The sequence below is a fragment of the Drosophila subobscura genome, chromosome E (genome assembly GCF_008121235.1).
Source record: "Drosophila subobscura isolate 14011-0131.10 chromosome E, UCBerk_Dsub_1.0, whole genome shotgun sequence".
In the NCBI taxonomy this organism is placed as follows: Eukaryota; Metazoa; Arthropoda; class Insecta; order Diptera; family Drosophilidae; genus Drosophila; species Drosophila subobscura.
The window spans coordinates 12,084,088-12,356,444 of NC_048531.1; the positions used below are offsets into that span (position 1 = coordinate 12,084,088).

Consider the following 272,357-nt stretch of genomic DNA (forward strand, 5'->3'; position numbering starts at 1 on the left):
GGCTTTTCCACACAAAAACTGTGTGGAAAATGGGTAGAAAAAACAGAGCCCTGGCCCCTGGAGTGCAATCACCCCAAAAAAAGGCAGAGATCGTTTGTCGATCGTTCGATTAGGCAGCATCGCCTGTCTGTCTATCCTCCCTCCCCTGTCCCTTGTGGTTCGGTTTTCTGTTTATGGGACACACCCTCCCCGAGCAAGAAAAAAAGACGGAAAATATAAAGAAACGAAACGTGCATTTACACACTTTATAACAAATTTGAGAATTCTGGTGGCGTTCGGTTGCAGTCATGCCTGCAACATAAACAACTCCCGAGCCGCTGAAAAGAGGGAAAGAGTTCGTGATCCCTTTAAGTAATTTCCTCCTCGAGTGGACGAAATATCTACAGGATATCCTGGCAACAAACACTTTTTATATGGGTTGTGTAAACACACGCGGAAAAAAGGCGTAGAAAAGAGGTGGAAAAATACTTCATTGCCATAAAGCCGACGTGGGGTGGGGAGTCAAACCCATTATAAGGGCAGATCTTAAAGGATTGCTTAAATAAGGAACGTGCGGGCACTAGATACAAGGTATTCCAACGATTAGACAATTTAATGCTGGTAGAGGATCAAACCTCCTAACACGTCTCTAGTATCCATGGAACAAACTTTCAGAGTCTCTGAACTGATAGGACCTTGGACAAACATCATCAGACAATTTCCAGTCGAAGGTCGCGGTCTGTAAAACATTATCTCGTCTCGGGTCTATAAAAACCTCAACGCAGCTCAGTCCTGCATAAAATATACGTTACACTCATTTCAAATGCAACGCTTCTTATCGCCTCAACGCATAGCCATACAATCAGCACTCCAGCCGAGCCCTGAGACAACCCCCGAACTAGAAGGTGGCCCAAGATAGTCGCACTAAAAACCTCCTCGGCCCTGCGCTAAACCAAGCACTCGGTGCCACGTGTTCTTCAGCGCTCAGTTCATTCAGCGGGGGTTCAAATGCCCATCGAGCATGACCAGGAGGCGAAGTAACGTACCAAATTGCCGTAAGATACATTTCATATAGAGATACATGTGTATGTCGTATATTGTAGTCCCGGTTCCGTAAGGAAATTACCATAAAAACTGTTTAGCTCACAGAACTGTGACCGCAACTCCAAGCATTTTGCTAGGCAGGTGCGCTATGGTTAAGGATACTTTCTGCAGGGGTCCGAGTATATTTTGTGGGTGTGTTTGCCCGAAAATATTAACCGATAATGAGAAAAGAAAGCAATTTGAGTACATACCAAGGAAACCACCGAAACAAAAAGACAGAAATTAGATAAAATATTTCAGAATTAATAAATGATCTCCTGAGAGAAAATCCAGACTATTCATCATATTTAGATCTATCTGACCAAGACCAAACCCAAACCCTTTTTGCTGTCCAGAAACCCATCGCCCATGAAGGAATAACATTTTTGCATATTTCTCAAACGAAGAGCGATCTCTATCAAAACACAAACAGTGTTACAAAGCATCCCTCAGCTATGTAGATCCTTGGCAAATGACCAATCATTAATATTAGGAAATCTCAGTGCTGGACATTTACAAATGACTCTGACTTATCTGCGATCTTTGGATGGGACAAATTGCTGCGGTCAGATCGAAAAGTAATTGATGAATTCCTTTGGAGTGCAATGCAAATAGTTGGGCAAGTATGCAAATGTTTGGAATGGCTACTGGGGACTGGCTAATCCTTTGGTGATCCTGCGGCTACTGTGCTACTTCCCATCCAATCATTCCATCAATCAACCAGCCAGACAGACACTTGTGCTCACCGCAACCACAGAGAGCGAGAGATACTGGCATGACGACTCAGTTTATTGGAACAGTCACTGGATAAACACACACACAGAAACAGAGCTCTCAATGCCCTGGAGATTGTGTGAAAAGGTTCCTCTTCCTGGTAAACGCGTGGAAAACGTGTTTTAGAAGTTCTTTGGGCGCAGCACGATGCCAGGAGAACTCGTTTTATCAGCCAAGAAATTATAAATATTTATGGAAAACCATTTGAAGAGCAAACCCAAGAAGAAATGCAGACGAAAGAAAAACAAACAAACGAATAAAGTCAAGAAGTTGTCAAATCTTATGGGATACGAGTGCCGTAGGTCAGGGCTAAAGCAGATCACTTTCTCTGTGTGTGTGTCGTCTATGGCGAGGCTGCGAATGAATCTTTGTATCTGTTTTGGTTTCTGTATCTGTATCTTTGCCTAGTGCTGTTTGCCTTGGCTATCTCTAGCTCAACTACCCCCAAAATGTGGATGCGCACTTTTGGATCCATTGCCTAGCCCAAGGAACTCAAAGGTAACTCAAAGGTAACGCTCCCCGCCCAACAACGAATACAAATAATAATAAAACGCATTTATGACTAGTGATTGGTGAGAAAAGCCATAAAGCAGCGATACAATCAGCAATCGCTTGGCTTGGCTTGGGTATCTCCGCGGAATAAAAGTAACAGAAATAACAGAAATCCTTTTGAAAACTATCCACAAAACAGGTTGCGAGCGCGGCGGCGGCAATCCGAGGGAGGGCAGAGCGACAATCAAGTGATTTTTGGTCCCATAGTTAGCTGGCAGGTAGATGAGGATTTTGTTTGTTTGCTTGGGGTTGGAGTTGCAGTTGAAGTTGGGGTTTTCAATCACAGCGTCGCTACGAATTTATTAAAGAAAAGACCAACCACAGCATGTACACTGATGATTGAGTACAGAATAACATTAAACAAAAATAAAACCAAAAACGAAGGAACAGAACGAACAGAACGAACAGTCTGTAAGTGCGAGTATTGTGGTACAGTTGTGCAGAGTCTTGAACTAAGGATCGTAATCTTCATCATTACTGTCAGAACTTATATAAGTTACGGAATCCTCGGAATAATGCTCGTTCTCGGCTGTCTGCGGCCAAAATGTAATCAGGCCATCGGTCGAGCAGCTGGCATACATCTCGCCATCGGGACTGTACTTGACATTGGTGACATTGTCCCCCGCTTGAATGTGGCTCTTAAATTTATATTGTAGGTGTCCAGTATCATAATCGAACTTGTAAATGAATCCCTTGTTGTCGGCACTCACAAAGCTCCTTTTCTGTGGATGAAGCGAGGCGCCCATCACCTTGAACAGCATCCTGTGATGTCCGAGTATGTCGAAGGTTTCCGCGTTGAAGAAGACAATGCTTTCGCCATAGCCGATGGTCACCGTCTTACCATCGGCACACAACTCCAGGCTCTTGGCGTGATGGGGCAAACTGATCTGGTGGCTCACCTTCCCACTCGAAATGTCCCACAGCTCGACGGTCCGATCGTAGGACGAGGCGATAAACGAGCGATCCTCGCGACAGAATATGACGTTGCGCACGCCCCGCCGATTTTTCCGGTAAACACTCAGGCATTCCTGGCTTTGATTCACGTCGTACAAACGGATCTTGGCATCGTGTTGCCGGCTGCTCGTAAGCAGGCGCTTCGACTCTGTGTCCAAGGCCACACTTGCCACCATATTTTTATGGCGGAACTGCTCCAGCTCGTGTCCACTGGTGGCACTCCAAATGCGGGCGGTGCGATCCTCGCTGCCCGTCGCCACAATCGGTGCATTCGCACCAAAGGACACTCCGCTCACGGGGCCCTGGTGACCCTTCAGGGAACTAACAATTTGTCCGGTTCCACAGCAGCGCACAATCCCGAGGCCATCCCGTCCGACAGATGCCAAGTAGTGGCCGCTCTCCCCATTCGGGCTGAAGCTCAACTCCGCCACAGAGTCTGAGTGGCCCACGAAACGCGTTCGAAAGGGAATATTTGAAGCCATTTTGAATTTCGTTTCGTTAAGATTTCGAGACTAAAATTACTACGAATTATTCGCGTTCTTCTCGTGCTACTAACAAAGGGTTCTGGCAATACGAGAGTTTGATTGAAATAATTTGAACATCTGACAAACTCCCATGTTGCTATGTTTTTCCACACCGAAACCTCACAGCATCACTTGGAATGATGCCTCCAAGGTGATACTCGACTCACTAAGAGCGACGTATCTACAAGGCAGAAGAGTGGCCTGCCTTCCATTTGCCTTTGCCACTTTTAATTTAATAGAAAGCACACAAGCCCGGGGATAAGGCAGAGGAGCAGCCCTCAATATATCCGTGTGCAGGAGCCGGTATCAGTCATCACTTGTTAATCTCTCTTAAACGTTTCAGCGGATATTATATGGCTCACGCGCTCACAGACACAATTTTCTTTTTTGGCAAACAGCGGAAGTGGAAGTGGAAGCGGAAGGTGGAGCAGGATGGCGGAATGAAGGCAAACTACTGGCAACTTTGGCGGCTGGCAGCGTCAGGATATTGGCAGGGTAGCGGTAGGGAGTGGGATGCCTCGACACAAAGGCCTCGACAGCGGCTGTGAGGGAGGAGAGAGCGTAATGTATATTAAATGCACTCGAGAAGATTCAATTCATATTTCAGAACGTTTTGCTTTCATTAGGCGCCGAACAAAGGAGATTTCCAGTGCTGACTTGCCCTCCGGTGGCTTTGGTGGCTGTGACGGCTCTGGTGGCATGCGCGTGCTCTGCTCTCGAGTGCCACAGCTCTGGTGAGGTTCGGGGTAAATTTATACTCTCAGTGTGGGTTCCTCGCTGCGAGCGTGTGTGCTGCGAAGGATGACACCTGTGCATACAAAAACAGGCACAAGGACAGGCAGAAGGCACACAATGCTCCGCCCCTGCCACGGCTCAGCTCTCAACACCTTTTGGCAATCTTTGACTTTGTACCTGAACCAATTGTGATGCAGGCGGCGCGGCACAGGACAAGCAGCTACAGCAGTGGCAATGACGGTGGCAGGGGTAACCGCAAGACTAACAAAAACACGCCCGCAATTGACTCGATTTCACTTTCACGCACACACAACGTCCTCGGAGTCCTTCCGTGTCATCTCAAGGAGCTGCTGGATGAAACTGCCACTGGAGTTAGGGAAATTAAACGGATTTCCTCGAGAACTTGACTTGACAATGTCACCATATACATGCGAGTACCCTGATGTAGTTGGCTCAAGGCAGTGTCGGAGCAAGAGCTAATTAGATTACTTTGCCAGAGGATCCACAAAAGGAGTTACAGAAAACGCTAATGAATTATGAACATAAAAAGTGTGGAAGGAAGGGAAAATATAACTTCAAAGTTAGAAGGGAATGCAACATTGTATTCCACATATTAAACCGTTTCAAACGATCGATTCTAGGTTTGATTTCAGTCTCAATACTTTGACTGTTTGTTCCCATAACCCACTGTTCAACTGTCCCGCATTGGAGGCCGGCCCACAAACAGACAATTCATTGAGCGTTTTCCCTTTTGCCCTTTTCTGATTTCAATTTTCATTCTCGTTTTGGTTTTGAAAATACATTAATAATAATTAGTACAAACATGGGAGAGAGACGAGCTTCAAGCGCGGAAGTGCAACTCATCTCAGTAATGATGATTTTGAAATGGAAAGCGACAGCGTTTGGGCGTGGTCAACGCGGAGGCTGTTGGACCAGCAGAAAGTCTCGATTCATTTGTCAGCAGAAGCAGCAGCGGAAGCAGAAGGCGTCATGTCATCAAAAATGTCTCCAGTGTCAGCGAAAATTTGGAAATGAATTTCTTTTTAGCGATTCTTGGCCATCAAAATATTTACTGGGCTCATAAAGTAGTAGACTTTATGGGCAAGTCGACGGGAATTCTTTGTATGTAATTGCATATAATTTTTATAGAACATCGGTAGGAGCAGCGTGAGGAGCAGCAATGGCAGGGGGAACAGCAAGGGGTAAAGATATGGGATATAAAAAGGAGCAGCCACGGCCACTCCCATTGATAATGCGAAAGCATCCAGACATCAATCTGTCCCAGAGTGTCCCAGTCCACCCAGAGTTTCGTGAATCGTCGCTTTTCATTTTCTCATTTTCGTATTTCGTTTCCGTTCCTCTGCCAAAGTGTCAAGACAAATCAATAAACTTCTAATTTTATTACGGTGCCGTCTTTAGGAGAGCATCAACCTAAGGAAACAGAAACAGAACGTTACAGATACAACTGCAGATACCGATCTGTCAATTTCCATTGTCGATTTGACAATTGATATCTCACACATCATTTGGTTCGAGTGCGTACAATGAGATTGTTTATGCCATTTTCGGGTAAGCGACTGGCGAAATTTCTTCCCTCGTGGGTACGAGCAGTCCTACGAGTCCTCTCAGGGGCTTGGGTTCCGGGCCAGGAGGCATCGGCTTTCTTTCTTTCATACCTTTCGCTGCTGCCAGGCCTGCCTTTCCCCGGATCTCTAGGGGTTGTCTACGCTTGCGGTTTTCCTTGAGAAATTGCCATGATTTTTCCGCATTTTCTGCTGGCTTTTTGTCCACTTAACGCTGCTGCTGCTCTCTCCTTAGTTCTGTTTCTGGTCAGAGTTCAAATATGGGTCCATTGACTAATGACATTTGTCCGCAAATGCTTGCATAATCCTCTCAGATCTGATCTGTTGTTGTGGGTCAATGTGCTGGTCAATTGTGTGGTTGAGCCTGGAGAAAGCAGGCTGCAGGAGAAGGTGAAAAGGTCTTTCATTAATTATGAGGCTTATTTGCCTATTTGGCAATGCATCTTACGGGTCTAAACACAATGGATTTAATAGATTTCTAGGCAAGCTTTACTATTAACTATTATTATTACAACTAAGTTGAACTCTCTACATATTTTTTGTACCTCAACCTTAAACTCTTTTGAAACGCTAAGCGAGTGCAATTTTCCCATAACTCTGCCACTTTCCCATAAATCCCCTTGTAAGACTCTCTTGTAAACCCAAACGGAATTATGCAAAAAGCAACGCTCTACATCATGTTAAGGACTCGAGTGATCAATCCCAAATAGTTCTGACACTTCTGCAGGGCTCGCACAAAGGAGAAAGCGAGAGTTTGTACCAGTTTTGGCATTCGCCATGCCTGTCGCATTTCATGTTACTTTCGCCGATCTCCGGGAGAGCAGAGGAGAGTCGCAGATCAATCAAAGTTGGTCACGCTGTCGGGAATTATGTCACTCGGCTACTCAAATTGCCAAAAAAAGGCTGAGCCTCAGAATGATGATGAACTGGCTCTAGCAGCTTGACGGTTAAACTCATTTGCATATGAGGAGCAGAGCAGCAGCAAAGAGTTTTCCCCGGCAGCTGCGCCCGAGTTTTCCCATTAACCCAAGGTGCTTGCCTCGCAAGACAAAACTTTCATTGACAAAGGTCCAAAGTTTTTCTGGGTATTTTTTCTAGATTTTTTGTACAATTTGTTCCCTCTGTGCTGTCAGCGCATCAATCATGAGTTTTATGTTTGTGTCTTTTAGGCAGGCGATTTCCTAAAATATCTTTTGTAATTCTTTTTGCAATTAGGTAAAGCGCTTTAATTGGAAACTGTGTAATATGATACTTTTCATTTGGTGGAGGGACTAATCCTTTCCATACATATGGTAATCTGGAAAAGAGCAGCAGACCTCCGTCCCTCCGTGGAGAGTTTCCATGTTGCGCCTGCGCAGATGCAAGCCCCGCTCCTGCCCCATAAATTGAGACATAGTACATACTCGTATATGAGGGGAAATCTTTGCCAAAATTGTAGCAGCAACCCCTCCCTCCTCTATATATCAATCAATTGTCAGGGTCCATAAACGATTTTATAATGGGATTCCGCTGGGCAGCTGCTCAAAGTGATATAAAATCATCGGATACTCTCACGATGGGCATACCGAAATCGCACTTTATGGCCATATAAAATTACTTCATTTGAGTCGCCGCCACAAGTCAATGTCGAATTAAATCCAAGACTCATGTAAGTCCAAGAATTATGGGAGATGTCTGCTGTCTACCCCTGGCAGGGCTCTCGCTTCCACTTCCTGTTTGTGTGTGCCTATCTTTGCTCCACTAATTGCTGGAAGGATATGACAGTGCTAAAACAGGAAGCGGAAGCTAAAGTAAAGTGGGAGAGGGAACAGGGAACAGGGAACATCTTCTAACTAAGCGACTAGCCGGGGGCACTACGAGTATACCAAAACCAAACAAGAAACACCGAACACCGAGAACAAAACACACGCAATCTCACTAAGCAAATTTAAATGACGCTTCGCCTTCGCTCCGGGTGCATTCATTAAGGGTCTGCTCTGCTCGATAATTAACGCCCTTATGTCCAGGGAATAACGTCAGAGCAGGAGCATGGAATGCGAGAAGAGAATGTAAGAGAAACGAGCCAAGCAATTCCCCAGTCAGCAATGAGAAAAGTCGCGACTCTGTCCGGTATTCGTTGTCCTCTGTCCCCTGTCCCCTGTCCACTGTCCTCTGGCCATTGTCCATTATTGTCCTGTGTCCGTGGGCCATTGTGACTAATTGATTTGCTCAACTGAATGTCTCCCGCTGCTACCCTCAGCTTGTCTGCTTAATTTGCAGTTTCAATAGCTGGCCGAAAGTATCTGAATTTGCGGCGTCTAGTTAATGGGATTTGAATGCCATTCTGAGGAGATTTTCGGCAATGACAAAAGTCAATTTGTTATGGGAAGCGCTGCTTGTAAGCAGATTCATTAGAGTGAACAATGTGAGCACATAAAATATTGAAAGTAAATTCCAAAGGCTCGGACAACAAGCCCTTTTAATTTATTTAAAGTTGTCTCTAGAATTGCTGGGAATTTCACTAAAAATGTTGCTAAAGCAACTTTCACATTGATTCAGCATTTAAGTGAAGAACATCTCCGAATTTATATTTTTATTCAGGTTTCATTTCATTTACATTTAAAATTCATTTCAAATTGGATCAAGAAACTCACAAGAAAACCTCAAAAATGCATTTAATTTTGGGTAAGGAATATTTGAATGTTTCCTACTCGAGAAACCTGAACGGCCAAGAGATCAGATTTTTAATAAAGTTTTGCCTGGTCAAAGCAACGACAGACAAGTTCCACGCTGATGCTGTGCAGATTTCTCACTCTTTGAGGAACAACCCCTTCGGGATGACCATCGAAGGTGGAGTTTTCCCACTGGTTTCCCATAAATGTCCACGTTGAAAGTTATGACAACAAAAGGGCCTGTAATCGGGGAAAGTGCTCAAAGGGAAACTGATTCGCTGAGGTGCTCGATGAAACCCTTTTGTTTTTCCCACATGACACATAAATACTCGTAACTGCCACTGGTCAGCAGGCAGCTTCTGCTGCAGCCACCTCTGAGCTTCAACTTCAGCTTCAGCTTCAGCTGTTCTGTTAATTGAATCATTAGGGATGAGGATAGGGAACGTGGACTGAAGGTTGAGACAATGCCACCATAATCATTATGAGTGATTGCAGAGGCAGACAAAAATAAAAAACAAAAGGGGCCAAGGAAGCCTTTGAAATCAATTTGAAAAAGTCACAGAGCACAGCTGGCCAGCAGGGACAGAGACAGACGCAACTCATGTAACTCCACAGTTGATAGACTTTCTCCGACAAGACTCATCCTCATCCCTTTGTAATCCCCGACAGTTGGATGTGCAGCCGTGGCAAGGGTTTGTCTAAAACGGGAACCACTTGAGAGGCGAGTGCAGAGTGGCGGGGAGGATGTGACTTGAGGATTTTCCAAACTGGTACACACTCGAGGGCCCCTAGCCCCCTTCGCACGGGTCAATAACTTTCCTTATCCGAGTGTCACTTCCTTGATATTATTTCTGCGAGTGCACAAGGTCGTGGGCTGAAAACAGAATGGAAATGGAATATGCTTAAGCTCGAAAAAGAAACGAACTGTAAGCGAATGGAAGATCTATTCGATTTCCATTCACAGCTTTCCTCACCTTCAGAATGATGAGCCTCAACAGAAACTTGCTTTATTTTATACAGTGTCTCAAGGAAGCAGCTGCTGCTCGACTTAGTTTCAGTTACAGTTTCAGTTTTAGAGTCTCACAGTTGCTGGTACGGCTCCCAGGTTGCAGTCGTGTCGGCTTACTTGGCTGCGGCTGCGGATATCATGTCAACGCTTTGACTGGCAGTTAACTTGCCCTTGTCGCCTTGTTTTATCCCGTCTGCAACGTTTAAAAGGCTTAAAACTTTAATTAAAAGGAGTGAACCCCGAGACTTGGCACAGCTGTGCCTGCTCTCCTGTTCCTGCTGTTATGCATTTGATCTATGCGCTGACAGGACACAGGACACAGGACGAAGGTTCCCACTGCGGAGTGCATTCCGTAATCGGATACTTTTATTGCTGAAAGGATAAACCACAAAATGCTTTGTATGGCCATCACATAATACATTTTATAAAGACTTTTTTCTGCTTTCCCCCTCTCTTTCCCCTCTCTCCGTAAGCAGCTTAAAGTCGCCGTTGCCAGCAGCAGCAGCAGCAGCAAAAACTTTACGACAGTTGTAACGATTCCTTCTTGGTTTTCCTTTTGCTTTCGGTTTTGTTTTTTTTCGAGGCATTTCCTTTGTTTCAGGAAGTGCCATCAATGCCTGGCACTGATCTGAAATAAAAATATTCTGCGTTGGCAATAAAATTGATGGATTCGTTGCGCGCGGCGCTCAATAAAAATGTTGCCAAAAAGAAGCAACCAAAATCAAAGAGATTCCCAAACTGCAACTGAGAATGAGGCACAAAGTGAGCATCGGAATCCGAGTCAGAGTCACAGACAGAGTCAGAGGTCCGTCCGTCCCAGACAGGAAGTGTTTAACACACGTTTAGTTGCTCCTTTTGGGACGGGCACCTCTGCGCCTAAGCACATTAAAGCGTTAACTGAGCATTATTCAAATCCCGGCCACTGAAAGCCCATTAGCCGGGATTAGGTATGGGCAATAACACGAACCGAACAGAGCTCCAGAGACAGCGACAGAGACAGAGCCATGTCCATGGCCATTACATATGCAGAGCACGCAGCCAGGGATCGCCACCGATCCTTGTCGGGGTTGCTGATGCCACAGAAGGGTTGTCTTTTGGTTCCTGTATTTTGCAAATTCCCTTTGTCTTTTGGCTGCTGCAGTTCGATGCATCTTAAGTAGGGTTCGATGCGGATGCTGAAGGGTGGCTAGGCCTGGGCCTAGGCGTTGTAATAAAATGTTTACAAATTTCTGCAAAATCATTTTGCATGTGCCAAAAGCAGTGGTGAAAAGTTCTCAGTTGATTTATCGTTCAATGAGTCATTCCCAAAGTGGGAAATGCGAAAATTCGACTATTACTTGATGGCTTGATCAAATGATCGAAGATCTCTCAGGGCAGCTGTGGAGGGAGTGAGAAATTTAAAGATTATTTAAATTTTGTGTTTCAAAAAGTGACTAAAGATTTAACTAAACGTAAAATTACTTATTTAATATTTGTATTCATATATTTTTTTTGTAATTTTCGTTTTTATTAAAACAATTCCTATTGCTTTCCCAGTAATAAATTATTAAATTATGTTTCTGTCTCTTCTATTTTTTGCTATTGTAAATTATCAACATTTTCCCAAACAAAATTGTTGAACTCATTAATCTTTGTTGAATGAAATTTGAATATCAAACCAAGGCCCCTTTTTCGGGGCATAATGAAAAATGAATCCCGATTGAAAAATGACTCCTCTTCCTGTTCGGGCGATCGCCGACGGAATCATATGCAAATTTTCACCAAAGCCCAAGGACAGCAGGGGAATTCGAGGAGTGGAATGGAATGGAATATCTTCTCTCGATATTCGCGCATTAATTACAAACGCAATATTTACAAAACAAATGTGTCGCTTTGTGCGGAGTGCACGGGGAGCAGGACCTAGACATGAGATATGAGGCAGATTGGGATGGCCCTGGGGAGTGAGCAGCTGTCCCCTGTCAACCCCTTCTGCAGGGCACTGCTCGAAGTGAGTGACAAAATTACAAAGATTACAACTTAATTTCGACTTTCAGCCCTCCTCTGAGTGGTTGGACTCGCATTTACATACATAAATCCTTAGATCTTGGCTGCCCTGCCCTGCCCTGTGCCTGTGTCTGTGCCTGCGCCTGTTCCTGTGCCTGGGTACTGGAAAAGACACTCGAGATTGTTGAAAATATTTTGTCGTGCCCTGCATTGTCTTGGCCCCGCAGTGTCAACCCTTTCTCAGCATTTGCATTTCCCTGACAACTCTCCAGGAGCGTCGCATTGTCCTTTCACACCTCGAGAGGTACGAATGCGATGCTTTCCATGTGGAAATGGCAGTTGCAATGCCTCTCCTCTGTCCATCGCTCACACTCGAGTGCATTCGTAAATATTTTGATTACATTCGGTGGGACTTTTGTCTCACTCTGTCTTAGTTTTCCCTTTTGAAACTTTATGCAAAACTCTAGACTTCCTTTCTCATGGAAAGTCGTCTCGAAATTCCTTTTGAATGCAAAGGAAAAGGCAAAGGCAAAGGCAAACTTCCTTCCAAAACTACGCTCCCCCATTGGACTCTGCTGCCACCAATTAGCAGTTGCCTATCCCTCATCCAGGCATCAGAACGCACTCACCTGTGGCCGGCTGTCTCCCGCCCTCGTAACAATGGCAACGCTGCGGGGCCAAATCAAAATTGCACCCAGGCCGGAGACACTTCCTCTCGCATCTGAAGGTGTGCTCGCTCTGTCCCCTCCTTGATTCACACGTTACTCAGTGAGCATAAAGCGGCGGCTCGCATTTAGGCCAGCAAGCAACAGGGGAAAGACGCTAGCAACAACGACTAAAACACTTGACCAGCAAGTCCAGGTCGTCCAAGCGTTGGATTTGTAACGTATTTTCCGTTTAGTGAGAGTTGAGGGTTGAGGGTTGAGGGGAACCACCGCCAGCAGCAACAGAAACAGTCCCCGAGATAGATATAAAGCTGGAGTCGGGGGAGACACTTCGGTAATTGTTTCGACTGTTAAAATGTACGCAGTGTCTTCTCCTTTGTTGGCTTATAGATTGTTGGGTGACGATAAAATGCATTTTCCCAGACAATTAAAGGAAAAAGATGAAATAAGAAAAGGAACAGCGCTGCTGCCAAAGTCATTTGAGAGGCAATCCAATGGATGTCGTTGATCGCATCTAGCGATACTCGTACGAGTTTGTGTCTTTTCTCCCAGATAAACGCAACACGAGACGGTGCTAACCCACTGCACTTTGTGGCTATTATGGGTGGACGGACAGGCAGCAGTAAATGCATTTACTTTGGGTTGGTTTTCAGGAATTGGAAGTAGCAGGAAAGTTCATTCATTTGATTAAAGTATTTCGAGGTTATTTGGAGATAAAATGCAACAAGAAAAGGCGGGAGGATGGTCACAAAATGCAAGTATATCTGAAGTAACTGGAACTGAAAGGCACAGATCAAAGCATCTTTATTGGAAATTATATTTTAAATGCAATTTAGAAACTGGCACACCCTCGAGCCTCTCCGTATATACATATGTAAACGTCTAAGTTTGAACACGAATATTTGTACAATATTTCTATCCTTAACGGACATCTCCTTTGGTCTTTGTCTGCTTCTTGGCGCTGTTCCTCTTTTAATCATAATTCTCGTTTTCCACGTATCATTTGCCTCTACTCTTAATTGTGTTTAATTGAATTTGAATCGTTGAAACTGCAAATATTTTCCCATTTCTAGAGTCTAGATGTAGATGTAGATGTAGTTGCTATGGTCGGGCGCTGACAGCCATTTTACCCTGCCAGACATCCAGAAATATTTAAATTACATTCCAGAATTGATGAATGCTTAATAATTTGCATAGGGATGCGCTAGACGGGGTGTGATGGCCATATGTGATGTGAGGCTTAATTAAGCCAGAGCACGGGGATGGGGATGGGCATGGGTTGGTATGCGCTGCGAAGCGCTGGGCACGCGAGGCAGGACATCTGGTCGAAGGACACCCCACCCCCGCTTCTGGTAGCACCCGCAACCAGGATCAGTATGCTAATTTGTTGTGTGTCCACGCGACACAAGGACACACCGCACACGCGATAAAGTTCGCGGCGAGATCCTATCGCAGATCCCATTTGCCCGCGACTTTCCATTGATTAAAATTAGAACAGAGTTTCGGTTTTCGGTGCAGAGGGGCACACGGGGATGGGAGGGGTGGTTGCTGTGTTTCGCGCAGCTGTAGCTGTAAATTTCAAATGCATTTTACGCAACTGTTCCGTGGATTGGGAATGGCTCGATCCTCGGATCCTGCAGCTGTTGCCCCCGTCTAATGGCACGCACTCAACACTTGGGAAGGACACCCCCACACAAGCATCGAAAAGTGTCTCTGTGTGTGTGTTTTATGAGGAAATTTACGCATTTTCATGCTCGACTACCGTTGAACAGAGAGAGCCCGAGCCGAAAATAGATTAGCCTCACTCAAAGGATATTGAACTCTGGGCCCAGGCAACCCGCACCGAAAATAGGGACACAACAGGACCTCGCTGTGGGTCACTTAGTGGAGGACTCTCCCGGCGACTGGCCAGTGCTGAAAGGCGCGTGCCACGGTCTACAGCAGGCACAGGATAATTGCCCAATGTGCCAAACAGATTGATGAAAGGACATTTTCCATCATTTACAAAATTAATTAGAAATATGGAAGCAATTAACAGTTGATAAGTGAAGCGGAAGTCGAACTTTTCTTTTATTTATTGCATTTAAAATACTCAAATAAACATAGAAACTTTATTAGTCACTAAATTCTTTTTAGTTTTTATTTTTGCACTCAACAACAACTAAAAAAAAGTACATCGAAAGAAGACTTTACGATCAATTCATACTCCATATACATACAAGAATAGGTCCCCCTCAGAAAGGTGCAGGATGTGTCATTCAAATAAGTGGCGATTCATGTAAAACTTCGCGCCTTCAGTTTAACAGTTCACAATAGAACTTTTGGGAGTTTTCCAACACCGTTTAACGATAGTTGCATTCGTATATCGATAGCTGCAGAGTGACCATGCGGAATCAAGTTGAAAATACCAGGAAAATCAACAAAATACCTACAGTTGTATACAAATTATTTTTGTTAACTTGCCTTTTTAGTTTGAACTGTAAACAATCCAATAAGAGGAAGTCACGAAATCCATCCAATCATGTGTATAATTGATTAATACACAGACTAAAATCATAGTTTTAATGCTGATGGTCCTTACTATCTGGTAATAATAAACAGAATATCAAAATCGAGGAAAGTATTTTAGGTGTACGGTCTATTTTGAAAATGATAAGTATATTTCGATATACCTGTGAGAGTCGTGCGGTATATTTGATCGATAAATCTGCAGCCACACTGTGCACCTCGGAATTGCGAATTTTTGGCCATTAAAACGGACGTAAAAGTTAATTAGAATATCCATTAAGAGTGCGTGCCATTGAAGGAGTAGCAAATACTTAGGAATTGCTAAAACAGACGTCTCGATTCTCGTACTTCTTGTGCCCGTGTGTCCCTGGGCCTGTTCTGTGCTGCGAGCTGAGCTGCGTGTGTGTTTGTGCGAGCGTGCGAGTAGTGCGGAAGATACAAAACCGCATCAGACGGGACTGTTTTTGCCGGAACAACGAGGTTTTGGCATTGGGCAAACATTTTGGACGTAAAGATAAACACGGCCAGGAGACATGTCATCGATTGGTAACCAATTGGTGGCCGATTCGGCATCCAGCAGTAGCTCGGATGCCCCATTGTGCAAAAAGCGAAGAGTTGAGGGAAAGGCTTCGGCCGATGATGCCGGCCCCGGCCGAGCATCGAGCAGCGGCAACAACAACTACGAAAATCACGACAAAGCAGCAGGCGCCGTTGACATTTCAAACAAGAGCGAGACAACAACAGAGCAGCAGATGGAATTGTGTGTATCGTCGTCTACCTCTGACACATGTGCTGTGAATACGATGGCAAAGTGTGGAAACGAAACCGGCAGAGCCGACGACGTCAGTACATCGTCAGCAGTTCAGAAAGAAAGTAGTGGCAGCCCGAAGAAGGAGAGTAAGAATTGTGTGGAAAACAACGACATCGTAGCCTCCTCAGCAGCAGCAGCAGCAGTAGCCGCCGTCCGCACAGTCAGCTCCACCAACAACTCCAACGTCAGTTCCAGCAACAACACCACCCCCAGCAACAGTAACAGCAATCGGCCTACATCAGGAGGTAGTATGGCTGCCAGCAACTCCAACGCCGTCGCCGGTGGAGACATCGATGAGTCTCTGTACTCGCGCCAGCTCTATGTGCTTGGACACGATGCAATGCGTCGCATGGCCAACTCCGACATACTCCTCTCCGGGCTTGGCGGCCTCGGTCTGGAGACGGCCAAGAATGTGATCTTGGGCGGTGTGAAATCGATCACCCTCCATGACACAGCAACTTGTGGGGTAAGTCTCAATGGAAAATAATGAGCGGGGGGCAGCGAGAGCGTAAAATAAAATCGATATTTGGCCTTTAGAGTGCGCGGGAAAAGCCTTGGCCACCCCTCCACTGCAACCGCTAGGCGAAAAACGCAGCATGATTCATAATTAATTCGCAGAATGTTTTCTTTGTGCAGTTTTCATTGAAAATCGCTGCTCCAGCGGCAGCCAGCGGCCCCAGAACTAGGAATTAGGTTAGGTTATAGTGATCTTCCGTTTCTTTTCACTTACATTAGTAAGCGAAAAATATATTTGTGTAATTTTTTTTTCTTTTTCTTTTTTTTTTTTGTCTATTTGCGTCAAAATGTCTGCGCCATGCGAAAAGTGTGCGAGCGGGACAACTCTATGGTGTCGTACACGACTGGCTGCAAATGTTTTTGCATTCCGTTTTGTGCCGCACATTCGCTTTTGTTTTACTTGAGAACTGGACTGAATTTTTGCTTTTGTTTGCAGTTGATTGAAGGCTTAGTCACTTTCCGTGTCCACCACCTCCTCCGCCGCATGCTCCTCCGACTTTTCTTCTTTCCCAATTTCACCATAAAATGCTTCAACTAATGCGACTTTTTCCTTTATCCAGCCGAATGACTTGTCCTCCCAGTTCTACCTCACAGAGGCAGACATTGGCAAGAACCGTGCCGAGGCATCGTGCGCACAGCTGGCGGAGCTGAATAGCTATGTGCGTACCCTGTCCCACACTGGACCTCTCACCGAGGAGTTTCTGCGTCAGTTCCGCGTCGTGGTGCTCACCAATTCGGACGCCGCCGAGCAGGAGAGGATTGGCAAGTTTGCCCACGAGAATGGCATTGCCCTGATCATAGCCGACACTCGCGGCCTGTTCGCCAAGGTGTTCTGTGACTTTGGCGACTCGTTCACCATATACGACCAGGATGGCGTCCAGCCCGTGTCGACAATGATCGCCAGCATCACACATGATGCCCAGGGAGTGGTGACCTGCCTGGATGAGACCCGTCACGGCTTCAACGACGGCGACTATGTGACTTTCTCTGAGGTCCAGGGCATGCAGCAACTGAACGGCTGCCAGCCTATCAAGATCACTGTCCTGGGACCGTACACCTTCAGCATCGGCGACACCAGCAGCTATGGAGAATACAAGAGCGGTGGCGTGGCCACCCAGGTGAAGATGTCCAAGTCGATTAGCTTCAAGTCTCTGGAGGAGGCCAGCAAGGAACCAGAGTTTCTGATCTCGGACTTTGCCAAACTGGACGCACCAGCCACCCTGCACGTGGCCTTTAGTGCCCTCTCCAGCTACCAGAAGGCCAACGAAGGCGCTCTGCCCCGTCCCTGGAACGAGGCGGATGCCAACTGCTTCCTGCAGCTCTGCAAGGAAATCAAGAGCGATGTAGACGAGAAGCTGGTGCTGCAGTTCGCCAAGATATGCGCGGGCAACACGTGCCCCATGGATGCTGCCATTGGCGGCATTGTGGCTCAGGAGGTGCTCAAGGCCTGCAGCGGCAAGTTCACTCCCATATATCAATGGCTCTACTATGACGCATTGGAGTGCCTGCCAGTTGCGGGTGTCACCGAGGAAGATGCCCAGCCCATAGGCTCCCGATATGATGCACAGATTGCCATCTTTGGGCGCAAATTCCAGGAGAAGCTGGCCGACGCCAAGTGGTTCATTGTGGGTGCCGGCGCCATTGGCTGTGAGCTGCTGAAGAACTTTGGCATGCTCGGTCTGGGCGTGGGCAAGGGACAGATATTCGTCACCGACATGGATCTCATAGAAAAATCGAATCTGAACCGCCAGTTCCTGTTCCGCCCGCATGACGTGCAGAAGCCCAAAGCGGTCACAGCCGCCGCTGCCATTAAGCGCATGAATCCCGATGTGAAGGTCACCGCATATGAGCTGCGCGTGGGCGCTGAGACTGAGAAGGTGTTCTCCGAGAGCTTCTTTGGCAAGCTGCACGGCGTGGCCAATGCTCTGGACAATGTGGATGCCCGAATTTACATGGACCGCAAGTGCATCTTTAATCGCATACCGCTGGTCGAGACTGGAACCCTCGGCACCTTGGGCAATGTCCAAGTGATTGTGCCATTTGCCACAGAGTCGTACAGCTCCTCGCAGGATCCCCCCGAGAAGAGCATACCCATCTGCACGCTGAAGAACTTCCCGAATGCCATCGAGCATACTCTACAGTGGGCACGCGACGCCTTCGAGGGCGTCTTCAAGCAGTCGGCCGAGAATGCGGCCCAGTACCTTGCCGATCCGCAATTCACCGAGCGCATCCTGAAGCTGCCCGGCATTCAGCCCCTGGAGATCCTAGACTCCATCAAGGTGAGTACGAAATGGTCACGTAATTACTTTTTAGCTAGATTCGCATCCTAATCCTTATCTATTTGCACTTGCAGAAAGCCCTAATCGATGATAAGCCGAATAGCTTTGCCGATTGTGTGGAGTGGGCCCGTCTCTACTGGGAGGACCAGTACGCGAATCAGATCAAACAGTTGCTCTTCAACTTCCCACCCGATCAGGTCACCTCCAGTGGCCAGCCCTTCTGGTCCGGTCCCAAGCGCTGTCCCGATCCCCTCGTCTTTGACATAAACGATCCCATGCACTTGGATTTCATCTGTGCGGCAGCCAACCTGCGTGCCGAGGTCTATGGCTTGACTCAGTTGCGCGATCGCCAGGCCATTGCTGAGCTGGTGAAGAAGGTTAAGGTGAGTCACGCATTGAAGCAGGATCCACTCCCCAATACATATGTGTCTAATGCTGATTATTTTCACTTTAGGTGCCAGAGTTTGTGCCACGATCTGGTGTCAAGATTGAGACCAATGAGGCAGCCGCTGCCGCTTCGGCCAATCACTATGACGACAATGAGGTGGATCAGGATCGTGTGGACAAGATCATAACGGAGCTGCTGAAGAAGGCCGAGAAGCAATCGAAGATCACACCGCTGGAGTTTGAGAAGGACGACGACAACAACTTGCACATGGACTTTATTGTGGCCTGCTCGAATCTGCGTGCCACAAACTACAAAATCCCACCGGCCGATCGTCATAAGTCGAAGTTGATTGCCGGCAAAATAATACCGGCCATTGCCACCACAACATCAGTGCTGTCCGGCCTGGCTGTGCTCGAGGTGATCAAGCTGATTGGCGGACACTCGGAGTTGACAAGCTTCAAGAATGCCTTCGTTAATTTGGCTCTGCCCTTCATGGCCTTCTCGGAGCCCCTGCCCGCCGCCAAGCTATCATATTACGGCAAGGAATGGACGCTGTGGGATCGCTTCGAGGTCACCGGCGAGCTGACGCTGTTGGAGTTCCTCACCTACTTCGAGGAAAAGGAGAAACTGAAGATCACCATGTTGTCGCAGGGCGTCTCCATGCTGTATTCCTTCTTCATGCCCAAGGCCAAGTGCTCGGAGCGCCTGCCGCTGCCCATGTCCGAGGTGGTGCGCCGTGTCTCCAAGCGCCGCATTGAGTCCCACGAACGTTCGCTGGTCTTTGAGATCTGCTGCAACGATGTCGATGGCGAGGATGTGGAAGTGCCCTACGTCCGCTACACCCTGCCCTAAGATGTGTCGGCGGTCCTCAAACCCAACATACATATATCTTTAATTTATAACGTAAACTATTTAGAATATATCCCGTTATCGAGGCCTGGCGTCCCCAACACACACACAGACCCACAAACACAAACAATATCAAGCAATTCGTGCAGCCTATGTGCATTTTATATTGAGTTCCATCACAGATACATAAGCACATCCATCAAACGAATCGAGGGAAAGGAGAAAAGGGAGAAGAATTACAAGAGCAAACAAGAGAAGATCTATAGAGAGAGATATATATATATATAAATAAATATTAAATGCGCGTGTATCCTCTAAGGAAACGGCAAAAGAATTCGCAAAACATACGATACATACAAAGACTCGACTTAAAGCAAAACACTTACTGGGAAAAACTGATGGAAACTCTCTGCTCAGCATAGTTATATACTTACATACATAAATGGAAAAACCGAAACTGAAACGAAAGAATTGAGTTATTTTGCAAGATTTGGCAACTGTACGAAATGTAGATGGGGGGGAGAGAAATTTAGCAAAAAGTAAATTTCACCATTTTCTCACTCATATGAATATATATTTTTTTTTGTATATGAACGTAACAACTAATTACATCATTGTATTAAAAAGAGAAGACAAGTAAAATGAATAAAACTGTATATTTCGTTTGGTAAATGGAGCCGAAGCGATGCGGATTCGATGGGGAATAGACTTTGTGCAACATTTGACATTTGTAATCTCATTCCCCATGCCACCCACAACTTTGGAATTGTAATGCATACTATATATCCCCCACCCTTGCCATCACTTTTGCAGAAAGTTACGTGACACAATTAAATATTTTATGCCCTCTTTCTCTCTCTCTCCCTCAGAAGACGTTTATGGAGGAGGCTGCCACTAAAGTGCAATTGGCAAGTGCCGTAAAGTTGCGCTGCAACTTGCAGGACAGGACGACTGTTCCTGGATGCTGCTGCTGCTGCTGCTTGGATGGATGCCACTGGGTGGCTTCTTATAATTAAATATTACACGCAATGCAGCTGAAGTATAGCCAAAGTTATGCCTCCATCCCCACGCCCTGCGCCTTCTCCTCACTCTTCTGTTGCTGCTGCTGTGGCTTTTGGGGCGAAAGTTGCTCAAATTATGCACTTAATGAAACAAACAGGCAAAATGCGTGCGCAGGAACATGGGACGTGGCCGAACTGCCAAGGCGTTCCAGGATCTCCCTGTTGGCTGTTGGATATGTGTATGCATGAGTCTGTTCAGGACAGCATAATCAAAGTTTTGGGCTCAACCTTTGGCTGGCAACCAAATTTGATAATGAAAATAATTGTGATCTTGAGTGAAATTAAGTTACATTAAACCATAACAGGCGTAAGCTTATGCTTCAGACTCGCAAACTGTAAGTTTATTAGTGGTTATACTTTTAAAGAGAAAAGTGCTGGTGTTACCCCTATCGAATACCCGACTTCGAGAGAGTAGTCAGCCTTTATCTTATCAGCCTTATCTATGAGCTCTATATGTATTGCTGCGAAAAGAACGATAGGTAGAGCTGCTACAGCTTTCATGAGACACACTCATGAGACACTTCCAAAGAAACCTCTGACTCCTTTGCTTCTTTGGAAATTTCTCTTTAACTTAAATCGGATTTTTTTCATGTGGAAATTTCATAAACGTAATACCAACTTTGCTTTACATATTTCTTACGAGTAGTGCACCAGGGAGATAAGTATTTACATGATCCACATGTATAAATGCAGAATATGTTTCTTTGTTGCATTCTGCGTATTGTGACAAAACCACTACCACCAGCTGATACTTGGGTAAAAATTCTCTGATTTTTGTATGTGCGTCAGCGTTTTGGATGATGAGCAGGCAGACCAGCCACTAACCCAAAGGCTGTTGACTCATGGGGAATGGGGAGCCGCCGCGGGAAAGCACCCAGCCATAGAGCCGCTTTGCTCTCCGCCTCTCAGGTGTCTCAGAATGATCGCGAAATGTGTGCGTTTGGTTTGAGCGCAGCTATAAATTTCCAAAGCGAATTTCGAAAGTGTCGAAGCGGAAGTTTATCTTTAGTGCTCATCGAAGGAAGGGTCTGATGTGTGATTTCCAGTCAAATCTGTTGTATCCAATAGAAGAAGAGCATTGAAAATTCGACCAAGCATCGGTGGGGGGTATTTGCAGTCTTTTGTTTGTGGGCAACCTGTTTGGCTAATATCCAAAATATGCTTCCATACAGACATTTTTCTGGCAATTTCTCATGCAAATCGGATGTGGAATTTCAATTTCAATATTAATGTTAATATTAATTTGCTTTAAATTAATGATGTGCCTTCCTCTTGCCTTTACGCTGAACGGATTACATTCAATAAATTGTCACTCGGCCGTGAGACACTTTCCGTGCGATAACGAGCCAAATTTGATTAATTAACATGTTGAATGGAAATCAGAATCAGCCAAGGAAAGCCTCTCTCTCTCTCTCTCTCTGACATGGACATGGACATGGACACACGGGTAAGGCAAGGCAAGGCAAGGCGAGAGCAATGCACGATGCATCTGAGATGCAACTGCAATTGTTGTGACAGAGTGCATTAAATGCATATTTTAATTAATTACTCGGATACTCGAGTACTCGGAATGGCGCCTCATCGGGCACAGTGGGACGAGTCTCAAGTCCGTAAATGAAACTTTCAGTCTTTGCTGCCTCTCCCACTGTGTTTTAGGGATCACCCTGAATGGTTAGGGAAGGTCAATTAGTTTGGCATTTCCTGTCCAAAGCCCTCTCTGCCCTGTATGCATAAGACAACATTGTAAATATTGTTGGCATGATGAATTTTTGGCCATAAAGTGGGGGAACGGAACGTGTGCGTCATGCGAGAAAGTCTCTGCGTTTTGTACAACAGAATTAGTAATTGCTTTGATTTCCTGCTGCCTGTTGTCTCTGTACCCGGTGTGTCCGGAACGTGTCCGATTTTGCGCACTTTGGAAAATGGTAGTATGTTAATCGCCGTGTACAACCCCATTCGGCTGGAGTTTTTACATGTGCCACTTCCATATTGGATCGGCTGAGCATACGTTTCAATTGAGTCATAAACACAATTTGCTATCCACAGGAACTACTTGCACACACAACGTTTCGCCATATCGGTCAGACGTCCGTGCCCACCACCCACGCAGGCAGGCAGGCAGGCAGACAGAAGATGCATGTGCTACGGGGGCACTACCATACGACACTTTCCCATAATTGATATATGTCACGAACTGAAGAATCGAGGCCTGTTCGGGATTGGCGAGGCCTGTTCTTACATGTGTAAATCCATATAAATATTGCAACTGAAAGATAGGGGTGTACATTTATGTACATATATATTTATCTGTTTTTGTGCGCACTTGCGGAGAAATGCAATAAACAAGATACTGCCCCAGTGAGTCATTGACTCCAAAAGTCAACCTTCCACTTATTATGCTGCGGCGCCTATCCCATATCCCATATCTCCATTCCATTTCCAAGGCAGGAAATGGTACGATAGCCAGTTCGATCCTGACCCTGGCAACCAAAGAACAACAGTTCTGAGACTGCTGATGCATCGGTGTATTGATTTCCGTAGAAAATTGCGTAACCACCCACCGTCCATTGAGTAACATTTTTGGAGGTGACTGATCTGATAAGATATTGATGGCATAGCATGGCGTTGAGCATGTTTACGTAGGTATACATACATACTTATACGAGTATTTCCCAGGGCTCGACCATGTGTCATTTATATATTTTGGTTCTCATTTTTGTGGGTCAACTGCAGATGGAGCTTATATGTATGTATGTACATATGTACATCCGTCTGTAAAATCCGTTTTGCATTCAATTTTTTGTTCAATTAGCGCGTGAACCCAAGACCTCCAGATCAACAGAAGTACAGCAAATGCCGGCAAACAGTTTCGGATACTTATGTCTAGAGACAGTGCGTTTCAGAGTCATAAATCAGCTGAACTGATCGTATGATGCTGATAATAGTAGCTAAGTACAGCAGTGATTCAAAGAAATTTCTTGTACAAATGGCTATTATGATTTATTATTTTAGATATCGGATCAACAAATCTTGTTAAGGCTTTATAGAACTGTGTTCAGATATACTTCGTTATGAATATTTGAATTTATGACACGAACTGTACACAAATGGGGGTACACATACATTTATGATCGAGTCATCAATACATTGACGCACTCGTAGATCAACGTGTATCTCTTGTAGATTGGCTATGATGAAGTGACAATAAATTGAATTTAAATGGACATTGAACATGATCATCAAATTTAAAATATTTAGAAAAATATACATACATATCCAAATATGCAGACATTTGCGGAGGTTATATTGATCGATTATTTATGAATGATTTATTGGGTTTACCCCAAAACGATTGTGATATTTTCTTAGCATTTTAAAAACAAATGAGTGAGTAGTACGAACTACGCATGCGACGATGAGTCGGCAATTAGCAAACTTGTCTGTTCATTCATAAAACCCAATGGCTGACAGAGGAGGAGAGTTATTTTCAGTGTATACGATTTTGGCAAAGCAAAGTAATATAACGGTTACCTTGTGGTGCGAGAGAGACATCGAAGAATCGCCTTTCCAGCCAACTGGAATCCCCTTTTGGATTTCGCTTCCACACTTCTTTTTGGGCATTAACTCATTCGGGCATTCAAAGAACTGTCAAATCAATCATTATTATTATTATTAACCCGCAGCAGCAGACAGGGTGATCAAAATTGGCCATCATCTGCTTCGTGCTCCGAACTCAGAGCTCCGTTCATTGTGCAAGCCACAAGTGGCGCCAGGTCTTAGCATAAACGTGTTAAGACTCGCACCACCACGGACTTCCAAGTAGGTTTCCAATGCACAAACAACGACACACGGTATCACCCAAGGCGAATCAAGTTAAGGTGTGGAGCTCCTCGAGATAGTCTCTAATTTGATTTCAGTGCAGGCAGAGACACAGATGACACACAGAGCGAGAGCGGGAAATACACACCTGGTATAAATACAACTTTGTGTCACCCACATCGATCTCTTCTCTCTCCAAACTGCTGCCTCTTAATCACTTTGACTGCAAAGAGAGAGAGAGAGAGAGAGAGGTAGAGAGTTACAACAATGGCACTAAAAGATCCGTCTTATCCTTAGTTAATCAGCGCATTACAACATGCTCTCTGTGTTTGGTCTCTGATCTCCGACGCGCTCTCTCTCTCTTTCCGTTTTTGTCTCTCCGCTCAATTAATTGTGAAAGAGTGTGGGGCAGTCAGGCAGGCAAGCCAGCGGAGTCGTTTCCAGTCAAGTCACACTCTTTCCCGACGGTTCGCGCGGAGCGGTGTACCCGCCGCACTGTAACGCGAAATAAAACATAAATAATATAAACGCGATTTTGATATACACATAGGAATTACATATATGCAGGAATAATAAAGCCATACCGCCGTGATACGAATAAAGACGCATCGGAAGAGAGGCGTATGTTGTTTTCGTTGTTCTTGCTGCAGGCAGTGAGTGTTTCGCCGCCTACTTCTCTTCTTTTGTGAGGCAAACAAAAGCCATCCGTCAACGTGTGCGTGTGCGTGTCGTGTGCGTGTGTGAGAGCGAGTGGGTTTCGGATCGGCACTGGAATCCGCATCCATCGGGATCGTAAAGGTGCTCCAAGCAACAAAGGCTCCCTCCTCCTTTGTAAATGCGTCGCGTGCCAATTTAATTGTGTTATTGTTGTTGCAACAGAAAGCAGGAATGGAATAACATAAGCTAATGTGTATTTAATAGTGCGTCGTCTCGTGTGTCTTTCAAAGTTTAAATTCAATCCATTATACCAGCACACACAAGGCTCCCCCACCACGCCACACCAGGAACACTCCCAATAGTGCGACCACCAGCCCTGGTTCTCCTTCCTCTTTTGCCCCTTCCAAAGAAACACATTGTGTGCGTCATATGTAAAACAGGAGCGGGAGTTAAGGAAAGAGCAGAAGTAAGAGACAGAGAGAGAGCTGAAGGAATAACGGGAAGACGAGCTGGACAAAGGGACGAGCTCCAGGAACAAAAGGAAAGAACAGCTGGAAAGCAGACGAAGAAGTTGGCCACAACAAACCCGAAAGAAGAAGAAACACGAAACAAAACAAAGCATTTCCCCGACCCCCACTGCTACCGCGCTTAGTTTCTGCTTCCGTTGCTGTTCTGCAGCTGGCTGTGACACTGGCGCTGGTGCCACTGCGCGTGTGTCAACCCTCGCCACCGCGTCCAAACGAGAATTAACAAACAAAAAAGTGAAAGAAGTTCATTTACAATTACGAATCGCTAGTCCAACACCGAATTTAATTCCAGTCCGAAAAAGAGCTCTGAAAAAGAGAGTAAATCTTAGTGAAGTAAAGTGAAAAGTTTTTTTTGTCCCAATTAATAAAAGAGCGAAAAGAACAAAACGGAAAAGAAATGTGGTACACATGTGTCGGCGGCCGGCTGCTGCTGGCTGTTCTGGTTGCACATACATGCAACGCCATCCAGGATCTGCTCCCCGACCACCATAAGCATGTAAGAGAGGAGCGTCAGAAGCAGCAGCCGCCCACGGCAGAGCAGAACGACTTGCAGAGCAGGCGAGCCGGCAAGGCAAAGAGCGTCATCTCTGAGGATCTTATGGTGAGTGTGGGCTGTGGATTGTATTTAATGTATGCAAAAAAGCCAAAGCCAAAACAAAAATAATTCCTGCCACCATCCATAGTGTGCTCATGTGGGGATGAATATCTTTGAAAAATACCATTTTGAATAAAGCTTAAATGAAAGCAATCAGTTGGTGATTGAATTGCTGAAGCAACATTTGACACAATTCGCAATCAGTGCAAAAACATTCAATATTTATTCAGAATATGGAAAAGTTAAGAAAAATCAACTGCTGCAATCGCCGCAGTGCAGTGACATAAATAATTAACCATTATGGATCTGCATGGAAAAGAAACCAAAATTATACTTCCAACACAAGAGAGAGAGAGAGAGAGTAATATATATTGTAAATAGAGAAAGAGAGGCAGAGAAAATGCGTGCAGCCGGAGGTCAGTCCACACAACAGCTGAAAATATAATCAACATGCAGCAAGCAGGAGAATGCTCGTTGCTGCTGCAGTTTCAGTTGCAGTTGCAGTGGCACATCCAGTGGCAGTTGCTGTGGCAGACATTCATTCATTCCGCTCTCTCCCTCATGTCCGTGTACGGAATATATGCATATTCCAGGCAGAGCGTCGGGGCGGGGTGCAGGGGCACACCATCAAGATAAAGCGAATGCAAAGGCAGCGGACGCCGTGCCCCCACCGAGACTGCTTCTGCTGCAGCGGCCTCTCATAGGCCTGACCCCAAAATCCCAAAATGGTCTATACATGCCACGTACAGTGCGTGTCAGAATTGTAAGACGACACATAATGTTGTAACGTCACCAATTTCCGTTTGTTCGTGTCAATTCCGTTAACTTATGGAAAATTATAGTACGTACAGCGAATCCAAATCATTTGCAGTGGAATAACAGCGGGGTTATACCACTGTAACGCACTGTTCGCTGTGTGTGCATTCAGTTGGTACAAGAAATGAGGGCCAGACCCCCTAGCCCATCCCCCTTCGGTCCGTTCTTCAGTCTGGGTGGCGAGTGTGTGGAGCCCCCATGCACAATGCACGCTTATTGTTTCGGCGGGGCCTGCATCCTCAGTGGCACTCGATGCAGTTGTGTGCGCGAGTATGTGGCTCCACGATAGGACATTTGCTTGTGGTCGGGTCTTGTGTGTGGATAGAGTTAATGAGCGCGGGCGCCTTTTTAATCAAAATAACAAAATATGAGCAATTTATTCTTGGATTTTCGTTCCTTTCTTTTGCCCTTGTGTGTGTGTGTGCCAAGGAGTCGGCGTGGCATGTTCTTAAAGGCGCGCCAGGACGTTGAACCCCTCGCCGATGAGTCAGCTGGGGCACCAGACAGCGGCCTGGGCGGACAGGATGGCACTACTGTTTACGTATTCGAGGCAGTCGGCTCGAAAGTTGGCATTTATTAAAGTGCGAAAATGGTAATTGGAAGGAAGCGAAGAAGGGCGGAAGGAAGGGTCTCTTCCTCAACAAAATATGAAAGAATAAAATGAAGGAGAAGAGCAGAGAAAGCGGGAGAAATGGTACAGGGAGAGTGCGAACTGAAGACGGCGGTCGGTCGACCTCCGTCTGGTGCCCGCATATTGTTTATTTAGTAAGGATATCGAAGGCAATGGGTGGATGTCCCATCCGCCGCTTGATTGGTGGGTGTGCAAACATATGTGCCATATAAAGTGGGGTACACATACATATGTACATACATGTGCAGCATATAATATACATACATGCATACAGCTACATACATATGTACATATGGAGCATTGTAGGGAGTAGCAGTAAGTAGAGAGAGCGAAAACAGAGAGTGAAACGTCGGAACTAAGAAAGAACTGAGAACAGAGCTAAAGCCGCTGCCACGACGATGCTGCTGTCGTCGTCTGGCGGCGGCTATGTGTCGCCAGCTAGGCGCTGTCGTATGCGCCATAGCCTCCCGCCCGGTTCAATAAACGCACTCATACACACAAACACACACTGTGAACGAATTGTTCGCGTACACTCACGCACTGGCAGTCGCAGTCGCTGTCGCGCTTATGAGTGGCGTGTAATCAAATGAAATGATGAAAACGGGAGGCAAAACGACGAGAGGATGAGGGGGAGTAAGACGTTGCGGAGTGCAGCAGGGTCACGGCATTCACTGCATGCCCCAGCGGAAGTTGTCCGGAAAATACTGTACTAGAAAGTGAAGTTAACTTTATCTCTCTCTCTCTCTCTGCCCACACGAGCAGACCACAAATTACACATTTGCATATCCACACGCACTTCAGTATGTATGTATGTATGTATGTACATATATACATACATACATAAATACATATGTACAACATATTCTTGCTCCCACTGACACTGAGACACTGCGACTCTGGAGGCACAGAGTGGTGCATCAGAGAGTGGAAAGGGGCAGAGGGACAGAGGAGAGCCCTAACAAACTGTTGCCAATTTACTTTTAAGTTTTCGCAAAATTCTAATTGGCGAAACTCATGGAAATGGAGCAGGAATTCCAGAAGGAAGTCGTCTTGTCATCAACAGACTTTTGTGGACAGTCCAACTTTTTGTGTACTCAAATAATTGGTGATTGCTGTATGCCGGGAGAGGATACACACACATACATATATTGTACTTCCTATATATAGAAGAGGGGATTGATCATACAAAGAGAGCTAGAATGAATATTGAATCGTGGGAACAGGTGGATTCTATTCTTCTGCTAGAGAATTTTTAATGATTCCATATGGAATTTGTTTGTCTTTTCATTGGAAAAGAAAGTATTTATTTTTAAATACTTCTTTCTGTTGGTTTTAATCTTTAAATGTTGGATTTCAGCTTATATTTTTTCCTCAGTATATTTCCATCCTTATCAATGCTTGGTGAAAGTGTGAAACATATTTTTATCCATTCCATTCCCATTTCCCCAAAAAGGAAACCCATAAACAGTATTAAAATTATTCATAAACATTCTTCGCATTACTCATATATAATGGATCCATTGTCGGATGCCTACAAAACTGTCAGAATGGAAGGCAGTTCCTCAATAACCTCCCTCGTCCTCCTCCTCTTTGGGAATGCAATTAATGCAGTTGATGCCGCTGATGGAGTGGGGGCATTCGAGAGAATTTTCGTTGATTGTTTTATGGCTTCCTGGTAGGAGGAGAGGCCCGGACGGGCAGCGCCCGACCGTCCACCAGAACTTCCAATTCGATCGGTTTTATGGGTAGCACTCAAAAACACAATGCAGTGAGTCGGAGAACCAATAAAAGTATGCCTCTTAAATAGGGCTTATATGACAGTTCTTGGTGCGCCAGAGAGATAAAACGAGAGTGAGGGAGAGATACGGAGATCTGATCGTATAAATGTCAACTTCATATGCCATAATCAGAGACAGGAAAAGAGGGGCAGATCCGAGACTTGAAACAGATTAAATGTGCTGTTATTAATTAACACAAAATGCTGCTGATTCACTGTTGCAACAGCGACAGGGGAAAGCTTAAATTGAGTAGCACATTAACGTGATTATCAATTACAATAAAAGATATTTCCGTTGACAATGCTGACTGTTGTTTGTGGCTGGAATAAATTACCATTATTTTAAGACACAAGTAATTTGTCAGTCAGTCAGAGCAGAGGTGTACAAATAACGAATATCTGTTTATCCCAGTGACAAATGCCGCTTGACACTAGCACTTGTGTGCGCAAAAGCGTTAATGAGCCGCAGAATCTGCTAACTGAAACGATTCGATACGATTCGAGAGCAGGAAATTCCGCTAACCAGCTACCGATCTGTGACTAATAATTCAATAGGATTTAGCTTTTGTTGCTTAATATTATTAAATGAACTTGCATAATTATTATTAAAATATACAAAGTATCTTTGACTCATATCAGGGGATCTTTTGTGATTTTAATTAACAGTTTTCGATTTTTAATATTTACTTATTTGTTTATGCTACTCTGATCTATAATATAATATTAGTACAACTCTTTTCCTAATTAGAGCAGTTTTCGAAAGGGGGTAAACCACTTTTTTGCAACCAACAACAACTTTAATCAAAGGATTTTTCTGGTCAGTCATGCAACCTGTCGTCATAAGAGCTTTTATTTTCTTCTGTTTTTTTTTTATTAAATTTCGCTTTCCATATAAAACAAGAGAGATTTCTGTCAAAAGCTGTAGCTGAAACATTAGATACCCTTGCAGATCCATTCGCTTATGCAAAGATTATGACAGATTTTGAAAGCTTTTATATCTACTACATGTACAAACATATGATCCAGCATGTACTTGGTAGAATTCTCACCTTATGAGTGCTGCCAAAATCAAGTCCGATTTTATCATAGTTGCATCTATCCTTCCAGCAAAGAGTATGGACAAAGTGGAGTTTTATTTTATATTTATTTTTTTAATTGTGTCACGTAGGTAACTGCATTGGGCCATAGAAAAATCCTGCATCCTTTTTAGCAGCAGCAGCAGGAGCAGGGAAACAACAAAACCAAAATGGAAAAAACAGCGAGTAGTGTACGTACACACCTACCTGTTTGTGTGGAATTGTGTGTGTGCGGCTGTGTGGCTGTTGTTGCACGCATTGAAATTCAAAGAGCGGAAATATTTTCGAGCCGAGCACAAGAACAAATAATTCCCAATTTGCATTGGCCAAAAGGGTATGCGGAATGCACAAAAACCCCGACGCGAATGCCAATGAATAGTGCTGCAGGAAAAATAAGCATAAAATGAGTCTATGGAAGATGGAAGCGAGATGGGGATTATCCTGTAAATGCGAATTAGTTTTTAAGCTGAAAAATGTCCACAGAGATCTTTCTATAGATGCACCGTGGAGGCACGTGCTCCTTCTGTAGCGTGTATACCCCTTTGTACGTGGTATCTCCATAGAAACGTGATTTTTTCAGCTAAAACAGAAATCAAAGTAAATAGGAAGTATTGTCAGTTGTTTATATACGCGATTAATATTCTTAATTAAAAGCTGATAACAGACACAGTTCCAGAATCCCAGAGGAAACACTCAGCGCACAGATAAGCCACTAGAATACTTTCCCAACAAAAGCACATAGTCTCGGCTCTCCGTTCTCATTATCATTGATGCTGTATTTATAGTATAATTCATAAATTTTTATGTGCCATTGATTGATTTTTAATGTCATTGTGGAAAAAGAAGGAAGGGGAATCGAGGGAAAAGCAGAGAGTGAGTGAGTGGAATCGTGGAGTTGGCATCGTCTGGCCAGCCCACGCGACGCATGATTGATGCATTTATGCTGATTTCCCTCCTCTGTCTTTCTCTCTCTTTACTCTGTTTTATCCCCATCATTATGGTATGAGCCATTTGTTGTGCATACAAAATTTTGACAGTCTGCGCAAGGGAACTGGAGACAACAGACTGAGACACAATCTGCATGCACATTAGCCCTCTCTTCCCAAATCCCTGCACGCCAACGCGGATATGCGGACACCAATCTCAGTCATCGCTGTCACACAAGAATACGAATGCACTCGTGGTATGTCCGTTGTGCGGTTTTACAATTTTTGGGTTAGAAATGACAATGATTCATGCCACACCAAGGGCCAAGAGAGGTGGCAGAGGTGCTGGCGGCGCCTGATGATGATAACTATGTACCTTGGTGAAATCCTTGGCAAATTTGTTGGGAACAAAAGCAAGCCACAAGAAATTGAACAGGATAACTCATGGCAAAGTAAGGAAAGGAGAGTGTGAATATGTTCAAAAAGGCAGGAATCCTAAAACCAACAAAAGAATAACCTCTCTGTGCACCTGTGAACCTTCAGCATTATAGTCCGCGAAAACTAAATTCATTCATCGATTGGATTTGATAGCTACAATTCTTCATAAAATGCAGACTTCTTTATGTACATATGTACATATGTACATGCGTACATATTTATGTACACACTTAAATATGTATACAACATATCAATCAAGAAGTGAATGCTGACAAAAAAAAAAAAATGGAAGACGAATGCATTATCGGAATTGCACAATCGGTTACAGTTATTGTGTGTGTGTGTGTGTGTGTGTGTGTGCAAGTGTATGTGTGGAAAGTTTCTCGCTTTATCTGCGGCGAACGGCACTTCCACTGGGGAAGTGCAACCAAGAAAAGGATGGATATAATACGAACAGGCAAATGTAGATAGATGGCGGCGACGGGGCAGAGAGTATGGGACAGCCGGACGTCCAGCCATTAGCCGAAATAGGGGAAATTCACACTCCTCACACACCCACACACATACACACACAAGCTCTCACTGAGTCGCTGACACTCTAGTATGCAGATTTTTTCGCCTTGTCTTTCGCCTAACGGTTTTTAATGGTTCCTCGCGAGCAGGGAGGCGGGTGGGGGGCGGTAGAATGAATAAAAGTGCAATAAATCCACGAGAATTTCGAACAAAACAAATAAGAAGGAGCGAGTCGAGTAGTACCGACTATCAGATACCCAGTACTCCCGCAGAAGTGCATAATGATGGAGTTACAAGTGTACTTTTTCTTTGCTGTTTGTATAAATAAAACTTCCTTTATCGCTCGTTAATGGGTGCAACCATTTTATGTTTCATTACTTAATTTAAATAATATGAAATATCTTTCCATATCGATTTCTAGTCAAACATTTATCCGGGTAATCTGAGTACATAAATTTATTTATATAGACACTTTTGCATCTCTTATGGTCTTTGATTTCCATACGCCATGGATATTTTTTGTTACATGCAGCTTCACTCGTAGATCATACTTTCCGTACATGAAACTGTCTAGGGTGGAAAAACGTCCGGTGGAAGTGCATAAATAAATGTATAGCATCTAGAGAAAAATTGTTGGGATAAATTCTAAGGTCTCGTAATGTGAAAAAGGGCGACTGCTGCTGTTGCTGCTGCTGCTGCTGCCGCTGCCGCTGCACAAAAGAATTATAAACAACACACAAAAAAAAAAGAATATAAAAAGCAATTGGATTTGACCCAGATTCATTGCCTTCCCTTCGTGTTGTTTCGTTCCCATTTTTGCCTCTGTTTTCGGGTTGTGTTGCTGTTCTTTCTTCTGTGTTCTGTGTTTTGTATTAATTATCACATTTTCGTGCTTCGACGCGCGCTTTTGATTGCAGCAGCAAATACAACAAAATACATACAAAAGCAACACAAAAGCAGCAGCAACAACCGAAAACAACAGAAAACAAAAATCAAGAGCATATTGTACATATATAAAAACAATTCCGCTTCGATTTATTTATTTTCGGTGAGTATGTGGCAGCTAACGGCAGTTTGTTGAGCCCCCCAGCAGCAGCAGCAGCAACAGCAGCAGCAGGGGGCCCGTCAGAAAGAGACATAGGGCGAGTGAGGGAGAAAGCCAGAGGAAATGAAAAATATTTGACATTTTGGCAAGAATCGGAGTTGATTTTAATGATGCCACATGATGCAGCATTGAAGCAGCAGCAGGAGACAGACCTTTTCCAGCGAAATGCTGTGGATTCTTGCAATATGTTGCAACAGCCACAAACAATGACAACAGCAGCAGTAGCTACAACAGCAACAACAACGATGACAACGCCTTTTTTGGGCTACATTTGTGCAGCGTGCAGCAAGTTTCCTTTTAAGCGTGTGCTGCCTGTGCCATCAATTATGCTATGCGGCAGCATGTTGCACCAAACGAGAGCCGGTGAAGTCAGCCTCAAAGTCAGATTCAGGCTTCAGCCACAGCTTCAGCGTCAGCATCAGCTGCAGGCCCAAAGATGGTATGTAGGTGTATCCATGTATCTGTGCATCTGTGTGCTGCGTGTTGCCGTCACTCAAAAGATCCAACAACGCCTTTTGGCTTTTTGGTACCTGTTTCTGCCACACCATTACAGTCCTGACTCACACCAACATTCCTTTCCCCCCTCTCTCCCTCTCTGTCTCTCTCGGAAGCTGCGGTTCAAAGTGCACAAATATTGACAAACTCATTTAGCCATTTAGCGGAGCTTCTCTTTGCTCGCTACTTGGACACACTCATCCCATGATTGTGGTTAATTTCATCCAGAGACAAGCCACTGAAACGACTATGAAACCAAAACGAGTTTCAGCCAGAGGAAAAAAAACATTCAATAGCTGAAGTTGAAACGTAATTGGAGTCCATAATCGTAGCAGGAGAGTGGAGTCGATAGATCGGCTAACTATAACCAGAACCATTGCAGTGGCAGCACAAGCAGAGCAGAGCAGGTTTTTCCTTTTTGATAGAAAAAAGCGAGCGATATATTAAGCAAATCATTTGTCTAGCCAGAAAAACGAATCTAAGGGGGGGATCTGAAGTGAAAAATGTCAATGGACAGCAAATCATATGAAACCACAAAGCCCAACTGCTCAATCGAAAATCCTAATGAGAGTCTCTTAAAAGAGCAACAGCTTTTTGTCGACGGGACAGCTACACCCATCAACCCACCCAGTCGAGCCACAAGAGCATAAAATGGATGAAAGTATGGCTTTATCAATTGAATTATTAAGCGAATTTATGCCTTAAGTAGAAACTGGGGACTTGGACTGCAAAGAACCAGGGGCAGCAGGAGCAATACTCGTATATCATTGACCATATCGGGTTGCTGCCTCTGCAAATGGTCTTAATGTCAAAAGTTAAACTCAAGGGAAACCTTTTTAGCGACGATTTCCTACTTGTATCAAGAGGGGCGATCTACATACATAAATATACATATACATACGTATATGTATAGAGAGACACAGAGTGCTAGGGGGTTTCGTTAGAGCCATATGGCTTTTGGCCACACGGACACAATCATTCACGTCGCCGTAAGACTTTCGTGTGTCCGCACTTGTGATTTCTGTTTATTTAACTGTCACGTGAAGTCATTGAACGCAGAACTTTGAGAACAAGAACGCCTCGATCGAGATCGTATGCAGATCGCAATTATTTATTGAAAGTAATGATTTATTTGTTTATTGCAAAATGTGGAATGCCCCGCGCGAGTTAATCAACGTCTGCGCCTGGCAGGGGGTTGGCTGGGGGAGACCTTGGACCGACGTCTCATCAGTTGGATTACAATGCACCTCCCAAGTCTTCGTGCACTACACATATGGGCCTACACTCTTCCTCTTGGCTGCTATACCCTGCAATAATTGAAAAGAGTATTCCTGGCCGAGCCCCATCCACAGATTCTGTTTTTACAGTTTGTGGCGTTGAAGCCTTGTCCACACATACATAATCTCGGCGTTCCATTTTCTCATTTTTCCATTTACCCCGTTTTCACATTTTATACATTTTTTCCATCTCTGCCATTGACGCAAGTGGCTCGGAGGAAACCCATTGATTGGCTGTGGGGGCGGCATGTGGGAGAATGACTTGTTGCTTTCAGTTTGCGACAAGGTAAATGCGTCAACCTGGCACACAGGCTCACAGGCACACAGGCGTGTCCCGGACTCCCCGAGTCCCGAGCATCTCATCACTTTCCCATAAAAACGTTCGAGCCACCATCCCTCCTGGGAGCGAGAAGACTAGTAGTGGGGCATGGGGGCTGCGATACTGCAATTTACGTTTGTTGCTGCGGTCTAATTAAAGTGTAAGCAAAGACTGAACTTGTGGCAGAGTGTCAGCGTCAGTGCCACGGACCGAACGTTGCGTGTTGCACCAGCACTGCGGTCCGTAGACCCATTCATTGGAGGCGCCTCTCCTCAACCCTTCTTCGCCTTTCTTTGGCTTCGTTGATGCGCTGTTCTTATCCCACATTAATCAATGTTGATTTCAATTAATTTAACCATCTCTTCACTCTGCTCTGTCCGCCACTCCCCCCCGTCCGTTCGTCCGTGTGTCTGGCCTTTTATTAAATGTTTCCCGATTGAGGGCGTGGACCTGTGGCCCTCGGAAAACATTTAGTTTGTTGTCTAACGCGAGTCCTTTAATTGAAAATTTCCAGTCTATAAATTTGTGTTGCTCCCAGATGTGGGAGCAGTGGCAGATGACGCACGGCGCACATTTTTCTTCAAGCAAGAACTTTATGAGACAGCTCCAGGAAATGCATGGAAATGGAAATGGAAATAGGCAATGATATGTTCTGGGCCCTATGATAATTTTAAAGACTTGCGACTTGGCATGGGGCAATTGAAATGGATAATCCTGCACTGGAAAATGTGGATCAAGCAGATGTGCGGATACCTGGAAAGCTTTTTCTTACCTTTGAAGAGCTACTCATAACGCATAACCAGAAGAAAGGAAGCCATTTCCTGTGGCTGCTGAAAACTGCAATCTGTTATGTTCTACGCATTTATCAGATTTGTTAACCTTTTGATAACTTCAGTCTTCTAATCAACGCCTCAAAGCCATTTCCAATTACTTTTCAATTTGAATGTTGTCAATTTTCTGTGTATTTCGAAATCCAATATGTTGCTCTTCGTGGTATCTGCAGGTCTCCTGAGGTGGACCTCTGATGTGTTACTGTTTTCCTGCATTTCCTGATTATTCTGTGACCATTAAGAGCATTTTGTGGCTGCTGTTTCCTTTTCTGCCCGGAAGACCTTCCACTTGCCATGGCAGATTGGCAGAGACACAACTTCTCTGGGAAGTTTTCTAATTACTGACCTTGAGTTAGTGGTTTTCGTTTTGCTTTCCACTTAGAAATCCATTTGAAAATTAATGTCATGGAAATGTTCTCCTTATTTTCCACTTGTGCAGTTGTTGACATGTTTGTGCCATCAATTTGTCCTTAGGAGAGTGGGCCCTAAGAGGTGAGTCTCATACGAGGACTACCTGTTGTTGCGGCAGCCAGGGAGGAGAACCCATCAAGGACCCATATCCTGTCAACTTGGCCCCAATTTGATGCTTTTTGTGGTTTGCTTTACATCTCTCCTTGTAGCTCCTGCTGCCTTCCAGCTGCCTGCCTGCCTGCTGCTGCATTTTCCTGCACCGAGTATTTTCCATTCCTTTTTGCGCATTTGCCCAGAATTTGTTGCCCCTGTGTGTGTGTGTGTGTGTGTGTGTGTGTGTGTGTGGTTGTGTGTGTGTCTGCGGCTTAGATGGATGCCCTCGTTTGTTGCAGTTGCTTGTCATTTTTATAGGTTTGTTTGCCGAACCACAGGAGGACATTGTGTCCGGTGGCCGCTCTATTCGTCGCTCGGTGTCGGTCGCCTTCATTTTTATTAGCCCTCTGCCGCATGTGGAACCAAGAATTATGGCAGAGAGATAAACCAATTTGATTTGTTTGTGCGGGTCCTAAACTCTTGATTAACTGAGAATTTTCCACTCACTCGTTTGCCTTTTTAGTAATTGAGTAAATATTGAAAACGAAGTGGAGGACGGGGAAGAAGGGAAAGAGACTACAAAACAATTTGATAGGTTATATATAAGCGTACAAATGATGGTTTCGGAACAAATTCTTACAGTTTCCAATTAGATAAAGGATATATCAGTTTCGTTTCGTCTCTGCTCTAATGGAATCTTCAGTTCTTAACGCTTCTTGTCTTTGTTATACCCGCTACTCGAAGAGTAAATTGTATTTGCGCGTTTCCGTGTCCCTACTAATTGTAATTATAATTCCATAAAATAATAAACATATCGCCCTCGTTCATCGTTTATTGGTCTATTTACTTTCACACTTTCACTGAAGGCCAAGAACTTTTTCCTTAACGAAATTAAACCCCCAAAAAACAATTATGGATAGAGTTGTGTGCGGGGTTAAGTGGGAAAGTGGGAAAGCAATATACAACATTCTCGTTTACTTTCTTTCACACTTTCCCCGTAAGCCTGCCCCTCAGCCCGGCGGCCCTCGTGGCACTCGCACTTTTCTCAATTGTTTTTCCTGTTATTGGTTTCTGTTATTATATTTTGATAAGATGATTTTGTTTACACGACAAATACTCACGTAGCCATGTTTTACTGTTATTGTTTTTGATACTCACCTCGTCCAACCATCTCCCCATCCCCATCCCCACCCCCGCCCCCAAAGGAGCTGCACTCTCCGCTCTGTTTTTCCAACCCATTTTTCCATTTTTCTATTAGTTGGAATCATGGCTTGGCCACGTACTGTCGTACGACTGGGGGCTATACTCCCCGCACTTCTTTTTGATTTTCAAACACGTAGTAGCTTGGCCAACACAGCATTTCCCATTAAAAACGCAAAGGCCAATGCATAAATGATTGCCACTGGAAGCTCCACCTTGCTCGGGTACGGGCGGGGACTTGTGCAATTCATTCACTCATTCGAAGCACTCGACGCACTCATCCATCCAAGCAGCCAACCATCCAACCATCCAGCCATCCATTCATTCATAACTATGAATTGTAGTTTATTCGTGGTCGTAAAATGTTTGGGCCATGATGATGGCGATCAGCAGGCAGCTGGCTTGGGGCACACCTTGCTTAAGAGATATTTATGGACAGAAGAAGTCTTCGATTAGCCAAATTGACAATACACTGAGCGAAAAATAGATTCCGGGGCTGCAGGAACTGCAATGTGTGAATATAAATTATCAATCACTTTTCTTTCAGTGTAGAAGTGGAGTGGCTCGTTGGATTTGTCTTCCATTCATTAAGAAACTTTATGCGTCGCTCTCTGCGACAGACATTCGGCATCCGCTATATGCCACAATATTCCTCGTGCCTCCTGCCCCTGTCCCTGTCCCTGTCTATGCCCCTCCGCAGCAACATATCGTCATTTGTTTTTGCATTTCAACATACACCGACTTTTTGTTGTTTTTAATTGATATTGTTTTCGTGTAGCAAAACGAGAAGCAGAAAGAGAGAGAGAGAGAGAGAAGCGGTGGAAGCCATGGGGCATAGGATGGAGGCACGTTATATGAATTTCAATTGTGTGTGTGTGTGTGTGTGTGTGTGTGTGGGCTTTCTTACGTTACTTTTGCGAAGCGTATCCGACTCTTCTACCGCTGCTGCTGTTGCTGCTGCTGCTGACGCACTCCCAGCAACGTGACAGCCCATAAGAGAGGGGGATCTAACTTTTTTTTGTGTGACGCACACATTTGCCTGTGCAATCTGTGCCACATACAGCTGTCGGGGAGCCCCTTCCCTGATCCTGTACCTGTAGCTGTACCTGATGCTGATGCCATGCTGGGAGAGTTACATCGTCAAAGCTAGAAATGGTTTAGTGAAATAACAAAAAAACGGAACGCGAATCGCAAGGAGCACTGCAAAGGTTGCCTCTGACCCAAGGACCAACAACGGAAGCGGCAATGGTAACAACAATAGCCATAACACAAACAAAATAAATTAAAAAAACTATGTGTACATCTGAAAGGTGAAAGAAAGTCACTTGATAAGCTTCATTTACGGCTCAGAAAGAGTCTGTGTCTGTGAGTCTGGGTGTTGAGCGTTACGTTTAAGCGTTAAGCAACAGTCGCACCACCCCCTCATCCACACAAAAGGAATAGGGATTCCAATTGCATTGTGTTCTGCGAACAAAGCTACAGCTGAGCAGCTCTCACCGTTAACCGTTTCTTTCAGTTATCACAACGGTACAAGTTGCAGCACAGCGGAGACTAAAGCTCAGACTCTCTTTAGACTGTGCTGAACTCTCTCTCTCTCTCTCTCTCTCTTTATCATTGGGTTTCTCATCAGTAGAGAAATATAAATAGAAATTCATAAATAATAGAATAGAAATGAAATATAAATTTGATTGAAACATATATTTATTAATATAAATAATAAATATAAAAGAGTTAAATATACAAAATTCAATCGAAATATACAATTTTTTTCACCGTTTTTTTCGCTAAAATAATTTTAATTTTTGCGTTGACCAAAACTGTTAACTTTTCAATGCTTTTGAACGCCACACACGAGCATGAAAGTTTTCAGCAGAAGTCAAACGTAAAATGAAACGCAAACTGGATAAGCCATTCATCGGATCGATAAATCTCAACTACATAATCGTCCCGCACACACACACACACACACCCACACCCACACACATATCGCGTTCTCTTGTATGTAGGAATGGCAATGGCACCCACTACCATATTGGGTCTCTTCCTCTCTCTCTCCTCGTCTCTCCACTGCCCGAATATTGGCTAACGATTCTTTTCATGAAATTTGCAAATCGTTGGTCGATTCAAAAGTTTGCTTTCTTTGGGAATCGACTGTCAATAACAAGTAAAGCAAAAATCGAATATTTGTCCATCATGGTGCAGTCAGGACGGAGTGGGGTGTGTGTGTATGTGGGAAAAACAAGCGAGTGTGATAATTTTCTCATCTGTGGGGGAAAAGTGGGTAAAATTTAATTTGCAGGTCACGTAATTTGCTGGTGTATGTGTCAAGTTGTATCCCCCCGCCTCACCAGCTCATGGTTTTCGTGGGGGGAGCGGTGTTCTGTTTGGGAAGAAATACTCGTGTATGCCCGCACGCAATGTACAGAAAAATATGCAAATCGAGAGGCGGAGCACACATATGGCTAGGGAATCGAGTCGAATCGAATCGAATCGTGTTGAGTTCTTTTTGAGTTTTGTATTTCCTACTGTCACACTTTACCGTTATGCGTTAAACCATATGCAAAAGTAACTCTGCTTCAAAATAACAACCCACACGCGAAGATACTTAAATGAAAGTCAGAGAGTCGAAGTTTTAAGTTGAATTTATTGATTCGATAATGGCATAATTTTCAAAAATGTAAATGAAAGATCTAAGAAGAAACCTTCTCCTGCCGTATACCGTCCATCCACGTGATTAAAAATCCACCAGATAAGAAAATGCGCCAGAAGGATATTCCCCTGCCGTCTGCCAAGCTACCGCCATCTCATTCCATCGACATTTTCTTGCACTTTTTTCCGGTGGCATACTTTTTGGCTTATTAATGTTAAAGTTTTTGTTGTTGCTGCTGTATTTGGCGTTGCTTTTATCATTAACTTTATGCAAAAAAGTTGTGCTTCTCTTTTTTCTGAGGGTTTTTCCTATCCGGGGTTGGGGGTTTGTTTGTTTTTTGTGTACCATTTGCAAACGACAAACAGTTTGGCTCACAAAACCAGCAGCCAGGCCATATGGCAGACATCTGCATTGTTGTTGCCATTGAGATACTCGTCTACCGTTGGCACACTTCCCTAATGTATCTATCCATCTCTCCATTTCCATTCCATCCGCCTTGCAGTACAATTACCTCATGCAGTTTGATTATCTGCCCAAGTCGGACCTGGAAACGGGAGCTCTGCGCACCGAGAAGCAGCTGATAGATGCAATACAGAGTCTCCAGGTATGTACACACTGCCCCACCACCACCCCCATGTCTATTATGCCCGATTTCACAAGCAACATTACTGTTCTACTTGCCACTGCTGCTGCCTACCTTCCATCCACAATGCCACATCTTGTGCCTCTACTCTGGTGGCGGCAGTCTTTTGGCAACATTCCAGTTACGGGCGAAATCGACGCGGCTACAGCCAGGCTAATACAGCAACCCCGCTGCGGTGTGGGCGACAAGAGGTACGCGTATAATTTCTCCCCCGACAATCTGGATCATGACAATGGCAATGGTGTACGTGTGCGGCGTTATGTCCTGCAGGGACCCAAATGGAGCAAAACGGATCTAACATGGAGGTAAGTCGTCTCTTTCCTTATCAATTCTACAATTACAGCTTACAATTACTTCTAATTTGAAACATTTTAGAAGCAAATATTTCAGAATGGTAGATTTACTTCCATTTTATGTTTAAAATTTTTACAAAATTCATGCCAGATTCTGAATATAGAAATAGGTTTTACAATAAATTCGGATTAAATTTTAAGTAAATATAAAAGACCTGCACTAATTTTAACGCAAAAGGGAAAATAATGTATGATTGTTCCCCTGATTAAATCGCGGCATTCATTATGAAAACTCTCGTTGCTTTTGAGGGTTCCTTGCACTCCACTGCCACGGGGTGTCCCCCTTTATTTTTTCTTGCTTTCTTCCCCCCCATGAATGTTCATTTCAATTAAACTGCATGCAGTTCATTAATTTTTCAGCATTCATTTAGATGCGAATTTATAATTTTACAGGACTGCTCACTCGGTGGGGGGCTGAGGAGAGGGAGCAGAGCGTAGGGCCCTGGAGGTTGCGCTCTTTCTGTTGTCATGTCCCCGTGCATACGCGCTTTCAATTAATTCAAAACTCAAACGTTGCGTAGCTTGTTAATTTTTATCACTACCCATTGCACTATCCCCCTCCATTCCTGCTTCCCCGTGAACCCCTTGATGATGGCCTTCTTGTATTGCATAATTTGCTGTGCTAAAGCGTGTTTTTATGTAAAACAATTCAGTGCTTTTCCCCCGAAAACCCATTCTACATAAAGTGGGTGGTGTTTTTTTGACCGGTTTTTTCATCCCTATGAATTGTTAATGGTCCCGAGATGACCTGCTGTGCAGCGAAAAAGTTGGCTCCTTCGCTGGAATCTGGGACTGAGCTCGAGTCCGGTTGCGGGGTGTGGAACCAAGCTGACGCTTTCATTAAACACTTTGCGCCAAATTGAATTTTATGATGAGCCAAAAACGAACTCGGGAAAAACAGCATAGTAGCATCTTCAGCATCTTCAGTTCAGCTCTGATTGCAGCTGTCACTTTTTGGTGTTGTATTTGATTTTTGATGCGCAGCTTCATAATTGCGCTTGAAATATTAAACCGGTGACCTTTCACTTTGCACTTTGATAATGAGCAGAAGTAGCTGTAAGAAGACAAAAAGATTTAAGTTGTTGTGTACTCCAAAATACCCTGTAAATGGTTGTATTCCCATTTCCATTTTGATTAAACTCAATTTTGTACAATTTTTTCAGTGTTGCTGTAAGGCTCGCTCTGTCTCTCTGACTTTCCTAAATCTTTACTCTTCGATGCAGTATTAAGCTCATGATAAATCCGTCTGTTTAGTTTCCAAGCTCAGAAGTGTGTCCATTTTCCACTGAAAAATATGAGATACTTTTCAAATTTCACGCAGATACTCATGCATCTGTGTATACACTGATACTCCTCGATTACTGGGCATCAGACAACCAGTTTCTGGAGGAAACGGAGCTGAGCATCTATCTGCAACAGGGAAATATCCTTTTCATTTAGATACAGTCCTGTCCGTGCATACATATACATAAATACATACATACTTACTTATGTACATAGCTGCAGCTCATTATGAAATTTCCAATTAAATTTGCATAGCTCAAGGGGCAGAAACAGCTGGATTGTATTGCATACTTTTGGGCAGCAACGTATAGCGCGCGTTCTCCCAGAGACTACACATACGCCATGGTGGCACTTTAAGAGCAAAGTTCCATGCAGCGCCTGGCTATTTAATTATTTCTTGTATCGTCGTCTACCCTTAATTGGCTATTAAGTGGATGGCGACCGACGACGAGGGCGTGGCATGTTTGGTGGCATATCCCGGGGGGGTTGGGGGCTGTGGAAGGACAATGTTGTGACTAAATTAAAGCATTACGCATCGGGGTCTCAGACCCCGAAGGATCACAGCGGTGGGTGCTGCTGTTGCTGGCATCAAATTGAGTTAACATCAAATATACATAGTGTATCGATGAGGGTCGTGTCGTGAACGTTATTGACCTGCTTTTGGCCTCCTAGCTGCATGGGTTCCCGTTAATTGCAGCCCAACCAACGTACGGTGGAGGGGCGAATAAGAACAAAATGGGGGATTGTGTTTGCAAGTGTTTTTCCATTTCCGCTCAGCATGGAAATTCTCGTGGCGGAAGTCACTCTATAACAGTTTTTTTTGCTTTCCTCTTCCACACACACAAACCTAGAGAGGGTGACAACATCCTGGCAACATAGTTTGCCACATTCCTTGAGACATTAACTGTGGAAATTGCCCCACGAGAACTCGGGGACACAAATCAACAGACAGCATCCAGCAGTGGCCATCGCAGAGCTCCAGCAACGGAGCGAAACGCAACGGAAGTGACCAAAAACTTGCACTTGACGCAAATATTTAAACCAAATTGGCAATTGTTGTGCAGTGTCCGGGAAGCGGATGCCGTTGCCCCGTAATGTGGCATTTACTTGGCTGCAAAATGAAGTTGCCACAGTCGCCCACTGCCACTGTAACTGTTGCTTTCAATGAGGTAAAACCCAATTTCTCCTCTCTACTTTCTGTTTTAATTAAGTTCTTCTAGCCAGATGCAAATCCCAAAAGGCTATTGGCTTGCAAGCAGAAGAGAGAAAATCAACATTTGCGAAGGAGAATAGCTTTCTGGCTCTTTTTCTGCCACATTTTTGACTTCCTTTCTGTCAGAAATTTTCCATTTCCTCGCCTAATGCATGGGCAAACAATTGGGGAAAACTGGAAAATGGTGTCAATAAACCGAGAATAAGACGCAAGCAAAACCTGTTGCAATTCGTCTCTGACCAAACTTCAAGTTGATTTTCCTTTTAGTTTTCTACTTCTCCCTTTTTTAGTGTGGAAAAATTCAACAAATTCTCCAATAGGGAACAATTTTCTTGGGATTGAATTTGGATCTATCTGGGGAGAGTTTATTTGGCAAATGAAATTTTCTGGAGTTGGCTTTAACCATTTTATAGAGTCTTGGCAACATTGTAGCCCCACCATTAATTGCCTCTTTTTGTGGCATTAATAAACGTTCAGCGCAATGCATTGGTCCGGTGCTGGTGCTCTGGGGGCATTTGTTAGAATTTTTAATAACATTAATAAAGTGCACAATGAAGTCAAAGGCGACACGCACATGCTTCGATGGAAGGACAACCAGGAAGCCAGTAGCCGGCGACTCCTTGAGGAGGTTGGCGTTTATGCTTATTAGCGTGCAGGCGAGCCATTAATACAATGCACCAAAGAGACAGATACGGAGAGTCAAGAGTGCTGAGGTGGAGGTGGTAACAGCAGCAGCATCCTTTTAGTCGCATGCCACATAAAGAAGCAACGTGCGCCCCGCCTCGCCTTGTAGCGAATGTCATAAAAACAACTCATACTCATACTCATACTCGCTTGTGTCTGTGTTTGTGTATGTGCCACATCAGCAGGCAGAATGCTAGCTGTCCGTGTTACAATGATAAAAAGTAATTTTATGACTCGCACAAAAGAAATGTTCCGCCCCGGAATGCACTTATTTGTCCGTCAGCCATGGCATTGCATCCATCCATCCCTCCCCCTCCCGCCATTGCAAGGCTCGGACACACATCAGATGAAGCTTTTAACAAGCGCCAAGCGGCAGCAGTAACCCGAAACTTTACCCCGAACATGGACTGAGGGGGGACTTTCGTTGTGAACCGTCTTTAAGTTCCGAATTCGCTTGCTTTTCAATAAAAAATTTAAGGAACTTTTCATGGAATTTCATGGAGCTTTGGTGGCAAAAACCAAACCAAGATTTGAATGCCATTTGTTGCAGCTGTTGCAAACAGAATGACCAGTGCGGGGGGAAGCGATGGTATGCCGAATGCGGAGTGTAGCTGTGGCTGTGGGACTGTGGAAGGGTCACCCAATGCTAAATCAATTGCTGGTTAGACGGCTGAATGCCTGACTGGAGGGCAGCTAAACCAACATGTGGTCAGGATAATGGCTGACGACCCTCCAGCACCCAAAAGAGTATGGTAGATATGCTTCCATCTCTTTCTGTTTATTTATCCTTAAAATCCGCTTATTCCGTTTATATTTTTTGCATATTTTTTAATTTGCATAAAATAATTTGCTGATCAACGCGTGCGAGACAGTTTTTCTCATCATAATTTATGCAGCAAGCGGACTAAATCACACGAGAGCTTGCACAACAGAGAATGACAGAGAGGAGTATATCTAAAGAGAGAGAGATAGAGAGAGAGAGAGGGAGTGTGGGAGTGAGAGAAGCATTTAATGCCGTAAACAGAACATGGCAATAGTTTAATGCTTCGCACAGCTTCTGTTGCTGTTGCAGTTGCAGTTGCAGTTGCTGTTTATTTTCCGGCAGTCATTTGCAGAGTTGCCCCTACCCCTTCGTCCTTCGCTGCTTCCCTTCGTTGTCGGTGGGGCAGGGTGGCTAATGGCCGTCCATTGGCCATAGTTTTCTGACTTTTCGTATGCTGTCAAGTGCTCGGCACTCGAAATTATTATCTGCCATTAATCATGGCCATAATGTTTGCCAGCCATAAAATGGAGCAAGTGCAACCAGAAACAGAGAGCGGAGCACAGGGCTGCTGCACAGGGAACGTACTCCCCAGACAAGTACGAGTACGAGGGGGAGCGAGGGCCGCTCCATGCGATGGAAGGATGTCAATAAAGATCTTAAGGCGCTGATGAAGATGCAAGAATAAAAAACAAAGAAAAAGTTAGCCGAAGGATGTATAGAAATGGATAACTTGAAATAGGATCTAGCTAAAACTCGATACCTTACCCTGCAGAGCTACAGGTCGAAGATGGCTTTGGCATGACGCGTGAGCTCTTTGTCGTTATGGCTAATGTTATTTCAAAGTAGTTCTATCCCATCTATGGCTGATCATATTCCCATCAACTGACCGAATCTTCGCTCCATTTATTTGTGGTTCTCCAAAGACTTTTGGAACAACCCTCTCGTGCGGGTCAGATATAATTTTGTGCAATGCAATCGCTTTATTACTGTGACAATTATTTTAACTGCTGGAGATTTTTATTATGATATTTTTTGTAGTTGAAATTTTCGTATCTGTTTTACTTTCTGGTTGCGTTTTGAGTCATTTGGCCATTGTCTGTGCATTTTTTATGCCTCAGACCACACGACCACACCAAACAGAGAGCCGCACACATACAAACGGTGGTACAGTAGGGCACAAAAGGCGGTGTTGGTGCTTCTGCTGGTGGTGGTGGTGCCACAAGAGGTACGAACTGTATTGTAAACTAAACTCGTGCATAAATAAAAACCCCAATTTGGGTTCATATTAAAATAGACAGACATTTTTGTGCTGAGCTCAAGGAAAACTGTGTCAACATCTGTCTGTGTGGGTGTGTTCTCGTGAAAGGATTGCCACAGGATACATAAATGTGCACAGAATTTATGATGTGGCATATTTTCTTATGCTGGCTCTTGGGCCTTTGAATTTTGCATGAATTTCGAAAGCATACTCGTACAGCAGCAGGGCGAGTGCGAGTAACCCTTTGTCTTAGCGCGCTCTCTCTCGTTCCTTGAGTGGGCAATCCGATACCGCACGAGGTGTAGCATTTCAAAATTTAATAACCAGCCAAGGAGAAGGAGGGAAAGAAAGCGCAGGCATAAGCAGGAGCACGAGCAGAACCCAACACACAAAATTCCTGTAAGCCTCTCTTATAAGCTGTTTCCTGTTCGGTTTCGACAGAACTGCGGGTGAACTGCGAACTCGAGCCGAAAGATTTCATGGAAAAAGCTACGCTACTGTGTGGCGGGGGATCCATTGAAAACCCATTTGGTATCCGGTCCCCGATGACGACGCTGACATAGCCGCAATATCAGAAGGCGAGGGGCAGGGCCGGGAGTAGGACCAGGGCCAGTCAGTGTTTCATTGTACGTGTCGCCGTGCAAAATGGGGAGAGTTTTCTGTAGAGCCTTTGGTTATCATGCCACATCAGTCACAACACCACAGAAACATCAGGAGCAGCAGCAGTTGCAGAACGGCTGTTTTTGAGGCAACTTAACACTCACCGAACCCCATCCCGTCCAGCCAACGTTTTTCCACTCATATGCTCTTGGGGGCACGTCAGTGCGCCAGTGCATCAGTTTTGTGTGCTAATTTGCCGTCTAATTTGCGATGGACAGCAAATGTGCAGCCTCATACGACGCACAGGCCTGTTCCTGCTCTGGTTGCTACTCTTTGTCCTGCCTCTTGGCTATGGACGTGTCAAAAGCTTCAAAAATGTGATGATGTTGCAACTGGAGATGCATCAGCATTCAACGCCAGCCAGGAACAACCACAATTGCATTTCGTCAGCTTTTGTGATTTAGCCGAGGAAATTGCCTTACGACAAAAAAGTTCATTAAAACTCCAACGAATTTTGAGGGCGACTTTGAAAGCTTTCTCTTTCCCTCTCCTACGAATGGAGTTTAGTTTCCCCGCAATTACGTATCGATTTTATATGGAACTTCGTTCAACGAATTAACATATAGCAGAGTGGCGCAGTGGAAGCGTGCTGGGCCCATAACCCAGAGGTCCGAGGATCGAAACCTTGCTCTGCTATGGCTTGTCGCCGAAAACATCTTTTTATTTTCTTTTTTATTGTTTTTTATTTATTTGTTTTATATAATATTAGGCAACTAAATTTGCTTTCACACTTTTAGTCATCTCTGTTGCTCTTCAAGCAGTTCACTTGTTTCAGTGTCTTACTGAGCTCTAGAATCTACTCTATAAATTAACATTTCCGAAGAAAAAACTCAATAAATTCAAAGTGTACGCCACATAAAATCTTCCATTAATTTTGTCCTGCAAGCAAATGACGCAAATGACGCTGCTTCCCCTTAAAACACACATATATTGTCGTATACATAGTACATACATATGTATGTGATGCGCTGGCATTGGCGTAATTATGTTTGCTTACGTGGCCACAGACGCCAGAGGCACCAACAGCAATGGCAGCAGGAGCAGCAGCAGGAGAAGTACGAAGGACGGACACAGAACGAGGCAGCAACAATGTGTGGCTTGAAATTTGACACTTTCACAGTTGGTCAGCGTTTGCCGAGGGGGCTGTCTGCATTTCGTTAGATTAATGTCCTGCTCAATCATCAATAGGTTCCAGCGTACAGTGCTGCCATTTTTGTTTGTGTGGCACTTGTTTATCGCTGTGGCCCCTGTGGTCCCTGGACCCCGGGATCATGAGTAAACGGCGGGAGAAACAGAAAGTACGAGAGAGCTGAAGAAACGATAAATACACTGAGAAAAAAACCACATTTTGTTCAATTCCATGTTGTTAAAGGAAATCAAAGAAAGGAGACATTATTTTCTGTATTTTTACATCTATTTAATCGAGATTATTTGATTTTGGTTACAGCTTTACATCCTTTTTTTACTGAAGAAAACAGCGCTATGAATTTCGCTTTTATTTGCCGTTGGCACGAGTAGTCCCCCAGTGCATTCGGTTTGGTTTCTGCCTGTTTGTTCTGGTGCTTTTTTGGTTTCCTTTTCTTTGCCTTTCCTTTTTTTCCACCAGTTTTTCCGTTCATTTGCTGCGCTTCAGTTTTCTTTCTCATTCGTTTCTGTTTATTGTGTGTTTGTGGCGACTCCCATTCCGGTTCGTCCTGTGCATTCATCCTTTGCTTTGTTCCTTCGTTTGCTTTTAATTCATTTAGGTTTTCTGCCTGTTCATTTTGATTGATTACCACTTTAATTGCGGATATTAAATGACAAGCGCCCAGAACCGAATGGCTTCCACAATGAGGATATTCCTGCGTATCCCACACATCATTCCCATTCCCACAATTGATTGCTGCATGATTTGTAGTTATTCAATGAGATAGAGCGACTTGGATTTGCACAGCGACTTAATGAAAGACCAGTCGTCGCCTCAAATTACGAGTAAATATAGTTTTTGGGGTGCATACAATTCTGTACGCAGACGGGGTACGAATGGGAGGAGCAAAAATAAATCTAAAATAAAAATAAAGTAAGCATCTTCATGCTTTTTCCGGGGTTTCTAGAGTTTTTCATACATTTTCCCATTTTATCATGATATTTCTGTCTGTTTACATTGTTAAAAACCCCACGGCATGTTGCAGTTCGCACTTGTAAAATAAATGCTGAAAATTCATAAAGCATATAAGTACATATGTATGTATGTGTACAAGGACAAGACTGCACTTACTTTGTATGTGAAAGTGTAAATAACAAACAGGTCAACAATTAAATTAGCATATAACGCACCAGGCGCTCTTTTGGCCGGTTTTTAAATCACGCGAGTCTTCAAATTGAAAAGAAAGTTCGTATTTAATTTTGTCATTGCGAAAATTAGTCATTGGCTCACCATCTATTGGCTTTGCATCTCCTTTGCTGGCGTCTACTGTATCAACACATTCTGCTGCAAACTCTGCAGAAGCATCAGTATAAGAGCCCGAAGTGGAAGATTCATCATCTTCCGTTTGGGCAAATCCCTCGGCCAGGACATAGTCAGATTCGTCTCCTGAACTAAGGGAGGAATTATCCTCATTGATAATATTCTGGGCATCTGCCATCACTCGGTACTGAATAGTAGCTGGATAGGTGTTTAGATTTTCAAAAATAGAAGCAAACGTTTGGGGATTATTGTTCATTTGATAAATGTATCAGAAAATGCCACTTGATTTGTAATTTTTTCAATGATGTTCACATTTCGGTAGATTTGTCTCAGATTTCTTCTTATGCTTCTTGTGCTCTTATGGGCATCTCCGTGAGGAGGGGCATCGCCATCGACAACTACATCTCCTCCTCTGCTACGACAGAGAAGAGTTTCTTGATTAAAGGTCTCTTGTCCACTCAATTTTACGCCTTTGATGTGGGCGCTATATAATGTTCTGTGGGCGCAGTGCGTGGGAGTTGGATCTGGGGGTGCTGCTGCTGCTGCTGCCGCTGCAGTCAGAACTGTAAATATATAATATTTCTAATGAAAAATGTCGAGCAGCAAATTTGATTACTTGCTTTGATTGTCAATTAAAGGCACAACAACAATTTTCCAAGCGGTGAAATATCGTGAGACGACGACAACGACTACGTCACCATATACATACAGACGAACTCGTATACATTCATTTATATGTACATCTACTTTACGAGTATGCTATGTGTCAGAGTTTGTAGATGAGCGAATCCTAATTAATTTTGCCCAGGAAGGGTCCTGCATTTAGTGACACTGTGATCCAGCAGTCCGCCTGCTCATTAGGCGTATTAATTGATAAATTGATAGCGTGTTCTTGGGTGCTCTGGGGGTGGAACATGAATATGAACTTATGCTATGGTTTATGCTGCATTGGACAGGCCAAAAGTTTCCACTTCTCAGGGCGGAAAGTTTGGCTAAAAGAAAAACATCATCCTGGCGAAGAGAACAGGAGCGGAGAGCACCCCTTCTGTCTGTCTGGCTGTCAAATCAAACTTTGATTTGATTCGATATTCAGTCTATATTGAATCTATATCTATGTATGTACATATATGTATTGTATGCTCTGTCTGTGTGTGTGTGTGTGTGTGTGTGTCTTTGAACCAAACTTTTATTCAAACTGACAAGTTTTAGCTGGCTTTTCGCAGTCTTTCTGCCTTCCTGCTGACCAACAACACAACAATCAGTTAATGCAGAAGGCAACTTCTGTTTTGGGTTCGTTCTGTTGATTAATTGCTGGTGGAGTTTTAGTGTCACAACTGTCTTGATTAATGCCTTGTCCAGAAAATTGTGTATGCATCACACCTACCAGAAACCATCCATGTAGCCTACCTACTAGTGCCCCTTGTGGCAGCTCTCTTTTTCCGCCTACCGCCTAACGCCTAGCCAATTGTTAATTGTTGTTAAGCGCTTTTAATTTTCATATGTGGGCAAAAACCTACAGAACAAACAGAAACAGCAGCAGGGGGGAACAGTGTAGCAAACGCACGACATCTACAGCAGGTTAAATGCCAGAGCCGAAGCAGGGCACAGACCGAAAGCCGAAGCGAAAGCCGAACGAATTCCAAAGCATACCCGAAACCCATTAAGGATGCGCCTGCGCACAAGTTGAACGCCCTCTCTTATACGCCATACGACACCACGTAAAGCTGTCGCCAAAAGCTTTGGATCGGGCCAAAGCTTAGGCAAAAGCCAGCGGCGTTTCGTTGAAATACGGACGCACATCAGGCGCAGAGCTCAGTCGCTGGCCAGTGTGGGTCGGCGCTAGTGGTGCCTTCGAGCTACAAGCTAAAAGCAGGAAAAAGCTGAGACATAAAGATAATGGTGAAAGGTTAAATATTCAGCCAGCAGCAGCAACTGTGAACCTGTGATCGCTTCCTTCTGCCACTCACTACTCTCACTCAACTGTCTGTCTGCCTGTCTGCCTGTCAGAATGTGCATACGAAGGAAGGAAGGAAACCAGCGGCAGAAGGGCAGAAGCCCACTCGAATCCTCCGAATCAGAATCAGTGGCGCATTCAACGTCAGCACATAATCCCAGGCACTTGAGCAACAGCAGCAGCATCAGCGGCAGTGGCAGCAGCAGCAGAAGGAAGAATGAAAGACGAAGAGGCATCGTAATAATGCCCCCGATTAAAGAACAAAAAGCCAGGCTGAAGTGCTCCAAGTCATTTGTGTGCTCATTGTGCGGCGACCCAGGGCAAACAGCCAGACTAGGCGAGGAATGGAGCCAGCCACAGCGTCAGCTCCAGCTCCTAGCGGACTGGATGGATGGATGGATGGATGGATGGATGGCTGGCTGACGGAAGTGCTCTAAGAGGGAGCCCTAGGGCTCAGGGCGCTCAGTACTCAGTGCTCAGTGCAGTCGAGCCAGCGCATATAATGTCTGCTAATATTTGAAGAGTGCGTCGCATTAATTGACATGAAAGAGTCACGAAAAAATGGAAGAAGCAGGCAGCAGCCGTAGCAGCAGCAGTGGCAGTGGCAGTGGCAGAACAGCAGCAGCGGAACAAATGCAGCGAACATAAAGGATGGGCCCTAATGAGTGGGACAGACAGAGACACTCGAGTAGAGGCGACATCTAGACGATGGGGTAAGTGCCTTTGGCTTTGGCTTCCCTCTAAGCCTTCTTCAAGATTGTTTCCCCCTCCCCTGCCCATCCATCTCCCACATCTCCTGCATCTGCTCCTCCTCTGTATCCCAGTGTGTGTGTGTGTGTGTGTGTGTGTGTGTGTTGTGTGTATCTGTGATTTGGTGGCCAGGGCAAGTGATTTATATGCCAATAAATGCAGGCGGCTTGGGCATTAATATTAGATTGCATTATCCCCTCCTTTTCCCTCCCTCCCTCTGTGGCTGTACCATGAACACCATCTGTCCGGATGGTCGGGAGTAAGGCTATATATTTGATGCCAAATTAGCCCCAGTCCTGGGTCGTCCTGCCACTGGACTATTGTGTTAATTTACTGCGGTTTGGCTAGTTATCAGTTTCTCTTCATAAATTACACATTTCTCACCCGAACCCCCCACACCACCCGTTTACAGCCATTAGCCTCATTGGCATATGCCAGCAATCAATTTGAAATTAAATATATTCCACAATTTGTTGTTTGTCTGTACTGCCAATTAGGGGCATGCAACACACACAATCGATATGCAAATATTTGAATAGAACAATTTTTTCGAAACGCCCTGCAATCAGATTTCAATTGTCAAGCATCTTTTTTTTTTTAGAGTGATTGGGACTCTTTTTTTCTAAAATGATTTTCCTTTGTCTCTTCTATGATTATTTGTTTTGGTTGAGGTTTTTTAATTGCTGAATAATTAATTTCACTATGATAGCGGAGAGCATTAATTAAAATTCCTGCGAGTGATTGGAATTCATACAAAACATTTTGATGAATCTATTTGAAGTGATGTTCAATACTCATTAAAAATATTGAAAAAACCATTTAAATATGAAAGGAACAATTTGATTTATTTTCCGCATATACAACTGATTTTAGAGCTTCAAAAGCAAATGATAAACTGAAAATTGTAAAATGCATTCCACCAAATACTTATAAAAATAATGATATGGGTATATTGGGACAAATAAAAAAATTATATCGCCTGTTCTTGCCTCAGCATGTTTAAGCATTGAGTATAAAGACAAAGGTAAGATCCCATGTCAAAAAGAGTGTGACATATCTTGGTTGGCTGGTAAGTTCTTAGAGTCGTAATCCCCCATAATTACTACCTTTAAACCCTAACGCCCACAACGCCCGCCAGTAAAAACTTGTATCCCAAAAGTCGCTCTCTCCCACTCTCACTCTCTCTGTCCCTTAATTCCCTGTTAATTTGTGACTTGGGCTTTGTTTACGGCGGCTACACACAAACAAAGCCCACAAAGTTCTACAAAGATATTAAGCAAAAAAAATATAAAAAGATGCTCCTACGACTGGGAGCATCTTTTCGCAGATTTTTGCCACAAAGACACAGACTTGCTCCAAAAATTCAATTAAACAAAAAGGAAGTGAAAATCGTTTGACGCTGCCACAAAATGTTCCATATAATATTTAAATGGAATTAGTTTTAATTAAGTCCCCGGCTAGGTTATGAGGCAGCCACAAAAGGAAATTTCCTTTTCCCCTTTACCCTTAAAAACCAAAAAACCAGTCAAAAAAGCAACGTTAACAGACTCAAATTACCAACTGCTGCTCTCCTGCCCGAAAGCCCAAAAAAAAGAAGCAACAACAAAATGAGACCAAAAATGTTGCTGCTGAAGGAAGTGATTAAAATTTTACCTAACCCCCAAAGAACCAGGACCAGGGCCCTGACCGAAGGCCTTTTTTCCAGCAAGTTTTGCTGCTTTTTCTTTCCTCTGTTGCCCTGCTGTACCTTTCTTTATTTTTTTTTTTTTTTTTTTTTTTGTAAATTTCTTTCATTTTTGTAATAAGTATTAATTAATGCAAAAATGAAGACAAGCGAGCGCTGAGAAGTCGTAAGTAGGGCTTCCTGCTGCTCCTTCGCCTTTTGCTTCTTGTTTTACAAATGAGCAGACGCCGCCGCCACTGCGCTGGAGTTTCAACTCAGTTTTTACCCGCTGAAATTTGAGTCTGTTGGTCAAGCAAAGTGACGCAAATTAAGAGAACCCTGGCCCCAGGCCCCAGGCCCCAGGCAGGACCTAGTCAAGCAGAAGCAACTTAATGAAAATGAAATTGACACCTCGAATACCTGGGGTTCGCGCGCAGGTACCTGTACTTGTACCTGCCCTTTAACGGGAAGCCTCGTCATATGCTCCCACCTCTCTGTGTCTGCTGTTGAGTGACCGCACGGTAAAATTATACGCACGTCTGAAGTTACCACGATGTGTGTATGTGTCTGTCTGTGGTAGATGATGCTGGCAATTGAGGGGAAGGGGTGCGGAGTTCTGTGAGCATGTCCTGTTGTGTGAAAGGAGGACATGTCGTGTCAATAGTCGCCTGGCTGGCACTTCCGTTGACATTCTGTTGCCCATCAGAAAACGACACACACAATCCTGTCGTGTCCTGTGCTCGGCTGTGCCCCATAAATCTTCCCATAGTTGTGCAACATCCCCATTTCATACATATGTATGTATGTATCTACATATGTTTCGTATGTGTCGTATGTTTTATCTTTACGCTTCCGAGCCCAAATCCGAAGCTCTGGAATAACCGAAAAACCAAACACTGTCTCCAGTTATTCGAGTTTCGTTGTTTAGCTCATAAATCTGCTTATCTGCAGAAGCGATGGAAAGGGAAGGAAAGGGACATCAAACCCCCCAACTTCGAGGGTCCTCCCTTTGCTGCAAAAGGGCTGAAAGTTCTTTTGGTTTTCTTTCTTGGTTGTTGTTGTTGCTGTTGTTTTTCCAACTTTTCTCCATGGGATGGAAAAGCAGCTGCGTGGCATTAAAGGCTAAAGGCTTTTGCAACCAAAAACTTGACCCTGTTGCAGTCATGCATAAATTTCTTAGATTTCTGGCCCATTGACAAGCCGCACACAGCACACGCACCAGGAAAATATATAAATGAAAATGTGTACTATAGGGAACAACAATATTTGGGCCCGAAAAGTTATAAATATTTTTGTGGAATTAATTAAGGCCTCGGGTTTGGAGCCGGTTTGGTCCGGCCTCCATGCCTTGAAATATGCACAAAATGAAATTAGTAGTCGAAAAAAGATAAAAACGTAATGAAATGAAATGCGGCCTAAATGTCGCACAGACCCGTGAGTGGGTGGAGGCGGGAGCTGCGGAAAAACAATGAAGAGGCAATAAAACGTCCTACCAAAAGGGAAGTGGTGGGTAGCTAAAGGGAATTGAAATATGTTTTACAGTGTAAATGGGTTACAAGGATGCTGGAAGCGGCGCCCATCCTCTAAATGAAAAGTTGGGTCGGGGCGGGGGCAACATTAAAAGGATTATAACAACCGTCGGAGCTAAAGATAATCCATTGTCATCGACACAAATTGCTGGAATTAAAAAGGGATGGGAGATGAGAGGCAAGGCTGTAAGTCAAACAGGGAATGTATTTCCAAAAAATGATTGACAGATACGAAAAGATCCTGCCAACAGATTTTAAAAGACCAACGGATATCCCAGAGTGTATTTCATCAGCTTGAAGTGCATTGTGGCATAGAAACCTTCTCAAACTTTCTATAACTTCTCCGCAAAGCTCTTTTTGCTCTGGCCTTACTCCTTCTTTGGCAGTTTTACAACCGCAAATATCCTTGATGTTGTCATCCGTTAGACCATCTCGACTCTGCCATAAAATGGCAAAAGCAAAAATATTCTACCAACGAGTACCGACACCTAACCAAGAAAATGCTTGAGCATTTAATTTGAATTCTGATGTGCACTCAAAATTCTTTCATGCTTTCATTGTTATCTTATGCATATCTCTGTGCATTTTGTGTGCATTTATTTCTAATTTTAATATTTCTGTGGCACTGCTGCTGCTGCTGGCAGGATGTGGCTGCTATTTTTATTTTCATTTTTGGACACTGCAGGACACTTTCGTAGTCTGCATACGTCATCGAACTGTTGACCGAGTTGGCGTTGGGCCAGCATGTTGCCTGTTGCCTGTCAGCAGAATCTGCAGAGATATCACTGGGGCCGGCAGCACCAGAAGCAGCAGGACACGCAGCCAGGACACGCTGTTTTATGCATTGCATGCATAAAGGACGCAACGTGTTGATAGGATAGGGCTTTGTGCCCTGCAGTTTTCTGCTGAGGCAGCAAAGGGGTGGCGCAGAATGGTGGCAGCAGCCTCCACGCTCGACAAAAACTCTATATGCATTGCAGGACTACACTTGGCCAGGATTTGACCACAGACGACTTTTCGAGCTCCTCGCTGCTACGTGAGGATAAGAGCTGTGCAGCTCTTGTTCCTGATCCTGTTCCTTTCACTGCTCGCTCACCTCTTGGCCACCTCGTTGGCCTATTACCTGTTGTGGTCGCTGATTTTTACTCTCCTCTTGGCTCTGGGCATCCATCAAACGACGCCATATTGAATCAACGCAAAATAATTGCTTTTTAAATGGGTTTTTATACGAGAACCAGCCGCGTTGCCCATTCCCAACTGGAAGCTCTCTGCCGCAGTAGCAACTATATGAGGATGTGGAAGCAACACTCATAAATTCAAGGCATTTCCAACCAGTCAGCCACCCACCATCGCCCCACAGGCCGTGGGCAAAGTTTAAACCGTGTTTCGGGGTCTCTTGGCTTGGCTCTTGGTGCTTTGAGTATCTTTCTGGATTCTTTCCGATTTGTGAGCTTTAATTCTCAGATTTATGCTCCAGCCGCAAGGACATTTTTAATGAGATTTCGCCTGGCCAGCACGTAGCCATAGGATGAGGAATGGAAATGGAGGGGAAGGGGCAGGGACAGAGAGGGGTTGGGCAGTTTGAGGCGTTGACAGACAAAGATTATGAGAGAGATGCCAAAAAGTCAGTGCGGTTAAGCAGCAGCCGCTCGGATGGAAAAGAATGGAGGGGGGAAGTGGCAACGGCTGATGAGGGGAGGAAGCTGCTATGAAAGCAGACTTAAGTTTCCCATCGGGATGCTGATGTTGATGATAGTATACATATTTTCGCACCCATAAAAGTTTCTGGTGTTTTCAGTAAATTTGCGTTTAGAGTAGGGCTTCCTGGCGGCTTGGGGAATGCTCCAAAATAATTAACTCATTTATCAAGTGGAATTCGTTCCACTGGAAGAGGTTCTACAAACCCACAGAGCTCTGAATAATTTTTCAATTAGTTTGAAAAGAGAAAACGTGATTAAGTATAATTTTAGCTTAAGAAAACCTATGGGTGAAACGCATTTAGAGGGGACAAAAAGATGTGATTTTAATGGTAGAGAAAGAGTCAAATATTGTTATTATATATTAACAAGTATTGACACATCCAACTGCATCTTCAACTTTTTTTTCAGATATATCAATCATCGTTTTACTATTGAAATTAAATAGATTTTTATGCAGAGAGAAACAAGTTATTTATAAGCTAACAGAGTGATAAACAGAGAGAGAGAGAGAGACACAGAGAATCAGGGGCATAGTAGCTTCTGCCTCTGGCCTTTCCCCGGCCACAAATGAAGCCTCATTTCATGGGGCATTCCAGCACAACTTTCATGCAAAGACCAAATATAGCGATTGATGAAAAAGAGATGAATAGAGAGAGAGACTGCGATGAATATAGAGCAATCGGTCGTCATCGGTATTGCTTATGCCCTTACTTAATTGAGTTCAACTGAAAGTGTGAACTCACATGACAAGAGCCTCAAGGCGAGGTACATCTGTACGCCAATGCAAAACGGCCATAAATCGTATAAATTAGTAAAATCACGAATATCGCATACCCCTCTTAAAATCTCTTAAAAACGAGTTGTAATAACTATTTGCTGTCTATAGTTTTGTTCTCATACGCAAATCCCATGGAAAGTTGGCCATTCAGCCATTTACAATTATCGTCAGGTGGCAGATGCTTTTGATTGGCAATTTGTAGGTATTTGTGTACAAGTTGTATCACTGCCAGAAAATTGCTGTCATCAGGAGACCCACGTGATCCCAGGGGGAGGATAAGCACTGAGGAGGCGGTACCACAAAAACGCAGCGCTTTAGCATTTCCGTTAGCTGGCACAGCGACAACCGATGACGTTGGCAACGGAAACGGAAGTGTAACTGCCGCAGCAACGGCACATGCACATATGTATGTACATGTGTGCATATATGTATGTGCCTGCATATGCAGAGAGGAGCAGAGAAAGGCAAGAGTTCTGCTGTCTGTCTTTGAGTCAAGGCGTAGCCGGGTCGCATTTATAATTAACATAATGATGGCATTTTGCTAAACACCGTTTTCCGCATGTAACACACACACACACACTCACACAAAGAGTGGAAAGGGAGAGGGGCTGGGTGTGTGTGTGTGTGTAAGAGAGGGAGAGACACAGAGGACACTTAACAACGGCTGCATAGTTGACATGAAATGCCAACTTAATGTCAGAAAGTTAACATGCCACTTGAAATTAACAAGCCGCGCGCACACGGTACAGTCCTCCACCTCACATGTTACGCTGCTTCAACCGGTGTTGGCCAGGATCTCCATTACCTCTCCCACCCACTTTGGGAGGCCCTCTTCCACCTGTTTTGACCCTTTTCCCATCTGATTCTGAATCCTTTCTGCATTGTTACGTGTACGATGTGTCCTGCTAAAGTGCCCCAACTCAACCGACCCCGTGCGACCGTCGTGTCAGGTGGGCGGCATTAAAAATGTAGAATTTCATCTTTTAGTCAGCAATTGTTACGTTTTTTAGCCACCCACCGAAACCCACTTTTGTTGGTTGAGTGTTTTGGGCCTGCTGTCTAAGTTTCAGGCTTTCGAGTGTGGCCAGGCTTTGTTTTTCAACTGTCGCGCTATTTAAAACCACACACGGATAGAGAGACAGAGAAGCAGAGAGAGAAAGACTGAGGTTGGAGCTCTTCCTTCACTTATTTGGCTCCATTATTAATGCACAACCACACACACACATACACAGAGAGATAGATACACATACATAAGTCACATTTTACATAACTAATGAAAGCGAATGGTATGGCTAAGCCATTGTTATGCAACGGCCTCAAAGGATATTCGCCGGAAAATGATTTGGCCTGCTGCCCACGCCCCAGAGTCTCGCTTTCGGTCCATTTCCCATTGATTGGCTGAAATATTTATTTTCCGGGCATTGTTTAAACATTTGGCTCTGTATAAATTACCCAGGGAATGTCAAATTCCAACCAACATATTTGAATATTTAACAAGACGAATAAGCTAGAGACTGCTGTGAGTAGTTCCCTCAATAATAATGAAAAATAGTTAGTTGCAACCTCTTAACTCTTAGACATCTCCCATAAATTGGTTAAATAATGTCATTTAATAATCAAAACATAATTTTTCAGCTCAGAAAAAGCTTGCATATAATTTTAAAGTATTTCGATTCAAATTTAGCGCATTTTAAAGGTGGAAACGGGAGGCTGCTTTATATTTTTTAAATACATTTAATTTAATATTTTAAAAGAATACACAAAAAGCCACAAACAAGCTAGAGGCGAGGGGGACAAATGAGTTTTTTTTAGGCCCGTTTCGTTTGGGGGCTGCCCCCAAATTGGTCGTTAGCACATTTGACGACAGCCAGAGGGGAAGATGGTACGAAAAGGTCCCTGCAAATTACACGTGACAGGCTAAATGCGGGAATAAGGAATGGAGGGTGGAGGGTGAGGAAGGAAGATGTTTTCTGGCTTGACAGAGGCACACACGTCTACAAATATATCTCACCCCGCCTCAGTCGTGTGCTGTGGGGCCAAAACGATCATAAAATTAGCGCACAAAAGTAAAACATATGAGACGCGATTTGAATTTGACGCCATTACCTTCATTTCGGGCACAGCCTCCCCAAAATATGGAAAAGAGAGAAGGGAGAGAGAGTGGGATACGCATAATGACACGCCAGGCGCCAAAGTCATTTGCATATGCCAACCTAACGGTAAAGAACAGAAGCAAGAAGACGGCAAAGACAAACTCCATAAAACTCAGTAGGGGGAGGAGAAAGGGAAGCAGGAGTGTGACTATCTGCACATGCATACTTATACATATGTACATAAAGTATATGTACATATGTATGTGTATATATTTTTTTATTGGCAGCTGTCTGGCATACTAAGTGAGCTTTTATGCCTTTCCCTCTCTCCCTCTACCGCTCTCTCTCTCCCCGCTAATAATCATACATAATAATGTGCTTGCTCACTGATACCGTTAATTATGCAGTATCGGGCGGTGGGGGCGGGCGGTGTGTGGCAATGTAAGCGCCCGCCTCTAATTATGATTTGTGCTGCCCACTTGCTGTCGCTGGCGTACTTTTAATGAACACGTACTCGCTGTTCTTGAGGGAGGTGTGTGGTGGGGCCCAATCAATGGGGGCCATTGTGTTGCTTCTCAAATCACTCGAAACTTTTGCTCGCTAAAATGTGCGCAATCTACAATCGTTTGATGGAAGGTGTAGGTGGCAGTGGAGGCACTGGTTAAAACGCCACTTGAGGGCAAACAAAAGATGCAGGCGGCAAACAGAATGTATCTGCCGGATGCGGCAGTACCACAATTATGCTACAAAACGTTGCAATTAAGCGAACTGTAACAAAGGCATGACCGCCGCAGTAGCCCCCCTCCGCCCAACACTCCTCGACTACAAACTGTAACTGAATATGTCTGACAAAAAAAGAAGAATACCAAAAGGAAGAGCGAAGAGCGAGGGAGAAGAAGCAAAAAAACTTCCGTCGTGTCCCGATGTCAACGTTGTCTCCGTCTGTCGCTTTATCTTGCTCAGGTCACACTCGCACTCCAATCTGCCCTTACCCGCTCTCTCTCTCCTCGCTCATCTGTCGCTGCTTTCAACTCTCTCAAGTGCACTCTTCATATTTTTTGCCTTGTAAGATTGAGAGCTTGTGTGTGTATGTGTGTGTGTGGAAACGTGTTCAATTGATATTTCTGAGCGCGCTAAGAAAAAGTTATAAATACCAAGAAGATGCCGGGGAAGGGAAGCAGGCCCCGGCAACTTGAGCCAAAACTGCAATATTGCTGGTATGTACTCTTCCACCGCTCCCTCTCCTAACTGCGATGCCATTACGAAAGCCAGGCCGAGGCTTTAGATACTCTTCCACAAATGTACATACATACATACAACATACATGCATAGATGTACATACATATGTATACATATATATGGTGTATGGCTTTAGAAATAATTTCTTCTTTGCACTGCAAACTGTAAAGCCTTCAGCAAGTGTATAAGGGTATAGACTACTTTTTAGGAACACACGACAAGCCCGAAAGTGTCAAAGGGGCCACTTGAGGCGGCAGAAACTCCTTACGCAGAGTGAAGAGGCAGCAGCAGCAGCAGCTACTTTGCCACAAGTCTTGTCCCGGGGCCAAGAAAGCCAAACAAGTGACTTGCTCGCATATTGATTGCTTAGCCAATGCCGCTCCAGGGCGCAGTCTAGTCACTTTGCCCCCCACCTTCAACATCAAACTTTCATTTAGGTGTCACACCACCCTAACAGTGTAGAGTTCACAAAAAAAGCAAAATTGGTGTAGCTCAAAGGCTGTGATTCACCTGGCGACAACCCCATGCCCGGACATGACTTTGCCAAGTTGCATATTGAAATTTTATTGCATTGCAGTTAGAATAGTGAATGTGCAGGAGCTGCGAAACGAGAGACGGAGTGGGTGGTGTGAGGCAAACGATGCAGTGTGTGTGTGTGTGTGGCATCCAGACGGAGAGAGGCTCAGAGTTAGTCAAGCGGCACAAATTCAAACATTTGTATTGCTGAAATTGAAAAAGGTGTCGGGATGAAAATGAAAAATTATATCCGGATTGCAGGATTGTCCCATGGCGACCTGCGTGTTGGGGGCGCCACACGGAGCGCAACTGATAGAATGGGCGTCCGAGTGGTCAGCCTCGATAGCGGCCATATTTTTGTCTCCATTTTTTGTTGGTCCTGGCTGTGCAACGGTGATGGAATGCTCCTGATGTTTGATGATGTCTGGCAGGGTCCATTATATCTAGCTCTCACTGCCGTTTCGGCAGCACAATGCAGCTGGACGACAACGGCAGACTAGGGCGGGATGGTATGCTCCACCGTGGCAGAAAAAACCGATGGCCCGCCAATTATTGCAAAAAATATTAGAGGAAAAAACTTTAAACGTTGATTGGTGGCTGGTTTAATTGGAATGTATGCATACGCCAAACATTGCCAGCAAGGATTATTAATGTTTCAAACGGAAATACTATCGATAATTGATCGATTACACGCGCTTATGTCAGTTTATTATGCATACTTTTGCCTCTGGCCATCATAAATCATTGCTTCATTTTGGGAAAACAAACAAAAAAATAAAGATAAACTCGCATTACCAATTTATGAGCTTAAAAAAAAAACTATTAAAAATTGATATTTTATTCATGATTTATCGATGTATGGCTGAAACCAATTAATTTGCCATGTTCACTCTTTTTTTATGATCGATCATAAAGGAATCCAGAAAAAACCAACTTAAAAACACTCGAGAAATACAGATGTATGTACATCTGCCATTGCATCCCTTCCGGATGGTCTAACTGCCCATCTGATGTGTGTTTTTCTCGGTTTTTGCGAAATGTATTCTTCATTCCCCTTGGTGCTGATGGTGTGACATGCATTTATGCAAACATATGCTGCGCGAATATCAAAAGACGTGCCACGAAAATTGGTGGTAAAAGCGTAGAAACATGCCAAAAAGTGTTTCGCCAGCCGCAGCTTTTCCTCTCTCTAGTTCTGCTGCTCAGTGCCTCAGACAGCTGTCAACAGTCAAATATGCAGGCAGCAAACAATGCGAGACAGGCCCGAAACCCAGAAAAATCCTGGATGAGGATGACATGTGCATGACTCTGGCGGATAAGCGGGGGTTAACCAATCGCCATATCTCCAGCTTAGAGCCATGGATACATTCCATTGGCGGGGACTGCTGTTGTGGAGAATTCGGGGCCAGCAGCTGTCTGGCAATGCTTTTTCACACCTTTTGTGGCGCCTGGCAACAAGGCACAAAAGCCAACGATGGCGTTGGCGATGCCAAAGCACTTAATCATTCGCTGGATTTATTGCTCAAGCAGAATAAACCAATAAAAACAGCTGACTCTAATGTCAGTCTCTCCAAGTAAATTTCAATAATTCTAATTTAACAACAACAACAACAACAACAGCAACAAAAACTCCAAATGATGATGGGGCAGGGCTAAAATGTTTATCAAACGTAAACAAAGCTCGTAGACTCAAGCAATAAGAAGGTGCGGGAGAAGGGACAGCACCCTCACCGTAAGAACGTGCCACATCACTTGGTCCTTTTTGTTATTTTGGCTTTTTCATGCACCATTTATATAACCAGCGTCTGGTCCTGCTGCTGCTTGTGCTCCTGCTCCTGCCCAGGCAGCTGTTCTCCCTGCTCGCACTGGCCAAAGAATTTGACGTGTGCTCGTTTATCATTCATTTTGCGCTCGCTTACATTACGAGTATTTGAACCCACGCCAACCTGAAGCTGAAGCTAAGGTTGAACCTCAACCTTAACCTAAAGCTGTCGCTTTTGCTGAAGCTGGAGCATTAAATTTTAGCACGTTCTGCTCTAACATGGAGCTCATTTCAACTCTGGCATTACGCACGCCATAAAGCTTAGCCTTTTCTCCTCCTTTCTATACTTTCCCTGTGGCCCTCAGCCATCAGACATAATGAAGTTAAGTGAAGGCAGCAGGCGGCTTAACAGTTTGCCTGTCAACTCAAAATTTTTAACAACAATAGCCTCAATAAACAATAATGTCAGGTTCGACCTCTTGGATGGAGAAGAAATGGAAACGGATGGATACCAATGAAAATGGCAGCTTCTGAGTACAGTTGTGTCCATTCAACAAGAAAGGGCCAGTCGTAGTCCGGAGCTTTCGCAGATCACCTGCATAAAGCGGGAAACTGCATGCCGTTGGCTGTTGTTCGGTTTTAAATTGAATTTAATTGTTTCCGAAGGTCCCATTTCAATTTTCCCAAAGTATATTTCAATCAATGCACTTGAATGTCCCACATTGTAAATGTAAATTTATTGTTATTGTAAACATTAACATACTGGCCACACCAGCGGTCTTTTTGAAAGTTTGAAAAGTTGTGATAACACAGATAATATAAATATGTATTTAATCACAAATGGTCGCGTTTTTCCTTGTACTCTATTAATTTCTTTACCCTGTCAAGTGTCATTAATTAATTGGCTTTTCTGCTGGGTTGGTGCGTCACACTTAGCTTTGATAATTCCCACACAATTTAAACCATAAATTCATTTGGGTTTTATTAGAATGCCATGCACTTTGCGAATAACGAGTATTTATTGATTTACTTTCGGTATTGGTATCCACACTTATTTCGTTTTTATGCTGTTAGCACTTCCATTAGCAGCCAAAAGCAGCTGCAATTAAATTAGGATATAGCGAAAATACATAGCTATGTGTACGTAAATACATACATACCTATGTACATATGTATATACGAGTATTTTATATATTATTCATTTGGACATCCTGTTCCAGGTCTGTTCCCCATTCTACTGCAAAATAGTAGGTAGGAAGTAGCAGCGCAAAGCTTTTAAGTAATTAAGGGAACAGGTGAAATATGCTGACCATTTCCGTTCCATTTCCCCCTCACACTCGCCTTCCCTTTTCTGTAAAATTCCCCGCTCTGCGCGAACAAATCCGCTCTCGATTTTGTGACTTTTTAAATTCAATAATCATAATTAAATAGCCAAAGCCAAAAGCAGTGAAATCCCCAGTACAGATTCCGAGAAAGGGAGCGCACGAACCCGACTGCGAAAAATCAAAAATATGAGTCCAACAGCAGAAGAATAACTTTTAATGTTTCTAACTACTCGCCAAAAGGAAAGTTGTCCGCCGATGCCCGATGCTCCCGATGCTCTCTGCGTGTGGCCGTATAATGGAAAACTTGTTTAAAACTTTTAAATTAATTTTATTTTCGTCCAACTGAGAGAGCGATTCGCAGGAGCCAAAGGCATGGTTGCTCATGGTTGGAGAAGGGGCTGCTTCATCTTCAGTTTTTAGTAGCAGCTTTAGTTGTAGTTCCAAAATGCCAGCTCCGCATATATTTGTTGTTTCATTCGTTTGGCTTTCTCCAATCCGTCGGAGTCCGTGTCCTTGTCCATGTCCCAGGCAGCAATTAAAACAAAACAATTGCATACAAGTTTTGGGGCGCACATCTCTATCTGCATCTCCTACGACTTCTCGTACACTTGGTGTATCTCTCTGGCTGCATCTTCTCCATCTCCGTCTCAATCTTCGTTGAGCTTTCGAGTGTCTGCCCCCCCGTTTCCCCCTTAGTTATTGCAATTGCAGTTGACTCTCGACTTGACTTGAGTTTTGGAGTTTGCCATTCCCCGGCTCTAAGCCAATTTCCTGGGGCGGTGCAGCCTGGAAGACGTCGTTGGCCAACTGGGAATTAGTTTTGTTCCTAAACTAATGGCTTACTCGTACAGTTGCCAACTGATTTCGTTTGTTCTTGATCTTGGTAGGGATTTATGTGCATTTTGATTTCGATTATTCACTATTTAATAAACAATTATTTGGCAGCTCTGAAAACGTAATTTAACTTTTGTTTAAGGATCAACAAAGCCAAGCTTTCTGTCCTCTCTCTGTCTTTTCTTTAGTGCACTGAAAAACCTTTTTAAGTGAAGTCCTTATGCTCTTTACAGCTGCAAGTAATACAGGGTGAAGCTGGCTCCATTTTGCTGACGGGAATGTCACTGAATATTTTTCAAATTTGTTGTCCAATTTGTTGTTCATAATTTATGCTATTGCCATGAATTTAAGCGCCATTTCTGCGTCGGAAAACCCCAATTGGGACGCCATCCAACACTCGAATGATTGACGCTGATTGGAGCCTGTCTGGATCAATATTGTCGGAGGTTCGCTTTCAAAGTGTTAGACACGCAAACAGCCAGGACACAACAGCAGTTAACCGTATCCGGCCACCCGCAGGGGCGTGGCTGTCTGACCAGAGCTGCCCCAAGCCATAGTGGTGTCGAGCACTTTTAATGTTTCCTTTGTTTGCAGTCGCTGTCTGTGTGTGTGTGTGTGTCGGTTCTAACCCACCGATTGACACCACAGCACACACCACACGATACAGGGATACAGCCCGGGGGCAGGCAATGAGTGCTGACGGATAAAACACGCCAAACTTTGATCGATGCGTGGGAGCTGACCAAGCTACAGCAATGTTTGAACACAAAAACTTTTGAAATTTAATGTATTTTATTTTTAAATGGATTCCTGCAGATTCGCTCTGTGCAATGGATCTTTAGAACTCGGTTACTTTTATGGTTTTATGAATTAATAATAATATTATAAAATTAGGTAACTTTTTAATTATCTCTTTCCACGAATCCAAACCAATCGAAACCATTATTAATGCAACCATTTCTCCTTCTTTCTCATTGCAGGTATGTACCTATATATCTATTCATCTATTGAAAGGCAAAAGCGAGTAATCGAAGAGTGGCGGACGGACGATGGGTGACATTTCCGTTGCCGCAGCAGGCTTTAACTTGTCGTTTCCTACGTTGCTATCGGAGACAGATATAGGAGTCGAGAGCGAGAAGGAACTTTGCAACACGCTGTCATTATGGGGGGGAGGGGCCAGGCGACAGTCTGCCTTCGCTGCATCAGACGTTGCCACGCTGACGCAAACGTTGCCGTTTCCTTCTGCCACAGCCGCAGGAGCAGCCACTGCCACTCGTAACTGTAATTTCTTTGGCGTTTATTTTTGTGCTTTTTGTGGTAAGTTTTTCGCCTGCCAGTTGACAAAGTTTTCAAGTGTTTGCTTTCTAATGTAATTAAAATGCTAACAAATGTTTGCCAACAGCGATAAAATAATCATTTCCAGTAAAGAGAGAGGCAGCAAGAGTAGGGGCGGCAGAAAGAAATGAAATATGCTGGCGGGGGAGTGCCAAAAAAGAAACTGACATAGAATTAAAGTTGAAGTTGTTTCGGGAGGAAAGGAGTGGGGAAAGGAAAAGGCATAACGTTATCAACATCTAATTTGTAGCATCAAATAAAAATCAAATAAAATTATCAGTGCAACGTGTGAATGCTTAACAAATTGATGTAACCCCCCACACACACATACCCATGAGAGAAAAAGGACACGGGTGCTGCTTCGACTGAAGCTCACTTGAACTTACAACTCACGTAGGCGATAATGTTTGCCTGCCAAGTGAGACCGACGCCCGCCATGGAGTCCTCCCCGGTTCCTTTTGCCCTTCGGCCTGACATGTTCTGTTAAAAAAGTGCAAAATAGTGCGACGTGTCTTGTCGTGTCTGCATCAGGCCTAAACCGTATGTGCCAAGTTTCCTCCATGCTCCCTGGTTCGTACTCCTCTCCTTGGAGTGTTTTCATAGTATTTGTTCTCGCATAAATTTTCCTGTTAAACATATGCCAGGAACATGATTTAAATATGAAAAAAATGCTAACATTTCCCTGTCTGTACATTACTTTTTCATGATGTTTGGAGCTCTTTGCATATGCCCATGTGAATGTTGGTACATTTGTGTGTTTATTTTTTACTGTTGGTTCTGTGGCATGTATACAAATAGCTGCAATGAAATTTAACCAATTTGTAATTGACCTTTATTTATAAATGGCTCAACGTTTCAATTAATTATTGACTTTATTACGTGACCCTGCGGGTCTGCATACACAAATAATGGGAAAAAGAGCTTAATTTAATCGGCAAACAGTTGTAATCCGATAGAGAATATCAGTAGAAAATCAAAATTTTTTGGTTGTTCAGGAATCAAACTTTAGATTGCAAAAAAGCAGCAGATAGAGTGAGGACTGCGAATGTTCTATTGGATGCCGTGTCATATAGCGACATCTCACTGTGTTGCCGTGTGGTGTCAGCCTGTTCCACATCTCTGTCTCTCCGCCCCACTGGCCACTGTCACGCAACCACAAAACAAAAGGCAGAGGGGAAAATCGAATAACGGTGGGGTAAAAAGTCCATAAAGCCGCTACAATGCCAGATATTTATCTGGCTTTATTGACAAAAGCGTTTTGTCGATTGTTCAAATAAATTATTCCTTTATCAATAAAGTCTAGTTGCTATCCCACTCGCTCCACTCTCTCGTACCCCGCCCGCAGACCAACAGAGATGTGGGGCTACGTGACGTTGGCTTTAGCCGTGACAAAGATTTGTTATGACCATAATTCAGACCAGAGCAAAAACCAAAAGCGGAAAATCAAAATCAGATCGGATTTATGCGTATTTATGAACTGTTCTATGGTGGAGGTAGAGTGGGGACGGTGGCTGGGAAGTGCTGATAAAAACTCTATAAATCTTTAAGGAAGAAACCGTCGGTTGGGGCGGCGGGTCCTTCTGCCAGGGACAGGCAAATCAAATATCAAATTGTTTAAGTGATTTTTCATCTTTCGCTTTCACCTTGTTAACGGTAACATCATTTCAGTGGCGGGCACCCACTTCAAACAAAACGCAGGGCAAACGAATAGCAACAACAACTTCATCATAAGTGATTTCTCCTCCTCCTTCTCATTCTCATTCTCCTTCTACTTATTATTATACTTCTTCCCGCTGATGTATTTTTCCTTCAATACCCAATACCCTACCGCAAAGCCACGCATAGAGAGACGTGAAGAAAGGGGAAGAATCTAAACATTAATACTTATAGTCTCAGCAGAAGGGGGATATACATATGCAGCCTATTAAGTGTTTAACTGTTGACTTATTTTAAAGGCATCCAAATATACATACATATATCATCATATATAAAAAAGCTCCTAGGGTATCATAAGCTTCGGTCACGCTCTTGTACTTTTTTCCTGCGCTCACTCTCCCTCTCTCGCTGCCTCGTGCTACTCTCCACCTTGATATAGATTGTTCTGGATGGAGAAGTGAAGTGAAGAGAGCAGGCAGAGAAGCCGTCATTTAATTTTATCGTGCGGAAGTTCTAAGTGCAGTGCTGTTATTGCTGTTGTTGTTGTTGTTGGAGAGGTGTGTGTGTGTTGGTGCGGTGATTGTGGGCTGAGCAGGGTGGAAAGGAAGCACCGCTAACATTGTGTGTGTTGCAAAAAAAAAACATTGCTTAAAAGCGCGCTAAAATATTCAATTTACGTTTACTTTTCACCTTTTTCTCCCACCCCCGTCTGCTCTTTTTATTGTGAAACATTGGAAATAAATTGAAACTGTTGGCTGCCATGTTTTTCCGATGCGTCTCCCCTCCACACTGTCACTGCCACTGCCCCTCATGCCTTCATCGACAACCGTTCGTGTGTGTTGCCACACCATACAATGTAAATTTGTATTTATTTATTATGAATTCCATTCGGTTCAAAATAAAAAATAGGAATGCCAAAAATCTTTGCCACTAAAAATTGGTACCAAATGTTGCCTCTGGCAATTTTTTCCATTTACTTTACTCCCAACGCCTAAACATACCGTTTCCCCATTGGCGAACGCCCTATAAAAACAATTTGTGTATTTCCATTAAAAAATGCAAACAGAAGCGAAAAAACAACAACAACAAATAAGGAGGTTTGCCGCCAGTTAATATATACGCATTAAAAATAAATAATACAAAAATAAAGTATAGAAAAGCTGAAATCGAAAAAAGCATACAAGAAAATATGTACTGTCCTTGGGTCAGGAACTGTCAGCAAATAAATACAAAGAACTGTGTAAATAATGGTTAAAATAGAGGCACCCGACCATGGTACACGGTAATGTTAATGATGAATGATGATGATGAGAATGCGGGTGAGTCACTTAAATGACGATGGATGCACAGCAGTTGAGTAGACAAGGGAAAGGCAGACGTTTAAAAGGGAAAATCATATTCAAAAACCCATAGTTATGATCGACATTTTCAAAAGAAAAAACAAGTCCTATCAGAGCTAACTGCAGAGCTGCCTAATTTCAATTCCTGGATGAAAAATTCTACAATATTTTGCCTCTCGCTCTGGCTACCCTTCAAAGAAACTGCACGCTCGTCGGCTGCTTGTAAAATGTAAATTTGTGTACAGCTTACGTAAAATCCTCCGTTAAAAAATCTGCTCAGGACTTTCCCTCCACTCGCAGGCCATATATCAAGTAATTTTTCAGGCACTTGTTCAAGTATAAAGTCAGTTCAGCTGCAGCAACGGCAGCAGCAAGGGGAGTGCCGCCCCTAGCCCCGCCCCACTACATTTATGGACGTGTCCTCAGCAGCAGCGGCAACTCAATAAGCCATGCCACAAGTTTCGCAACAACAGAAAAAAGCGTATATAAATATAGCCAAGCAAACAAGAACAACTTTAAGCACATTTTTCTTGCATGGAGCGGAACAGAGGAACATTTTGAACGCATATTTTAACTACAGCGCATTATGTTTTGAGTGATTTACGGGGCAAAAGGAGAGCGAGGAGAGCGGGCGCGAGAGGCAGGGAAAGCAAAAACAAACGACTGCAAAGTGGAAGATGAAGAAGGAGAGAAGGCAGAAACAATAGGTAGCGAAAATACAGCGATATAAAAAAAGTATGCCATCACTTAAGTGTTGTCATGATGCATACCCTCTGGTGGGCAGAAGCAAAAGAGAAGGCGTGTTCGAGTATGTAAATAGTTGACGCGTAGTCATACGTTACCAGAAAGTTCACAGGGTATCTGCAGTTTCGGTCTTGGAACATTATTATCCGACTTTCTTGTTTTTGATGTTGCTTGAACAAATGATTTGTGCTAGTGCCCGTGCCCAGACCCAGACTCAGACTCAGGGTGAGGCTCAGACCCAGGGGTAAGTGGAAACAAGGCAAAAAGTCAGAGGCAGCGACCCAATGCTAATGCAGGAAAGCATGCTACACAAGTTTCGTGGCAACATTGCCCAGTGTTTGTTTCGCTGCTGCGCTTCCACTGCCATTAGTGTCGCCAACTAACTTTTAGATAACTAATTAGAGACGGTGTCCTGGTCCTCCGTAGAGTGGAAGTTCTGCGCTAACCTTACGCGCAGCTAATTACATTTAATGTGTCGGGTAAGCAACTCGGAAAAAGGAGTCGTGTTTGCAGCTATGTACATACATAACCAACATATGCATGTACATAATCATGTGATGCTGTGTAACCGTATTGCCAGCTTAAGTGTTAAACTACAGGAGCTATGTGCAGCATGTGCCTCAACTTAATTATAACTAATTTGCAGCATATGTATGAGCTAAGCAGAAAGAGAGAGAAGGAGAGCGAGAGAAAGATTCCGAAACAAACCTCAACTTTTGCTACTCAAGTGGCCATTAAAGTATTAAAGCTCTCTCCCTCGCACATATATGATAAAGCAATTAGCCGCTTGCATGTGTGTTTGTGGGTGTGTAGCATGCACGCGTGCCTGCTCATTTGTGTGTGCATGTGTGATGTTATTAGGGGGCGACATATGGACCAAGAGAACTCGACCAGCGAGAGAGAGCGACCAGCGAAGCTATGCAACGGCCGGAAATCGTATTTGTGCGAGCTTCGCAATCGCATTTGCATATTTATTAACGTTGATTTTCGAGCCTGCACCATTTCCAGCACCATTCTCCCCTGTACACTCCCACTTTAACCGCTTCAACCATAACAGGCCAAAACCAACCAATTAACCAACCAACGAAGCGAGCAACCAGCGAAATGATTGAAATTAAAACCACAGGCGTACATAAAAAATCGCTTACGTTGAAAGCTACCACTGCCATCCACCAACTACCACCGCACTGCTGGCACCGGCCAGCAGAAGAGAGATACGGCACGAGAGTGGTTGGTGCGGAAATGCGAGAGGGCAAATGAGGCGAGGACTGCGCAGGGGTTGTCCGGCAGCAGCAAAAGCAACAGCAAAAGCAGCACTCGAATGAATTCACGTAACCGCATAAAATCAAACGAAATAAGCCAAATGGCAGGAAAAAAATAGCAACAAAATGCACTTAAAGCCCCAACTACAAGTGGAACCCGAGGCCAGCACTCTTTCCCGCCACCCAACAAACACCCACCACCCCACACCCGCTTCCGATCAAGAGAGCGAGGTGTAAAAATGGCCAGCGGCACGCACGTGGACCAAAGGGAACCTTTCGTGTTTCACTGGCCAACGTGCCCGTGCAGCAGCGTGGCAGAGTGGGACTGGGCAGGGAGCCAAACTTGCAACGACCCATAAATGTGGTACGCAGCAGCAGCAACAGAAGCAGCATCACACCCACAGAAAAGGAGAATTTGCTTTGCGAAAATCAAGTTAAAATTTGTTGAGGTCGAGTGCCAGCAGCGAAAAGAGCCACAGATAGCAAAAATCAAGTGGCAGCAGCAGGTACCAGGTAGCAACGTTGCACAGCCAGAAAATATTTAATTGTCGATCGGAGGAGTAGGTGAACCGAGATTTCATTAAAGTTCCCATCTACATCTACTCCCACTTAATGGATGAATGAGTGCGTCCCTGCAGTGCACTGATGCTCCGAAGAGCAGCGACTTGTTCGTCCAATTTCGTACATGGAACTCATTAAGGGAACGGAGGCGGACACGGAGGCGGAGATGGCGGCAACTTCTGCCACAAATTGGTGGCAATATGAAAGCTCTCGAACCGAACACCAATTAAATATTTAATGAGTTCAAAGAAGGCGACGGAGCAGTGCGGTGGCATTGGTAACAGGTGCAACGGCATTTGAGTATCGATAACGCTGTCAAGCATCGACTTGCGGTTGGATGGATATCTCTAGGAGTTTTACCTGCAAGACGTGCCTCGTCTGTTGCCAGATGGGAAGAAGTGGAATTAAGTACTCGATAGTCAAGTGTAAAATTCGGCAGAGTCTGGCTGAAACTAGCATATCCCTGACATGATTGTATTTCATGAAATTAAACAAGGATTTTCTCTGACAGAGCAACTCAATCTTCGTTCGAGCAAACATCTCCGGTGCTGAAATATCTCGGTCGAAGGCATACAATCATAATCATATTATCTTCAATTGTGATTGCCAACTGGCCGCCAGCAACTGTCAAAATATATCAATGAATGCCACACAGAACCGTAATGCAATCAAAACTCTGGACTAATCGCATACTGCCAGTCGTGTATGCAAATGCCAGCAAAGACATTTGTCAGCTGCACCTTAGACCCTAGCTGCATCATCCGACTCGTGTGTGTGCCGCAAACGCCTACTTATGTACATATGTATGTATGTGCCCCCGCATGCAAATTCTGGGTAATGGAGAGATTTGCGGGCATGCAACATTCATTGTGCCCCTGTGGCAGGAGTTGCTTGCTGTGTGCCTTGAAAATACATGAATCCAAATGCAACATCAAATATTACAATAGTTACGCTTGGCAACAGCTTGCCTCGGCCTGAATACAAAATCGAAAATGTTCAATGCGTTTGCAGCACGAGGCAGCAATGCACTGAGAGAAAAAGAACTGCACTTACAATTCGGTAATTGAAGCACCGAAAAATAGGTTGCTAGAAGGCGTTGTTTCTTCTCAGTGTATCACTGTAGAGGGGAGCTAACGACCTAAACGACAGATACGTGCTCCAATCGGAGCACAAAAGGCGCACAAAACTTTGCACCCTTATCCGAGAGCTTACCCCGGAATGGTTGGGGAGGTGTTTGGGCAGACAACAAACCGTCAAAAAGTAAATATGCACCAAACAATGGCATTATGTAAGTTAAAGTGCACAACAGCAGCAGCAGCAGCAGCAACAATGGTCCCGGAATCGGATTAATGCAGCTCCTCCGTTAGCTACGTTTTCTCTTTTCAACTCTTCAGCATTATCCACATTGTGGATCTTTTCATGGTGGGGCATCCGCATGCTCTATAGACAGAGAAAAATACAGAGAGGGAGATTGCGTTTACTCATCCATATGGCCAATAAACAAAAGGACAAATGCGACGAGTCGCACCGCCCCAGAGCCAATCAATCGCTATGGCACTCCTGGGGCCCTGCAACCGAAACCGAAACCAAACTATACAGCACGGAGGAGCAGCTCCGTCGAAAAGAGAGACGGGCAGAGACAGAAAGATAGAGAGAGAGAGAGAGAGAGAGAGTGAAAGCTTTTCACAAAAGGAGTAGGGACTCGGGGCGATTGAACGCAACCTGACACGCGACCAGTTCATTGCACGCTGCTCCCTCGCATTGCTCGAATCCCCAAAGCAAACTAATAGATTTTTGTGTTATACAAGAGGAGGGAATCGGAAAGTAGAGCTAGAGCCAGAGACGCACACGAAGACTGAAATACCCTTTTTGTGATGAGAAAACCGCTGGAAAAAGATCCCTTGCAGCTCTGGAATCCTCCGATTGATGATTCATGGTTTGCCGCACACCAGTTTGAGCATTCCCCATGCAGGCTCCCGTTACCCTACACATCAGTCCAGGCTGTTGTCTCTCCCTCGCGTCGTCTAATTCAATTACATGGAACCGGCACCCCCCATAGAAGGAGCAGCCGGAGCAGCCACAGTGAGGATTGGGAAACTTTAATTTGTATGCAAAGTCAATGCGGTGGGTGGGAGTGGTGCTGTGGGGGCGGCAGATCGGGTATGAATATATCCATATGTAGATGCAGTGCAATGCTGTCATGTCCTTGCGCACTCAAGCGCTTAATCCTTTGAAATGCAGCACCACCAGCAGCCGCAGGCAGAGCTGTAGCCACTGGGAATGACTGCGACCGAAGGGGAAAATGAATATTACGCATACGCCGCATGTGGCTGCCACTCATAAATAAACTAGACAGCAAAACAACATTCAATTTTATGCAAAAATGTTGCATAATAAGATTACCAAACGCTAACTGGGGGAGAAGAAATCAGTTGACAGCCAAAAAAAAAACAACTCCAACACAAGCTCTCGTGGTGCATTCCCGGTCCCGGACTCCCTGAATAATGCTCGGGGCCATTCACCGCTGCGCTGCGTTTCCCTTTTGCTTTCTGTGCAATTCATTTACAAATAATATTCGCCATTAAAATTGCATGGCATAAGCGGCAGGGCCGGGCAGGGAAGGGCAGAACTGGACAGGACAGGACTCTACCCAGTGCTCTGGTCCCTGCCTCTGAGTACATACATATGTCGGAGCTGGGGACGTAAAATATTTTTCTCATTTCCGTGGCGAGTACGAAATATTTTGCGATTTCCGCAGGACCCCAGAGCGGACATCCAAGGGGCGCGCCTGCCTCACAGCATGAAATATAAATACAATACAAATAAACGCGTGTCGTGTTGTGTCGTATCGTGCATATTGTACGATCCAGATCCACAACGTTGTATTTATTTACGCGGCAACAGTGGCAGTGGCAAACAGCCGCCCATTCGAAAATGGCAACAAATGTTATGGCTCTCTCTCTCTCTCTCTCTCTCTCCCTGGACATGCCGACAATTTGTCAGGCAACCATTTAGCCAAGTTAGCGGCCATAAGCGTAGCGTGTTTGCAAATGTGCTGTGAAAATGTATGTATGTGTGTCATGTGGCATTAAATTCAGAGGCAGACACCGAAACTGCTGCGCGAAGCAGACCCCCCTGGAACAGTGGCAAACAATACTAAAATAGAACACTACACAATGCAGCTGCAAACATGACAAAATACGGGCTAACGGACAGAATGTGGCCATAATCCGCTGCCATCCGTTCGATATCTACTCGTTGGTCCAAAGGATACAACGTTGAAACTTTGGAGAAGCTACAAAGAATAGTTTTATTCCGCATTGATATTTTCAGTTGCAGGAAATTTCTTTAATTTCTTAAAAGGAAAGTTTCTTTTCCACATCAAGTACTTGCACTCAATAATTTTATCTAAATTGTGGAATAGTCATTGATACATTCAATTCGATGAAAAACTCTAACGAATGAAATTGTATTCCTTTATTCAATTTGCATTCTAATGGATGGACTGGTATCCCGACTGCTGTCCAACAAATTAAATGCATATGTATGTCCATATGAGTAGCGAAAAACAAATTCGCATAACCCCTTCATCATGAAAACTCCCACTCCCATTTCTCATCCTCCATCTGGCAAACAGGGTAAAAGGCAAAATGCAAAAGCGTTGAAGCAATGAAACGAATTTGCACGCGCTCATAAATATTTTACATATGCATATTGGCCAAAAGCCCGGGCCTTGGGCCTTGGGATTGATGTAGAGGTTGTTGGGGGCGCTGCTACGGCACGTGGAATGAATGCATATACACATATGTACATACAAATGTACATACATATATTCGTGCAACATCTTTTTACCCTAGGCAGCCGCGACGACGCTGCAAATTATTGTGACATAAAGTGCTTTGACAGCGACACCATCCAAAGCTGCCAGAGATCCCTGACTCCTTATGCAGCTATCTGTAAGAGGCTCTGATATTTAAGCTGAATGTCGCTCCCTGGCTCTGACATTCATGCGCTACATATTTCATTGCGTACTTGGAGGCGCCACTCCATGCCACCGCCATCCTGCGCCTGACATTGGAAATGCAAATGCCGCGCGTCATATGATTAGTAGGTGGCAGGGGAAAAGGAGTTCGCTTCGGCTCGGTTCGTATGCATATGACATATCTAAGTGGGTTATGTTGAAAGCCAGAGACAGGCCCAGAGACAGAGACGGAGCTGCCTTCAACAGTGTGAAGATTGTTGCTCATTAAAACCGTATGCGGGGGATAGGTTTAAAAAAGGGCCTGGCAAAGAAGGAGAAAGCTCGTAAGTCTTCGGAAAGTGCAGCACATACGCGCAAGCAATTACTGTCTGGCAAAGCGCCTTAACTTGAGACGCCATCATATTGGAGCCGGCTTGGCTCAATGGCAAATGGCAAGAAAGCAATACGAGTATGCAAATTTATCTGCCAACTGCTACATCGACTTCTTCTTCTTAATTTGCGATGACATTTAAGTACGGTTGTGCACAGTGTCAGTGTCTGTGTCTGTTTTATCCTCTCAGCTTGAGCTCACATTTAAGTACAGCTACGAGCGGCGTGGGAGCCTCAATTTATGTATTCTGTTCGTGGCCGATGCGTTTGTCCTTTCAAAGTGTAAAACTAATTACAATTTGGGCAAAATTATTGAATTAGCCACAAAACGGTGGATGGAGGAGGAGGCGGAGAGCACGGCAGGATGTAAAAGGATTCAATTAAAATTGACATGTCAATTTAATTAGCAAAATGTAAGGTTTCCAGGCTTAAGCGAACGTGCGATTGCCAATCAAAGAGCAGGCCTGGCTGCTTCATTGCATTCATCCGGAAAACCACCTCAATTAGGCATTTCATTGTATGTACACATGTAATGCATTCAACCGGTTAAGACAAATATGTGCACGACTGAAGGAACCGAATAACCAAGAAAAGCCATTAAAATTCTTGCTCTTCATTTATTCCTCCGAATGCACCGCTCAATTGGAAATTAGCTCACCAAATTGGCTCTCACTTTTGATACGCAGCAAAAGCAGCAAATAATTTTGCTCATCTCATTTGATATTCAAAATCCCGTTACCATCCACTTAAGCTAATCAGATCAACAGTCCATCTCTCTTTCACGCTGTCTGTTGCTCCTGCACAAATCACTTAAAGCCTTAACGGGAGCAGGAGAGGGAGAGGGAGAGGGACAACAACTGTCAAACACTTTCCTACTGTCTGCCTCTCTCTCTCGCGATTTCGCTTTGTATCTGCCTCCTGGCCGGAGGCGCTTACAAGACACTTCTCGCCTCGTGCGGGCTTAATTTTTTTGTTATTTCTTTCACTTTGCCTTATCCAAAAGTAATTATTTTCCATTAAACGTAATAATGATGCCGCCAGCGTGATAGCATGCCGGGCAGAACCCCGTTCCCGTTCACCGTTCCACGGCTTCGCTTCCTTCGCCGACTGTGGCAAATTAAATTATGCGCCGTTTTTGTTTCTGCCGCTCGTTTGCCAGCCGCCGGCATGTGCAGCAACAGCAACAGTGACAACTGTCGGTGGCCCGACCACCAGGCAGGAAGCCACGCGTAGAGCGGTGGTGAAAATTGACAGCAGCCAGTGCCGCAGGATATACCAGGACAGGACATGGCCGTGCAGAGCGGGTTTGTTAAACGCCGATGCCATGAAACGGCTCAATACAGTTAGTTGATCGACGCGTCGCATCAAATGACTTTGGCCAACTCTACGGCTCGCTGACTCTTTATGCGTTTAATCAAAATCCTGCCTAATATGTGCGATATTTTGTGCCGCCATCCTCCACATCTTCCATGGAATGGCATGGACCCCCTGCATATTATGGCAAAATTTCCCGCTTGCACAAGCATCGTTTCATATCCGTGTGCGATGGGGAGAGGTGGGTGGGATTTTGGCAGAAGCGTTAGTGCTGAGTGCCCATTTTCAATAGAGATGAGCGCGTGAGCTCTTCTACAAAATATGTGGAATATATTTATGAAAACGTTTCCACTCTACTTAGGAGTTTTAGTTTTATTTTCATTGAATGTGATATGCATATTTGCTGGCAATCTGTCATCCCGCGTATGGCATATCACGCACCCATCCCTAATGGGATTGTTATGTAAATCATAAAGAAAGCTACAGAGCTGAGCTCGAGGACTAGCTGACGCTATATCACTGAATAACAAATGGCCGAAGCACACACACAACGACAGGCAGGCAGGCAGGCACATGGGGAGACGGGATGGAGGCCATGAATGGCGACAGTCCATAAAAATGGAACGGAACTGCAAGTAAATTAACAGGCAGGACGGGGCGGTCACAAGAAGCTGAAGTCGGCCACACCATCCAAGCGAAAAAGGGACACTCGATGTGGGACCAGAGGATGTCCCATGTAAAGACAACACATAGACAGAGAGCACACACATCCATACATGTATGTAGGCACATGGATAAATGTACATATGAGTGGAGGCCCTCTGCTTTACATAAGGAATACCAACACCCCCATGAGGACACACAGTCGCACAGTCTCCAGCTCCATTTTGTATGGCTCTGGATACTTAAGTTACACAATGACATTTTTCAATGTGTCAGAATTTTATTGTTGCAACTTGGGGCATTGTTGCTGACAACTGACATCTTTCTCTCTGCAGCTGTCAGTTCGCCATGAAGCTGCCGCCAACGCAGTTGTTGCTGTTGCTGTTGATGTAGCGGCTGCTGCTGCTGCTCCTGCTGCTGCTGTTTTTGCTGTTTTGTCTTGAAATGTTGACAACTGTTTTGCCACTTTTGCCGTAATTGAAAAAATCTATTCAAATATTCTACGCTCTGCAACAAAAGAAGCCAAAAAGCATTGAAAACATGGCAACATGAACCTAGAAACAACGAGAAAACCTGAATTTAAAGATAGCATCGAGCGGTGAAGGTGTACCTAAGATGTAATTAAGAGAAAGTTGCTCCGAATATCGATTAGTACTACGAAAATACTTCTAAGAGTAGCTGCAACAATGTTGGAGCTCTGGTTACTGGACTCGAATGAAAGTTGCATTTATTTTCTCGTATTTCTTCGTGAAATTTTCCTTGCCCTGCAATCATTTTAAAGGCAACACACAGCCTTCTCGCATTTCATCTGCCCTTTAGAATTCCATTCGAAGATGACATGCCGTGTGCCTTGTAATTTACCAGAAAATGTCCATCAACTGTGGGGTTTCGTTAATGGATTAAGTCCATGGATGAGGGGCCGCACCAATGAATAAATTGTCAGATGGCATGGCACACAGAAAAGCCCCAAACAGTGGCTCCATGGGTTAACCGCTCCGAGGAAGACCTCGTCCTCCACCGCACACAGACTGTGGGCTTCAAATGGAACATTTCAATATGTTGGCTGGTGGCACTCTTGAAATTTTGCTTAACTCTTAAACTGTGTGGCAAATGCCAACAGTCAACTTTTTGTGTGCGGTTTTTGGTGTTTCGCAACTTTATTTTCCATACCAAAACAGCAGCAAAAGGACTGGACTGGACTGGACTGAACCAAAAGTATTCCACAGTTCGGTCATGGTCTGGTGTGTGAGGGCTTTAAGGCCCGCATTCAGGCTAATAACCAATTTTGCAAATCAGCGTGCAAATTACCCGAAATGGTGCTGGAAATCAGCAACAGCATCCAAATTATCCACTCTCATGGATGGGGCAACCCACCCGCCCCGCCATTATGCTCCGTGTAGTCTGCAGCCGTATTAAGTTCATTTTTCATCTGCCTCATGCATTAAGCAGGCAAAAGTAAGTTGTTGCTTGCCCCCAAAAGCACACACACAGTAGCGTAAAGTCATCCATATCCTTGTACTTGTACATATGTAGAGTTACTTTTTCACTTAGGGTCTTTTGTGTGTTGCCTTTTGGCATGCAAATAAAACGGAACAAGGCAGCAGGCAGCAACAGCAGCAGCAGCAGCAGCAGCCCAAGGGTTGTGGCAAGATACAGAAAGACAGAAAGACAGAGGGAGAGGGGAAGTAAGGCCAGAAAAACCGAGACCAAAAACCATGCCAACTTGAGTCCAACACGTTAGAGGGAACACAGAGCGAGCGCACAATTTGCTTTGGACCTCCGTTTCACTTCCCCCCTTGGCAGCCAAGTTCCAGTAATTCTCCACCACATACCACCGCCTCATGAAGCGCCCCTCTGCCCGTGAAGCATTCCCCTTGAAGCACACAATAAGAAAAATGTTCAAGTGCCAGAATGTGTGCAAAGAACTCAAGTTTTTCCCCAAGAAGGCCCCCACAGAACAGCTCCAGCTTGAGCATCAGCTCCGACTCCGACTCCCATTGTGGATCGCAGTCCTTTTCCATCTTCTTGCTTCTTGCAGATAATTTAAATTGTTTCCATTTGTTTGGTTTGGCTGCCGCTCCGCTCGGGTAGCAGGTCAGTTTTGTTTCAGTTGCATGCTGCTCTCCGCTTTAGCTTTGCTAAGAACTGTAAATTGCTTTAGTTGGCGCACATTTTCATCGCGCTTTTCCAGCGAAACAGCCAAAGGAGCTGAGAGTGGGAACAAACTGCGGGAAAGTGCCGTATTTATGGAAGCAAGTGTGTTCCTGCCTATTGTTCGTTCCAGCTCAACTTATACACAAAACTTATAGAAGGGCATGATGTGCTTATCTATAAAATGGAGTGGCACTGCACTCGCCATTTCCCTTGTGTTCCTTTTTTTGAGTTCAGTTGTTCTTGGGAGCGAGAGCGTTGCATTCCTCTACTTTGGCATTTTTGTCTGGCACTTCAAGAATGTTTTTTTTTTGCAAGAAAATTCTTCTTACTAGCTAAGCTGGAAAATTATTTTTCACTCGATAAATACTTAATTTATTTCCAAGTAAACGGCAGCAATATTTTTATTCTTTAAAGGCAAGAAAAGCTCATGAAATTGAAGCTGCAGCAAAAAATAGATATGTATAGAAAATGCAAAAGTTTAATCTCTGATTTAATCACAAAATCTGTGGAAAGCGTAAAACTTGAATACATATAAGTTCCGCTTGCTGCTCCACAGCATTGTCTTGCATACTTTTGGGGCAAGGACACACACATTATCGCCATGAAACGCTGCTGTTTAGCTTGGAACAAACCGAACAGCCGTCTCTGCCTGACAGCTAATGCACTTAAAACTTCACAAATGTCTTGTCAATGTTTGAATATGGCACCAAACGCCATTAGCAGCAGTTGCACCAACGGCAGCAACAGCCCCAGCTGAAGCTGTAGTTGCAACGCCGGCGACAACGTCAGCGTCAGCGTCAACGATGACTTGAGTGCAAAATTCAATTAACTTGCTTAAGCACGGGGATACCATGGAGCGCACCCAACATTTGCATGTGAGTGTGTGGTGGTGGGTGCTGGTGGGTGGTGCAGCTATCAATTTCATGTCCAATCAAGCCAGCCAGACAGCCAAGAGGTGGAGCAGGTGCTGGGACAACAGCTGGTAAAAGCCATGTGCATTGCCCAAAACCCCGAGCCACTTAAGCAGATGTCAACTTCATTTCGCATATGTGACAGGCAGGCAACTGCACCTGCAGCGGTGATAAGGGGAGCGGAAAGGGAAGGAAAGCCAAGGAAAGCTGTGCGTGATTTTTATCCTTTTAACTATCGCGTCAGCTTGACCCAAAGTTGAAGCAGCTGCGGCCTGGCACCCTCATGCCTTCCTGGCTTGTACTGTCAGCTAATTGCTTTGCGGTTCTCTGTTTATCTTATGCATATCTTGTGGGTATGGGGTGTGGCACACACTTACACACACACAGTGGACATCTACCCTTGACCAAACTCTAATTAAAGCGCTTTGCATAATAAATTAAACACGGAATGCGACTAACTCTGTGACCGCCGCTGCTGTGTGTGGTCGCAGCTGTTTCGCTGTGGCTTCCATGTCACTGCCAAATCGCCTGTCAAATAAGAAAGCATTTTGTCCAAATGTTGCCGCTGTTGGCAACGCGGCAACAAACAACTTTGACATTTTATGATATAACCACACCGCCCCATCAACCCACTGTCACTCAATGATTCTCTCCTACCCGCGAACCCTCCTTCCTCCTCGCTGTCAATTACATCAAAATTGTGAATTTCTCTCTCGTTATGCATTTGACATTTTCGACTCAATATACAACAAATAACTCACATATACGCACACGCAGCTCCCCCCAGATGTAGATATGTACATATATATGTATGTAGTACATATGTACATACATATATACATACATATATGTATGTATACAATTGTAGCTGTATCTGTATATACAATTGAATCTGTCAAACAATGCTGTATACACCTTTTGCATGCCATAAATATATAATCAATGGAGCTTATACAACACGGCCACCGATGGCTGACTGGCTGGCTGGCTGCCTGACTGCCTGACTGTCTAGTGGGCTGGGGAGGCTCGGCCCGGCTCGGGCAATTTGTATGTCTCTTGAAAGGATAATTCCACTTTGTTCTGATTTATTCTGTATGCGAGTTGGAGAGCGGATTCGAATGGGTAAAAGCAATTGGCATTCTTAGAATTAAATTTGATTGTAGTGAATGGGGATCGCAATTGAATGGAATGGAACGGACTGAAGTGGAATGGAAATTTCCTGATAAGCCGCAAAGCTCTGAGGAGAGATGCCAAACGAGTGAATATTAATGAAACCCTTAGTTTCAGAGCTAACATCCGATTGAATAAAGTCACTGGCGGTAGTTCAGGATCTGATTGAGTGTGTGTGTGTGACACGTGGGTGCGTCAGAGTTGCCTGCTCTGCTTTGACATTCAAGCGGATGGCTGGCGTTCCAGCAGCGTATTTACTTACTCATTTCTCTTGCCCAGTTGCATGCCGTTTAAGTTTGGGACACAAACTTTTGCCTCAAACTTCAAAAAGTGTATCCACAAGAAATATTAAGTAAATATGCAATGCAAGAAAATCCAGAGTCCCTCGGTGCATAAATTGAGCAAAAAAGAAAAACAGATGGAAAAAATAGAGCAAAATAAATATATGTATATAAATGTGGAATTGTCATTCTGGCTTTCCCTTTATCGTTTTTCTAGGGTTATCCTTTGCAGCAGTTGCTCCTCTTTTCCACTCTCCGTGTTTTCCTTGTATTTTTTTTTAAGCAATCATTTCCAATACCCTTTCTATTTCCTTTATTTGCTCAATTTCAAATATTTCTTTCATCCATTTAAGTTACCAAGAACTGCCGCCATTCAGTTCCATTTTGAGTTCTCCTGCAAGTTCGCTTGAGTATATTTTTATTGACGATTTGAGTTCACTTTCTACAACCCCAACGATACCCCAAACAGTGGCCAAGTTCCACTCAGGCTTCCCTCTCTCCTCCACCTACACCTACACCCACAACTGCAAATGCAAACAAAACGAAAAGAGGAAAGAGGACAGAAGAACAGACAAACAAAGGCAACAAACATTCGTGTTAACTACACATTTGGGTATTTGTGTATTAACACTTTGGCAGGGAACTGGACCCCAACAACAGTAGCAGCAGCAGCAGCAGCAGGAACAGGAACGGGAGCAGCAGCAGACCTGTGGCCAGTAACAGAACAGGGCTAAGACCGGGCCAAAGGGGGCTAAAGTTTAATTGGCTAGTTTAATTGTCAGTGGGAAAGCACTAGGACCGCCACCGCCACTGCCACTGGCACTGGCATTGGCACAGACATAAAAAACAACAAAGAAATTTAATCAAGCGTCGAACAATTGCAGTCGAGCTTAAATAAAAAGTGCAAACGTTTATTGAGTTTAACGAGCTCTGTCTGCACTCTCTCTCTCCCTCTCTCTCTCTCTCTCTCTCAATGGGCATATGTATTGGTGATTGTATGTGTGTGTGTGTGAGTGGGGAACATGAAAGCACTTTTAGCAAAAGCGATAGCCAAGCGCATGGGGGAGTAGCACGGGAACACAGCTTAATTTAAATGTCACCTGCACTAAACAAACACGCAAGGCGGACAGACGAGAGGGCGTGGACTCATGGCGGAGGAGGGGCGGGTCGGGGCGTGGACGAACAGAGTATGATATTGTTAGTGACACTCTTTCAGCATTAAGTGTGTACATGACACACACAGGCACGCACAGTTACAAATACAGATACAAAAGGGATTGCATATGGCCCGAAGAGAACGACAACACGGTCCAACCCAGGGCTTGCACTTCACAAGCCACTCAAAACATGAATGAACGAACCAAAAGGAATGGGTGAACGCTGATTGGGAAAACATTTAAATACGTAGCTCTGAAATTGAATAATCAAACTCATTTTATAAGTCGGAGAACGTACAGTAAAGCCTCAATATAGTTATCACACAAAGTCGGTCTTGGCAAGAGCAAAAGCGCATCATTTTTCGCAACTTCCATCTCAAACAGCTGCTAAAATATTTTGATTGAATGAAATTATAATAAACACAATTTTCTGTGGAGAATTCTGCCCCTTCCTCCTCCCGCTTACAGCTTCGGCTGCCATCATCGTTAGCGCAGCCAGAAATCATAATGAGGCCAATAAAAATAAATAATTGACAAGTCGGCAAACTGTGAGCCTGTGATGACACTGGCCATTTGGCTAAGCAGAAACTTTTGGCAAGAGGGATGATGATGTCCTGTCCTGTCCCGTCCTGTCCTGTCCTGCGTGTGGGTAATGGGCCGCAGCACATCGCGAGCGTCCCATATCATTATGCATCATTAAGTTGATGGTGTTCCCAGCATCAAGACACTTCGATTTTATGGATGTAGCATATGGATGGCATGCCCCAACACTTCTCCTCCTTCTCCTCCTCAGACGACGGCAACTGCTTATCCCCAGTACAGTCTCCGCCATAGCCATTAACCGCATATTACTCATCGAACAGTATTTTGTGTGGCCTCTTTTCGATTGCCCATAGTTTTATGAGCAAAACTACATTAAGGCTAATATTTGGGACCCAATGGATTTTATGGCAATAGGATGGGCCTTTTACAGTTTCAAATAAATTGAGGGATGAATGGGGGTGACGGGGGATTCTTATTTAAAAATTGTTAATGGCACGATAATGCATTACCGAAGAATAATGAACGAGGGGACCTCTTTAAGTCCGTTCCCCTCTCATACATATATTTGTATATACGAGTTTGTCACCATTAACAAGCACCACACCGCAAGCTGTTGTTGGCTCTTATCCTTTGCTACAACTGTACGTACCTTCCTTGTGGGTGTCCTAACGAGCAACTGAGATAATGAGCGAAATGCACAGGCGACACGGTAGCTAAAAGAATCGCAACCTTATCCGAGTTACATCTAACTTAAGGACAGCACAGGACAGTAGAGGGCAGGACGAACAAGTTGACTCTCGTGTTCCAACTGGCGCTTACGTCAGCTGCAGCAGGCGAGCGAGCACAACTGTACCTCATGGCGTAGTGTTTTCTTTTGCTTCCCGCTGGCTTGTTTGTTGGTTTTGGTTGGCTCTGTTTATTCGTGGGTTTGTTTGCTATAAGTTACCCATTCGCTGGCATCAACTTTTTGGCACATTTGTTTGACAAATTGTTTTGTTTTGGTGGGGCAAGTCGTGCGGAGGGACGTCAGTAATCGATATATGAACGAAGGGATCCCTGAAAGACTGACGCCACCGCCCCCCTTGAATAGTTGTCACAGCAACCGCTTTTTGGGTGCTTACGCTGTCAGCAAAATAAACATAAATCAGTTTATATACATACATATGTACATAAAGTAGCATATGTCTGAATCCCTTATGTACAAGTGACTAAAATTTCAATTCCTTTTTCTTGTTTCTTTGCAGGTGAGTTGTGACTTGTTTCGACACTTTGTTCGCCCTTTGGTGTGTTGTAAAAATCAAAGTACATACTTGGTCCGACACCTCTCATACACTTGCAACACAATGGGGCAGGCAGCCATAGCACTGTCGAAAGGAAAGGCAAAGCCAGAAGAGACAGAGATACATAGAGAGAGAGAGAGAGAGAGAGAGAGAGAGAGAGAGAGAGCGGCAGCGAGAGGTAGCTGAAATCAATAAAGTCGAATGTATCCGTCTGATAGCTGTTTAATGCTCTTACAATATGTCTTTATCTGCCATACAGTCACACACACACACGACCGTCCTTCCGTCCCTTAGCTTCCCATTTCTTCATATAGATTTGCCTTTGACTTTACCTTGAGGCTCCAGTGGAGTGAATGAGGTTGCCCCAAACAATTGACTCTGCACCATGTCCTCATGCTGCCACTGCTCACTGCTCCTGTTTGTGTTTCTTTTGCTGGTTTTAGCTATGCAAAACGATTCGATTCGATAGTAGGAAGCGTTATGGCCTGCAGCTGCAGTTGTTATGATAGCCAAGGGAGCAGGACCCTCTTCTAATGCCAAACAATTTAGTGCAGTGTCAGGGAAAAGGAAAAGGTGCTCTTCTCACCCATTATCCGATTTGCATTTGGGTGAATGCGCTTAAATGTGCAATTCAATTTAAGCAAACTTCTCCACCAACATCCACTCTCCACCATCCAAATGGGGGGCAAGCAGGCAGCAGTTAACCAGAAAAGCAGTGCAAAAAGCAGCTTAGAACCATGGACAGTACCAGTACCAGTAGCAGAACCAGAACCCTCAGCCCGAACTGGCGGTCGACTTAGTGGATGAAAAAAATTCAAAGTCAGTGGAACACAGCTTAAGCGGTTTTTTACACACAGCAGCCAGGACAAGGGGCGCACAAAGTCGGGATAAACACACATGTACAACACACAGTCGTCGTTGTGTCGTTCGGAGGGGGGCTGTGTGGCAGGATGTGGCGCACGGCGAATGGCAAACGGAAACGGTAAAAGGGAAACGAGGGAAAACGGAAAGCAGAGGCATAAGCAAAGTAGATTAAACACCGCAAAGCAGCCGGTGTCCAATGAGTCGCTGTGGCGGTATAGCCGCTGCATGAGGGCTCTGCCTGGTCCCTGGCCAAAAGCTAAAGCAAAAGCCAACAAAGCGCGCTTTAAAATGTCCAGCAAACGAGGTCGCCAGCAGTAGTCTCTCCATACTGCAGTCTCTGCGGTTGCCTGCAACTAACTCCAATATTTAGTAGTTACAGTTACAGTTACAGTTACAGCTGCCACACACAACTTTTGGGCATCAACAAAGTTGATCATCTCTGTGCAGATATGATAACCACTTTTTTGACAAGCGTAATTAAATTACGCACTCGTTGAAAGTTGCCATAATGTTTGGAACAACAAGTTAGTTGAATCAACTATTTATTTAGTTGCAGTATATAATACCATAAAGCTTAAAATCAAAATGAAAATCACAGAAGTTTCAAATTAGTTTTTGGCAATTAACTTACATGAAAAGTAACAAGCTACAAATTATTAGAGCTTTGCAGTTGGTAATCTAAATTGTTTGTTACAACTTTTTGGTGTACAGTTGCGCACTTTGATCCAGCATTACACTGAAATACCATAAATATTTGCTTGCTTTTAATTTGATATTTTGATACACATAAGCCCCCAATTAATTGTTTCATAATTAATACTCGTAAGCACATTAAAAATGTATAATTTTGTATCTGAAGCTGCTGACATTTTAATTGCAAGTATTGATTGCCCATGGCTGATGCAAATATATTCATGGGCCAACATTTTGTGGCAATGTGATATTCGTGTGGCATATTAAATATGCATTAACCGGCAGGTTCACTTCCTCGGGCTGCTTCCTGGTGGCAGTTACGACTCGACTATGCCCCCAATTTGCTTGCTTCAATTTCTTCACCTGTCTCTTGGTCTGCCTTCCCTCTCGCTTGCTCCTTCTGGTAATGTGTTAAATTTTCACACTTGAATTTGCGGTGCGTGTCTGTGTGTGTGTGTGTTTGTGATAGCTGAGTAAATTTGAATTTGATTGAAAAGCATGTGACAGGCGCGCTCCGTTTCATTCCAACTTACAGCAGGTGACGCTCCATTCCCCACCCAGCTCTTTTATCAGGCATCCCGCTCTCGTAACTCCATCTATTTTGTGGTCCTTCTGCCTCACCCTCTCCTGACTCCCCGCGTTGAGATTTAGATAACGTTGCGCATCATTTGGCGCCCGGGCTTGACTGCTTACTTTGCCCCGAGAATGCGGTACGGTACGCCTTTGCTTGTCAAATGGTCTTGTATAGATTTTTCCCACTTTCCCACCATCCATCTATTTGTGTATAGATTTTACCGCTTTCCCCACCGCCCCATTTCTGTGCCAGTGTGTATAGATTTCGCCGCTTTCAGCGCCTTTGTGTGGATCGTTTGCAATGGGTTTTTTTTGTGACAGCTTGTTAGACGTATCCTGCCAAAAGGAAGGGCAACGGCAGCAGGAACAGCCACAGCGACTGCGACGAGAGCTGTGCTGTGTGCATTGAGTGCGGGGAGGCATTGTGCCCTGACAACGATGAATGTAAGCGATTTATTTTATGATTTATTGCGTATACTTATTGTACGTGCGGGGTCCATTTACTATTGCACACACACACACATAGAGAGGGCATTGTTAGCGCTTGCAAATTGTGCAAACGGTTGCGCTGGCACTATGGATTTCCCGTTTTCTTTTCCGCCCCCCAACCGAGAGAAGCATTTAAAAATTGCAATTCACTCAAGTGTCAAATTAGTGCAGGACTCTTTAATCCAGGCTTCCAGTTGATTTCTTATTTTTCGCAATGTTTTATTCTGCATGCAGTGGCTCATAAATAAAACATGAGGCTGCCACTCAATTAGGGACGGGACCGGAGCAGCCACGACAGACCGGGCAGTCCAAGTGCCAAGTGACTTACGATTCAAAATGTATAAAACATGCAATTTGTTTGCCAAAAGTCATGCGTAAAGTGGTCCGGTCCCTTTTCGGGTCCTTTTCTTTCGAAGGACTTCGCACCCCTTCCACGGCACGCCACAGCGATTCCAAATCCAAGCTTTGGCAAAAGTTCTGCAAATGAAGTGCTAAAAGTTGACTGTCTAGACTCTAGGCAAAAAAGAGCCAAACAACAAAGTGAAAACCGGTCGCATTTTGTCTTGCTTTGACTCACTCAACCTGGGTGTGATGTTATTTCGATATGGTATCCATCACAACCTCCTTGAGTGAGCGATAGCAGGATAGAATATCCACAAAGTCGGACAAAAGTGAATGTGAAACAGTTCATGTAATGTTTACATTTTTAACTAAAACAAATTATTTGCAGTGAATATAAGAAAAGTGTTATTTTTTTATCAAGATTCAAATTTGTGTAAAATAAATATAAATTGTTATTTAAAGTAAAGTGAAACACAACAAAATAAATGTGTTACAATTTTGACTGATTCAAATAATGTTGTTGTGGGTTCAAATAGCGTTTTATAAAAGTAAAAAAGGCAAAAAGAAATATATGAATGTGTTTCATTAAGAGCCACAAAAATAAATGAAAATTGAGTGGATCCGCCGGCGGGGCTAATATAATTCCGGAGAAGGCCAATTTAATAATGTCTAATGGCAAGAATCATTTTGGATAATAAATATGTAAACGCATATGGCAGTCGGGCGGAGAGGAATCCTCCAGTAACCCCGGGGGGGCTCAAATGTGGCATGCTCATGTGGCAACTTCTTGTGGCAAATATTTACCTTTTGTGGCATCCATTCCACATGTGCCTCTGCCTCTGTCTCTCTTTATCTCTCTATCTGTGTGTGCGACACTCTATGAGCAAAATAACATTTGCAATTTTAAGCACTTGAGACTGGCAGTCTTCTAAGGAAGTGTGTGTGTTTGTGATGTCCCTGTCAATGTCCCAAATTTCAGGCTAATGACAAATTTCCATTTATTACTCTCGTACTTTTTCGTTATTTCTCTTGTGGTTACATTCTGATTATTTATTAATTAAATTTGTTATGACACGACAAGATGCCAAGTCATTTGTTGCCATGTTTCACTTGTCTTCTGTGTTTGTGTATTGCCTTGCGGCTTACGCCTCTGAGCCACAGGAAAATGCCCTGCACACTGGTGCCCATGTCTGTGGGGCTTTTATTCCAGGGCATAGCCCAGGGCTATTTTTGAGCTATTTTATTGAGATTCATTCCCATGTCAAACCCTTTTTGCACACACTCACCCAGAAGCATCGCATCGGAAGGGCTTACATTTTTAATGCTGAGCAGACTGGTTAAGCTTAATTATGTTTGCAGAAGTTTGGGGACTTACGAGTGTGGGAATGCCAGCTGGGAGACACTTGAGATTCGGGCAGGTGAAATGTGTGAGCTGTGTGAGCGTTGAGGCGCAACATGTGTAGTACCCTTCGTATTTCGAGTTTCTCTTTTAAATTAGCATCGACACAATGGTATGGATGGCATCCTTCTTACCAAACAAACTTTTGGCTGTAATATCCAGAGCAAACAGGCTTGGGATCCACTTTTGTGTCTCGCAAAGAATGGATGTCCTGCGCTCTTGTCACTTCAGAATGTCTCGAGTGTCGAAGGAGCTCTGTATGTGTGTACTTCACTCGATACTCAATATCTTTTCTGTGCTGTACAGATATCTCATGGAATGGCGATGGAGTGTGCTGCTGCTGCTGTAAGAAATATTACTATTGGAAAGTTTTGTGCCACGACAACGAAAAATTACGAAAAATACAATTTTTTATTTTCACGTTCCGCCCCACACTCCACTCTCTCCCTTTCTCCCCTCTCCGCTCCCCGCTCGCATCGTTTTAATTTGTGCGAAATTAAGCAAAAAATAAACTCATTTTGTTGGCATCTGCGATGGCGAAACTTTTTCGATAGCTGTCTGACAAGAAAACCAACAAAAAAAGGACAAAAAGTAAAGCTAGTTTTCGGACACCGAAGATGGAGATACCCTGGGAGATGCATATGGACATACATTTGTTGTTTGCAAGACAGCTACCAAGGCTTCATTCTCCATATATGTACATGTACATGGCAAACATTTATTCCAAATCAAAATACCCTCGAAATGAGTTTGTAGAGAATGCCCCCGAATGCCATCGAGCGCTGGCTGCTGGAAAAACTTTTGGCGGAAGTTGATGGCAGGAAAAGTCGAGTAAAATGTGCATGAAATTGTGTCTGCGAGAAGAGAAATCTATGCGATTGAGGAAAAATTGGAAAATGACGCCCGCCGCTGACTTCCTAGCCACCTTGTCTGAGCCTCTGGGCTTTTCTATTACGCCATCGTACTACCTCATCTATTTTCCCTTTCCCCCTGCTTCTTGGGCGGCTGCAACGACTTGGAGCTGTCTTGACGGGGAGCAAGCAGGGGAGTGCTGTGGAAAGGGGCATGCAAAGCGCTGCCATCGGTGATTTAGTTGTTAGCCTGCGGACAAACATTTCATGGGTCGATGTGTGCCCAATTCAATCAACCGGCAGTGACAGACGGCAGACAGTGGCATTAGGCAGGAGGCAGGAAGCAGGGAGCATGGAGTGTAAGGTTGCCCAGATACCTGTGCTGTGTTCCCCTTGTGCACCTGTCCTTACCTGTCTGTGTGCAATTTTAATCAAAAATCGCATGTGTGCAGCGCTCTGAAATATTGCGACTCGACTGCGTTGGCATAATGGTGACAGCTCTGCAAATGAGCATTGAACATGTCCAATGTGTGCTCGATTGGAAACGGAAAGTACTCATGGATGTAACAAATTTGGGGAAGCGCTTGCCGGCAAGCAGGTTTCGTGGCTACCTTTGGCGATGCTTACGGACAGAGCTTAGCGCTAAAAAGCCTTCGACCAGGATAGCAGTGGAATCGCTGGCTGGCTGGCTGGCTGGTCTAAAGTGAGAGCCATGGCAACCCACTGATTCGATTGCGCAATCCCCCATGTCATGCAGGGGATGCATGCCCTCATCACTGTGTCCGTGCCTCCCGTTTTCCATCCATTTGCCTAATTGTTCAGTTTGTTTTACGTGTAAGGCTACAAATTGGCCGAGACACACGTTTCCCCCAGACACGCCAGACACGTCGAACGGACAAGAGTCGGAGTCGGAGTCCGAGTCCGTTGCTGGCCCTCAGCTCAGCCAGGAATCCATCCCGTTTACAAATTCACGTTCCTGCAGCTTCTGTCGTGCCGTTTGCAGGCCCTGCCTCTCTAGTTCTCTCTGTGGCTCTCTTTGCATTGAGGGTTCATAATAATTTAAATGCTCGGCACACAGGATGACATGGCAAAGACAAACAGAGGTCAAGCCGAAGCGCTACGCTCTGTCAGTGTTGCGGCTGCTGCTGTTTCTGTTGCAACTGGAAATGGCTACGTGACCGGATGCAATGCAATGGCTTGCATTTAAATCCAAACGCAGTGGCAACAAAATTAGCACGACAAAGGGACTCGTACTCGGACTCGTACTGGGGGGCCTCTGCAACAGAGGATTAGACTGGCTGGGTGCTGCGGATGGCTTGAGTTAATTTACCTTCCCCCTGCAACGACAACCTTTTGGACGACAACAAGCGCTGTGCAAATAGGAGAGTGGGGCCACAGTCTGACGAACCGAAAGGCTTGAGCCGGTCCTGCCGCCCGACCAGACGGACGGATCAACAAGCAGAGGCAAACAAATGGCGTTGCAATTGAGCACGTTTTTGTCGAGTCCAGGACGAGGACGAGAACGAGAACGAGGACATGGAAATGAACTGCGACACTGTTTGGGACGACAGTTTTGGAGTCAGAGTCAGAGTCAGAGTTCGAGTGTGAGTCCAGGTCAAGTGGCATGCAGTAGTTGCCAGTACGTGCGCCTAATGATGTTGCAGAGTCGTCTGAAAACAAGAAGGATGATCTATGTATATGTATGTGGATTCCAGCTATATTCAATTATCACCTCTATAACTCGATAGTAAGTCGTACAATCAATCGCTATCGGTGTCATTCAATCGTCAAAGAGCGCCCCCTCGAAAACACTCAATTAGCTGAGCGCGGCAATTTGCATGGAAATTCCCGAATATCCCCACTCGAAGGACAGAAACGTGCCCCTGGCTCAATGGCTTGACAAAATTTGATTGGAAACAAAGCAGTTAGTGGAAGCCTGGCCAAAGGAAATGGCCAAAAGAGAAGCTGGCCAATTTACGTGGAAGCGATCACGGTTACGGCACCAAATGGCAATGGCAATGGCTATGGAACGCCCCGCCCCAATGCATATTGAAGGAGAACGGACACGCACGTAAAAGCCTGTATTCGGGCAAACAGGAGAAGAACAAAACAAGAGCAAAAGGAAAGCCAAACTAGAAAAAATAGAATGGAAATTAAGGAACAGGAGGCCACACGCAGCATAAGCCCGGGCAGGGTAGGACAGGAGAAAGGGCAGCAGCTGGGCCTTGCGTCTGGTCCAGGTCCTGGTCCAGGGGCTTTAGGTAAACCACAAGAAAGATCAACTTTTCTGGCCCTCTGTTCCACTTCCTGCCTTCGTCTACGTCTCCGTTTTTCCATTTTTTTCCTGTTGCGTTAGTTAACAAAAGCAACAGCAGAAACAACAGCGGCAGCAGACGCACTCCGGCATAAAAGAAACATAACTAATTTGCATAAAATGTGGAAACAGTGCCGAAAACACACACAGATAGAAAAGGGCTCCATGTCAGAGATGGAGCTGGTGCTGCTGCTGTGGACTGGGGACGGTGGACTACGGGACAAACTTTGCTGACTGAAATCGAGTAAAACCGTAAGTGGAGAGTTGCCCTCGCCTTGGAGCGCTGTTGCCCAGTACAGACCGGGTCCAGTCCTAGATCCAGCTTCAGGTACGGTTACACATTTTGTGTGTTTGCCAAAAACTTTGACACAAAATTTACAAAACTCTAAACTAAGTGAAAACCACCAAAAGTCCGACCCGCCTTCGTCTTTGGCCATTATGGGGGTGATGGGAGGCTGAAATAAAAGAAACTTTTACCATGACAAAGTGAAAGTGCCCGCACAGGGGCACAGGGAGGGCTGTGTGAGTTCTGGCCACCATATTAGCGGTTTCTTCTCCTGTCTTGCAAGTCACGGCGACAGATAAGCGACAAAGTTGAGGTCCAACTAGGAGAAACATACTCGCATATCGTAAAGTTTTGCCTCAAAAGGGGAACATATTATGCATGTGTTATCCATACTGGGGGAATCCTTTTCAGGCCTAATATATCCTGTAAAGGGAGAGTATTTGAAACTGTCACTGATGTCATATCTTTTTGTCTTCTTTCTCGTTTTAGCCTGGTCAACCAAACGATGCCGGATGCGGGCAAGATTCGAATGATGGTGGCCCGCGCACTGAGCGTGTGGGAGAATAACTCCAAGCTGACGTTCCGCGAGGTGTACAGCGATCAGGCGGACATCCAAGTGCTCTTTGCACGGTACGTATTGTGGGGATGGGTATTCGGGATGGGCTGCGATGGGTGCCATAAAAAAACGCGTGTCTTTAGTGCCATAAACATGGGCCACCAGCCAAAAAACCCATAAAAAGTGCACTTAAAACCAGGCAAACGATAAATAAGCCACGTATTAAACCATGGAGCTGGAACAGGAGCTATAGCCGATGACGATACCGATGATGAAATGCCAGCAATGACAATGTCAATGAACATGCCCATGCACCCAGCTGCATGACTGTGGCAGGGCGAATCAAAGAGTTTATGTGGCAGCTGCTTGTTCTTAGATAAGCTGTGAATATGAGCTTGCCTTTAGCTTTGGTCGTAATTTTTATGAAATCCCGAGACACATGGACTAATCCTGGAACAATCCCACCCCAAACCCCCTGTTTCTCTTTGATTTTTGCAGTCTCCAGCACGGCGATGGCTATAAATTCGATGGTCCCGGCCAGGTGCTGGCCCATGCCTTTTATCCCGGCGAAGGACGTGGCGGCGATGCCCATTTCGATGCGGACGAGACATGGAACTTTGACGGCAACGCGGACGACAGTCGAGGTGCGTGTTGTACAGCTTACACTATGTAAATATGTACAAGTAAATGCAGTTTACATCATAATTGCATTCACTTTTTGACGTAAATTAATTAAATTAGTTAATGATCATGTTACGTGGTCATGCGGAGTATGTTGTGGCAGCCACACTTCGGGCAAAATCAATAAAAATTGCATACGCGGCGGCGACCACTGCAACCATGACTGGCGACGCGTCGCCTGCTGCCTGCTGCATGCCGCATGGCTCATGTCCCATGCCGCATGCCGCTGGCGTTTTGTAATTTAGCACAATAAATCTCCTGCTCCTCGCACCACACCGCACCACGCCCTCGTGCCCTGTGCTTCGGCATTTTTAATGGCTTTTAATGCCAATAAAAAATTGTCAGCATGACGCGTGACGTTGGCAGCCATTATAAAATGTTGCAAGCGTCGCCATTTTTATGCCACTTACAAAGTCGTCAAGGCGACGTCGACGCCTTTGGCCCTGCCTTGGCCAGGACTCCCTGTCACTCCCTGCCATTAACCAGTCAGCCGTATTTATGTTGCATTTCATTTCATTTGTTGGCATTCCATGTCGTTGCAGGAACCAACTTTCTGAATGTGGCGCTGCACGAACTGGGTCACTCCCTGGGACTGGGCCACTCCTCGGACTCGGATGCGGTCATGTTCCCATGGTACCAGAACAACGAGGTGGATGGCAAGCTGCCGGACGACGACCGCACTGGCATTCAGGAGCTGTACGGCTCCAAGGAGAAGACCTGGGGACCTTACCGCCCGCGCACCACACCGAGCACCACGACCACCAGCACCACGATGCGAACGCTCAGCTACTATCCCCAGAGGCCCAACAATCGGCCGCGGTATCCCTCGAACTATGATCCCAACAGGGATCGCGAGCGAGAACAGGAGCGGGAGCGGCAGAGGCAGCAACGGGAGCGGGAGGAGGAACGGGCACGTGAAAGGGAGCGAGAACAGGAGCGAGCACGGGAGCGCGAGGAGAGGGAGAGGCAGAGGGACAGAGAGCGTGAGCGTGAGCGGGAAAGGGAAAGGGAGCGCATGACAACCACCACAAGGACGCCAACGACGCCTACCCAGCAGCCAAGGCCGCGACCGTATCCAACCACAGGACAGCGGCAGCACCAGCATCACAACCACCACAGGCCGCACAAGCCGCGCAAGCCGAAGCCCGACAGCTGCATGACCAGCTACGATGCCATTTCCATGATACGCGGCGAACTGTTCATCTTCAGGGGACAGGTAGGCTGCCACCGGAGCCATGGTGTCGCAATCAGTGGCTCAACTCTTCTTCCTTTGCAGTTCCTTTGGCGCATCGGGGCACGCGGCATGTATCCTGGCTACCCAACGGAAACGCGCCGCCACTGGGCAGCTCTGCCCGAGAACTTCACCAGAGTCGATGCGGTGTACGAGAACAAGCAGCGCCAGATCGTCTTCTTTATTGGTGAGGAAGGAAAACCTTGGTCCTTTTCTGCGGAATTTACATTGGTTTCCTCTTTCGCCCCGCAGGTCGCCAGTACTATGTGTTCAATTCGGTTACCTTGGCCAACGGCTATCCCAAGCCACTGGCCAGCCTGGGGCTGCCTCCGACATTGTCGCACATTGATGCCTCGTTCGTGTGGGGCCACAACAACCGCACGTATTTGACCAGTGGCACCCTCTACTGGCGCATCGATGACTACACGGGGCAGGTGGAGCTGGATTATCCGCGGGACATGAGCATTTGGTCGGGCGTGGGCTACAACATCGATGCCGCCTTCCAGTACATCGATGGCAAGACGTACTTCTTCAAGAACCTCGGCTACTGGGAGTTCAACGACGATCGCATGAAGGTGGCCCACGCCAAGGCGAAGCTGTCGTCGCGCAAATGGATGCAGTGCGCTCGTAGCGTCAACGAAGTGGACGACGAGCAGCGCTATACGGCGCCCCTGGTCTCCGGCGAGGAAGAGACAACGGAGGCGAGCGGCGCAAGGGAACGTCGGATCAGTCTCTATCTGCTTCTGTCCCTGCTGCTCGCCACAGCTTGGAGCAGTTAAGACTCAACGGAGGGCCTAGGTTTAGCCACACTTAGCAGTAAGCGCCTCGATTCGCCTCATTTGGATGCGGATCCCTCATTTCCCCCACAACCAGCACTTACACACATACATATATAAATACATACATACGAATACGAGTATAAATAGATGTTACTTTGAGCAGAGCGCAACTGTGTGACAGTCTGGCGCTTGATTGCCCCCAAAGACGACACCCGAGCGGCCTTTTATAGAATTAAGGGCACAAAAATTAGCAGTCAAGTGGCAATCATCCATAGGCGCAGGAGTCTAGAACTCGCCACTTGCTGACTCATCCTTGGACACTTGCCAATCGTGGACACTGGAGCACCAATAGCAGGGCTGTTTCACCAGATCTATATACGATGAATAAGAGATACATATATATAGATAACAAGATAAAACATACATATACCTTAGCAATACGAGTACGTAGGTGTAGAGCATATGCATGCATACCGGAAAAGTCGACCATTTAGGATTACCCATGATGGAAATTTCGGAACCACAACTGCCTTATAATTAAGTACAGTATTGCTTCTGAGTGACGGAACAGGCACGGATCCATCCAGCTGAGAGCTGTGAGCTGTCCACCTGCCCTGTCTCTATCTATTTTTCATTTGACCGAACCTTTCTAACTTTTTATATATAAATGTGATATTATCATAAATTCGCGATGGGAAACGCGCGATTGTAAACGAAAGAAAATCTCAAGCAAACACACAAACCCAAGTTAAACTATTGCATTTTTGGTAAGAATTTAGTTTATTGTACCTACGCATAAGAGATACTTACTTAAAGAAAGAGAAATTAAATAAAATCAATTCAGTAAATGCGTTGTTCCTTTTTTATGTGTGGTGAACAAGTGGAAACAACTAGCCAGGCTGTCGATTAATGTATCTTGAGTACAAAAATGAGTTGTTGAACATTTATGATATTTGAGAAAATGGTGAACTGATTGGTAGGATTGGTAGGATACACAGGGATAAACCCAAACCAAGTGGCAAAAATAATCAGCCTCCAAAATGACAAACAACGAACAATTTCAGACCCACAGTACCAGGAGAACAGAAATCAGCAAGAAGCAACTTTGCGTTCCTTCATCCCCAAAAGTATGCTATGCTTTAAAATTAAAGTGTAGCAACATAAATTGTGCAAAATCTTTCGTTGTTTTCTACTTTCTGTTCGCCTGGTATCAGCTGATCTTAGAAACACGAAATCTCGGTTTCAGCGCCACCAAAATCAGGGTGATTTTTTAAGACAACAACAAATTTAGTTCGAACCCTTTTAAAAATGCATAAAACCATTCAACCATGTACAAAAACCGGTGAACCATTGCAGGATTGAGAATAATTTAGTTTAGTGGACTTAGTTTTATTTGTGAAGAGCTAATGGTTTCCGTTTATGAATCGTGATGAAATCAAACGTCAGAGAATACGAAACAGCCATATCTTTCTCAGTCTCAATTATGGCCTGCTATAAAGTGGATGTATTCACAATGAGTTGGATATTTTGATTTGGTAGTTTGGCTCTCTGTGACAAGGACAAAAGATACCCCAGAAACAAGTCCAGGCTGATAACAAAATTATCGTGTTTGGAGCTATACAACGAAGCAACAAATAAAGGGAATAACAGCTAGAACAGATGTATCATGTTCAGCGATAATATCGTTATCTCTATACAGACAGGGTTCTACATAGACTTCCATTTAGTGGTAGTAATAGTGTAGGTGGACTTATTGATATCAGCGAAGGTGCAGGTGTACGTATTGATATTCGTATCTTTCCAGTATGTACATACATATATATGTACATACATATATGGAAACTTATTCACGGGAATTGTACATAAATGGAAAACCTTAGTAATGATTTCCTGTCGGGTCATTGATTGGTAACCATTCTGATGAACAGGAGATTCCCCATAAGTATAAATGCAGGGAATGGACTCCGATCAACTTGTTTTATATCTTATCTCCAGGTGTTAGCTGCCGGTTGACACAAGGCGTTAATTTTGTGTAACAGTTACCAGTCGCTACCCTCGGCGATCTCTCACTCTCCCTATGTTGATTCGTTTAACTGTCATTAGGCTATGCGTCATTGGCCGTGACGTCCGCAAGGTTCTCCAAACATAGAGAACCAAAATCGGCTATGCCATGCCGAGGCGGTGGCAGTCGCGCGCCCACAGTCAAAGTCAGCGGTTCGCCATTCTAATTTTGCGACGAGGTGCTCAAACATACGTACTATAAACGAGCCGACCAATTTATATATATATGTATATATAACTGCTAATATTAAATTAAAGACAATTGTGAGTAGAGGTCGGACAATGTGGAATTTATACAAAGCCAGTCACAGTCTGTATGCTAAGTGCCACGGCAAGACCAACCGATATCAAGGGTATTGTGCGAGCAGTCTCCAAAAAGATTGGAGATCCATGCTGATAAGCGATACTCGTATCTTGACTTATCGCTGGACGATTGTCTGATTGTGCCGGTGCACCCACGATGTAAACTAAACCAAATTGATGGCCATAACTAATCGGGTCCACAGCGACTATCTCTTAATCGCTGTTTAAGCACAAGCGACTAATCTAATCGAATACTTTGTCATACTCAATGACGAATTATTGAGACTAGCCAGCTACAGCCATATGGCTACCACTTATTATCTAATCAACCAGAAGAGACACCACTTACCAGTCAACAACTTGGCGGAAAGGGGGCCGTAGTGGGGCAAGCTGACTAATAAGGCCTCGACAAAATTTCAATAAATCAAACTCTATGCCTTTGCATTGGACAGGTAGGTGGTGATAAGGAGCGCGTTGCCATGCCCGACCCGAAGTCCATACGCAGACTGAGCCCTGAGCTCGCCACCAAGGCCCAGAAGGAGCTGGGAGAGGTGCCCGACCGGATCGAGGAGGATATTGAAACGCTGCGCACTTGGATCTCAAAGCAGCCGCATCTGACGGCCCGCCAGGACTCCCAGTTCCTGGTCGCCTTCCTGCGCGGCTGTAAGTACAGCCTCGAGAAGACCAAGCTGAAGCTGGACAACTTCTACGCCATGCGCGGCGCCGTTCCTGAGCTCTACAAGAACCGCTTTGTGGGAGAGAAGCAGCTGGGCATACTCGAAACAGGGTAAGCTCGACCTGGCATCAGATGGCATACCAGAATATTCTCAATATCGTGTACTATATTTTAGCTGCCTTCTCCGCTTGCCCCAGCCACTGCAACCGGATGGACCACGCATTCACATCTCCCGTTACGGCCTGTACGACTCCAAGAAGTACTCCATCGCAGAGGTTGTGCAGGTTAGCACCATGATGGGCGAGATTCAGATACGAGAGGATGACAACGCCATGATTTCCGGCTTTGTTGAGATCATCGACATGAAGGGCGTTGGGGCAGGTCATATATTCCAGTTCGATGCTGTCCTGGTCAAGAAGCTCGCCGTTCTCGGTGACAAGGCACTGCCCTACAGGCCCAAGGGCTTCCACTTTGTTAATGCCCCAGCCAGTGCCGAGACTATGATGTCCATTGCCAAGAGTCTGATGAGTGAGAAGATTCGAAAACGAGTAAGTTATAGGCCACCCTCCTCAAGTTGATTGACAGCTAAGCTAATCGTTCGATTCTTCTCATAGTTTCACATACACTCCAAGCTGGAGAGCCTCTACAAATACGTGCCCAAGGAATGCCTGCCCGCCGAATACGGTGGCAGCAATGGAACCATACAAGACGTGGTCACCACATGGAGGGAAAAACTATTTTCCTACCAGAAGTTCTTCGAGGAGGAGGTGTCGTACGGCACAAATGAGAAGCTGAGGCGGGGTGAGGCAATCAACGCCGAATCGCTCTTTGGCATTGATGGATCTTTTAGGAAACTTGACATCGACTAGCCTAAGCACTTAGTAAATAGTTATTTAATAATGAGTTCTAATGAATACAAAACAAAAAAAAAACACTCTAAAAAGGCACGTGGCAGTGACTGAACAATATACAGATACAGATATCGGAAAATATTAACAAATGCAAATGCGACTGGTACGATTCCCAGAATTTTAAACCTTGGCACTGACTGCCTGCTTGCTCTTCTCGTACACAAAATTGTGGGCCTCGTCAAAGTAGGGATTGGAAGATTCGCGCACTCGTGCCAGCCACTTGGCTACCTTGGGAAACTGCTTCTCGCTCACATTGTACTGACAGAGCTCTGTAAATAATTTGCTATATCAGTTAAGTGCACTCTTTGAACAAATTCGGTTCGACTTACTCATTTGATTTATTTCGGAAGCACCAAAAATATCGGCCACAGTCAGCTGGTCCCCAATTAGAAAGTCCTTTTCCAGCCAGAGGCGCTCCACGAGTCCCAAGTTGGTCTCCACATCCTTAACCAACTTTTGAATCTGGTCGGTCTTTGGCATTGGGGCAATGCCGTTGACGGGATACAACCAGACACTCCGAAAGAAGAGTCCGCATGGCACTCGAATGCCCAAATGCTGCCACTCCAGAAACTCGTCCACGCGGGCACGTGCCTCCAATGACTTGGGATAGAGCTTCTCGCTGAACTGACCTTTGTCTGAAAGATAACTGCAAGAGGCAAAGGAAATATATATGAAAAATGTACATATAATATATGTTGCAGGCATGGACCTACCGCACAATAGCCACACTTTCGGACAACTGAAAGTTGCCATCCACTATAGCTGGAACCTTCTGAAAGCGATTGATCTTCTTGTACTCGTCCGTCAATTGCTCACCTGCAAGAAGTCAGAAAACATGAATTTAATCGGCCGGCTAGATCGAGGTTACGAGGTTCTCACGTTTTCGAAGTGCCACGGGGCAGTCATCAAATGGGGTCTTGCCCAATTTCATTCCAATCCATAGCGCACGGGATGGCTGCGACAAGAAATCATAATAGTACTTAATTGCCTTGGACATTTTAATTCTCTGCTGCAAATTTCAAGGTACGGCACGAAATTCGGGCAAAACTTTTTATGGAAACGAACAGCTGACAGAAAAAGCTCAGGTCAGTACAAAGTTCAAAGTAGGCGCTATGCAACACTAGACATAGTTTATATTTGAAAAATGTTTCCCACGAACTACTTTTAATGTATAAATAAACAAATTAGCTTATAGCTTGGAGGAAGCCGCCTGTTTGGACTTCTGGTACACAAAAGTAAGTGCTTCGTCGTGGTAAGGATTGGATGCCTCACGTACACGCTCCAGCCACTTGGCTACCTTGGGAAATTGTTTCGCATTCACATTGTATTGGCAAAGCTCTGAAAATTATGCGTATTCAATTATGCGTATTCAAAAACTCCGTTTGACTTACTAATTTGATTGATTTCGGTAGCACCAAAGAGGTCGGCCACAGTCAGATGGTCTCCAATGAGAAAGTCCTTCTCCAACCATAGAACCTCCAAGAGTCCCAAATTGGTTTCCACGTCTTTTATGAACTTTTGAATCCGCTCTGGTTTTGGCATTGGGGCAAGGCCGTTTATGGGAAAAAGCCAAGCTTCACGGAAGAAAACTGAGCAGGCCACTCGAATGTTCAAATGCTGCCACTCCAGGTACTCATCAACTCGGGCGCGTTCCTGCACAGTTCTGGGATATAGCTGTTCGCTGAATTGACCTTTGTCTGAAAGATAACTGATGGTGTGTCGGTAAGGTGCATTTCTAATTATAACATTTTCACGGCATACCGGACAATTGCCACAGTTTCGGCCATATGAAAGTTTCCGTCCACTATGGCGGGAACCTTCTGAAAACGATTTATCTTCTTGTATTCATCCGTCAACTGCTCGACTGCCACACAAGGGTTGAAGAAGTAGATACACAAATGAACAACTTTAAAAATAATTGGATTATTGTTTACTCACATTTGCGCAGGGCAATGGGGCAATCTTCGAACGGGGTCTTGCCCCACTTGAGTGCAATCCACAAAGCACGGGAAGGTGGCGACATAAAATCGTAATATAACTGGATTGGCTTGGGCATATTGAGTATTGACCGAATTCCTTTAATCCGCGCAACAAGTTGATTCGCTGGAGAGCGCCCAGCTGATGAGATATTAGAAAGCTCAGACAAATGTCGCTTCACAACACTCGTTGAAGCATATATAGTTGTCCCGCTCAAGCAGATTGGGCGCCAATAAATTTGGATTTGAATTTGAATAAAGAGATACTGATGGCGAAGGCCTTTCGTTTCATTGTACTGTCCAAAGTTCAATACGTCATTGGAGTCAATCAGAAGTATTGGCTTTATCTCTGCACACAAGTTAATTACCACATAAATCAAAAAAGGGTCTTCACAAGTAATACATTACTTTGAAAGTGACTTTTGCGCTTGTGTGTTTGTTCGACATTTAAACAAATTATTTGTAATTTATTAACGCACTCAACAGGGGACACTACAATACGCTGTCATTTATAAACTGTATGTTTGTATTTCGACTTTATATTATAGATATAATATGTATGTATCTCGATACATACGAATATAGGTGTGCACATGTACATGGTGTAAACTAGTATCAAAAATTAGTAGAAACGACACTTAACTAACGCAAAAATTATCGAAAAAATATGTATGTGTGCTCGCATGAATGTTTGTATGGATGTATGTATGTATATAAATGTGTATGCGTATGCGTTTAAAATAAAAGCCAACAAAGAACTTAGCACATAGTAAGTAGAAGACGCGGAAACGACGTTCATCATCGTGAGGTGAGCGAAATTCGATAATGGAGGCGGATAAAATGTCGAGGCAAAGCCGTGTGCGGGCCGCCGCACCCGGCCGTATGTTAGAATGTATTTGTTTAAGTATGGGTGTGCGTTGATAAGGACAACAATAAATTATAATCGACATTCAAGTGAGGTTTTCTCTACCATTTGATGGCGCTTCATATTCATATTCATACTCATATTCTCTTTTCTTTCTTTTTTTTGTTCTGTGTGGATTTGTTTATAATATTATTGAATTGTAGGCCTTTAGGTTCCATGCTGCAGCTGCTCTACTAGGACTTTCTTTTATAAAATATCAGGTTTTGCATTGGCCAAGGATCGCTATAGCTATAGCGCTGTGGTATTTTTACATTTGTGTGTACATATCGGGACGTATGTATGTCTGTATATATAGAGAGGGGTGTAAATAGTAGTATGTGCATCTGAATATACAACTAACTGCCACACGACACTTTTATGGGCCGCCACCACGCCGCCTCAATCGAAGTTTAGCTTGCGAAAGGAGCCCTCGTTGGCGACGCCAGCCCCCAGGGGCGGGGTCTTCTCCTGCTCCTTCTCGCTGGCCTCACGCAGCTTCTCATCCACGCCATGGCGCTCCTCCTCCTTGAAGTACGTTGCAAAGCCGGTCAGCTGGGTCTCATAGCGGGTCATTGCGTCGCCCAGGGTGCCGTTGTCCCCGCCCAATTCCGCGGGCAGATACTCCTTGCCGATGACGCGCTGCAGCGACTCGATGTTGGAGTGGATGTGCAGCTGCAATTGAAAGGTCAGATACACAGATACGCACATCACGCTGGTAAGGATGGACTCACCAGCTCCTTCTGCTTCATCGCATTGCGCACCAGGCCGAGCACGAACTGCGTCTCGCGCGACGCGTTCACGATGTGGGTGGCAACTAAATTCGTGGGTATGCCGTGCTCGAGGAAGGAGTTCATGCGCCGGAACATGCCCGGGTCGAACTGGAGGAGCAAGGAGTAGGGGATCTTGGTGAAATCAATTATCTCCACCACACCGGCAATGTTCCAGTTATCGTCCGTGTTGATCTCGATTTCGGCGCGGAAAGCATGGAAGCGGAAAATATCGCTCACACTGTGCTTCGACGGCTCTATGTGGCCCATGCGTGTGTAGTGGATGCGGGGGCCGCCGGGTCCGATCGGATTGGGCAACGTGGCGAAAATGCTGCAACAGAAATCATCCGAATTGGGGAAGATGTGGAATATGTGGAATATGTATCGGGGATTTCCCCCTACTTACCCAGAGCGAGCCATCTCCAGGAGCTTATCGTCCACAAGGCGACTCTTGAAGAGATCGAGCTCTTTGGACTTGTATGTGTAGTAGAACAATACCCGCTTCTTGGCATCGTCCACGTTCCAGTGGCAGTGGCGCAGGAAGGCGACCAGAAACTGATCGTCGGTGCGCGCCTGCAGGTAACTCAGCTCAGTGATCCAGAGGCGCAGCGCCTCGATGCACTCCGCCCTGGTCGTCTCATCCTCCTTGAGCTTCATGCGAGCCTGCTCCGCCAGCTCCGGCACCAGCGTTCGGATATTGGTCATGGTCTTTGGGCTGCTGTAATATTTGAATGGACAAATGCCAAAACTATTGTAAAATTTGGAAATATGGTGCCAGAAGGGGTTGTGTGTGTTTGGTGCGAGTGTGTTTGTGTGTGTGCTCTGTCCAGGTGTGTACACGACTAGTTGGACTCTCGATGCCTGCTTCGATTGAACACCCGAACCAAACTGAAGCGACTCGCGGCTCCCCCAGCCAACAAGCGCACCTCACAGTGGTGCGAAAGTGCTGGAACCACACGCGAAATTATCGGTCGGTCCGCCACTCACTGTGAACCAACAGATTCCCAAGCAAGATTAGCAGATAACAATGATCGATAGTGTTGCGCATAGTTGCAGTTTCAGTTGTAACTTTAAAAAAGAAATTCAGAGAGTTCATTCGTTGTACTTTAAAGCACCCCAACTGTTGATTGGGCTTATGTTAATCCCTTTTAGGGCTACACTTGAGAATAACAATTAAAAAAGGTAGTCCCATAAACGACTATTTCCAGCCAACTGTGCCGCAGCGATACGGCGATAAGATATGGCTGCAAACAATGAACTGTGTTGCCTAGTTCGATCCAGTGACATTATCTAAATGTGGGCAATTATTGCTCCCTCCCCTCCCCAACCTTTTGCAGCTGCATAGAGTCCGATCCGATGCAGGAAATTCCCCCTTTTATCTGGCTGCGAGAGAGCGAGTCCAGAAATGAGAAAGAGCCGGCCAAGAGCACGCCTGTATCGCTATCAGTTCAACGATTGGCCATAATGGCACTAGATGTAGATTAGCATTTGGTGGATTCGGCTACGGTTTCGGCTTTTCGCTTGACTGGAGACACGTTTCAGTAGCCGCACAGCTGCCAGGGCGCACAGCAACGACTCCTCCCCACATCCATCATGGCCGAGCTACGTCCATTGACCGCCGAGCTGCGCAACATTGCCGAGACGGAGCTGAACGAAGTGACGGAGCGGTTGCCAGCCGACTTGGATGCTCTGCGGGAGTGGCTCGGCAAGCAGCCGCACCTGAGGGCTCGCCAGGATGCCCAGTTCCTGGTGGGATTCCTGCGGGGCTGCAAGTTTAGCCTGGAGAAGACCAAGTCCAAGCTCGAGCACTTCTACACGATCAAGACCCTGATGCCGGAGCTCTTTGCCAATCGAGTCGTGGACGCCAAGACACTGGCACTGTGTCGAACGGGGTGAGGGACGGTTGGTTGGTTGGATAGATCGATCATTTATTGTGGAGTTCATCCTATTTTCAGTACCTATGTGCGGCTACCCAATGCCTGGGGACCCGCGGGACCACGCATTGTGATCACCAACTATGAGAAGTTTGATCCGAAAGTCTTTAAGCTGTTGGACCTGTTTCGATACCAGACGATGCTCTCGGAGCAGTCCATATGGGAGGACGACCATGCCAATGTCAGCGGCTACATTGAGATTATCGACATGGGCAAGCTGAGTCTGAGTTTCGTGGCCCAACTGGACTTTAACCTCATCAAGCGAATGGGCGTCTTCGCTGAGAAGGCACAGCCGACCCGCATCAAGGGCATTCACTTCATCAACTGCCCCAAGGAGGCGGTGGCGCTTCTCAATCTGGCCAAGGGTCTCATGCCCAGCAAGCTGCAGCAACGAGTGAGTGTATTTTTGGCCGAAACAGTGGCCGAATGACTAGCTTAAGTATTGAATAATTCCACCCGCCACCAACTATTAATTTATTTTCGTCGCTTATCCGACCCTTATCACTGATTATCAGCCAAGTGGCTGACAGTTGATAAACGTTGAAGCGCCCTCCCTGTATACTATTATGCAGTCTACAGATTTCCACTATTCAGAATGATTCAGACGCGGGTTTCAGTGCCAAAGCTTGGCTAGGTCAGTGGCCAATACAGGAAGTGATACATTAATCGCCGCGCTATCCCTCGGCTCTGATTGGGCTTATAATCTGTTGAGGTTATCTCTGGCTAACTTGTATCTTTTCTCTTCTCTTCTTTTTCCAAGTTTTTTGTGTACAAGAATCTGGAGCAATTAAGCAAAGTCATACCACTGGAATACCTGCCCGAGGAGTACGGTGGCAGCAATGGGCGCATATCCGACATTCAGGCGGAGGCAGAGCGGCAGCTGCTGGACTACAGCGACTATTTCAAGGAGGATTCTCAGTATGGGGTGAATGAGCAGCTGAGACCAGGAAAACAAGTCAATGTGGAGTCTATCTTTGGCGCGGAGGGCTCTTTCCGCAAGCTGGACATCGACTAGAGATTCTATCAAATTAGTTGTACAACGATAATAGTACTAGTAAAAATGCTTTCAATTAACGTTTGTTGATTCAATGCACAGCAGATGGCCTCCCACTCGAGGGGTGTCTATGTGGTTCATTAGCTTTTAGTGTATTATCAGTGACAACTGTTAATGGCTTTGTCAGTCAGCCAAGTCGGAATTATGTAGGCTCAAAGGTGGCTCCTGTTAATTTGGCTGCAAGTAGCAGTAGCAGCAGCAGTCGCCCCACGGATGCCAGCGAAATGAGTGCCACAAACACAACCAGTTCTGATGTAAGTGAGTAAGCCCGAAGTGCAAGGCAAACCTTTAACCCATCTGCAAACGTAGTTCGACTTCAGCAAGTGGGATTTTCCCGCTGAGCGAATTTGGCTGCACAAGTCGAACGAGGAAATAGCCTGGAAGATCTGCATCTTCATTCCGCTCATTGCATTTGGGATGTATGGGAACTGCATTATGATCTACCTGATAGCCATGAACCGGTCGCTGCGATCGCCCACCAACCTCATCATAGCCAACATGGCCACGGCCGACCTGCTGACCCTCGCCATCTGCCCCGCCATGTTCATGGTTAACGATTTTTACCAGAACTATCAGCTGGGATGTGTGGGCTGCAAAATGGAAGGCTTCCTGGTGGTGGTGTTCCTGATCACGGCCGTGCTCAACCTTTCGGTGGTTAGCTACGATCGTCTCACGGCCATTGTCCTGCCCAGGGAGACGCGACTGACCGTGCGGGGAGCCCAAATTGTGATTGTCTGCACCTGGATTGGGGGTGTCCTCTTGGCCTCGCCCTTGGCTCTCTATCGTTCGTATCGCGTTCGAGTCTGGAAGAACTTTACAGAGCGCTATTGCAAGGAGAACACTGCCATTCTGCCCAAGTACTGGTACGTCCTCATAACCATACTGGTCTGGCTGCCATTGGGCATCATGCTGATCTGCTACATTGCCATTTTCTACAAGGTAAGATAACACTCGTCTCCCCAGACCTTACCAACCACCTTTCACAGAAATGATCGATCGCTTTCCAGCTCGATCGGTATGAGAAGCGGGTTCAGAACCGTGAAAATCCGCTCACCGTTAGCTACAAGCGCAGCGTGGCCAAGACTCTCTTCATCGTGGTGGTGGTCTTTGCGGTGCTCCGGCTGCCCTTCACCATTCTGGTGGTGCTGCGGGAGAAGTACTACTCCGACGACAGCACTGTCAACAGCGGAATGCAGCTCTTCTGGTACCTATCGCAGTATCTAATGTTCCTCAATGCCGCCGTCAATCCGCTCATCTATGGCTTCAATAATGAGAACTTCAGGCGCGCCTATTCCCAAATCTCGTGCGTTCGACGATGGAGAGAAGCAGCAAAGCTCAAAGAAAGTTCGAGTCGTTCGCATCACTGCTGCTACTGCGCATTTATGAAGAAGCATAGGCAGGAGGCGCAGCAACAGCCGGAGAACGTGGAGGTGGACTTGAGCAAAGAGATAACCACATCGGAGCCGATGGCCAGCACAGTCGAAGGTTTGCAGGTGGCCGAAATCGAAGCAGATGGATTTATATAAAACCAAATAAACAACTAATGGCGCAAAGGGCAAACTCAAAATTCAAATTTAACATACAATAAATAAATCAAAGATACCCTGCTCCAGTGCTGATATGCCCCTTCGACTTACAGGGTCACCACAAATCTGACAGTGCAAATGCATCTCTGTGTCCCACGCAGCACGCACTGAGAAGCTTTCGAAACAGTTAGAAAAGCTCAGCTTGGATTACAGCACAGTCAAAAGCTGCATTTGTAGATTAAACGTGCACGTGTTGCATTTTGCATGTGTGTTTGTGTTTCGTTTTTGCATTATATTCAAGAATATATTAGCTTCAAATGTGTCATCGTCTGATATTTCTTTTGATTTTCCTGAGTGTCTGGCCCTCTGGCAATGCCTTCGAGGTGCACTTCCAGGAGAGCTATCCCAGCGAACGGCTGGCCACGGACCAGGAATCGGATCTGCACAAGCGAGCGGCCGATGTGCCACAGTTCTTCGACAAAGGTTTTATCCAAATCAAATAACAAATTTTATTAACAATGTAGAATTATTTAGGCTAAACCAAACAATTCAGACTTCATATAGCCAACGCCGTGAGCCTCCAGGAACTTTATGAACTGTCCCATGTTCATGATTCCCTCGTCCTCCTCGTTGAACAGCTGCTCGCTGAAGGTTTCGAAGACGCGCCTGCGCTGCCTCGGCTCTGTCCGTACCACACTGATCTTCTGCCAGCGCAGCGACTTGATGGTTCGCCAGAATTCCTGCACCTGTTCCGTCTGTCCCTCCACGCAAATGATGCCAGGTTTGCCGGGCCTACTGAACCCGGTCAATTCCAGCTGGCGGGCCTGGCGTATCAGCTCCTGCCGCTTGGCACTCGACTTGATGTGGTGCGAGTAGATCCACAGTCGCTCCAGATGCGCTGCTGGCTGTGGCTGCTCTGGGGGTTCAATTGCGGCAGCTCAAACTCGCTGGCGAGTCTTTGGATCAGTGCCTCAATCTGTTCCTGCAACCAACTGAGTAGCTGAAATATGTACGGCTCTGGGTCCTCCTCCCGCCTCTCGCTCAGATATTGCTCCAACTCATTCTTGAGATGCTGCTCCTTGGCCTTGCCCAGCAAGGGGCTGTGCACACTGACGCGTGCCTGCTCCAACAGAGGGTATAGGTGGGGCAGCTCGACGCGCACATCCAGGCGCTGATTGGCGGGAATGCTCAGCTTCACCATGTACTCCAGGTGCGAGCGCAAGCTGCTTGGAGGTGTATCTGTCTCCAGGAACTCGTTGAAATCGGCCACGACGCCTGCATCGAGCATCTGCAGCTCTCCGGTTCCGCAATATATCGAGCTAAGCATCTCCAGCTCCTCCAGCTGCTGTCCAATGCAGCGTCGATAGGTTTGCAGCTCTTCATCGGCCATGGCTGACGAAGAATTAGAGGAAATCGTTTGGTTTAGTCGTCGCAACCTATCGAAACAAACTCTTAAGATGTACGAGTGGGATTGCTTTTTATTGTTTTGTATTTTATTTCCTATTTCCAGCCAGCTTCAGCTTCGATGGCCTGACCCGTGTGGCATCCGTGCCAGTTCTTTTTCCCCTCGACATTTGCATTCTACAGTTGCCGGCGGTTAAATACGCGACGGCTTTGCACAAGGATGCGGCTGGAGTGCGACACTTTGCCGTGTTTGCCTGGCGGCCGGCGGAGCAGAGTTACGAGCTGCAGCTGGAGCTGCCAACACCCAAAGCTGTGGCCTTGGACTGCCTGGCCTATGCAGGACGCGGCTATGTGGCACTCAGCTATAATCTTACAGAGCCAGTGCAGCTGGCTCGCGAGGGTTCTCCCATCTATGAGCTGTCCCCCGAGACGGGTGTACGGACCGTTCAGTACTTTGGCGGACTGCGACTGCGGGGCATGTACTTGCGGATCAGTAGCCAAGAACTGACCCTTCTGCAGGCCTTCGACTCGGAGGTGGGCCCAGCGGCGGTGCAGCAGCAATGTCCCTACTTCAAGTGGACGGGCGGTACGTTCCAGCGCCTGGGAGCGATCCCCTGCAGCAATGCCCGCCGAATGGAGGCCTTCGGCATAGACTATGCCGACTATGTGGCCGTGGCCAACTACGCAAATGCCCAGGGCCGAACTGCCACCCGTTCGGACATCTACAAGTACAATCCAAAGAATCGACGCTTCCAACTCTTTCAGCGGCTGCGCAGCAACGGGGCCGTGGACGTCAAGTACTTTAGTCTCCCCGTGAACGAGGTGAGTCGCAGGCACTTCCTCATTCTGGGGAACACGATCGGAGGTTCCAGTGCCGCAACAGGCGAGGCCGATACCGTCATCTATGTATACGAGAAGGGTCAGTTTGTGCCCTACCAGCGCCTGAGTTTCTATGCCCTGGAGCGCTTCCTTCCAGTTCAGGTATCGAATGTCTTTTTAAAATAGTTCTCGGCAGGTTCACATGGGGAATTATATACTCGACAGCACTCTATATCGGAGAAGTTTCTGCTGCTGGTGGCCTGCAACAAGCAGGATGTGAAAATCTACAATCTAAATGACTGGAAATTCGAGGAGTCCAAGGTGCAGTTCACCGAAGGTGCCCTGAGTCGGGGAGTGGCCCGCATGCGCAGCTACGAGGAGCAGCAACAGAGCTACCTAGGCAAGCCATGACCCGTGCTAATTATCTCCCATATTCACCCACGATTTGTGTTCCTTTAGTTATTGCCAACGAGAATATGGCCGCCAATGAGACGAACATTTTTCAACCGCTCTACAAGCAGGACGAGCATGCCAACGTACTCCGCCAGCAGATCATCGACTGGGCCCGGGAGCAGCAAAAGCGATTAGAGCAGATCAATGTGGATCAGCTATTGAAGGGCTTGCAGCAGAGAGCCAAGCAGCGAGAGCAGATAATGATGCGGTCCCGCATTAAGCGGGTCAAATCCAAATCGGTGAGTGAAGCATACCCATGGGATTACCCAAAGGATCTCTAATGCATGCAGCGCTAATCCAGCTTGTAGATGAACACATGAAGTTGAGCGCCAACTACTGGGATGCATTGCAGTATGCCAAGCAGGCCTTGGATGTGATCGAGGAAGATGCCAAGGCAGCTCGCACCCGACATCCCATGAAGCGAGCTGCTGCAGAACAGCACGAATTCGAGGAGATTACAGTGGATACCCTGGTGGTCTCTGACAGCATGCGAGCCAGCAATATCAATGGGTTGGATGCCAAGGAGCCTGTTTACGAGTCGGTGACTGCCAGCAAGGTGTATGTCAGCGAGGAGTACAAAGAGCCAGCAAGGGAGCAGCAGAAACCCTTCCTGCAGGAGCTCTCAGTGCAACAACTCCAGCTGGAAGGCAATCTTAACGACCTCAACTGGACACAGCTGCTGGAGCAAACACTCAAACGGAGCAGCGTGGACGTGCAGTTCATCAAGTCCGCCGCAGACATCACGCACCTCAGTGCTGAGGCTGTGGTGGTAAACGGCAACGAGATCAACGACCGCTCCCTGGGCCACCTCATACCGGTGGATGGCGGCGAGTTTGTTGTCCAGCAGGAGGTTCAGTTCTCCCAGCCCATACAAGTGAATCGTTTGCTCATCAATCAGCGACTCAATCACATCCACGTGGACCGCCAGCGCTTCGACCTGCTGCTCCGCGAAGCCAATCACACCCAGGTGATTGAGGGATCCAAGCGGCTAGAGAATCTGCGCGTCATGGAACCCATTACCATTGCGGTAGGTGCTCGAACATTAGGCTGCTGTAAAATGAAATCATTTCGCTTTCAGGGCCAACTGCTGGGAGCAGAACTACGCGCCATGTCGCCTGTAAAGATAACCCATCAATCGCTTCAACTACAAGGAGACTTTGTAATTGATGGCGATGTGACGATTGATAGGCTGCTGCAGGTGGGGGATTTGCTTGATGCATCAACAGGGAGATCGGCTTCAGAAGCACTTACGCAAGGTCTGCGGCTGGATGAGACTATCCAGGATGTGAATGTGAAGTTTGAACAACCGCTCGTGGCCAACAACACGGAACTGAGCTTCGTAAATGCTGAAGATCTGCAGAAGCTTGTCAAGTTAAATGTGGAAGAAGTGCAGGTGGTGGAGGGCAGTAAGACATTGCCGCAGGGCCTGGAGATAAGCGAGGGATTCGGTGAAGTCAAATGGCTGAACGGCATTGATGTGGAGAAGCTGCCGGAGGTGCTGCTCACCAAAAGTGGCAACCAGAGCATTGCGATCGCGGTTCAGTTACAGGGTTTGGAGTTGGGAGAAGTGAAGGCTCAGCCGCTGGTAATGAATGGCTTGGAATTGGACGACTATTTGCAGGTAAGCAAGGAGCAGAACTCAAATGGCACGCTGTATGTGGACCAGCTGGATGGCGAGGAGGTGCACCTCGAAGAAATGCATATGAATGGCATGCTCTTTGGCCAGCCTCTGGCCTCCATCTACTCACATGGCAGTCAATCGTTGGACGGCTGGAAACTGCCAGCCAATTTCAATGGCAGCATTCGCGCCCGAAACATGTGGCTAAAGGGCAGCATTAACCTAGTCAACGTGGCACAGTTGGAGCAGCAGCTACAGCAGCTGGCGGGCAACATCAAGTATGTGGGGGACTTCAGCTTCAGGCATTCAGTAAACATAAGCAGCCTGAGCTTTGGGCACTCCCTGAATGGCATCCAAGCCGCTCAATTCGGTGGAAGCTGGCTGGAGGCCAGCGGAGACCAGAATTTCACGGCTCCGCAGGTGCTGGCCGCGCTGGAGAGCAGCAAGGGTGTTCAACTCCAGGGAAAGCTGAACAACTACACTCTGGACGAATTGGTGAGCCGCAGCTACAGGCTGAATGCGTCGGAGCATCTGCAATCAGTGCGATTTGGTAAGAAAATTCAATGGCAAATCCAATTTTGTAATTGCAATGAAGTGCATGGCAAACATTACCTGACAGAGAATCCCATTGTACTGCAATCGGAGCTGCTGGTTGGTCGCGTAAACGGCTTGCGGGTGCCCGAGGACATGCTGTACACAGACGCCGGAGGCTACTTATCGGCACCTGTTACCATCAACGGCAGCCTCGAGGTGGCAGAGCTGTGCAATCTGACCAGTTTGAATGGCTACCATTTGGCGACGCTGGACAAGTACCTGAACGGGGAGCAACACGACACCTTCCATGCGGAGAATGTGAAGTTCGAGGGGCCTCCCACTTACAAATATCTAAACGGTCACCAAGCGGAGCAGCTGTTGGATCAAGTCTGGCTGGACAGTGAGCGAATTGAGCTGGGCGGAACGGAGCAGAGACTGGAGTTTGCCTCAACCGCTTTCGAGGGTCTTCTGGACTTCCATGTGAGTGCCAGCAGCCGAAATGGGTTGACTACCCGAGCCCTAACGAACCATATGACCATCTTGCAGGGCCCCATTAATGGTTTCCAGGTGGAGCACATCAAGCGGAACTACTTCAGCCGGACGCGCGGCCAACAAGTCAGCGCTCCGTTGGGCTTCAGGCATGACGTCACTTTCGCACAGCCTCTGACGGCACGCGTGGTAACGCTACGTGGCAGCGTCAGCAATGGAAACGACGCACTTGTTGAGGGCATGGGGTACGTACGTGTTACCATTGTGTTTAGTTCGCTTTTGGGTATTAAGTTTCACTTTGCAATTGTTTACGCGCTCTAAAACCCACAGTTTTACTAGCATCAGCTGTGTGCTGTACTGTGCATGGCAGGCAGGTGAAATTTCTGTACACGTTTGCAAATGGCGCAGATGGGGTATACAAAGATGAGTGGAGTGCATTTAATTACCTCGTGTTTGGCCGATTTGGTTGGGTTTAAATGCACTTTTAATAGTCCGGCAGTCAGGCAGTTTTCAAGAATGATTCATTAACTTCGCGACTAGCAAACAAATGGGCTGAAAGGCATTTTATTGGAACGAAGACACTCGACAGCGGTTCTTCACGATCGCTGGATGGTTTTTTTTATTCAATTTGTTTATTATTACTTTTTTATTTAGAGTGAGCGTACGTTTTTTGTTGTTGGCGAACGAGCAGTGTGACCGCGGAATTATCGATCAAATATACCATCAGACCCTCAAAAATATACCGTAATATACCGTAGTCTTAAATCACATTTCTCGATTTTGATGTTCTATTTGATATTACTAGCTAGCAAAGACTTTTAACACTGAAGCAATAATTTATTCCGATTGAAAAACCAATTTGGCTTATTATAAATACTTCTTTTTATTGGATTGTACACCTTGTTACCTTATATATTACAAATTCGTATTTGACGCTCTCGCGATCTAAGAAATATATCGATTTTTAACGCATCGATGTAGCCGATATGCTTAAAACTATCAACAATACAGATAGTACTGTCTGAATACAGACGAGTACATTTATCGGCGCCAATTGTTTATTTTTAAAATGTACTCCTTCTTTTAGCAACTTCTCGCTGGATTTTGATGATTTTGTGGCAAACACTTTAAAGACAGCCGGAGTTCACAAGATCACTGGCCACTGGAACCTACCAGAATCGCATGTGGAAGGTAATCTAAATAATGTGCTAATAAATCAGCTAAATTTAGTTGACGACGTCCTACGTCTGAGCGAAAATAATGTCAGCACCCAGAGCACGACCATAGATGCCCTGAAAACCATTGACATGGCCACCATCAGTCGGTTGTATGCTAGTTCCCCCAGCCTGGTGGCCAATACTTCCATAGCAACTTGGATAAATGAGGCTGTTTACATTTACGGGAATCACAGCATTGCGGGTACAACTCGCCTGCAGAATGTCAACTTATACAACGACCTTGCCGTTGAGGGACCTGTGAACGGCATCCACTGGCAACCAGATAAATTGTTATTGCGGAACAGCGATCAGTACGTGGCAGGATCACTGCTGGTGGACAACAGTCTGCCCGAACAGCAGCGGATCCTCAGCAATAATATTGATAGTCTCTGGGTAGACTCTGTTAATGGTCTGTCCGTGAACGAGCTGCTGGAAAACAAAGCACGTAACCTGCCCAATCTGCATGTGGAGAGCCCGTTGATCTTCACCCAGCCTCTGACTGTGGAAAACTACGAGCAGGTCACTGGCAATGGCAATTTGGAGTCTAGCTATAAGTCAAAGCGGGGAGTGGATATGAATGCGCTGGCGGATTGGCAGCAGCTGCAACAAAATGTAGCTGCAGTGCAGCATCGACTGGAGGGTGAGCGCAGTAATCTCCCGCATAAGATTGTTATATAATTTCTTGCGACTTCTTTTCAGAGCCTCCGAAGGTGTTGGAGAACTTCATCGTACTGCAGCAGCTGCCCCATAAAGATGTTTCCCGCATGGAAACACTTACGATGGGAGATGATGATGTTCTGGCCATAAGGCAGCGTCCGGACAAGGTGGACTACTACACGTGGCAGCCAGAAGCGCACATTTTCAGTCACAGGCACAGGGACAGCAATGCAAGTGAGTCACATATTTATTTTTATTGAAGTAAAAACTTATTTGGAAATTAAGTGGAACATGGGGGGAAGGGGCCCATCAAATCGGGCTGCTGTGAACAAATTAAATGTAATATTACTGTCAAAATATCCGATTGAAGCGACGTTGAAGGATGAACCAACTCAATATCGCGAGGGCAAATGATTGGAATTATATAAATTATATAGGAATTGAGGAGAGGGTGGTCCGTTCTACATAAATACCTTCTAGTACTTCTAATAAGTAAGTTGAGTAATTAGAATTCACTTAATTAGGTAATTTATATACTTGTATTGACCTACTGGTCCAGCTCGTCACTTTGCACATCGAGAATGGTGCGCAAGATGCCCAACTCGAGTTTGGCGGCGGCACGCAATGAGATTCGGTTCATCACATTTGCAACGTATAGTCCAAGGGCCTCGTGGCGTGAAGAGTTGCACAAATTCTTGAAAAATGTCGGCGGCAGCGACTGGTCAAAGTTGCCCAAGTTGATAATCTCTGGGGCGTTGGAGGAGTTTGTGTTTAGCTTTGAGTCAAAGATAATGTCGTTCTTGAAATCCAGTTCTTCGATGTGTGGCGAGTAGCCGTTGGTGGAAGCCACTGAAGTGGAGGCAACGGTGGCAGCTGTCGAGGATGTTGGGCCACCGCCGTTGATCTGTTGTGCCGCCGGTACGGTGATGATATTGATGCCGGGCGGTGGCGAGTGGCTGCCGTCACGTTCTTTCTTTACCTGCATCAGCTGAGCCGTGGTTGTGTGGACGACATTGGAAGTTACTGTGGGATCGGGGACGCTTGCAGCGGCCAAAGCAGCAGCAACTGTGTTGGCCGTCTGTTTTGGGCTGTGTGTCTTTGCCGCCTTCTTCTGCGATGATGGTCCCGAGTACTCCTCAGACAGTTTGCGCTTCAAAGACTCTGGCAACTGAATGGTGGTGCGCGACGAGGACGTTGCCCTGCTGCTGTTGCTTTGCGACTGAGTCGGCGTCATTTTATGTGCAGCTCCAGCCGAGACGGGAGTCTTCTTCACGGTAATTCCTTTTTCTGCAAGACTGCGGCGGCCATGGACACTGGATTGTTTGTCGTGGCCCTCGGAGTATTATTGGCCATGGTGTTGAGCAGCTTCTTCTCTTCGAACGCTGGACGCGGTGTGTCAATGTTGGCCTTGGAGTACACCTTTTCCTCCTTCTCCGGCGAGCCGGTGCTGTGCGATTTGCTTGGGCTCTCCCCATCCGAAGAAGCAGAGCCAGTGGAGTTGGTGGGCTGGCCAAACTGATGAGCATCGTCATCATCCTCTGGCTCCTGCACCTCCAGCATTTCAAACTCCTCCACATCGTCGATGGGAACTTGGTCGCTAAATGAAAAACAATATATTACCTAACCCGCCATTTTCAGCATTTCTCTAACTCACTCTTCTTCTTTCACGGCCGCCTTGGGCTCCTGGTGTATTTGGTTCATCACATTGAACAGCTTCCACGTCGAATTGCCCTTGAGCTTCTCCTGATGGTACTTCTTTTGCAGCACAATGAAAATGGAGCGCGACTCGTGCACGGAGAGCTTGTTCAGACGCCCAATCCTGCCCCAAGCGTCCTCTTGCTCCTGTTTGGTCGCTCCGCCATTGTTTGGATGCACCGCTTTCTCCTTGGCAATATCTGCCAGAATTTTATCTAGTTGTATAGCCATTTTAGTCAGCGACTTGCGGCCACTTGTCTGCGCGTTTTTATTAATTTTGAAGGCTTTTATATATTTCGATTTTAGAAGTAAATTGTATCTTCTGCCGCCGCTTTTCCGCTTTTTTTGCAATTTTTTTTTTCTTCTTCTGTATGCCGACGCCGATTTGGCGGAAAATGTGACCCTCAGAAATATACCGAAATTTACCTTCTCATTTTTAAATATACCGTAAAGGTACCCAATTAACCCAAATGGTCCCCGATTCGTTTAAATCGCTCAACACCGTTAATACACCGCGGAAAGTAAGAATTTTTAGTAAGTTTATCTTTTCACTCCTTTCCTGCAAACCAAAGGAGACAACGGTATCTATTCCCTTCTTTTTGGAATTTTTTTTCCTTTTCTGTAAGTCGACGCTGAATTGCCGGCAAATGTGACCCTTTCAAAAAAAAAAAAAGTATTTTTTAGATAAAACCATATATATATACCAGATTAATAAATCATATTGATTAAGCTGCTTCAAAACATTCTGCATACCCTCGAGAAATAACTTTATATGGAACGCATAAAGGTTTGTCGTCTCAATGAATTATGTTTTATGTCCATTACGAAATATTGCGAAAAGAGGTTTTTGGATGAAGATACATTTTCAAAGAATTGGTCAAGATAACGTTAGTCTGAAATAAGCCCTTATTAATAAGGCTTCAAAGCCGCATTATAACACCAATGAAAGGAAATAGGGTATACAAATGGCCATACTCCAGCCGAGCGCAGTTACTGTTCATTCCATGCGGTGTTCATTTACATACATCGGTAGTTGATATGTAAAATATGTGCAGTTACCATGTAAAAACATGGACATTTTCTTGGCCTTTTGGTTTAAAGCTTATTTTATAAACAATCAAACAAAGGAACAGTGGGACTGACCGACCCAATACGTTGAAAATTCCAAATCGGCTTACAATAAAACTATGTTTACGATCTCCTTGTCCGTTATGCACTTGACCGTCTCCTGGCGCGTCGTGATATCTGTCTTGGATGGGTTGCTGACCACAAATGGAAACTCTTTCATGCCATAGCAGGCTGCCCCATACTGGCCCAGGCGATCGACAGCAATAACGGCACCCGAGAAGTCCTTGTAATGCTTAGCGATTCGACGAATGCCCACCTCCGCTGCTTCCGTCGGCTTCTTGCCCGCCCGCATGGCTTCCACAGCCAGCAGAGTGGGCAAGAAACGCATCATAATATCGCCATCTCCGGTAGCCACGGCAGCGCCCACCTCATTGTCCGCATACGCGCCAGCCCCGGGTATTGGTGAATCTCCGACCCGTCCTGGGATCTTATGGCTCGCTCCATTACTTGAGGTTCCTGCATGGATGTTATTTTCGACATCAATGGCTATCATGCCAATGGTGTCATGATTATTGTGACCAATAGCGTACTCGGTACGCGCACGATCCTCCTTCCAGCGCGTTAGGGGCGTCGGCTTAGGTTTGTAGGGTCCACAGCTGACGGATGGATCTGGATAAACATTTCTCCAGAAATTTGGCTGACAGTTTTCCGCTGTCCATTCCTGCCACATAGCCTTTGACTCGGGCGTAACCAGGGACTCGGAGCGATATCCCATTGCTTGAGCAAATTGAGAGGCTGCATCGCCCACCAGCATGGTGTGCTTTGTGTGCTCCAGAACGTGACGAGCCACTCGAATAGCATCCTTAATACCTCTGAGGCCTGCCACAGCACCCACATCCATGCTGCTGCCATCCATGATCATTGCGTCCAACGTTGTCTCGCCTAACTCATCGGGAGAGCCGCCAAAGCCAACAGTTCTATCGCACTGCTGCTTTTCGCACTTGGTGCAGCCCTCCACTACGGCATTGCGCGTCTGGCGGAGACCACCCTGAGTCACATTTAGAATCCGCCAGGCCAGTAAATTGGCATCTACAAAGTTCCAGGTATTGATAACCATGGGCAGGGAGCCACCGGAACTAGTCTTGCTCGTCGTAACCAGGCGCGTCGCAGGAGTGGTCTTTAAACTGTGAGTGGATAGTGAAAGTTGAGTAATTTATGGGCCATCGGCATGCGCCATGCTCACCTAACCAACGCTGTGAAGCTTATCTTGGGCGTGCTTCGTTCAGTGGCCGATCCTAATATTAGGACAAAGCCAACCAGCCAAAGGTATTGCGCCTTGTACATTTTCGCCAAGCAATTTGGCTTTTTCTCCTAACAAGTGGCGTCGCTCAGAGCTTCTATCTTTGTCTATCAGCTGTCGATGTGCAACTGCAGTTGCCGTTTGGGCTGCCTCTATTTAAGTGCTCGTCGGCCCAAACCTCACTCTGCGGTGCCGTTATCAATTTTGTTTTGAAATACCCTATAACTGTAAAGGTTCTGTGACTTTTCTGTACCGATTGTCGTGAAGGGCTTTGATTATGAGCAACCATCCAGCATTCTAATAAATATAACTAGAAAAATAAGTTGTATCTTGATACTTTTAGTATAGAATCTAGATATACAGATATCAGTATAGAAAAAATTGTATGTACCAACACAAAACGCTACCATGGAAAGAGTGTGCAACATTCGACACAGTTAAAACCAAATTTTTTCTTTCAGACTTATCAACACTGTTACATCCCAACAACAATACAAATTCTGTTATATTTAGAGAAGACTCATGGGTGACCAACAAAAAACTGGAGTTTGGTATGGGAACGAGTCAGTGCCAGGCAGTGCAAGAAGTCAACGAACTAATTGTCAAATGCCTCGATAAAAATGGCACCAGCAGGCAGGCCGCTGTGGACAGGTGGGATGCAAAACAGCTGCTGGTCGTGGCAGCCACCGATTCGCCGATTCTGCTGCTAACTTCAAAAGCCGTGGAGCTTTGGAAAATAAGTGAAAGACAAGTTTACACTTTAGTTCGCCGGCTTCTGGATGTAAAGGCAGAGCAAATGGCGCTGATCCAGCGTGGCTTGGGCATGCAGAGCAGCTATATGGCTCTTATCACGTCGTCGCCGGCAGCGGACATTCGGATTTACAGGCAGGTCTTCTAGGTCCATTGTGCATGCAAAACTTGACTAAAATATTTTAAAACATTTCACAGCTTTAGCAGCGAAGAGATGAGCAATTTTCAGCTGGAACAAGTTCTGGAGCTGCGAGATTCCCACCAGGCGCGTGAAGTGCGCTTTATGCATCTGCCTGAATCAGAGGACCTGCTGCTGTGTGTGTCAAACGCCCTGCCCGAGCAGCCTCTTACAATCTACAAGCATCAAGGCGCAGCGGGATTCCAGAAAATTCTTGGTGACAGCGCGTTGCCAGAAGTGCAGTCGTTAGAGGTGCTGCAGCTTTCCAGCAAACAACTTCACTTCTTAGCAGTGGCCACCAGCAATGCAGTATACGTGGTGGTACCGCAGATTACTCCACTTTGAAATCACATTTTCGTCACATTTTGTTAACACTTGTTTTTGTTTTTTTTTTTTCTAAATAAAAATTTACTTTTTATTAACCGTATTTTGGGCTCTCAATTACTTTGCTTAGTCGTCGCTGGACTCAACGTTCTCCGTTTGCAAGTTCTTGAATGTGGACACCGGCACATAGGTCACGTAGGTGTACAGTTTGTTGGGAGAATCCTCATCATCGTTGCGGCGACGCGCCAGACGCACACGCACGCGGAATGGAGTGGATCTGAAAATGAACAGGGGCTTAAGAATGCGTTCTCTCATTAGGAATTGAGGCACCACATACCTGATACCCTTGGACCAGATGTGCTTGTTGAGACGGGTGTCGATCCTGACGTCAGTGGTGCCCATCTCCTTCTCGGCAAACTTGCGGATCTCCTTGATGGCGCGCGGTGCACGCTTCTTGAAGCCAATGTTGTGGACACGCTTCGCCAAGTGAATGGTGCACTCGCGGGTCACAACTTCGTTGATCGCCGATTTGTTGATTTTCTCGCCCTTGGTCTTAGTCATTGTTCCTGATTAGGCCGCAGCACTGCTATTCAATATCCTAAAATGTCAGAGAAGGCGGTTTAATATAATTGAAGAATATTTATTCATAAACAATCTAGACAAACAAGACCAATATTCAGATACCAAATTTAAACACAAGACATCTCGCTTTTGGCAACATTTTAACATCCGCAGATAGCATTTTATGTTCATTATTGAATATCGGTCATTTCGCGGCATTTGTCTGGTCGTATATTGGGATGTTTTTTGATTAAATTTGCAGAAAATTGCCTAAAACCCACCTATCCGGAAATGAAAGCTGACGTAAAAGAATTGTCAAAATGCCAGGGAGGCGCAAATGTCAAAGTCTCATCCAGGGCTGCATAAATACGCAGGGTTGCTCAGAGAAAGATGCAACTGGCGCACAACAGCTGTTGCACGTAAACAATACAAAAATGCCAGAAATTGCTGGTAAATTGCTAAAATATTAAAATGATAAGATTATAATCCTTGTTTGTTTTGTTTAGTGCAATTGCTTGCAGTCGGACTTCTTTGGGGTGTGACTAACCCATTCATCCGCCTTGGCAGCCGGGGAATCGAATCTGTCAAAGATACGGGCTCCAAGTGGAGAAACATTTTACTGGAAGTACGAATGATCGGCTCCCGTTGGCGGTACTGGGTTCCATTTGGACTGAATCAATGCGGTAGTGCTTTGTATGTGTGGACATTGCAGAGTGCCAGCATCACGGTTGCTGTTCCAGTCGCCAACTCTCTGAGTTTTGCCTTCACCGCGATAACTGGTTATGCACTCGGCGAAAAGTTGCCTGGCAAAAGTAAGTAAATATGTTCAACAGTTTGGCCGTTCAGTGTACTAAAAGATGTCTTTAATGCAGAAGTTATCCTGGGAACGCTCCTAATCTGCTGCGGCAGCACGCTCATGATATACGAGAAAGTTGTACAGGAGCAGCAGCAGGAAAACCAAAATATACCATTCCAATGATCTAACCCTAAACCAAATTGCATTCGATAAAAAAAAGGCACAGTTGTTAACGATGAGTCGGCTACAATGCCTTGTGAACTGCCTCCACCAGTACCTCCATGCTGGTTATTGGAGTTTGGGGCGTTATGCCGTGACCCAGATTGGCAATGTAACGCGATTTGCCAAATTTGTGAACCATTTCAGTGGTCAAGGTCCGCAGCTCATCGGCCTCACGATACATGTCCTGTGGATCCAAATTTCCCATCAGCGTTATGTTCGGACCCACCGTGGCACGCGCCTCAATGGGATCTACAGTCCAGTCCAGTGCAATTACATCGTAGCCCAGCTCGCTTTGTTCTTTCAGCGAGTGCCCAGCGCCCTTAGCAAACAGCGTCTGAGGAGAAGAGAGACTCAGATGAATCGTACGAGAAGTTGTGTTGACATCACTCACCATCGGAACTAATGGAAGAGCTTTCTTGGTCAGGCGGTCCACAAGCTCATCGCGTATCCTGCGCAAATAGGGCACAGCCCATAGCAGGAACTGCTCCTTGGTCAAATGCTCGGCGGATGACTCGAAGACCTGCAGCATTTGGGCTCCAGCCTTCACTTGCATCTCCAAGTAGTCCACGATTGCGTCCGTCAGAAGGTTAAGGAACAGCCTAGTGTCCTCGGGGTGATCCGTGAGCCAAGCCTTGGACTTGGACATGGTCTTGCTGCCGCCACCTTCTATCATGTAGCCCATAAGGGTCCAGGGTGCCCCAGTAAATCCAATGAGGGGGACTTTGCCTTCCAACTTGTGTCGCATCATGGTGATGGCATCGCCCACGTAGGTCAGACGGGACACAGCGCCATCTGGAGTCAACCGCTTTAGGTCCTCTGGTGTGTTTATTGGCTGCGGCAGTACTGGACCCACGCCAGCGTGCATTTCCACGGTCAATCCAAGGGCTTGTGGTATGACCAATATGTCCGAGAATATAATGGAGGCATCCAGATCGAACCGCCGCAACGGCTGCATGGTCACTTCGCAGGCCAGCTCTGGGGTGCGGCAAACAGTGAAGAAGTCGTGCTGCTTGCGCAGCTCCTGGAACTCGGGAAGATAGCGACCGGCCTGGCGCATTACCCAGACGGGAACCCGGTCGACGACTTCGCCGCGAGCGGCTCGCAGGAGATTGTCATTCTTGAGAACCGGGAATGGCTGTAACGAGTCGATGATGTCCGTTTTAAGTAGAGGCAGCTGCAGCAGCAGCAAAAACAACAACCACATCAGTCAAAGTTCACTTGCAGCCGGGGACATGATGTAACTGTGAAATGCCGCATGCATTGAATGAAAAAACTCACCTTTGTGTCTTTCATCTTGACTGTTAAATGCCTTTACTGTACCTGATATTATTTTAAGTGTTTCAATTTTAACTTGATGATTTTGATTTACTTTTCTATGAAACCTGCAGTGTGTGCATGAGTATATGATTTCCAAAAATTTGTGTGCCTGCAGCCCTGCGTCTTTGTTTACGTTTTAACTGCTTAGAAAACTTATCCGGATACAAATATTTACACAATAATTTAATTATAATGAGAATAGGTCATCATTAGTTAACAATTGATAACATGATCAGGTCTCAAAGCAGCCAGGAAAACAGATATTAACATTAATTTAAATTCCTATACATTTGTTTCTGGTATGTATCAAAGGTGTAGATACCGTGTAGTCATGATGTATTGTTTCTGTGGTATTTTACGGTATATTTTGAAAATGAGAATGTATTATACGGTATATTTCTGAGCTCACACCGACACAAAACTTTAGAACGCAAAAGCTGAACGCGACCGCGCATTTATAAAAAAATACGAAAGAGGTAGGTCGGAAATTGTGTTTGTATGAATAATAGTAGTCATTTACTGACACATTCGCTCATTGCAGCTTATAACCTACTAGAAAATGGCTGATGAACAACCCAATCTCGTGGCTGGACACCCACCTGCTTGTAAGTGCAATTGCATAGGTATTTTCCAGGCGCATGCATGTGAGCTGTGTGCGTGTGTGTAACTGTGTTGGAGGTAAAATCTATTAAAGCATCTTGGAAGTGCTTCGCTGGCAATTAATTGTGCGCCCAATCACAACAATATACAGCAATATCTGTTGTCTTATCAGTTCTTAGCCTGTTTCGGCCAATGCCGATAAGCAAACGAAACAACAAGCTCCCACACATGCACTGAGCTAGCGGCGGCGCGCACGCACACTCTTGCAGGCCGTTAGTTATTGCGACGGTGCTGTCCAAAAATACATATTTTACACATTCTGCTGACGTCATGTGCATTTGGATACTTCTATTAATGTTCTTTTTGACTTCCAGTGAAGGCTGGTGGCATGCGCATTGTCCAGCACAAGCCCACTGCATCGGAGCGTGCCCCCAAGGATGCTGAGGATTGCACTGGTCTGACAGTAAGCTTAAATATGGAATATATGAGAAAAAGTAAATACTTAAATGTACATTGTACTTACAGCAACCTGTTAGCGTGAATTCGGCTGTGGTGAGCGGTGCTCCCGTGAAGGGACACACCGATTTTACGCCCGCTTCTGCCCAGGTGGCACACTTGCCAAAGCCCCCGATGTCTGTGCAGCAGAAGACACAGAATCACATTCAACAGCCCCGCAAGTGAGGCGCATCTCCTAACCTACTACCTACTACTTTGATCTTTTGTTGAAAATCCTCAAATACAAATGGTATTGAAATCGTCTTTGAAAGCGATGTTAGTTAACACAATCATATTTTTGCTACTGCATTCCAACTGAATTTAAATTTTTTGCCAATTTTATACATACTTAAAAATAAAGTTGTTTCCTTTTTGTAGATATGCAGCAGTGCACAATACATGGGAGTAACTCTCGAGTTTTTTTTATCACTGATTTGGATTTGTGATTGCTAAATCCTTCTCTTCTGATCATAACGGATCTCGTTTGGTAGTTATCTATATTTGTTAACGGCCCAAATCTGGGTAGTTACAAATCTGTAGAAAAAGTGGCAACTGCTCTTGTAATTCCCAAGTGTTTTTTCTCAAGAATTTACATTTAAAAGCGGCAGCTTTGGTTTGCACTGTGCCTCTCTGAACCTCGGTGGTCCGGGGTGCGGACTTCAAATCCGTAGTCGATTAGCGTCGAAGTGGTTCGATTCCACCTGAGGGGCGACTTGCAGAACTTGAAAACTGATATTATTTATTTTGCCAAAACTATTTAAATTGCATTTGCAGCCTTAACTATCCAAGATCTTAGTACGGCCACATCTGCATAGACACCCGGGTAGTTGTCGACCGCACACTGGTATCCCCAGGAGACGATGCCCACCAGCAAATGGTTCGCCACCAGTGGACCACCAGAGTCTCCCGTGCAGGCATCCCGCTCATTGTAGGCGGCGCAGATCGTTTCCTCCCCAACATAGTCCCAGCCGTATCCGTAGCTGCTGGAGGCGCACTGTTCGCGCTCAATGATCTGCAGCTGGACCGTCTGGAGGCTGCCGGCATAGCTATCCCCATGCGCTGTGTAGCCCCAACCGCTGACGGTGGCATTCGTTCCGCCCGCGGGACTCACTCTGGCCAAATTGATAGCTTTTATGGAGAGGCCGAAGCTAAGAGGTTTGGACAGACGCAGCACGGCAATATCGTAGTGGAGATACTTTGAGTCAAACTGCTCGTGGACCTTGTATGCCGACACAGGGACCAAAGTTCCGCCGTAGTTGTGGTGGTCGGCACCCACACGCACCTTCATCAGAGTAACAGACTTTCCGTGCACGCAGTGACCCGCCGTGATGATGATCTCCTGGCCATAGATGACGCCACCGCATTCGTGCCGCGCACTTATCTGTATGGACACCTGCCAGGGCGCATTGCGGATGGCCTGCTCAGTTCCGCCCACAATGCGTTCCTTGGTATTATCGCTGGCTGTGGTTACTCCCAGAAGGAGGAGCAGCAGGAAAACTAGCCCAGTGGCGGTCATGTCAGCGTACACTTCGAAAGCCAAGTACAAACTGCTCGAGTAGTGCACGGATCACGATCATATCGGGTTGTAAAATTAATCGCAGTCTAATAGGAGCTTATCGCCGACCGCAATAGAGAGAGAGAGAGAGATTCTTGAATTGCCTTGGCTCGGGAATACAATGGGTTTGGGAGGTACGAAATGTGTTGTCAGACCTCACTCCACCTAAGTTGGCTGTTTGTCGCCCAGGCAACAGTTGGAAAACAATTCGATTGATTTTGCCACACGACTTGAAACTTATTTGAGCATGGACGACTTTAAGATAACGCAGGAGGAGCTGCTACGCTTGCGAGAGAGTTGTCTGCAGGGAATACGGGAGAGCGAGCTCTACCAGCTGCGGAACGATGCCAAGCTTCGTGCTGTACACAGCACCCAGAGCTACGAGGAGTTCAAGTAAGTTTGCTTCCTCCGTCTCTTGGATCCTAACCAAAACCAATGCTTGCAGGGACATTGTAGATGCAGCTCATCTGCGTCCCGTCACTAAGGCGGACAAGGACAATGCGCACACGAAGAGTCGCCTCTGGAACTCGGCCACACGTGAATGAAGGAATGAAACCTATCGCCCCCAATAAATACATTAGCACTGAGTAATCTTCAGCAAATTGTTTAATTTCACAAAGTCCTTAGACAGAGTTGGCGGCGCTGACCACCCAGGAGCGGAGGGCAGCAACATCGGCGTAGACTCCGGGGTAGTTGGCGTAGGCGCAGCCATAGCCCCAGGACACAACACCAACGAGGACACCTCCGGAGACCAATGGGCCACCGGAATCTCCCTGGCAGGCATCCTTGCCGCTGGTACCAGCGCAGATCATGCTCTCCCTGATCTCACTGCCATAACCGTAGGTGGAGGAAGCACACTGCGACCGGCTGACAATGTTCACGTTCACAAACTGCAGGGTGGTGGGGATGGAGCTGGAGCCGTAGGACAGGGTGCCCCAGCCAGAGACTGAAGCAGCAGCGCCGTTAGCGGGAGCAGAGCTGGCCAGACTGATGGTCTTGATGTTGGAGCTGAGGCCCAGGGAAGAGCTCAGCCTGATGACGGCGATGTCGTTGACCATGGTGTTGGCATTGTATCCCTCGTGGTTCTTGAAGGAGGCAACCTTGGCGACGGTGCCGCCGGAGCTCCAGTAGGTGGAACCGGCACGGACCTGCAGGACAGAGATAGACACGGACTGCAGGCAGTGAGCGGCAGTCACAATGATGGTGGCGGAGTAGACCGACCCACCGCAGGAGTGGGAACCACTGCGCTGCAGGGAGATCTGCCAGGGGAAGCTGCTGATGGTGGTGGCGGATCCTCCAACAATGCGGCCATCCAGCTGGGGCAGGAGACCCTCTGGGATGGTGCCTCCCAGGGCGCAGGCGACAGCCGACAACAAGATCACGAACTTCAACATATTGCGAAATTAATACGCTTTCTGCAGAGCTGCGAGCCTCTTTTATAGGTCTTTACTATCTACACAACGCAAATTAATCAGAATTTTCAATTAATTTGTTATCACGTGTACGAGGCGCTAAGTTAGAGCCCACAAAATGGACGGGGACTTGACCATGACTGGCGCAATCTCTGATAATGGTCTAGTATATAATTCGCAAGGAAGTGTGGCTTAGCATTTGAGTCTTGCCCATCGTTTTACCAAATTTAAATTGATTTTAAATATTATTAGCCATCCTAAGCCCGTTATTGACATAACTGCCTGTCCTACGAGTAAGATAATTGTTCCCTAAAGCATGTAAAGAATTAACTTAATATATTTTCATATCGAAACTGTTTGTCATTCGAAATATTAGATGTAATAACTATACATTTCCATGAACATCCGAAGAATATATTATACATTCAGAGTAGAAAGCTGGTCCAAAGTAGGTTAGGTTAGGTCCAACCTAACCTGATAAGAAAACCTACTGTCACAGAAAATAAATAGAAACGCAATGGTTACATGCACATAGATAGATCATCAAAATGGAGCTATCAAAAAGGCAACGTGCGATAGAATTATGTCAGTTTTTGGCAGCCACTCCACAAACTTGGGAAAGTTCCCGTATCAGCATTTCGCATTTCGGAAAAACCCCTTCCAACCACCTTATCTCAAAGGACTATATCTTGCTTCTAGAATCAGTGTTTCGGCATTTGGGAAAACAACATTTCTACGTACAGGTTTGTTCAATGCAATAGCAGTGCCGCATCGATATTGCATAAGTTAAAGACTTTAGATAGGCAGATTATTAAGCACTAGGAAAATATATACACATTTGGTTCAATGCTAGTTTATATGAGCTGGATGTCATGCCTAAGAGTACATGTATATTTATTAAATATTATTTAAGTCTATCCATCAATGTCCATAACGCTTTATTCATTTCAGTACTATTTATGCATTTTAAATTTGTTCCTGCAATGCAGTTTTCACTTCTCGTTAGTTGATTATTTGTTCCTAATCAGTTTAAAAGTGACCCAGGCCAGAAACTTAAATAGCAGCCCTCGTGTGATTAATTTCAAACAGCCCCGCAGCTTGGCTATCACGATTTTTGTTTAAGACCAGCATACTTTTAGGGAACCTTTCTAAAGTCATGCAAAACATTCTATTTCTAGTGTTCGTTCGGCAAACAACTCTTTTTTGAGTTCAAAATTTTCAGTAACATTTGTACCTGGTCAATGCGGACTTATTGTCTGCGACCAACCAATTTCGCTGTAGCTTTTAAATTAAAAAAAAATAAAAAATCATGCAAAACATGAAGACGGAATCCAAAGTACTTCTTTGGTATTCCAGAGCCCATTTCTATGTATCAGTTGTTCAAGGCGGAAGACTGGAAGTGTGCTGAAAAGAGGTTTGAAAGTAGTAAGCTGCCCACAACTTCATTGAGCCCAGCTGTATGTTTTTTTTCGTTGAAAGACAATCTCAAACTCTCGAGAGGTTCGATATTCAAAATTAAATTTAAATCCGAACGAAATGGCAGAGCTGTCTGAAAACTTGCGAGGGAATTTATATACTTATATTTATATATTTATTTATGTAGGTATTACGTACATACGAGTAAGTATGATAGCCGCAATCAGTTATATTTTATATACACAAAACAGACCATGACTGATTAATATATTTGGCCGATTAAATGGGCTTAAGGAAGAACTTGACATGTGAATGGCCCTGAAGGGGAAATGATTCCTTCACCATATCTTTTTTACAGCTGATATGAAAGTGATTGATCCCAAAAGTTCCATGGCACAGTTCATTATATGGCACAAACATATGGGTACATATATCAATTTTATCAAGGATTTTCAGCCTTCACATCTGGACAAGCCCCTGGAGGTGAAAATTCCTAAAAGGCCCTTTTATGATTAGACTGTACTCGTTCGGAGAACTTAGAACTCGAATTTTGAAAGTTTTCGCAACATTTTCCCTACAGAAAATGCTTGACCAAATTTAGTAAAAGTTCTATAAGGCAGTAAAAAAACAATCTTGAATGTGCTCTAATGTTGTTTAATTTCGCAAAGTCTTTAGGCGTTGTTGATCACCCAGGAGCGGAGAGCAGCAACATCGGCGTAGACTCCGGGGTAGTTGGACTGGGCGCAGCCATAGCCCCAGGAGACAACACCAACGAGGACACCGCCGGAGACCAATGGGCCACCGGAATCTCCCTGGCAGGCATCCTTGCCGCTGGCAGCAGCGCAGATCATGGAGGCCTTGATCTGGGAACCATAGCTGTAGGTGGAGGAAGCGCATGCCGACTGGCTGACAATGTTCACGTTCACGTACTGCAGCTGGGAGGGGATGGAGCTGGAGCCGGAGGACTGGGTGCCCCAGCCGGAGACGGAAGCAGCAGCGCCGTTACCGGGAGCAGAGCTGGCCAGACTGATGGTCTTGATGTTGGAGCTGAAGCCCAGGGAAGAGCTCAGCCTGACGACGGCGATGTCGTTGACCATGGTGTTGGCATTGTATCCCTCGTGGTTCTTGAAGGAGGAAACCTTGGCGACGGTGCCGCCGGAGCTCCAGTAGCTGGAACCGGCACGGACCTGCAGGACAGAGGTAGACACGGACTGCAGGCAGTGAGCGGCAGTCACAATGATGTTGGCGGAGTAGATCGAGCCACCGCAGGAGTGGGAACCACTGCGCTGCAGGGAGATCTGCCAGGGGAAGCTGCCGATGGTGGTGGCGGATCCTCCAACAATGCGGCCATCCAGCTGGGGCAGGAGACCCTCTGGGATGGTGCCTCCCAGGGCGCAGGCGACAGCAGACAACAAGATCACGAACTTCAGCATATTGCGAAATTAATACACTTTCTGTGGAGTTGCGGGCCGCTTTTATAGGTATTTGGCTGCTTGTCCATTCCTATCTTTGCGCTGTCCCAACCGCAGTAATCAAATCGCGACGGCGGACGGCGGTAAGTCTGTTCGAGTGGGCAGTGGGTGATAAGGTGATTAGGTGATACGATGATTGACTTTTGGGCGATACACGCAGCGAAAGTGACGCAGCATCTATGGGCTGGAGATACACTCGAAGGTGTCAATCACGGGAGAGATCTGTGTTCTGCGAAACAGTATATAAGCAAGGGCTAATCCGATCCGTAGTCATACAACTGGTAAACATGTTGAGATTTGTGGTACTTCTTTCGGCTATTGCCTGCGCCTTGGCAGGAACCATCCCTGAGGGTTTCCTGCCCCAGCTGGATGGCCGCATTGTCGGTGGCTATGAGACGAGCATCGAGGATCATCCCTACCAGGTGTCGCTGCAGCGCAGCGGCTCCCACTTCTGCGGTGGCTCCATCTACTCCCATGACATCGTCATCACTGCTGCTCACTGCCTGCAGTCGATCGAGGCCAAGGATCTGAAGGTTCGCGTGGGCAGCACCTACTGGCGCTCCGGCGGCAGCGTGCACTCGGTGCGTGCTTTCAGGAACCACGAGGGATACAACGCCAGGACCATGGTCAACGACATTGCCATCATCCGCATCGAGTCCGACCTGAGCTTCCGCTCGAGCATCAGGGAGATCCGCATTGCCAGCTCCAACCCACGCGACGGAGCCGAGGCGGTTGTCTCTGGCTGGGGCACCACCGAGTCCGGCGGCAGCGTCATTCCCGACCATCTCCTGGCCGTCGACCTCAAGATCGTTGATCGCGAGAAGTGCGCCTCCAGCGACTTCAGCTACGGCAGCAAGATCAAGGACACCATGATCTGCGCCTACGCCGAGCACAAGGATGCCTGCCAGGGCGATTCCGGTGGCCCCCTCGTCTCCGGCAGCCGTCTCGTCGGTGTCGTCTCCTGGGGCTATGGCTGCGGCGATGTGAGGTATCCCGGTGTCTACGCTGACGTCGCCCACTTCCACGATTGGGTCGAGAAGACCGCCGACGAGCTGTAAGGCTCTCACCGTCTAGCCCCTAGACAGAAAACACTTCAATAAACAGCAATCAAAATAGCTTTGGTATCTCTTCATTCCGTTCCCCCATTTTGCGGCATGGCTGTAAGTCGATTCACTCGATCCACTCACCCGATAACGCCCTGTCAATGGGCCCTATAAAACGGCCAGAGTGCGCCTTGTAACCCACCATTCACTAGCAACGCTCAACATGCTGAAGTTCGTGATCTTGTTGTCGGCTGTCGCCTGCGCCCTGGGAGGCACCATCCCAGAGGGTCTCCTGCCCCAGCTGGATGGCCGCATTGTTGGAGGCTCCGCCACCACCATCGGCAGCTTCCCCTGGCAGATCTCCCTGCAGCGCAGTGGTTCCCACTCCTGCGGTGGCTCGATCTACTCCGCCAACATCATTGTGACTGCCGCTCACTGCCTGCAGTCCGTGTCTGCCTCCTCCCTGCAGGTCCGTGCCGGTTCCACCTACTGGAGCTCCGGCGGCACCGTCGCCAAGGTTGCCTCCTTCAAGAACCACGAGGGATACAATGCCAACACCATGGTCAACGACATCGCCGTCATCAGGCTGAGCTCTTCCCTGGGCTTCAGCTCTAACGTTAAGGCCATTGCCCTTGCCTCCTACAACCCAGCCAATGGAGCCTCTGCCGCCGTTTCTGGCTGGGGCACCCAGTCCTCCGGCTCCAGCTCCATCCCCTCCCAGCTGCAGTACGTGAACGTGAACATCGTCAGCCTGTCGCAGTGCTCTTCCTCCGCCTACGGCTATGGTAGCCAAATCAAGAGCACCATGATCTGCGCTGCTGCCAGCGGCAAGGATGCCTGCCAGGGAGATTCCGGTGGCCCATTGGTCTCCGGCGGTGTCCTCGTTGGTGTTGTGTCCTGGGGCTATGGTTGTGCCTACGCCAACTACCCTGGAGTGTACGCCGATGTTGCTGTCCTCCGCAATTGGGTGATCAGCACTGCCAACTCGATCTAAATGAGATACGTTTTGGGGCAATAGATTCAATAAAGATTGCAAACAATGAACTTTGAAACTCTCTTTCTTTTGGGCTCTAAGGGAAATCAAAGTCCATACGCTGGACTCTTACTTATTATATATAGAATAAGGATAAGGATAAGGATAAGGATAAGGATAAGGATAAGGAGGGTGGCTTAGGCGGAAGTTGACTTTCAATCACATCAAACATTTCGGGTATCTCTTGAGGGTCTAAAGGGAATTCACCTGAATTTCGTCAGCCATTCTGGCACGAGGTATTTGTAGAATGCAGGGGTATATTGAACCTTAGTGGACGTATGTTGCAATGCTTATCCATTTCTAGGAAAGCAAGGGATACGAGTGTAGGCTTTCTATGACCAGGTACATACAAATGTATATGTGCGGAGGGTATCTTTTAGTCGGAATGGCGACCATGTTGTTGGCTCTAACTGATTTCCGTGGTCTTAAGTGTTCTGGTGAATGGAGCATGCCACACATACATACATACATACATACAACTGCCGGCCAGCACTCAAGTGTTGTATCTAATCAATCCCTGAGGGCATCGCGTGGCCAGCTCTCCACTCCATCTTCCATTGATAAGCTAAGTGATGGTCTGGACAGCTGCGTCATCGGTAAATCAAGATTAATTAACCACAACATGAGAGAACTGATAACTATTGATTGATTTGGCCAGTAAAAAGTAGGAATTTTGATACAAATAAATTTCTATTCATTTTTTTATTTATTTCTTTGATTGCAATAAAGTTCAAGCTGAAAGTGTTGCACAGAAAATATTAAAATAAACTCAAATGTTTGTGAGGAACATTCTCAGGAAGACTAAAAAGAATGTAAGTCAAATGCGGAAAAATGTCTGCATAAATTCGAACCATAAAAGTTTCCTTTGGCCGATAAAAATATTATATAAATTTCCACATTTATTCTGGGAACTCTTCACAGATAATATTGTTTATAAAGAATTTTCGCAATCTGATTATTTTCAATTTAATTTAAAGTGCCTGATTTGTTTTTATTGACGATTGCAACACCAGGGTGTGGCCTGAAGAGTTATTTACTGAATGGAGAACTGCGACAGAGATAAAGGGAATGGGGGGTATCTTCGCTATGCCACTAATTTCGGATACTTTTGAGGTTAATGACTTGAAATAATGATTTCCCTGTGCAGCATGTCTCATTGGTGGCCTCAAAGTTTATCTATTGGTGACCTGACCTTATTGGAAATGTTTTATCACTGGTATATTGGGAACATGAGCTATCCATTTGATCGTAAACCCAATTGCGAAAAGTCAAGTTAAAGCACATGTCGATAAACAATCAAAGTACCTACTTACACTCGTATCTATATCTTTTAGAGAGCTAAAAGGTATTCAAGTGCGAACTTCCGAAATGCGGCAAAAGGGGTTCTGATTTCGTGCGGTGCCTTTGGCTGATAAGGAGTCGCGGCGATAACAATGGGTCTGTCTGGATTACGCTGAAGAGTCTTCAGGCACGGGGGATGCTAATTCCCGAGCTCTAGTGATTGCAGCGATACTGTCAAAGTTGGCCAGCTCGATGGCAGGCAGGCTCCTACAAATAGCCGTGTGGGTGCCAGCATTTGGCTTAGTTTTAACCAAAAAATGCACGGATTAGTGGTGGCATTGGTGGCCTGCCTGGCCGTAGGCAGTGCCTGGGCTGGCACTGTCAGCATCGCGCCCAATCCGTTCGAGCGAGAGGGTCGCATTGTGGGCGGCGAGGACGCCACGATACGGGCACATCCCTATCAGGTGTCGCTGCAGACAAGCCGCAGCTCACACTTCTGTGGGGGCAGTTTGATCAACAGGAACACCGTGGTGACGGCGGCACATTGTCTGCAGGGCCGCAAGGCGTCCAAGGTCTATGTGCGCCTTGGCTCCACGCTGTACAATGAGGGGGGACTGGTGGTGGCCGTCCGCGAGCTGGCATACAACGAGAAGTACAACGCCAGCACCATGGAGTTCGATGTGGGAATCTTGAAGCTGGGCGAGGACGTGGAGGAGACCGAGGATATCCGATACATAGAGCTGGCCAAAGAGACGCCAGCCACGGGCACGCCAGCCATTGTCACTGGATGGGGATCAAAGTGCTACTTCTGGTGCATGACCTTGCCGAAGGTGCTCCAGGCGGTGGTCGTGTACATCGTGGACTGGACGGTGTGTGCCTCGGATGCGTACAAGTACGGCAACATCATCTACGACACCATGGTGTGTGCCTACGAGCAGAAGAAGGATGCCTGCCAGGGCGACTCCGGTGGCCCACTGGTGGCCGAGAACAAGCTCGTGGGCATTGTCTCCTGGGGCTATGGCTGTGCCTCAAATCTACTGCCCGGCGTCTATGCCGATGTGGCAGCTTTGCGTGAATGGATCAATGAGACTGCCGAGAAATTGTAGAGCTCTGCTCATGCATACTTTCAGGGGTTCTCGCGAATTCCACTCCAGTAAGAGATTAAAAATCAATCAGTCAGAAAGCTCCTTCAAAGTTTAGTTATTTGTTTTTATTTGTGGGTAAAAGCTGCCAAGATTAGCAGAGATTTTATCGGCAAACAATCGTCACAAAGTCCCTTAGTCAGCCATGCCCTTGGCTGTTTGGTTCCACATACTTATAAGCAATTACTTTGCCATTTGCCCATCTTATCGAGCGCCAATACACACACTAAATTTATTGACCAATTCAAGATAGTCCCAAAAGCTTTTCGCTGATTGCAGCGATCCATGGCAAAGACATTTAGTAACTGATCGAACAACGAAATGAACAACGTTCAATCCGCGATAGTCGTCGGCCTCCTGCTGCTGGGCATCTGCGCCGCAGATGCAGAGCTGGAAGGGCGCATTGTGGGCGGCGTGGATACCTCCAACTACTTTGCCAAATATGTGGTACAGCTGCGCAGACGCAGCTCCACCAACAGCGCCTATGCGCAGACCTGCGGCGGAAGCGTTCTGGACAGCCGCACAATTGTCACCGCTGCCCATTGCGTGTACAACCGGCAGGCGGCGGACTTCCTGGTGGTGGCTGGCACCGAGAACCGGGCTGGAATGGACGGCATTGTGGTGCGCGTGGAGCAACTGATTCCTCACGAGAACTACAATGCCACCACAACGGATAATGACATTGCGCTGGTGATCGTCTCTCCGCCGCTGCCCCTGTCGGATGCCAGCAGGACTGGAGCCATTGTAGCGGCCACAGAGCCGCCGCCAGTGGGCGCAGTGGCCAGTGTCAGTGGCTGGGGCTACACCCAGGAGGGTGGCCTGTCCTCCAACAAGCTGCAGCAGGTGCAGGTGCCGCTCGTGGACAGCGTCCAGTGCCAGAAAACCTACTACTGGCGACCCATCAGCGAGGCCATGCTCTGCGCGGGACTGCCGGAAGGTGGCAAGGATGCTTGCCAGGGGGACTCGGGTGGGCCGCTGGTCGTCAACAATCAGCTCGTAGGCATCGTGTCCTGGGGCGAGGGCTGTGCCCGACCCAACACTCCCGGTGTCTATGCGAATGTGGCCCACTTCACGGACTGGATCGATAAGCAGCGGGCAACGTATGCAGAGGAAAACATTTGAGAAAGTTGAGCGACCTTTGCTCCCATATGATACTCTGATACTCGTTCTAAAACATTTCAATAAATTCATTTTATAATTTAATTAATTAATATGAAACGAACTGGGGTTATACCTGCAACTGATTTGGGGATGTGTTTTGTTTGGATGTAAATATTTAACAGTCAGAAGGAAGCACTTCCGAAGCACTCAGAGTAAGTATGTACAAGGAGTGGAGACTTCTGTGATCTGTATCTTCCAGTTTGCATTATCTGGAGCTGGTCCGGGGAGATGATGTCCATGGACTCGAAGCATGTTGATCTTTGAACCCATTAGTTAAGGAATCGAAGTTGTTTTCTACTGTAATCTTATGCACTTTATGGATCCTTGTTCTTTGATAATATGATAATATAGTGAATCAAAATCATATAACAATTCAAAGCGATATCTTTAAGGTTGTACTGTCTGGACTTGTGGATTGTTTTTTCTATTGTGTTTGTTGTCCAGTGTTATAGGAGCCCATAAAGCGTATCGCCCGGAGTATGACTCTGCGAGTGCCGAAGGTATCCAGAATATAATTTATGGCATATAGTTAACCGCGCTGCTTGATAAGCCTTACAATTGTGGACACCGCAGCTGGGACTTTCAGTCCTCGATTCTCCGCCGACCATCGAACATGTCGCGTTCACTGCTCCTCACCCTTTGTGCTCTGCTCTGCCTGGTGGCAGTGGCCAGGTGTTTGCCCTTGCAGGAGGACGAGGAGAGCAGCCAGGGACCACGCATTGTGGGTGGCTACGTGACGGATGTGGCCCAGTGCCCCTACCAGATCTCGCTGCGCTTCAAGGGGATTACGACGCCGCAGAATCCCTACCGCCACAGATGCGGCGGCTCCGTCATCCGCAATAATTTGATCGTGACTGCGGCACACTGCGTCATTGGCACGGTCGCGAGTCAGTTCAAGGTGGTGGCTGGAACTAACCTGCTCAGCGGCACAGACGGCGTCATCGTCTCCGTCTCGAAGATCATCATGCACGAGGAGTACTTCTCTGGGGCTGCCTACAACAACGACATTGCCCTGCTGGTCGTGGATCCGCCGCTGCCGCTCAACAACTTCACCATCAAGGCCATCGATCTGGCCTCGGAGCCTCCGCTCGCCGGTGCCATCAGCAAGATCAGCGGCTGGGGAACCACTGCCTCCGGCGGCAGTGCCTCCAACGTTCTGCTCGCCGTCGATGTGCCGATCGTGAGCAACGAGATCTGCAACCAGGACTACGAGAACTTCGGCGATGCCACCTACCAGATCACACCCGCCATGCTGTGCGCCGGCGTACGTGGAGTGGGTGGCAAGGATGCTTGCCAGGGCGACTCTGGTGGTCCGCTGGTCGTACGCGATCAGCTCCATGGCGTCGTCTCCTGGGGCAATGCCTGTGCCCTGGCCGATTATCCCGGTGTCTATGCCAATGTGTCGAATCTGAGGCCGTGGCTTGATGAGAAGATTGCGGAAGAATCGCAGCTCTGAAGCATTAAGAATATCATCGAATGTGTAAGCAACGCTTAATCTCCAGTCACATGAGGTTTACTTAATAAATGGGCATTTTCCAATTCCAAAGAACTGTGTCTAAAGATTGCCACAATCGCATCAAATCCGATTACATTCACGCACAGCAACGATTAGGTCAACGCGGTTGCCATTCGCTTGATCAGATATGGAGTTAGCCTTCATAGGAAATCCACATCCCACCAGCCATTGGTAGAGAATTGGAATTAGAGGATTGACAAAATATGTGGCACACTTTTGGGCTGAATACAAATTCGCACAAACAAATGTGTGGCATACTTATTGGCTGCAGAAAGAAGTGTTCTGCCTTTGGAGTGCATCTAAAGTTCAATCCCAATCATCCAAATGGGCAAATCTGCGCTAATCTGTGAGTGGAGATTTTTCATTTATTTTTGGGGGCCATCCACCTGCACTTAAGCCAGCACACCGTCTGAAATTAGTTGCCAAATCGTGAAGATATAGATTGCAATTATACTCTGAAAAATCTAAGAACGTGTCCGAGGAGACTAAAAATGGATTCAACAAAACATTTCATTGAAGAGGCTCAGCACGATAGAGATTACTTTTCGAATACCTCAAGATTAACTGAAAAGAGTCCGCAAACAGTGCGTAATCGCCTTTATCTTGGCCAAAACTCTACGGTGAGGCTTTGCTATCTGAAGCTATCTCGAGCACCTCCCATTAAGATAATCGATATGAGCGGTGCCTGGAAAAGTGCAAATTCGCGCTCTGCCCAATCATAATTCATAATCAGTTCAATTCGAGCCAGCGGTACGTGCAAATCGACCGACAGTCCATACACCCAGCGGTACAATGTGCAGCCGACAGCTTCAGATGATGATGGGACCGATCCTGCTCCTCCTGCTGGCAGCGGGCTCCTCCTTCGCCTCGGACTTCGCACAGCCGGAAGCGCGAATAATCAATGGCACCACAGTGGATATTGGTCGTCATCCGTACCTGGTCTCCCTACGGTATCGTCGCAGCAACGCGTCCAGCTACATGCACGAGTGTGGAGCAGTGATCTACTCGGAGCAGGCCGTGGTCACCACTGCCCAGTGCTTGTGGAACCTGCCGGAGGGCATCAAGGTGCTGGCCGTGGCCGCCGCAAACACTCGCAATGGCAGCGACGGAATTCTGATTCCGGTCTCCAACTGGACCCTGCATCCCAGCTTCGACTACATCACCGTCGACTACGACATCGGAGTACTCATCCTGGATTCGCCCTTGAATCTAACCCGCTTTGGCATTCGCGCCATAGGCATTCGACCGGAGCGTCCGGCCGTTGGTCGCTTGGCCACAATCGCCGGCTGGGGCTATCGTGAGGAGGGGGGCCCCAATAGCTACCGCCTGGAGCAGGCTCAAGTGCCGATCGTCAGCTCGGAGGAGTGCAACCGGATCTACGGCAGCGGCGAAGTCTCCGATCGGATGATGTGCGCTGGCAATGTGGCTCAGGGCGGCATAGACGCTTGCCAAGGCGACACTGGCGGTCCATTGGTCATCGACGACCAGCTGGTGGGCCTCGTTTCCTGGGGACGCGGCTGTGGCCGTCCTGGCTACCCCTCCGTCTACACCTACGTCGCCAGCCTGAAGAGTTGGATCGATGATACCCTGGCGGCCAGTGGGGTGCAATAAACAAATGGAAATTCCAAGGTATTCGCTGACTGCTGACTGGCCGCAATCGACGTTATCTTCAAGTGGCTAATGCCGAGCTCCCAATGTACACGGCTAATTCAATTATAAAACTATAATAAAACTAACAAAAGAATTATGTACCGCACCGAGGCCAGCCAGGTGGCTCGGTTGAGGTTCGAGTCAATTTCATTTATGTAACTCTTGGTAAAATGTGAAAGCAGCTTCCAGCTGGTTTACAGGAAGTCGATTTTTCCCACCTTCTCGTAGGATTCGATGGTCTCCAACAGCCAGCTGCGCAGCTCCGCCACCGAGGCATAGACGCCCGGGTACTTTTCTCGCGCACAGCCCGTGCCCCAGGAGACGATGCCAATCAGCTCATTGTTGTACACCAGTGGGCCACCGGAATCGCCCTGGCAGGCGTCCTTGCCGCCGCCGGTGATGCCGGCGCAGAGCATCCGACTGGTGAGCATGATGGAGTAGGCACTCTTGCACTGAGCATTCTCGACCACGTTCACTTCCACCTCCTGCAGAGTGTTGGACAATTGGCCGCCTTCGCTGGTGGTGCCCCAGCCGGTGACTACGACTGTTGAGCCATGCTCCGGGCGCTCTTTGGCGAGTGGAATCGGATGGGCCAATTCGTTGAAAGAAGAAGTCGCCGTCAGTGATGAGAATGGCCGCATCGTAGTCGTTGTTGAGTGTCCTGTAATTTGGATGAATGATGAACTCGCGCACGGGCAGCTCCTGGGTCTTGATGCTGATCTTCGTGGAGGCGGCCACAATGGTGAGGTCTGCTGGGCTGGCCAAGGTGCTCAGGCAATGGGCGGCACTGATGATTACGTTGGTGGAGTAGATGCTGCCGCCACAGCGATGATTGCCCCTGTAGCGCATCGAGATCTGATGCGGGTAATGGATGATATCCGTATCCTGTCCGCCCACAATGCGGCCATCAGGCAGCGGCACCTGCACCTCGGCATTGAGCTGGATGGGATCCGCCAGAGAGACTCCAACTCCGAGCAAACAGAACGCGACCAAAATCCGTAGCATTTTCAATCAACTGAACGCTGGCGGTGAATGGAACTTCGATTTATAGATTCGCCTTATCGACTGGCTGCAGATTACGATTGGATTGACCATCATGACATTATCAAATATCTTGATAGCCGCGTAATCGCGGGGAACAGACACGAAGGGCCATAAATAAGAGGGTCTGAAATCCTTCAGTGTTTTACCCAAATGCAATAATAAAAGGTAAATCATTTGATTTGCCTTTAAGTAATTGTTAAGTATTTAATAAAGGCTTCGATCAGATAGATATCTAATCTATAGAAATTATCTTTTCGTTTGAAAATTGATTTCCTATCAATCGAACGATCGAAATATTTATAACTTCACCACTAAAATCATTTAATTCTAAGTATTTCAATGTTTATTATGGATAACTTAGCTATAAACCATATAAGTACTAACTACACTGAGATTAAGATTAAGATTGCACATTTCCGGCCCAAGACTGCTGACATTTATCACAATAAACGCATCGATGCCTCTTCGATACGATACGATACGATACGATACTCGCTACGATTTGATAAACGATATAATATGAATTATTGCACTTATAGATCTTAGGGCTTGGGTCTGGGTTGGTGGCTCCAAGGAGTTCCATTTCCTATAGCTAACTTACATCGAATAAAATTGCACCTTGTGGTTTGGCAAGAATTATCTGCGAAGTTATTGCACTGTTTACTTCGGGCTAATGCTAACCTAGTCTAGATGGAAGTCTTTCCCCTCTGTTCCAGATATTGCACGTTCCTAAATCGAACCTAACCCTACTTTCCACTAACCTAACCTCACTAAACACTTAACCTAACTCTTTCTAATCATTTTGTAGAGAACAGAGTGGGTCTCTATGCTCTCCGCCCCGGACTCCCACATGTCCTCTGCATTAGTCTCTTCGTCCGTCTCGGAGGATCCACAGCACGTGCTGTGCCCCCGTCCGGCCTCCTCCTCCGAGGAGTACGACGACATCGTTGTGGTGCTGCCGCGCACATTCAGATTCTGGGAGTTGGTCTGCGAGGGCGAGCGGGAGTGGGAGCGAGTCAATGTCTTGTCGGAGTCGGCTTCGCTCAGATCGTCGCCGGCAACATTCTCCGGAGATCGACGGCTGTGGCCAGGCGACACCATATGCTCCAGATCCTCGAAGCGACTGTCATTGGGCCCACTCTCTTCCTCGTTGTCCTCGATCGTGTCCACCCTGATGATCTGCCCGCGCCCCGTCATCATCTTGAAGTTGTACCGATCGTAGACATTGCGCTTGTACAGCTCTGTGGAGTCCGTGCTCATGTAGCCGCTGTCCAGCTGCCCGAATCGCTGCTCGTAGAAGTTCTGACTGCCAGGCCCGTGGCCCATGCCAGCAGACTGGGCCGCGTTCTCAATGATGGTGGCGATGCCCTCATCTCGGTCGAGTGCCTCCAGGAAGCCAGCCGCATTCTTGGTGCCGTAGGTGGGGGCCGGGCTCTGGCTGGGACTGAACTTGTTGGCCGCCATCGTAACGAACTTGCGCCACGCATTCTTCAGGTCCTTGGCCTTCTTGGCCCGGTCCTTCAGTCCGATGGCGATCTGCATGCCCGCCGTTAGCTGTGCCGGCTCGATCTCGCAGCGGTAGACAGTCTGAACATTGCTCGGATTGGAGTTCCCCGAGCTGTTGGCCGCCGCCGCCCGCTGGGGATAGGCTATGCCCACGGGCACTCCCGCATTGCGGTACATCTCCTTGGTGCGCTCCGACAGGTGGCCGCTGCTTCGGTTGGAGCGCGAGCTGACCGACAAGGCATCGAACTGGTTCAGATCCACATCCTTCATGCCATTCTTGGCATTGGCGTTGTTGATGCTGCTGAACTCAGGCTCTGCATTGTTGTCCTTGGGCTCCTGGCCTGGCTCGGAGGCTTCGTCGCGCTGGTGACTCTTGCGCCGATTGAGATACTTTGTCAGGCTGTAGTCATTGCGCAAGCTGTTGATCTTCTTGCTGTACATCGCATCGTAGTCGGCCTCCAGGTGGGCCTGCTTCTGGGACTGGGACTTGCCGTGAATCTCCTTGGACTGCTTGCCATAGTTGTGGCCTCGCTCCTCGGTTGTGGCCGATATCGCGCTGGACATGGTGTTGTTGCAGGAGTTCTCGAACTCCGACGTGACGCCAGTCACCTCCGTGACCTCGCTGTGCATGCTGTAAGCATCCTCATCCTGTGTCTGGCTCTCGCCGACAGTTTGGGAGGATGGCGGCGGCGGCGGTAGTGGCCGCTTGCTCTGCACCAGCGGAGGACAGTAATGTTGATTGGCCTTTGGCGGATGATTCCTGTGCCCCAGCGCCTTGCCCTTCTCCTGTTGCTTCTCCTGCGGCTTGGGCGAGGATATCGTGATGGTTGTCTTGTTCACCTTGCCCACATCCGCCACCGAGTGGGTGGGCGAGGACTGCATGCCCCGCTGGCGCCGCGAGTGCTTCGCCTCCAGCGTGAGTATGCGGCCCTCCTCCTCAGCTGTCGCTTTCCTCTCGCACTTGCAGCTCTCCTGCGCCTGCGCCTGCGCCACCAGCGGGGACTCGTAGATCTCCCGCAGGTTGCGGAACGAGTGGCTGGACTTCAAAATAAAGGAAGCCGTGCGCGGCTTGATGGCCTGACTGTTTGCCGGACTCAGGCCACGACTCAAATCTGGCAGCGAGTTGATCTGGTTGTAGTCCGAATCCACGTAGGAATCGCTGCTCAGCTGCTGCGACTGCCGCCCGTGGCCATCCCAGGCGTTGATGTCGCAGAAGCTCTGCTTCTTGGGCTTTCGATCGAGCGTGTCCGGCTCGAACTGGTCGCTGTCCGTGCGCTCGAGGTCGGAGGGGGGCTCGTGCTCCACCTCGATGGTCATGCTGCCCCGAAAAGGGGTGTCGTACTTGATGCGAGCCGCCGCCTCCTTCTGCCGCTGCTGCACCAGCTGCGGATTCTTGCTGGAGAGGCGCTTCTTCAGGTCACCCTCCTTGCGAAAGCCGTTCAGACGATCGTAGACCGTGTGGCTGATCTCCAGCTCCTCCTCCAGGGGCAGGGCGGTGCTGAGGCTGGGACTCAGCTGGGAGCTCACATCGGACGAGGGCGAGCTGGAGGAGTGGGAGCTCTTGCGCTTGCTCGGCTCCAGTCGTTCGAGGCTGTCCGTCTCGTAGTCAACGATCAGATACTGCGGCGACTTTCGCCTGTAGATGGGGGAGTCCGGCTGGAACTGCTTCAGGGACTTGCGGCTGAGGGAGCTGTAGTCCGGCGTGGGCACCGAGGGGATGCTGCTCTGCGTGCTGCTGTAGATGTCCTTGATCTTCTTCTCGATGGTGCTGTCGTAGTCGGGCGTGGGTATATGGGCGCCGTACTCCCGCTTCAGTGAGTCGTAGATGATTTCCGCTGGCTTCATGTTCCGCAGCATGTTGTAGTGCTGCCGGTCGAAGGATGTCAGCGAGGTGGGCGTGGAGTTGGCGGCTGCAAACTGATCCAGCACATCGCCCCGCTTGCGCAGGGATTTGGAGCGACTGGAGGTGCTGCGCATGGAGCCGGCAGGGGAGTCAGCCAGCATGAACTTTGGATTGTTGTAGATCTCCCCGCCCGTCTCCGCAAAGCCGTACACATTGGCGGCCATCGAGTAGGAGGAGAAGCTCTCGTAGGAGTTGGCATTGCTCTTTCCCGTCTCTGGCTCTGCACCCGCTGCCCTGCTTGATGCTGACTTCGGAGAGTCCGAATTTGTGGGCCCTTCGTTCGCTTTGACCTTTGCATTGGGTGGAGGTGGCGGACGCTCCTTGGGCGCCGTTATCTCCCTCCTCAGAGAGCCCTTTGTGGGCGAGCCCGAGTTCTTCTTGGCCGCTACTGGCGTGGCTCTGTCGAGGGTCTTCTGTGGCTGCGGCGAGTCGGAATTGGGGACACTCTGCAGCCACTGCTCGATGCTGTTCCGCTTGTCCCCCATTCCGGCCTTGGCCGAGAGATTCTGCTGCAGTGAAAGCTGATACATGGACGGGGAGCTGCTGGAGTCTGGCTGCTGCTCCTCGGGTATGATGTTGAGCGAGGGCTGGTATCGCTTGGCGGCCATCTTGTACTTGGCAATGGCAATAACCTCGCGGATCTTCTGCAGAAACTCAATGGCAGCTTGAGGCGGCTCCTGGGTAACAAATGGAATTAAATGGGATGTAAATACGCAAATGGCACCGAGACTTACCGCCAGGAGATGTGGCTCAAAGTAGGCCGGATTAAAGTAGAGTTTCTTGCGCACATTTCCACTGACCATGGCCCGAAGGTTCTCCATCTTCTCCTCGCTCATCAGATCCTCGATGACGGCCACATTCTCGGGTGGCAGGCACTCGTTGTCCTGCAGAAACTCATCAGATTCCACAGAGGCATTCTCCTGGCCATTGCCACAGCCATTGGGCGACTTGGACGACTTTCCCAGCTGCGGATGCACCAGGACCGAGGTCTGAAAGATAAGAAAATCTACGTTTGAGGCATTCTAGAGCTAGCACAGAAGCTGCTGAAGCGCACCTTGATCTTCTCCTCCATCTCGCACTCGGAATTGGAGTTGGAAATGTCGCTGGCGAAGCCCGACTGGTGCTCCCGCTCGCCCAGCTGGGGAAAGTGCTGCAGCAGAGGATTGTTCTTGACGATGCCCATGTCCTCCTTCAGGCTGGCGATGTTGGGGCGACTGTTCGACTCGCTGCCATTGCCCAGACCCATGCTGTTGGCTGAGTAGATGCTGCCCACGCGGCTGAAGGGGGCTCCGTAGGTTACCTGGTCGTTCTTGGGGTAATTGATCTCGTTGGCCAGGTTGTCCAGGGAGTGGCGGGAGCTGTGGCGCTTGCGCTTCTTCATGTACAGATAGAGGAACACGGAGGCGACGTAGATGAGGCCCAGCAGCAGGCTGCAGATGCCAATCACCACATACTCCCGCATGCTCATCCCGTCCGAGATGGAGGCCAAAGTTGTGGTATTTGCCGGCTGGAAGAACACCTCTGGCACATCTGTGGAGCGCATGGACGGGGTTAACCTTTGGATGGGTGTCTACCCCTGCGAAAAACTTACTGTGCGCATACTTCACCGGACTCCCGTTCACGCGGAATGCCACGCAGGGCGAGTGTACGTTCCGGGGCGGCATCAGAGGCTCGCCCTTGCCGTGGCTGGTGGCATTCATGGCCACCGTCATGTCCCGGCACACCAGATGCACCACAATGAGGCGGCCCTGCATCTTCTGGCGCAACTCCGGCTCGCCCAGCCACTGCACGAAGCTGCGTCCCTCGTCGCGGAACATGCGGAACGGATAGTCCGTGTCGATGGGATTTCGCAGATCCGACCAGCCATTGGAGCCCAGATACTGGGCACCCGTCACCGCACAAACGGGAGTGTGAATGTCTATGGTAAAGCGAAGGATACACTTTCAAGGGCCAATGAATGCTGAAATATTTGACTTACTGGCAAAGCTGATCTCTCGACTGGGATAGATGATCTGTCCGCGTAGAGGCAGGAACACGAATGGGATCTTCTCCGACGAGGAGCCGCTAACGAACGGCGACAGGGAGCACTCTGCAAGGGCAGTGGGAAAGCTTCGTTAGTGGCTGCGATAACATCGGGGAATCGCTTATCAATTACTCGCCCAACCCATACCGTTGCCATGAGAGAAAATACGAATGTTTGTGTTTACTTTTCCGCAAAGCAGAGCTCTTACTTTCCGTGCGATGGGGACTCCAAGCCAAAGGCCGACTCTTAAATGGATTCGGAATTGGACTTGGAATCGGTGGCACAGCGCACAGCGCCACAGCACTCGTCTGTGTGTGTTTATGGTGGCAGACGGCGAAAGTTTCCTTTCATTCATTAGCCGTCGCAGAAGAAAGATACCAACGAAACGATTTGTTCAATAATAATAGCATTTTTCCCTCTTTGCGTCACGTTTCGTTTTCATTTCATTTCATTTCAGTTCATTCTGCGGAGCCCGAGCCCGAGCCCTGCAAACAATTTCTGCTGTTATTACAGCATTTCTTTCTTCTGGTTAATACTCGTACTCAAACTCGTACTCGTACTTGTACCCGTCGACTCGAGTGGCGGTTGAGCAACCATTGTGCTCCCTTCCATGTGACAAAACAATGGATGGACGGAGTCTCCCACACGAGTGACTGGGTGGGAACGGCAGCGACTCCCACCGCGAAATGGAGCACACAATTTCGATACGAATTAGCCACGAAATCCAGACGTGAAGCCAGCTTCCGCATTCGAACTTACCATGGATGTCATCCACACAGATGCCCAGATCCTCGCGGTAGGCCCTCAGGTAGGGCAGGCAGCGGCAGGTGCAGCCCCCATCCTGGTTTCCCTCCGCCTCGAGCTGCTGGGGATTCCTGCCTCGATGCTGCTGCATCTTGAGGCGTCGGGCGAGCAGCTCCAGCTGACCGCCAGCCAATGAGGCCGTGGCCGAGTCTTGACCCAGTCCATCTATGGTTTGGGGATATACTTGGATTATGACAAGCTCAATCTCCATGGTAATCTGTTAGTTACCGTTGCCATGTCCATTTCCATTCCCGTTCCCGTCGTTCGAGAGACGCACCAGACCCGCCGTCCCACTGGACAACCCGATGCAGGTGTCCGCGTTGCACGCACTGCTGATGCCTGTAAAGGAGTGCGAAGAGCGAGGAGGAAGCGAAAGAGAAACGTTAAGATGGATTGACTCTGGCCATCACAACAGAATCCCCAACCCACCCCCAGCCAGGGATTGACGGCTAATAAGCCTTTACAGCCAGGCCTTACTGGCGAAATTAATGCTGCTGTCAACGCATCATCTCGGCTCAGCCTCGAAACGCAGCAAAATCATCAAGAAACCAAGGGAGAAAGCCTGGCCTCGGGTACCGAGTCTTTAAATACCCTTGCAGACCGGTTCTTTCTATGCGTTTGTGGTAATTACATATGTGTGAAACTATACAAAAGGATTATGCAGAGACATCATCAGCAACAACTAAATCTATGACATTTCAAAGTCTCTAAAAGGTAGATGCTAATGTTAGATCTAGTTTAACAAACAAATTAACAAATTGTTAAGAGGGAAAGTATTTTTTAAAAATAAACTTAAGATTGATTAACGATTATTTTCATGGAATGAATGTCTTGCATAGAACCAGGCCAAATAACAGACAGACAGACAGAAACTTGCCAGATGCTTCTAGGGAATCATTTCTCCTTCTAGACGTTACAAACTTCTAGTGGAACTTAGTGGAGTCCCTCAAAGTGTATTAAACCAATAGAACAAGATGCCACATGCCACACAAAACTGGGCATGGCATTGACATCCAAAGGCCTCGTCTGGGCTTCGGGGCAGACACTGGCACTGGCACTTACCGCCCGTATGGAAGACGTCTCCGTCGTGATGCCTTGTCAGATTGATGATCTGGCCGTTGGGTTGCTGCAAATCCTCTAACAGTAAACTCTCGGGCACCAGACCGCCAGCGGATGGCTGTCTGCTGTAACTGTTGCCGCTGTTCCGATTGAAGTTCCGCATCCTCTGCGGCGTGGGTGATCGCGGCGTCGATGCGGGCGTGGCCGGTGGGCAGAGGGAGGCGAGCAGGAGGAGCAGCGGTAAGGATTTGGTGAGCCACATCTCAGCAACAGCAACATAGCTGGTCCGGGGAACACTCAGGGGGATTGGCTGCGACCGCTCCGGCTGAAAGTTGAGAGCGGAAAAGACCAAGCCACTAATTAATTTGAAAGAAATCCTAATTTGTAGTCCAGAGCAAGGCGAAACCAGCCCCGGCCCCGCGGTTGACATTCTTTGGGGGCCTCGGCTAATGAGGCAGAAATTGTTGCGGCCAGCGGCCCGTCCCGCCCGTGTCCGCTGCTGGAAATGGAGCAACATCTACATCCAGTTGGTGTTGGCTGTGTCGTTAGCTGCTAACGGACAACATTTAAACAAATGTTGCAATTAAAACTCGTTCTACAAGCAAATGTATATTTATAGAGAGAGATAGAGTGAGAGAGAGATAGAGAGAGAGGGGGGAGAGAGACAGGGGCAAGGTGCAACAGAGGTGGAATTATGTTGCATTGGCACTGGAGCAAGTGCGTCGCAGTGGGAAAAATGTTGCCATCTGCCTCTCCTCTCCTCTACTCTACTCTCGTGATGCGGCTGCTGTACCGCTGCGTGCCGGTGTGAGTGCTGTTTACCGTTACCAAATGCTGCTGCACTTCGCTTAGAACACCACGTTTATACCGCTAATCAGTTGCACTTTAGCAGCTGCTTTCGGCTAACCAATTTACATAAATATTTCACACACACAACGGCGGCAGAAGCACCAGCGAGAAAAATATCCAAAACGAAAAGCTTGCGTCGGGTCTCTAAATTATTCGATACCCTTTTCCGTTCATACTTTATGCTACAGCTAGATTGTGTTTCAAATAAAAATGGAATGGCTGATTAAACAGATCAAGAATATCAAATACGAATTATGTACATACAAACATATGTACCATATACAGTTTGGAAATGCTTCCCACTTGGCGTGACAAACATTTGGTTTATATCGCAACAGCCTGCCTCTGCAGAGGGTATACAAAACTTAAGCACCACAGAGTAAAAATATTGGGGACTTCTAACTGTTCATATCCAAGTTCTGCTTATCTCCCTATCCCCCTCTCTCACACGCTCTCCTAGTGCGTGTGTGTGTGTTTGTGTGTGGTGCTTTGCTGTGCTTTGCTGCTCAAAAGAACAACAGTAATAGACAAAAGCGACTGGTAGGGCACGGGAGCGGGAGCGGGAGCGAGAGCGAGAGGTAACACGAGGGGTAATGCGCGAGAGAATGAATGAGAGAAGAAAGCGATAAAAAGCAACAGTTTGCGGCCTAATTTGAAAGTAAAATTTCTTTACAAAACGCACTAAAAAGAACGACAACAAAAACAGCAACGGGCCCTAGTCTTTTGATTGACCAGCCACCAGTCACCCAGTCTCAGTCATAATCACCATTCATCCATCTATCCACACGGGTTAGCTCCGTCCATCTATCACCCAATGCGCTGTGATGTGTTGTACAGTTATGCCATTTAAACAAAACAACAATAACATTTCTATTATTTCTCTTTCTTTTCGATCTGTTTACGACTTTGCCTCAGTTTCGTTTGATTTTCGGTCATCGGTTTCGATGCTTTCAGCAGTTTATCTTATATTTAGCGCTGCCCCTGCCTTTGCCTTTGCCTCCTCATGCATTTTCGAAACGAATTTAATGGCAGTAATGACCTGAATTTTGGGGTACGAGTGCAACATCAGCAGCAGTCCCAGCACCTCGACGACTGAAACTGATGCGATTTTGATGATGCTGGGAAAAAGAGTTGCCGAGAGAGATGGAAAACCTTCTGCTAACCCAGTCGTAGTGTGTCGGCTCTGCGGGTTGGTCTGTCTAGTCTGTCTGCATGTTCTCTGCGGTCTCTCTATGGGGTGCAGTGCGCAGGGTCTTGACTCTTGCGCACTCGACTAAACTCAATTAACAGGTAATTGAACCCAACTGCATATATTAGCCATATTCCATCTGCTACATCTCACACCAGTCCATGCGATTCCATGCGATTCCATTCCATACCATACCATCCGCAGCCCAGACCAACCCATCATCCGCATCCATGTACATGATCATTAATTATTGGGCAACACGAAAGAGCGTGTGCGCATTGTTCTAAGTCTGTGCATAAATTTATCCATAATAAACAAGTGGTAGCAGGGCAGGCGAAGCTGATCGACGCGGGGCATACCCCTGGCCAGCGAACCGTTAACTGTTGCAGGTCCATCGCAGCAGCTTGGAGGTTGTCTCAGAACGGTTAAATCAGAAGAAAGTGAGCGAAGATTGGGTCCGGAAAACTCATAACTCGTGACCCTCTAATCTTGCTTCACTTCCTATTAGTGTGGCATACCCCAAGCTCTGTGCATTCAGGGGTATTGAAATTACCACAACGCATTCTAACCTGGCCATCATTGCAATTCACATGAACATGCACTGCTGCTGATAGAGTGCTGAGGACGGGGGGCTGCACCATTGTCTGGCTGGAGCAGCCGCTACACTTCCGAGTGCAGCCGACGTCACACTCGGCGTACTCCTAACACTTAGAACATGCCACAGCAGGCGCTGCGGCAGCAGCCACTGCGAGTGTAGTGCAGTTCCCCGGATCCCCGGCATACAGCATAATAACAAATTTCAAATGTATTCCTCTGTTATTTCTATTATTTTGTGTTAGCGTCGGCGCCGACGCTCCTCCAGGTCCATTGTATGGCCAGAGGAGCGCATCATTTGCTCGCCGCCTTAATGTGCTTTAATATGTACTTATGCCCATGCTCTTGCCAGTTGTGGCTCATCTCCAGCATAGGGCTAGAAATGGGGCTGTGGCTAACTGGCCAACGGTTTCGGTTAGTTGTTAAAACCAAATTACGACAGTGCACTGAACGGAGGCGACGACGACGGCGACGACGATGGCGATTCGGCTCTAAGTGTGGGCAATGGCCGGAGTTTGCATGGCTTCGTGAATGGAGTTCAGCAAATTACTTTCTCCAAAAAAACAACAAAATAAAAAATTAAAAGCCCCAGAAATACAAAAGACAGAAAGATTTTTCAAATTGGGAGAGTGCCCAGTGACCTAAACACAATTGGCAATGGTCTGATAAGCCCAAGCCCACCAAGGGCAACACACAGCCCATTCGGGGAGATCTAGATCGAGAGGGAGATCCAGGTATCTACGCGTATGTAAATCCAACTCTTACTTACAGCAGAGCCCAGTCGAGGTGGCGAATTAATTAACACCTTGGGGCTATAAATTTCCCGATTCTCCAGGTGGGCTTCGTTTTGCGAAGGATTGCTCGCCGGCGGCGGGCTTTCCTTATTTTCTTTTCAGTCTGCTTTTCGTTTGCTTGTTACTGGCTAAATTCACTTTGCATTTGCATTTGCTGGCATTTTCACACATTTCTCTTGCAGCACATTTTGCACATTTGCCATCATTTGCGGCCACATTTTTGAAACATCTCGTGCCACACAAAAACAACACAAAAACAGCACTAGCCCCCGCTTATGGTTATTGTTTTCAGAAATGGTTTTTCTTTTGCAACAAAGAAAGCGAAGATCGCGGCACCTTTGCGACTTTTCTTCGCGACTCTTTGCGGCTTGAGGTTTTCTTTAGATTTTCTTTGAGTTGGCTGGAACCGCGCAGACGTCTATCAAGGTCGCCGTCGTAGAAGCGACTGCCACTGAAGCTTAGACAAGCTGCTCGAGCCAGAGCCAAAGCTGAAGGCAGCGACACCAACAGAGAAAACTTTTCGCTCTTAAACGAGTTTTCTTTTCTACTTTCCGCTCTTATATCTCGAAAGTATAAGTTGGAATTGTGTTTTGACAAATTGTATAAGGAACTGAGGAGATGTGTTGTGATGTGTGAAGGCGAAGATCTCCCACTGACGACTAATTAAACAAGGTGTATGCTGTTGCACCTGGGACTGGCACTCGGACAGGTTCTGCATCGAGTATGCGCCGTGTGTACCGTTCCGAAGATCCCCGCTTGAACCCATGTCGCGGGCCATGCTCCAATTTGATAGAGGCACATCCTCCGCCCAATTGGAGCAGCTTCATTTGTCATTGGTTCACCATAATTTATGACAATTTACTCATTTCAGTCACACTCCAGTGCAGCTGCAAAGCATTTGGAGAGATGGATCGTGGTGGGGCCCGAGAACAAGTGAAAACTTTTGAAAATATAATCAGCCAAGCAGGTGGGAGCTGAGCTGGGCTGGTACGTATGTATGTCTGTGGTGGGGCTGCTCAAATTACACAGACAATCTGTTTGACATAAGCGAGTTATAACATATAAGGCAGCGGGGCCAACTCTTACCCGGCGAAGCCAAAAAAACAATTACAGCAAACTGGTTTCAATTAAAGACAGTTAGAGCCACTGGAAGGGGAAGCGCACAAAACAAATAACTATAGAAATATATGTATAGAGCAAATATATTGGCATCTCCTTGTGCCGCACGCTGCGTACGTGCCGCCTCCCTGTCCCGCGGAGTCTGATCCGCTTCAGCACCAGCACCAGCACCAGCACCAGCTACAGCCCCTGCCTCATCATCAGCTCCGTCGTCTGGGGCAGTCTCTGTCTCCATTCCCATCTTGTCTAGGCAATAATTATACTTTAGTTGGCGACGCCGCTTCGAATGCATTCAACTATTTGCTATTTGCTTTAGCTGCATTTACAGTTTTGGTTTTTTGTTGCTGTTGCTGTTGCTGTTGCTAGTGCCGGTGCCGCCCGTCATTTAGAAAGTTTCAGTTTTGTAGATCTCCATCTAATGATATATACCCCCCGCTCCGCTTGGTATTTACTTCACATTATCTCAATCCATATACAGTTCTAGAAAATGGGCCTTCGATTTTCTGTTTCTGTTTCTGTTTTTGTTGTTTTTATTCTCTTTTTCTCTTTCTGTTTCTGTGCACTTTTATGACGATCGACGATCGACGATCGAGGTTTGCCTTGGCCTATCTGCATTTTATGACTCGACTCTCGATGTCCGAATTAGTTTTTTGTGTTCTCGTAACGGTTACGCTTTGAATCTGAATCTTTGAATCTGAAATCGACTCTGATGCTCTGCCCCTGGACACCACTGGAACGATCGTTTATCTGTGTGTCTGTTTGGTTGGAATACATTTGTGGACCAGTTAGCAATGCGTTACCTACACACAATTACCGGCGTATCTGTTTGCCATTTACCCATACATCATCCATAAATCCTTAACTGTAAAACGAAGTCAGGTTCAGGTCCACATCCACAGCCCCAGCCCCAGCCACATCCCCGTCTATGTCCATGTCCATGTCCATGTCCAGCCAGCTCAACTTATGCAAACTTTAGGCACACGTCGCTGCCCGGCCTGGGGCTGCGGTGCCGTCGTCTGATCTGCAATGCCGCGCTGCTGGCCTGCTGCTGACGCGGACAGCCGGTAAACCAGTTCACGTCTGGGATGCACAGCAGGATTGCAACTGTCCTCTGTCCTCAGTCCTCTGTCCCATCCCGTTCGCTGGTGTATTTTAATCTGGCTAGTTATTGATACGCTTGTAGCGGAACGGTGCTGCAGCCTGAACCAACTTGCAATTGTATTCATAAATAACGATTGAAAAATGTGTTCTTGTTTCCACGTCTGCGGTCGTCGGCCACTTATTACGAGTACCAATTGCTTCTGCAATGAACATGAAAATCTGCTCGATCCACCAAAACGGTTAATGGAGGATGCAAGTACCTCCACTCCTTTATCTACTTGACATTAGGCCACGCGAGATGCTATTGCCATAGACTCTGAGAAACCATTTCAACCTTCGTGTTTGCGATTATTGAATAAATATTTCGTTATGATTTGGATAGAATCATTATCAAGGCATCCCATGGCGTGGGGAGGCATAACTCTGCACAGTGGATCAATGGCAAAGTGGCGATGGGGTTGCGTGCATCCTGAACAATGGCTTTATTACCCTTCGGGCTTCGGGCTTCTGGCTCCTGGCTTCTGGCTTCGTTCTTCGGTAACAGTTCCGTTGCAAGGCCTATCCGTCCATCTTGGTCCCTGTGATTGACAGCAAACAAGCCAAATGCATTTCAATTAACTGCTAACCGCTACAAATATTTCCATTTGTGTGCAGGTTTCCCCTGGCTGTGTGCGTCTGGTCAGGTGTGCTCCGTGTTGGAGCCACTTTTTTCGTGACCAAAGCGTAGCAAAACCAAACTGAAGCGAACCCGAAGCCGAACCCGAATCCAAACCCGTAGGAGAACAATTCCAGAACAGCGGTCAACTCATCAGTATGCTGTATAAATTAGAGCATCAAACGGCGCTTTGGCAACTCGGAATACTGGTCTATACTGTTACCTCTGTGGCCGCTCTTGCCCCATCAGAATTCAACGGCTGTGTGTAGACGTGCCTCTGCATGTGCCTCTGCCTCTGCCTCTGCCTTTGCCTCTCCATGTGCATGTGCATGTGCATGTGATGCATCGCTGCTGCAATCGCTCCCAGCACTTGAATCCCGCACAGAGTTCAATGGCGAGTCATCGACGCAACTTGTGCATATATTGTAACTAAATTGATATCAATTTGTTATAATGGCTCTGCCATTATGGGCCGATTATATGGTTAAGCTGGCCAGAGCCAGTGCCAGTGCTGGTTGGTTGCAATAAAAAACACTTTATTATGAGTACGACTATTAACAAAGGAGGCTTGTGCCAATGCTTGTCTGGATGCGACTGGGAATGGGAATGGACTGGGAGTCAATAGCCCACAAGTGGATGGGTTGGCTCGTCATGGGTAATCCTAGATTGATTCCAATGGCCTTGCTAAATGCTGCACCGAGGAGCACGGAGCACGGAGCACGGAGCACCATGCCATGCCATGCCACAGCAGTGGAATTACCGTTTAAAACGGATGTTAAGTTGTCCGTTCCAGACACGACACCCGAGTGGCAGCAAACTCGTTGCCAGAACTAGTACTTAGTTGCATCCCACCAGTGTGCTGGAGAAATTTGAATAAAGACCGCGACAGCGGTCGAACTGGATTTATGTTGTGTGTTCAATTCTCGTTATGGATGTCCCCCGGCAGCCTGCGGCCTTGCTGGGGCTCTTTCCTGATTAAGTCATAAATCATTATCCACGTTACGTTTATGCAAATCTGTACACTGCAAGTGTGAATCCACAGGAAGCTAATTACTCAACGCAAGTTGGTTGCACTCAAATCTACGCTTTCGCTGGTTTTTTTGTTGCTTTTATAGGAGATTTTTGAGCTGAGCTTAGCACACAGAGAGTGACCAATGGGCCCATCACATCCTCGTAGCTCATGGCAGTGCGATTTCCAACAGATGTTTTTTCTGTTTATTTACTTCGTGGGCGTTGCCCACAAAACGTTTCCACATTAACATTATAATTAGATCCCTGCCGTGGTTCGTACTATAAATAGGACCTGGCCGACAGGCTGGCGTACAGTTTAGATCCAGACCGATGGCAGACCTCGACTATACATCACATCTTCGCCTGATTCGCGACTACTGGGGCGAGTTCCGGTCTGTGCACGGACGCAAGAGGCCTGACCGAATCCCGCGTCCCGTCATGCACACCCAACGCGCCTTCCTGGTGTACGTCCAGCCGATTGAAGGCCATCTCTAGCTTCATTTAACATCTTAAATATTCTTGCAGTGCGATCTGTCATTATCCCAACAAGAAGATGACCTCCAAGCCCATGTACCGACCGTTCAACTGGTTTTTCCTGTGCAATCAGGCGCTGATGTTCACGGCCATGGCCTGTGCTGTGCACGAGTCCACGAACATCATCGACATGGGTGACGACCTAGTGTGGATCATTGGGGTAAGAGTAATCCAAAGACTCCACAATAAATATCAACATTAAATGCCCTTTAGGTGGCTCTGATCTGGACCAAATCATATTTCGTTCATGAGCACGCCAACGATATTGACGAGGTCATAAGGGACTTTGCCTACTACGACGAAGTGGTCCGTCCGAGCCACGATGACGATGAGATTTTGGAATGGCAGAGCTACGCGTACATCATAGAGTCCTACATGAGCATCAGCTTTTTTGCACTCGTGCAGATGTTCAGCATTGCCATTTGCTTGCAGCCGCTGTTTGGCGAGGGCCGACTGCCGTACCACGTGCTCATGCCCTTCGACTGGCATCGGCACGACCTCCACCCGTGGGCGCACTGGGTGGTCTATGTGTGGCTAAGCCTCAGCTCCCACCACAACTTGTCAACCATTCTGCATGTGGAGATCGTAGGCGTCAGCACGGTCATCCAGACAGCACTCAATCTCAAGCTACTCGGCATTGAGCTCCGAAAGTTGGGCGATCTCAAGTCCCTTAGCGACGAGCAATTCCACATTGAGTTCCGTCGGGTGATTCGCTACCACCAGCACATCATCAAGTGAGTGGTTGAGTGGCTCAGTGGTTGCTTCCTCCGCTAATCGAATCCCCATCTACAATTGCAGCTTGGTGGACAAGGCCAATCGTGCGTTCTACGCCACGTTCATTACCCAGATGATAGCCAGTTTTGCAATGATCTCGATAACCACCTTCGAGACAATGGTAGCCGCTGAAACTGATCCCAGGATGGCCTTGAAATTCGTGATCTTCACTATGATCGTGTTCATCCAGTTGTCCTCTTGGTGCACGGCCGGAAGCTACGTTCTCCATCTGGTATGTCTTCTGCCATCTCCTTGGGATGCATTGTCATTGTCACATTCACTTTCAGTCCACGGAGATCGCTCAGGAGGCGTTCGCAATCTCCGACTGGCACACCAAGTCTGTGCAAATTCAGCGGGATCTCGGCTTTATCATTCTACGCGCCCAGAAACCATTAGTCTTTGTGGCCGAGCCGTGTATGCCCTACACTCTGGGAACCTACATGATTGTAAGGAGAATCTAACGAAAATCTAATTACTTTTCCAATTACATTTCCCTTCTTTGCAGGTGCTCAAGCAATGCTATAGACTACTCGCCGTGCTGCGCGAGGCCATGTAGTGGATGAACATCTGCAAATTAATTTGTTAAATTAGTTTCTAAGGTTAGCAATAAATACGAGTGTATTTGCTTATTGTTTGCTCTCTAGGAACTAGCCAGTAACCTCCTGATAGAGATTTCAGCAACATTTGTTCACAGGAACTCAAGTGACTCAAGTTGATTGAACTCTTCTATGGTTAGTTGGGGTTCGGTTCGTTTTGGCCATCATTTTGGATGATAATATTTTGCTATACGCTTCAAAAATTGTGAACAAACAGAAGCAGCGCAGAGGCTGAATTTAACATGAATTTATATGACATTATTCATTGTTCTTAATGATGCTGATGATCTAATGGGGCACCCGAGCAGTCACGCGAATTCCCAGCTGGGTTCAATGAACGATCCAACCACCCATCGAGACACTTATCAGAATAAATCACGACATATCCATGACAGGTGTAACAATCGATCGATCTGCTTTAGTAAGACCCTCTGGCTGATGCCTGACTTCTATGAGAAGAGAAGAGCTCCAAGAGGATACAGCTTAGCCATCTTCCAGTATTATTTTCGAGCTTGTGGGTAGAACCAATGCCATACGAATGCTCTTCTTGCTGCTTGGGTTCCATGTAGATGCTGACCATATGTGCAAGTGATTTGTGAAAATAAAAGTTCGGGGCACCGGGGTGACGTTTGCATTTGCATGGCTCGTTTGGCTGCTGCCGCGCCCAATGACACTCGGTGGCAACAATGGGGGCGGCCTACGCACACCCAGCGGCGACAGGTGCACCTGTCGAGTAGGAGGAGATGCTGCAGAGTGTCTCTGGCTGTTGGCTGTTAGCTGCAGCCAGCCTCGAACTTATTCAGACGTGACACGCATTGTCATGTGCTGACCCATCGCGGCACAATGAAAATGAAGAGCGGTGATCGTTTAGCTGGACATGGAGGCAGCTCAGAGCAGAGCAGACTCTGCTGCTGCTGCTGCTGCTGTTGCTGTTGCTTTTGCATGCCCTTCAGAGTTGGGAAAGTCGCCCATGTCCATGAAACGTTCAACGGCCAAAGTGTCATTCGGGCAGAACGGAGAGGCTGAGCTGCCTCAAACCATGGGGCCTGGCATGGGGATCCAACACACCCAATTCGGGTTGGAGTTGGAGTGGATATAGAGAGGTTGGGTGGCTTTTGTCAACTCCGATCTGTTCTGTTCTGTTCTGTTCTGTTCTGGTCTGCTCTGGTCGGGTCTGGTCGGGTCTCGTCTGTTCGCCGCACTGATTAACATTTGAATGGCAATCCCCCAACATATAAATGTGTGTGGTACGCGTACGAGTATGTATGGGGGGGAGCATTTAGAACATTGTTCATTTGGCTCTTTGTTGCCGTCTCCACATCTAATTAATTCCCCTTTCTGACTATTGTTGCCATGGAGTTGTTGCCACGACTGCTGCCCCCGCTAATGGTAATCGCAATGGCCAGAACTCTGCCCCAGCACTGGCAATGGTAATGGTAATGGTAATCGCAATGGTCCAACCACCGATCCCATGCGGAGTTCAATTTCAGAATTCAGTTTGTCGCGCCATATTCTAACGATCGGTCGGGTCTGGTCCACATACAAAACAAATATAACCATTAGCCGCCAGTTCATTTCGATTGATATAATTGCAGTGGCTTTATCCTTGCTCATTTAAAGGGTATTCACATACAATCTACATATATACTCGTAAGGTGTTTGATTGATTTACTTGATTAGTTGAGTGCTTGAACCTCAACAAGGATATTTAGATCTAAGGATCTCAAATTCGAACTTGAACTGAAACGAAGTAAAGTGTTAAGTGGAACCACGTGCCAAGGACTCTAGTGATTTAGGTTATAGAGGATCAAGTAATAATTTAGTGCACAAATAATTTATTTTTGTTGGTTTATCCCTACAAGAGAACCTAAACGGATCCAAGTATATGCAAGGATAACGCTCATTATGTGTCTTCAAAGTGCTGTGTCCTTTTGCTTTGTTGCTTTGAAGAATTTCACAAAAGTTTGAAAAGAATTTAGTAAAACATTCAACGCTCGGCTCTCTCTTCAGTCGGAGTACAGCCACCGCTCTGAGGTCAATGGCTAATGCTTTTCCAAAAAAGAAAAAAGAGCAACTGCCACTCAGGCATTGTGTGTGTTCTGGGGAGAGCATAAATAGAATTGTGGACAATAAGCCGGAAGCGACATCCGGAGTCGTGGATCGATATGAGTCGAGCGACACGTAGCTTGGTTAGATTTTAGTTTAATGATCCAAATTCACGTTACGCATGGTGCACATTATGGCTGCAGACACAAATTTTGTTTAACTCCACTGCCACTGTTCACGGGATTTTCCCCCCAACACTTTTCTGGTTCGGTTTGGGAGGGGAATTTCTGCTTATTGAGGTCGCATATTTCGTGTCATTTTGTCAGCCAATGAACTAATTAGATGATGTCGGATAAAGCAGCGCGACTAACCACCACGAGTTTGGGTTCTGTTTGCAATTTGTAGGTGGAAAACACGCAGCAGAAACGAGACGAGACCCCACAGATCGAGGCCAATAATGCCGCGATCCAGCTAGGAATCCCCCACAGACCACACAGATCGATATCGGAATCGAAACGATTATAGAATGAGACCCAAACTGGGAATGCATACGCTGCTGACGCTGACCCTGCTGGTCTGCCTCAGCCTAACAGCAATCCAAGGTGAGTGAGGAAGAGATTCTTCGTGAGACTTGTCTGAGATGCTCTCCCTCCTTGGCAGGCCAAACCACCTGCAAGAATGGCCTGGGGCGCGTGCTGTACGAGCGCCTGCCCAATCAGCAGCTTCAGGGCTACGATGACGATGTGGTGCGGGACACGGCTCCGCCCTTCAGGGTGCTGGAGAAGTGCCAGGATCTGTGCTTGCGCGACCGGACGGGCACGAACAACATGGTGAGAACCTGCACCAGCTTCGACTTCCAACCGGGCAGTCGGATCACCTCGTTTGGCGGCAACTCCGAGTACGAGGAGTCGCTGTGCTATCTCACCTCCGAGCAGGCAGGACCCGAGGGCATTGGCAGCTTGATGCTGGTGCCCAACAGCGTCCACTTCAACGAGATTTGTCTGACATGTGAGTGTGCCGAATGGTTGTGGCTCGAATTGTAGCTAATAATGAATCCCGTTTGTAACGTTTACAGCCAGTCGACCGGAGCGGGAGTGTCCCAGTCGGCGGTACGTTTTCGAGCGGCATCCGAGGAAGAAGCTAAAGCTGCCCATAAGCGACATCAAGGAGATCACGGCCGCCAATCGGTCGGACTGCGAGGACAAGTGCCTCAACGAGTTCTCCTTCGTCTGCCGATCGGCAAACTTTGACTCCACCATGCGCTCCTGCACGCTCAGCAGATTCACGCGACGCACCCATCCCGAACTGATGGAGGATGATCCCAACTCGGACTACCTGGAGAACACCTGCCTGAATGCCGAGCGGCGCTGCGATGGCCTGGCCGTGTTCGTCAAGGAGGAGAACAAGCGACTGGGTGGCCCCTTCGAGGTGGACATCTTCAACAATATGACGCTGGAGGAGTGCCAGACGATGTGCCTGCGTGCCGAGAAGTATGTTCCAGCCTGGCCTAATATCTCCATTTGGCTAATAACACTAATTGCAGATACTTTTGCCGCTCCGTGGAGTTCGACGATCAAAGCAAGCAATGCATTCTCTCCGAGGAGGACTCCATCTCGCAGAAGGATGACATTAGCATCAGCTCGAGTCCAACACATCATTTCTATGATCTTGTGTGCCTCGATAATCGTAAGTGGCTCCCGTGCAAAGACTCCACTCCAGCCGTGGCTCTCTTGGAGCCAACGACAACGGCGACAACAAGATTATAGTGCTGGAGTGGTGGAGTACCACGCAACGGTTGCTTCTTCTCGGCCATTTCCACATCCATTTCCATTTCCATTTCAATGTCTATGTTGTATGTTGTATTCCCGTTGCAGAACGAGCCAACGATTATCCAGATAACTCCGTCACCTCGCACCTCTTCTCGAGCGGCCGTCGGCCAGATACAGCATTCCAGCGTTACCGCAACTCGCGTCTCGGCGGCGAGTTTCACTCAGAGATCACCGGCCGTTCTCTGAGCGAGTGCCTGGACGAGTGTCTTCGCCAGACGAGCTTCCAATGCAGGTGCGTCTCATGCCGTTGTCTTGGCCTTAACCGTTGTACATTTCTTGCTTGTACCCTCTACTCTTCCATCAGAAGGGTTACCTTAGCTATAAGAGTTGTAGGTTTGTGTAACTGGCAGAACAGCAAAGATATTTCATCTCTCTTTTCCCATCACTATCAAAAGTATCTGCAAAACAATCAGCATTCTGTCTCAAGTAAAAGGCAAGGCGTCTCATAGTCGGAGTGCTCGACTAGAGTAGTTAGTCTTAGACTTAGTTGTTTTATTTTACTGTTGCTTTTGCCATCGTCTTCTGCCTTACTAACCCACGTACCCATCCCCCTTTCCCGCTCAATGACTGCCTCTCCGCACTCACCCATTTCCACACTAAATTGCAGGTCTGCGGTGTACAGCGATCGCTTTCGTACTTGTCGCCTCAGTCGGTACAATCAAAAGGACGGCATGCGCATTATATACGATGCTGATTATGATTACTACGAGAATCTAATGTGTAAGTGGCTACGAGGAGGTGCTAATGGACTGGCTAGTAATCTTTGGCACTGGCTTCTTCTCCTCCTGTCTATCTTCCAGTGAATGTGGTGGGCGGCGGCGGCGCCGAAGGCGATGCTGGCCACGGTGGCAGCGGCGCTGATGGCAAGCGACCTGGAGATCAGTCGGGCAGCAACTGGAGACAGCCTAATAAGCACGACGATCGCTATGGGTCAGGTGGTTCAACTGCCGTTGGAGGCGGAACCCATGGCGTGGCGGTTGGGACTGGGACTGGCGGTTCCCGTTTGCCTGCAGGCGAGGGCATTGACTATGGCCGACCATACGATCGCTATCCAGGCTTTGCCGCCAATGAATATGGTACAAATATCTCCCAATAGTTAGTGTTTTCGGATGATTTACTATAATTCCTACCTTAGCAGATCGATATCCGTATGGAGGTGCTGGTGCTGGTGCTGGCCTTGGCGGTGATCGCGATCGAGATCGTTATCCACCTGATCGCTATGGACAGGGTGCAGGCGGAGGCTCTCGCTACCCCAGCGGAGGTGATGGCATGGGATATGCTCGACCCTACGATCGCTACCCCGATGATTATGGTAAGTGATCTTCCTTCATGGCCAAATGGCATTCTAAAAACCAAGTAATGACACCTAAAGCAAAGAATTGACAACACCTCGCCTTACTGACAACTAATTTACTAACCTAACCTAACTCCACATCAGATCGGTATCCAGCTGTGCCAGTGGGTGCCAGTGGTGACCGCGATCGAGATCGAGATCGCGATAGGGATCGAGAGCGCTATCCCGGCGATCGGGACCGCGACCGAGAGCGTTATCCTGGCGATCGGGAAAGGGATCGTGATCGTGATCGGTTCGCTGATCGTTATCCGCCTCCGGATCGGTATGCGGATAGATATGGAGACCGGCGCTATCCGGACAGGGAGAGAGAGAGGGATCGGGATAGGCTACCCTTCCGTCCGCTGCCGTATCCGGGCATCAATGACAACACTCTGCCCAGCGATCTGCCGCACACAAGGCCCTATCCCACGGATGACGATGCCCCGTTTAGGCCCTACGGCTATGGCGGTAGCCGCTACGGAGACAACAGATACGACAGTCGCTATCCCCCGCGCTATCCACCGCCAAACAGGGAGCGAGATCCCATCGGCGGCTACACTGGACGCGATGCCCCAGACAGCATATTCCCGGACAGACGGTATCGGCCCTCTTCCATGGATCCGGCAAGGTATCCATACGCGCCGGACTCCCGAGGACCACCGGGCCGATACGACGATATTGTGCACAGCGCCAGGCGCCCCGAGCCGGAGTCAGCAAAACGCTATCCACCAGCACCCATTGCACCCACGGGCAGTGCCAGCAAGTACGCCTCGACTCCGAACCGCTTCCCGGTAGGTAACGATCGCTATCCCATGGACATCTACAAGTACGGCAATCGGCTGGGACCCAGCGATCTAGGCAGACGTCCGGGTAAGTACCCGGGACTAACCAACTACCAGCCCAGAGACACCATTAACCCAGGCGGAGACGCAGCACAGTCCAGCAAAGATTAGCACTGACACAGAGACTCTTCATTTAGGATTGGATCGGCCGCCTCCCATCTACGACTACGACTATGAGGAGCGCTATGGCGACAGGTATGGGCCCTACGATCGCGAGTATGATGGACCACCGGGACGACGACCTGCTCTGGGTGGCCCATACGGACGCTACGACACGCCCTTTAATCGTCCGTATGGAGGCGGTGGAGGTGGCGGCAATGGCCTAGATGATCGTCCCATTCCGCTACCCGGCATCGGTCTGTCCCACCCACCAACAGCTTATGGAGGAGCTGCTGCTCATGTGGGTGTGGGCGTGGGCATTGGCGCGGGACCGCCACGGCCACCGATAACCCGTTGCGAGGAGAGCGACAACTTTAAGCAGATAGCCGCCAGGCACAAGATGCGCCGCCACTATGTACGTCGCACACTGGTCGTGCCCAGCCTGATCCAGTGCGAGCGGGAGTGCATCGAGAGCCGCGACTTTGTGTGCCGCAGCTTCAACTACAGGTACGTGTTTGGGTGTAGCTGGAAGATACATGGCAGATAGATGATACAAGAGCGGCTACAAATAACCGAACGCGAATTCAATTTGCAGAGACACAGCCGCCTCCAGCTATGAGGATCGCGATCGCGATAGGGAGTCCTCCAATTGCGAGCTGAGCGACAGAGACTCGCGGGAGCTGGACATTCACGATCCGGGCACCTTTGACGCCTCCAACTATGATTTCTATGAGCGCAGCATCGGACGCAGCGATGGCGAATGCATGGATGGTACGAGATTAATATTTAATTGCATGAACATCCCGAAATGTATGAATAAATTACCCCACAGTGACGCAGACTTGCAACGAGGAGGGCATGGAGTTTACTATCCGTACGCCAGAGGGATTCTTGGGACGCATCTACACCTACGGCTTCTACGATCGCTGCTTCTTCCGCGGCAATGGGGGCACCGTCAACGTCCTGAGGATCAGTGGTCCCCAAGGCTATCCCGACTGCGGCACTCAACGCGTGAGTCACACACTGTTCAGTGATGAGCACACAGATCTATGATCACTGATCACCTATCTTGTCTTCTAGTATGGCGACACTCTGACCAACATCGTGGTGGTCCAGTTCTCGGACAACGTTCAAACGAGCCGTGACAAGCGCTACAACCTCACATGCATCTTCAGGGGGCCTGGTGAAGCCGTTGTTAGTTCCGGCTACATTGGAGCAGGGTAAGAAATCATCTCTTAGCTACTTTCCTGATGTTCTCCTGTATTTATACGATCCCTCTGTGCAGTTCCGGCAGTCCTATTCCCATAGAGTACCTGCCAGCCGAGAATACGCTGAGCTCCAAGGTTCGACTCAGCATTCTGTACCAGGGCAGACCGACCACGACCATAGCTGTGGGGGATCCTCTGACATTCCGGCTGGAGGCCCAAGATGGTTACAATCATGTGACGGACATTTTCGCCACGAATGTGGTGGCCAGGGACCCGTACTCGGGTCGCAGCATACAGCTTATAGACCGCTTTGGCTGCCCGGTGGATCCCTTCGTCTTTCCGGAGCTGGACAAACTGCGCGATGGCGACACCCTGGAGGCTCGTTTCAATGCGTTTAAAATACCCGAATCGAACTTCTTGGTCTTCGAGGCGACAGTCCGATCCTGTCGGGAGGGTTGTCAGCCAGCATACTGCCCAGGGCCGGCGGGTCGACAGGAGCCCTCGTTTGGGCGCCGCAGACGGTCCCTGAACGCCACCGACATGGCTGAACTCGAAACTGTAACTGAGGACGGAGCTCAGGCTCTGGCTTTGGAAGGAATCAAGCCGCTGGATGCCGCCAGCTCGGAGGATGTCATCGTTGTGAACAGCACCACGGTAAGCGCCACCCTGGGACAGGGCCAACTAAATGACACGCAGACGGGAGAGAAATCCAAGGAGAACGAGGAACCGGAGCAAGTGCGCGAAATGATTGAAGTGAGCAAGGGGGAGGGAGGAGACTGATTGTGCAGTGACTGATTGATTGATTGATCCCTTGTAGGTGTTTGAGACGCGCGAGGAGATCGAAAAAGAGTCCTATCCCCGCAAACTGGTGGCCCCCGTGGAGACGGTTTGCATGACACCGGCAGAGTACCATGGCCTGATCACGGCCATCATTCTGCTGATGATCCTTCTCTTCAGCATCACGCTGGTTGCCGGCCTGGGCTACAGGTGAGATCAGAGAGCATAGAAATTTGTGATGACTCAATTATGATATTCCCTCAGACGCTACTGGAAGTCCATCTCGAAGAACCGACTGGTTGACCGCAACTCGCCGATCCATTCGCTGGGCCACTCCCACTCTTCCATACGCACACACGAGCGCTTCACAGAGATCGGACACATGCCCAACATGACTGGAGGTGGTGGTGGTGGTGGAGCTGGGGGCGGAGCCAATCAGAGCGCATCGAATCGGGCCTCGAACGCCTTTCGCACCAACATGTCCATGTTCGGCGGCTCATTACACAAGACTTTTGCCACGGGGTGAGGATCACTATCTGCCTGCCGGTCTGTCGGCCACCCCAAACCGGTCCACTTATGGGGTGTTTAATGTCTTTACAGCAACTTGGCGCGCATGTGCCAGCTGCCAGTTATAAATCCCATGCGTTCCGCGGGGCAGGGCAGTCACCAGTTCGAGGATCCCAGTGAGCCGATCTACACCGATCCCTCGCTCTTCGAGCGCTCCAGGCAAGTTTGCATCCAGATCAATCCCATCCCTAGGAAACCCAGAATCGAGCATCCAGCAAGCACTGCATTCAGCATTCGCAATTGTAAATATTTTCATGATCTTGGCATCTTTTATTTCGACGTTTCACCACAATCACACAATCACAAGGGACGGCAAGTGCAGAGTCCGCCCGGATTGCAAATGCCATCCCGTCCGCCTGCTATCTGGCACCTGGTCGAGCACCAGTCGCCCTGCAGGTGGCACACGTTGGGGATTGTGGGCAAATCGCCTAAAACTAAACAAACAAAACATTAACTCTCATTCACTTCCCTCCCGAAAGGAGCGACTCACAGTTTTGGGCACTGGCCAACCAGACTAACAACAGAAAGACAAAGAGCCGCAAGTACTTCATGCTGACGTGCGCTTATATTGAGGGACAAATCAAGACTAAAGTCAAACTGGGGTCTGGCCTGCGATAAGCCCTATCAGAGCATCGCATCTTGTGCGCAACTCTCACTCTTTCACGAACACTAAATTGCTTTAAATTATTTTAAATTGCTGATTAAAGTTTGCTTGTTTGCCATTGCATTTCCATTTCACAGATCGCTGAGAAGTCTCACCATGGTGGCGGAGTCCGAAGACAATCAGGAGGTCTAAAAGTGCACAAGAATATCTGACGTTTGCTCGTCCGCTTGTGATTAGTTGTAAATAAGCTAACAGTTTTAAAACTTCACATAATCCAACAACCAAAAATATGAACACTCAATTTATAAACGCTAGCTAAATGCGTCGGGGATCCTCGAATATTCTTGGATCCAACAACTAGCCTAAGAACTGCGCAACAGCCGTACAATAAAACATCAAACATTCTTCTTACGAACGTATGCTATTAAACATAGTTTATCTAAGGCTAACAACAGACAACAGCAACACAAATAAACCATTATTCGCTATACAAGCTAAGATATACATTTTAAATGCAATAAAAACCAAAACCTATCCATATACGAGTCTGTTTGTGCAATATTCTCTCGAATTTACTCCGCCAAAGGAATGCAGAAGCAGCAATTAATCAGGGCCCAAGCATCAGTATGTTAGCCAGTGGCAACATTAAGCGGCTTTGCAACTTCTCGCTTTGGGTTAACGAGCGGGCCAAGCTGCAGTTGCGGACAGTAGCCAATGGGCTACAAGATATCATCTCTGGCCGGCCCAGCATGATGTTTTCCAGCAATCAAAAGAGCAGAAGCAGAATCAGGATCGGTCAGAGGCCGACAAATAAATCAAACAACGGGACAGATGCCAGAGCTCGAACCCCGCAGACAGCGAGAGAGCTTCAGGAAGTGGACAATCAACTCAATGGTAAATCCAGATCTCAAATCTTACAATTAAAATTGGAAATATGAATATTTCGTACACAGTTTAATAATAGTAAACATTTAAGAATAAATTAAAACCTTCCTCCTTATACTTAGATATGCGAACATAAATTAATGCAGATACGGGATAGATCCTATATAATACCCATGGGAAGGCCATGGGGCCTCCTGGAGCTGGTCATGACTAGTACAGATGGAAAGTGTTCGAGTGGACAGCTTTGCAAATGCCTTCTTGGTGGGATGCAGACCAGCCCGTAACAATATTGTGTACCCTTAAAGTGAATGTGAACTCCGAACTCTTACCTGATAATATAAATTAAAGATTAGACTATTTACATAGATGGATATGCGGCTGGTCTGACTAATCATCGAAGAATAGTATCTCCAAGATTCTCTTCTGCGCACTCTTCTTGCGCTCCTTGTTCATCTTAAGCAGCTCGGTGGTGACCAGCTCGCCCAGAAGGTGCTCTGACAGTCGCTGCACGCCTGGAAGACTTTGTGGGGCCTGGAACTTGCCAAAGTTCGAGGGATGTGAGGAGTTGCCCTGATGGGGCAACTGTTGATAAAGCTGCAACAGAAAGTCCGTATTCGATGGAAACATGTTCTGGTGCTGTTGATGTTGTTGCTGCTGTTGTTGGCCATTGTTGCTGTTGTGTCCATTGTTGGAATTACTCTGATTCCCATTGCCATTTGCATTGCCGTTGCCATGCCCATTGGTGCGTTGCATGCACATAGAGTTGCTGTAATGGTTGCCGTGCTGCATCATGGTCTGGGGCTCCATCAGGTCATGGCTGTTGTCATCGGAATCCTCATCGGAGTCGATGATAAAGTGGGGGCCATTTCCTCCATTGCTAGACATTTGGCTGTGAGCACTGCCGTTGAGCTGCACGCGGGGTTTTTTTAAGTGGAAGTTGCTGGATGTTGACGAACCCAAATCGTCATTTACCTTGGGATTGTAGACATGGCCCTGCATCTGAATGTTCGAGCTGGCGCTTGTGGAGCTGCCCGCAGCACTAGATGAGGAATGTACAACCGGAAGCTGCTGTGCAGATGCCGGCGACTGTTGCTGAGATTGCTGCTGCTGCTGCTGCTGGGCGCCAGTACCAACACCCTGCAACGGCGAGGACAGCGGCGATTTCATCGAAGAAGACGTTGAAGGAAGGCTACCTCCACCGTTTTGGGGGCCAGGTACCGCCACTGAACTGTCTCGATACTGCTCCTGGTAGCCCTGCGAGGAGTCGGCCATGACAGCGGCCACGGCTGCCGCCTGCTGCTGCATCTGCGACTGGGATATTTGCTGGAGCTGCTGGGAAGCCACAGCCGCAGCAAACTCTCTGAATGCCTGATCAGCCTCGATCTTCACCGGATTAACGCTTTCCAGTGCTGAGGACGCAACGGTGCTCAGTGCATTCATGGCGTGTTGCTGATCAGGCTGATGGTAGTGATGGTTTTGACCCGAGCTGTTGAACTGGGACATGTTTTTGGTGGAGCTGTTTGATCTATCCACCATGTATTCATTGTAGCTGGAGCTGTTCGCCGACTGTGGAGATGTCAGGAAGCTCGGAACATTGCGATAGGATTTCCGTGGCTGAATATGTTGGTCCAGGAACTTCATCTTTTCCAGGTAGGGTCGAGACAGGTGCTCGTAGACTGGAGTATCGCCCTGCTTTCGCTGCGAGACGTAACGCTCTCGTAGATACTTCCAGCGCTTCTTGCACGTGTCCACTGTAAAGGACAAGATTTGTATTTACCATAAAATATAAAAGATTGTAACAAGTCGAGTCTGCCTCTCACCATCCGTTCGCAGCTTCATGGCAATCAGCTGCCAGGCGTCATCCTTGGTCTCATACTTTCCACCGTTGGTGCTGCCGTTTAGGTAGTACTTCTGTCTGTTGTATATGACCCCGTGATGGGCCACTTCATCAATTAACTGTTCGTCCATCATTTTCGCACCTTTATTATTTTATTTGCGATTCTTCGCTTTCCGTGTGCGTCAGGCCAAAACTGTACCCGAGCGCTTTGCAGCACTGAACATTGCTGGCAAATTAGCGTACTGCAAGCTAGATTCAAAAACTCCCATAGCTGAAGGTAAATAAGCTAAAAATTAAATACCCTTTAACTTTTAAATACATATAAACTAAGAACATCGTTGAAGAACATGAGTCATCCCACCTTTGACTTTTCGCTTATATCAAAACACATATCAGAAAAAATGCTAGATCTTGCCCAACAGTAGCTAAAATGGCAGCTCTGCTGAGCATCACTGATGGTTAATCTCCAGTATTTGGTAACGTTAGAAGTTGCATTTTGAGCAAGGGCAGGGAAGGAAGCTGTCGTTAACCAGAGAGATTCTATAGAGAATATTGTGAATAAAAATGTTTAAATTAGCTCGCCGGCTTCTTCCCCAGCAGCGGATGTTCTCAAATCCGCTGCGTCTTCAACGTCTTATATCCACCAGCGACGAAGTCAACTCGGAGCCTATTATCAAATCCATGGAAACGATTGGCGGACTGTCCACGGAACTTGTCAACGAGCAGAAGCTGAAAAAGACCAGCAGGTAATCTACCGGTTTCTGCACTTGAACTTTGTCTGTTTGTTTGTTTACATTGCCTTTGGGGGGCATTCGTGCACTTGCTGAACCCGTGGATGCGCGGGTGGGCGTGGTGTATGAGAGAGAAAGTTGTTCGTGCGAGTACTAACGGAGTCACGTAGGCCAGAGATCCACTCCACTAATGTATTCACACGTGTATGTTTGTGTATGTATTGCATTCTATTGTTTGAGTTTTGTTTTCTCCCCAGAACATTATCAACGCTTCAAAATCACTCTGTTCCAATTGCGGCTCGCGTCACAGTGTCAAAAGATGAAAGTCGCGACTTTATGGCTGTGTTTCCCGGTGAGCTCCGCCTTTGTTTCGACCAATTAGCATAACAGTACTAATGTTTATTCTAATGCGTTTTGCAGATCTTGTGCGTGACATCACTACCGTGACGAAGTCCTATAATTGCAATGATGCCGCCAAATGGTTTGCTAAGGTTCTGCAATACAATGTGCCGCGGGGCAAAAAGAATCGCGGAATACTCACAGTGCTCACCTATAAGAATCTGGTGGCAGCCGAAGATTTGACTCCAGAGAATATAAAGCTTGCCCAGTATCTGGGATGGTGTGTGGAGATGGTAAGTCTTGATCGTATTTGCTAAGAAATCCCAACCTAATCAGATTCGCATTATCCCTGCAGCTCCAGAGCTTCTTCATAATCTCTGACGACGTGATGGACAACAGCACAACACGACGCGGCCAGCCGTGCTGGCACAAGGTTGAGAACGTTGGCTTGACGGCCATCAATGATGCTCTAATGATTGAGAATGCCATGTATGCCATACTGAAGATGCATTTCAGCCACCTAGACTGCTATGTAGCTCTCATGGAGCTCTTTCATGAGATTACCTACATTACAACTTGTGGCCAGTCCTTAGATCAGCTCAACTCTAATCGAAGTGTTTCCGAGTTCACTATGGACAGCTACAAATCGATTGTGGACAACAAAACTGCTTACTATTCATTCTATCTGCCCTTTGCTGTTGCTTTACACTTGGCTGGGTGCGTAGTTTATTATGTAATTGTTCAGATCTTCTATATACTAACTCATTCCTTCTTGTAGATACAAGGATGCTGAAGCCTTTCGCCAATCGAAGACCATTCTCTTGGAAATGGGCCACTTTTTCCAAGTGCAAGACGATTTTCTTGACTGTTTCGGCAATCCGGAGGTGACTGGCAAAATTGGGACCGACATACAGGACAACAAATGCTCCTGGCTAGCCGTGGTGGCCATGCAGCGAGCCAATGCCGAGCAAAAGAAAATCATGGTCGATTGCTATGGAAACGAAGGTGAGACGATCGGAATTGTTTAGCAAGAGCAATCGGTGGGTAATAATTGTAACTTTTCAATGCAGATCCAGTCAAGGTGGAGCGGATTAAGGAACTTTACAAGGAACTCGGCCTACCCACTACTTTTGCCACATTCGAGGAGGAGTCGTACAACATGATTAAAACACACATACAACAAACATCACGCGGTGTTCCCCACCAAACTTTCCTGCAAATCCTCAACAAAATCTACCAGCGAGACTCCTAAGCCTTTCAGATCTATCAATTTTGAGACGAGAATGTTTATACTTAAATTATAGCTTTAGAATTTACACAAGGGATGCGTCTAAAAGGTTTAAGCGACTACAACCGAAATTATAACTTTCTTATACCTACTTTTTTGTAATATACACATTTAGGTTATTGTGAAGTCAAATGGGGCAAACCCCTTGCGGAAATCTGACACATAAGTCGTCTCTTCGTCTTTATCGAGAAGGCATTCCTTCCAGTTGACTTTTTCGTCACAGTTAAGAAGATTCTCGGAACAGAAAACGTCCCTGCAAAAAAGATTAATCAAAAAACAATTGCAATAGACAATAATTTCGAACGCACCTAGCGAAATGCAGGGGGAAATGATTCATCTGGCGCGTAATTAGAGTGCTGTCGTCAGGAAGTTCGGTCAGAAAATAGGGTCCAATCTCTGGTAGCATTTTCGGAGAATCTAGGGGCGGCAGTGTTTCAAATTGAAGATTGAATTCCTCAGCTTTGTCCTAAATAATTAAAGCAAATAATTATAATGATTCGTATAGGGATTTAAAAAGATTTGCATACCTCAAAGCTATGCTTTATCTTCCATGCATAACCTTCCTCAATGCCGAGAACATTGATCTGTAGGTGGAACGACTTGTAATGGCGCTCGGTGAAGCAAACTACTTGACCGATGGTTTTGAAGTACTTGCGCAGGGCGTTTTTAAATTTATCCAGCTCCTCCCAATCCTCAGTGCTCAGTTGGGCTGCGCAGGGTAGATGCTTTGTGGACAATATCATTACATGGTGTCTGTTAATCGGACCCTTGGCCAGAGCCAGATAGAAACGTTCCCCGACAGTAATAATGAGATGCTTTTCCACATCGGGCGATGATAAGCAGAACCAGCATTTCTCTGGAATTGTGTAACATGTGAGAGACGATAATACGAGCTAATATATATTTGCGTACCCTGGTCCAGTTCCTGCATACGCCGTTTCTTTCCATAGCCGCGTTGTCCTTTTGATTTCTTGGTTTCCATATCATAAAAATACTGGCGGTTTTCCGACTGCAAAGTTTTGGTTTATAATGAAATTGTTTAACGGAAGACGGGAGCTACCTACTGTGTCATTCTTGTCGACGGCTCCGGCCAAATCAAGGCCAGCAAAGGGGCATGGAATTTCATTGGTTGTCTTCTGAACCAGATCGAGCAATCGAGACTTATCGACCGGTTTCAGGGTGAGCGCGTATATATATTTTGCCTTTTCAGCGTTTCCAACATCAGCCAAAGATATAAATCGGGTACAGAGCTCAAACTGTGTGGTCTCGTCCTTAGGCATACGAAAGGGCGGACACTCAAAGTAGGTGCCGTTGATGGCGCAAAAATGATAGCGTGGCTTGACCTCCCGACAGAGGAACGATATCAATTTGGATGCTGTTGCCTGGAATGTAAAATTGATTTTTAACTCAAGCAGATCCACAGACTCCCCAATGGGCACATACATTTTCAGTCTCCTGCATCCCATATGGCCATTGCGAAGTGAGAAGCACGTCCACTCCTCTATACTCGGTGGAGCAGTTCTTCGACACCAGACACGAATTTCTGACAGCAAATACGTCCGATTTAGTGAACTCGTGGTTAGATTTAGCTAAATCCGCAGCACCAGCTGACTCCACACCACTTAGATAGGCTATTTTAACGCCACTGGTAAGCGTGTACACCCCTCGTTTGCCGAGGTACGTGAGGTTTGTGCAGATTTCACCATCCGACAGATTCTCAAAATGCTTTCCATGCTCCTTCTGGTTCGGGCCGAGTATGTAAGTGGGCACTGTGACTGCAGGTTGAGAAGGTATATACATATAAATTTTAATTGTCAGTAAACTTTACTATCTACTTACTATGCTTGAACCCATTTTTGTAAGCAATCAGCTCCTCGTTCTGTTTATCGTCGCCAAAAAAGTCTCCGACGCAACAGAGTATCTCAAAGGGTCCCGCCTTTTTGTTGACCTGTTCCACGCGCTGGAATAACTGCTTGAAACGTCCCCGCACGTCGCCCACAACTAAACTATGAGTGTGAAAACATTGCATTAATTAGTTTGGCTGCTAATATCAAGTTTATTATATTTAATTCTTACATTTTGGTGCCCGCGTCCATTGGTTAGTTCTACAGCATGACCTTAAAAAATACCAAAATATACAGTCTCTTTTTCAAAATATGCCGCAAATATACCGACACTTCCAAATCATTTTCCTCGATTTTGATATTCTGATTAAGATTACCTGCAAGCTAGTACTCTCAGCGCTAATCCAATAATTTTGTTTGAAATATCAATCAATTGTACACACGATTGGGTAGTTTTCATAAATTGTATTTATTGGATTGATTACAAAATAATAGTAAAAAGGTAAATACACTGTAAACACTCTGGTGCGAGTGGTTCGCATAAGGGTACTGCCAACTAGCTGCGAACAATAGCGCAATTTTAGCGAACTATTGGGTAAATTTAAACTACCAAAGAAAAAAGCAATTTAAAACACTAGTGGCGAATGGTTATGTAAATGTATATATTTATTTTATGCAGGCATCTACACCATAATTTTCGCTGTCATGGCTGGGCCCGGAGATTTGTGGATTTCCCATAAAAATATTGCTGTTTAATTGCCCGATCAGTATTCTATATTTTTATTCAACTAAACTTTAACCTTAGTGCAGTGTCAATGGCCCAAAATATGGAATTAGATGTGACATTGGCCCCAAACAGCATTCGATTGCAACAATGAACCTTTGCTAGGTTTTCTGGTCATGCGTGGCTGGCACAAATAAGTGGATTGGTCTCTGCTTTCCATTAGAGGATGCCAAGCTGCGTGGGACATATAAAATGGACCGTGTGTCTCCAATCAAATCATTCGGTTAACCACAGCTATGTCATCAAGTCACATTTTGATAGTTTCTGTTGTGCTCGCTGTGGCTTTGAGCATCCCATGTGTGCTTGGCCAGACAATCGACTGTCAAAGGCCACCGCGACTTGTGGTAAGTGTGTTTATTGAAAACGATCCATAACCGGGGCGGCAGTTTTGAAGTCTTTCCTGTTCATAGGATCCATCACTCTGCTGCAGGGACGGCGGTCGCGATCAGATCGCAGATAAATGCGTGCAGCGGATTATAGGGGAAGGGGTAAAGACGGGCATGCCTTCGCTGGAAACTTCCACAGTGAGTAACCAAAGCCACCCAATACTCAAATACAGAGATTAAAAGTTAAAATTTCAAACTAGTGTCTGGCTGAGTGCATCCTCACAACGTCACAGTACATTCAAGATCCACAGAAGCTGCACCTGGACAACATCCGCAGTAATCTCTCGGCAAAGTTTTCCAATGACACCGCTTATGTGGAGGCGATGACGGCAGCGTTCACAAAATGTGAGCCCCAATCCCAACGTCGTCTGGCAGCCATTCAGCAGTCGCAGCCACAGCACAAATGCAGTCCCTTCTCGGCGATTGTTCTCGGCTGCACATACATGGAGTACTTTAAGAATTGCCCCGAACATCGATGGACGCAAAATGCGGATTGTGATTTAGCCAAGACTTATGTTACCCAATGCGGTTTGGGGGCTTAAACACTTGATGTTGCAAATAATTCACTTAATTTTAAATAGAGAAATTGTTTAAATTGTCCACCTACTCATCGATATCGATGGCAGACTTATCGATCAAATATATTTCTGACGGTCAGACGGGGTCACCAGGTGGCCATTTATCTTATTTTATATACTTCTCAGAATATTTTAATTTGGAATTTGCGTTTATTTAATTTAATTTAACTAAACAGAATACCAAAATCGGTATATTTTGGTATATTTTGTAGGGTCAGACTGTATATTTTATCCATAGCTCCGCGGTCACACCGTTCCTAGTTGTTTATGGGCGCGCGTTCACATTTTCACATTAAAATCTAGCAAACAGTGCAAAATCTATTTAAAATGTCACATTCTGAGAAAATCGAGGCATTTAAAGCGTGGGCCACAAGTCTTGGCTGCCCGCCCAGTGTCATTCCAGCTGATGAAGATCTCAGAAAGTAAGTTCGAAGAGATATGACAAACGCTGGGCAAATTATGATTCTTAAATATCCGATCGCAGCATCTTCAAGTCGGGCTCCCATCAGCTTTTTGATCAACTGCAGAGACGTATTCGACCGCGTGATGAGGTGGAGGAGGTAAGGGCAAATCTTCTCATCGCCCAGGTGGCGCGTCACAAGGGCAAGGTAGTGCCCCTAGCATCGCGCAGCTTTCTGCCACCACAGCTTCAAAGGCTGCAACAAATGAAGGAGCTGACGAAGAAGAAGGAAACGGCAGAGCAAACTCTGAAGGAGGCCAGACATGAGTATGAGAAACTTGCCGGCAGCATCAAATCAAAGAGTGAGCAAACCTCAGAAATCAGCAGAAAATAGCATCCTTTAATATCCCACCTTATTCACAGACATACAAACCATCAGGGCCAAGAACAAGAGAGATCTCCTGGAGTCAAAGTGCAATATGCTGGAGATAAAACTGGAGTCTATGAACAAATCCTATGAGCTGGAGCTAAAGAACAAGGCTCAAATCTTGGCCACGACACCAGTGAGATTGAGCTCAGAGAATGCCAGCGAAAAGCAAGCCTCCAATGTGGTGAAACAGGCGCTCAAGGAGCTAGATGCGTTTTACGGCGTCTGCAATGACGAGACCAATAATGCCCACGTATTGACAAAGGCCAAGGAGCGGCTGTGGAACGAAATGCGCAGCATCTTCGCTAAAACTCCGAATGCACCACTTTTCAATGTAATAATGAAGATCAAGGAGGAACAGTTGCAGTACATAACGCAGCTGAGCACGGCTAATAAGGGAAGCACCCCAAAAGCCAAGCCCCTGCTGACCAACTACGAGGTCAAACTACTGAAGACCAAGGCGGAAATGCTGGGACTGGCGGCCAAGTACCTTTCTGCTGATAAGGAGTTGGTCAAGCTGGAAGCCCGCTTCTGCAAGGAGTACACTCCTTTTGTTGACGAACTGCAAAATAAGGTGAACAGCTTCAATCCGATTAGCAGTGCCGACGAGGACAGCACCGACGAGCTCATTAGCGACTTTCTTGTGCAGTTTACCATGCGCACTTTCAATATGGCTCGCAACGAATACCTCGTCGAGCAAATTGAGCAGCTACGCCTCGAGTTGAAGGCCGGCGGCAAGCAGCTGGAAGATCACGACCTACTTTTGGGCTCCGTGAAGCAAGTGTACAACGACATAAGCACCTCCATCCATCGCATACAGGAAGATATGGGCCAGCTCTCGCAGATAAAGGAGAAGATCCTCTACTCTAGGAACATGATGAAGAACTTGCTGGATGATATGCATGCAGCCACCCAGAACCAGAATGCCAAGTCTCAGCTGATCAGCACCAAGCTAAAGGTTAACAACATGTCGTTGCTGGGCTCGGAGAGCTTCTACATGGCCAACGACACTGTCTTTTCTAGCACCAAGCTTGAATTTGATGGCAACACCAGCATGGCAAACTGCACTCTGGTACCGGGTGCAGGCGGCTCGACAGCTACTCACACATCTGGACCCGGCAAATTCGTGCCATGCCACCTGCTCGAACTAAACATGTTCGCCGAAATGCCGCTGGTAAAACTGAGCTTCATACCCCAATCCTGGTAAGTCCATGGACCTCAAACTGAACCCATTTCATATTCAATATTTTTCAATCTGGTAGCGCACATTTGCTGTTGGCCAATCCGCTCATCGTTGAAGCCCAGGAGCTGGCCTCCACCGTTCAACTGGTGCCTGGCCATCTGCTGACACCCTTCGGGGCCTTGCAGGAAGTCCGTAAACGCATTTTGTGGGCGTCAGCAATTGCCGCACACACGTCTGATTTGAAATTGAGTTTGCAGCCGTTAATTGGTAAGCTCGCATGCTCGACCCTTCCGAGTAGACATTTTGTCTCATTTCCGTGTCTGACCCGGCCATCTCTCCCTCTACTCCACCAGTGGATCCGCACGATTTGAAGCTGAAGGCACGTCGCCAGCACGAGGAAATCGAACAAAAGCTGGACAGCCTAATGGCCATCGGCGTGAAGTCCAAACTTATGTTGCAGAAGGCTGAGCGCATCTATCACTTCATACTCGAGAATCCGTTGCAACGCTACGTGCCGCCCACAAAGCTCTTCAGCAACGGCACCTTTTCCGACTACGAGTCGGAGTTCAATCTCTATTATCGCATGGCCACCATGGGTGGGGCCAAATAAGCAATCAAGTGCGAAACATTCAGGCAATTGTTAGATTTCTGGCTCATGGCTCATATTATGTTTAAGATAATATCCCTAAAAGGGAAAATATAAATACAAATCAAATCCAATTAATTGTTTTATCTTTTATATATTTTTATTAATTTTTTGTTTGTTTTGTTTTGGTTTTTATATTTTAGTACAAAGTCGAAATATATTTGTTTTTTATTACACCCTCATTAAAACTTGGGCATACAATTTGACGGCATTCAAAAGAATTGCAAATTGCGCTTAGGAGCTAATGATGTACACAACGATGTTGCCTTCATTCGGATATGAATTTTGCCTCGATTCCAGAGCAAATTTGTGGGTTTTCTTTTGGGGTTTGTCATGGTTTTCAGAACGAAAATACTTTAATATTTATTAAATAAACATAAAATACTCTCATAGATTCTGAGATGTGTAATTGGAATGCTGTGATGTGTGTGTGTCCTCGTCATTGCCTTTTGCTTAGAATAAAATACATATTTAAAACATATACAGAGCCAGATCAGAAAACAAAGCGGACGAATGGGCGGGCTGGGTTCGGTACGGCTTTTAGTTTCTACTAAACTATATCGACTGTTCAGATCTAGTTATCGTGGGCCCTTTCACTTAGCGTACTTAACTTAAGACATAATATTGGACGTGTGAAGATTGGACAGGGCGAAAACAAAGTCAGGAGCAGCGGAAAGAAAATCGAAAGTGAACCGTTTGTAGAGTCTGGGGGGTTGGTATTCATTTGCGACGTCTGTTGGTTGGATTTTTATATGATATAGGTTACTATATATCTATTTATATATAGTATATATTTATGTATTCGAGGGCTGATTGATGATTTGGACTTGGAGCGTTTGTAGTCAGAGTCAGTGGGTGGGGCCATTGGCTTATCTGGTGAATAGCAGCGCCAGCAGAATGCCCACCAGGGCAAAGGAGGTGGCAGCCACATCCTCGGCTCCGGCATAGTACGCCTGGCCACATGCCGGCGGGCACACGGGGATGATGGTCTCAAACAGATTCACACGAGCCTCGGCCTCGCCAAAGCGATTGGTGGCCTTGCACACATAATCTCCGTACTGGCGCTTCTCGATGGTGATCACACGCAGCGTCGAGTCGGTGTACTCGTCGGCGGTGGCAAAGTGCGAGATGCTGTAGTGCTGGTTGTTGGCCAGCTGAATGTCATCCTTGGTCCAGACAATGGCCGGCGGTGGGTAGGCCTCAATGTGGCACTCCAGATCCATGTCATACTGCAGCGCCTGGCCGAGACGGGGTCGTGGCACGGTTATCACTGGCGAGAACTCCACCTCCACGTTAATATTACGACGATCTCCCTTGCTGACACCGTTGTCGGCCACACAGTAGTAGGTGCCTCGGTCCTCCTTCTTCACCGACTTAATTCGCAGTACATTTCCCACATAGGTGGCACTATCTGGAATGGATAAAAGATAAAAGAGACGCGATCAGTATTAAAGTGTATATTTATTTATTTGTTTAAACATTCATTTAACTCTTTCAGTGCGCGCGTTCAAGTGAGAACACTCCACGATTAGTGCATATATTAATGGAGCGGCTCTAAGCGGATCGGGTCGCCACCTTTTGTGTTTGTGCAGTGAAAATAGAGTCAAAAATCAGATTTTAATGAGCCAGGGCCCGGGCCACATCCGTTAGCACTTTGTGTGTGGGTGACCTTTTCTCCCCACTCCCACCATTCGTTCCACTAACAATGGCAACGTTAATGACCTCTAACAAGTAAGCCGTTTTGTTGCCGGTGTGCTTCTGCCACTGCCATTGCCACTGAGTGTGCCTCGGCTTTGGCTTTTGCTTCGACTTCTGCTCGTTTGTGCTGGCAACTAATTTTGAAAAAAAAAAAGAAAACGCACAGCGCGGCTGCACTTAGTCATAAGTGCACCAAAGGATGGTAAAAGAGGGGGATGAAGGGTGAGGCGCCTGCATTGCAACAAGCAACTGAAGCGTAAACGGGAATACGAATGGGGAATAGGAATTGCAGTGCGAAAGGTGCGCTCAGCCTCAGTGTTGGTTCGGCTCATAACCGGAAGTTGGCTCAGCGCATAGCGAGAGATGCAGAGAGGGAGACGGAGAGCAGCGCAACGAGTGCAATGAGCCCAGGGATCTCTCAGTGCAGTCCCTCACTCTCCTTTCCCCTTTACAACCACATTGAGAGATGTACGAGTGCTCGAGTATATGTGTCTGTGGCTGCTCTTCAAACATTTGCCAAAACAATTCAGGCTTAAACAATTGACACAAACTACACAGAAAGAGGGGACGCACAGCAGGAGGGAATGAGCTGCACCAGGACAGAGTGAGAGAGCATTGACCAAAACTCTGGAATGCCCTGGAAATATGTTTCATGCGAATTGCATGCCAAATGCGGGAGAGGGATTGAGCGGGAGGGAGGTATGTTTGTACGTGCTCTTGCCTACTCGACTGAAACATTTCAAATTAATTGCGACTGGGAATCGAAGTAACACATTTCATTAAAATTGGATTGACAGCATGTCTCCCTCCCACCCTGCATGGCAATGGGTTAAGGCGGCCTCCTACCAATTGCAGCAAATTGAACGAACGATGCTCTTCTGCTGGCAGGGGGCTGCATCATGATGCGGGCATTGGAGGAAACAAACACAACAAACTCATTTCAATATTAGAAAAACACACACAAGGATGGCATGGCAAACACGAATATTACTCCGAATACTACAAATATCCATTGACTCCAAGACTCCAGAGAGTGACGCAGTCGAGGGCTTGTTTAATTAGTCCAACGGAGAATGATTCACTACGGCGCAGCAGCAGAAGCATGAATCGAAAGCATTTGTCGCCCCAATTGGACACAAGCCAAAGCCAAGCAATATACGAGTGTAACGAATGCGAGGAAGAAATGGAACTACGATCTCTATAATTTTCCCCATTCCGAGTGGATCAAACAAAAGAACATTCATTCACCTTTGACCCACCAGAAGCACAATTAAGGATCTAACTTCAGGCTTCTCTGGCAAAACCGACTAGAAAAAGATTCTTTTGGTTTATTTTTTCTTTTTATCCATTAAGAGATATTTGATATTTAATCAGCACCACTTAAAGCGCACAAGTAATGCAAATACAAATGCAGTTCCCATAGAACACAACAAAGTACAAGTCGTAAAAATACCATTTTCCCCTTTGAAAAACAAATACAATTTGTAGCGTTTGTAATTTACGAGCGTTTACTGTGCCTGCCAATGGCCCGTCATGTCATGTGTACTCGAATAGGTCCAAAACAGGTTATTTCTCTATGCCTCTATCCCAGTTGCTGTTTCTGCCTGGCAGCGAAACTTTAAGTGCAGCAGCGTGACTGGGCCTGTCCCCGATCTGGTCTTGGTCTAGGTCTCAGCCAAAACGCAGCTGCAATGCCAAATGCTCAGGCTCGGAGTTCAGCGGGGGAGGAACCACTCAAAATGACAAATTTCTAAGCAAGTAAGTGTTGAATTTTTTTAAAATTTATTTTCTTTATAGGTATTATTGTATGGACGAGTATTTGCTTTGTTGGACGCCCGCGTGTCTGCTGGAGCATGAAATGATATGCAAGTCAGGTAAGACAAGAGTGGAGGCATTCCAGAATTTGTCGCCTGTAAACCGTTTTACCGTTAAACTATATTTCTCTCTTTCCCTTGGGCTGTGGTGTTTGTGTAGAGAAGAGGTCGCGCATGCGCGTAATTGGGGCGTGTCAGAGAGTGGCAAATATTTAATTGCTAATTAGTTATGCGACAGAAGAGAGATCGCAGGCACCAAGAGCGAGAGAGAGAGAGAGAGTGCACAGATGGCATTTTCTTGTAAGTTGAAGCATTTCCGAGTCTGTTTATAATTAAACCCGATATAAATGCTCTACGAATTGACTCCAGATCTGGTTCACACTCTGAAGGGTTCAAATGGATCATATAGTAGAGCAGAAAGTCACTGAAACAGAACATCCCTCATGCATTCAGATATTTGAGACATTTGGGATGGTATTTATGAATCGAAAAACATTGTAGTGGCATCTAATTACAAGCCAGACTCATTTATCACTCACAAACCAGAGCCAGGCAAGGGTTGGCCAACGAAGATCTTTCTATGCAGACTGTACCTATGCCTCTGGCTGGTCTGTTCTGTTTGCTACCCAAATCCAAACATTAAAGATTGACAAATTATGAAGAAAGTTTCAGTGCAATCAAACTAATGAGTGAGCCCCCCGAGCTGAGTGATGCTGTAAGGAACCCGCATGTCATCAGAGCCCAATAAACGCGAACCAAAACAGAACCGGAAACACACAGATCCATGCAGTCTGCAGCACATTCATGCTACTGCGAGTATTATATCCACAATCAAGCATCATCCATCATACAGAATCTTGGGTATGTGTGGAGTAATTTCAGTTACTAATGAGAGAATTAAAAACACTTTGCTCGGCAGGATGACGCGGTCCCAGTCGGTTCCTCCTCACTCCAGGGGAGGAGGTGTGCACTCTCTGACAACTAATGAAAGGAAAACAGAAACAGAAAGGAAAAAGAAGACAGAGACACCGCGGAGGGAAGACACCGGATAGGATAATACAGAGAGCCCGAAGAGTCGGCACAGAGTAATGAAAAATGAAAAATCAGACAGCCCAAGCAGGCAGTCAGGCAGGCAGGCAGAGGAGTAACCATTTGTTTTAGTACGGGCCTGGCCGGGAACAGAACCTGTCTGGGACTGTCTCCGCCTGCCATCAAACAAAATGAAAACAGCGATGGTAACACCCTTTCCCCTTACCCTCCTCTCCTTGGGCAAACAGCCAGAGATAAATTGTCAGTTAAAGGCAAACGAAAACAAGGCCCAAGAAAAAGGAAAATTGTGCAAAGTGCAAGGCAAAGGCAAAGGCAAAGGCAAAGGTGAGAAGTGATGCAGACGAAGTGCAAGCAGGTAGATATCTGGAGCTAGCATGGTCTGGCTTGGTCTGGCCTGAAAGGATCCCAGTTATAACCAGGAGACGTAACGCTGCTCTTGCCCTTTGTGCCACAGCCACAGCGATGACTCTCGAAAAGCCAGCGCAAGAGGAAACGGAAAATGCATTGAAAACTTTGACAGGTTCACCTGGTAGGGTCTGCCTGCCACTCACTGTGGCAGGTGTCGCGTGTGTGTGTGTGTGGGTTCACCTTATGATCTAGGGTCCAGGTCTTTGGCGCTTGGATGAATTTCAGCGGCCGTCAACGGTTAAATGCGTCAGCGTTATGAGGCGGGCGCGCTCGCTTGGAAAATTTGTGACAACTTTTGTGTGGAAAGGGTTGGCGTCACTCGATTACCGCCACCGTTTCTAATGGCCTTAAACTATTTAAAAGCCGGCTGCCACCGACAAGCCCGCCATTTTGTGAGCCGGAAACCACCACCGAAACATCCTGGAAATGGAAATCGAATTTGGCATGCAAAAAGGTATATGCACCAATCACGGGGCACGGCCCAGACACAGTAGCAACCAACGGCTGCCGAAACAACAACTTACTGACAGAAAAAACATCGATGCAAACGCTTTCCCTTTCTCCGAGCGCTGTTTTTTGGGGTGTGTGCCATGCCGCCTGTCTGGGCCCGCAGCCATATTTGATTTTCATTTTTCCATTTCAATTTCCTGCAATTTAGCAAGGAAAACGCAGGAAAAGCCCGAGACAGCACCTTCGACTTCCACTTGAAATGTCAACACATCTCGGAGGAACAGTTCCCTGCACCGAGCATCGTCATGTGGAAGTTATGAATGTTAATGCAGCGCGAGCTGCGAATGACTCATCGTCATCATAATCCGTCAGTGGCCTAACGGGTGCGCTTTTAATGACGCTTCGTATTATTCGCGCCCACTGCACACACTCACAAACTCGCAAAACTCCAGGCACGAACCCATCATCTCATTCCAATCAAATCCATCATGGCATGGCTCTAGGCGAGTCACAGATGGGTCATGTCTCTCGTTTCTCCCACCTTCCAAGCGCTCTGCGTATGAACTGGCAAAAATCCAATTAAAAAATGCACACAATGTTTTTCCTCTAATATGAATTTAACTTTTTTTTGTACTTCTCCTTTTTGGTATAATGGGATTGACCAAATGCTTCCATTTGTACGCTGTGTGGGTGGATTGGTTTGATTCTGATTTTGTTCAGCTTGATTGGATTAAGAGGCGTCGAGTTACTAGAGGCGATAGAGCGCTACGATAGCTTTTTAGGGAAAGAAATGTATTTTCTCATGCAGAGTAATGATTCCGAAAAGTGAGGGAATTTCCTTGATAGCTATAAAAAAGTGAATTTCAAAGTTCTTTCCTGCCCTGTAAGTCAAGTGTGGACAGAGTTGATTAAACCCACGACGACGATGGGCGCAGCTCTCGTTCTCCTTGCTCCAACACCTGGCAGTGGCAGCAGCAGAAGCCGCAAAGTCAGCTATGCACCCCCACACCCCCCACATCATCATCATCTTCTTGTTCATCATTATGTTATGGTGATAATCACAGTCATGGTTATGTTTTATGGAAAAAAATTGCATGGCTGTGCAAATTTGTCGCCTCTTCCTGTTTTGTCACCCAAACTCATCAAGGAACATCCAACCCATCCCATACCATCCACATCCACACAAAGTAAGGGCTTCCCTTCAGCACACACACACAGAGATACTGCTATATCGAGCCTATAACAAGCTCTTGAGACATGTGAATGCACCCACTTTGGGGCGCCTTCGCCTTGAAACCGCACTGCACAGCGACCATGGAGACACCCTTCATGCCCGACCCCCCTCTAACCCAACAACCATTCCATAGAGACAGCCCCGTCCACCCCGTACACCAACCGACCCGAGAGACAGACTCTGTTGTTGACTTTTCAAAAGTGATTTTCTTCTTTCGAGTAGTACATTATAGCTACCCGAGTTATGCGGCCTGGCATGCCATTTATTGGATTACACTGAGCTGCAGCTCGCTCGCTCTCTCTCTCTCGCTCTCGCTCTCTCTATGTGACTCTCTCCCGTGTGTCGCCCTCAACTCAATTGATGTTTGCTTCTTGGTTTCTCTTTGGATGGCTGGGTCTGACTGTACCGCTTACAAAGCATAAATCAAGGCATGAAAAGAAAACTATTAAAATAGCAATTATGCCAAAAAAAAGAAAGAAAACTGGATAAGCGAGTGAAGGAAGGTTACACAATGTCTGCATGTAGATCCCTTGTGAGCCGAAGTGCCTAAACAAATATTGACTAAGTACCACAGCAAACAATGTGATTGCAGTGGAGAGAGAGAGAGACAGTGGAAAAGGAAAAGTAAAGCCGTGTATCCTTTGTGAGTGTGATAAGGATTAAAAAGCCGGTCGGTCGGACGGTTCGAAGGTGAAACATGCAGCTAAAAGTGCTAAATAAATACGGGAATTGCCGCACAAAGAGCGATACGTGAATTTAAATGAATTGTATTTCTCTCACTCTCACTCTTCCTCCACCTCCTTCCCTTTCTCTGGTGTGATAAGCTCTAGTGGCGAGGGGTGTGAAGGGAGCAGCACAAAATGGCTTCAGTCAGGCCCAAAAGGAAACTGGGACGATCGGGGCCTGAGAGACGGACGAGAGCAGTTCAGCTATTAACCAACAAGTTATTGCTTCAAGTTAAGTTAATACCATAAAGGGCCACTGCTCCATGCGTTCTGCACTGAGAAATATGTACATACACTCCCTGGCTAGATGAAGATCTCAAAAACATGATCATTAAAAGGAGAATCTGGCATCAGACAGCCCATAAAAAGTGAAAAGGTTAGCGCAAAGTTTGCCCGGAAATAGAAATTGTATTCGTAATTATTGTATTCTTTCCCGCAGTGTATGGTTATGGTGGCGGACAGTGGTTGCCCCATGTTGACCAGGTGGTCGTTGCCCCAGCAACCAACATTTATAAACAAGTTTTCCATGGCAGTACGTCATCATCAGCGTTTATCGTGCTCGTTCTCGTTCTTGGTCTTGTTTCGCATTGCTTTGACTTTGCAACAATGAGGATGCAATTGCGGCTGCAAACAGGAAGAGGAAGCGGCCCCAGAAGGACCAATAAAAACATAGCCATCATCAAAGGACTCCCTCTACTCCCTCTCTCCATGTACCTTCGTAATCCCGTGTGCGCAAAACCTAATTACTTGCAAATACTTTTCAAACTCATTCCCAGCTGCCGCTTCGGGCATTTGAAGAATGTTTTTCCATTATTCATTAAATGGGAACCTGGGTTGCACTCCCCTCAAATCGGGCAACTAATTTGGGCACTGGCCACACGCCCTGTTGAGATCTCGAGAGGAGCATCAATTGCGCATCGAAATGTTTAAGCGTAAATATTATTAAATTTAAGATTTGCACCCTTCAGAAGCTGTTTCACAGTACCCTTCTGCACAGAGAGAGAGTGGGTGAAATTGCATTTGTATTTAAGGGCGCGATTGGAGTACTTGATAATGCTCACTTGAGTTTAATTCGCAATTTGCCTTACAACAATTTGCATAAAAGTTAATCAAAGGGACAGCAGAAGGGAGTCAAAGAGCTACAGTGGGGCAAACAGAACTGAGTTTGCTAAGACTTGAATTAGCCTAGAACCAACAGTAAAGTGGAGAAGCTGTGATCAGGCAGATCTTGCACACTCGTACATACGTGGCTCTCAAATATCCCAGCACTCTACAATACATAATTGAACAATTAAAGTTAATTGAGCATGATCTGAGGATCGCTCGCATTCAATATCTCCATCCCCGCGATCAGAGATAAGTATCTCTGAGATGCTTCACTTCCTGTTCTGAAACTAAGCCAAACAATAACCCAAATTTCGACAGCTGCCTCCGATGGAAGTTTCAGCTAAATATTCAAATCCAATTTCTGCGTTCTTTGCAGAAAACAAACACCGCTCGTTCCCTCCTCACGTGAGTAGTAGCTCAAGGTGAGGTTTATTATGGAAATACGATTTTGCTGGGGCAAGCACGAATGCATGGAGCTGGCAAGCCAGGTGCTAGTCGATGCACATGTCTTTGTTTACTCATTCATACACGATTCTGCTCCCTCGGGCTATCTCTTTCATAGTTCAATAAAAAAGCGGAGAATAACCAATTGATTTGCATGGCAACACACAACACACAAATTGGCATGGACTCGCGATGGAGAGTCCAGTCCAACACCCCGAAAACTGCTGGCAAAACGGAAATGCTTGATTAGGGGTTCCTCCGTTTTGGTCCCTGGGCGGGACCTAGGCCGTGGTTCTGGTACCCTTTTCGCCTGAGGGGTTAGGGGTTGCTTAGACAGGGGGTCGGGATCGGGTCGCATCGCGGCTTGTTTGTTTGCACTTTACACAACACAACACACACACATGCGTTTGCCCCGGAGCCATTGTTTGGGTTACCTTTTTAGCTTGTAATTTATATATTTTGTATATTTTGTATTCTTCGATTGTATTCGCCGGCTATCAAAATAAAAATTATGTAGCCAGGCGAACGGAAGGTAACGGCAGAAGGAAGGGTGGGGCAAAGCCAGTCCCGGCCAGGGGTGTGACAGGGGGGCAGGGGCAGAAACCATGCTCTTAGGCTCGTGCATTGTTTGTTGTTTACTCTTTCTTTCATTCACGGGCTCTCTGTTTTTTTGCTGCACTGAACACCCCTCACCCTACCGCAACCCACTGCACCCCTCCCTGCACAAAGCCTAGACCGTGTCTGATACGTAAGAAACAGCCCTCCACTGCAAAAAGCATTTGCACGGACCGTTTGTTCCTCCTGATGTGATGTTTGCTTAAGCCCATACCTTTGCCCATGCCCATGCCCAGGACCTGGGCCCGGAGACCATCAAACGTTCCGTGGAACGTTTTCAAGTTGCGGAAGCAATTGCGCGTGCTGAAGTTGTCGAATGCCTCAAAAACTCGGAATGGCAAATGGGCACGGGAACGGTAACGGTAACGGGAATGGGCATGGAAATGGAAATGGGAATGCTGTATAAAGCACAAAAGGCAACAACTCCTCCAGCTCTCTTCAGAGCACGCCTTCTGCACTGCCATTACTTCACCCTTGCAGTCCCTGGTTACTGGATGGTTCCTGCATGGATGGACGGCATGGATCGCCTCGTTGGCGCATTTCAAAGCCTGGGTTTGTTTGCTTAAGCTCTTTAAATTAGAGCGTGAAAAAGTGTGAAACCCCACGCAGAAACCTCCTGGTAAACACTGCACGCCCAGACCCAGACCCAGACCAGTGGCCGTACACTCTGGACCCACCCTAGGGGTCTTTGATTTATGGGAACTGCTGGACAAATGTTAAGCCATTTTTGACTTGCCATGAAGCGTATCCACGTTTTTGTGGTTCAGTTTATAGCTTTCGAGGCCCTTATTGGATTGGATACCCCTTAGAAGGTAGAGCAGAGTCAATGTCAATTAAAGATTGCACAAGTTCAGATACGAGGGTGTAGGGTAGGGTGTGCCCGCCATTCCTTTCCAGGTATGAAGCATTAAGTATCTATCGGATTAGTTACACTAATTGCTTTTTGGTGGCCGCTGCCGCTGCCGATGACGCTGCGATCTTGTTAAGAAAGCATTAAAGAGGGTTCGCTGCGCAGGGTTCATAGTTCAGGTAGAGATAGAGAGTTACAACAGCAGCTAGCACCTGTACTGGATTAACCTTGTACGAAAACGGTGCATTCTACCTGTGCACCAAATTATTTTATTAGCTTTTCCCATCTTTTCGGGGGAAGGATCTACAAGAAATACAAAGAAATGGGAAACACAAAGCATTTGGCACTTGTTTAGACTGGAATTTCCAATGAAATTTCACAGCGTGCACAGCAACAAAATCAAGGGTCTACCACTCTGCCACTAGCACCGCTCCCTCAACTAAAACAATTGCGAAATATGCACACACACACGTGTGTATTCAGTATATGTAGCTACCGAATAGGTTGGGGTGTGGGGTGGCTTGTGGGGGCGAAAGAAGGTGAAAAGAAGACAGCAGGCAAAAGGCATAATAGCAACAACTAAATAAACAAAGCTTGAGAGGTGACGCCTGAGTGAGTCACGGTCACTCTCACACACACACACACACACACACAAAAGCACGGCGCTCTCAGCTATGGTCAGACATGCGGAGAGAGAGAAAGAGAAGAGCGGAGAGCGTCAGAACAGAGCCCCCCATCCAACGTTATGTATCGTGCCACAATGCTTGGGTTAAACGCCCCACATCCCACACGGAAAACGGTAAACAGTAATTTCGAAACATAGAAGTTTGTGGAATAAAGACTCACCCGTTGGCAGAATGGCATTGTTCTCGCGACGCCATGTGATGGACGGAGTTGGGTAACCGCTGGCGAAGCACTCCATTTGGACCTCGCTGCCCTCGCTGGCCACAATTGATTGCGTGGAATTGTCGGAGATGACGGGCGGGCGGCGCACAGAGAGCTTGACTTCGGCGCTCACCTTGTGCACGGTGGAGATCACCACCTGGCAGGTGTAGGTGCCAGCGTCCGTCTCCTGGATGTCCTTAATCTGCAGCTTGTAGGTGGAAGAGCTTGGGTCGTAGCGCAGCGAGAAGCGCGAGTCTTTGATGACGAGCGTGGAGCCCGTGGAGAGGAAGACGGGATCCGAGTCAGTCTTGAGGAAGAGTACATTGTACTCCTTGGCATACTGAACGGAGCAGTCGAACTCGACAGTGCCGCCAATGTCCTTGATCTGCTCCTGTGTGATGTACGAAATGGTTGGCGTCCTCTGCGCCTCTGCCTGCGTGGCAAGGAGGGCCAGTCCCAGCAGAAGGGCTCCAGCTAATGTGCTTCCCACGTTATTTACCATCTTGGGGCGACACATATATTTGTAGGGAAAACTTTTGATGAATGCGCCTGAGTTTCGCGTGAGCCAAATGTGAAAAACGCGCCCAGCACCACACCCTACACAGTCGAGAGCTGTTAATAACGCGCGAGCTGAGCTGAGAATTCTTGGCTGAAGAAAAGACGCTCGCCAAGCTACGCTCCACGTAGAAGAGAGCAGCAAGAGAAGACGACTCCAAAATAACACAGGTAGTGCTGTTTCGCTTGCTTGCACGGGCAAGAGCGGATGCTGTTTGCGAGACACACTTGTCGGCTCGCTCTAAGCTGGTTTTCAGACTCTTTGCTCTCTCTCAATGCCTCTTAACTGGTTGAGTATGTATGCATGTAAGCCGAGTTTGATCAGCCAGAGTATTTTTCACACACGACGCAAGAAACAACTTGACTCTTTGAATGGCGCGCAACGAATAAAACAGTCGCTTCGAGAATTGCGCCTCTAAAACTTTCGAGTAGTGTGACCGCTCACCTATTCTCAAAATATACCGTACAAATATAAATTAGCCCTCTTAGGCCCCCGCTATTTAGACAGGTAAATAAAACGATTTAAGCCATGATGATCGACATGTAATTTTGTAATTAATGATAAATTTCTGATTTCAAAGATTAAAATATTCATGCCCCTTTGGGTTTCTCTATTTGTATCTTGGTTCTGATAATTTTTGGTCCCTTGATGGGACGATAATCTTAAAAATGTCATTGAGATATCTTTAACACAGAGAAGAGAAATTTTTGCATTCAAAGGGAACGCGTATGATATGTAGATTCATTATTGATACGAGGCACACACTAGACTATTATTCTAGAGGGAAATAGAGCTGGCAGATGGCAGTAGCGATAGTATCGGTATCTGTCAAATAATCTACCATTTCACATTCAGAGAGTTGGTGCTGTAAAATGATATATTATTTACATATATCGATAAGATACGATAATTTAGGCGCGCATTCAAAAACTCAGCCTGCAACGTTGGAGCCGAATATGTACCAATAATCTGATTAATAGAATAACAATGTGGAATTTCTTGGAATCCAAATATCTTTGGTTTGATTGTTTAAAATGTTTTTATTTAGATTTCGCATTTTGCAATATTATTCAGTATTTGTATGCATACTTTCTATTAATTTCTGGGTTTTTTCTTTCGTTTTCTATGCCTTTATGATTATATTGTATAACATTTTGTATGAATGAATATTATAGAGTGATAATAATATAAATTATGTATGTAGATCGAGTTGGATCGATGCTGTCCATGCGCCTAGTTTCGTTTTAGTGTTCAACATTGGATTGGTATTTAATTTCAATTAATTTAATTAGTTATTGGCTTTACCGTATATCAAAGTGTGTGTGTGTGTATTCATTAGATCGGGCGCTTAGAATTTGATTTTGATTTCTCAACAAGTATCTAGTATTAAGTACATGTTTAAATGTCTATATCGTATTTATATTTGTATTTGCATTACGTGTTTGATTTTCACTTTGTTAATAAATATCCGCTTATGCAGGCGCTTAAAAGTCTAAAAGCCAAATACGAAATCGTAAAAACCTAAATTAAAAAAACTCTCCATCTATCCATGCTCCCATCTGCTTCATGGGGAGTACGAACATCGAAAGTTTCCACGAGATTCAAGAGATTTGCGACTTCAGAGTGCAGTGCAACTGCGAGTCTTATTCATTGCTTCTTTACTGTGTGTTTGCATAAAATATAATAATATAAATATGTAGGTGCGGTACTATACCGCTGCGCAAAAGTATAAATTGTAAGGATTAAGGATTAGTGTAGGCTACGACTACCCCATAAAATAATCAATAAATAAATTGCTCTAAGTCAACATATGAGTTAAGATAAAAAGCTAAGCGAGAGTCGCCTTCTGCATGGTATCAGCTGCCGCGTACGAGTACTCCTCCAACCCAGTGTGTTCCAGTCCATTGCTGCTGCTGCTGCTGCTGCTGCCGCTGCTGTTCTCCTGGTGGGTATCCTCCTGCACTTATCCACTGAGACGAATTAGTTATTTTGTGAATTAAGACTCCATTGTGCAAACTGCTCCTGCCATTGGCTATTCGCATTTGCCTGTGATGGGGCGGAAGAGAGAGGTAAATTCGGTTTAATTTCGAGACATTGCAGTGACAAATATACGATATAGCCATACTCAAGTAAACTCTGGCATGCAAAGGCAATCGAAAAGTGGAAATCAACTACACTAGCTACGGGATACAGGATATAAGTAGAGATATAGATAAAATATATATGATTGTTTTTATCGGGTGCATGTCTAAGTAGGAGTAGTAGTAACAAGAATTACAAATGATAAATACAACGACAAGAACAACGTCAAGAATCAATTTGAGGAGGATTTCAGAGCGAAATCCTTTACCTTTTCGGTCCACTCTTGGTTATATGATTGAGATTCGTCGAAATCTGTAATTGTATCAAGTTTTGCGATAAACATACATAAGTGTCATTGATAAGACCAGAAAGAACCAAACAAAAGATCCAACAAACAAAGATAATTCATTCGATTCTCGATTTTCAGATTTCAGTAAGCAGCCAACACATGAAAATAACGAAATCTAAACTAACTAGGATGGGCTGACAGAGGGCTAAATAGACAGATACGATTGAGAGTGCGATCTATGTAGATAGAATGGAATAGAACAGAGCAGCTTGGAGTGGAGTGGAAACCTAGACAGCTACCTGCGAGTGAATGGATTGGGTGAGCGATTCAAGATGTCTCTAGATCAATGGCGAAAAGGCAAAAAATATTTTGTGGATATATTTTACCTGAACGAGGAGTATATCTTGTAACCTAACGACGAACGGATTATATATTCAAACTATACTTCATGATATAAGCGTGCATTATCAACTGCAGTTCATCGATTGTCTCACCGATCTCGTGCAGGCCCGGGAACCCCGCCTGGTCATCGTCGATGAAGAGTTCGGGATGGTTCCGATAGCCCAGAATGCGGTTCACCTGCGACTGCTCATCGCCAAGGCCAAAAGTATAATCGAAATGAACCGGCGACAAGCGGGAATCATCCATATCTGAATCAGAGCCTGGCTGCGTCGTCCCGACGGCAGAGGCGCCTTGGCACTCGTACTCCCCGTCGGTGCGGAAGATCTCCTCATACACCTGGCAGTTGCACTCGTTACACTCGCACTGACTCGAGCCCGAGGACTCGCCGCCCTCGACGTGACGATATTCTTTTCGGGTTTTGTTTGTTATTCAATTTTTGGAATATGTATTTGCCCGTTTCGTTGCCACACAAGAAATGAGGCAAAAATGATAAAAAGAAAAAAAAGAAACCAAGGAACAGAGAAGTAGAAGCGGAAGAATCAACTCAATATTTGCAGCATTTTTTCTTATGCCGTCTGTTTGGGTAATAATCTAAAATCAAAAGCAAACAAAAAGTAAGAAAAACACAATTGAGATTCAGCCTCAACGCAGGCCTCGAAGTAGGAGGTTGTAGAGGATAGGGTACAGGACAAGAGCAACGACGTTGGCACCAACGCGACAGCGACAGCGACCAGGACAACTTACCCAGCGGCAGTATGAAACGAGCCTGGGGCAGGGAGCTTCCACTTTGTCCAGGTCCCGCTGCCCGTCCTGCAAAAGCGATAGAGAGAGAGAGAGACCCCAAAAAAACATACGCACACAGAAACACAGAGAGGTAAGCGTGGAGAGTGGATTGTACATTCCATTCAAGGCGGTGATTGGGTTGTGATTGCAGTGGAGAGGGTGAGTGGAGGCAGGTGGTGGCTCTACAAGCGGTGCTACTACATATCATTCCAGGTGCTTCTAACTGTAGCGGTGCATGAGCAGTCCAAGCAACTGGCGGGATCAGATCAGCAAATCTTCATTAGCAATAGCAACTGCATGTCTGCATATCGAGAAGCTTTTAGCGGGGAGCTCATCACAGACATAGACACAGACAGAGAGAGAGAGCGAGAGAGAGAGTGAGCAGAGTGAGGCGGAGAGCGGGGGGGATCCAACGATTTACCTGCATTCAGGTCGCTGACCATGTGGGTTATGGCCGAGGTTATATTATCGGCGGCCTCATTGAGCTCGGCATCGGCTGGACTGGGACTGGCATTGGTGGGACTGTTGGTGCGCATTGGCGGTGGCGCTGCGAATGCGAAGCGTTCAAGAAATATGTGTGTGTATGGTGTTGGTGTGTGTTTTGTTGTGTGTGTGCCACCGTGGGGTGTTTGCTCCTCTCCAATTGAGGAGAAGGAGCCATTGAGTGGAGAATTCATATTAATATCTATCCAACTGTTTTACCATCCCAAAAATCTCACGCGTTAACCAATTCCCAAAACAAATTTCAATCAATTTTGGACAAGACGCAACCCAAGGTTTTCCCTCCCTCCATCCCGCAACCCCCATCCCTACTCACTTGCACTGCCATTGGCCGCAAAGGCGCTGCGCATGTCGGTGCTGATCAAATTGAGCTGATCCAGTTGGCTCTGGCTGAAGGGTCCATGTCCCTGCTGTTGCTGCTGCTGCTGCATCTGTTGTTGCTGCTGGGCCTGCATCATTTGCTGCTGGCTGACCCTCACTCCAGGTCCACCCATTGGATGCTGCATTTGCTGGGCATGCAGGGCACTCATCGGCGAAGTGCCAAGGATGCCGGCTCCCCCTCCGCCCGGCATGGGCGGCGACTTGCCCGAGCGAGGACTCGAGTTGGGCGTGGACCGGGGCGAGGCAGTCTGCTGGTTCTTCAGCATTCGCATTAGTCCCTCCAGTTGCTCCATTAGCTGGCGGCGCGAGTCCTGCAACGCACCGAGATGACCCTCCAGCTCCCCTTTGCGCTGTCGCAACGCACGCAACTCGTTGATCAGGGCCGGATTCTCGGGGGCCATCTGCTCGGTCTCCTGCTGGCGACGCAGGCGGGCTATCTCCCGCATAATCTCCTTGTTCTTCGACTCCAACTGGGCGATCAGCTCACGCTGGGCACGCGAGTTGTCCGTGCCAATGGGCGTGGCACTCTCCGACATATTCGAAGGCTGCGGAAAAACAGATTGGATGAGTGGCTGGATTGGCTAGTGGCTGTTGCTACTCACTGCTCGGTTCTCCTGGGCCAGACGTGCCGCATAGCGGGCAATCAGGCGATGCTCCTCATCGTTGGCCGAGGCGGCGGCTAGCCTAGAGATGGTGGTGCCGCCGCCGCCAGTGCAGGCGGCACTGTCTATGCTGCGGCCGGTGGCCCGCGAGTCGAGGGTGCTGGAGCGGTCGAAGATGCCGGGCGGTAGGTGGCCGTGGTGGGCGCCGGCGAGGGCCAGCGTGGGATCGTTGAAACCGTTGTGCGAGGGCAAGGGCGAGGGCGGCACGATGTGCGACAGGTTGAGGGTCTTTTCGGGCTGGTCCGGGAACCGTGGCAACACTTGCGTCGTCTTCTCGGGCACACAGCGGAAGCTCTTGCGCAGCGAGTGACCAATCTGTTTGCTGGGCGACTTGTAGCTCGAGTACTCCTTGACCTCGTGATCGTTTTGGTGATTCAGCGATGTCTTGCCGTGCCAAAAGCACTCCTGGCACAATTGGTAGGCGTGGCACCGCTGACAACGGTAACGAAATCCGGTGAAGTTTTCCTTGTGGCAAACAGAGCAGATCGTCGGATGCACAATCGTCTCCACGGTGGCCAGCCTGTGCAGCAGTGGCAGCCACACGAGGCACGAGGGGCCCGGTTCGGACATAAGTGTTGCCATAAAATCGTTCACCGTCACCTTGTTCTCCGCCGGAAAGATCTCCTCCTCGAGCCCCTCCTTGTAATGGAATGTGGGCGACTCATAGACAGCCGCCGGCAATGCCAGCACCTCCCGCAGGAATTCCCCCAACTTCCAGGCCACCAGCTGTCCGGCTCCATCCGAAATCTGTGAAAAGATATCTGCAACGCACGAAATAGAACATGGATTAGTCTGTAGATGAAGTCTCGCTCTTTCTCTCTCTCTCTCTGTCCAAACTGACCCCTTACTCACATCTAAGTTTGTCCACCAGCTTGCCAGAGCACATGGTGGCCAGTGCCACTTTGATGGAGAACACACGAATCTTTCCCGAGTTATCACTGCGAAGATTAAGAGAATTAAATATATTTTTAAAGAGAATTTATTAATAATTCCAGACAATTTCCACGCACCTTGTATAGGCAGCAAGCAGCCAGTTGAGCAAGAGACCCGCCTTGGAGTCCACCGGCACCTGCTGGGCGGTGGGCAGACGTTTGTTCAGATTGTGATACAGCGAGGACACGAGCGTCTCCAGCCGTGCCACACTGACCTCGCTCTGTGGCTCCAGAGTGTTCAGTCCATTCTCGCGGAATGCCTCGATCACGTTCCAAATGTCCACCAAGTGCAGATTTGTCGACTTCTGTATGTAGCGCAGCTTCGAGGCTGTCCTGTACGAGGCGAAGCGTATGGAATCGAAGGTCTGTAGACGCAGATCCTGCAGGATGGCCACCCGCGGCTCCAGCTCCATTCTGATGTGCTGGCTGCAATTTAATTAAAACATAATGCCCACATACACATTATTATAATAGAACATAATAATAGTTTTCACAACAAACAAACTGGGTCACCGCTTGTGTGTGTGTGGGAGCCACAGGACACATACAGGACATACCAACACAGACATTCCCATCACCACTCCCAACCCCACATAGTTTGTTCTCCCTCTCTACTTTTTTTTATTACATGTTCCATTGTGTTTGGGCGTCTGCCTTCGACATCCTTCATGAGGTTGTCGTTGTCGTTATCGTCTGGCTGGCGGCAGCCACAGCAACGGAGGCCACTGTGGCACGCGTTGGCTCCCTCGTGGCATTCGCCGGATGTGGAAGTGAGCAATCCACAGAGGCAGAACTCCTCCACAGGCAGAACACCCTTCCATTTTGCAGCTACTGATTGGAACAATGCAAATTTAATAATCCGCCACCAACGCTCAAAAGTTTTTACTTTCATAAACCGCTTTGCCAGTCCAATTAATCGACAAAAGGATTCTGCTGTGCTCCCTATCTCTCCCTCTCTCTCTCTCCGCATGTCCCATGCGCAGCATCCTCATAATTTCCTTGTTGAGTCAATGGGAAGCATAATTCATGGAACGACAACTTCAGACTTCACAAGTTGCTGTCGCATCACGCTTCTCGTTCCAAGACTTCAAATTGATTTTCCAACTTTCAGAGCAGACAAAATAAAAAAACTCATAACGGATATAGACAAGAATGGTTTCGAAATGGAAAATATCCGGCAATCAATGTTCATACTGGTAGAAGGTAATACCAAAGTAGAGGCTACCAAAGTAGAGGCCAAAGTATTTCGTTTTTTTTAATTACTCGTAAAGCAAATGCATCCAAATCTGCGTTATACAGTATACGTTTTGCACTCAAAATGTACCCAGCAACTGAAGCTTTAAATAACCTTAACAAAAAGGAGAAAGAGGTCGTCTGTGAGTCATCAAACGAACAAAAAACAAAAAAATACCATGCAAGAAACGAGTAATCAGAGAACTTTTCCATGGAGATCTGGTTTCAATTTCTGTCTCATAGCTGGCACACACATATTGTGTCCTTTGCTGTCATGTCCTTTTCTGGCCAATTTAAAGAAGTCCTGCCATTTAAATGCTGCTTCCTTTTCCTGCCCCGTCCTCGTGTTTACAAAATGATATTTGTAGCAGACCACAGCGCCACCCACAGGGGGCTGTGGAGTGAGGGAACAAAAATGGAATTCAATTTCCAAAACTACAAACTTTTTGTGTGAAAGATGAGGAGCTGTTGAAGATGATGATGGCAGGGCATCAAGCCCGTGGAAGTAGAACTAGGAGGGAGGGCAGGATGCTGCTGGTGATGACTTTGATGATGATGAAGATGACTCATAAGGCGCTCTTCTTTTCCACCACTTGGGCATACGAAACAGAGCAACAACAGCCGCTGAACACATAAATACGAAACACACTGAACGAAATAAAGTTTCAATATGTAAATACATTATACATATGTATGTATGTATGTATGTACATATATTTATGTATTATTCGAATGGAAAGGCTCTAGTCCGCTAAGAAACCTTCTTAGAAATCTAAAAACATACAAAATGTATATTCAAGTGCTCGTTTAAAGGTTAGACCTGTTTTCCTTTTTGCAGTGTACACATATGCACCCACACACACTCGCACACACACACAACGCAATCACGTATTCGTGGAGAGCGATGCAGAATGCTGGGGAGCTTTGCAAACATTTGTGCACGAAAGTATGCAACAAGACCTGGCTGAATAATTTGAGTTTTGGCCAGGAAGGAAAGAGCGAGCATAAAGAGGAGGAAGGAGACAGAGAGCGAGAATGCAGAGAGGGGTGCGGTATGGTGAGGGAATTCCGCATTGCCAGGGGCTGCAGCTGAAGCTGCAGCTGAGGCTCTGCTGCCGCTAACGCCGCTGCTCCGAGCCCAGAGCGATGACATCCTGCTGCTCCTCTTCTACGAGTTTGTGCCAAGTGGCCGCCCTCCGATTACACACATACAGAAGGGCAAAGCAGGGCAGGGCAGGGCAGGGAAAGACCCCTATTTGTGTCCTTCAGAGAACTCTGCACTAAAAAATTCTCTTTTCAGTCGTTGTCAGCATAAATGTATGTGTGTGCGAGTGTGTACATAATGTGCATAAATAAATTCCATCGCAAAATGCTCTCACGACACCTCACCAAAACCCTCACGTTTTGCCCCTTTTAAATGGGATTTCCCCAATTGCCACTTTTGTGCTCTTCCAACCGCAATTGTTTCCAGGCCTTTGCCGCTGCTGCTGTTGCTGTTTTGGGGCTTTGGGGGAGCTGGTCAAGCAGCCGCAGTTCATGCAGATGTCTTGCCTGTTTTATTTAGTCGCCATTTACATGCATTTAATCTTCCCCAGCAAGCCGCAAAACTTTCCTAATCGAAACTGCTCTGCGGGCGACACTTTGACAAGAACTTTCGATGCAACTTTCAGACATCTCAAACGTTGGGTCTATGTCAACAGACTCGAATTTCATTACCGGAGGAAATTGCAATTGGTTTCAGGTTGGGGCGCAGCATCGCGATGGCTGGCTGGCTGGCTGGCTTCTCGGAAATGGGCTCACCGAAATGAGGGCAAGCTTAATATGTATTGTAGGTACATACATAAATATACATATATACAATGTGCATATAAATAAAAATGTACATATGTATATGATGTAGGCTATTTATGACATGAAATATCATAGAGATATTTCGAAATCTATCAAACTGTCATAAACATAATGCACAAAGCAAAAAGTGAGGGCTATAAACATGAATGGAAATGAATGTAAAAAGTTTCAAAATGTTTCGTCAAGATATAAGGATTATCCATTTAATCCAATCAAGATAACGAAAAGTTATAATTAACTTTTACTGAATACTTAGCAGAAACATTGAATCATTCGTCATTCACCCACTGCACAGGTGACCCCAAATGAACCCTAGTCCCAGGTAGAAGCAGGAGCTCACGTAGATGCTAGATTGGCTAACGGACCAGCAAGAAGGAGCTGGAAAAAACGGAGCAAAAAGGGAGCGAAGCCGCATAGATGAACTATGAATGGGTGGGGGTTGGCAGGGTGGCACGGCCGATGGCGTGTCCAGGGAACTGCATCAAAAGATTGCAAAGTTCTTCCCTCTGCATTGCTTTGCTTTTTGTGCTTTTCCCGCAACAGAAATTAAACAAGTTTCGGTTGAAAGTTGTCCCGTGTCCGGTGCCGTGTCCCTGTCCGTGTCGGTGTCCTGTTCTGTTCTGTACGCTGACTGCTGTGTTGTGTTCCATTTGCGTGCCAGAGAAATCAAAGTGAGAAATAACCAACCGAACACTAGCGATGATAGCCGGCCACATAATTTTGCAATTTCAGTCGCTCACAGAGAGCCAAGCAGGAATGGCAGAATAGCAGGGGGAACACCGTTTCGTTTCCATGAAAATTCCTGCTTTTCCGTTTCTGGAACGAGTCAACAGGCAGACAGAGCACGAGGTCGAGGTGGGTTTGCATGTCTGGCAAAAATGATGATCGACTAAAATCGCAGCAGGCCGTGCAATAACCTTTTTTTCCACCCAGCAAACCAAAGCAAAGGAAACCAAAGGCAGGGGCCAGACACTAACTGGAACTGCTACGTTCTTAATTGAAAAATTTAGCCAAACAATCTGCTGCCGCCTGAAACTTCGATATACACAACCACAGTGTACGCTCGGATTCATGAAACATCAGGGCACACAAGTAGTGAGTGATTTTTGGGTGGGAGCTTCACTGTACATGCAGACACGTAATTTCCTACACAGGAATGCAGCAGCTACACACACACACATATGTATGCTCCAATAGTCATAATTGATTGCTCCAAATGGGCGCCCAGCACTCCCACATTCGATCCAAAGGTACGACAGGAAAATCCAACTAAAATTAGTTCATGAACACAACAAAAAGCTCTGCTCTGGGCTGTGACGAAGCAGAAAAATAACCAACAGAAGACAGCAGAAGCACAAGCTGGAAGGAAGTTGTGTCCCAGTTAGAGGCAACTGTCATCATCCTCGTCAGACTGCACACGGAGTAATTATGTGTGCAGCGCACAAATAGGAGCATTCACTGTAGGGAGCATTCTCTCAGGGCGGGGGAGGGTAATGCCTGGGCAATGCTTGCATTGCCTGTGCCACTTACAACAACTCAAATGGTAAATGCAAAATGCAAAATGCACATTCCACAGCACCACAAAGTCCCATTAGTCGACGGATGCCGCTGTTGCTGCCTCTCAAGGATTACCAAAGGGATTGAGCCAGCACTATGGGGGGATTTGTGGGAATGGATTGAGAGCGCGGTGGACGCATAGAAGCGTTAGGACTTGAGGCCAAGTGGGAGAGTTGCTTCTTTGGTGTTGTTTTGTCAGCCCATGGCTTGAGAAGTTTACTTTTGCCATAATCCTCAGATATCTAACAGAGTCGGTTGGACTGTCACGTCGCTTTGCAGATAGCAATTGTGACAGCCAAAGAAGAAGACGAAAGCCGCAGCGCAGTCGATCGCCGTTCAGTCAAGGTCATGGGCGAGTGAGTGAGCGAAAGCGAGAGAGAATAAGTAATGCGATAAGCCCCGTCTTGCGTGAACTGTGTGACAAAAGAAAGTGCAAAGCGCGATCTGTTTGCTTTGCCTTATTTGTTGCAGTCTAAATGATCTACCTGGTGATGTGTTACTTTATTTGCGCAGTGTACAGCTCGCTCTCTCTCTCTATCTCTGTTGTGCTCTCTTTGCTTTATAGCTACTATATGTAAGAGCGCATTTGGTGGTATTGCTTGAAGCTTCAACTGAAAACAAATACATTTTCCATTACATTACAAATTGAATAAGCAAGTTAGCACGTACATTGGTACAAGGCCCGCACCTGCACTCAGATCTCAGCTGCCCACACTGTAAATCAACCCGTTACACATTCCTCTCGAAACATGCAAATTTCGCAATTGATTGAGCGAGAGAGCGGAGGAGATTAACTTGAGTTTGGACAGATATAGATCTCTCGGGGTGTGACAACGTTCCGCCAGACAATGAATGGATCCATCGATGACAATCCCTTGTATAATTAGCATAGATGAGTGAACGATTCTACGTAAATATTTTTCATTCTATACTTTTGTGACCTAGTCGAGGAGTCACGCCTTATTTTTGGCATAAACAAACCTTAGATGTTTGCGGGGAAGCCGCAAAGAAAATCGAAACGAAAACTCAAGCTAAAACAATTGTAAATGGTCAGCTAATTGCCCAAACGAGTCCAACAACGGACGGCGGGGGAGACAGACAGAACTATGCCAAAGTGTTTTACACAGATACACGAAAAGAAAACACGAGAAGGCGTTACGGGGTGTGTGGCGAAACCAAAATGTAGGGAAATTGTGTCTGCCATGGGCATTTCCCACTCGGAACTTTGCCCACGCGCGACGCCACAAAATGTCTTACGAAATGGAACATCAAAATACACAGCATTCCGTGTGGGCAGTTTTTCTCATTTCACGATCCATTTGGAGTCCCGCTATCAGAGGCAGGCAGCCAGCCAGCCAGTGATAGCGATCTGCAAATCAAATAGACCGCAACCGATAAGATATACTCGCATAGCTCGGGGCTGAAAAGAATCGCCTCTCTGCCTGCCTGTCTGTCTGCCACCATGTGTGTCTGGCTTGGGGGAAGTGAAAATTGAGCAATTTTTGTGCAATCTTTTGGCATGGGGCCGCTGACCACAGTCAAGTCAATCAACTGTAATCGGAATGAGAATGGAAATGGAATTTGAAACGGAATTCGAAGAGGTTGCGGCAAAGAAAACTGACAAGCACAAGCCGCAGCACATCGTACAACAAATCAATGCGGGCCAGGGCTAAAGTGGACTCAAGTCATAGACCAAGACCCACCTCCACCAAGTGGCAACGCAGTCTTCCGTCTGGCATACCATTTCTCTTTGGCGTTTGTTCTTACATTTTGTTTTTTCTTTTGCATAAATCTATAATGAGATTTAAAATGCAACTGTCGCAGATAATGGCATTGTCCAAGATTCCGAGCAATCAATGCAGCTTACTGGGCACGGACACAAGTATGATATAACATTTCAAAACGATTTAAATTCAACGTTCCACCACAAAATAATGATTACATTATAGCCCAAAATACACTCGCCCCACATAAATGTTTAGCAAATTCTCTTCATAATTATTTAAAATACCCAAAAAAATCGAATAAACAACAGCAGTAAATATGTATCGATATATAAACAATTAATTAAACTATTGGCACGTTTTTCTGAAGCGGAAGTTCATTTTCTAAATATTTTTAGTTTCCCACACAAATACAAACAGACATGTTTACAAACAAAAGCGAAAGCCGAAACGATTTCCTTTGATATTTCCCATTTCCCTTGGTATTGAATCAAGTAGGCATCGGAATCAATGCAAATTACAACGAGTAATCATTTCCAGCTGTCTAAACAGAAGCCCCAATGTCCGTCCACAGTAGGGTCCAGAATGTGAGTAGTTGATGCTACACATAATCTCATATCTATTGAAATTATCCTTTTTAATAGCCCAAGATCATGTCCTGCTGCAGACGTTTCTGTCGAGTCTGTCGTCGCTGGTATTGCAGTGGAAGTCCGACCTGCTGTTGTGGTGCATATCGTGGTCCCTGCTCTGGACCGTGCGGTGGCCCCTGTCATGGTTCTAGCTGTGGACCCTGCTGCGGCAACTGCTCCTGCTCCTGTGTGATGTGCTCTAGTGGCATCGGAACATGCGGTCAGCCCTGTGGCAGATCCTGCTTGCCCCGAAGGTGCTAATGCACTTGATGGATTAGTGGCGTTTGGATTTTACTGTGTGGGGTAATTGGGATTCTACAAAATTTTGTTGTATGTGAAATGAATACAAGTTTCGATCATCTTTTATAGGGAAAGGGGGTACCAGGGAGGGTGGACTGGCTTTTGGCTAAAAATAACCATCTTACTCATCCATGCGGTGCTTGAGGGGAGGCTTCACGCTCGACTTGCCTGCAATCTCGTTTAGCCACCGCCTGTAATGGAAATCCCTCTCGCCATACTTGAATGGGTCTTGGATATGGCCCCGTGGAGGAGCGGTGAGGAAGGAGAAGGGGCAGGCAAGGAGAGTAAATGCGATTACGGGCATAAACGATTAATTTTATTGCATTTAGCTCGGTCTCTTGTTTTATAAACTAATTAAAGCACACAGAGTGGACAGCTCCAGTTCTCTTTGACCCTGCTGCACTGCCCCATTTGCCCCCTCCAGCCATTGCCCGATTTGAACGGCTTGAACGACTTCAAAGCTAGACAAAACAACAGACAAAAAAGGGTTAATTGTCTATTCCATCCTATCTCCCTCCTCTTTCTTTGATGGTCCCTCTTATAAAATCCCTGGCACTCTTCCCACTCTTCCTTTCTTTTCGCTCTCTTGCTCGCAATGGAGGTTGCAGTTATTCTCATTCCAATACTCTTACAGAGGAGTCTTCTAACTTTCAAATATCTGATGCAGCAGACACTACATGCATACATAGACTTGCGACTTGCAAGGGTATCAGTTGCTTCGACTTCTCCTGAATTTTCATTCTGTTTTGCGTCTGTTTTCCATTTACTTCTTTGGTTTTGGGGACAAGTGAGCAATGTTTTCTAGGCCGAAATTACTCCGTGGCGTGGCCCTTGCTTCGAGTTCCCTTTGTGCTCTTTCTCTTGCCTTTGTTGTTGTCATGTTGTGGGTGGTTTGATTCTTTTTATGCTCTCTTTCTATGTTGTGCTTGCGCGTGTGTGCACTGCTCTTGTTTTACTTTTTTTTTCATGTCACGCCTCATTTAGCTTTTCACAACATTTCCACCAAGCGAACGAACACAAGCAACCGCCAACGTGTGTCGCACTCACTCAGAAATAGTATCTGGGAATCTGGAGCACTGCTTCCTAATACTCTTCACACGCCTCACACAAAATTAACCCAAACAAACTAGGGTAACCGTGTGTTTGGGAGCGTATCAAAGAGCTAGATCAAACTGGAGGAGTGTTCCATTGCGGCCACAAATATTTTATGTTCGGTTAATTGAATTTAATTGAAGGTAAAATCTTCCAGTTAATATCAGACTTATTCCTTACGGACAAATACAAGAAAGCACATAGTTACTTTTTGTTTACCTATTTCCCGCGTACAATCATTAAATAATTCTATACTAATTCCCCTTTGATTCATTGTAATTGATAGAAATAATGCATTACGTTTTATTTGATGCGAATTCCGATTGTGAAAATAATCTATGCAATTCTTTGAAAGTGAAATTTTCTACTATCAAGTGACACGCACACCCTCAAGCGATCTATTTATTGCTTGTTTATACTCGTAGATGGGTGTAGGTGTTGGAATTCCAACGCTCGACTCGTGTCGGCTTGGCTTGATTCTACATTTCGACGGCGCTTTCGGCTTAGCACCTGCTCTTCGTGTGAGCCGAGGGCCCCACTCTCGTTGCCTCTCACCTCTCTACCCGCCCAGACTGTCTCTTTCTGGCCAGTGGGGATGGGTGCTGAGCAGCAGTCGCCGTTTTTCAAATGCTAAAATTGGCGATTAGTCAAAATGATGTCACCGAGTTATTTTGATTGTTTTTTTTTTACTATTTGTATACATATTTGTATGTATACGTGCATATGTACTACATACTTGCTTGACTTTTGCATTTTGGTGACATCTTCCCTATAAATTCCAAATGATTGTTTTACTTTTCGATAGCTAAAGGTGAGGAAATGCGCTCTGCTGCCGATAAGCACCATGCTGGAATGTCTCGATGGGTTCCCTATCGGACGGCTGGCCCCCATTACAAATGACATTTTATCCACAACTTTCTGACGAAATCGAATTATTAATCATACTCTTTCAGCAGTTCGGTCTCACTCTATTGCTCAGAAGAGAAACTACGAGAATTTACATTCCTGAACAGCATCAGAATTTGTAGTGATTAAGCGGTAGTGGAGTTCACACAGCGCCAACCAAATCCATACACTGCCAGATAAACATAGTTTCAGCAAGGGTATTTCCAGGTTCGACCCCCGACTCGGCCCTATCATTCTCGCCCAATTAATCAGCAGACTGACAGTCTGCCATATGGCAACGGGGGCCAATATCTGATCTAATCGCCATTGAAAAGCATTCGTTCCTAATGAAAATTTAGCAAAATTAAGTTAAAACTCAATTGAACTCACCGCCTCACCCCTCACTCGATAAACCACATTAAATAACGACACGATGGACACGATGGTGGGGCAGAAGGGGACTCTCTGGGGCGTGGCATGACAATTTATTCGGTTAAAATATTTCAGAACGATTTCCAGACAAAAGCCACTGCACAGACAATGTGGCGAAGGGGGAGCCGAGTGTGGGGTAGACTGCTTTTTTTATGAATGAACATTTTCGCTGCGTCGCACACAATAACGGGAAAACTCTACTACGCAGCCCACGTCAAAAGAGGAATGAAAATTGAGCAATTTTCGCTGCACGAAGCCCGTTGGGGGGTTTGGTGATATTGCCATTGCTGTTGCTGTATTTTCCGTTATTTGTTGTTTACCTTTTGTAATTAGCAACGTTTCTTATGCGTCACTTTTTGCCCTGCGCGTCTTCGATGGAGTTGCGGCTGAGCTGCTGCTTCTTCTTCACTTCTTGTAACTAACTGTTTTTCCTCTTAACTTTTTTTGATTTCGATTTAATTTCACCTGCTGTTCGGACTGCAAAAATTTCACTTGCCAGAGAGGCTGCGCCCTTTGGCCCTTTGTACAAATATTTTAAGCCAATAAACTTCTTTTACACACACACACACACGCGCGGTAGAGCCAGGGCAGCAGAGCCGAGTTTGAATCCGCGCTAGAGCACATATACACGTTTAGATGAATGAAGAAGGCGAGAGAGGGGGCGCAGATAAACTTTCGCACGAGAGTTTGGCGTTGACGTGTTGGTACCAGCGCATATCTTATCAATTTTGTTTACCAAGTTTTTAAAAAATAAACATGAGATGTGCACCAGTGTGACCGCGGAATTATTGATAAAATATACCGTGAGAGCCTCGACAATATACCCAAATATACTTTTTCATTTTTAAAATATACCGCAATATACCGTAGTCTTAAATCACATTTCTCGATTTTGATGTTCTATTTAATCTTACTAGCTAGTTATTAGTATCCGCGCTAAAACAGTAATTTTATCCAATTCATAAATCAATTATCCACAGGATTGTCTAGTTTTCAAAATATCCTGAAAAGTATTAACACTGGAATAATACTTTTAACCCGATTGAAGAATAAATAATCCTTTTTAACATTACTACTATACGTTTTCTACATACCAATAAAATTTTTAGCAGGATATCGAAAGATTAAACAGAATATTTGAAGGATTCAATGTCTATATAAGATTAGAGACAAATCTAAGCAATGACATATGAAAATGAAGATCTCCTTAGCGGCTTTTTCTGCCAATATGGTTATTTGGCTTTATAAATGTAAGCATTTTATGGTATTCAGCAGTTCCTCTCTTTCTCTCCTCATTTTTGCGTCTCAAATGTGCGCACAGAAATCCCACAAAAATATACCAAAAAAACATTCGTGCACACTCACCTATCCCGTAAATGGTTAAGCATTTTCCTCGGTTTTGCTATTCTAATTAATATTAATAGCTCGCAAACCCTTTTTACACTAAACAAGTAACTTAATCCGATTGAAGAATCAATTTTGCTTATAATAAATACTCTTTTTTATTGGATTGTATACCTTATGACCTTATTTTTTACAAATTTGTATTTAAATTTTTTAAGAAGTGGAGGAAGCAAGGGACCTTTTCTTCAGTTTGTAAATGTATGTAAGTTATTAAAAGAGACACATGTATATTAACTGATAATATTGAAACTATTTAAAAATAGCGCGCGCAACAAAAAAAGGAAAATAAACTTTGCCTGAAATATTACAGTAAGCTCGGAGTGGTTTGGGGGGGCAGTTCTTATATATTTACAACAAGAATGGTGCTAGACTCTGGTTTATAAATGAAGTTACACCTTTCCTTTGCTAAGGAACACCGGATAATTAGGACAAAATCATCATTATCGTCTAACTAATCACCGATTTCTTTGATTTTATTTATTTACTTTTATTTGTATATACTCTCACTCATTTTCTACTACTAGTGGCCTTCCTCCTTCCATATTCCATAATAAGCAGTTAATTCCTTATTGGAAATAAATAAACACTATAAATCATATATTGTGTATAGTCAAATATTAATATATTTTATTTTATATTTAGTTGTTCTCATTAGTTGTTCAAACTCCCCTCGCTAAGGAACAGAGCTTTCAAAACTCCCTTAATAAACCAAGGAAGCTTTCATGGTGCGAAATTTGTACCAAAAACTGAGCTCTTGACAACATGTAAAAACGTTACAAAAATTCCAGTGGCGCCAGGTAAATTACACGGCGATTTTGTAACCTACGTGATGGAAATCTCCATGGAAGTTCTCTACTGTGTCTAAACGGTCAGGGAAATCCTCTCCTGTGTCTAAACGGTCAGGGAAATCCTCTCCTGTGTCTAAATGGTCAGGGAAATTCTCTCCGGCCAGAACCTCTCAAGCACTATTACGGATCCTTTAAACAAGTGCGGAAAAGGTGGGATTTTCGAAAAGTTCGTGTTTTTTTACCTGCTTGATATACCTTACTGTCACATGCCGAGATGCGCCATCTGTTGATATTTACACAAACTCCTTTTTCTAACTATCGATGCACACCCGTACTTTATGCGATATCTCAACATTTTACAGCACAGCAATTGGTGTCTCACTTGTGTCCTTCAGCCTTTGTCAGTAAGGACTCGTGTGCCTTCAGCAGCTAGCTGTTGTCAGTGAGCAAAGATGCGCGCCAACTTTTAAACTTGTTCCCCAATTTCTTCGCAACAGTTCGACATTTTCGTTTTTGTTTCCTGCCATTCATTGTCAGTTTTGTTTCGAGGATTAATAGAAATACTGTCAACGCTCACGTTTCGTGACCGCATAATGAACTCAACCTTTTCCTCTTTCTAATATTCTACGTGTAGCATTCAATTACGGCCCAGACAGCGCCACAAACCCCCCAAGCAAGAAGACAAGCAAATAATATGCGAAAGGAGCTGCTATTCTTATCCTTTGTTTCTCGCTAAAAAATGCTGTTAATATTTGCCATTCGCGGGAGAGAGCAAAGAGGAGCTTGGGCCGTGTGTGTGTGCAATTATTTGCAACATCATCTCGTATGACTTTCGCATTAGCGCTTGGGGATGTCGGGGGACGCACCAACGTCAATGACTGACAGTTTATTTAATAGAAAATTCGCCGAGTGTGTGGCTTGCGTTGTGTTTCTTTTCCAAATAGTTTTCTCCAACCCCCCCGCACACACGCACGCCCCAGGAGCAGTGACAAATTGTGTGGAAAATATGCATAATAAATGAAGCCACGCACTGTGAAATGTGAACTTTTCCAGTTATTAAGAGCAAGAATTCAGCGTAAAGTTTTAAGCGGGGCTAAAAATAGAGTAAAATGGTGCCCAAAAGTTGGATCCATACAAATTTGCAACCCGAATGTGAACTCTGCGATTAAAACATAATTGGTTTATTTGTTTATTAATTTTGTTGTTAATTTTCAAACTAATTTGCAAATCTTTCCACATCAATTACCTTTCTTCATGTCCAAAATATTGCTGGACAGCCCGCGATAATTGCATTTAAAAGCATTTATGTCGCTTTTAGCCATTCGATTTTTATCCTTTTTTTTCGCCCATTTGAATTGAATTTTATTGCAAGCAAAAAAAATCCCACTGCCCCTCTGCCCGCATGCAGACAGTGGCCGTCGCTCCATATGCTTTGCTATGGTCGAGCCAAACCGCATTAATGCCATGCAGCTACGCGGAAACAAAATCAGAGAGCGGGGTGGCCGGGGGAGACTCAAAAGGGCGGAAGAAGCAGCAGCAGCAGCAGCAGCAGAAGGAAGCTGAAAACAAAAAGAAAAATGGGAATCTAATAAAAATCCACTTTGTGCAAGTATGAAAAATGAACGATGAATTTCATTATAAATGCAAAAATATATTCACCGCTGCAGCGGCTGGTGGGTGGTTGCTGGCTGCTGGCTGCTGGCGCTTGGCATTGCTGGACATGGCCAGGCGGCTTCAGTAAATCTGATCAAAATCATTGATGCGTATAGGATGAGGATAAGCAGCGGCAGGATTGGCAGGATGCACCAGGATGCAACTGCAGCGGAACGTGGCGCACTTGCAAAGTTTTTTCTCCATCCCAAAGCCGCCCCCCACCCGCTGCCAGCTTTGTGTCGCTAAGCTGTTGATAACATTGATGATGACGACGCGGGATAACCGCAGTGATAATGTTTGGGCTGCCGTGCCAGGTGAACGCCAATTGCCAGGGACAAAGCCGGCACATCCTCCGCGCCATGGCTGTCGCTCGTCCTCGTCCTCGTCCTGTGCGTGCGCAGCATTAGGAAATTTGCGTTGAAATGGAATTTATTTTTGGCTTAGAGATGGATGATGAGCCCGGAATAATAGTGCAGGATAAAAAGAGCAGCAGCAGCAGCAAGGACCGACAGACAGGTAGACGAGCAACGCCAGGAATTTATAATTATTTGCAGGATGACTTTCTGGTCTGGTTCTGGCTCTGGCTCTGCTCTCCCGTGTCTGGCCATTGACATTGAGCCAAGCTCGGAGCCAAGCAAATTAGTGTTGTGCTCTCAAAGCATTTGCACAACAATTTTGCAGCCGCGTGTGAATAATTATGGTTTAGTGGGTGGAAAGTTGAGCGAGGAGCGCAGCCAGTCCCCAAGGCATTTTGCAGCCAAAGCCAACTGTAGTGCAGGCTAAAAATCTTATCTCTGAATTGCAATCTATCGTTAGCAGGCGGCAAGCAATCACAGAGTGTCGTGTGCCCCCCGCCAATGCCATGCAATTATTTGTATAGGAATTTAAATTGAATGTCAGTCTGTTTGTTTCCCCTAACACACACACACACCCGTACCCGTACCCCTACCCGTGCCCGTGCCCGTGCCCGTACCCGGACAGACACAAAGACTCCACACACACATTTGCTGACAGTTTAAGGAACATGTGAGAAGGCATGGCATCCAGTCAGTGGAGAGTCCAGGACTGGGACTGGCACTGGCACTGTGACTGCGACTGGGATCCAACATAAGCAGTTCTTTGGTGGCCTTCCTGCCTGCCTGCCCTTCTTGTCTGCTGTAAAATTCCAAATTTGTTTTATTTGATTTCTGCGCTGCTGCCGCTCGTTTTCTTTTCCAAGCAGTAACTGCTGCTGCTGCTGCTCCTTGTGCTGCTTCTGGTGCTACTGCTGCATATTTCCCTTTATGCAAAATATATGCTATAAATGCCACGCCTCCACCAGCGCACACCCACACACAGACAGACAGTACGCTGTGCGCCTTTATTTGAATATCGTGTCACATGTCGCACGCAGTTAGCTGCCGCTCCAGCTCCAGCTTCTGCTCTCTCTCTCTCTCTCTCTCGTTGTTATTGTAATTGTTGTAAATGTCGCCCAGCGACAATATCACATTTGCATATTTCTCTGCCAAACACTCCTGGCACCCGAACCCCCACCTCACTCCCCCCTTTCCCGCATTCACATCCTGCTCTGTGTGTGCATTTTTACTTAATTTTATTTGTATTGGATTTGCGCCGATGTTCTCCTCTGCCATCAGCGCGTGTTCCGGCTCCCGCTCTCTCTCTCTCTCTCTCTCTCTCGCTTTTGGAATTCTGCAATTTGCACAATAAATTTTAATTCAATTTACTGTTAAATTCACACACACACAGCCACCGAGCAGAGACAGTTACACGCACAACTACAGCTGCAAAACTAAATGCGAACGCGGAAATGCACATTCTGGCTTGACAATCGTCCTCCGGTTAGTCGTCGAACAGCTACTTGGCTGCCAGTTCAGCTTTGGCTGAGGAAGCACAGTGAAGCTTGGCAAAGAGGCTAACTGGGAAGGAAGATGCGGAGTTTTTAGCATTTATTTTGGAAATATGTGATTGGATGGCTGACTAATTATGGCACTTGAATTCTTCATTGGAGTGTCCTTTTATAAACCATTTCAACACTGCTACAGCAGACTGTAGCAATTGTTTTTGCCAACTGTCCCACTTCTCACCTCTCTCCTCCCTCTCTCTCTCTGGCCCTGCTCTACCACACTGCAGTTATGCCAACCCGTTGGTTAGTGCAGTTTATGCGCTGCAGCGAACCCAAGCAGGCCATAACTTGCACTTATTACGGTAATGGTCGCGCATGTGCAGCCATTTTGATTGTGCTGCAGCTTCCCCTTACCCCTGCCCCGCCTTGCTGATTCGTTTTAAGTGAATTGAATGTGCGCAGCTGCCCCAACCGAGTTACAGCGAGAATCAGCGACTAAACTAATTTGAAATTGTTGTCAAAAAGTGCTAGACTCAATTTGTTGGCTTTGCCTTTTCTCTCTCTCTCTACTTTCTGCTGCTGCTTTGTTGTGCTTGCTGGGAAATGGAGCCAAAGCCGGAGCCGGCGGAACAGGCGTTAACTGAACTGTGAGTGTTGTTTTCCCTACTTTTCCCCCCTCAACCTCTTTTATCGCCTTGCAGTCGCTCCAAGTCATCGTTCTTCATCTACAATCCGTATGAGAAGCGAACCGTTGAGGTGCCACTGACGTGAGTTTTTCTTTTGCAGAAAATATCCCTTTTCCTGTTGAGTTTTCCTTTGCTTTCGCAGCAACTGTGATGCCTTCATATCCTTGCTGAAATGCGTAATTGGCACTGGCATTCTGGCAATGCCGTTGGCCTTCCGTCACTCGGGCATTTTAATGGGTGTCCTGTTTTCGGTGCTGCTGATGATCCTGCTGACGTACTCCATCCATTTGCTGGTCTGTAAGTGACTGCGCACAGCCCACTGGCCAGATATCTTATTGGGTTTTTTCATTGACAGATTGCCGGCATGACCGAGTGCTGTCGCAGGCGTCGAGTGCCACAGGTGTCCATGCCGGAGGCGGTGCAGATTGCCTACGAGCTGGGACCCAAGTGGGTGCATTGCCTTGGCCGCACCGCCGGCTTCCTCACCACCTGCGTCCTCGTCTTTGGCCAGTTTGGGCTGTGCACCGTCTATCTGGTGTTTGTGGCCAAGAACTTCAAGGAGATCGGCGACTACTACGGCGCCCAGTGCAACGAGCGCTACTATGTCCTGGGTGCTTGTGTGCTGCTGCTGCCCCTGTTCATGATACGCCGCCTCAAGTATCTGGTGCCGCTCAACCTGGTGTCCAACTTTCTGCTCTACGGCGGCTTCACCTTCATCATGTACTACCTGTTCAGTGGCCTGGGCAGTCCCAGCGAACGTCTGCTGACCAGCACACCCCCCCGTGAGTGGTTCGTCTTCTTCGGCATTGCCTCGTTCTCCCTGACGGCCGTGGGTTCGGTGAGTGCTGCCCAAAAGGGGAACTCCAAGCCATGCCGCTGATTCTCTCCCCCCCCAACAGATGCTCGTTGTGGAGGCGAATATGGCACATCCACAGAGCTATCTGGGCATGTTTGGTGTCCTCAACGTCTCCGTGTTCTTCATTCTGCTCTCCAACATATTCTTTGGCATCATGGGCTACTGGCGGTTCGGGCAGATCGTGGAAGCCAGCATTACCCTTAACATACCGCAGAATGAAATGTGAGAAGTGACTCCAAGACCTATGCCTCTCGCTCACTCTTACTCTCTCTCCCTTGCAGCCTTGCGCAGCTGATCAAAGTCTTCATTGCCACTGGGATCTTCTTGAGCTATCCCCTCAATGGCTTTGTGGCCATCACTGTGATCTTCAGCGACTACAGCGAGACCACGGAGAAGGGCAAATATCACACACTGCTCGAGTATGTGGTGCGCATCAGTTTTCTCCTACTCACAGGTTAGTTTCAGTTCCTTCGCTGCCTTGGAGCACTCCAAAGTTTGAGCATTCTCCTCTGCAGGTTTGGTGGCTGTGGGCGTGCCCAATCTGGCAGCTCTCACCGAGCTGGAGGGCGCCTTCTCGCTGAGCAACCTGAATCTACTCTGTCCAGCCCTGATTGATATTTTCCTCAACTACGACATCGGCTATGGGCGTCTCAGGTGGAAGCTGATACGCGACCTTCTGCTCATCCTTGTGGGACTTGTCTTTGGGATTGTGGGCTGCATGTTGGCCATGAAGCAGTTGCTGGATGACTTCCGGATGACGCTCAAGCACATGTAGGACTTCGGGGCTTCAGGACTTCAGGACTTTAGGATTTATTTCCCCACTTTAGCTCTTTTATTCTGCTTGTATTCCTCTTTGTAGTAAAATCTTCTTTTCCCAGTGGGTCTCCGCTCTGGCTTATCCCTCCCATCATGGCGTTGCATTTAAGAACCAAATATTTGACTGGATTTGAGCTGGTGGGTGGTGGCGGTGGCGGTGGCGGTGGCTGTGGCGTCTCCTTGTTTGGTGGCTTTTAATTAATTGCCAGCCAAGTGTTTGCCGGCTGCCGGTTTATCCTCCATTAAGTCGGTTGTCTAAGCCGCTGCTCGTGGGCTGCCAGCCCAGCCTGGCATCCTGTTTGCTCAACGTGGCGTTTGCTTGATGTTCGCTTAGGTTTAATTAGCTCAGCAGGCTGACTGGCAGGAAGGGCCTGCGACTGATCATTTCAACATGAAGCTTTTGGCATTTCTCTGTAATCAAATGCAGCAGCCACAAAAAACAGGACCACGAGTCCTGTGCACTCTGCACATTTTATTTGGTCTCGGCTAGAGGATTTTAAAATTGAATTCCCTGCCTCAATGGAGCGCAAATACAAAAGGAAAAGTTGCTGCTGGCTGCCGCACAATAAACTAAAAGACAAATACACAAATAAATAAATACAGAATTCCGAGCCAAAGAAAAGCGAGAGACAGAGAGAGAGAGAAGTACAATCTCAGTGGTGCACTCTCTCTCTATCTTTCTTGCTGCAACTACAGAAAATAAATGTATATAGAAATAGGCACAGGAAAAGCAACTGCCGGCGACTGTTGACTGCGCCGCCAGTGTAAATAGCACGGCGGAATACAATACGAGACCCAAAAAAGGAAAAAAAAAGTGTAGTACGAGATGGAAAAGTTGCAGCAGGAGCTGGGCATAGGAGTCGAAGATGGAGATGGAGATGGAGCAGGAGCAGCTCCTCAAGGAAGCTGCACGACGAAGGACAGCAGGAAGACCACTGCAGCAAAACATACACAAAACACAATTTCCATTCCTCAAATACACAAAACGAAACGAAAATAAAGGAAAATAAAAGAAAGCAAAGCCCGAAAAAGAGAAGAAGAATAAAACGTTGCGACTGCCAGCGACAGCAACTTAGAAGAGGGGAGAACCAGGAGTGCCAGTGGAAAGCAGGGGGAGGGGGAGGTGGGGTATGGGATATCGTTCCCTGTTGTCCTGGGGCATGATTTTTGCAGACATGTTGCTTAAAACTTAATTTAGAGCGCCGCTTGCAGAGCGGTTCCCCAAAAAACCAAAACCAGCAACAAACTAAGGAAAACCGAAATGAGATCAGGCGGGGAAAACGGAAAGCAAGCGGTAGCAGGGGCAGGCACACAGATAGGAAAATTCGCATTCGCCAGCGGCGGTCGTTTCAACTAATTTTCGTATATAATTTCGTGGCCCAGACAACAGTTGCCTCAATGGACCACAGCAGACATGCTGGATGGCAGTGGCAGAGTGGGAGGGTGGATGCCTGCTGATGGAGTCAAACTCCGGGCAGCAGCTGGAGCCGCAGTTTCTTGCCTACGAGTGGTAGTTGTCAGTGCAGCATCATGTCAGTGTCATTATCAAACAATTCGCTTGCTGCAAAGTCAGCCAAAGAATGCCACAGAGAATGGGACAGCCAGCAAGAGAAAGAGGGAGGAAGAGAGAGAACTGGAGTCATGTCTCACATGGGGCTCATGGGGTAAGTTGTCGCTGTCCGCTTCCTTCAGGCAGCCAAACAATGCGTGCCACAACTTCATTCTCTGCCTCCTGCTCCTCCGCACCGCTCCGCACCGCACCGACGACTGCCTGACTGCCTCTGTCTCCTGGCTGTCACATATCCAGCCGTCGAGTCCTGTCACGACATTCTCTCAAATTGAAAAAAATTCCAATTTTAATACAATTATTTGTAGGCTAAAGAGGAAAAGGCAAAAAACTGACTGACTTTGCGTCTGCCAATGGAACAGAGCATTTAAGTAGGAACAGAACTAGTGAGTAGCCCCTCGTAGTAGAATTTCCACAAATTAAATGCAATATTAACTTACAGGCAATCGAACGAACAGCTAAATTTACCTTCCAACATACACTCAAATAAATCCACTCAAAGTTCATTTGCGATAAGCACATTGCCGTGTCTGGGTTTAGCATTTCACTCAATTCGCCGTTAATTTGCTCTCCCGGCATTGCAAAGCAAACCACTCAAACATTATTTGCCATATGCACATGTGAGATCTGGGTTAAGCTTCTCACTCCATTCGCCGTTGTTGTCACTCGACGCTACGGTGGTGTGGTGTGCTCTCTCAGCATTGCACAGCAAACCACTCAAACATAATTTGTCATATGCACATGTGAGATCTGGGTTAAGCTTCTCACTCCATTCGCCGTTGTTTTCACTCGACGCTACGTTGGTGTGGTGTGCTCTCTCAGCATTGCACAGCAAACCACTCAAACATAATTTGCCATATGCACAAGTGATTTCATGGTTAAGCTTCTCACTCCATTCTCCGTTATTTTCACTCGACGCTACGTTGGTGTGGTGTGCTCTCTCAGCATTGCACATAAAACCACTCAAACATAATTTGCCATATGCACATGTGAGATCTGGGTTAAGCTTCTGACTCCATTCTCCGTTATTTTTACTCCATCGCAAGTGCGCTCTGCTGTCTCCGTCTCTGTCTTACCTACACTCAGCATTGCGTGCTCTTCACGTTCGCCGTGCACTCTCATAATTTCGCTTTGATCCTCTCTGAGCGAATTATTACACACTCTCTCTCGCCCACGCAAAAGACAGACGACAAGAACAACTGTAAATCGACAAAGAAGGGAGAGTCATATTTGGGCAACAGTGTTAAAACACTAAAAACAATCCGACTGGGGATTCTTAAGTAACAGACAGATCGAAATGCATACACTGAGAATATTTTATTGATTCGACACTTATGTAAGTCCACCCAATTCCACTTGTTGGAATCCCCGCTACGCTGTGGTATTTCCTCTTCAAATATCGTCCATCAAATTGACTCTTCACTGTGGGTTGTGTGTGCTGTGTGCTCAGGTACAGCTACAGGCGGGGTAATAACTAGAGCAAGGTCTAAGCTATCTCTGACCCATGAGAGGAAGTCCCGTTGCCGTTCCCGTTCCCTCTCCCCTGTGTTTGTCAATCCGCTTTGGCACGTTCCATTTCTGCCGCCTAACATTTATTTACTTTGCTGACTGAAATGTCATATTTGCTTTTGGGCACGTTTACTTCATTCTGATTTCGTGTGTGTGTGTGTGTGTGTGTTTGTTTGTGTGATTTGCATGCTGAAGGGGATGCAAAAATTAGACTTCAGTGGGAGTGAGAGTCGGAGGGAAAGCAGCGGCGTCTCAACTATTTACTTATTTATTTCTTATTCAATGCAATTTCGCTTGAGAATTTACCCAAGTCTCCGTCGCATGTGAGTGCTAGTGGGAATATTTTCCAACATTTCTTGCCCCCCCTCCATACATTTGTCTTCCCAACATGTTCCTTAGTTTTTCTGCTTCTTCCGGATGTCTCCCTACATTTGCCATAGTTTTTCTCCTCTTCATTCTTGCTTTCTTTCCAATTTGAAATGTGCACTGGGCACTGACATGGAATAATGTTGGTATGCAGAGTAGATTCCCTTACACTCAGCCATCCATCCATCCATCCAGCCAACCAACCATCCATCCATCCATTCATCCATCCAGCAGCTATCCCTCTAAGCATTCATTCCTGCATCTAAGCATCCATCCATTCATTCGTGTCCCTGTGTTGGCCTTTGCTTTTGTTTTGCGGCATGCGATTTGCAGATTTTTCCTACATCCCGGGAAACCCTTTGGCAGTGCACTGCCACCCAGAGATTCCAGACAACTGGTCAACAATGTGCCAGTGCATAAGTTGGCATTATGCAACAAATATGCAACAGAGCTCGGGTCACATACTCCCCCGTGGAATCCCCTCGAGGCATGGTGGCATGTTGAGTATATGGGAAAAAAGAACCAGAAAGAAATGATTGCAAGGCCAAAAGAGTTTGCCAAATCACTCAGCTCAGCTCTGGTTTTGCTATCAGGCTACCAAGCGATTTGCATAGGCAAACAGTTCGTGCATCTTAAAGATACAACAAGATATGTGTGTGGATGCTGCAAGCCCCCCACTCTGTGTCTCTATGTTGCAATCAGTGAGAGATTCTACTCTCTCTTTCGTTTGAAGCTGGCTGCTAATTAAGTGTGTGAATTCCTTTCGGTCGGGGGACAGGCGGAGATTCTACTGCTCTTCTAATGAACCAACTAATTGCAACTAACGGCAACTGCAAAAGTAATCAAAGTGGCAGCCTCTGAGCCGACAACGACGACGACGACGACTCCTTGCCCCAAAAGAGACGGCCCAAAATGGCAATAATAACGAAACTTTGTTCAAGAATTTTCAGAATGTTGCACAAATATGCGCAGTATGCAGCAAAATATGCTTGGACCAAAGCAAACATGATTGGGTCTGCCAGAGGCAGAGGAAGAGAGTGTGGGGTGTGGGGTGTGGCTGTGGGTGTGGGTGTGGGCCGACTGAAGTGGCAGACAGAAGCTCGTTCAAGTTGCCGTTACTGTTGCTGCTGCTGCTGCTGGCTTATATCAATAATTGCCAAAAGCAAATTGGAAAAGTTATGCGCCTGCAGTTAATGCGACCAGCGGAAATAGTCGCAGCCAAAATGGCGCAACAGCCAAACGGAAGTGCCCAAAATACACACACACAAACAAACACACACACACTCATGTATGTATAACCAAAGTTGTTGACTGTACTTTGGTTATTAGTATTCCAATTTTGGATGAGTGGAAGGATTGAACATGTCGATGCAGGCATCAGGCTTACAAGGAGAAGCTGATCTAACGAGCATAAAGACAAGTCCATGCCAATCAGATATCCATTCAAATATACCTTCCATATATATTCTCTATATCGATCTATATTCCCTGTTTCCATCTGCAATCATTGCCTCAATATCAAAGAGTATCCCAAATTTCAGCCTTCGCTTGCCCAAAACTTTCTGCTCGATCTTCTTCTTGTTTTGTTTCAACATTTTGTTGCAAAACTTGTGCAGTTTTTGCTTCGAACTTGCTGGGGGATTTGTTGAAGCAGCCCTCAAGACACTCGTCGTACTTTCGGCATCGATTCCAATTCGAGTTCGAGTTGGAGTTCTGTTTGGTTTGGTTTTGGTTTTTGGCTGTTTTTGTGTTCTTTTTTTTGTACTTTTGCATTATTAAAACTGCGCCGAAACTTGTTCAGGCCTACAGAATGGGCCTCGTTGCGGCTCATTGAATTGATATTTGCCATTACAATTTTTGACTAACTAATGATCGAGCGGCTGGGGCATATAAAAGCGGACAATGGGGCTGTCGTGGAGCCACACAGAAGTGGAACTAAAATCAAACATGAATCGAGGTTTGGCGCTGCTGCTGATTGCTTGTCTGACGGTCCAGACCGAGGTGAGTGTTGAATGTGACATGTATAAAGGATTTCCACTCCCTGCTCCTTCCACACAGTGCCGCTATGCCAAGGTGAACATCAATCTGGGCCTTACAGTGGCCGATGACACTCCCCGCCCGCTCAGCGAGGACACGATCCGCCTGTGTGGCGAGCAAACGGACATCTCCCTGCAGGAGCTGCACAAGTTCCAGCAGCACGACTTCTCCTATCCATCGGAGCCCGTGCAGTGCTTCACCCACTGCCTGTACGAGCAGCTGGGCCTCATGCACGACGGCGTCTTCGTGGATCGCGACTTTATCGGTCTGCTGTCGGACGTCAGTAATCCGGTGAGCTGGCCGGAGCGTCAATGCCATGCGATTCGTGGCTCCAACAAATGCGAGACTGCCTTCAAGATCCACAAGTGCCGGCAGCAGCTGAAGGAGCAGCACAGCAGCCCCGAGGACAACGAGGATGTGGAGACCACCAGCAGCACTCCATCGCAGACAGTTGACTTTCTGCCTTAGGTTTTTAGTTTTGGATTAATTTGGTGTTGGAATTTTCTGCTACTTGTGGGTTTTTTTGTATTAAATCTTTGGTTTATCCAGAACTAAGCTCCATTCAAGTGCCAACATCTGCCGCGATCCTCGGACAGCTATCATCCATACGCTCAAGTCCCCCACCGGCTCTCGACGGCGACCATTAGTGCGGCGCTCAATATTCAATTTGTGTGGCCGCAGCCCTTGTGGTTCTTTCGCTTTTCTATGGAAATTTAGCCACTTGGCTGCTGCTGCCGCTGTCGGTGGCATTGTTAACTAACCAAAAGCTCAGGCAAAGGCAATGGGAATCGCTGCTCTGTGGCACGCGGATTGTGTAAATGACGCTAATGCCAAAGATCGAAGTTGGAGCTACCCTTAGACGACTCTCCCAGTCCCACTCCCAGCTATCCATGCACTTTGGTCGTGCCATGGCACTTGTCTGCGATTTCAAGTGCATTTTGCTCGGCAATTATTTTTTTTTGCTCAATGGCGGGGCGGCTATCCTCACTCCCGCACTGCTCCTGCTCCGCACTTGACTTTAAATTGTCGCCAGCTGCGCTCTGACCACCTGAGCTCTCGACTTTCTTTATCATTTGTTCTCTCCCACACTCTGTCAGTGGATGTCCCCTGAACTTCTCCCTCTCCCCCACTTGGTTGCGTTTTAATTTGTTGAGGAAAAGTGGCTAATTTGAAATTCTTTTTGAGCCAAGTGCGCACATTTTTGAATGTCAACTGGCCACGTCCTTCTGTCGGTCGTCTTCCCGATTGCATCGGAGTTCCCTCCTGCTTTTCCCGCTCCTCCCCTTGTGCTTTGTCTTTGTGTCACGCGGCATGAAATTGAATTTTCGGTCTGCGACACCCACAGAGCGCGGGCAGACGTAATGCCAGCCAATTGGTGGGTCAACGTCATACCACTTCCGGCCACCCCACACCCCTTAAGCCTTCAATTATGTCCCGGGGGGTGGGGCAGGGGCTGTGACACTCATACAGCATAATTTGAAATGAATGAAAAATGTCTTTGTTCGGTTTTTGTCTTTTTCGCTTACTCTTTTGCAGCTGTTGATGTGCCACTGGTTCCACTTCTGCTTCTGCTTCTGCTTCTTGTGGCTTTCCCCTGTACTTGCTGTTGTTGTTGTTGTTTTTTGCACTTGAATTTCAATTTACATAAGTCTCTGCCTTGCACTCACTCCCCCCCCCAACCGCGTGAACCCTATTCCATTTCTATCTCCTGGCGGAGTCGCGCCTTTGTTAAGTTTTCATCTCAACTTTTTTCTGTGTCTGCAACCGCCTCTGGGTGTGGAGGGGGTGAAGGGGATCTGGAGCGTTTGTTTTTGTGGTTAAATGCAAATTTTATTGAATTTAACTCTTTTGTGGCTGTCTGGCTGAGCGTTAAAGAGGAAATTGCATAATTATGCCTAATCTTCAGCCAAAGTCGCAAATGTGCAATGCCAGAGATGAGGAAAGGGAATTTGCCATTCGCAGATTGACTGTGGAGAAAGAGGAAATGCTAGATAAGTACCCTTGTTGGATTAGCGGGTACTTGCTCTCCGTCTAACTCCTTTCTTTCGGCTTATCCATGTAATTATGCGACTCCTAAAAGATATTCCACAGGTGCACCACCAGCCTTATGGCAGCAGATCTGCCAACAAAACTTAAGCCCATCTTTGTCTCTATTTTATGTACCCATTGAGGTGGTAGCCTGCAAATTGCAATTCATCGCCTCATCAGGCACATGCCAAGAGATAATAAAAACTGCAGATGGAGAGCCAGAAGAAGGGTTCGCGGGTTGGGTGCGACACAGTCGAAAAATAAATTTATGTTGCTACATTTTGCAGCAATATTTCAATCATTAATAAATCAATTAAAATAAATTGGTATTTTGTGCGCTGAACGTTGAACGCGAAGCGATGATTTCTTTTTTGTGTGTGCCCGAAAAAACTGCACTGAGGGGGCACGTGGCAGGCAGAGTGTTGCTTGTTCTGCTCTGTGATGGATTCGGTTCCATGCCATTTAATGCAATTACGAACAGCTTACCACGCCCCGCCTGCGTGTTGTGTGGCAAACAGATATAAAAGATATAAATCAGATATAGCAAAAAAGGCGGCCCAGGGCTCTCTGACATTTTAAAGTGACTGACACTGCTCCCTGCTGACTGCAGAGAGAGCTTCAATAATTCATACAATAAATTCACTCTCTGACTGCCATATTAGCTGCTGTGGGGAGTGGCGTGCAGTGCGTGGGTGTGGCAGCAGATATTAAAATGCATTTATATCAAATTATGTTTCATCTGGCAGAGGACAGACGCCCAAATGGAGTGGGCTACAAAAAGATATCCTTGCTGTGAACATGAAAACTATGATGGCATGGCATGGCACTATGCACTCGCTCGCTCTCGCTCTCGCGCTCGCTCGCACTCGGACACGGAACTACTCTCAGCGCCTTACAACTGGGGAGACATGTCAAAACTTGCGCGACGTCTGTCGATTTGTTAAGTAGAAGAAGATGTCCAAAGAATGAGAGAGAGAGAGAGAGAGAGTGCAAGAGGGGGAGCGAAGGCAGCTAAGGCGAAGGCAAACAGACAGCCGACAAATCCAAGAGAGAGAGCGGAGAGGCCGGGTCGGGCCTGAGCGAGACATGAGCGTTAAGAGCATTAGACTAAACTTTGCCCTCGACGTTGATGTCGTACCACACACACACACACACACACACACACACACTCTTATTTATGTATGTGTGCTTTGCACTAATAGCAGATCCCCCCTCTGCCAAATATTTGTAGCTGTTTGCTCACTGCAACTGACTGAAAAGTGATGCGGGGCAGCAGCAACCTTTATGGGCCATAGCAGATTGTGTATACCCCATGGAGGTGGCTTAAGTTTTACTTAAATTAACAAATATATGCACCAAGTTAAGCACAGAGTAATTACCCATGATAATAATATATAATTTCCACGAGGCTTCAAATCGTTGACAAAAAACTAAAGCCACGGGGGAAGGAAGTGGCAGACAGCCATCAAATCTTTTGAGTTTGCTTATTCCTTTTGTATGTTTTTTGTGTGTCAATTTCTACGTGTGTGAAAAGTTTTCCCTTTTGACTTCCGTCTGCTGGCAGCTGTTGCGTTTTGCTGACCAAAATGGAAAAAAATTACTTGAGCTTTGTGGCCAGTTGTTGTTGCTGTCTGCTCGGAGGCGTTGAGAGTAACACCAATGCGAGGCACTAGACCAGGGCCAAAAGATCGATAAGCAAAAGTTGGGCCGCAGCCGCAGCATCAACAAAAAAATGTAAATAAAGTGCTGCTGCAGGGGCTGGGGGCTGGGGGCTGGGGGCTGCCACAAAATCTCATCACGTTGAGCAAATAAAGCCGCATGCCAGGACGGCGTTCAAGTGTAGATTAAAAAATGGCCGCAAATAACTTTGGGCCTAGGAACCGACCGATTCGATTCACACTTGAAAATCGATTACGCAGCTGTGAGCTGCCACGCCCCCACTTCGGTCTGAGTCTGTCTTTGTGTGTGTTTGAGGGGCGTTTTTGTTTTGGCAAATCACGTACGTATTGGCAATTGCTTACACGCTGATTGAGGCCAGTTGTGCCACCTAATTAGGCCTGCCCCTTGGCCCCTTGGCCCCTTGGCCCCTTGGCCACTCACTCAGTCACTCAGTTTATGCCATTTCATGGCAGTCAAATCAACGGCACTGCAGCTGCCACTCCACAGAAAATTCCTTCATTTGTCATAAGACTGAGGAGAAGAGGAAGTAGAAGTAGAAGTACAAGTGGAACCACAGTTCCATCTGCGTAGACAACTGAAGAGAAGACTAGAGCCCAGGCGACAACACCAGGAATTTCTTAATTTCCAGGGTGAACGTTTTGCGGTGAAAGTTGCTGACATGGCAGCACCAGGAGGAGAGAGAGACAGAGGACAGGGGGCTTACTAGATGGCGGGGGGTAACGACTCCGGGTCTAAGGCCGCTTGACGGCTTGTTGCGGTTGTGGTCGCGCGCTGTTGGTGGCTAGATTTTTGCCATCTGCTGTTGTTGTCCCCCCGCCGAATGGCATGCAAAAATAATTGCAGACATTTGCCCCACCCTCCTCCTGCATATTGTATTAATTAAGAAATTTTAGTTGGTACATTTGAGGTCTATTAAGATGTGAGAGAGAGAGCAGCATCAGTTGGAGTTCAACTTTGGCCACCAGTTGCCATTCATTTGAGGCACAGCTAAGGCACAGGCACAGGCACGTGATGCACAGGCAAGGAATGTGCAGCCAGGAATCTCTGAAAGCTGATGGAGCTTCTGCTCTGGTCTCTGGCAACGTCGTTGTCGTCATCATCAGTTGCTTGGTTGGTTGGTTGGTTCGTTGCATTCCTTGTTCTTTGGAGTCTGTCTGGGTGCTGCTTCGGCCCCTCTTTCGCTCACTCTGCTCATCTTTTTGCTCCTTTTCTGGTGGTTAATGAGTTATGTCAAAGGAAAACAATGTTTGTTACTTCATTTATATGCCATTATTATTGCTGTTGTGGTTGTCCCGTTTCCTCCGTTTTCCTTTTCCACATCCTCTTTGCTGCTGCTGCTCCTCCTCCCACCCAACCCACTGTGCGTTGCTCCTGCCTTCTGTTCTGTCTATCCTCTGGCCCCGTTCTCGGCTCGTCCATCGTATCTTAGTTTTTCTTTCAGCTTCAGCTCTATTATGCTGCTTGTTATTTGCTCTACCCCCCACTATCTCCCCACTCTCTCTCTCTCTCTCTCTCTTGCTTGTTTATGGCAAAAGTTTTTCTCCATTTTGCCTCTGTCTTTTTTTGTATTTTGTTTGTAGTTTTGTTGTTTAGCTCTGTGGTCGTCGCATTGTGCCATGATTATGATTGTATTTCGTCATGTCACTATTATTTGCTATTTTTCGCTTCAACTTTTGCCCCTCCAGCATTGCCATTTCTCTTAGTTTTCACTCATTTTCTTTTCTTAGCTGCCTTGCGCCTCTCTGCAAACCCAGCTAAAGTTTATATTCAATGTTTGCTGTGTTCCGTCTTTTAGTTGAACTTTAAGCGTGTGTTGAAATTTAATTACATCGATTTGTTCCACTTACGGACTGCGGCGTGTGGTGTGGCATTGCCGCTGGCCAAGTGCCGACAATTGTAATTAAAACTTAATTAATTGCACAAATATTTGCATTTTGCTAATGGCTTTAATGAATTGTTATTGTTGCACGCCACTTGATGTCCCTTCAGCTGGAAAATTATGTCAGGGGCTTTTGCTTTGAAGTTGCGCCTAATTTGCTTTTATATATGCCTCAAAAGGTGTGAGGTCAGAGGTCATTCATCTGCCACAAGTTGCAGCAGTTAAGGCTGCAAAGTTTGCCAGCGATTATGAAGTTCTTAGCCGTTCGATTATCTAGTTTTAAGCACTGCAATTAGCAAATCAAACTGAGATTCTAATTTAAATTAATTATGAGCCTTGAGTTATTTAAGGCACACATCGGTACGAGTCGAGTATCAATGCTGCTGTCAGCAAACAACTGAATAACGCTCCTCCCCATGGCTGGGACAATATAAATATTGATTCCAGCTGCCATATGCGTAGCACAAAACTAAGCAAATTGCACAACAAACAACTGAGACACACGCACGAGACACGAAAGAGCTGGGCAGAGAGTAGACAGAGACAGAGACAGAGACACAGACACCTGTCCTTCAGTCGCCCCCGCACAGCTTCCTGACAGAGCGTTCCTTTAATTGTGATAAAGCTATCTCGGGCAAGGCAGGTGAAGCAGGGAGAGTGGAGGCTGTGGCAAGTGCGACATGTTGTGCACAACAAATAATAAAAACAGTTACAAAAGCAACAAACACAACAACGGCAGCAGCAATCAGAAGCAGTTAATAGAGGAAAGCGCAGTTTATCAACTTAACATGCGGCGGGGCGGGGGCTGGGGCAGGGTGTGCTGCCTGCTCCTGTAACGAGTTGTAAATGTGAGTGTGCTTGTGTGTGTGTGTCTGTATCTGTCTGGCCACCCCCCTGAGTAGCTCTCCCTGTGTGTGTGTGTGTGCGTGCGTGCGCTCAATGATTAATTGCAATAAAACACTCATGATCCAGCCGTAGCTTCGTGCGAGAGGGTGAAACGAGAACGAAAACCTCCTACGAATATGATAAATGGCATTTTGCATTGCCCAGAGTCGTCCTAGAGAGAGAGAGAGAGGAATCCTCCGGCTCTTCGGCTTGTTGGCACTTGGATCCGCATAACCGCGAGCGTCTTTTCGTTTCGTTTCTTTTTTTGGGGTTTCGAGTTCTGTCTCTCGGCTCGAAATTTATGCTACACTTTTGTCTGCCTCCCTGGTAACTCCTACCTCACGGCTCGTGCCTCTTCCCGCCGTGGAGTTGGGGCTGCCGGGGTGTCTCCCCGGGTTTTTGGGACTGCTTTCCTTACAATGGAAACACGTACATTTCTCAGGCGTACGTGATGTCGAGTATTCATCAACCATATTCGTTTGTTTGCTGCTGTTAACATACACACTCGCACTTACACGCACACACAGAGACACACACACACCGCTACACTCATATATAATGAAAACATTGTCCTGGCAGTTCATAGACGATGAAGGAAGCATCTCTCTTCGTGCACGGAGTGGATGTTTGTTGTTGATTATTATTTCCGGTCTGTGCGTTGCCTTCTTCAACTTTTCGGCATAAAAAAACCCAAGAAGGAAGCAGCAGAAGAAGCACTTGAGAGACAGTTGCCCCTGCTCTACCCGCTGCCAAGTGGCAAATTAAAGTTCTTGGAAGCCAAAACAAAACCCAAGAGCAACAAAATTATCGAATCTGATTTGTTTTTATCTTTTAATTAGCGTTAAGTATGCAAATTTGCCAACGGAGGGGGCAGGCAGGCAAACAAATTGAATATTTTGAACATCCCCCAGGCGCCACCCCCTAGCAGGACACACTTTCCCAGCAAGCTTTACATTTCGCTGTTACAACAACTGTTATATTACCGTAACTTTACCGTAAGCTGGTGCTCCGATTTATAGCAAGAATCAAGAGCTTTTTGCCACAGGCTCTCTTAACGTTCCTACAGCGCTCTCTCTTCAGCTTTAGCTTTGCTTCTCTTCCGCTGTCTCTGCCTCTTGCTTCGCGCTCTTTAGCCGAACTTTTATTTCCGCTAGCGTTCATCGCGCTCGCTGCCTGCTGTCGTCATCGTGCATGAAAGGGAAGGTTCATTAATTTGAGTAAAATATGCCGGCAATAAGCAAATCAATTCTGCAATTTGCACAATAATATTATTTCAATTACAAGCGGCATGGGAGCGAGGAGGCGAGAGAGCGAGGCACTCCATTCGGTAAAGAGTATTATTCGATTGAGATAATACAGCAGAAAGAGATAGAGAGAGAGAGAGAGTGTAACGTCTTTGTTTGTGTTCTCCAGCCTCCTGTTTAGCTCTGGTGAAAATCATATCGAGCGCCGCCATGTTGGCCAATCGGCAGCGGAGTAGCAGGCGCTCAGCGGCGCCCAGCAGCATCGATGACGTTGCCAAAAGCCCAAAAAACTTAACCCAGTTTGTAGGAGAAATCGTCATAGACAGGAAACCAATGGAGACAGAGAGACACAGAGACACAGAGAGAGAGAGAGAGAGAGCGTGAGTGGGAGAGATTTTAGTGCGAATGCAGGCATTTGCATTTAATGCAATATCAGAGCTCTCCCATTCGGACACAAACACACGCCATGCCACTCTCTCTCCCTCTCCCGCTCCCTAGTTCTCTAGCTATTTGTGTCTCGTTCGCTCTGTGTCATTAGCATGCATGTCTGTAAGCCACATAATTCCAGAAAAGTGTCCAGCTAATGTGTCCTTAATAGCGACATCATCCGCTTCTCATGTGTGCGGTCACTCTTTCTGCTCGTCCTGCTCCTCTGCAACCCGCTCACTCTTTGCCGCAAATGGAATTAAGTCCAGTAAAAGCAAGCGGAAGCAAAAGAAATTAACGCTCAGGGATTTCCCAGTGTCCATTACAATGTGTCCGCTTGCATTCTGCTCTTCTCCACTCTTTTTTTAGCCGGACTCTTTTTTCCCCGTATGCAAATTTGGTTACATTAGAGCGACTCGCGCGCTCCCGTCTCCCATTTGTGCTCAAATAAATCTTTGGACAAGCATTAGCTAAAGGTCTATCGGATGTTTATGGTACATGGCGAAAAAGGGATAGCAAAGAGGGAAATGGAGAGGGAGAGAGGATGCACCGCAAGTGACTTTTAGTGAAATTTACAAGCTGCCAATAATTTATTGCAGGGCACAAAACTTTATGGCCAAAGTGCCGTAAACTGGCAGCAAGAAGAAGTTATTGTTATATTTGTATGTGTGTGTGTGTTAGTGGTGTGTGTGCGTGTGTGTGTTAGTTAGCGGTAGCGGTAATTGTAGCGGCATCAATTTCGCCTACATAAATATTCATATGTGCCACTTTATCAAGAGAGAAGGAGAGAGCCAGACAGGCACAGGCACAGGGAAAAGCTAAGGAGTGAAGAGTGGAAGACAAATAGACGTGGCAGCCACAAAGCCGCACAAGCCTTGCGTGACGGTTCCGGGATTTATTTAATTCTCACCCAAAAAATATACACAAAATATCTTGCAAGCCAATTGCGATACATAAATAGATATCCATAAATGTATCCACATGTGTGTGTGCTTGTGTGAGTTTTGTGGGCAATTTATTAAAATTAATTAGCTGCCTCCGCCGCCGCCGCTCCTCTGGCCCGTGCATGTGTGCGGTTTCCCACAGCCGCGAGCAGGCAAACTGCAGCGGAGCGAGGGGAGGAGGTGAAGGGCGCGGAGGGTTTCTTGCAAAAATTAATTAGATGTCGAATTATAGGAAAACTCAAATATTTGATAATGAAAGGGCAAACAGAAAAGATGTTGCCACAGCGACATGGATGCTGAGACGCTAGAAGATAATTTCGATGGCTTGGGATTTTGATTTTAGAGAGAGAAAATGCCCAGAAGCAAAGCCAGCTGGAATGTTTGCAAAGTCAGGAAAAAGGAGAGCCCTCCACCTGGCGTTTGTTAAGTAATTTGCTCAAAAATGTTGCACAAAATGTTGCACAGCAAACAAACAAACAAAATTCAGGGAAAATCGAAGAGCAGAACCCAACAGCAGGGCCAGCACAGAGGTGCAGGAGGTCACCCGAAACGACAGCCAAAGGAGGTGCCATCAGGAAGTGTTGTAAAAGAAAGGACATCATCAGGGGGGGCTAGCAAGATGGACCATCAGGGCAGTCGAGTCGAGTCCTCTGTGCCCTGTCCACTGTCCCCTGTCAAGGGTGTCTGTTGTGCAGTGTATACATGGTCCAGCAGCTCCGAGCTGGCATTCCTGGTAGCATGCCCGTAACAAGGACAAACAAGGAGCATAATGCCCAACAACAGCATAAGGCTCTCTCCTGGTTGTTGCTGTTGCTGCCGATGTTGCCCCATTAGCTGCTGATGTTGCTGCTGCTGCTGCTGCTGCTGCTGCTGCTGCTGCTGCTGTTCCTGGTGCGGCTTCATTGCCCTTATTGGCTGTTCAAAATAATTACAATAGTTTGGCCCCGACGAAGAGCTTAAAACTAAAATATAAAAATTAAATTCATGTTCTGAGGGAAAGTTGTTGGCCATTATGGGAGGGAGGGATGGGGGGTTCTGTCGATGTGAGGACAGGACATTGAGGTTGCCCCTTGTGCTGCTATTGCTCCCTCTGCTGCTCCTTCTGCTGTTCCTCCTGCTGTTAGTTTTGATGTTATTTTTGCTGTTGCTGCTTGTACTTTTCTCTGTGTTAAATATTACTCGATTTTTGCACGGCTGAACCCGTACCTTCCTGCATGCGCTGCTCTTTTCTTTCATTTTCCCCGTTTAAGCTGAAGTGTTGCCACATATTTTGGGATGCTTTTATTGCATTCAATTGCACCTAAAATAATGCCTGAAGATTCTTAGCTTTCTACCCAATAAAAACACACTTTTCTTTAGTTTAAATTCGTATTGGCGTTGGCTGCCATTAGTTAGTCGGAACAACTGCAAATAGTACGAGAAGCTTCAATGGCAGGGGAACAGTACCGCCGCCTGACAAATGTCCAGCACTCAGGTGTCCAAGGGGGACGGAAACAAAACGAAGCGAAACGAAACGAGACGAGACGCATTGCTATAATTACAAAAGTTTTTTAATAAATACACAACAAGCGGACGACCGGCAGTAGAAAAGAAAAAATCAACACAGTGCGGAATGCCGGGTGGGGAGCAGGGGCAGGAGTCTGTTGGCAGAGAAGTTCCCAAAGCTATTTCCAGTTTTTGCGAGCATTTCTGTTTGTGTTGTGTCATCGACAGCGACAACAATGCCAAGGAGCTGCGTTGTCATTTTGATTTGAGCCAAGGACTGGGATTTGAAATGGTAGATGGGGGCAGGTCGGGCTGGTGCCTGGGTGGCTGCTGGTGCGGTGTGGCATGCCGCTGGTGTAGAGAGACTTTTGTTGTAGTTTGAGTTCAACTGCCAGACATTGGCCATTGGACATTTCCGGTAATAAACAATTTCAGCGACAGGCCATTGTCAATATGGCAGATCAACTTGAGCCTTTTGTCCCTCATCCACTTTGGCTGATGACTTTCAGTGGAGACAAGAGCTCTCTCTCTCTCTCTCTCTGTCTCTCTGCTCCTTTCTCCTCGTTAATAAGAAGAAATGTTCCCTGGGCAGAGTAGTTTGGGGTGCGCTGCAGCTGCCACAGTCACTGCCACAGCCACTGCATTTGCATGCTAAATGGCTGGGCGTTTCCTCTGTCCTCTCTCCTTATCCTTGTTCGTGTCCATGTCCTGTGTCTGGGGCGCTCCTCGTTTGTTTTTCGCCATTTGTCAAATGTCAGTGCTCATGAGCTGTTATTATTATTAGCTCTCTGTCTCTCTCCCTCTCTCTCTCTCTCTCTCTCTCTCTCTGGCAGTCAACCGACATAATTGCGTTTTGAGAAATGTGCATCCATTTTTTATGCAGCACTTTGCATTTTCTATTACTTCATTAGAAGCAGCAGCCAAACGAATTGCAGTTGCAGCTCTCCGTCCCACTCCCACTCTCTTTTCAGGGCTGGTCAGGCCATATTTCACAGCGATCAGAGTTGAGTTCAGATTTTGTGCTCAGCTCCAGCCCTGGCCCGCATAAGTAGGCAATGATTAATGTCAACAGCTGTCCAGGGGTGTGCTGTGTGCTGTGTGCTGCTGCTGCTGCCTTCCTTGTGTGCCTTGCAATTGAAACTCGTCATTTGTCGGTTAATTTCAAGCGTAAACAAAATCAACAGCAAACATACAAAAAAATAAAAGAAAAATATAACGAAAAAGAGTTGGCATAAAGGAAACAAAGTTTCATCATTGCGTTGATGCTGGGAAACGTTTTAAATTTTCATAATTCATGAGCAAAACTCCGCACCGCATTCTACCCCTCATTCTTTCTCCTTCTGTGTGCTGCTGCTGCTGCTGACGTTTGTTTGTGGCACGGCACCCACAACCACACACACACATGCACAAAAAGAACGCAGCTCAAAGGAAAAACAAAAAAAATAAGGTACTAAAAAAGTAGAAGAAAAAGAGAGAGAAAGAGAGAGAAATCACCGCTTTCTGCTCTACGTTTTCTAATGCCGCAAAGAGTTTATAGTTTGCAGCAACCTCTGCGTCTGCCTCCCTCTCTCGCTCACTCTCTCTGCATTTGGCTAACTGTAGTTGAAGCTGCAGATCATATTTATAAAACACGTTTGATGAGCGGCTCACAGAAACTCTGTTTAAATGCTCAAAAATAAAGCCTAAAATATAATAAAAATATAATAAAATCGAATTAAAATAAATGCAAGTGTTCATTGCAGCATGTGCCGCACCTTATGGGTGTCGTCCATGTGTGCGCCTTGGCCTGCTTGTGTGCGCCTTTCGTAGGCGTTAAAGTTCTACGCTGCAGCGCTGAAAGTTGTGCAAAAACTTTTGTTTTATGGTCTTTTATATGCGCTGTCAAAACTCCACCACACATAGGAAAGTCGCCAGCAGAGTAACAGAGCGAGCGAGACTGAGGGAAAGAGACACAGCTAGCGAGACAGAATTTAGCTAAAAACACATTCCCACACACAGACATGCCCCTGCCCGCGCACTTGTCGAGATAAATAGTCGAACATGAGCGTCCAAATAGTCGCAAATGTTATGGCTCCAAGCGCTTCCCGCACTCTACACGGTTCCGTTTGAGCGAAAGTTTTGCCACCGAAGTTATGAGTTATGTGTGAAAGTGCCAACTTTACACGCTGTCACACAATTTGCGCCATTTCTTTTTGCAATGCTGCCAATGGACACTCCACCGTGGAGACAAAAGTGTGGCAGCAACGCCTAGAAGGGCAGGGACAGGAGCAGAAACCGCGACTGCTCTTTGCTGGACTTTAAGTGTTTTTCGTAGACATTTTTCTTAAAGCTCTGGCTCGGGCTTTCACTTTGACTGGCTCTGGCTGGGTTCTGTATTCTGTTTACCCGCTGGCCAGTGCTGAAAAAACTAATTGACAGGCAACAAAAAAGAAGAACGGAAAGCGAGCTTTCGATTTTTAAGACCCGACAACAGGCGCGTACATTGATGGCAACAGCAACAGCAACAGCAAAAGCAAAAGCAGAAACAACAACAGCAGCAGCAACTTGTGTCTGACCAACAGCGCTGACATGCCGTTAAGTACTTAACACTGAACGCAAACAGCAGCAGCAACAGCAATGGCAACAACAACAGCAACAACAACGACAACGACAGCGGCGGCAACATCAAGAGAATTTTATGCAAAGGCAAACAGGAGCTGAAAATTGAAGGGTGGCCCCGCGGCTGCATACCCGCAAATACAAGCTTGGGCGAAGCTTAGAATACCCCGTCCAAGATTTGACTAGAAGTAAACAGGAATCAATGAAAGTTTGGATCAAAAGAAGAAGGCAGGAAAAACCAAAAATGAATTGAAAAATGAATTTTAAATTTGAATTAAAATTTGTGCCACTTACCAGCTGCCAAGTGGACAGTGTAGCAGCATGCTCTTCCTGCAGGGTATCCAGTGTCCAGGCGATAACTGGCTCTATGCCCCATGGCTCGGTTTCTCGGTTTCATTCTCTGCTCTGCTCTGCTCTCTTCTGGCTGTTGCCACGTTGTTGGCATTTTTAATACCGCACGCTTTGTCGTGTTTGACATTTTAATCGCCTTAAATTTTATGTTGAGGTGCGCAGCGCACCCTTCGTTCCCCAGCTCCCACCTCTCCCTCTCCCGCTCCCTCTCTCTCCATTGCCACACACAGATAACGATTCCTGCTCCAGCAGCTCCCCCGTTCTGCTGGGGCAACTTTTGGCTGTGCAACGGTCCACAAGTAAAATTTCCGTTCGAATTACTTTCTAATTCTATAATGAATTGTTTTTTTTCCAGGAGGGGGCGGCCGTGGCTAACGAGGAGAATTTACGTTGAGCAGCATCAAAAGTTGCGTACACGCCATGCATCACCGCCAGGCGGTGGGGTGGTAGGGCTCCGATTGGGAATGGCAGGGGGTTAGAGGCAGCTGTAAGCGATGCAAAGTTTTATAAGCGTCTCATTTTGTAGCTTTGTTTTCGGCTTTTTTGTGTTTTTTTTTGTCTCTCTTTTTTCGTTCTGGCCCATAATTTGGGCCAGCTTTCAGCACCGTGCCACGTTCCATGGGCAGCAAGGACTCGCCGCTCGGCTCTTCCTGGTCCACACTTATTTATGATAGCTGCCGGAGTCGAGTCCAGTGCGGCGCTTTGTATTTGTCGCATTCTCTATCAGTGTGTCGCTCCCTCTACCTCTCCCTTTCGCTCTCTCTCTCTCTCTCTCTCTCTCTGTGTGTTTGTGTTTGCCCCACGCTTTTGCCCCAATCTGTGTGTGTGTGTGTGTGTGTATTTGTAGTTTGCCCCAAGCCACTAAGTTTGTTTAAGCAGCTGTGGTCCAGCTGTCGAAATCCCTTGCATAAATTGCCGGATTAGTATTGTTAACCGAAAGTTTTGTTTTGCATTTTAAAAAGGTGGCCCTGGCATATGGCTAAAAATGAAGTTGCCACAGAGGGAGAGCGAGAATCTGTGTCGGGCATTGCTGATTATGGCAGGGGGAGGGATTGCTCCTCCGCAATTTGTTTATTCCGCCTCGGGATTGGGTGAAGTTCTTCGCTCTCAGCGTTCGATATGCTAAATTATATAGCAAAATCCCAGGGCATGCCATGGCATGGCTGCTGCTCCACTCTTTCGGTGTGTGTGTGTGTGTGTGTGTGTGTGTGGGTGTTTCTGTGTGTGTTTTATAACTTTTTGATTGCTGTTGCTGTCGTTGCTCGCGGCAATTATGGCGAATGCGAGAACTATTTGCACTCTCCATAGAGTTGAAGCTGCCAGCTGTCTTCCCTCTCCCACTCTCACTCTCTCTCTTTCTTTCTCTCTCTTTGTGGCAGGTGTGTGGCAACAATGAGGCAGCGGAAGTACTTTAGCGCAACGCAGAGGCACTTCCTGTTTTTGTTTTGCCAATACGAGAATACAAGCAGCATCGAAGCACCTTCCTTTCGACTGCGACTGCGACTACGAGTTGTCGAGTTGTCGAGTTGCATTTGCAAATGCTTCAACTGCTGCGCATACCCTTTCACAGTGCACAAGCATTAAGGGTAGATGCGACTATCGCAACAAGAGCTTGCTGGACTTTCCACTGGCATAATTGCAACGAAGCTGCAGCCCAATCTGTTGTAGCTTTTGGGGAGAAGTAATCTTGCCTACAGATCATCTCTTAGTCGAGCTCCCGCTTGCCTGTGCAGCTTGTTTTTCTGCTTCTGTTTCTGTTTCTCTCTTCACGCCAGCATTTGTATATTTCTTTATGCAGGCCCCTTGAGCCACTCTCCCTCTCTCTCTTCCCTCTGCCGTCTTCCGTCTGTCTCTTTTGCTGTCTCTTCCTCCCAAAGCTCATTGATGCTTGATGCGAAAGACTTTAATGTGCATTGTCGGCATGTTGTTTGGTTTTGGGGGCGTTGAAAGTGGACTCTGACTATCAGCAGTATCCTGAATCCTGAATCCCGGCTATTGGGAATATCCCCCATACAAGCCGGACAAGACTGACTCCCTGGCTGACTGGAGGAGCTGCTGCAGGAGCCACTGCTGGCTGGCTGCCTGGCAGCTCCTTGTTGGCAACTGGCAAACATACAAAGCATTTTAATTTCTTTTATCCTTCATTACAGCTGCTTCCTTTTGGCTATTTCGTTGCGTTGAGCTGCGCTGCTGCCGTGGAGTCCTTGGAGTCCTTGGAGTCCTTGTTGCTGCTGCTGCTGCTGCTGCTGTTGCTGTTGCTGTGTCAGATTACATACACTCCATTAACATTTTATGCGCTTGTATTATCGCAATTAAATTTTTAATGTTTTCATTTCGAGCACATTGCATTTTCATGTACTCTCTGCTCCTCGCTCTCTCCTGCACTCTGCTCTCCTGCTCTCCTGCTCTCCCGCTCTCTTCTCTTGCTGTTTGTCTCCTTCTGGCACGCCCAACCCTTGCTTCAAACCGCCGTTGGCATTGGCTGCCAAGCAATCAGCACACGCAGCACCGCAGACAAACACCTCAGCCACACACACACACACACACAGCCACACACACAGACACCCTCTACCCCACTCTGCAACATTTGTTGCTTCGTATGGACGCTGCTTGGCGCCTTTGGCTGGCAACCAGCAAACAGCAGCGTGAGCGAAACTAAAGCCTGGCTGGATACCCTTCCAAATCAGATCGATGCATCGAAGATGTATAAAACATGTATACATTTATGTATGTATGAATGTATGTACATTTACGTAATGTAATTTAATGTCCAGCAGCTCCATCAATTCGTGGTACTCTCTGGCAGTGCAAATTCAGCCGTAACAATGCAGGAAACGCAATGCGCCGCATGCAAATGCCACTGTGGCGCGGGGTAGGGGCAGAGTGGCAGAGTGTGGCACAGATAGAAGCATTGGTGGGTGGGTGGTGGGTCGCCCGCTTATGGGTGCAACTTCAGGTCCAGAGCTTGGATGAGTGGAAACAATTGCAAACAGCAAAAAGCATTTTCAGCCATAATAATTGTAATGAAAGTGTTTGCCGTAATCACACACAGTCCTCTCACACGTCGCCACGCTACCTCTCTCCCCGCCGCCCCCTTCCTCCTTTTTATATTTCGGGGGAAACGCCGCAGAACTTTTTCGTGGAGATTTCAGTGTTGCGTTTACTGCTGCTGGTGCTGCTGCTGCTTTTACTGCTGCTAATGCGCACGTGTCGGATTGACGAGTCTTTTAATTAATTTAAATTGCATAATTTATGCGCTTTAAGCGCAACCAAAAGAGCCAACGCAGCAGCAGCAGCAACAGCAGCAGCAGCGGAAGGAGTGAGCCATGAGTAGGAGGAGGAGGAGGAGGAGGCGGTGTAGCCACGTCAAGAGCAGACAATGGATGCTCATCAGTCTCGGTGGCGGAATTGGACTGTCCCCACACACACACACACACACACACACACACACACACTGTGTGCCTCGCTCTCTGTGTCGCTCTGTGATTGTCTGACGTGTCTGTCGCCGCCCAATTCTGGCCCACTCTACGGTCATTGCTCGGTTACATGCATGACTGCTCCGGAAATGAAGCTTTAACGACTTTGGCCAGGCTCCCCTACCCCTGGCAACGTGCACACAACTTCCGAAAGGAAACCACTTTTCCCCCAGCCTTTAAAGGGCGACTAGCATTGATTCCCGTGCAAAGTGTAATCAACAGAAATGCGCAGCAAATGATTAAGAAATTTCACTGAAAAGTGCAATTTTGTAAAGATTTGTAAACAATCTTAATGATCGCTGCCTGTGGCTTGATCGAAACTTTCTGTGTTAAAGGAAACACAAAGGGGGGTTGAAGGAGCGAGACTGTACCGCTGGGACTCTTTTTGCTCCATTAATATACAGGTAGCAGCTCGAAATATTCCCAAATGCCTTAACCAACTCGTTGCTAAATCAAAGAAAATTTCAATTACAGTTCGCACCCCGTCAGTGGCTGTGTAAATCAAAGTCAGTTGTAAATTTGACATCTTGTGACCGCAGCGGCCGTGGCAGTGGCAACTCATTCTCGCACTTATTAGAGCTCCTTTGTGGCAAGCAGGACCCAGAAGCAGAAGCAGCAGCAGCAGCAGAAGGATGCTGATGCTGATGCTGCTCCTTACAATCAATTCCAATGATAATAAATTCAATTTTTGCTGCGCACGCGACTCTGGAACTAAATTGAAACGTTCCACACGTACGCCTAAAACTATCACTAGCCGAGTGTGACTCTGGTCTATGGATTAGCAGTGTGGCACGGGGACAGGGGCAACGAGTGGAGCAGGAAGTGCAATGCACTCTCACTCTGTCTCTGTCTCTATCTATCTCTCTCTTTTTTTCCCCTCTCTCCCGCCTTGTGTGGTGTATATGGCCTGCTAAACACAATTCTCGTTGCGGTGTCGAAGGCAAAACTTTTGCTTTTTCCGTTACAAAAAGTTTTTCTTTAGAAAATTGTTCGCTTTTGTATTGGATCAGCAGCAGAAGTGGCTGTGGGTGCCACTGGCAGTGGCAGTGGCAGTGGCAGCATCAGCACGTGTGGTCTGTGGTGGTTTCACTGCCATTTCCACAGAACCCACTCCATTGCTGCAGACCAGTCGAAGGCAGACAGACAGACAGGCAGGCAGGCAGGGACAGGGAGTGAGCTGGGGGATAGCCCCATCAACACTTGCCTTTACTCATGAGCCTTGAAACGTGTTTGACATCAGCGAGTAGTTCTCTCCCCCCTCATTCTTTTGGTTTCGCTTGGCTGCTTGTTCTTCTGCTTAGCTCGGTCCTCTCTGCATCTCCCACAGGTCAATGGCTAAACTAACCTCAATTATTTGTCATTCAATATGATTATGGCCTGACTGTGGCTGCGATTGCGATTGCGTTTGCGTTTGCTTTTGCCATTGTGCGCTGCGGCTTGCATATTGAATGGCTAAAAAGGAGCACAGCAGAGCAGAGCAGAGCAGCAGCAGCAGCAGAGCAAGACAATGAATCAGCTGCGGGCTGCAGCTTCCTCTTCCTCTTCATCTTCATCTTCATCATTTTCTTGGCCCTAACAATGGCTGCACCGCCGCACAAAGACTAAGAAAACAAACTTGGCCGAGGCAAGCTTCGCTCCCCATTGTTATGGCGCGATGGGGGTTCCTCGGCAAACATGCTTAATTATTCCATTAAAGTAATATTGCCGCTCGTACCTGCTGGATTCACCTTTTTATTTCACATTTTTTTCTGTGCACTTCTCTTGTTCCTTTCTGGCTTTTCCTGTTCATTGCTTTGGTGGCTTTTCTGGTTTGCCAGCTCTGCAGCTTGGAGCTTGGAACTCACTAAAGTTCAATTAAAACTTAGTTGGAGCTCGTCTGGGCGGGACATGTCGCTCTCTTGATGTCGCCATCGAGCGAGGGAGTGCGGTCCCTGAGTGCATTGACCATTATATGAATTTTAATGTCTCCACTTATTCCTCTTATTGGTCATTGAAGCGACTGTGCCCTGTGATATTCCCTGATACTTGCAGCACCCCCAAACCCCTCCGCTTTAGCACAACTTTCTGCCCCTTTTTTGGCACGTGAGGATGTCAGCAAACTTGACTAGCCAAGTGTCTTCCTTTGAGTGCGTGGAGTGGGGCGCCCTGACGAGGGTCGCCTGATGGCAAGCAAACTTTGAGCACAACTTAATCAACATCAATGTGAGAAAATTATGATTCGTTGTTGTCGTGTGTGAAATTATCGTTTCCCCTTCTGAAAGCAAAACTCTTGCGAAAGTTTGTCCGGATAAATCCATCTTACAGTGAATTGTGAAAGTATGTGTCCATGCCATCTATTATTAACTCATGGCGTAGCCTTGGATATTTGCAGATAAAAGAATTTGATGCAGAAGATAATTTGAAGTTGAAGGAAAAACTAAAGTAAATTTCATTGAAGCGCACTGTGCCGCTAGGATATGTAAATATGTACAGGAATCTGTTGCAAAAGAGAACCAGAAATAAGCGGAATGCACGGCGAAGGTGGAGCGAGGGGAAAAGCTTAAGCCAAACAACTTCCATAAGTAGATCCGCCAGCAACTTTTCGAGCACTTCAAGAGTGGAGCGTAGGGGGAGGGGGAGGGAGCGCATCCTGTGTGTATGTGGAGCCATGTGGATGTGCCTAAGTGCAGGGTAAGGCAGCAACAATTTTGACAGCCATTAATGTGAAGCCATCATTAAAACTGCACGATGGAGCAGACTTGGCCTTAGCCTTACGTGGATATGTAGCCGAATTTGATGGTTTTTGATTCATTAGAAAATCACTTCGCTTCGTGACATTTAATATGCAAATTATAAGCAGCAGAGTAGAGTGTATAGAGCGGGGGGGAAGGGTAGGGGTAGCGAGGAGGAAGGCTTTGCAGCTCGTTTCCTCATCCGCATCTCTAATGCTGCTCTTTCGACTTGCGCGCATAATTTTCTAATTAAGTTTCCTCTACCAGCTGCATCTTCATCTTAGCTCCCTCACCCCTCTGCCACTCTGCTCATCCTTCTCCTTGCACTTTGTGCCTTTAGTGTGTCCGTTGTTGTTGCTGCCGCTGCTGCTGCTGCTGTAGCAATGACTTTTAAGTAGCTTCCCCGGGATTAACTGTAAGTCAAGTGCAGACAGGACGGAACGGAACGGAAAGGAACGAAACGGAACGGAGCGCGGAACAGAGTGAACCGTGCAAATGTCGTGAATAATTTCTATATTCTATTTTTGTCGTCTCTTTCGTTCTTGGCTTCTCCTACCACACTCTCTCTCTCTTCCTTGCTCCTTCCTTCTTCCTCCTTCCTCCTTTTGATATTTCTCTTTGCTGTCTGCGCCTTTTGCACTTTTAACAAGATTTTAATTTGAGCTCATTATGCTAAGCTCTGCTCAAAGAGCCAGAACTTGAAAGTTGGGGGACAAAGCTGCATTTATTTTGTATGCTGCTGCCCCATACAAATACATGCACCGCCAGGTCAGCTATTGAATGATTTCCAAGTGAAAGAAATAAATATATTATTAGTGGCAGATCGCATCAATCGAATGGCAAAAGTTCCATGTGCATGCTTGGTGTCAACTTTCCCCTTTTGTGGTGGCGTTGGAGGCCAACGGGCTTTGATATTTATGAATGGCTGTCAGCGTCAGTTCAGACACGCCTTCATCCTTCAATCTGCGAAAAGTTTACCATAGATTTTTCCCATTACGCTTTTGGTCGGCTCGATGGCCGCCGTTCGCACTCATTAATTGCGAACCGTTTGTGAAATGTTCACAGCTCTCATTGCAGCTCGTTGGCTGCGTTTTTGCGGCTCTAACGAATTCATTTCATTTCCGCTGCATTCATTTGCACGTCCCAGCGTGGCACAGATAGAGACGGAGTCGGAGGGGGGAGAGATATATAGTGTGGTTGCAATTTCATTGCATTGCGGCCACAAGTCCATGGCCAGAGCCCCAGGTCCAGGTCCCAGGTCCAGGGCTCAAAACCTACACTGTGCACACGAACTTGGGGCGTTGATGATGACATTCCCAAACGCAAAGTCCACTCAGATATACAGAGAGACAGGGCGAGAGAGAGAGAGAGAGAGATAGCTTCGGCATTGCAGAATCGTTCCTGTCTCTTCTCTCTCTGCTTCTCTCCTCTCCGGTCGCTCTGGGCATTTCCGTGTGCCGTTCCATTTCGCTGCGCGTTGTTAACCAAGCAACTTCCGAGGGTAATTAATTCGAGTACTCGACGCTCGTCCAGATCCTCCAGCTTTTCTCCTCGCAACCCAATCCAAGCCCAACCAAACTTCCGCCCCGCCTCCCTCCGCTCCTTTTCGTTCGTTGTCTGTTTTAAACGACTTACAACTCGGATTACAATTAGACAAGCTGTTCGTTTCGTTCGTTTCGTTTCGTTTCGTTCATTCGTTCGCTTGTTCTGTTTGCGCAAATAGTTGGCTACTCTGCTGCCTTTTTCCTCTCTGCTCTAGCTACGGTTTTTTGTCCACTTTCTCACCGACAAAAAATTTGCATGTTACAACAATGTCCGCACACACTCCACAGAGCAGCAGCAGAAATTTCCGCATTTATTTGCACTGCGGTTTCGCTCTACAAAATGTTAGCTAAAATATATTCACACTTACTTTTGGCATTTTCCGTTCGCCCACTAATTGCCTTCCCACTCTTCATTCCTCTCCGCTGCGCTTCTCTTTGTTATTTTATATCTGTCTTGTGCGTGCTTCTTCCTTCTGGCGTCTCTCTGCCCAGAAATATGCCAACAATCAAAAGCAAATCACAACACATCAAACTTCTCGCATTATGTGAAATGAGCGGGAATAAAAAATAAAGCAAAAGTAGAAGTGGAAGTGGAAGTACTGGGCGATAACAATCCAGAAGAAATCTCATCAAATGGGTGGATGGCGAAACAAGGGGGATGAATCATAAAAATATATTACCCACTTTAAAGCTAGCCGGCACTTCATCAGCTCAAATACTCCCACCCAATTCCCCCTCCTCATCACCTGAAAAGACAAACATGTAACTAAACACCGAAAACTCTGGCAGGCCCGTGGGCTGACACGAAAGAGAAACCTAGATTTTGGGACTGCTGTCATGGATACCCTGTAGTTACAGATGATTGCTGGGATGTGATACAATTTTAAGCCACACTTGCAATTCGAATTTGATGTATTATGCTACCACAAATCGTTTCCATGGTAGTAGCTAAGTTGGTTCAATGTTTACATGTTTCATGTATATTTGATACACTCTTTCCTAGGGTATACAAATAACTGTAGGCCCCCTGCAAGTAGTTTGCTGGGACGGAGACTGGGACTGGGCCTGTCATAAAAAATGGTCCTCAGTATTAGTTTTGTGTGTGACAAGCTGGCAGCCATTCCGAGCTTGCCATTCACTCAGTGGCCACTTCTCTGCCTCTGCCTCTGCTTCTGCTTCTTGCTGCATTTCTTATCAGCGCGACCAAGCAGCCCTCCCGTTTTTGCCTTTGTCTCGGTCTCGCTCTCTCTTCCAGTCCCCCCGGTCATCTGTCAGCGGACAGAGAAACTGAAATATTTTCATGCTTGTTCCATCTCCGCACACGCCCCGCACCCACACCTCTAATGACAACACAAAAATCAACAGAATTGCAAAAGGTAGAGGGACGGACGTTGGGAATCTAAAATGCAAATCCGCTTTTTATTTCATGCAATTATTCTTGGTCATTGTTTTTGTTGTTCTCTGTACATCTTCCATCCTTGCAGCGAATTTTAAGGGGACGTGACGAAAAATGAGTGACTTTTTATTGTGACTCAGGGTACATATGGGAATACTCTACAAAATTAAATGGCTTTAAAAGCTTAGCTAAAACATCTTTACAAGGAACGTACTAAAATTATCATCCGTATCTTTTCTCTATATTACATAAAATAGTTTTTTAATATTCTTTACCTAACTCTCCCCAATAGTAGAGTCAAAGACAATAGAATATTATATATTGTCTTTGGTAGTGTGCTTGGTACAGTTAAAAAACACAGAAGTCGCAAGCGAAAGCAATGACAATAAGAGCACGCAACTTCGAAAACAAAGGCGCTCTTAGATCCTCTCCGAAAAGGTTGCGCTCTTTCTTCAATGTGTGCGCTACTCACTCACACTCTGTACTGTTCATTGCACTGGTTGATAAGAGAGGATCAAAGAAAAGAACTCTTCAAATAAATCTATTTTTCCGATGCCCATCTTCGGATCTACATCTGCACTTGGCAACTACTTAGCGCAGGCAGGCAGCAGCAAATATTCAAAGCATCAGCAACAACAAACAATAACTCCAAAAGTATTGGTTCTCTCTTACATAGCTCTACCTTTACACTTGTCATACCACACACAAACACACATTGCGGCTCACGCTCTTCTCTTTACGTCTCCGCTTCAGATTATTGCAACAACAACAAAATCTATAGGAAGAGAGGACCAACGGTGACCAAATTCATAAAATCAAATAGGAAGAGAGTCTAATTTAAACCACCAGCGCAGACGCATGTTTTTCATATCGTGGAGGAAAAAGTGTTAAAAAATAGTGGAAAAGTTCGGAAAATTGTGACAAAAACCCGTGTGATATATGTAGCAATTGTTTAAAAGGAAACCCACCCGGAAAAGTGGTTAAATGTGTTGAAAAAATCAGTAAAAGTGGAGAAAGCTTCTGGAAAAGGCCCGAAAAGTGTTACCTCATATGGGGGAGAGCCAAAGGCTTAGGCAAAAGTGCTAAAAATATCACAGCAAATGTTAAAACAATAATTCCAATGTTTTTTCTTTGCGAAAATATGCTTGAAAAATGGCAATTGCGTCGCAGTTTTAAGCGCTGGCCTCTCTCTCTCTCTTTTCTTCTTGTGAGAATTCCAGTCAAAAGAAGGCGAGGTAAAGTAACGGGACCATGCATGGCGTGATGTGCCCCTACACTTGAGTGTTTTTTGTTTTTGAGTTTTTTTTCTGTGAGAGTGGTGGATGATGTTCAGTAGCCGACAAGGGCTGCCAATTGGGCTCAGCAGCAGTGAGTGAAAAGTGAGTGAAGTGTCAGAGTGAGATGCAAGTAAAGACATTAAAATGCCCCGCAAAAAAGAATAATCTCACTCAGTGTTAAGTGCAAGTGTCAGTGTCGATGGTCATTATGACGGCAAGGGGAGCCAGGCGGTTGCGGCTAAAGTGAGTGAAAAGTGAGTGAAGTGTTAGAGTGAGAGCCAAGTAAAGACAATAAAAGGCACCGCAAGACTAAAGAAAGAGCGGAAAATAAAATCTCACTCAGTGTTAAGTGAAAGTGTTAGTGTCGATGGTCATTATGATGGCAAGGGGAGCCAGGCGGTTACGGCTAAAGTGAGTGAAGTGTTAGAGTGAGAGCCAAGTAAAGACAATAAAAGGCACCGCAAGACTAAAGAAAGAGCGGAAAATACAATCTCACTCAGTGTGTGTTAGTGTTAGTGTCGATGGTCATTATGACGGCAAGGAGAGCCAGGCGGTTGCGGCTAAAGTGAGTGAAGTGTTAGAGTGAGAGCCAAGTAAAGACAATAAAAGGCAGTAAAGACAATAAAAGGCACCGCAAGACTAAAGAAAGAGCGGAAAATAAAATCTCACTCAGTGTTAAGTGAAAGTGTTAGTGTCGATGGTCATTATGACGGCAAGGGGAGCCAGGCGGTTGCGGCTAAAGTGAGTGCAGTGTTAGAGTGAGAGACTAAAGACAAAAGGAAAAACGAAAATAAATAATCTCACTCAGTGTTAAGTGAAAGTGTTTGTGCAGGATGGTCTTAATGACGGCAAGGGGTGCCAGGCGGGTTCGGCAAAAGTGAGTGTTACTAAAAGCGAGTGAAGTGAAAAAACAATAAATGTATGACATGTACCGCAAAAACTTTATAAAGAAAGGATATGTACATATGTATGTATATGAATATGACATTTGTGCCTGCTTCTCTTTGATTTCGAACGATAAAAACGACGATCTATGTAAATAGAGAAAAGTTTAGCAGAAAGTCAAGTAAAATTGAAGGTGAGTTTACACCGACTCTTTTGTAGATTATTATTATACTATTTATTTGAGTTTACATTAATTGTTTTTGCCATAAACTCTATACTTTTGGGACTTTTTACTCTCCTCTGCTCAACCACTTCCAGATGAAATTATTTATTTAAATTTTATTTATTGCATGGAAATCTTTCTCATATGAATCCACAATTTTAGCCAAGTTATGATTCTCCATTGCACTATTGTATGTATATTTTTGTTGAACTCTTTGGTACTGAAACGTTATTTGCTGAATCTTTCGACACTTAATGGCAGCGACTGCGATTGGAACAGGCAGCGCAGTCACCTATTGAGTGAGCGGGAAAAGGAACCGGAAAGAGAGGCTTAAGGATGTTCATTGTTTCCCTGAAAGTATGTTTTTGAAAGGTGCTGCTTTTCCGCTCTCGTACTCTCTATTCCACTCTCTAAATTCTCTCTCTGTTAAGGAATGCCTGCTCATTAATTGACTTTGGAATTTAAAGTGAGAATATATCCACTCTATATCACTTTCTAGTACAGCCATATTACCCACATAATTATACCATTAGAGTATTCTACCATAAAATACAATTTGCGGACATTTTTATGTTGTTTGAGTGTTTTTGCGTGTGTTGTTGTGTTCCTCCGCTTCTTAGAGATGGAGTGGCGGCAGAAGCGAATGAACCGACGCAGGAGTTCTGGCCCATTCATCATTGGAGTCGCCATCCCGCTGACATTTGGCAAATGTCAAAATGTTTTGTGTTTAGTTGTCGCGAAAGTTGCTTGACTCGCTGATTGACACACGAGCAAATGTTGGCGCATATGTTGCCGGCATTCGCAGCGAGGATGAAATGTTATGTTAATGAGTTATTGTCTTCGTCTCAAAGTATGCAACCGAATGTGGCAAAGTGCAGAAAAGTGCAGTCTTTACTTCAGCACCAGCTGCTCCACCCATCTCACTCTTACTGCCTCTCTCCTGCTCGCTACTTGTATGTGTGTGTGTGCGCTTGCAATGGAAAAACAGTTTTGAGAATTTGCCAGCATGCTGGGAAAGCAAACAAGAAGCGACAGCACTTGTCATAACATTTGGGACCCCCAGACACGGACAGGGCACACTCTCCTCTCTCTTTCTCTCTCTCTCACTAGCTGTTTTTACTCTTGCTCTCTCTGTCACTCGCTGACTCTGCTCCGCTCTGTCTGTATTTTGTATATTTTGTATGTTTTTTAGTAATTTACCAGTCTGGCTGGCACTCAGTCAGTCATCCATCGAGTCCTTTTCAATTATGGCCTATACACTGAAACAAATATATTTATTATAAATCTTTGTACATATGTAAGTACATATTTATATGTATGTAGAGATGATCCTTGACATTATGTGCAATGTAAATATATCTTACTTTGATTATAAAATGTATTTCTTGCAAATTAAAATGTTGTTTGTCTCTAATTTTTGCTGTGTATAATTGCACTCATGTGTATGTACATATGTACACGCATACATACACACAAATGTGCATGTCCATGTGTGCGTGTGTGTGTGTGTGCACTTGTGCATTCTTCATTGTTATCAAATCTGACAGTTAATTGCTTTTGTGTGTGCGTGTGTGTTACCAGACAATGGGCCAAAGCTATTTTAATTGTTGCTATATTTTTGCTACGGCTTTAAGTGTGTGCGATGGCCAATTATCAAAGCGGTTGCGGCGGGGGGGACGTGCAGCACAAATAGCAAATTCAGGCTAGAAATTTTGTTTCATGTCTCACGCTGGGCTTTGTTATTAATCAATATGGGAACAGGCGTAAAGGCGGACAGGCAGGCATAATCCGAGGCTATGGAAAGGGATTTGTGTGGAGTTTCGGGCTGGGGTTGGTTTTGCTTTTGGTTGGGGGGTTGATTAAATACGCGCATTAGGACACATGCCACACACACACACCGACGCAGGCTCAAGTCTGTTATTTAATCAATGAATCAAATGATTTGATTTATGATTGCTTCTGATTGGCGCCACTCACACACTCGAGGATTCCCCGCTGCTTAATGAATTATTTAATACACGTGTGAGATATTCGGGACTATCTAGACAAAATTATACCCATCCATTCTCCATTCACCGATAAGGTTTGATAAATAGTTGAACCCTAAATCGCATTCCATTTTAAAGTATACATTTTAATATATAATCGAGTGGCGTGTGGTTAAATATTATTAATTGGATTAAATGATTGATGGTTTGTTTTGCATACAAGAAAATTCTCCAAAAAGGGTTCGTTCAAGGTTATGCAGGAAAGTCTTTGAGGACATTGGAATACCATCTCCGATTTGCTTTCCTTCGCTGGTGAACATTCATCATATAATCACTGGATGAGTGAAATCTCCCGCTAAGCTGGACCACGCCCCTTTGTTTTGGGGTACAGACTCTCCCAGCCCCAGCTCCTTCATTCCCTGACAGCTGTTTGCCTGCCTATTGGCTGCCAGCGCCCTCTGTCTGTGTTTCTGTCTGCATTTTGGTGACACTTTTGCCATTAGCCAAATGTCAATGCTCGCCTTCGAGTGGTAAGCACTTATAATAGATGGCACATCCAGGAGCTGCTACAGAAAATATAAGAACTGGCTGCTGGCTGTCAACTCCTTCCAGACGGGTGGCAAAGATGGAGCAAAGTTGTGGGACGGCGGACGACGCGGATATGCGACGCGGATGCGAATGGGCGATAAAAGAATGCCACTAAGGCCCTTTGATTGCCGCCTGCTGCTGCGGGGGCAGAGGGGCGATGCTACCATGATGATTGCCATTGCTTCAGTTGCAGCGTCTGCCAGAGAGTGCCATGCCTTCAGCAACCTGACAGTAAAATCTTCCCAGGGATAATTTGAATAATTTCACTGACCCCAGCCAATCACCCAAACCTCTCGCCCGCTTCGAGGCAGCAGCAGTGAAAGTCAGTTCAGTTGCTCCAGCTGACAAATGGCTTTTAAATCACCTGTCCGGCCATGAATCAGACTCCGACTCCGACTTGGACTACAGACTACGGACCCTAGACGGCATACTCCGAGGCAGTCTTCGTCCCCCTTGTTATTCCTTCACAGATTTATTTTTGCATACTTAAGACACTTGGCGTTGACTTGCAATTTGCTGCAAGTGAAATGGAGGGTGTTGGCATCAGTTGGTGCCCCACTGCACCATCATGGACCGACCGGTGGGGCGGTGGCGAGTTCCAGGGTCCGATGCGGCGTATGCGTAACCACAGTGAAAAGCCTTTAGCCGTTCCTGTTTGCCGTTTCCGTGTTGGACGCTGTAGCTCTGCAGCTTTGGGTCATCAAAAGTTTGGCCTGGATGACGGCTTATTATCAGCAACGGCAGCACTTTCCACGCCTCAAAGCCCATGCTGGATGCTGGATGGATGGGTGGAGTGATGCAGGAATGCTGGTGAAAGTGTGGGCGGGCGGGGGTGGAGGGGTAGAGAGATAGTGGCATGAAGGGTTGCTGCACTTTTGTGATGGATTAACCGGCGCTTAAGCTGCAGTCGAGCGATAAGTGCCGCTCATGGCAGGCCATTTTATGTGTTGCCTGCCGCTCACTCAGCTGCCACACCTGCCACGTTTTGCATCTCGCCGCTTGCCGCTTGCTGCTTGCCACACCTCTGTGCGCTGAGTGCGCGAGTGACGCACGGCAACGGAAGCTGGCAATGAGAGACGTTTTAAAATTGAAATGTAATTTCCTGCAGCATGTGGCACAGGCCAAAGTAATAGGCATCCTGCCAAGGATACAGTCAAATGGCAGCACCAACACATGCACACACACACACATGATCAGAGACAGGACACCAGGCACTCGTTTGCATGTAATACGGAAGGAGCAAGACTCCCATTCGAATGGCAGGCACGTAAGTCAAAGTCAAGGATACCATAAATAAGTTAGATGCCTCCCAGGATAACACTGGCATATACACGGACTATCTTTAGAGCGGGGCAAGGGGCATTGGCATGGGGCAGGCTTAACTTGCCGGTTAGTTGATTAACTTTGCCACAATCATATGTAGGTGATGTCTCTGCCCCCAGCCCCCGCACAGAATCCTATTTGGATTACCAACTTTCAGTGCGAGTCATAAACGTGATCTTCGGGGATCTATGGGTTGGAATTCTCTTCAGAATTCTGCTTTAAATACATAAAATTCTCATAAGCCAAACATTCACTTCGTAATGTATGGGAATGTATGTATTTACAAATGTATTTACATATATTTATGTAATTAATTTTCATAGTCCAAAAGCTAATTATCTGAAGAAGTGCAAATATGCGGATAATTAGGATATTGCAAATTGGATTTAGAGCACCAGTCTTGGCTTTTACATCTAGCCACATGGAAACAGTCAAGTGTTATAATAGGATTGATTCAGAGCTCCGTAGAATCCTGTGGTCCAGTCCCTATGGAGATGCCCTTGTTTTGGGCTTATTGTTATTACAGTCATATTGTTGTTTGCCTAACGAAATTTATGAACAATTGTTTGCGTGGGGTGCGTGTGTTTGCCGATAAGCTGCTGCTGCTGCTGCTGCTGCACCATAAAACACGAGTCCCAAAACTCATGGCCAATGAAGATGCTTAATGCATTTTGTGACCGCCGGCATTTGCGGCTCGTTGTTGCATGTGGATGCGTTTGATTGGTTTTAAATTACATTTTAGGGCCATCAGTCGGGCTCCTGCCCCTGCCACTGCCTCTGCCACTGCTCCCACCCTGCCACTTGATTTATTATGTAGCAATTGCAAATGCAATTATGGACAAAGTCCGGGCAGGCCAGCAGTAGTCCGGCTCATGCATAATATTCACAATCGAATTCATAAATGCCGAATAAAAAGGAGGCCAAACTTTTTCCATGACTTATCGAGGACACTGCCGTTGCGATACGAACTGGATCCGAGCTATGGCCAGGCAACGCAATTAATTTGATGGGATTATTTGCCGGTTTTATCCCGTCAAGTTATTTCCAATATCAAATTCCACATAAATTCGTAATTATTCATTTGACAAAGTTGCAATCAAATTCATTTTGATAACCGCCCCTACCCACCCCGCTGCCCATTTCCAGTAATTTGATTATTGTGACATTTTACATTAGAATGTGACACAGTAGAGACGGGACGAGGGCCCTCCCACACTTTCCCAAAATTTGTGCATCTCCAGTTCCGTTCTGATGACGGAAGAGAGCAGCGAGCCCAGGTCCCCTGGTTGGCCATAACAAACCGAAAGATAAACATTTGCCACACAAAACTCGGTAAATGGCAAAGGGAATGGCCATCAATAGCAGACGGCGGCTACATCTAGGGCAGCGCAGAGTAGAGGCATCAACCATCGGCGGCGGCGGCGGCGGCGGCTCCAGGAGGACAATCATCGATGAATTGGACGGAAAAGTTTTGCAACCGGACGCGCGACTCCAACTCCAATGGCAAGCAGCTTCGATTCCGTTTCTGATTCCGATTCGCTGCTTGTTTTGCTGCTTGTCTCAGCTGCTGTTCCATGGACCCTTTGGTCCTGCTGCCGCTGTTGCAGCCACGAAGTTCACTACAGTTGTGAAATTACTTATTTTTCAATTGTTGGCCGGCCCTTTCTGGCCGTGGAATGGCCTGGCCATTTGGCATTGTTGTAGACGCGCGCGCTGTGCCACGCCAAGCCATTGCCGTGCAATCTTGATTACTGTCAGTGGCAGCAGTTGTATTTAAAATTGGCTAACAAGTTGGCTGGCCTGGCCTGGCCTGGCCTGGCTGGGCAAAAAGAATGCTGATGGTGGCCCCAACCACCAACAAGCCTCCCTGCCCTGCCCTTCCCCGTTTGTAGTTGTATTTTTGTATACTCTGCAGCATCGAAATGTGCCAGGGAATGCTACGCTTGTGTAAAGGAATGTGATTGGTAAAGGAGTGGAGGGGGTAGAGGACATATTTATAGAGAACTTAATGTAGCCGAAATGGTATCCAGAAAGAGGGAAAATTGTGGAAAAGAAACTAAAATTTGATTGTAGCTTGTTTCATTATTTGAAAGAGTTTTGGTGGATGAAATATATAAGTAGAGGGTATCTTATGTGCGGCATGCCCCACCAAATCGTTGGGACTAGATACTTTTCATTTAGTTTGCCAGCTGCCGTTTTCTTTGTTGCCTTCCCCTTCGGCGCGCCCACTCCGCTCTTTTCATATCAGCAAAATTTCGCAGTGATCTGTCCGAGCAGCCATTTTGCTATTTGTTTCGCTCTTCCCCCTCCCCACGCTCCCACTCCCTGCCACAACCTGGGTTCCTATTTGTGCCTGCTGCTGGGTGTTGTATTTTGTGTGCACTCTTTACATTTGTTTGGCAATAATTTGATGTTGATTGGGACATTGCCAGTTGCCTGCAAGTGCCTGCGGATGCCCATCACTTAGGGCTTTAGAAAATGGCCCACGAAGTAGACGGTTCTGTTGTTGCGAATGGCAAAGACGAAGGGACGATCGGCCTTGAAGATCTTGCGTTCGGGATTCTGCATAAAGGCAGCAGCTCGAGCAGCTGCAGTTGGGGATTGGGCATTAGAAAGAGTAGCAGGAAATGCTCCAAGACTTACGCGTATCGGGATCCGTCTCACAGCCAGACTCGGTCACTTGCAGATAGAGCTTGTGCCTGGCCTCGGAGATCAGTTGGGGCGACTTCTTGGCAAACAGACCACTCAGATCCGCCTGGCCAGGCTTAAATATCCGCTCTAGGCCCAACTGTAAGTTAAAGGGGGTCAAGAGCTTGAACTGCCACTCACTGCGGTGTGTCTTACCTTCTGCATGGGCACCTTCAGATCGATGTCGCACTCAATTTTGAACAGGGGCATGGTCACTTCCACCTCGTGCTGCAGCCCCTTGCTGGCCACCTCGTTCATGTCGAGCTGTGCCAGTCTCTCCTCCAGCTCCGGCAGTCCATCCACTTCGTTGGGCACGATCAGCATCATGCTGATGTCAGAGTCCTCGAATGGCAGGTGGAGAATGTCGGACTGAAGCTTCTTGGACTGCGCATAGCGGAACTGGCCAATCTGTCGCATCATCGCCAGCTCCATGCGCTGTGTGTCGCTGATCCAGAAGTCCTCGGGGGCAGTGCGATCCATGGAGAAGCGTTTAGCCCACTTGGCCCGAAAGTAAATGGAGTTCACGAGGATCACGCTCAACTCTGGGTTGAAGGTGGCCGGGGTGAGGAGATTGCGCACGGTGTGAAAGGTTTGCAGCTCCAGCCACTTGTTTACCTGCCGCATGGACGCATCTGGGTCCGAGTAGTTCAGGGCATCCGCCTGGGCATTGAAGAACTCCACCGCCTTGAGATTAAAGTCCGGACGCAGCGGTACACCATCATTCACATACAGCCGCGTGACCAGGCGCAGGGCGGCGCCCTTCTCCGAGCAGTTGCACTCCTTGCTCCAGAATTCTGCGTGCTGCTTGGCAATCTCGTTCTTCCCGGCCGCTCCCAGCATCAGCACGGAGCGCAGCTCATCCGCGCTCTTCCCTCCGGCCCCCATGAAGACCAGCGTCAAGGCACTGCGCGCTGCCGCCGGTGAGATGACCATGTTGACCTTGGGCGACTCCTCGTTTAGGGCACGGAACAGGTTTCGGGCAAACACAATCGGACTGGCACTCAGCGATGGCGCCGTTGTGCCCGCCGCGGCCATTGGGATCAGGCAGAGCAGGAATACTTTTTGGGGGGAAATAATACACAAAGTTAATAAAGTCTAGAGAATCTGTTTCCCCATTTAATTTGTTACCTATTTCGCCAGGCATGCTGCGATCTACACTGGAACTGACTTGGATCGCTGTTCCGCGATCACTGACTCGAACAATGGGTGAGGTCATATGGTCGAACATGTTGGATAGATCATCTAGTGTGAGTCGCACTTAAACCGGTTTCATTGGGCTGGCAATTAATCAAATCTCGATTGTTATTGTACAGCCACATGCAAGCCCTTGGAGAGTACTTGCTGGTACCAAGAACTGCTTATAATACAGAACTTGAGTGTTGCCCTGCATGTAAATTATATTTGTAATATTCTACTCTTAATATGTGTGTGTAAATGTGAACCAAATCCCTCTTGGGCTCTTTCTGAGTTTGATGTCATGGTAAATGCATTTTGTATGTTGTCGCTGGCTCTGTTTTTATGTCTGGCATTACTTTTATTGGCTATTCCGTTTGTGTGTAGTTCTATTTGTTGCATTGTTTGTTTTTCTGCCAATTTTGTTGGCTCGTATTTTGCCAGCATTCGAATTTGCATGGCACGACAGTAAGTCAATAAAATGCAGTGTATTGGCAGCTGCCTTAGCGGTTCGAACATTCGCCGCCAATCTCTCTAACTTCGCTGTGTGTCTGCGTCTGTCTCCGTCACGCTGTCAGCCCCTCCTTGCTCTTTCTTTTACTTTGCATGGCACTGCTGCATGGCACTTGGGTTGCCCTTTTGTGCATGCATTTTATGGAGCGAGAGAGAGCCTAAATGATGTCTACACATTCCTCTAGTTGACTCGCCCTGCTTCACCCTCTCTTTGTTTCTCTCTCTCTCTGCTGTTATGCAGTCGCTTTGCACAAATTTCGCGCTTGATTGACCTGCTTATGCGCCTCGCCTGATGCGTTTTGTATTTATATTTCAATTTAATTTCATTCACCTTTTCACGTCATGCATTCCATGTCCATGTCTATGTTAGCCTTCACCGTATGTGTGAGTGCAGCACTTGGCTGGGGGGTAAATGAACACATTTCACGCATGACTGAGCCATTTAAGTGTGATTCGTTGACTATTCGAATGCATCTGACTAATCGACCCACCATAGACCCCAGAGCAACCCTGCCCCAACCCCAACCCCAACCCAACACAGCTGCTGCTCATCCCCCACTGCTCTCAAAATTATTTGGAATTTGCCATAAGCAGATATCTTGATCGCATTACTTGATGAACAGAAACTTTCTCGCAGTAATATAATTATAATTGAATTCTTTTGTAGCGAGGCAAAGCTGCTTATATTTTCTATATGCAAATGCAGTGGAAATTCACTGAGAAGCATCTATCCATCATATTCAAATCGCGCACTAATTGCATTTTCATGAAGTACTCGAAGCGCCTCAAGGAGCACACACTTATTGGAAAGGGACCTGGGAGATGGGGAGAGGCAGTGGGAATGCCTGGCTGGCTGGCTGTTCGGTTTTATGCGGTTTTGATGGCTTAGACGGGGGGCTCAATAAAATGAAACAATTCACCAAAATGGCAAAACGGCAAATGCCATCAAATGCGAGGCATGGCGGGACCGGCAGAAACTCATAGAATTTTCTCCTCTCTTGTGCCAGCTTCAGGCTATCATTTTCGATTGTGAAACTTTCTGTATGCTGTTGCGGTTGCCGCGCATCGAGAAGTACTCAGCCAACTAGTTTGCGGTTCACTTAGAGACCCCCTCCACAGCTGCAGCAGCAGCAGCAGCAGCAGCAGCAGCAGCAGCAGCAGCAGCAGCAGTTGCCTTGCCTTATAATCCCACTACACCATCCCCCCCATTAGCCTCAATCCCTGCACAGTCTTAGCGAAGGGAGAGCCACTTTATTCGCAATAAATTCGAAATTTTGCACTACGGACAATGGCAAATGGCAAATACGGAGTAGATTCCAATGTCAATTGGATGCCCGAATTCTTTGGCCGATAATTAACTAACCTCTGTGTCAGGCGATATGGTAATTGGATTCGCCAGGTGGATAAATCAATATATGTATATAGTAAAGGAATTTCCGGGGGAACTTCCGGGGGAACTTCCGGGGGGTAGCTTACAGTGTAAATGAATCCCCGGGTATGAGTTAACTGAAAGTGCCAGCCAGCATCCCAGATTCTATTTGCTGTGCCAAATCTCATTCTCTCTCTCGCTCTCTCTCTCTCTGTGTGTATCTCTGATTGACTTTGTAGCTTTGTCCGTTTGATTTGTGGTCCATTTTGCAGTTGAAATCAAACAGCAGACAGCAAATACAGCAAACACAGCAAGTTGCAAGCTGCAAAGCTGTGAGCAGTAAACTGTGAACGACAATAGACTGTCGATTGGTTTGGTGTGTGGGCAAAGGGCGAGTGCTGCAGGGGATGCTTCGAATGTGTAGCAACACGTTGTCACGCATACGCACCGTTGCGCCACAGCCATACTGAGCTCAATAATTAATTGTTTTGCCACACTTGAGCTGCAACTGAACTGCCCCTGCACAGCCGTGAGCCATTGTGTGTGTGTGTGTGTGTGTGTGTGTGTGTGTGTGTGTGTGTGTGGGGGTGGCATGGAGTATTTATTTATTAATTAAATCATTTCATTGTTCAATCAAACTTCCTGGGAATTGCCTCAGCATGTGCAGTTGCCGTCTTAGTTGCAGTTGCACGAACACGACACGAACAAGACACAACATGACACGACACGAACGAGGCACTGTGGCAAGTATTACAACTCCCCCGAGGAGGCATTCATTCATCATTTAATTAGTTGCAAAAAGCTTGTACGGGAATTGTTTGATTTGCGGTAAATGATTTCAATAAATTAGGCAAACTGTTGCAAGTTTGTGTCTTTTCAGCAAGGATTGTGTGTGGCAAGTACTCTTGCCACTGTTGTGTGCCTGTCTGATCCGAAATCAATTGATTTTCCTATTTCTAGTGATTCCTCCTCTTGTCTACCTCCGATTTCTGCTTCTCTGTTTGTTTGTTTGTTGATTTTCAGTGTATATATTTTTTGTCTTGCTTTTTTCGGAATTTTGTTACTTTGTTGCCTTTACAGTTTCCGCCACGTACTCAATTTTTGTTGGTTCCCTTTTGTTCCTTTGCTTTTTCCATTGTTGGGACAAAATTGTTTGTATTTGTTTAGGCTTATGGCCAAGACGATAAAAATGTCTCAAGCGCAGACAAATGCCCAGAGAAAACAAGCAGATGATGGCTTTGACTCTAGAGCCATCGAAGCGGTGATGCTCTTTGGCTACAGATTACTATAAAATACCATGAAGCCAGCCCATTGACTGCCATCCTGCCATCAATGCAAAAAGGATGTGCCCTCTGACCTGCAGGAGCAACTGAGGGAGTGCAGAGACAGGGTGAAAGATAAATGCAGGTGGGAGCTAAAGTCAGAGTGCAATTGTGAAATTAAAAACCTTCAACCACAGACTCGACTCGACTCGCCTCGCCTCGCCCATAAATAATCATTTTGCTTAACAATGTCCCTTTTTTCTGCTCTTTCGTTTCATTCAATTGAAATGGAGCTGCCAAGTGCAGCAAAGGGCTATCGAATGCCTTGATGTGTCCGTTCATTCATTCATTTATTCATTCTTCATCTTCAGTCTTGGCCCATCGGTTGAGGCAAGAGTATCAGAAACAACGTGGCGGAAAACAATAAAAATACAATTTCATGTCTATGACAGGGACTAACTTCGACTAGAAGTGGGTAACCATCGAGATGTATGCACACACACACACACACACGCACACACATAGCCACAGCCATGCCATACGGGAGACACCAGAGCTGGGACAAGGACAGATATCCAGTTTTGTAGTGGGGAAACAGTGGAGAGCCTCTCCAGTCAGTTCTATAGACATTGGCTAAATTTAAACAGCAAAAACACACACACACATACAGTGAAAGAGAGTGGCAGAGAGAGAGAGGGAGGAGGGGGGACTGGGCGAGAGCTGAAGTGAAAAGTGAAGAGCTACATTTCCTGTGCCTTTCTTCGATTTGATTTTTCATTTCCGCTGCAAATGGTGACAAACTTAGAAATCTCTCAAAGGTGGAGTAGAGCCAGAGAGTGAGAGAGAGAGAGAGAGGCAGAGAGGGGGATAGAGGTAGAACTGTATAGAGGAAGTCTGTGCTTGACTATTTGTATGTTGTGTTGATTTCTCGTGAAATATCAATACAATCCAAGGACCCTGGCAAACACAACCAGCCGCTACCGTCCCCCGCCCGGCACGTCCTGGACTTGGTCCACTTGAGAGTTGCCAAGTTGCAGCGGCTCCATGGAGTCTCACAGTGTACTTGGAATGGCCTGCAGGGGGGGCTGTGGCACCACTGGGTATCGGGAAATTTAAACAAACCTAAAACCGAATTTAGCTGGCACCTCAGCTGGCTGGCAGGCTGCGGTGAGCGTTCATAAAACTTGACCAAAGACCAGCCAACCGCAGACGAAACGGAATACGAATGGAAATATCAACGTATAGGCAGAGGCAGAGGCAGGGGCAGAGGGTGCACCGAAAAACAGTTTTGTCAACAGTGTGAATGGCAATCATTAACACAAATCAATGGGATTAACAATATTTGTATCTGGCACGCACAGAGAGACAGAAAGGCAGAGGCATAGAGGAAGTGAACAAATGATGAGCAAGGAGGAAGAAACATGAGAATAGAGCTGGAAAGAGAGTGGGAGAAACGTTTGCGGGAAGTCAATGGCCATCATTCAACTTTGTGTCCCCGACACCAACGCCAAATGCCAACACAGCTGCAAACCGCAGACGTTGGTCCTGCACCTACACACACCCCAGCTCCAGCCCCAGCCCGAGCCCCAACCCCAGCTCCTCCCAGAGGACAAATACAAATCAACATGACAGGCGCAGGACTTAATCCGAAAATAGTGCAAAGCAAAATGAATGCAGAACGAAAAGAGGAGGAGGCGGCGGTAGGAAACCAGAGGATGCCATGTCGAAAAATGGTCAGCACTTAATTTCCTCTACTTTGCCACCCTGCTCCTCGCACCCCTGCACCCCTGCACCCCTGCAGCCAAAGAGGAAAAAGGTTTGCAGCAGCACGGTTTGCATGTGTGCCGCAGTGTGGAGTTTGATTTGAGATGCCCAGACCCCAATGCCTCCTGCCTGCTTTAAGGACCGACCGTTCTTTAGCAGCATCTTAGGGGGCCGGCCGGTCAACAAGCGCTCCTTGGTGGAGGCTGCGGCTGGACAATATGCGACACTGACAGGCGACGACAACCAGAAAGGGGCGGGGTGACAAGTAGAGCCCAATGCGGTGCCACAACCACAGCCGCCGCCGGAACCACAAGGCAACCCCAAAACATGCGACCCTTGGCATCTCCCTCCCCTGTCTGTGTGTCTCTCTCGCTCACTGTTCAATAACTATTGGCTGGCGACCACGTCCGCTGCAGCTGTTGCTCCAAGTATTAGCCAAGGATTGACTTTAAGATCTTTGCCGAAAGGATGTTGAGCATTAGCAGTGGGATTTTGAATTGTTTTAGCATGAAAAATAAACTATTATACTTCCATTTTGTGCCCAAAGCTGCTGCCAATTAAATAACTTTAGCCACAGAATAAACAAAACCAAATCTGAATTTGCATTTAATGTCTGTGTCTCAGTTTTTTTTCTAATTGAGTTGTTCAAGCTGTTGCTTTGGGTTTTATGAACAGTGAATGCAGCCGGAAATATGCTTCTAATTAATTTACGCAGCAGCAGCAGGAAAATGGGAAACAGAACGGGACAAACACAACAAAAAAATAAAAAAATAGCGAGGAAAAGCTGCAGTCAGTTGAAAGTTGTTGGCCGCAAGGTGGCGAACGGGGGGAACTGTTTGCAGGTTCTCACCTTTGTCGGCCACGCACGAATGCCTCACTTAATTTTGTCGCCAATTTTGTGCTTCACCAGCAGAGACAGAAGAGATGGAGGGAGAGCGAGAGAGAGTCTGCTTGCCTGGGCATAATTCTCTGTCAATGGCAAACATGTGGCAAACTTTTGCACAGAAATTTGTTAACTGTCAAAATTTTGCCTGTCGTTGAGTGTGCCACCAAAGCGTATGTCGTTGTGTATTTCTGCGCGTGTGTGTGTGTGTGTGGTGGAGAGGCAAATCAGGTGAATGCCACAAATTTCCCGCTTTGCCCTGCAGGAAAATCTCCTTTTGTGTGTGTTCCCAGGTGTTGGCATGCTTTTAACTTTTCAACTGTAAACTGTTTATATGTTTATGTGTGTACACAGGGAGGGCCGGGCTGGTAACTGGCAAAGTTTGTGGCATGCCACTTGGCAGCAGGGCCGCCTCCCTTGCCACTGTCCTGCGTGTCCTGCATGTGTGTGTAGGGATCCGTTCGGTGGCCATTAAATAAGTTTTGATTGTCATGGCAACTGCAATGCCAACATTGGCGCATAATTAGAAGGCAGCTGCCACAGCCCCTTCGCCCCTCCACCCCTCCCCTTCACACTGCCACATCTCGTACCTAATTGATTTGTCCAAAAGAAATAGCCGGGCATGTCGAGGCACGTGCACTCGGGGTAGGAGTACTTCATTAGTGTCCTGCCGGACGTGGAGATGTTTTTTCTTTGCTTTGTTCTCGTTGATTTATTCATTAGAGCTGACTTCTGCCCACTCCGAGTCCATGGGTCGTATGAGCAATCTGCAGCAGCACTGCTTGAATAATTTAAGCACAAAAGGCCAGAAAATCCTTGCACATCGCTGCCGAGTCTTCTTTTGGACTCCCTTTTGGCATTTGCTGCGACACTGCCACTGGGCGACTGTCACGGAAGTTGCTGGGATGCAAATCCGGAAATGTGGTTAACTGTAAATGCTGGACGCGAGACTAAGGGGAGTCGCCGTACCCACAGTTCAGGCCGTAACTGAACGGAAGTGTCGTTTGGCTTGACGTTAGCCAACTCTGCGCGCCAGGTGGAGCAGCCCTGCCGCCCACCCACTCTCTAGCCGAGTGGAAGGGAAGAGCGACCCGACTTGATGGTTGTTGTCAACCAGTTAATGGTCCATTGTGGTTGGAGAGGAGCTCTGGCTGAGCTGCAAGATTTCACGCTTTCAGCCAAACCGCCGCCACTTGCGGCCAACGCGGCGTATACTTAACGCCCCATTGCGATTGCCAGCAAGGGGCGAAGCGGTGTAGCTGCAACAGTGGAGTGTGGGGCGGTCTTTCGTGTTTCGTGTTTACTTAATTGTTGTTGATGAACCCAAGCAGACAGAGCCACAGAGCCACCGACGGGGCGGTCCTCCAATTATCATGGAAATCAGAAGCGAAAAACAAAATGTTGCCACAGCAAATTCCACAAGTATCGGTGGAAAATAGCAATTAAAATGGGATACTCTTATGAATGCTTGTGCAAGTCGCTCTTTTAATAAATAATTTAGAGGAAAATTCTGCTGCTAATTAACCAGGAAGGGAGTGGCGGGAGTGGCGCGAGTGGCGCGGCCTGGAGTATTAGAGAGAAGGTTATGATAATGTTGAACTTTGTTGCCAGTTTGGTTGGCAATAGTTTGGTGTAACTTTTAAGCGGCTCATTTGCTATTTATTTTGCATCGTTTTCATGGAGTGCGCTGCTGCTGGTCAGTGACAGGATGCAAGCCTGCATCCCAGCAGCGGGATAACAGCAGAAGGCAAAGGCAAAGGCGAAAGCCCAAGTCCAACTCTGGCGTGTCAATGTAAAGTGACTCCATAATTAAGCAAGCAATAAAAATGAGACGAGACGAGACGCAACGAAAAAAAGAATCCAGAAAACTGAATAAAAAGTATGCTAAGGAAAAGTTATGAATCTCATAAAACTTTCGCCATGGGGCGGAAATGAGTGCAGCGCACAGAAAGGGGGCTGGAGAACACGACTGTGACAGGGGGGAGTGGCTGAAATGTCGCCGCTAATGACCGCCTGGCCATGCAGATACTTATTTCATTTCTAGTTTTTTGGCTCCACGAAACTAAAGGCAAGAGCGACAGGCGCTCATTGCCGGTTTTCCTTTTTGTTGTTTTCTCTTGCCGTATTCTTTCTGGTTAATAAATTTGATTGGCGCCAATTATGCAGTGGCTACTTAGCAGCGGGCATGGAAGGTGGAAACAAAGCCCGCACCCCACTCCATTGGGGCCACGATATCTCCACACTCGCACGGCACACTCGTCGCTCCCGCTCCCGCCACTGCCACAGCCACTGGCACTTGCCAGAGCGAATTGGAAACACAAGTTGAGGCTGGCTGCGAAAGCAAACTTTCCATCACGTAGCATTTAATTTCCCAAAGAGAATTTGTGGGCAAGTGTGTGCCACATCCCCAGAAGCCGTGCCTCCCTCCCCTGCAACACTTTGGCGCTGCTGTTTGTGCCATAAAATTTAAAAATTGATGAGTATTCTCTGTCTGTTTGTGTGTGGATTTCGTTTCTCTGGGACTGCTCCTTGCTCCTTGTTGTTTTTGCCTCGATTTTGGGTTTTGGTTTTTCGGGTTTTGGTTTCTCTGATTTGTGTTTCGCTTGGGATCTGAATGGTATGTGAATGGCAGCAGCTGCAACGAGAATGCATTCACTCATTCATTCATGCATTCCCTGTTCGGCAAAATAATTATAAAATTCCAGTAGAGTTAGCTGAAACAAAGTCAAGTACGGCTGAGAATATAATTAATGCGATTAAATCATCCATTTCAGGTTTGCTACTTCACGGCATGAAGACGAACGAACCTTCAACGATACTTAGTGGTGAGTGAGATAAATTATTAATTCCTAACAATATTGCATTATTTCTCTTGAAATTTCACTATTTTCTGTATTTGATAGCAAAAACCATTTGATTTTCCTCACAATATCTAAATTTCTGTTGAGATATTTTATGTTTAGATTATTGTCTGCAGTGAAACTGATTAAATCTCATTAGTTTTCGCACGCACATTCCTTATCCTTTATGTTTTGCATCATTTAAATGTGGAAAGATCTTTCGCAATGCAGTAAATTCAGAAATCATTCACTTGACCATTCATGCAAGTCCCTTGCCATTCATTCGAGGCTCGTATTCGGATATTGCCGGGCTCAAAAGGATGTTGTTTGAACGAGGCTTGAGTGTGGCCACGCTGGATGCATGGGTGAGTGCATCGCTGAGTGCGTGCCGGCCACGGTTGCGGCGCAAGTTGCAACTTGCAGTGCGTTTGGTGGGGGGGAATCACTAACAAGCAGCAAAAGTTGTGTAGAAGCTTTCAGTCAGCCTCAGCCCCAGTCCCAGTCCCACTTTACATCAGTCCCCTCACAGCTTTCCCCTTGCTGCTTTCATCATCCCATTTTCCTGTCTCGCTTTTTCCGCTAAACTCCGATGTTTTTTCCCCGGCCAGCGAAAATTGCAACTTTTGTGTCAAGCGCTAAAATTACAGCACAAAGAATGACGCAAAGGCAACAAAGCAGAAGGAGCAGCAGTTATCCAAGGGGGGGAAGAGGGAGTGAGAGGGATGGAGCTTAGTCCAGCTTTAAGAGCTGTCATCTCGTGCTGCTGCTGCTGCTGCTGCTGTGTGCTGCGTGGCAGCAGCGTTTGAAATTACACCCAAAAGGACAATTAAGCATGAAGTATTTATGTGCCGACGCTTCCACTGCTGAGCAGCAGGAGCAGTGGCAGTGGCAACAACAGTAGCATCCAGCAACAGCATGAGTGGCAATGTAGCAACGAGCAGCGATGCGTTGCCGTTGCCGTCGCCGTTGCTGTTGCCGTTGCGTTGCCATCATCCTTGTTGTCGTCTGAGCGGCCTGAGAAATAATTTCATTATGCTTGCAACTTAATGCCAACTTACACTTTTACAGCCTGCTTTAGCTACTGCCTTTCAGCTCCGCCCTTGCCCCGCCCCGCTCTGCCCTGCCCCTAGCTGCTACATCTTTTTCATTACTGCTCTGGCCGCATGACTTTGCTTTTAGTTTTCCACAGCCCTTTTTGGGCTGAAGTTGGAGCAACAGGAGCAGAACTGGACAAGACGCTTGCCACTTGCCAATGCTCTCTCTCGCGCTCCATCCACGGCCGACTTTATTATGCGAGCTCAGCACTAAATTTTATTGTCAGTTCATGTCCTGCTGAATTATGTAGCGCGGCAGCAGCCCACTGACAGCACGGGGGGTGGGGCAACACAGTGGCAAGTAGCAAGAGAGAGAGAAGCATTATCATTGTAATGCATTTTGCCCAGCTCTGACTTGACTTTTATGCATTCGCGAGCACTCAACAAGGCGGGAAGATCAGAAAGTGGAACGGAGAGACCCCATTAAAATCCATCAAACGAAGGGGGAGTGGCAGTGGGGTGTGCAGATTGTGCACCAGGCAGTGGCAATGGCAAATGCCTTAATTAACATTTGTCACTCTGGTTACAAAGCAGATTTCGCAGGCAGTGATTTTGCACACAGAAGCGCGTAAATTGAATTGTGCATTGACCTGATTCGGCAACTCAAGAATGCAGGGAGGCAGGGGCAGTGGCAGGGTGTGGCTGAGGACAGAGCATGGGGCCATGGCAGGCCACAAATTCAAGCATATTTAGTAAACAATTTTAATTAAATGCCAAACCGCCGAAGCTGCAAAACAAAAACTATGCACATTAATTTGCGGCATTTTACAGGGACTTCCTAGAGGACTTGCCACTGCCACTGCCACTCCCACTCCTAGCCCAGATCGCGGCAACAACTTTTAATTCAATCCGCCCCAAGAAGTAGCAGCAGCAGCAGCAGCAGCAGAACCCGAACTTGGAGCACTCCAAAGCGAAGGATGATGGCGCTGGCTGTGGCGGCCTCTTGTACATGCAATTTAATTTGACAAATTTGCTGAAAATAGTTTCAAGCGAACAAAAAATAACTTTACTCCGCAGACATTCCGACACTGCCCCGCCCCCCCTTTGGGGCTTTGGCTAGCTCATTAAATTTTCGCTTCTCTTTTTTTTGTTGTATTTTTTTGTTGTTTTGTTTGCGGTTTTCTGTTTTGTGCTGCAAAATGCTGCCCTCAGCCAGAGAGAGGTCTCGTGGCACTGCGACCAGCCAAAAAGCAATCAAAAGTCAATGGGCAACACTTAAAATGTCGATGCGGGCGCAACATTTTTTGCAGTTGATTTATTTATTACATTGATGGGCAGCAGCAGCCCAAGGGGAGCCTGCATTTGGTTGTAGATGGGGCTCCAGGGGTAGTTGGGGGGTGGCTAGGGCCAAAAGTCTTTAAGTCAATGTGTCTACCTTGTTCTGGTCCTTCCTTTTCCCTCTACCAACTCCTCGTTTTGGCCATGGTATCGCTTGCGTTTGCTGGTCACGATTCGCACGAATTTTTTATATTAGGCTTTCGTTTATGTGAAAATTATGTGCAACATACGAGACCCCTGCAGGGGTTGTGGGCTGTGTGTGTTTGTGTGTGTGTGTGTGTGTGTGTGAGTGCAACATTTCAAGTGACAAACCTGGCCAGGCCAGGCTTCGTCCACGTACTCAAGCTCTCAATAACAGCCAGGACGTAGGAGGAGCAGCCAGGAGCAGTGCGGAGGAGAGGCGTCCACACGGACGAGTGAGAAATCCAGGCACGTATTTTTAAATGGCTTTTACTGGCGGCAGTCGACTTAAACTTTTGCGCGGGACCAACATTAGCCGACTGCCAGTGACAGTCTGTCCAGTTCCAGGCTCCAAGCTCCTGGCTCCAGGGCGGAAGCAATGTCGATGAGAGTGTTAAATGCAACTGCCACACACAGCTGCCATCGCTGGCAGCACTGCCGTAACTGCCACATGACAGAGGAGCGGCTAGAAGGGGGGTCTGCCACATGATGCCCACATGGCACGCCTCCGATGGCCAAGGGCGATGCGGCAACGGCAACGGCAACCAAGAAGGCAATGGCCACGTCAATGGCAGCGGCAACGTCACTAACCGCAATGTTAACGGCCATATTAATGGCTGCCTTTTTTTGTGGCTGGGGGTTCCAGCTGCTTGACTTTGATTGCATGCCTCATCAGAGCTGCTGCGTGATTTCCTCTTCCGGTTCGGTCATAATTAAATGTTTTCAAACGGCCCACGAGACGGATGAGAAGGGTTTGAGATTCAATGAACTCTAAAAGGGAACTCTCCATGGACATGGATCAAATCCATGAGAACTGGCAGCCCAGCAGTAGCTTTTTGTGGTCAACTCTTGGCTCAGTTTTATGCAAAAATAAATGCATCTTAAAGCGAATTCCTAGCCACACATGCACATAAACGAGCATTCAAATTGCAGCTGGCATAACGCCTCCAGCGCGGCCATAATTCAACATTCAATTCACCTTGGGGCGAACTTTTGGCCGGCCTCGTCGTCGAGTGCATCATTTGTTATGGCCCAAACGTGGCCAGACAAGACAATGCAAACGGCACTGCTGGCTGGCTGGCTGACTGGCTGACTGGCTGGCAGCTTCGGTGATCAGCGACAAGCATCTAACCAGGGCTACGTGACGCGTCACCACTGCCACAGTGCCTCGGATGCCACGGATGCCACAGGCAGCCGTGAAGCATGCAAAGTGGTTGCTTGCCTATGAATTATGAATCGAAATCGGCATCGCATTCGGAATCTGCATCAGTTTTGGGTACCAGCAGCGGGAGCAGGAGGCAAAATATGCATTTGTCTGGGAAAAGTGAAGCGTGGGGGGCACAGGATGCCAGCTGCCAGCCAGAGGGATAGACAGGGACAGGGAAGGGGACGGGGACAGGGAGAGTGGAAGATGAAGCCAGATGGAGGCCAGCGCACTATAATTTGTGGCAATGATAGCTTTGAGCGTGTTTTATTCCCGGCAGTGAGCATTTTGGGTTCGTTGTTCCTTGTTCGTCTGTGCAACATATGCTCATCAAAAAGAAGTTAATTTCTGTGTTCCCTCAGTGTCTCTGTGTCCTCTCGTGTGTTGTCTTATGTGTGAGTGTGTGTGTGTGCGTCTGTGCTTGTGTTTGTCTTGTGTCGACTGACATTAAGCTGCTTGTTTGCACAACATCTCAAAGGACAACGACAACGGCAAGCCAACAATCAGCCAGGCTCCCAACCAAGTCTTGTCCGTGCTGCCTGCCTCTCCTTATATATGTATATATACACAAATATATATATTTATAGTATGTGTACGTGTGTGTGTGTGTGTGTGTGTGTGTGTGTGGGTAATCCCAGTGCAACTTGAGCCAAAGATGGTGCAGAAGACAGAAGCTGCTGCCGTTCGTTGGAGTTTTGTCTCCTCTTTCTGCCCAATAGCTTTTTTTTTTTGCTCCCGCCTTTGTTTCGTTTTGTGTGCTGTTGCATTGCTTTTATGTGTGTGTGTGTGTGTGGGTGTGGGTGTGTGGTGTGTGTGTGTGTTGCATGTGTCCTTAAGGGAAGTTAATTAAATTTACTGACCATGCTATTAAGCAAACAGAGCTGCTGTTTGCAGACATGCCCCACCGAGACAGAGTCCCGCCCTTGCCCCAGACTCCACTCAGACTGCATGTAGCTGCCCCCTTCTGGTACTCTGTGTGCAACAGGGATAATACTCAATTAAGCATAAAGCAGTTGGGTTCGGTTCGCATGTGTTTAAGTGTCACGAGCAAATACGCTGTCGCAAGCGTCGTCTCAGTCTTCGCCAGTTGCTGCCACACACCGTATGGCTGTGGCTGGAGTCCCATCTGCGGTGGCAGCTCCCAGCTTCCAGCTCCAGCTACATAGCCTGGCTGAGGTTAATCGAATGAAGCAACAGCAACAGCAGCAGCGGCAGCACGAACTGGACACAAGTCGACGAGAATTTAATTACGTTTGCCGGCAATTTCGTTAAATTGAATTTACTGCATCGATGGCAGTGCATAAAAATGCAATTAGCATTATGACAACAATCCGAGGACGTTGCGCCACGCCACCGGATGGGCAGCATCCGGCATCAGAAGCAGGTCAAGAGGATGCACTGAATGATTCTCTTCGCCCACTTAACGGACTGCGATTTATTTGCTCCACTTTTTGCCCTGTCTTTCGCTCTTTCGCTCAGTGTAAACTGAGATGTTGCAACGTTTTTAGGGCATTTCCGGCAATGAAGAGCTCTTTTTTGCAAGCGAGAGCATTGCCGTTTCCGTTTCGATGGAAGCTGAGCTGCTGCTGCTGTTGCTGTTGCTGCAACTAAAGGTAGATCACTCTCAGAAGAACTCCCAGTTGTAGACTTAGCAGCATCCTTTCAACATATTGATTAACAGACTGGAATAGCCTTTAATTTGCCATTGTTTTGGCACAATATAGCGACTAACAGCCTCCCTTATCGACACTTTGCATTCGCACACTCAAGGATTGAAGGTCACCGTGTCCAGTGATGCATTCGCACTGCCCAGCCCAGCCCAGCCCAGACCTGGCATTATCTGCAGCTCAGGAGTATCTTGCCTAACACACATGATCATGTGTGCCTTTGTCTCTCCTAGTCAATGCCTGGGATAGGATTCTACTCCTTCAATCCGTTCGTTGCGCCTGGCTGGAATCCAGTTAAATGCAATCAGCTAGCCACCCGCTGCTGGTGCCCTCTGCTGCTGCTGCCTGGGCAAAAACTTTCGCATTCTGATTTTTTCTTAGCACTTTAAACTTTTGGCCACACACACACGTAGCCGTACTCGTATTTATTTGTGTTTTGTGTATTTTATCTATGCTTCGTTACACACCAGCACACAGCAGCAGCAGCAGCAGCAGCAGCCACACACTCGTACGCACACATCCTCTTCCCCTTTGGATGTTTACGGAGTTGCAGTGTTTTAGCCAGAACCAAACGGAAGGAATAATGGAGGGGCAGGGCTGCTCCTCCTGTTCCTGCTCCTGCCTGACCTGACGAAACACGCTCAGCAGAAAAGCAAAAGCAAAAGCAAAAGCGAAGGAAACTCCAGCTTACGAGCAGAATTGGCCATTTGTGCAATTGCTTTGCCTGAGTGAACTTGCCTATTTTGGCATGACGGCATGACGATGCCAGCCAGCGAGCGACTGAGAGAGAGAGAGGACACAAAGGGTGTCCCCCAAGCCCATTACACTGCTACACACTTGTGCTGCTTGCCCCTTTTGAAGGGGCTGAGGCTACGTTATCATCTCACCCACAAGTGCTTCGCTCTGCTCTGTCCCGTTTCGGGTCTGTGACTGGTTCTAGGTCCTTGGCAAAAAGTTAACTCGACATGGGGAATGGGGAATGCCAACTGACGCTGACTGCTGTTTATTTAAATGTATTCACACACGCGCAGACACACACACACACAGACTCACACACACACTTGCACAGTCGCCCACCTGCAAGGCATTCGGCCCCAACCCTTTGGGCAGCTGCTGCCTCCTCTGCCACTGCTACTGCCACTGCTGCTGCTGCTGCTGCTACCATGAATTATTTAGTTTGCATTGCGCTCGAGTGAAAGTTACTTGAAAATTTAATTTGAAGATTTTTTTTGGCTCCAATTTGGAGTCTGCACAAACTCCGGCTGCACTCAGTTACAGGTTTTCCCAAAAAAAGGGTTCCCGAAATGCAGTTTTCCTCTGTTTTCTTTTGCTTTTCTCTTTTTTTTGGTAAAATAAATACACAGGTCAAATGAGATAAAAAGTTCGAGTTGCAGCTGGCAAATTTATTTAGGAAATCAATGGACATGCCATGAAGTTGTCTATGTCGACAAGTTCTTCCTTCGAGTCAGAGGAAATGGTATTACATGCAGGAAAAACACACAGGAGATGATAATTTGGCATGTGCATAGAAAAAGAGAACCAAGAGAAGCAGAATCTAGGAGCCGGGCGCAATTCAATTGCCAGAGTCGCCCCTGCCCTGTAGGCACACGAAAATCAACTCAACCAAATTACTTCGAGAGGCCAGGCAGGGCTGTGAGCAGAGAGCACAGAGAAGGCAAGCAGAAACCCTTCCGATTGATCCGGGCAACAGTAATGGACATAATGCAGGAATTACGCCAGCCTGATAATTTGTCCTGTGGCAGGGAGTCTACTAAGCCAAATGAGACTGCAAAACTGAGCCGAAGAATTGGTCACACAAGTGGGTTGTGGGTTTGGATACTTATCTCCCTGTCCATACCCATTCCACCTTCCCCTTTGCGGCCACTCGCTGCTTTTGCGTATTAAAATTCAATTTGCAAACGCTGCATGATGTAAGAGCTGTGCTTCTGTGTTTGCTGTGGCAACAAGCTAGACAAAGCCACTAGCCAGCAGCTGGCTGGCGACTGACTGACTGACTGAATACCCTGCACGAGCGAGCAACATGGAGCCAAAGCAAGTCACAAGCGAAGACAATCACGCGATGCCCTCTATGTGTAGCCCAAGTAAGCCGCTGCTCAACACCAAAGTCAATTGGAAAACGTGTCCCTTGCCATGTCCTGCCTGCCGCAGGACTCGCACAGACTCTTGCCGCAACCTTGGACTGGCTGTGACAAAGCGTCAAAAAACTTGCTGGGCCAAAATCAATTTTGTGCTACGAATATGTGCGCGGGGCTGGGCGGGTAAATGTTTACACAGCGGCGGGGCAATGGCGAACGCACAGTGCTCATACGCCACGTGTTACGTGCCACATAATAAGGAGATGCGAATTGAATTAAAGCCAAGCCCGCACCAGCTGCACTAAGCATAATGAGTTCGAGTCGGAGTCGGAGTTGGAGCTGCGAAGTGGCAGCAGTGTGAGAGGAGTGCCAGCGGCGGCATTCGGAGCACATCAAAGGCATAGTTGAGCAGTTTTTGCCAAGCAAAATACACCAATACGACGATCCCTTTTTGCATGCCACTAATTTGTGTGTGTGTGTGGCAAATGTTGTGCCTCGAGCAATGCTCTTAGTGCGCCTCCTGCTAGTGTGTGCTCCCTTGCTCCCTTGCTCCTTGCTCCCTTTGCTCCCTCAACTCCTGCACCCGTTCATATTTCAGCAGCCGTCGACGGCTGCAACCTCACGACTTTTGACATCAAAGCTGTCTCTTGTTTGAGATTCTAAATAAGGCTGCCTCGAAAATTGGTTTCGCATTACTCAACACTAATGCTGTGCAGTCGATGTTGATGTCGACACAGGTCTGCCAACTGCCAGCCCAGCAGCAGCAGCATCGACAGCTGGGAAGCAGCCGCCTGCCTGCCTTTGCCACCTCTTTTTTCCCTGCCCTGCGGCAACATTGGGCGCATACTTTCCGTAAGGTCTTCAAAGTGAATTTCACCAAAGATGTGAAAATATGTGTGTGCTAAATTATTAAAAATGTTTTTGGCAGCATATCCTGTTGGTAAGCATTGCTATTTCTCATGCCGGTTGACAGCCAGGACAGGCAGGGTCGGAAGCTGCCGTTGAAGCTGCCACCGAAGCCGTAGCTGTAGCTGAAGCTGAATCTGAACCTGAAGCTCTGCCCGACCCTGCCCTGCTCTGATCCTTGCTGTCGTTACATCGTTGACTGGCAAAAATATTTTCGAATAAATTTTTCAAATCGTTTGCTAGCAGCACACCCGCACACACACACACAAAAAAGCTGGAAGCTGGCATTCTGCTGCCAGGGGAACTTCTTCGTGTCCATTGGCATTCCAGGTGAAGGTCAAGCTGCATTCTGCCAGAGCTAGAGAGAGTGCCGCCTGCCATCTGTCGCAGCCGCATACCCTCAAGAGCTGCATATTTTTATGCCGCTTTAACGCAAAGCGAACACTTAGCGGCCATTTGGCTAATTTACCAGCAGCCGGGCAAGCTGTGCTCCGCCCGCCCACTCTGTCTTTTGGGGTTGATGCTCAAGCAGCTGCTGCTTTGGGGATCTAGAGATGGACAGGTGCCTTGGTATGCTCCCCCCTCGAAACTAACTTTTAAATATCATTATCCCATCGAAACTTATTGAAACTAAAGGAACTACTTCCGTTGTAGGACACTTTTCAGCGATAAAGAGACACAAAACTATTTGAACTTAATTATTGCAAGTTGCATCTACGTCTTTATTGGATATACTTCCATTAAGTAATTGATTTGATCATAGTTCGCCTCACGATGGACTGCCACGATGCATTGTCACGCTGCCATCGCTATTGGGAGGTTGGACTTGGGCTTGGGATTGAGCTTGAGGTTGGTTTTGGCTGCTGCTGCGGCAACTTTAGTAACAAGTTGACCTTAAAGTTGTTCAAGCAAAAGCTTTGGATGCTTGGGAGTCGAGTGCCGTGGCCCCGCTGCGGGCAAAGTTTTAGCAGCGCATAAAATTTACGTGGCAATTGCAATGCACTCGAGGCGCACCTGGAGACCCGGAGGAAGTGGGTGGGTGCGGGGAGCGGCCTCCACTGGGAATGGGAGTTGAATGTGTGTTTTATTTTTGGCTGCACTTTTCAATTAGAGACGCCCACTTAAAGGCTCGTGTGTCGTCGTCGTCGTCCTGGTCCTGGTCCTGGTCCTGGTTGTTTGGCAACCGCAGGAACAATGTAACTGCCAGTTACAGAGAGCGAGAGAAGGAGTGTCTGGAGGGGGGCGTAGTGTGAACGAAAAGGAGACTTGGCAAGGCATCAAATTGTTAATTGTGTGTAACAAAGTTATGAGCTCCTTCAGGGCTATAGCTACAGTTTCCCAGCTAAATCTCCAGCTCCAGCTCCTGTTTTTTCCCTCCATTTCAATCTCCTGTTTGGTCCACTGCGGTCGAGCCTGCCAAGGGGTGGTGCCGGCTTTGTCGAGCCTGTGCCAAGAAATTTTAAACCAGTTCAAACAAGGTTCAAAACAAGCAATAAACAAAAATAAAAAGCGCAAACAAAGGCACACAAAACGAAGAAAAGAAACGATGCAAAAGACGAAAGAAGAGACATAAACAAGCGGCCAAGAGCAGTCGAAGCTAAAAGAACAAAGGAACGACAGCAGAGCAGAGCAGGAGCCAGAGCCAGAGC

General features: G+C 46.6%; 39 protein-coding genes, 1 non-coding gene and 1 pseudogene across 61 annotated transcripts; 21 read left to right on the forward strand and 20 right to left on the reverse strand.

The window, feature by feature from the left end:
• Positions 1–2,817: 2,817 nt before the first annotated feature.
• Positions 2,818–3,840, reverse strand: LOC117890396 (serine-threonine kinase receptor-associated protein). Its single transcript, XM_034795200.1, has one exon. The coding sequence runs from the start codon at positions 3,822–3,824 to the stop codon at positions 2,841–2,843; it is 984 nt and encodes a 327-aa protein (XP_034651091.1). The 5' UTR covers positions 3,825–3,840; the 3' UTR covers positions 2,818–2,840.
• An 11,386-nt stretch (positions 3,841–15,226) lies between these two features.
• Positions 15,227–20,499, forward strand: LOC117890069 (ubiquitin-like modifier-activating enzyme 1). The gene is made up of 4 exons (XM_034794708.1): positions 15,227–16,277; positions 16,888–18,606; positions 18,681–18,989; positions 19,061–20,499. The coding sequence occupies exons 1-4, from the start codon at positions 15,534–15,536 to the stop codon at positions 19,844–19,846; spliced, it is 3,558 nt and encodes a 1,185-aa protein (XP_034650599.1). The 5' UTR covers positions 15,227–15,533; the 3' UTR covers positions 19,847–20,499.
• A 4,675-nt stretch (positions 20,500–25,174) lies between these two features.
• LOC117890354 (matrix metalloproteinase-2) lies at positions 25,175–99,134 on the forward strand. Of its 2 annotated transcripts, XM_034795146.1 has the most exons (8): positions 25,175–26,508; positions 41,562–41,663; positions 41,805–42,007; positions 95,529–95,669; positions 96,094–96,239; positions 96,819–97,492; positions 97,553–97,694; positions 97,760–99,134. In XM_034795146.1, the coding sequence occupies exons 1-8, from the start codon at positions 26,305–26,307 to the stop codon at positions 98,284–98,286; spliced, it is 2,139 nt and encodes a 712-aa protein (XP_034651037.1). In that variant the 5' UTR covers positions 25,175–26,304; the 3' UTR covers positions 98,287–99,134. The 2 variants fall into 2 exon arrangements, with proteins under 2 accessions (XP_034651037.1, XP_034651038.1); XM_034795147.1 differs by lacking the exons at positions 25,175–26,508; positions 41,562–41,663; positions 41,805–42,007 and adding an exon at positions 52,194–53,030.
• Positions 48,482–48,553, forward strand: Trnam-cau. The gene has a single exon. It is a non-coding gene; the product is annotated as a tRNA-Met (tRNA).
• Positions 99,135–100,462: 1,328 nt separating the features above from the next.
• LOC117891384 (alpha-tocopherol transfer protein-like) lies at positions 100,463–102,273 on the forward strand. Of its 4 annotated transcripts, none has more exons than XM_034796825.1 (4): positions 100,463–100,611; positions 101,103–101,437; positions 101,502–101,874; positions 101,941–102,273. In XM_034796825.1, exons 2-4 carry the CDS (start codon positions 101,130–101,132, stop codon positions 102,193–102,195), a joined length of 936 nt encoding a protein of 311 aa, XP_034652716.1. In that variant the 5' UTR covers positions 100,463–100,611; positions 101,103–101,129; the 3' UTR covers positions 102,196–102,273. The 4 variants fall into 4 exon arrangements, with proteins under 4 accessions (XP_034652716.1, XP_034652717.1, XP_034652715.1 ...); XM_034796826.1 differs by having other exon boundaries at positions 100,508–100,526; XM_034796824.1 differs by lacking the exon at positions 100,463–100,611 and adding an exon at positions 100,793–100,810 and having other exon boundaries at positions 101,100–101,437.
• LOC117891389 (glutathione S-transferase theta-1-like) lies at positions 102,205–103,302 on the reverse strand. 2 transcript variants are annotated; one of them, XM_034796832.1, is made up of 5 exons: positions 103,117–103,302; positions 102,951–103,053; positions 102,567–102,883; positions 102,309–102,506; positions 102,205–102,274 (listed from the first exon to the last, which is right to left on the reverse strand). In XM_034796832.1, exons 1-4 carry the CDS (start codon positions 103,232–103,234, stop codon positions 102,358–102,360), a joined length of 687 nt encoding a protein of 228 aa, XP_034652723.1. In that variant the 5' UTR covers positions 103,235–103,302; the 3' UTR covers positions 102,205–102,274; positions 102,309–102,357. The 2 variants fall into 2 exon arrangements, with proteins under 2 accessions (XP_034652723.1, XP_034652722.1); XM_034796831.1 differs by having other exon boundaries at positions 102,205–102,506.
• A 92-nt stretch (positions 103,303–103,394) lies between these two features.
• On the reverse strand, positions 103,395–104,359 carry LOC117891390 (glutathione S-transferase theta-1-like). Its single transcript, XM_034796833.1, has 4 exons — positions 104,176–104,359; positions 103,999–104,101; positions 103,629–103,945; positions 103,395–103,575 (listed from the first exon to the last, which is right to left on the reverse strand). The coding sequence occupies exons 1-4, from the start codon at positions 104,291–104,293 to the stop codon at positions 103,427–103,429; spliced, it is 687 nt and encodes a 228-aa protein (XP_034652724.1). The 5' UTR covers positions 104,294–104,359; the 3' UTR covers positions 103,395–103,426.
• A 317-nt stretch (positions 104,360–104,676) lies between these two features.
• On the reverse strand, positions 104,677–116,300 carry LOC117891386 (clavesin-2). Its single transcript, XM_034796827.1, has 4 exons — positions 116,162–116,300; positions 106,291–106,602; positions 105,849–106,215; positions 104,677–105,789 (listed from the first exon to the last, which is right to left on the reverse strand). The coding sequence occupies exons 2-4, from the start codon at positions 106,587–106,589 to the stop codon at positions 105,517–105,519; spliced, it is 939 nt and encodes a 312-aa protein (XP_034652718.1). The 5' UTR covers positions 106,590–106,602; positions 116,162–116,300; the 3' UTR covers positions 104,677–105,516.
• On the forward strand, positions 107,413–108,892 carry LOC117891387 (alpha-tocopherol transfer protein). The gene is made up of 3 exons (XM_034796828.1): positions 107,413–107,776; positions 107,840–108,212; positions 108,579–108,892. Exons 1-3 carry the CDS (start codon positions 107,478–107,480, stop codon positions 108,831–108,833), a joined length of 927 nt encoding a protein of 308 aa, XP_034652719.1. The 5' UTR covers positions 107,413–107,477; the 3' UTR covers positions 108,834–108,892.
• LOC117891382 (neuropeptide FF receptor 2) lies at positions 108,952–110,417 on the forward strand. The gene is made up of 3 exons (XM_034796821.1): positions 108,952–109,126; positions 109,182–109,811; positions 109,880–110,417. The coding sequence occupies exons 1-3, from the start codon at positions 109,097–109,099 to the stop codon at positions 110,396–110,398; spliced, it is 1,179 nt and encodes a 392-aa protein (XP_034652712.1). The 5' UTR covers positions 108,952–109,096; the 3' UTR covers positions 110,399–110,417.
• Positions 110,618–123,007, forward strand: LOC117891379. Of its 3 annotated transcripts, XM_034796815.1 has the most exons (12): positions 110,625–110,881; positions 111,909–112,783; positions 112,847–113,021; positions 113,081–113,313; positions 113,376–114,101; positions 114,153–115,242; positions 115,312–115,706; positions 115,773–115,960; positions 116,803–117,572; positions 117,632–117,823; positions 122,114–122,537; positions 122,601–123,007. In XM_034796815.1, the coding sequence occupies exons 1-12, from the start codon at positions 110,716–110,718 to the stop codon at positions 122,923–122,925; spliced, it is 5,559 nt and encodes a 1,852-aa protein (XP_034652706.1). In that variant the 5' UTR covers positions 110,625–110,715; the 3' UTR covers positions 122,926–123,007. The 3 variants fall into 3 exon arrangements, with proteins under 3 accessions (XP_034652708.1, XP_034652707.1, XP_034652706.1); XM_034796816.1 differs by lacking the exons at positions 116,803–117,572; positions 117,632–117,823; positions 122,114–122,537; positions 122,601–123,007 and having other exon boundaries at positions 110,619–110,881; positions 115,312–115,710; positions 115,773–115,913; XM_034796817.1 differs by lacking the exons at positions 115,312–115,706; positions 115,773–115,960; positions 116,803–117,572; positions 117,632–117,823; positions 122,601–123,007 and having other exon boundaries at positions 110,618–110,881; positions 114,153–115,213; positions 122,114–122,312.
• On the reverse strand, positions 110,909–116,300 carry LOC117891388 (RWD domain-containing protein 2A). The gene is given in 3 exon segments (XM_034796829.1): positions 110,909–111,323; positions 111,326–111,790; positions 116,162–116,300. Coding segments are annotated over 2 exon segments (858 nt in total). The 5' UTR covers positions 111,789–111,790; positions 116,162–116,300; the 3' UTR covers positions 110,909–110,928.
• On the reverse strand, positions 117,821–119,664 carry LOC117891380. The gene is given in 3 exon segments (XM_034796819.1): positions 117,821–118,876; positions 118,879–119,186; positions 119,244–119,664. Coding segments are annotated over 3 exon segments (1,320 nt in total). The 5' UTR covers positions 119,516–119,664; the 3' UTR covers positions 117,821–118,136.
• Positions 120,409–121,830, reverse strand: LOC117891381 (putative N(4)-(beta-N-acetylglucosaminyl)-L-asparaginase GA14866). The gene is made up of 2 exons (XM_034796820.1): positions 121,596–121,830; positions 120,409–121,536 (listed from the first exon to the last, which is right to left on the reverse strand). Exons 1-2 carry the CDS (start codon positions 121,694–121,696, stop codon positions 120,459–120,461), a joined length of 1,179 nt encoding a protein of 392 aa, XP_034652711.1. The 5' UTR covers positions 121,697–121,830; the 3' UTR covers positions 120,409–120,458.
• Positions 122,978–123,874, reverse strand: LOC117891394 (60S ribosomal protein L31). The gene is made up of 3 exons (XM_034796836.1): positions 123,747–123,874; positions 123,242–123,502; positions 122,978–123,181 (listed from the first exon to the last, which is right to left on the reverse strand). Exons 2-3 carry the CDS (start codon positions 123,463–123,465, stop codon positions 123,031–123,033), a joined length of 375 nt encoding a protein of 124 aa, XP_034652727.1. The 5' UTR covers positions 123,466–123,502; positions 123,747–123,874; the 3' UTR covers positions 122,978–123,030.
• LOC117891391 (transmembrane protein 234 homolog) lies at positions 123,548–124,456 on the forward strand. Of its 2 annotated transcripts, none has more exons than XM_034796834.1 (3): positions 123,548–123,915; positions 123,972–124,281; positions 124,338–124,456. In XM_034796834.1, the coding sequence occupies exons 1-3, from the start codon at positions 123,786–123,788 to the stop codon at positions 124,447–124,449; spliced, it is 552 nt and encodes a 183-aa protein (XP_034652725.1). In that variant the 5' UTR covers positions 123,548–123,785; the 3' UTR covers positions 124,450–124,456. The 2 variants fall into 2 exon arrangements, with proteins under 2 accessions (XP_034652725.1, XP_034652726.1); XM_034796835.1 differs by having other exon boundaries at positions 123,555–123,915; positions 123,972–124,277.
• A 4-nt stretch (positions 124,457–124,460) lies between these two features.
• LOC117891383 (uroporphyrinogen decarboxylase) lies at positions 124,461–125,920 on the reverse strand. The gene is made up of 3 exons (XM_034796822.1): positions 125,762–125,920; positions 124,875–125,618; positions 124,461–124,817 (listed from the first exon to the last, which is right to left on the reverse strand). The coding sequence occupies exons 1-3, from the start codon at positions 125,774–125,776 to the stop codon at positions 124,506–124,508; spliced, it is 1,071 nt and encodes a 356-aa protein (XP_034652713.1). The 5' UTR covers positions 125,777–125,920; the 3' UTR covers positions 124,461–124,505.
• Positions 125,921–126,186: 266 nt separating this feature from the next.
• LOC117891395 (death-associated protein 1) lies at positions 126,187–127,243 on the forward strand. Its single transcript, XM_034796837.1, has 4 exons — positions 126,187–126,276; positions 126,342–126,405; positions 126,775–126,863; positions 126,926–127,243. Exons 2-4 carry the CDS (start codon positions 126,360–126,362, stop codon positions 127,079–127,081), a joined length of 291 nt encoding a protein of 96 aa, XP_034652728.1. The 5' UTR covers positions 126,187–126,276; positions 126,342–126,359; the 3' UTR covers positions 127,082–127,243.
• A 393-nt stretch (positions 127,244–127,636) lies between these two features.
• Positions 127,637–128,452, reverse strand: LOC117890203 (trypsin iota-like). The gene has a single exon (XM_034794910.1). The coding sequence runs from the start codon at positions 128,409–128,411 to the stop codon at positions 127,653–127,655; it is 759 nt and encodes a 252-aa protein (XP_034650801.1). The 5' UTR covers positions 128,412–128,452; the 3' UTR covers positions 127,637–127,652.
• A 201-nt stretch (positions 128,453–128,653) lies between these two features.
• On the forward strand, positions 128,654–129,041 carry LOC117889936 (coiled-coil domain-containing protein 103). Its single transcript, XM_034794467.1, has 2 exons — positions 128,654–128,843; positions 128,896–129,041. The coding sequence occupies exons 1-2, from the start codon at positions 128,698–128,700 to the stop codon at positions 128,993–128,995; spliced, it is 246 nt and encodes an 81-aa protein (XP_034650358.1). The 5' UTR covers positions 128,654–128,697; the 3' UTR covers positions 128,996–129,041.
• Positions 129,039–129,867, reverse strand: LOC117889932 (trypsin alpha-like). The gene has a single exon (XM_034794463.1). It carries the CDS (start codon positions 129,842–129,844, stop codon positions 129,074–129,076), a length of 771 nt encoding a protein of 256 aa, XP_034650354.1. The 5' UTR covers positions 129,845–129,867; the 3' UTR covers positions 129,039–129,073.
• A 2,049-nt stretch (positions 129,868–131,916) lies between these two features.
• On the reverse strand, positions 131,917–132,726 carry LOC117889935 (trypsin alpha-like). The gene has a single exon (XM_034794466.1). It carries the CDS (start codon positions 132,709–132,711, stop codon positions 131,950–131,952), a length of 762 nt encoding a protein of 253 aa, XP_034650357.1. The 5' UTR covers positions 132,712–132,726; the 3' UTR covers positions 131,917–131,949.
• Positions 132,727–133,017: 291 nt separating this feature from the next.
• LOC117889934 (trypsin epsilon) lies at positions 133,018–133,865 on the forward strand. The gene has a single exon (XM_034794465.1). The coding sequence runs from the start codon at positions 133,038–133,040 to the stop codon at positions 133,806–133,808; it is 771 nt and encodes a 256-aa protein (XP_034650356.1). The 5' UTR covers positions 133,018–133,037; the 3' UTR covers positions 133,809–133,865.
• Positions 133,866–133,989: 124 nt separating this feature from the next.
• LOC117889933 (trypsin alpha) lies at positions 133,990–134,788 on the forward strand. The gene has a single exon (XM_034794464.1). The coding sequence runs from the start codon at positions 134,017–134,019 to the stop codon at positions 134,785–134,787; it is 771 nt and encodes a 256-aa protein (XP_034650355.1). The 5' UTR covers positions 133,990–134,016; the 3' UTR covers position 134,788.
• Positions 134,789–136,403: 1,615 nt separating this feature from the next.
• Positions 136,404–137,306, forward strand: LOC117889812 (trypsin theta). The gene has a single exon (XM_034794290.1). It carries the CDS (start codon positions 136,425–136,427, stop codon positions 137,211–137,213), a length of 789 nt encoding a protein of 262 aa, XP_034650181.1. The 5' UTR covers positions 136,404–136,424; the 3' UTR covers positions 137,214–137,306.
• Positions 137,307–137,544: 238 nt separating this feature from the next.
• LOC117889707 (transmembrane protease serine 9-like) lies at positions 137,545–141,667 on the forward strand. Its single transcript, XM_034794128.1, has 3 exons — positions 137,545–138,368; positions 138,940–139,864; positions 140,660–141,667. Exons 1-3 carry the CDS (start codon positions 137,571–137,573, stop codon positions 141,535–141,537), a joined length of 2,601 nt encoding a protein of 866 aa, XP_034650019.1. The 5' UTR covers positions 137,545–137,570; the 3' UTR covers positions 141,538–141,667.
• Positions 141,668–141,670: 3 nt separating this feature from the next.
• Positions 141,671–142,597, reverse strand: LOC117889811 (annotated as a pseudogene).
• Positions 142,598–142,940: 343 nt separating this feature from the next.
• On the reverse strand, positions 142,941–153,777 carry LOC117889810. Its single transcript, XM_034794289.1, has 9 exons — positions 153,317–153,777; positions 149,919–150,240; positions 149,085–149,195; positions 148,812–149,021; positions 148,008–148,118; positions 147,621–147,947; positions 147,084–147,559; positions 146,764–147,018; positions 142,941–146,706 (listed from the first exon to the last, which is right to left on the reverse strand). Exons 2-9 carry the CDS (start codon positions 150,175–150,177, stop codon positions 143,404–143,406), a joined length of 5,052 nt encoding a protein of 1,683 aa, XP_034650180.1. The 5' UTR covers positions 150,178–150,240; positions 153,317–153,777; the 3' UTR covers positions 142,941–143,403.
• A 3,786-nt stretch (positions 153,778–157,563) lies between these two features.
• Positions 157,564–159,091, forward strand: LOC117890997 (odorant receptor 47b). The gene is made up of 6 exons (XM_034796145.1): positions 157,564–157,691; positions 157,753–157,921; positions 157,975–158,495; positions 158,560–158,767; positions 158,823–158,981; positions 159,041–159,091. Exons 1-6 carry the CDS (start codon positions 157,666–157,668, stop codon positions 159,089–159,091), a joined length of 1,134 nt encoding a protein of 377 aa, XP_034652036.1. The 5' UTR covers positions 157,564–157,665.
• Positions 159,092–161,595: 2,504 nt separating this feature from the next.
• On the forward strand, positions 161,596–168,987 carry LOC117889774. 4 transcript variants are annotated; one of them, XM_034794235.1, is made up of 18 exons: positions 161,596–161,779; positions 161,838–162,185; positions 162,253–162,667; positions 162,721–162,863; positions 163,052–163,238; positions 163,614–163,726; positions 163,807–164,082; positions 164,142–164,318; positions 164,445–165,209; positions 165,319–165,787; positions 165,876–166,051; positions 166,113–166,291; positions 166,361–166,500; positions 166,566–167,241; positions 167,306–167,475; positions 167,530–167,787; positions 167,866–167,991; positions 168,574–168,987. In XM_034794235.1, exons 1-18 carry the CDS (start codon positions 161,704–161,706, stop codon positions 168,626–168,628), a joined length of 4,749 nt encoding a protein of 1,582 aa, XP_034650126.1. In that variant the 5' UTR covers positions 161,596–161,703; the 3' UTR covers positions 168,629–168,987. The 4 variants fall into 4 exon arrangements, with proteins under 4 accessions (XP_034650126.1, XP_034650127.1, XP_034650129.1 ...); XM_034794236.1 differs by having other exon boundaries at positions 164,145–164,318; XM_034794238.1 differs by lacking the exon at positions 164,445–165,209 and having other exon boundaries at positions 168,574–168,986.
• LOC117892476 lies at positions 168,080–168,383 on the reverse strand. The gene is made up of 2 exons (XM_034798728.1): positions 168,323–168,383; positions 168,080–168,266 (listed from the first exon to the last, which is right to left on the reverse strand). The coding sequence occupies exons 1-2, from the start codon at positions 168,381–168,383 to the stop codon at positions 168,133–168,135; spliced, it is 195 nt and encodes a 64-aa protein (XP_034654619.1). The 3' UTR covers positions 168,080–168,132.
• Positions 168,988–169,433: 446 nt separating the features above from the next.
• LOC117889776 (putative uncharacterized protein DDB_G0286901) lies at positions 169,434–171,373 on the reverse strand. The gene is made up of 2 exons (XM_034794241.1): positions 171,142–171,373; positions 169,434–171,072 (listed from the first exon to the last, which is right to left on the reverse strand). Exons 1-2 carry the CDS (start codon positions 171,290–171,292, stop codon positions 169,709–169,711), a joined length of 1,515 nt encoding a protein of 504 aa, XP_034650132.1. The 5' UTR covers positions 171,293–171,373; the 3' UTR covers positions 169,434–169,708.
• Positions 171,374–171,636: 263 nt separating this feature from the next.
• On the forward strand, positions 171,637–173,603 carry LOC117889777 (farnesyl pyrophosphate synthase). Its single transcript, XM_034794242.1, has 6 exons — positions 171,637–171,904; positions 172,147–172,241; positions 172,310–172,521; positions 172,584–172,945; positions 173,007–173,233; positions 173,299–173,603. The coding sequence occupies exons 1-6, from the start codon at positions 171,723–171,725 to the stop codon at positions 173,478–173,480; spliced, it is 1,260 nt and encodes a 419-aa protein (XP_034650133.1). The 5' UTR covers positions 171,637–171,722; the 3' UTR covers positions 173,481–173,603.
• Positions 173,495–175,650, reverse strand: LOC117889775 (CWF19-like protein 1 homolog). Its single transcript, XM_034794240.1, has 8 exons — positions 175,593–175,650; positions 175,356–175,522; positions 174,960–175,291; positions 174,581–174,898; positions 174,429–174,525; positions 174,044–174,372; positions 173,825–173,982; positions 173,495–173,769 (listed from the first exon to the last, which is right to left on the reverse strand). The coding sequence occupies exons 1-8, from the start codon at positions 175,610–175,612 to the stop codon at positions 173,628–173,630; spliced, it is 1,563 nt and encodes a 520-aa protein (XP_034650131.1). The 5' UTR covers positions 175,613–175,650; the 3' UTR covers positions 173,495–173,627.
• A 427-nt stretch (positions 175,651–176,077) lies between these two features.
• Positions 176,078–177,187, forward strand: LOC117890182. Its single transcript, XM_034794881.1, has 3 exons — positions 176,078–176,488; positions 176,555–176,668; positions 176,731–177,187. The coding sequence occupies exons 1-3, from the start codon at positions 176,381–176,383 to the stop codon at positions 177,070–177,072; spliced, it is 564 nt and encodes a 187-aa protein (XP_034650772.1). The 5' UTR covers positions 176,078–176,380; the 3' UTR covers positions 177,073–177,187.
• Positions 177,188–177,366: 179 nt separating this feature from the next.
• On the forward strand, positions 177,367–179,834 carry LOC117890249 (augmin complex subunit dgt5). The gene is made up of 5 exons (XM_034794995.1): positions 177,367–177,530; positions 177,593–177,870; positions 177,932–179,138; positions 179,198–179,385; positions 179,472–179,834. The coding sequence occupies exons 1-5, from the start codon at positions 177,436–177,438 to the stop codon at positions 179,726–179,728; spliced, it is 2,025 nt and encodes a 674-aa protein (XP_034650886.1). The 5' UTR covers positions 177,367–177,435; the 3' UTR covers positions 179,729–179,834.
• A 249-nt stretch (positions 179,835–180,083) lies between these two features.
• On the reverse strand, positions 180,084–191,998 carry LOC117890250 (lachesin). The gene is made up of 2 exons (XM_034794996.1): positions 191,006–191,998; positions 180,084–181,175 (listed from the first exon to the last, which is right to left on the reverse strand). The coding sequence occupies exons 1-2, from the start codon at positions 191,559–191,561 to the stop codon at positions 180,634–180,636; spliced, it is 1,098 nt and encodes a 365-aa protein (XP_034650887.1). The 5' UTR covers positions 191,562–191,998; the 3' UTR covers positions 180,084–180,633.
• A 1,054-nt stretch (positions 191,999–193,052) lies between these two features.
• LOC117890238 (dystrobrevin beta) lies at positions 193,053–226,074 on the reverse strand. 9 transcript variants are annotated; one of them, XR_004648564.1, is made up of 11 exons: positions 226,064–226,074; positions 207,656–207,766; positions 197,711–198,058; positions 197,553–197,638; positions 196,641–197,461; positions 195,974–196,583; positions 195,578–195,703; positions 195,118–195,183; positions 194,358–194,780; positions 193,951–193,994; positions 193,053–193,646 (listed from the first exon to the last, which is right to left on the reverse strand). XR_004648564.1 is itself a non-coding variant. In XM_034794978.1 (9 exons), the coding sequence occupies exons 2-9, from the start codon at positions 198,043–198,045 to the stop codon at positions 193,633–193,635; spliced, it is 2,373 nt and encodes a 790-aa protein (XP_034650869.1). In that variant the 5' UTR covers positions 198,046–198,058; positions 207,656–208,111; the 3' UTR covers positions 193,053–193,632. The 9 variants fall into 9 exon arrangements, 7 of the variants coding, with proteins under 7 accessions (XP_034650869.1, XP_034650868.1, XP_034650871.1 ...); XR_004648563.1 differs by lacking the exon at positions 226,064–226,074 and having other exon boundaries at positions 207,656–208,111; XM_034794978.1 differs by lacking the exons at positions 193,951–193,994; positions 226,064–226,074 and having other exon boundaries at positions 194,466–194,780; positions 207,656–208,111.
• LOC117890240 (glutamate transporter polyphemus) lies at positions 213,576–215,373 on the forward strand. Of its 3 annotated transcripts, XM_034794984.1 has the most exons (7): positions 213,576–213,670; positions 213,725–213,790; positions 213,852–214,002; positions 214,065–214,547; positions 214,609–214,787; positions 214,847–215,019; positions 215,081–215,372. In XM_034794984.1, the coding sequence occupies exons 1-7, from the start codon at positions 213,627–213,629 to the stop codon at positions 215,338–215,340; spliced, it is 1,356 nt and encodes a 451-aa protein (XP_034650875.1). In that variant the 5' UTR covers positions 213,576–213,626; the 3' UTR covers positions 215,341–215,372. The 3 variants fall into 3 exon arrangements, 2 of the variants coding, with proteins under 2 accessions (XP_034650875.1, XP_034650876.1); XR_004648565.1 differs by lacking the exons at positions 214,847–215,019; positions 215,081–215,372 and having other exon boundaries at positions 213,852–214,006; positions 214,609–214,745; XM_034794985.1 differs by lacking the exons at positions 213,576–213,670; positions 213,725–213,790 and having other exon boundaries at positions 213,920–214,006; positions 215,081–215,373.
• LOC117890241 (general odorant-binding protein 56a) lies at positions 220,755–221,336 on the forward strand. The gene is made up of 2 exons (XM_034794987.1): positions 220,755–220,824; positions 220,882–221,336. The coding sequence occupies exons 1-2, from the start codon at positions 220,771–220,773 to the stop codon at positions 221,326–221,328; spliced, it is 501 nt and encodes a 166-aa protein (XP_034650878.1). The 5' UTR covers positions 220,755–220,770; the 3' UTR covers positions 221,329–221,336.
• Positions 226,075–252,135: 26,061 nt separating the features above from the next.
• On the reverse strand, positions 252,136–253,672 carry LOC117891396 (serine protease inhibitor 42Dd). Its single transcript, XM_034796839.1, has 4 exons — positions 253,608–253,672; positions 252,636–253,537; positions 252,435–252,579; positions 252,136–252,379 (listed from the first exon to the last, which is right to left on the reverse strand). Exons 1-4 carry the CDS (start codon positions 253,621–253,623, stop codon positions 252,255–252,257), a joined length of 1,188 nt encoding a protein of 395 aa, XP_034652730.1. The 5' UTR covers positions 253,624–253,672; the 3' UTR covers positions 252,136–252,254.
• Positions 253,673–272,357: the final 18,685 nt, after the last annotated feature.

Bases quoted from the DNA above. Each gene is read 5' to 3' on its own strand.
- LOC117890396 (XM_034795200.1), bottom strand. From the start codon at position 3,824: ATGGCTTCAAATATTCCCTTTCGAACGCGTTTCGTGGGCCACTCAGAC.
- LOC117890203 (XM_034794910.1), bottom strand. From the start codon at position 128,411: ATGACCGCCACTGGGCTAGTTTTCCTGCTGCTCCTCCTTCTGGGAGTA.
- LOC117891379 (XM_034796815.1), top strand. From the start codon at position 110,716: ATGTGTCATCGTCTGATATTTCTTTTGATTTTCCTGAGTGTCTGGCCC. The intron at 113,314-113,375 runs GTGAGTGAAGCA...GCGCTAATCCAG, and splicing joins AGCGGGTCAAATCCAAATCG to CTTGTAGATGAACACATGAA. The intron at 115,243-115,311 runs GTAAGAAAATTC...ATTACCTGACAG, and splicing joins TCTGCAATCAGTGCGATTTG to AGAATCCCATTGTACTGCAA.
- LOC117890250 (XM_034794996.1), bottom strand. From the start codon at position 191,561: ATGTGTCGCCCCAAGATGGTAAATAACGTGGGAAGCACATTAGCTGGA. The intron at 181,176-191,005 runs GTGAGTCTTTAT...TATCCATTCCAG, and splicing joins CAATGCCATTCTGCCAACGG to ATAGTGCCACCTATGTGGGA.
- LOC117890354 (XM_034795146.1), top strand. From the start codon at position 26,305: ATGTGGTACACATGTGTCGGCGGCCGGCTGCTGCTGGCTGTTCTGGTT. The intron at 41,664-41,804 runs GTATGTACACAC...TGGTGGCGGCAG, and splicing joins ATGCAATACAGAGTCTCCAG to TCTTTTGGCAACATTCCAGT. The intron at 97,493-97,552 runs GTAGGCTGCCAC...CTTCCTTTGCAG, and splicing joins TGTTCATCTTCAGGGGACAG to TTCCTTTGGCGCATCGGGGC.
- LOC117890238 (XM_034794977.1), bottom strand. From the start codon at position 198,045: ATGGAGCTGGAGCCGCGGGTGGCCATCCTGCAGGATCTGCGTCTACAG. The intron at 195,704-195,973 runs GTGAGTAGGGAT...TCGCATTCGCAG, and splicing joins TGCGGCCAATGGCAGTGCAA to CGCCACCGCCAATGCGCACC. The intron at 194,781-195,117 runs GTAAGTTGTCCT...AAACCCGAAAAG, and splicing joins TCGTTTCATACTGCCGCTGG to AATATCGTCACGTCGAGGGC.
- LOC117891394 (XM_034796836.1), bottom strand. From the start codon at position 123,465: ATGACTAAGACCAAGGGCGAGAAAATCAACAAATCGGCGATCAACGAA. The intron at 123,182-123,241 runs GTATGTGGTGCC...GTTCATTTTCAG, and splicing joins ATCTGGTCCAAGGGTATCAG to ATCCACTCCATTCCGCGTGC.
- LOC117889774 (XM_034794235.1), top strand. From the start codon at position 161,704: ATGAGACCCAAACTGGGAATGCATACGCTGCTGACGCTGACCCTGCTG. The intron at 166,501-166,565 runs GTAAGAAATCAT...CCCTCTGTGCAG, and splicing joins TCCGGCTACATTGGAGCAGG to TTCCGGCAGTCCTATTCCCA. The intron at 167,242-167,305 runs GTGAGCAAGGGG...GATCCCTTGTAG, and splicing joins AAGTGCGCGAAATGATTGAA to GTGTTTGAGACGCGCGAGGA.
- LOC117891389 (XM_034796832.1), bottom strand. From the start codon at position 103,234: ATGTCCAAGGCAATTAAGTACTATTATGATTTCTTGTCGCAGCCATCC. The intron at 103,054-103,116 runs GTGAGAACCTCG...GACTTCTTGCAG, and splicing joins CCCCGTGGCACTTCGAAAAC to GTGAGCAATTGACGGACGAG. The intron at 102,884-102,950 runs GTAGGTCCATGC...TGCCTCTTGCAG, and splicing joins GAAAGTGTGGCTATTGTGCG to TTATCTTTCAGACAAAGGTC.
- LOC117892476 (XM_034798728.1), bottom strand. From the start codon at position 168,383: ATGAAGTACTTGCGGCTCTTTGTCTTTCTGTTGTTAGTCTGGTTGGCC. The intron at 168,267-168,322 runs GTGAGTCGCTCC...TTGTTTGTTTAG, and splicing joins GTTGGCCAGTGCCCAAAACT to TTTTAGGCGATTTGCCCACA.
- LOC117891382 (XM_034796821.1), top strand. From the start codon at position 109,097: ATGAGTGCCACAAACACAACCAGTTCTGAT. The intron at 109,127-109,181 runs GTAAGTGAGTAA...CTGCAAACGTAG, and splicing joins CAAACACAACCAGTTCTGAT to TTCGACTTCAGCAAGTGGGA. The intron at 109,812-109,879 runs GTAAGATAACAC...ATCGCTTTCCAG, and splicing joins ACATTGCCATTTTCTACAAG to CTCGATCGGTATGAGAAGCG.
- LOC117891386 (XM_034796827.1), bottom strand. From the start codon at position 106,589: ATGACCAATATCCGAACGCTGGTGCCGGAGCTGGCGGAGCAGGCTCGC. The intron at 106,216-106,290 runs GTAAGTAGGGGG...TTTCTGTTGCAG, and splicing joins CTGGAGATGGCTCGCTCTGG to CATTTTCGCCACGTTGCCCA. The intron at 105,790-105,848 runs GTGAGTCCATCC...TTTCAATTGCAG, and splicing joins CGATGAAGCAGAAGGAGCTG to CTGCACATCCACTCCAACAT.
- LOC117889707 (XM_034794128.1), top strand. From the start codon at position 137,571: ATGAACAACGTTCAATCCGCGATAGTCGTCGGCCTCCTGCTGCTGGGC. The intron at 138,369-138,939 runs TGAGAAAGTTGA...TATGGCATATAG, and splicing joins CGTATGCAGAGGAAAACATT to TTAACCGCGCTGCTTGATAA. The intron at 139,865-140,659 runs GAAGCATTAAGA...ATTCATAATCAG, and splicing joins TGCGGAAGAATCGCAGCTCT to TTCAATTCGAGCCAGCGGTA.
- LOC117891395 (XM_034796837.1), top strand. From the start codon at position 126,360: ATGGCTGATGAACAACCCAATCTCGTGGCTGGACACCCACCTGCTT. The intron at 126,406-126,774 runs GTAAGTGCAATT...TTTGACTTCCAG, and splicing joins GGCTGGACACCCACCTGCTT to TGAAGGCTGGTGGCATGCGC. The intron at 126,864-126,925 runs GTAAGCTTAAAT...TTGTACTTACAG, and splicing joins AGGATTGCACTGGTCTGACA to CAACCTGTTAGCGTGAATTC.
- LOC117889935 (XM_034794466.1), bottom strand. From the start codon at position 132,711: ATGCTGAAGTTCGTGATCTTGTTGTCTGCTGTCGCCTGCGCCCTGGGA.
- LOC117890069 (XM_034794708.1), top strand. From the start codon at position 15,534: ATGTCATCGATTGGTAACCAATTGGTGGCCGATTCGGCATCCAGCAGT. The intron at 18,607-18,680 runs GTGAGTACGAAA...TTGCACTTGCAG, and splicing joins AGATCCTAGACTCCATCAAG to AAAGCCCTAATCGATGATAA. The intron at 18,990-19,060 runs GTGAGTCACGCA...TTTTCACTTTAG, and splicing joins AGCTGGTGAAGAAGGTTAAG to GTGCCAGAGTTTGTGCCACG.
- LOC117891391 (XM_034796834.1), top strand. From the start codon at position 123,786: ATGCCAGGGAGGCGCAAATGTCAAAGTCTCATCCAGGGCTGCATAAAT. The intron at 123,916-123,971 runs GTAAATTGCTAA...TGTTTTGTTTAG, and splicing joins AAAAATGCCAGAAATTGCTG to TGCAATTGCTTGCAGTCGGA. The intron at 124,282-124,337 runs GTAAATATGTTC...TCTTTAATGCAG, and splicing joins AAGTTGCCTGGCAAAAGTAA to AAGTTATCCTGGGAACGCTC.
- LOC117890182 (XM_034794881.1), top strand. From the start codon at position 176,381: ATGTCATCAAGTCACATTTTGATAGTTTCTGTTGTGCTCGCTGTGGCT. The intron at 176,489-176,554 runs GTAAGTGTGTTT...TCCTGTTCATAG, and splicing joins AAAGGCCACCGCGACTTGTG to GATCCATCACTCTGCTGCAG. The intron at 176,669-176,730 runs GTGAGTAACCAA...ATTTCAAACTAG, and splicing joins CTTCGCTGGAAACTTCCACA to TGTCTGGCTGAGTGCATCCT.
- LOC117891390 (XM_034796833.1), bottom strand. From the start codon at position 104,293: ATGCCCAAGCCAATCCAGTTATATTACGATTTTATGTCGCCACCTTCC. The intron at 104,102-104,175 runs GTGAGTAAACAA...CTTGTGTGGCAG, and splicing joins CCCCATTGCCCTGCGCAAAT to TCGAGCAGTTGACGGATGAA. The intron at 103,576-103,628 runs GTAAGTCAAACG...CATAATTTTCAG, and splicing joins TACCGAAATCAATCAAATTA to AGCTTTGCCAATACAATGTG.
- LOC117891381 (XM_034796820.1), bottom strand. From the start codon at position 121,696: ATGTACAAGGCGCAATACCTTTGGCTGGTTGGCTTTGTCCTAATATTA. The intron at 121,537-121,595 runs GTGAGCATGGCG...ATCCACTCACAG, and splicing joins AGCTTCACAGCGTTGGTTAG to TTTAAAGACCACTCCTGCGA.
- LOC117889932 (XM_034794463.1), bottom strand. From the start codon at position 129,844: ATGTTGAAGTTCGTGATCTTGTTGTCGGCTGTCGCCTGCGCCCTGGGA.
- LOC117891387 (XM_034796828.1), top strand. From the start codon at position 107,478: ATGGCCGAGCTACGTCCATTGACCGCCGAGCTGCGCAACATTGCCGAG. The intron at 107,777-107,839 runs GTGAGGGACGGT...TCCTATTTTCAG, and splicing joins CTGGCACTGTGTCGAACGGG to TACCTATGTGCGGCTACCCA. The intron at 108,213-108,578 runs GTGAGTGTATTT...TCTTTTTCCAAG, and splicing joins CCAGCAAGCTGCAGCAACGA to TTTTTTGTGTACAAGAATCT.
- LOC117890241 (XM_034794987.1), top strand. From the start codon at position 220,771: ATGAATCGAGGTTTGGCGCTGCTGCTGATTGCTTGTCTGACGGTCCAG. The intron at 220,825-220,881 runs GTGAGTGTTGAA...CCTTCCACACAG, and splicing joins GTCTGACGGTCCAGACCGAG to TGCCGCTATGCCAAGGTGAA.
- LOC117889776 (XM_034794241.1), bottom strand. From the start codon at position 171,292: ATGATGGACGAACAGTTAATTGATGAAGTGGCCCATCACGGGGTCATA. The intron at 171,073-171,141 runs GTGAGAGGCAGA...TGTCCTTTACAG, and splicing joins CATGAAGCTGCGAACGGATG to TGGACACGTGCAAGAAGCGC.
- LOC117891383 (XM_034796822.1), bottom strand. The intron at 124,818-124,874 runs GTGAGTGATGTC...TCTTCTCCTCAG, and splicing joins CTCTTCCATTAGTTCCGATG to ACGCTGTTTGCTAAGGGCGC.
- LOC117891384 (XM_034796823.1), top strand. The intron at 101,438-101,501 runs GTAAGCTCGACC...ACTATATTTTAG, and splicing joins CTGGGCATACTCGAAACAGG to CTGCCTTCTCCGCTTGCCCC. The intron at 101,875-101,940 runs GTAAGTTATAGG...TTCTTCTCATAG, and splicing joins GTGAGAAGATTCGAAAACGA to TTTCACATACACTCCAAGCT.
- LOC117890240 (XM_034794984.1), top strand. From the start codon at position 213,627: ATGGAGCCAAAGCCGGAGCCGGCGGAACAGGCGTTAACTGAACT. The intron at 213,791-213,851 runs GTGAGTTTTTCT...TTGCTTTCGCAG, and splicing joins ACCGTTGAGGTGCCACTGAC to CAACTGTGATGCCTTCATAT. The intron at 214,788-214,846 runs GTGAGAAGTGAC...TCTCCCTTGCAG, and splicing joins AACATACCGCAGAATGAAAT to CCTTGCGCAGCTGATCAAAG.
- LOC117889775 (XM_034794240.1), bottom strand. From the start codon at position 175,612: ATGGACGCGGGCACCAAAAT. The intron at 173,983-174,043 runs GTATGCAAATCT...TTAATTATTTAG, and splicing joins AGATAAAGCATAGCTTTGAG to GACAAAGCTGAGGAATTCAA. The intron at 173,770-173,824 runs GTGCGTTCGAAA...TCTTTTTTGCAG, and splicing joins TTCCCCCTGCATTTCGCTAG to GGACGTTTTCTGTTCCGAGA.
- LOC117891396 (XM_034796839.1), bottom strand. The intron at 252,580-252,635 runs GTAAGACACACC...TTTAACTTACAG, and splicing joins TGAAGGTGCCCATGCAGAAG to TTGGGCCTAGAGCGGATATT. The intron at 252,380-252,434 runs GTAAGTCTTGGA...CCCCAACTGCAG, and splicing joins TGAGACGGATCCCGATACGC to CTGCTCGAGCTGCTGCCTTT.
- LOC117889777 (XM_034794242.1), top strand. From the start codon at position 171,723: ATGTTTAAATTAGCTCGCCGGCTTCTTCCCCAGCAGCGGATGTTCTCA. The intron at 171,905-172,146 runs GTAATCTACCGG...TTTTCTCCCCAG, and splicing joins AAGCTGAAAAAGACCAGCAG to AACATTATCAACGCTTCAAA. The intron at 173,234-173,298 runs GTGAGACGATCG...TTTTCAATGCAG, and splicing joins CGATTGCTATGGAAACGAAG to ATCCAGTCAAGGTGGAGCGG.
- LOC117889933 (XM_034794464.1), top strand. From the start codon at position 134,017: ATGCTGAAGTTCGTGATCTTGTTGTCGGCTGTCGCCTGCGCCCTGGGA.
- LOC117889810 (XM_034794289.1), bottom strand. From the start codon at position 150,177: ATGTGGCTCACCAAATCCTTACCGCTGCTCCTCCTGCTCGCCTCCCTC. The intron at 149,022-149,084 runs GTAACTAACAGA...CCCAAACCATAG, and splicing joins TGGAAATGGACATGGCAACG to ATGGACTGGGTCAAGACTCG. The intron at 148,119-148,811 runs GTAAGTTCGAAT...CTGCCCTTGCAG, and splicing joins CTGTGTGGATGACATCCATG to AGTGCTCCCTGTCGCCGTTC.
- LOC117890997 (XM_034796145.1), top strand. From the start codon at position 157,666: ATGCACACCCAACGCGCCTTCCTGGT. The intron at 157,692-157,752 runs GTACGTCCAGCC...ATATTCTTGCAG, and splicing joins ACCCAACGCGCCTTCCTGGT to TGCGATCTGTCATTATCCCA. The intron at 157,922-157,974 runs GTAAGAGTAATC...AATGCCCTTTAG, and splicing joins ACCTAGTGTGGATCATTGGG to GTGGCTCTGATCTGGACCAA.
- LOC117889936 (XM_034794467.1), top strand. From the start codon at position 128,698: ATGGACGACTTTAAGATAACGCAGGAGGAGCTGCTACGCTTGCGAGAG. The intron at 128,844-128,895 runs GTAAGTTTGCTT...CAATGCTTGCAG, and splicing joins CAGAGCTACGAGGAGTTCAA to GGACATTGTAGATGCAGCTC.
- LOC117889812 (XM_034794290.1), top strand. From the start codon at position 136,425: ATGCACGGATTAGTGGTGGCATTGGTGGCCTGCCTGGCCGTAGGCAGT.
- LOC117890249 (XM_034794995.1), top strand. From the start codon at position 177,436: ATGTCACATTCTGAGAAAATCGAGGCATTTAAAGCGTGGGCCACAAGT. The intron at 179,139-179,197 runs GTAAGTCCATGG...TCAATCTGGTAG, and splicing joins AGCTTCATACCCCAATCCTG to CGCACATTTGCTGTTGGCCA. The intron at 179,386-179,471 runs GTAAGCTCGCAT...CTACTCCACCAG, and splicing joins GAGTTTGCAGCCGTTAATTG to TGGATCCGCACGATTTGAAG.
- LOC117889934 (XM_034794465.1), top strand. From the start codon at position 133,038: ATGTTGAGATTTGTGGTACTTCTTTCGGCTATTGCCTGCGCCTTGGCA.